At 46.7% G+C, this 260,417-nt stretch overlaps 36 protein-coding genes and 2 long non-coding RNA genes across 68 annotated transcripts; 17 read left to right on the top strand and 21 right to left on the bottom strand.

Annotated features, from left to right (window-relative positions):
• The first annotated feature begins 42,058 nt into the window (after positions 1-42,058).
• On the top strand, positions 42,059-72,653 carry trh (PAS domain-containing protein trachealess). Of its 7 annotated transcripts, none has more exons than XM_033382201.1 (12): positions 42,059-42,770; positions 52,936-52,968; positions 53,156-53,203; positions 64,632-64,867; positions 67,475-67,542; positions 67,658-67,961; positions 68,122-68,243; positions 68,574-68,669; positions 69,292-69,485; positions 69,550-69,656; positions 69,742-69,889; positions 69,965-72,653. In XM_033382201.1, exons 1-12 carry the CDS (start codon positions 42,433-42,435, stop codon positions 71,397-71,399), a joined length of 3,129 nt encoding a protein of 1,042 aa, XP_033238092.1. In that variant the 5' UTR covers positions 42,059-42,432; the 3' UTR covers positions 71,400-72,653. The 7 variants fall into 7 exon arrangements, with proteins under 7 accessions (XP_033238092.1, XP_033238091.1, XP_033238093.1 ...); XM_033382200.1 differs by having other exon boundaries at positions 67,658-67,979; XM_033382202.1 differs by lacking the exon at positions 68,574-68,669 and having other exon boundaries at positions 42,060-42,770; positions 67,658-67,979.
• Positions 72,654-72,772: 119 nt separating this feature from the next.
• LOC117184404 (protein TonB-like) lies at positions 72,773-73,307 on the top strand. The gene is made up of 2 exons (XM_033381533.1): positions 72,773-72,986; positions 73,072-73,307. The coding sequence occupies exons 1-2, from the start codon at positions 72,773-72,775 to the stop codon at positions 73,305-73,307; spliced, it is 450 nt and encodes a 149-aa protein (XP_033237424.1).
• Positions 73,308-74,344: 1,037 nt separating this feature from the next.
• On the bottom strand, positions 74,345-78,801 carry LOC4814078 (uncharacterized). Of its 2 annotated transcripts, none has more exons than XM_033382199.1 (4): positions 78,501-78,801; positions 77,880-78,421; positions 75,339-77,821; positions 74,345-75,281 (listed from the first exon to the last, which is right to left on the bottom strand). In XM_033382199.1, the coding sequence occupies exons 1-4, from the start codon at positions 78,572-78,574 to the stop codon at positions 74,922-74,924; spliced, it is 3,459 nt and encodes a 1,152-aa protein (XP_033238090.1). In that variant the 5' UTR covers positions 78,575-78,801; the 3' UTR covers positions 74,345-74,921. The 2 variants fall into 2 exon arrangements, with proteins under 2 accessions (XP_033238090.1, XP_001354252.4); XM_001354216.4 differs by having other exon boundaries at positions 77,880-78,462; positions 78,527-78,796.
• Positions 78,802-79,771: 970 nt separating this feature from the next.
• On the bottom strand, positions 79,772-86,348 carry cue (Protein cueball). Its single transcript, XM_001354217.4, has 4 exons — positions 85,989-86,348; positions 81,245-82,661; positions 80,845-81,178; positions 79,772-80,772 (listed from the first exon to the last, which is right to left on the bottom strand). Exons 1-4 carry the CDS (start codon positions 86,074-86,076, stop codon positions 80,668-80,670), a joined length of 1,944 nt encoding a protein of 647 aa, XP_001354253.2. The 5' UTR covers positions 86,077-86,348; the 3' UTR covers positions 79,772-80,667.
• Positions 86,349-88,643: 2,295 nt separating this feature from the next.
• On the top strand, positions 88,644-93,440 carry Psa (puromycin-sensitive aminopeptidase). 2 transcript variants are annotated; one of them, XM_015186961.2, is made up of 6 exons: positions 88,644-88,745; positions 89,045-89,667; positions 90,434-91,250; positions 91,312-92,636; positions 92,702-92,824; positions 92,887-93,440. In XM_015186961.2, exons 2-6 carry the CDS (start codon positions 89,518-89,520, stop codon positions 93,094-93,096), a joined length of 2,625 nt encoding a protein of 874 aa, XP_015042447.1. In that variant the 5' UTR covers positions 88,644-88,745; positions 89,045-89,517; the 3' UTR covers positions 93,097-93,440. The 2 variants fall into 2 exon arrangements, with proteins under 2 accessions (XP_015042447.1, XP_015042449.1); XM_015186963.2 differs by having other exon boundaries at positions 88,644-88,850.
• A 586-nt stretch (positions 93,441-94,026) lies between these two features.
• On the bottom strand, positions 94,027-105,906 carry Iml1 (GATOR complex protein Iml1). 10 transcript variants are annotated; one of them, XM_015186967.2, is made up of 21 exons: positions 105,684-105,895; positions 105,302-105,609; positions 104,155-105,236; positions 103,919-104,090; positions 103,432-103,855; positions 103,223-103,354; positions 100,830-100,979; positions 98,888-99,320; positions 98,649-98,823; positions 98,386-98,577; positions 97,916-97,990; positions 97,517-97,581; positions 96,597-96,704; positions 96,318-96,524; positions 95,505-95,602; positions 95,271-95,438; positions 95,048-95,208; positions 94,815-94,977; positions 94,641-94,753; positions 94,522-94,577; positions 94,027-94,458 (listed from the first exon to the last, which is right to left on the bottom strand). In XM_015186967.2, the coding sequence occupies exons 1-21, from the start codon at positions 105,733-105,735 to the stop codon at positions 94,104-94,106; spliced, it is 4,689 nt and encodes a 1,562-aa protein (XP_015042453.2). In that variant the 5' UTR covers positions 105,736-105,895; the 3' UTR covers positions 94,027-94,103. The 10 variants fall into 10 exon arrangements, with proteins under 10 accessions (XP_015042453.2, XP_015042456.2, XP_033238083.1 ...); XM_015186970.2 differs by lacking the exon at positions 97,517-97,581 and adding an exon at positions 96,983-97,044; XM_033382192.1 differs by lacking the exon at positions 97,517-97,581 and adding an exon at positions 96,983-97,041.
• On the bottom strand, positions 100,986-103,216 carry Ir62a (Ionotropic receptor 62a). Its single transcript, XM_015186972.2, has one exon. It carries the CDS (start codon positions 103,108-103,110, stop codon positions 101,296-101,298), a length of 1,815 nt encoding a protein of 604 aa, XP_015042458.2. The 5' UTR covers positions 103,111-103,216; the 3' UTR covers positions 100,986-101,295.
• A 986-nt stretch (positions 105,907-106,892) lies between the features above and the next one.
• LOC4814159 (protein phosphatase PTC7 homolog) lies at positions 106,893-108,906 on the bottom strand. The gene has a single exon (XM_001354220.4). The coding sequence runs from the start codon at positions 108,608-108,610 to the stop codon at positions 107,669-107,671; it is 942 nt and encodes a 313-aa protein (XP_001354256.1). The 5' UTR covers positions 108,611-108,906; the 3' UTR covers positions 106,893-107,668.
• A 917-nt stretch (positions 108,907-109,823) lies between these two features.
• pns (DENN domain containing pinstripe) lies at positions 109,824-117,321 on the top strand. 5 transcript variants are annotated; one of them, XM_015186975.2, is made up of 15 exons: positions 109,824-109,927; positions 110,235-110,727; positions 110,789-110,898; positions 111,250-111,662; positions 111,733-112,022; positions 112,090-113,161; positions 113,231-113,437; positions 114,095-114,275; positions 114,357-114,696; positions 114,763-114,892; positions 114,966-115,216; positions 115,291-115,436; positions 115,515-115,633; positions 115,702-116,078; positions 116,138-116,556. In XM_015186975.2, the coding sequence occupies exons 2-15, from the start codon at positions 110,463-110,465 to the stop codon at positions 116,554-116,556; spliced, it is 4,320 nt and encodes a 1,439-aa protein (XP_015042461.2). In that variant the 5' UTR covers positions 109,824-109,927; positions 110,235-110,462. The 5 variants fall into 5 exon arrangements, with proteins under 5 accessions (XP_015042461.2, XP_001354257.2, XP_015042460.2 ...); XM_001354221.4 differs by having other exon boundaries at positions 109,831-110,176; positions 116,138-117,321; XM_015186974.2 differs by having other exon boundaries at positions 109,831-109,985.
• Positions 117,322-125,539: 8,218 nt separating this feature from the next.
• On the top strand, positions 125,540-128,252 carry Nulp1 (Nuclear localized protein 1). Its single transcript, XM_001354222.3, has 6 exons — positions 125,540-125,695; positions 125,782-126,158; positions 126,221-127,090; positions 127,175-127,501; positions 127,556-127,770; positions 127,833-128,252. Exons 1-6 carry the CDS (start codon positions 125,540-125,542, stop codon positions 127,991-127,993), a joined length of 2,106 nt encoding a protein of 701 aa, XP_001354258.1. The 3' UTR covers positions 127,994-128,252.
• A 196-nt stretch (positions 128,253-128,448) lies between these two features.
• On the bottom strand, positions 128,449-130,730 carry Arp3 (Actin-related protein 3). Its single transcript, XM_001354223.4, has 6 exons — positions 130,530-130,730; positions 130,263-130,443; positions 129,888-130,202; positions 129,190-129,726; positions 129,045-129,128; positions 128,449-128,974 (listed from the first exon to the last, which is right to left on the bottom strand). Exons 1-6 carry the CDS (start codon positions 130,571-130,573, stop codon positions 128,879-128,881), a joined length of 1,257 nt encoding a protein of 418 aa, XP_001354259.1. The 5' UTR covers positions 130,574-130,730; the 3' UTR covers positions 128,449-128,878.
• A 1,073-nt stretch (positions 130,731-131,803) lies between these two features.
• On the top strand, positions 131,804-137,432 carry msk (importin-7 msk). Its single transcript, XM_001354224.4, has 10 exons — positions 131,804-132,180; positions 133,227-133,462; positions 133,541-134,038; positions 134,106-134,282; positions 134,338-134,483; positions 134,542-135,339; positions 135,410-135,633; positions 135,733-136,043; positions 136,111-136,583; positions 136,671-137,432. Exons 1-10 carry the CDS (start codon positions 132,091-132,093, stop codon positions 136,865-136,867), a joined length of 3,150 nt encoding a protein of 1,049 aa, XP_001354260.1. The 5' UTR covers positions 131,804-132,090; the 3' UTR covers positions 136,868-137,432.
• LOC117185165 (uncharacterized) lies at positions 132,470-133,157 on the bottom strand. Its single transcript, XR_004470717.1, has 2 exons — positions 132,683-133,157; positions 132,470-132,623 (listed from the first exon to the last, which is right to left on the bottom strand). It is a non-coding gene; the product is annotated as an uncharacterized lncRNA (long non-coding RNA).
• Positions 137,433-137,516: 84 nt separating the features above from the next.
• On the top strand, positions 137,517-139,409 carry ldbr (lariat debranching enzyme). The gene is made up of 2 exons (XM_001354225.4): positions 137,517-137,812; positions 137,875-139,409. The coding sequence occupies exons 1-2, from the start codon at positions 137,616-137,618 to the stop codon at positions 139,337-139,339; spliced, it is 1,662 nt and encodes a 553-aa protein (XP_001354261.3). The 5' UTR covers positions 137,517-137,615; the 3' UTR covers positions 139,340-139,409.
• Positions 139,387-140,370, bottom strand: LOC4814168 (2-aminoethanethiol dioxygenase). The gene has a single exon (XM_001354226.4). It carries the CDS (start codon positions 140,271-140,273, stop codon positions 139,527-139,529), a length of 747 nt encoding a protein of 248 aa, XP_001354262.1. The 5' UTR covers positions 140,274-140,370; the 3' UTR covers positions 139,387-139,526.
• Positions 140,371-140,474: 104 nt separating this feature from the next.
• mRpL36 (mitochondrial ribosomal protein L36) lies at positions 140,475-141,116 on the bottom strand. Its single transcript, XM_001354227.4, has 2 exons — positions 140,991-141,116; positions 140,475-140,937 (listed from the first exon to the last, which is right to left on the bottom strand). Exon 2 carries the CDS (start codon positions 140,935-140,937, stop codon positions 140,551-140,553), a length of 387 nt encoding a protein of 128 aa, XP_001354263.1. The 5' UTR covers positions 140,991-141,116; the 3' UTR covers positions 140,475-140,550.
• Positions 141,117-141,193: 77 nt separating this feature from the next.
• On the bottom strand, positions 141,194-143,678 carry Uba2 (Ubiquitin-like activating enzyme 2). The gene is made up of 4 exons (XM_001354228.4): positions 143,429-143,678; positions 143,221-143,375; positions 142,865-143,152; positions 141,194-142,801 (listed from the first exon to the last, which is right to left on the bottom strand). The coding sequence occupies exons 1-4, from the start codon at positions 143,570-143,572 to the stop codon at positions 141,295-141,297; spliced, it is 2,094 nt and encodes a 697-aa protein (XP_001354264.2). The 5' UTR covers positions 143,573-143,678; the 3' UTR covers positions 141,194-141,294.
• A 3,382-nt stretch (positions 143,679-147,060) lies between these two features.
• On the top strand, positions 147,061-150,770 carry Cds (CDP-diacylglycerol synthase). The gene is made up of 7 exons (XM_001354229.4): positions 147,061-147,159; positions 148,108-148,232; positions 148,364-148,460; positions 148,528-148,704; positions 148,767-149,255; positions 149,322-149,453; positions 149,518-150,770. The coding sequence occupies exons 1-7, from the start codon at positions 147,061-147,063 to the stop codon at positions 149,728-149,730; spliced, it is 1,332 nt and encodes a 443-aa protein (XP_001354265.1). The 3' UTR covers positions 149,731-150,770.
• Setx (probable helicase senataxin) lies at positions 150,755-157,824 on the bottom strand. The gene is made up of 7 exons (XM_001354230.4): positions 157,368-157,824; positions 156,199-157,306; positions 153,966-156,141; positions 153,745-153,881; positions 153,589-153,690; positions 151,125-152,755; positions 150,755-151,058 (listed from the first exon to the last, which is right to left on the bottom strand). Exons 1-7 carry the CDS (start codon positions 157,539-157,541, stop codon positions 150,906-150,908), a joined length of 5,481 nt encoding a protein of 1,826 aa, XP_001354266.4. The 5' UTR covers positions 157,542-157,824; the 3' UTR covers positions 150,755-150,905.
• A 780-nt stretch (positions 157,825-158,604) lies between these two features.
• mus301 (mutagen-sensitive 301) lies at positions 158,605-169,402 on the top strand. Of its 2 annotated transcripts, XM_015186977.2 has the most exons (8): positions 158,605-159,476; positions 159,542-159,994; positions 160,057-160,262; positions 160,316-160,918; positions 161,005-161,886; positions 161,961-162,095; positions 162,154-162,243; positions 169,264-169,402. In XM_015186977.2, the coding sequence occupies exons 1-7, from the start codon at positions 158,675-158,677 to the stop codon at positions 162,229-162,231; spliced, it is 3,159 nt and encodes a 1,052-aa protein (XP_015042463.2). In that variant the 5' UTR covers positions 158,605-158,674; the 3' UTR covers positions 162,232-162,243; positions 169,264-169,402. The 2 variants fall into 2 exon arrangements, with proteins under 2 accessions (XP_015042463.2, XP_001354267.3); XM_001354231.4 differs by lacking the exon at positions 169,264-169,402 and having other exon boundaries at positions 162,154-162,351.
• LOC4814077 (arginine-glutamic acid dipeptide repeats protein) lies at positions 162,245-172,801 on the bottom strand. Of its 4 annotated transcripts, XR_004469804.1 has the most exons (10): positions 172,695-172,789; positions 172,080-172,205; positions 166,307-166,396; positions 165,988-166,178; positions 165,811-165,911; positions 165,641-165,755; positions 165,170-165,303; positions 163,766-165,095; positions 162,826-163,050; positions 162,245-162,759 (listed from the first exon to the last, which is right to left on the bottom strand). XR_004469804.1 is itself a non-coding variant. In XM_033381962.1 (9 exons), the coding sequence occupies exons 3-8, from the start codon at positions 166,344-166,346 to the stop codon at positions 162,872-162,874; spliced, it is 2,805 nt and encodes a 934-aa protein (XP_033237853.1). In that variant the 5' UTR covers positions 166,347-166,396; positions 172,080-172,205; positions 172,695-172,789; the 3' UTR covers positions 162,245-162,759; positions 162,826-162,871. The 4 variants fall into 4 exon arrangements, 3 of the variants coding, with proteins under 3 accessions (XP_033237853.1, XP_015042464.2, XP_001354268.3); XM_033381962.1 differs by having other exon boundaries at positions 162,826-165,095; XM_015186978.2 differs by having other exon boundaries at positions 162,826-165,095; positions 172,080-172,175; positions 172,695-172,777.
• Gdap1 (ganglioside induced differentiation associated protein 1) lies at positions 169,312-240,277 on the top strand. 4 transcript variants are annotated; one of them, XM_015186980.2, is made up of 5 exons: positions 238,138-238,519; positions 239,005-239,197; positions 239,257-239,436; positions 239,497-239,955; positions 240,032-240,277. In XM_015186980.2, exons 1-5 carry the CDS (start codon positions 238,394-238,396, stop codon positions 240,043-240,045), a joined length of 972 nt encoding a protein of 323 aa, XP_015042466.2. In that variant the 5' UTR covers positions 238,138-238,393; the 3' UTR covers positions 240,046-240,277. The 4 variants fall into 4 exon arrangements, with proteins under 4 accessions (XP_033237855.1, XP_033237854.1, XP_001354279.3 ...); XM_033381964.1 differs by lacking the exon at positions 238,138-238,519 and adding an exon at positions 169,312-169,413 and having other exon boundaries at positions 239,497-240,271; XM_033381963.1 differs by lacking the exon at positions 238,138-238,519 and adding an exon at positions 237,631-237,669 and having other exon boundaries at positions 239,497-240,271.
• On the bottom strand, positions 176,232-180,771 carry LOC6900987 (uncharacterized). Its single transcript, XM_002134647.3, has 2 exons — positions 180,602-180,771; positions 176,232-177,221 (listed from the first exon to the last, which is right to left on the bottom strand). Exon 2 carries the CDS (start codon positions 176,766-176,768, stop codon positions 176,505-176,507), a length of 264 nt encoding a protein of 87 aa, XP_002134683.1. The 5' UTR covers positions 176,769-177,221; positions 180,602-180,771; the 3' UTR covers positions 176,232-176,504.
• LOC4814090 (uncharacterized protein DDB_G0271670) lies at positions 181,357-185,487 on the bottom strand (the record flags this gene model as incomplete). The annotated part of the gene is given in 3 exon segments (XM_033384016.1): positions 181,357-182,494; positions 182,562-182,684; positions 185,347-185,487. Coding segments are annotated over 3 exon segments (1,203 nt in total), but the record flags the coding sequence as incomplete, so codon positions are not given.
• Positions 185,501-186,970, bottom strand: LOC117184446 (uncharacterized). The gene is made up of 2 exons (XR_004469807.1): positions 186,823-186,970; positions 185,501-185,675 (listed from the first exon to the last, which is right to left on the bottom strand). It is a non-coding gene; the product is annotated as an uncharacterized lncRNA (long non-coding RNA).
• LOC4814052 (titin) lies at positions 224,706-226,904 on the top strand. Its single transcript, XM_033384004.1, has 2 exons — positions 224,706-224,765; positions 224,821-226,904. The coding sequence occupies exons 1-2, from the start codon at positions 224,706-224,708 to the stop codon at positions 225,652-225,654; spliced, it is 894 nt and encodes a 297-aa protein (XP_033239895.1). The 3' UTR covers positions 225,655-226,904.
• LOC4814053 (uncharacterized) lies at positions 226,932-227,536 on the top strand. The gene is made up of 2 exons (XM_001354235.4): positions 226,932-227,058; positions 227,168-227,536. Exons 1-2 carry the CDS (start codon positions 227,041-227,043, stop codon positions 227,339-227,341), a joined length of 192 nt encoding a protein of 63 aa, XP_001354271.2. The 5' UTR covers positions 226,932-227,040; the 3' UTR covers positions 227,342-227,536.
• Positions 228,241-228,723, bottom strand: LOC4814149 (uncharacterized). Its single transcript, XM_001354236.4, has 2 exons — positions 228,616-228,723; positions 228,241-228,518 (listed from the first exon to the last, which is right to left on the bottom strand). Exons 1-2 carry the CDS (start codon positions 228,631-228,633, stop codon positions 228,348-228,350), a joined length of 189 nt encoding a protein of 62 aa, XP_001354272.2. The 5' UTR covers positions 228,634-228,723; the 3' UTR covers positions 228,241-228,347.
• Yod1 (Yod1 deubiquitinase) lies at positions 229,395-230,877 on the top strand. Its single transcript, XM_001354237.4, has one exon. The coding sequence runs from the start codon at positions 229,570-229,572 to the stop codon at positions 230,644-230,646; it is 1,077 nt and encodes a 358-aa protein (XP_001354273.2). The 5' UTR covers positions 229,395-229,569; the 3' UTR covers positions 230,647-230,877.
• On the bottom strand, positions 230,815-231,310 carry LOC4814166 (protein Asterix). Its single transcript, XM_001354238.4, has 2 exons — positions 231,155-231,310; positions 230,815-231,085 (listed from the first exon to the last, which is right to left on the bottom strand). The coding sequence occupies exons 1-2, from the start codon at positions 231,308-231,310 to the stop codon at positions 230,915-230,917; spliced, it is 327 nt and encodes a 108-aa protein (XP_001354274.1). The 3' UTR covers positions 230,815-230,914.
• On the top strand, positions 232,137-234,478 carry LOC4814073 (pentatricopeptide repeat-containing protein 1, mitochondrial). The gene is made up of 2 exons (XM_001354239.4): positions 232,137-234,076; positions 234,144-234,478. The coding sequence occupies exons 1-2, from the start codon at positions 232,244-232,246 to the stop codon at positions 234,432-234,434; spliced, it is 2,124 nt and encodes a 707-aa protein (XP_001354275.2). The 5' UTR covers positions 232,137-232,243; the 3' UTR covers positions 234,435-234,478.
• On the bottom strand, positions 234,432-235,174 carry Tcs5 (TP53 regulating kinase). Its single transcript, XM_001354240.4, has one exon. It carries the CDS (start codon positions 235,142-235,144, stop codon positions 234,470-234,472), a length of 675 nt encoding a protein of 224 aa, XP_001354276.1. The 5' UTR covers positions 235,145-235,174; the 3' UTR covers positions 234,432-234,469.
• Positions 235,330-236,102, top strand: CHMP2B (Charged multivesicular body protein 2b). The gene has a single exon (XM_001354241.4). The coding sequence runs from the start codon at positions 235,364-235,366 to the stop codon at positions 236,000-236,002; it is 639 nt and encodes a 212-aa protein (XP_001354277.1). The 5' UTR covers positions 235,330-235,363; the 3' UTR covers positions 236,003-236,102.
• Positions 236,025-237,342, bottom strand: Dhrs4 (Dehydrogenase/reductase 4). The gene is made up of 3 exons (XM_001354242.4): positions 236,962-237,342; positions 236,465-236,867; positions 236,025-236,403 (listed from the first exon to the last, which is right to left on the bottom strand). The coding sequence occupies exons 1-3, from the start codon at positions 237,210-237,212 to the stop codon at positions 236,098-236,100; spliced, it is 960 nt and encodes a 319-aa protein (XP_001354278.2). The 5' UTR covers positions 237,213-237,342; the 3' UTR covers positions 236,025-236,097.
• Fitm (acyl-coenzyme A diphosphatase Fitm) lies at positions 240,003-242,070 on the bottom strand. 3 transcript variants are annotated; one of them, XR_004469805.1, is made up of 4 exons: positions 241,871-242,070; positions 241,169-241,784; positions 240,286-241,098; positions 240,003-240,208 (listed from the first exon to the last, which is right to left on the bottom strand). XR_004469805.1 is itself a non-coding variant. In XM_002134650.3 (3 exons), the coding sequence occupies exons 2-3, from the start codon at positions 241,680-241,682 to the stop codon at positions 240,359-240,361; spliced, it is 1,254 nt and encodes a 417-aa protein (XP_002134686.1). In that variant the 5' UTR covers positions 241,683-241,784; positions 241,871-242,070; the 3' UTR covers positions 240,180-240,358. The 3 variants fall into 3 exon arrangements, 1 of the variants encoding a protein (XP_002134686.1); XR_004469806.1 differs by having other exon boundaries at positions 240,003-240,205; XM_002134650.3 differs by having other exon boundaries at positions 240,180-241,098.
• Position 242,071: 1 nt separating this feature from the next.
• AlaRS-m (alanine--tRNA ligase, mitochondrial) lies at positions 242,072-245,866 on the top strand. Its single transcript, XM_001354244.4, has 9 exons — positions 242,072-242,377; positions 242,467-242,640; positions 242,700-242,845; positions 242,904-243,107; positions 243,176-243,460; positions 243,516-244,664; positions 244,724-245,009; positions 245,071-245,291; positions 245,353-245,866. Exons 1-9 carry the CDS (start codon positions 242,210-242,212, stop codon positions 245,759-245,761), a joined length of 3,042 nt encoding a protein of 1,013 aa, XP_001354280.2. The 5' UTR covers positions 242,072-242,209; the 3' UTR covers positions 245,762-245,866.
• Positions 245,807-248,606, bottom strand: Gen (XPG-like endonuclease). Its single transcript, XM_001354245.4, has 5 exons — positions 248,230-248,606; positions 247,856-248,159; positions 247,502-247,791; positions 247,280-247,447; positions 245,807-247,219 (listed from the first exon to the last, which is right to left on the bottom strand). Exons 1-5 carry the CDS (start codon positions 248,385-248,387, stop codon positions 245,875-245,877), a joined length of 2,265 nt encoding a protein of 754 aa, XP_001354281.2. The 5' UTR covers positions 248,388-248,606; the 3' UTR covers positions 245,807-245,874.
• Positions 248,607-248,992: 386 nt separating this feature from the next.
• On the top strand, positions 248,993-251,095 carry Srp54k (signal recognition particle 54k). Its single transcript, XM_001354246.4, has 2 exons — positions 248,993-250,058; positions 250,117-251,095. Exons 1-2 carry the CDS (start codon positions 249,141-249,143, stop codon positions 250,723-250,725), a joined length of 1,527 nt encoding a protein of 508 aa, XP_001354282.1. The 5' UTR covers positions 248,993-249,140; the 3' UTR covers positions 250,726-251,095.
• The last annotated feature ends 9,322 nt before the right edge of the window (positions 251,096-260,417 follow it).

Below are 260,417 nucleotides of genomic sequence, written 5' to 3'. Positions count from 1 at the left end.
TTGCCTCCTCTTCCCCGTATTTTCCCTACTAATTAGCATTTGAGCTGCGGGCAAACTTTCAACTTTTGTCAACTCGGCGAAGTTTCCACCGCAGCGCACCGCAGCGGAACGCCCCGCAGCATAGCAGGTCGAAAGCCCAGAGGCCAAGTCATGGATACAGCCTCTGGGCTCTGGTCGCTCCTCCCCGCCCTCCTCCTCCTCCTCACCCTCTGCCCCTACCCTTTGAGCCAAGTTAAATAAGTTGTCATGATAATTTGGCACGGGGCCAGAGACAGGCGCAGGCAGAGGCACAGGAACAGGGACAGGGACAGGCACAGGAAGAGAGGTGGAGCTGCAGGAGGCAGAAATTATAAATATTTGATGCCCGTAACATGAGATTCAATATTTCCCAAGTCTCGGATCGCAGATCGGGATCCCCTATCCCCCGGGTCTGCCCCCCCCCCTACGACCCACACATTCATTTGCATTCGTGACTCAAAACAATGACAGAGGATTCGATAGCTCTGGGGGCCAAGAGATACAAAAACAAAAAAACCAAACCAGAAAGGAAGGCAGGTCGTGGGTGCCGAGGTATCGATACCCTAGCCAATGGATCGTCCCTAAGGAATCAAAAGGAAAAGCACTAGGACTAGGACTAGGACTATAACTAGTGTTTCTCTGCAAATACTGGGTGTTTAGACGACATTTCCCTAGGAAACTATGCGATCTTGGGTGTTCTTCCTGGTGTACTATATCTATGGCCAAAGCTGTGGAAACTGTTTGATTACAGAGTGCTTTGTGCTTGTCAGCATCTGCTCAAAATCGTTATACCCTCTGTGGAGGGTGCACTACTCGCAAAATGCAGCAAGACACGCGAGTCACGCGAATTAAACAAACCCAAACCCCAAAAACAAACCCAACGAAGAGGTTAAGCTGAAACTTAAGTTAAGGCCGGGACGGCATGGCGATGGGGATGGGGGTGGGGATGGGGATGGGGATGGGGACTGGGAGATCCCCAACGGGTGCCTCAACAGCTCATAACTCTGTCATGTCTCTGTCTCCGCCATGGATGGGTTTTATGGGGGATCCTACATTAGATGACATCTTATGAAAGGGGGGAATCCACTCTCAAAAGAGTGCCTCAAAGAGGGGCACTCTCCCTCCCTCTCTCTCTCTCTGAAGTGCCACCAAGTAGTCTCTCCCTCTCTCTGGAAAGAGCTGTCGGAGTGGAGCAGAGCTCCACTGTCGTAACATTCTCTGGTCTAATGGAAGACAAACATTTTATGGCCTTCTAGATGACCTTCTTCGTTCTCTTCGTGGTACGCTTACGCTTACGCTTACGTATTCGGTATTCATTCAATTACATTTTTGCGCACACTCAGCACTAAAGGGACCGCTCATAAAGCGTCAAAATTTTCGTCCAAATGAGCAGAAGGCCTCCTTCGTCCTGCCTCCTGCTGCACTGCACTGCCCGCTTCTGTTGTCCTTCATTAGAAACTGCTCCCCGGGGCATTCGATTCGTATATGGCCACACACATGCGACCTCCCTGTCCGGCGCCAGGTCGAAGTCCAATATTGAGGGACATTCAACGTCAACGCCATCAAAGTGTTCGGCCTCTATTAAAACTGACAGCTGAATGACCTCCAACCCCCGTACAAAGGCACTGGTCACCCCCTCTCATCAGCCTCATCATCACCCAGGAGCAGGACAAGGACCAGCTCTTCGAGGAGTACCATCATCAGAGAACCGCAGCGTAAACATTGCGGCTGCCTCAATGGCCGCCTTGCAACGCTTTCCGTGTCGTGTCTTGTGTCTTGTGTCCTGTGTCCTGTGGCCCCTTGCTGACCAATGGATTTCCCCTGAGGACATGCCAAACACTTTGCCACACTCAGCACTCTCCCTGCTAGCTGCTCCCTGCTCCCCCTCAGACTCTTCTCTGGAGAAGGAGTCCCATTGAACGTTCCACTTGATTCTGTGACACTCATCTGCGGGAGAAACAAACGCAGTTTCAGTCCGAAAATCGAGCGAAATATTTATAGGAAACTGAAGGTAGAGCACGAGCTCACCTTCGGGTCAAAGTTGAAGCCAAAAATATCATCACGTTTCTGCGATTCGGAGCAGCGATTAACTAATTCCTTTTGGCAGCTTTTAAGCCTTTGAAACGAAGAATCTTCTTTGGGGAAACTTTCCTAATCTGTCTCTGGCCCCAAAGTCTTTCTCCCAAAGTTTCCACATCCTTCTCCCACTTCCAAAGCGACGAAAAAGAGTCCTTCTCCCTGCTGGAAAGAGGTAAGACGCAACTCCCACTCACGCCCCTCGTCACGCCTCCAAATTGCACTTTCCAAAGACACCAACAAAAAAACACAACACCAGAAATTTTTATGATTTTCCTATGCAAATTTTGTCCAACTTTTCCAAGGGGTTCGAGCATTTTCAAAGGTTTTTTCACTCTTTTTTCCCATCATTTTTTTGGGGGGGAGCGGAGGTCTTCTTCCCTCACAGGTGACTGATTTTACGATTGTATTTTATGGACTGAGAAATGGTTTCGCCCTCCTTTTTGTGTCCAAATTGCAGCGCCATAAATTAGAGGGAAAACTCAATTAGAATTCGCCACACAAATGCGGTCCTGTGCGGCCAGATGGAGAGCCAGAAACCCGAAGATATAGTACTCTGATTCTTGTCTTTGTGGGGGAAAAGTATGGCCCATTGCAGGTGGATAATCTTCGATGTCATTCGGGAAGTTTCTGCACAGCAAATCTTCCACAAATTCATAAACCTCAACCTTATCCCCTTCTATTTCTCATATTAATTTCTTATGTATTTCTGTATTTCTTTTCGGATAGAAGGGTCTAGCCATTTGTGGCCTCCACTTCTCTGCCCGCCTCTACTCCCCATTCCTTCTTTTTCTGCTAATTTCTCTCTGTTTTCCTGGCCCTTTTTCACATCTCCGAGCCATGCTAATTCTGAGAGTCTCAAAGAGATAATCGCTCTGCGAGTCATAAAATATGTCATATATTCTGGGCCAAATTACAATAAACCCATTAAGGGCGTGGCACTCACTCCCATGTGGGGCTTTCGGGCGGCAGATACCTTCGAGAAGGTGCCTTCGGGCTCGAGAAGGAAGCGAGTCACAGTTACACCCCAAGGAAGGGGGTGGAAATCGTGTAATTAACCCGTTAGGCAGGGGCTTTATCCGAGAAATCTGAATCTGGCGTGAAAACATTTGCCGCACTTGCAAGCACATGTGTAATTATCCTTCCAGGGAAGGACGTAGAGCCCCCCTCTCTTTTCTTTTCCGTTGAGTAAACAATAAAAAACGGAGAGCCAATCCCCCGACCCAGCCCCCTATAATGCCTTGCAAATTGACACTTGTCCGCCTCCTCCTCCTCCTCCTCCAGCCACTCGTTTCTCTGGAGAGAAGTCCTGCTGCTCCTCCTTCGTGCGAAATGCGAAAGAAGGACAGGCAGGACTCAAGTCCATCAGGAAAGTGATGAATGTGCAAGTTCCTGTGTGTCCAGTGTTCAGTGTCCTGTTCCATCCATCCGGCAGTAAATTGGATTGCATATCATTACTTTGCACTTGTCTGCCCAACGAATTTTCACACTTTTCCTCTGTGCGGGAAAGCGGCGAAAAGCACCGAAAGCACCAAAAGAACCAAAAGGAAAAGGATAATTTATGCGTCTTGCAGGAAGTCTCTTTGATGGACATTCCTTTCAACTCCTGGGGGTTTGGGTATCCTTCGAATTGGGTATACAGTCTCTCCCGCCCCCTGACCATTACGATTGCCAGGCAAATCCAATAAACCAACTCGCATCGCACTCCTCATGTGTGGTGCGATAATATTTGCCTGACTTCCAGCGCTATATCCCCGATGTCCTTGCGACTCGGACGGTGGATGGTGCGAGGGTCTGCAGAGCAATACAAATCAGCATAGGAAAGCAATTTGTTGGCTAACAATGATTAATGTTTTCTATAGGTAAAGGAAAACGCTGCGAACGGCTACTTTTCTGAGAAGCCCGGCAGAGTGTTTCCAGGGAATGAAAGATCAAGTCGGAAACATAGTTGGAATCAGTCCCATTCCAGACGATCTTCGACTATACGTCTCCAACCCAAAGAAAAGGTTAATAATGTGTGCTTTTAGCAGGGATTTTCCTTCTCTAAAGAACCTGTGAACTCAGGGACTTTATACCCTGAGATACCTAGCGAGTTCTGTTGAAATTTCACTTCTAATAAAAGCTTTAAGTCGTGTTCGTTTTATTCAAAGACTTTCTTTCCCTTCCTTTCTTTCTTTGCTTAGTTTTCTTGGGAGTTCCTGCAGTTTTCTTTACAAAATAGTCCCCCAAGTTCTGTGTTCTTTGCAGTTTTTAAACTTTCCTTCCCTTTGTTTTGTTCAATGTCATTTATTTGTACTACTTCTGATAAAACTCCTTCCTTAAGTTCCTTAAAAAAGTCTTTCCTTAGTTATAGGATACCTACTGTTAGTTCTATGCCCTCCATTATTTCTCCTCAAAGTTCTTCCAGTTGAACTCTTCAAAACTCTTCAAAACGGATGTCCCTTTATTGGTCTTGTCAACTGGTTGTCACAGGCCTCTTGACTTACGATTATGAATGCCCAAATGACAGTCGAACATGGTCTGGCTGTCATAAGGGGAATTCCCACCCCCCACGGGCAGGATTCTACATCCCCCTCCCCCTGCAGGAGGGGGATTCTCTTCTGCTCCTGACATTCAAAAAAATGTCAAAAATTCAAATTGTGCTCCGCAAAGAATGTGTGTAAATCATGCTCTAGGGTTTTTTGGCTTTTTGGGTTTTGTTATTGGGATCCTTGAGCTCTGGTCTGTCGGATTATAAGTTCTCCAAACAAGTGTGTTCCCCGCTCTCTCGCTCTGCGGGACTCCTCTCTGTACTCCCCTTACTCTGCACACTCTCCCACCCCCTCCCGCCATGTATTCGCCGCCTTCCTGCCCCTCCCTTTCCGCCGTGCCACACTGCTGGCTTAATTCGAAATTAAATTTATCATCAATGCAATTAGTGGCCATAAATTAAGGATTCCCGTTCACGTCCTTCATCCTACTCCCTGGCTCCCACCGCCCACCGCCCATTGCTCTCTGCTCACTCCTCTTACAAATTCCCTCTCTCTCTTGTGCTGTCTCTCTCTCTCTCTGTCGTTTTGTGGTCACAAGTGTGAATTATGGCCAATGCCGCATAACCTTTTCTGCATATCTGTGGGGATATCCCTCATGTGTGTTGTGTTCTGTGTGCTGTGTGTCCTTTTTCGTGGCTGCGGTCAAATTAAATTAAATTGTCCTTTTTCATTTCGATACACTTTCGAATCCTCCAGAGAGAGAGAGAGAGAGGGAGGTGGCTGGGGGCTGGGGGCCACTGTGCCGCATCCTCGTCAGCTCCATTAAGCCAATAAAGCATTCGTTTCATTGGATTACGTATGCTGATGTCAGAGCAGGCGGCAGGAGGCAGGAGCAGGAGGAGGATGTGTGGATCCGGTTACACACATGTGGATGGACAGTGGGGAGCGCAGCTCTCTCTCTGGCTCAATTTGGGCGCTGATGAATTGGCCAAACAGGCCCAAAGGAATCCCAGCAGTCACAGAGATGGCGACAAGCCCTGAGCACACAGAGAGAAACCGGGCAAGGGACAGGAGAGGGGAACAGAGAACAATATTTCCACTAATTTAGAAACGTGAAAGAATCCCCAAGGAATCGGCGAGAAGTGACACCATTCTGGAGCACAGGAAATGTGGAATGGAGAGCGGAGAAAGATGGAGAAAGAGAGCTCTAATTCTGGAAGTGAAAGCTGAAAAGGAGAGGGAAAGGAACCCTTTCTCAAAGCGAGAAAACTAGAGAAAGCCATAGAGGAAATGGAGGGGAAAGTTGAAGGAAAAGCGAGCTCTAATTCGGAAATTCTTCGGGGATTCTTGGCTGAAGAAACCAAGACGGATATCATTTTGGAAGACCCCCGTCGATGGTAGTACCACAACACCCCACCCCACCCCGTGGGTAACTGGTCAGGGTAATTGCTCGGACGCCCCTCCACCTCCACCTCCACCCCCACACTCCCGTCTCCCGTCTCCCCTCCTGCCGGTCAAGTTTCACCATTGATTAAATGCCTCTGATAATCATTTAATCCTCGAGAGCGAATCGCGCAGGGCAGGCGTTGAAATGAAGTTGTTTCATGTATTATTCATCATTTGGCTTTCATTACTTTCTCCGCTTTAATTTCTTTGCCCCCAGCCACCCCGCTCACCCGCTCCTTTACTGGACTTTCCCCTCTTGTTGCTGCTGGAAATCTAGATTTAATAAGAGAAATGCAGCGAACCTAATGAACATCCTGTTTGCCCTCTGCTTGTGTATTGTGTGGTGTTTCCTTTCCGCCTTCCTTCATTTCTGGCCTCTATCCAAGCAGAAGAGATTTCTCTAGTTCTCTGATTCTCTCTGGCCCCTGCCCCTTGCCGTTGCCCCTGACTGGTGCTCCTGCTGTTCCTGCTGATGATTGTGATGGATAAACTATTGAGGAAAGAAAATTGCCTCGAAAGATGAAAAAATCTCTCGTTCGATTGAATGGGTTTCAATTGAAATTCACTTTTTGGATGCTTTTGGCATTGATGTTTCCGACTCGATTGCACTGCGCCACGCCCCACAAGACGCCCCGCCCCCTCTAACCAGAGACAGTTGCCAAAATCAGGAACTTCAATCGAGTGCCACACGAGAGAATTGCAGCTCTGAAAAGTGACAGGAATACACGTGTTTCTGTCATTCAGGAACAGCGGAATGGAACAGAGAACCGAAGATCCGTCCATCATTCAACTTGAACTTCTGAACACCACTTGAAATATACCAATTTATCCCACTTTTCAATACCTACCAAGGGGAACACTCTCATTGCTATCATTGTTTCATTCTGTGGTTCATTTTCCAAAACTTTTACCTGGATGAAACGAAGAGTTTCTTCATACCAATAGAGTACCAATAGACGATTCCCAACATTCAAAAGGGACACGAAACCTCTTGTTTTTGTTTGTCATTGCCGAATATTGTAAACAATGAAAAATTAAATGCCTATTAAAGGCAGTGCCTTTTCCAACACTAGACCTCCCTAAAGCCACAAGAACCTAAGACAGTCGGGAATCATTGCAGTAGTCCTTGGTATATTCAAAAAGTGCTCCTAACACTATTAAATGATACCAGAATTCCACACTTTTCCCTCTTCAATGACGGGAACACTTGTTTGGCTGTCATTGGAATCCTTAGAGCTTTGGAGCCTTGGTCTTGGCTTGGACAAGATTTATGAGGCATAATTTATTGATTTGCAGACATTATGTCAGCGAAAGGGGATTCCAAAGGGTCTCCTGCCATAAATCTTTCACAAAAAGAAATCTGAAATTTGTCATGTGCCCAAGAAAAAGTTATGACCCCCGAATCGAAGGAGGTTCGGGGATATACTCGAACATCTCCACTACGAATGTTGCCAGATTTTACACCCCCATCCCTCTCCGACCCGTTCTCACAACCCCTTCCTATGCCCCTGCCTCCGCCTCCGCCAATACGCGTATAAGTTCGTTAGCAAAAGGCCACACAATCAGCCCACAAATTTGCAGCATTAGTGCGAAATTAAATTATTGTTTACATGCACGTAATTATGTTTTGAGAACAGTGTCTCCCCCCTCCCCACCCCTATGCGGCCATCGAAAAACCCCTATGGCAGGACGTCGACTGGTGGTGCCAACCCTCGAAACTTGCCGCAGAATTGTTGCATGACAATAAAAAGCCAAAACGAACCGAGGCACAAGGACTCCCCGACCCGGTTCCACCCCTTTTTTTGTGTGTGTGTGCGGCTGAAAATTCGATTTTAAAATGCTGTAGCAACAACACAGGGAACAAGGAAACACAGACAACACGAACGGACCACGGGACAGGGAAAAGGACAATTGGTTTGCCGGCTACGGGTGTAGCCTGGGCCATGACTTTCACAGCTCGATTAAATGAACGGAGAAGGGTGGCGTAGGCTGGGGATCTGCTGTTGCTTCTGGGATTATTGGGCATTTGCATACGGTCCGAGCCAGAGGTCAATTTCGTATTTAATCGTATTCAATTTCGAGTGGATTTCTTTTTAATCCTCCAGGAGAGCGAGTCCTTTTTGAGAGATAAAAAGTCAAGAGCGAGAAGGGAACACAGATGACAATGGCTTAAAGCATGGCAAGAGTCAGGGAGTGGCTTTAACCTCAGCTTAAAGTCAAGCTTCAAGGAAGGGAAACCCTCCCCGAAAGAAGAAAGAGAAAATGCCTCTGGGATCGATTATTACCAATCAAAATGGAATGAAACGTGCCTGTGGCCCCAGGGTTGCCCTCCATTTCAAAGAAAAATCTGTCAAAGCCCGCGTTCCACTTCCATTTGGTCCCACTCCCAGCTGTCTACCATGCTTCTGGTTAATATTTGGGGGAATTATTGCATTTAAAGGTCAGGTCAGGAATTTCTGCACTTGAACTTCCAACAATGAATGGGATTTTCCCTTTGTGTCAGCAGGTGACTGCTCGTCTTTTTTCATTCACCAAGGAACTCAAGAAAAAGTCTTCTTGGAGGCAAATGACAGCGCTCTTTGAGGCTTCGAGAAGATGAGGTCAGAGTGCGAGGAATGCCGGCGCCCATCTCTGGAAAGAGTGGAGACAGTTTGGCGCTTTCATTACAAAATATTTGGCGTACTAAAAGTTCTGTTTGCTCTAATGAAGTCATTTATATGAGGAATCATGCTTTAATATCAAGAGAAGGACATTAATGAAAGGGTGGACTGAAGGACTGAAGTACTGATGTACTGATGGAAGACCCATCACATAGAGCTGTCGCCAGTTGTCTGACCCACAAAACGGAGACCACTTTCCATGCAAGAGGAGTCCAAAGATAGTGCATATATCTTGGCTTATATTGCACAATCTACAGACCAGATCTTGCGTTCAGTAATTAACATATACGCCAAAGTTTCCTCTGGTTTTCAGGAGGGGGTTTCCCATCGCCCATCTCCTGTTTCCCATTTTCCGCTTTCCGTTTCAGCTTCGATGAGCAAACATTGTTCAGACACTTAAATTTGCATAATCAAAATCAAAAACATCATTTCCATTCCGATTTCCAGCCACCCCTGGCCCCGCATCCTTCCTTTTACTTGTATTCCTGTGCGTCCTGTGCGTCCTGTCAATATGCCACTTGGAAGCCGCAGAAGCAGCATTTGAAGCTTTTAAAATTATGCAAATTCAATTTTGGAGACACTTTTGCCACTGCCACTGCCACTTCGACTCCAGGTCCTGCTTCTGGCTGCTAGCTGCTGGCTGCTGCTCCTGTTTCTGTTTCTGTGTTCCGCATTTTCTGCCCGCCTCTGCCCCTGCCTCTGCCCCTGCCCTGCCCCTTTGCTCCACTCAAAAGTTGAGACATAAATTCGAGTAACTGTATTAATATAATTGGCCAGGGGCGGTTCTTACGGTTGAGGGGTCGAGGGTTCTTAAAATTAGATTTAGATTTGTCCTCCTGCCACCAGTGTCATTGCCATTGCCATTGCCATTGGCAGTGACTGTGGCAAACACCTCCTTCCTCCTGCCTCCTGCCTCGTGACTCTGTTGCAACTCCTCCTCCTGGCAAAGAGCTTCCTTCTCTGATTATCCTCTTTGTTGTTGTCTTAGGGAAAGTGGCGTAAGATCTCAAGAGCCATTCATTCTGGGAGGCAGGCAGGTACCAGGCAGTCAGTGGCCCCGTAAGTTGTGGCTCCATTTAACTTTCTTTTGGCCATAATTTAAACTCCGTGGCCCTCTCTCGCTCTCTGTCTCTGTATCTGCTTGGCCATATTTCGTGGCTGCAATCCTTCCGCATGAATCATGTTTAGTTTCGGGACGCAGTGCAAATCGTTTTATTATTCAAACCCAATTGCTCTGCGACTATAAATAATTAATTTAGATGGTTTCTCGGGGAGGCTCTCGGCTGTGTTGTCCCTTATTTATGTACTGTATCCGTATCTGCAGCTGTATCTGTATCTGTATCCCCAAGTCCGAGTCCGAGCTTAACTGTTGCTTGCTTTTGCCAGAGATTTGTGGTCTGGCCATGAGTTAGGGCCATTTAGATATGAGATTACCTTTTATGGGACCTTGTGTGTCCCCCAAAAAAGCCAAGAAGTCAACTGGTGGAATGTTCCACGGAGCGGGCTGCTGTTCCTCTTTCTCTCTCTCTCTCGAACAGTGGAAGGGAAGCCTGAAGTAGGAAGTAGTTCTCTTTGAAATACGTTTCACCTTCAAAAACTTATAATTTGCGTTTTCCTATTACTTTTCAAGTTTGGTCTTGCGAAAGGATTATCCCTCAATCCATAACAACACATATTCTTATGTTTGATTATTCGGAATCCATTTCATATTCAATTTATCAAATTTTAATGTTCCATTCTACTCATTTTCTACTTCCTTCATTATTTCGTGCATTCAGTGTTGTAAAAGGCATCGTCTTAGGCTTCATTAGTGAGTAAATCCACACTGTAGTACATTTAGTATTGAATCATCAGATAGGGATACCATTTACCATTCAAATCATCAGATTGAATCCACTTGTTCTAACATTGACTTTGTCCATGGATCTCATTCTAGCAGTCAGTGTTGTAAAAGACATCGTCTTAGGCTTTATTAGTGAATAGCCACACTGTAATCCATTTAGCATTCATTAATCCGATAGACAAACCAATTACCATTCAAATCATCAGATAGAGACAGAAGCAGATCACATTCCACTCATTCCCCTATTCAAGTAAGTGTTGTAAAAGGCTTTCCAAACTCTTAGACATTACCATTGCTAAGCTTTTCAAGTGCATTTCCCATTAGGAGCATCAGATTGGTAGATTGGTCAATCGTTAGATTGGTAAGGATTGGTATCCTGCACTCATTCTCCCAGTAAATCTCTCCTTGCTCTGTTCTCTTCTCATTCTTTGCCCCCATTTAGTGTTGAGAAATATTTGCTCCATCATGCATGACTGTACTCCGTAACAGCCTCTTAAGCAGCCATCGATAGCAGTCATCGAATTCCATATCTTCACACCTTCCTGGGGAGGGAGGACATTTTTGGGATTCCAGTGATGTCCTTTGGCATCGTACGGATCGTAGGGATATGCCGTAATGCGTTTATGGCAGCTGCAGCCGTTAACTGTCCATAAAAGTGCACATTATTGTAATGTTGCATTGTCCTGTGGCATGGCACTAACGGCAGGATACCGACAGCGCGTCGTTCGCTGCTAATCCAGCCGGAGCTCCGGCTCCAGGCTTGGCACTTTGCCCGGCAGGACATCTTCCGTTTCCTGTGAGTGCTGCTCCTTGGCACTCTCCTCTGTGTGTGTGTGTGTGTGTGTGTGTGGGTGTGTGTGGAGAAGTGTAAATGTTTTAGTGGATTATCGTTTGGCACGATTTTTATCATCGAATGGCATTCGATTGGAATGTCTTTTGGCAGTCGAGACTGCTGCCATTCCATTGCTGCAATGAGAATTGCTTGGCCGCCAAGTGAATTGTCCTCCCGTGAACGCTGACCCCAATCCATATCCTGAACCGAAAGGTGACCGGGGGCTGTGGCCGGACATTAGTTGGAAGACCATCATCCATTAGAGCAAAGCCCCGCAAACCGTTTCAAATCTCGTTATGCAGCAGTCGATGGTGGCTCTTGCTTTCGCTCCCACCCCACTTTAAGGACATTCCTCTCTCTCCCTCACTCTGCGACTCGCGCCTCTGCGGCAGAGGGTGGTCCTGGAGTTCATATAAAGGCCCCCGACCCCCACAAATGTCAGCAATAAAAAGATAATCATGATTTACAGCCAACTTCAATATGTGGTCTGTGGAATGCTGCTCCTTCGGCTGCTCACATTCCACGGAAAGTTTATTCCCGCAGCAGGGGGGCGGAGGAGGACTCTGTCTCTGTCTCTGGAGCTGTCAAAAGTCCTTGTTCAACTGTCATTCAGGCATTTTATTAGCATATTAATTATAGGCTCACAGGCACAGGACTCGCACTCTGCCACGCCGTCTCCCAGCAATTAAATGGCAGCCAGGAACCATTTAAACTTTGACACCTGCCTGTCGGAATGCCTCCCTGGGATCTGGGCTGTGGGCTCTGGGATTTGGGCTTCGGTTTTCGGTGTTTCGGGACTTCGAGGGGGCACACAACTTTTATTGGCCTTTCAGGCTCAGGGAAATCTCATTAATCTTTTGTTTCGAGGTCTTTCATGGTCTTCCGAGGTGTGTAAACCGTAAACAAATCTCTTTTTTATGGTAATTGGACGACTTTTTATTGTTTTTCGTTTGTGCTTTTTTTTTTGTTTTTTTTCGAGTTTTTCGACTTTTGATTTACTTTTCGTTTGCGTTTCCATTTGTATTGTTCTGTTCGATCGATTTCATTTAATTAGTAAGTCAAATCCAATTCAATTCCCATTCCAAGTGCTGCCTCCCCTCCCACTCTGCCCTTGGGGACTGGACTTTCAGTGGAATTCCCCGACGGGCGGTAAACTAATTTGTATAAACTAATTGAGAGATTTGCGCACTCTGGTCAGCACAGCACAGCAGAGCAGAGCACAGCAGAGCGACTGGCCCTGGCACTAGAACTTTATGACGTGTTCTCTCATTAGCAATAAAAACCAAATGGAAATGGCCTGATTAGCCTCTGGATTGCATTGCAATTGTGTCCAGGGCGGACAGGAGGAGAGGAAGAGAGGACGAGAGGAGGACACACATTATCCCGTGGGACTAGCAGGATTACTCGGTACATGCCAGGGAGGAGGAGGGGAGGGCGATTGGGAGTGTGCAACTAATTGCAGAACTGTATTTGAGCTGTATTCAAAGTATTCCGGCGTGTCATGCGGCAGCGCTTCTCGGTCGCTTGGGCTGGGTTTGGGCCGGAATTTCTATTTATTTCTATTCCTCCCGAAATGAAGTACTTACTTTGAATCTTTGGGCAACTAATCCACTACCAAGCACTCATTTATGTATTTTTCATAGTTTTTCAAGCATTCCCCAAAGCTAAAACCTCTCTCTATTTATAGTTGTTCCTTTGTAGGTCCAGTGCCAGCGCCTAGTAATCCGTTTCCTGTTTTCTAGAGCACAACTTTAATCCTTTTTCACTTACAAAATTCATTCAGAGTGCGTACCCTCCACATCTCCATGCGGGACTCCATCCAGAATCCTTTGGGTTACCTTTGCTATCTCCCATTTATGGACTAATAGATAATGACGGCAACTTTTGCAATTGTTTCCACGCAGGCAGCCCAGGACATTGCTCCTTGCCGTTGCCATTGTCGTTGCCGTTGCCTTTTCGGTGGAGCAAGGACTCATTACGGGCGTCGTTATCTGTCCCATATGAGAATATCAGAGCCCAGCGAAAGGGGCATGCCGCTTGCCGCATGCCGCATGCCGAATGGGTTTATTGTAATTGTGTTGCAACATTTTGTTAAAATATGACATATTTTATGGCTCACAGTGGGAGCAGTGGGAGGAGTGGGTGCTCTGAGAGCTTTTATCTGCCAGTCGCATGTGTAATTTGCATTCGGAGATCCTTGGGCGGGGGCCGGGACTCCACTCCGCATGTGCGCCAAATGAATTCGAATTGGTCCCATTTGTACTTTATTAGGGTTAAGTTTTGTTATTATCGCAGATAATGAGACCAGAGACCAGAGATGGCAAATGGTAGATGCGAGATGGGTGACTCCATTCGGAGAAGAGCGGAGCAGGAGAACATTCCTTCGTTTGGTGGCCAGAGAAGCGAGAGGAGTCCTCCTCTGCTTTGGAGCTGCTCAGGTACAAAGAGAACTCTCCTCTGCTCTGCTCTGACCTGCTCTCTGCTCAGCTCTCTGCTCTGCTCTCTTGAGTAGCAGACGATGATGAAGCAGGGAACGGGAACAGGGTCTCCCTGTTTTTGTGTCTCATTTCTCAAATTGCAAAATATGCGTGGAATTTCTTGTACTCGTGGATGACCGAAAAACTCACAGAAAAACTGAAATATATTTAGCCCTGTCTTTCGTTGGGGTTTTTGTCTGAAGGTTTCGTCTGGCTCTGGCTCTGGCCCTTTGCTCCTGGCTCCTTTGTTTCTTTGGCGTTCGAGGTCTCTCCAATGCAATCCTTTGATTGAGAGCAGTCCCTCAATGTTTGAGCCTAAATGGTTCATATATCGGAGGAGCAGTCGCGCATCCATGGCGGGGATATCCACAGGGAGGCCAGTAGCGAAGGGAGTATCGACAGAGTGGCCTCTGCGGAAGGGTGTATCGCTAGAGGCTCTTCTCAGCGACAGATATTTCGATAAATTAAATCAAATTGTTCGAATTGTTTGAATTTTTCTCATTTTTGTGCATGTTTAACGCGTGCACGGAGTGAGGACAGCAAATATAATTGGGCCCACGGTAAAAAAAATGTCAGAGTGCCAAAGAAATGGACATCTAAAGACGAAATTAGAACAGGGTTCTCCCTCTCTCTCCCCAGACGGGGACGGGGACGGGGTCTGGGACTGGGGCTGGGAAATTCAATAAAAATGCCACAAAATGTCATAAGTAAATTATTCAGAATAGAAATCCAATTGATTGACACCCACACGCGTCGTGCAGTTCCGGGGGCAAATTTGGCAGAGAAATCCACCCAAAAATTATATACAGCAGGGAAATTGGTTGCCGTGAGGCGACGGCTGTGGCTGTGGCAGTGGCAGTGGCAGACACGTGTCAAATCCGTGGCAGGAGGCAGGGGGCAGGCGGCAGGGGGCTGGGAGTTCCATTCCATTAGTTTTTGCAGACGGAATGAATATATATTTTAATAACTCGACTAAAAGTCCTCGACATTAAGTTGACAAATGTCTTAATATGCAACATTGAGGCAGAGGCACGACAGCCTCCCACCACCTCCCCCTCCCCCTGTGCCCTTTTCTGATCCCCAGAGGAGTCTCTCAAGACATGCAAATCGAGTGGGAGATGAAGAGACGTGGGGGTTCTCCTTCAAGTTCTCTCATCGCGATGGCGCTGAAGATGACGATGACGATGATGCGGCCAAGTGTAAGACTATGAATAATAAAAAGGGTTAAATTAGCATTTTCACATTTATTTTGAGCGATGACATGGCCCGATACCACAACCAGAGCGACAAGACAGCCAGAGCGAGAGAGAGAGAGAGAGAGAGCGGGGGGGAGAGGGAGACGAAGGACCCCCGGCCTTGGCTGGGCCTGTCTTGGGCCTCGACGGGCTACGCTTTTTATCGCCCTGGCTTGGGGGAAGCTTATAGGGTTAAAGCGGTCTGTGGGCGGTTGGGGGGTTGGGGGCGGGGGTTTATTAGCGGGCGCGTGCACTGGCAATCATGAGGCGTGTTAGCGATGGGCGCAATTTCCGATGACATACATGAAAAAGAGTCCTTGTCGTTGTCCTGGGCCTGGTCCCGGTCCTGTCCCTTCGGGATAATCACTAATGATATGGCGGCTATCCCGTCCCGGAAGTCCAAAGACATTTCTGACATTGAAAGAAGGCGTTTAGGCGTAGTGCGAAGAGATTAGTTTTTCTCCTCGAGGGGGGGGGGGGGGGCAAAGGATTGCGACGATGGTCGGGGGATAGGCAGATTCCAATCTCTTTGATAGATACGCAGCTGATTAGCCAGATTGGGAGGATGGAGGACAAAATACTGTGAAGAGATGTTTAGAACTGGCCAGAAGAAGCAAAAGAAGTGGGGATCGATGTAAAGTCCTCAAAAACTGTCCCACTTTGAAGGTATGCGGAATAGAATCATCTTTCAGGGGAACTGCACTTTAGAGAAATGCTTGAAATCAATCTCTGCCATCCATCAAACACACCTCCTGCTGCAGCAAATCGTCGCCTCTAATGCCCCCCTGCCCACTACCCCCTGCCCCCTGCCGTTTAATTGCTGTGTAAATCAAATCCATCCACCGTCAAAACACGGATCCATTTCATTTTTGTGTGCCACAGAGTGCCATAGAGAGAGAGAGCCTACTACAAGGATTACCCATTAAAAATGTTAATTAGTTGCACAAACAGTGAGCATCGGTGATTGCAACAGAGCGGAGAGAACGAGAGCACCAACAGAGGCAGAGGCAGTGCCACAGGAGGACTCTCTGTGCCGCCGTGCCTCTGCGCCGTGGTGCCCCCAAACAGACATCGCGTGTATGCAAATTGAATCCACGGCCTGCCTGTCGTTGGTGTCTCCTCAATTGAATGGCAATTAAGATAAATGTTCGCAGCATGTCCGCACTTAAGCGCGCAACATGCCACAGAAAGAGGCCCAGACAGAGGCCCAGAGGGGGGGCAAGCGGCAGACAGACGGACCCGAGACCTGCGACTTGAGGCGGTGTCTGTGAGGCGGCTCTTAAAGCGCCCAATAATTATAAACTAATTTCTTTGACACTTTGAACCTTAAACGGAGGCAAATGCGAAAGCGAAAATACAGGAAGGGAGTCTTTGCTCTTTAAAGGACCTTTTGCTGCAGGTTTTCTTCGTTTCAATTACGGATTCGCGTCACGTCTCGAGGCGTCTGGCAAAAATCGATACGCCCGCAAGACTATGCAGGCGAGAGCCGGACAAAGGCCAATAGCCAAAGGCACTGCAATGGCAACAAATCAGCCGAAAGACCAGATAAACTGCTGAATGAGAGGGTATAAGCCACACTCCCAGAAGAACGGGGCTCTCTCTCTGAAGAATATGACACTATAGACGCCTCTCTGTAGAGAACAGACCCCTCCTCCCTCCCTGCCTCGCTGCCTCTCCATCTCCCTGAAGAACAAGTGCAATGAACCGCTTGATGGAATTCCCTTCTTTCGAGCAGAGTTTGCCTTTCGAATCCATATCCATTAATCCGAAGCCAGGGAAAATGAGAAAAATATTTTTATAATTTCGAGTTCGTTTTTTGATAAATCACAGACGAAGTGGCATCATTTGTCAAGGAACATCCCCGGGCAGAGCCCCTGCTCCTTCCACATATGTCACTCGGGTCAAATATGCGACACTTTCGTCATGCAACAAAGCGGGGCACGAGTGCAGGAGGCACGAGTACGGGAGGCAGAAGGCAGGGCAGACGCTTGGGTGGTGGACACATAACAAATGACCTTCTTCTGCCCAAAGGGGGCCAGTCCAAGGATGAGTTATGGTCCACTATTCCGATTCCCATTTCGATTCCGATCTAATAATATGCCACGACATGGACTCTAAAACCCTTTCGACTTGCTCCAGATTCCATCATCGCTTGATGGAGTTGCGCCGTCTTTAAGCTTCAGTTCTTTGGGGAGAATCTTTGGGGAATCCTTAAAGAAACAATTGCCAAACAACCTCGCAGATCCTTGGATCCGGCCTCCTGCTAATTGTGCCGACAGGACATCTGAAATATTGGAAAATTATGCGGAATTAATGGAGGCATCTGCTTCCAGTGCGAAGCTCTCGGTTGGGGATGGGATGGCTTTTATCAAAAAATTAGAGCGTGAAATAAAAGTCCCAGTCCCCAGCCCCCTCTCCCAGTCCCAGTCCCAGTCCAGGGAATGTGTGTGCTCTCTCTCTCTGTCTCGATTTATTGAAGGCCATAAATCATGGGAACATTACTCTGATACGGAGACCAAGAGTGGGCCGGGGTGGGGCAGGAGTTAGAGGAAAACTTAGAGCAGGAAAGCATCTAAAGTCGAAGCTCCATTGATAGTTAAAACTCCAGGAATCGGTGGCCCCATTTCATTTCATTCGGGGTTTCATTCATAAAAAACCAAGGAACTTAAAATTTCAATCACGTTCGAATCTTTTCAGAATGAAACAGAATTTAGGATAGAAATAGAATTATTGTGGAAGAACCCACAAGATAAACAGCAGGAGATATAGCGCCCCCAAAAAAAAGGCAACAGTGCCATACTGAATGAAAGATGCACAGATACATAGATACATAGATACACAGATACTTAGATACTAGATACCGGAGGGGTTCTCGTATGCACAGCGCGTGCTGGGGATCCACAGAGAGAGCGAGAGATTGCTCTCCACACCAATGATGTCTTCATTCATGAGAAATTTCGACAGGTAAAAACATTGAGTCGCCTCCCCCGCCGCCGTGGCAGTGGCAGCGGAAATGGAACATTGAGGAAACGTCTATCTCCAGGGCAGATCTCGGGATCATCATGTGCCCCTCGGGAGGAGATCACAGATCACAGATCACAAATCACAGATCACAGATCTCTGTGGCTGTGGCTTTTTCTGTTTATGTTTCTGTTTCTGTACTGCCATAATGAAATTTAACCAAATTTGGGTCTGAAATTGCGAGACGTCTGCAAGACGTTTCCATAAATCAAGCTTCCATCAACAAATTCCGCGTACGATCGCATTGGCATCCTTATGGAGCGACGCCAGAGCGTGGCGACTCCATCTAGGGATCGGGAGCGGGATCGGGCTGCGGGTTGTGGGTTGCGGGTCGCGGGTGGGGGCTGGGGGACTTCTAAATCTGGCAGTGGATCGGTGGATGGACACGTGCCTCCTCTAGTGCCACATAGGGGTCTGGCTCGGTCTCTGTTCATTTGTTCAATTTACATTTTGATTTCCTTTTTAATTGCCATTCAATTAGCGGATGGATCGATGGATCGATCGGTGATCGGTGATCGGTGGATGGTTGGCTTTTCCTGGGACTCTGCTGCGATGTCAATCATTGGACGAAAAGGAAGAGATCTCGTCTCTCGTTTGCTTAAGCTTTTCATCGGTTTCATCGGTTTCTGCTCTCTCGTTGGGGCGCTCTCAATTATCTGCTCTCCAGGAAACCTGCAAACCTGGAGCCTCTCTCTCTGGCTGCCTTTTGCCATTTCCATTTATGGCCAAAAGAGCATGTTTCCCCCCTCTCTCTCTTTTCGTCCCGTGTAATGTGACTAATTGGAAGGCTTTTTCGTTCGTTCTGCGGGTTAATTGCTTCCCAATCAGAGCCCCATCCTTGAAGCCAGCTCCCTGCCATTCCTCGAGGAATCCTCCTTGCACTCCTTATCGATCCTCCGTCCTGCTCTACAGGTAGATCCTCTGGGTGCAGGTGTCTGTATGAGTGTTCCGCTGACAGTTTATGAAATTTATGACATTATTTTCTCTCAGACCTTTCTCTGGAAAGTGGCCAGCACTGACTGTTCTCCCCTCGCCCTCTCTTGTCTGTTGAGGATCAGCAGGGGGCAGCAGATAGTCCTGGGCTCGGGCTCTGGCTCTAACTCTGGCTGTGGCTCTGGCTCTGGCGCTGTTCCCATCATAAATGTCAAAATATCAACCCGCACACAAGAGGCTATGTGACTATTATTACAAGTACTAGGTACTTGCAATGCTCGTATCATTCGTTAGATCAGTATCATGGAGGAGTGCCAAAGCAGATCTCAATTCCCATTGGAAACCCTTGCCCCAACCTTTATCCTTTTTCCTTTATCCTTGGCCATATGCTGCCCAAAATTTGTTTGCAAATTAACCATTTGAATAATTTTCCCCAAAGCAAAAAAAGGAAAGGAAAGGAAAAACTCTCTGAATTTATGAGGAGGCTGCCTGGCGGCCCGGCTGCCACACATTCCCTAGAAGTTCGGCCTCAGCTGTGTGCCGCAGAGTTACGAGCAAATTGCGTGCCACATGGAGTCGCAGCAATTGCCGAAAATGAACTTGGAGGATTGGATGGCAATCGGGGGACACTGCCACTCGCAAGTCCTTTGTCAACATTTTAAATGCATTTTTATTGAGATTCATATCGCGAGTTCGCACAAAGAACTTGAATGCTGCCTTCGATTGACTTCAAATTCCTTAAATTATTGCCTTAACCTCCCGCGCCCACACCCACACCGCCCGATTGGGTATCGAATCGAATCGAATCCAAAAACAAGGCCCAAATGCCATCTACCACCCCATATGGGAGTCGTTCGTATTCGTATTCGTATTCCAATTCCCCTTCTCGGGTGCCCATCACCATCCTCATCCCCATCCCCATCCCGAAAAGATTGTCAAACTCTCGTTTCTCGTTTCTCGCATTTTAAAATCGTTCTCCTGGCATCTTGCACGTTTTATGCGAATTTGAACGGTAATAATCGATCCCTGCGGCATTTTAAAAAATAAATCCGTTTCGCAAATGGAAATGGAAATGGGAATGAAAAGCGCCCAAGGGGGTGGGCAACCTGCCTCTCTCTCTCTCTGGAAAGAGTTTCTCTCCGCCTTTGAATTATGGCAGTTGCTAAGCTCTGGCACATATGGAACGGAACAATGAATGGCTGGAGCAGAGGAAGGAGCAGGAGACTGGGGAGAGGGGGCGACTCTAAGGATCCCTGTGCCGAGGGATTTTTATGCGTTTCTTATCTGATTTTGATTTGGCATCCGAATTGCAGTAAATTAAAAAGTGCAAACAAAACACTTTGGCAGCCCCGAACGCTTCGAGTTTATGGCCAAAAGGACGACGCGTTGCCAAGGCTTCTTGGGGTGGCTGGGGGTTAATTATGGTAAATGGGGGAGAAGGTGCTTCGAAGAATACTTCAATTCGAATGGTGGAAGCTCCAGAGTTACTTTCTTCATTCAATAATTACGGAGGTGGAGGTCTGGAGGTCTTCCCGTTTCCAATAAGTATTGGTGGAAGGGAAGGGGAGGGGAAACAGTTTCCCTCACTCAATGATTTTTCAATCACAATCCACAAACAAAGTCAAAGCTAATGAATGTTTTCCCTGTCTCTACCCCCTCTCAGAGTCTGTGGCATGCAAATTCCCTTTGTTCACATATTGACACCAACAGAACCCAAAGCCAATCCCCTTCAAACAACCCTTTTTTACTGGTACGAATTAAGAGCATTAGGGTTGCCTTTCAATGAAAAGTGTTGCCAAATATTTACAAAAAGGAGAGGGGGGGGACGTGGAGAAGCCCTCTCCCTGCACGACGTGGATTTTTGCATAATTACTCGCCCAGCGAGTGCATAAACAATAATTAAATCTACGAAAAGCTAGTCTTCTACAAATTAGAGGTTTCATGGGGAGCCGTTCCATCCCCCATGCCATCCCCCAATCGTTTCTTAATGTTAATTCAATCAAAGGGGCATTCCACGCCTTCGGTTCTGTCCATAAATTAAGTCCATAAGTCGTTCTGTCATTAATGTCCTTCGGCTCTCGGCAATTATGGGCGAATTATGAATATTTCCTTTTGCGAAAAACTAAAGAATTGATCACGTTCAGGCTCTCCGTTCGGGGCACAAAGAATTCCAGATGATTATGGGAGATTGTAAATCATGATTATCATTTTATTGCCGACACATGTTTTCATTAACATTTCGAAGGATATTCTCCTTCTCCTTCTCCTTCTGCTGCTGCTGCTGCTGCCATGCACCGAGCCACCACCGAAGCAACTGCTCGTCTGTATGGTTCCATAGTTTCCAGGACATTACCGCCCGAATATCCGAGTATACGAATACCCGAATATCCGAATATACGAATATATGATGACAAATGACGTCCTGCGATTGCCATTTTCCATAATTCTGCAATTCTGCACACTTGCTGTCCTGTCCGGCGTGTCCTCTGCGTTCTGCCCAGACCCGAGAGCCGAGAGGTCAACGGGGATTTACATAATTGAAGGGAGTTCACTCCTCCGTTCCTCCACTCGCTTCAATCTGCCACTCGCTCCATCAATCAAACATCACAATTGGCTGCTGGAGATGTGGATGGATATGGATATGGGTGCATGGGTGTATGGGTTCATGGATTATAGATATAGCACGGTAAAATAAACTCAGTTGCCATCTCTGGAGGGTTGCGAGTGGAAGCGGAACGACGGATGGCGACTATTCCATGCAATGCACTGTTTCATTCCACTATTCATAACCTTATTCTTTTGGGACAAGCAAAACACATGACTTCACTGATCGAAAGGGTTAGAGCAACCTTTCAACCTCACTTTGTATATAATTAGCATTCCATTCCTCTATTCCCAACCTCATTCATTGAGAAAATGTCTGTTATTTCATTGTAATATACGGAAAGGAGATAGATTTCGAAACGATTTATGATTTATGGTAACCTCCGGTGGCATCTCTCGTTCCTTTCTATAGAAAAATAGAGGCCATTCCCCAATAACTGAATGCAAAATCGAATTAAGACAGAGAAAGATGTTTCATTCCACTAGTCCTAACCTCATTCTAGACTCTGTCTGGATCATCAATTATTTCTTTCGAGAGACAGAGAACATAAGTGTATCTGTAGGATCTTCGCCTCAAATCTATATGGCCACTCAATCATCTGAAATACACCTGAGATTGCCCGCAAGGACTCATTTCCCACTTGAGCGGTTATCAACCATTTAGCCTCATTCCTCGCTCCTTTTTCGGCCACTTTCCGGATGATTCCTATTGGCACTTGGTCACACTTTGTGCATTTTGATAAGCTGCACTTTGGGGATGTGTGCCTGTGTGTGCCTCTGTGTGTGTGTCCTTCCAGAAGGAGCTGCTCCTCCTTCCCGATGCGATTTCTATCGAGAGAAGGAAAAACAATTTTCGCAACAAAGAAAATAAAAGAAAAGAAAAGCCAGCCAAGTGTCGAATGATGTCGCAAATGGAAACACGTGCAGGAAGGACACACATACAGAAAGTATCCTTAGCTGTACCTCCCTCCCCTTCCTCCCCCCTGCCTTTCCTTTCGTTTCGTTTCCTTTTTCCCTCTTCCCTTCCGTCCGATGTCCTTTCAGGGTTCAGCATTTCGAGGCACAGAAGAGAAATTTGTTGGGTGCCAAACATTAATTTTATGTTTGTTAATTTCTTTTACTTTTTCCAACATTTTTTCTACCAATTTCCCGACAATTTCATGGACATTTGCATATTTTGTACACCGTGCACCGTACACCTCTCTCCCCCCCTGAAATCCTTCGAAATTCCAAGGCGTTTCGGAGGACAAAAAATGAGTCTAACAATTGTTTGAGAAATTAAAACGCGGGGAAAAAGAATTGCGTTAAATTTATCGTCTGTAAACTGCTCCGAAAAAAAAGGACTCGAAATTAGTTCAACTAGAGGTTATATTAAAAGGAAATGCAGAGCGGGAGGACATAGAGGCAGGCCATGGGGGGAGGAGTGACCAGAATAGAGCAACCCTTTTTTGAGGAGAGCTGGGAGAGGCCCAGGACCCGCACATATGTTGCATTCAAGCCACTTGAGAGAGCGAGAAAGAGAAAAGGGAGAGGGAAAGGGCACGGGAACGGGCACGGGCACGGGAAAGGGGTATACATGATAGGGGTTTCACAGGAATCCAGGCAAGGCTTGAGGACTGAGGCTGGAGGATTGAGGGTTACGATTCGCACTTGTGGCTGGCCAATAAATCTTCCATTTCGATTTAAAGTGTAGCAGAGGGAGCAGAGACAGAGACAGAGGCAGGACACAAGATTTATGACCCCATTGTCGATCTGTTCGATTACAAGACCATATAATCGAAAACCCAACCCCACAATCGAATCCTGCATCGCATCCATGGCACCCAGGGCATCCTTCGCATCTCATAGCCCTCGCAGATGATGTGGCCCATAAATCCTGGCCAATGCCATCAATATTATGACTTGTCAAATTATGTTGTACTTGTGTCTCATCTTAAAGCCTTTTGTTTTCCCATTTTCCTGGCTGCCACACTTTCTCTGCTTTCTCTTGTGCTTTCGTTGTTGTGTGGCTTTTCGTTTGTTGGCCTTATTTAAGAGGTCCTGGAAGAGCTCCCTGGAGGACCATTCAGCGTTTCGGTTTCAGGTCTTTTCGGTGGGGTCGAGTGGCGGCCAATGGCCAATTAATGCTAATTTCAACAAGGCCCTCCGCCTAACCCTTTCGCCAGTCACAAACCATTTAACATTTGACACGGCTGATACCCCTTACTCCTCCTTCCGCGACTCCTTTCACTCCTTTTACTCCCTTTGGCCATTTCCCCCGTTTAATTAGCGAATCTCAACGCTTTTTTATGGGGACATCTTGCAGTGGGAGGCGGAGGCGAAGGCGAAGGCAGCTGCTGTTTGAGATATTTGCATTCAAATTGCTTTTCCAAGATGCAAAAGGACCATTCGGAATAATGGTAATGGAACAGAGCTTATGCAGGGCATAATGGAACAAAGAAATGGGAACTTGGAAGAAGATATCGCAATGAAAACAGGTCTAAATATGACTGGAGAGTGTTTCAAACGATTGACTTCCTCCACCATCCAAAAGGATATACACACATGCTCCGAGGATTGGCCTGCCCCATGGAAAATTCTCTATAAATAAGCCCCATAATCATCTGCTGGTCAGAAGCTCGTTTCGAATGCATTTAATTGCCGTCTCAGGGACAGAAAGACAGAAAGACTGAAAGTGGAATTACTCGTCAAATCAGACTCTGATTCCCCTCTAATTCTTTCTCTGTTTCTCTCAAAACCAAACAGGAAGTTCGTTAGCAAGAGAAAACCCCGAAAGACAAGACAAAAGCCAAGGAAATTTCTCTTTATTAAATTTTCACTTGCTGCTGTGGCAATTTTTCGGATAGAAGGAAAACACACAGCATAGAAACAGCAGAAACAACAGCAGGAAAAATGAGGAAAAATGCGTGAGAGGCCGTGCAATGAATAATGCATGAGAGCAACGTCTCTCCCTCTCTCTCTCTCTCTGCTTTAAATGATGCACGGGGGGAGTGGCAGGAGGCAGTGATTATCTGCGCGTGTGTGGGTGGGTGTTGTGTGTGTATGTCATTAAGTTCCTCATACGAGGGACTTTCCCCCCACGAAATACTCGTATGTTTGTCCTTTGAATGGCAACAATTACCCAAACCACAAAACCCGTCGTCCGTCGACTGTCGACAGTCGTCGTCAGCAAATTGCTGCCAAATATGGGAGGACTTTCGGTAGATTGTTTGCTCGGTCAGAAATGCGGTGCAAAAGGCTAGTGCAAATAAATGTGGAATATAGAATTAATAGGTGCACATGTATCTGGGGGTCAGCTGAGGTCATCGGCAAATTATCGGACCCAAAAAGCCAATAATGGAATGATGGAAAGTCTTCGAAATTTCAGATTTTGTAATGATGAACACGACATCTTATCATGTGGGAAATGAGTGAAATTAAGGGGGTTCCCCATGAAACTCCAGCTCTTGTTGATCTTCATACTGCCCCTGTTCCATTTACCACTCTGTTCCGCTTACCTATGCCGTTTATTACGCGGTTTTGGATACTGCTATTCCTTTGTTCCTTCTATCTTCAGCACCTGTTCCTTCATATCACTGTTCCATTTACGCTTGTTCCTTCTACCACTCTGTTCCTATTACTTCTGCTGTTCCTACTCCTTCTGCTGTTCCTTCTACACCTGATCCTTCGATTAGTGCTGTTCTTTTTAGTGCCGTTTCCTCTACTCCAAAGGGTCTCCTGCCCGTCTACTATTCCTCGTCCTGTATCTCCCCCTTCTTTTCCTCTTCCTGTTGCTCTCTTCCTCAATTAGTCGCTGGTGCAGGTTTCCGCTCATCAACATCATCCAAAGGCCATTGCTGTTTGCACAAATTGATTGACACTGATGTTTCCTTCTGCCTGGGAGAAGGGGGCTCCCCATCCCCCACCCTCTCTCTCTATTTCTCTTCACTCCTTGCTCATCAGAGACCATCCTCCTTCTCTTGCGGCTGTGTCGACTGACAGCCAACATGACACCAGTCGAACTTCACGGACACACACGCATGTGGCACGGCCCACCCACCCACATGTCTTTGCAGCTCCCTCTCTCGTTACATAACACACACACCGACACACATATGCGACGTCCTTCTGGCACTCATCCCTGCCCTGCCCTGCCCTGCCCCTTCTACATGTCCATCCATATGCTTTATTAGTTCATTCGTTCCACCGGGGGGTGGCTGTGCCTCTTGTGGTCCACACGCTAATATTAATTTATTGTCACTGCCACCCACACCCACTCCCAATCCACCTCCCCCTCCTTCTGCCTGGCACACACTGATATGCATCAAAATGAAAAAGGACAATTTAATTTCATTTACCGCAGGAGCAGCGGCAGTGGCAGAGGCAGGAAGATTATGCCGGGAGTCCTCTCGTGTTCTCGGGCTCTCGTCCTCTCCTCGAAATGCCATTATTAACACTTGCTACCACAGAAATGCGGTCAAAAAGCGGCAACTTTTTCCCCTCATATGATGGGGCTCCACATGAGAGCGGGGGTGGGGGCGGGGACGGAGGCAGGACCTCGTCCAGAGAACAGATTGGACTCTAATTAGAAAATGATGGATCTTCTTGTGGGCGCCACGAGGAGGTGCCTTCGGGGGATGAGAAGCGACTCCCTTCCGTCCAAGAGAGCGCGAGAGAAGGAGAGAAAGAGAGAGAGGGCTTTTTGGGGGGTTTAATAATTCATTTTTGAATATTTTCCGCTTATCGCAAAAGATGAGGCACAAAGATTTATGTTGCAGGCGATGTAACCCGATACTCCATGCCCCCCTGTGCGGCTCAGAATGGTCTCCAGGCTCCTGCCCGCCTTATCCGCTCTTCTGCCCAAAATGATTTAATGCTCACTTACAGGTTACGCGACGCAGAGACGCAGCTCCTGGACCTCCAGTGAATGGCTTTGTGTCCTTCTTGCCTCCCAGTGGCGCCATTAAATCTCATTAAAAAGTTCAACTTCTCTCCACAGAGTGGGGGGTGGGGGGTGGGCGGTGGTGTGAGGCAGATGCAAATTACAAATGTTTTCGCATTTCTCTTACTCTCTCTCGAGTGCGGAAAATGCAACAACAAAGCGGCAAAGTCCAATGAAAAGTCACCTGAAAACTTATCAGAGTTAAATTTCATTTCATTCCATTTCGGGAATACATTTTCACTGAAGGACTCTTCAGGGTATCCCCCTTTCCGGCGTATGCAAAGTGATTCTTCATTGGGAATGCATGAAAGGTGGAACGATAGAGAAAAGAGGGGGTAGTCAGTGTCAGGGGAGTGAGTACCTACCCCTTTCCGTGACTTTTCCCTTGGCCTCAGTTCGATGGCAATCTTCGCTTTCCAGTGACAAATGCGAAGGCTCTCCATCTTTGCCGTCTTTGGGACAATTGATTCGGAAAATGCAAATTTCGAAAGCTACAAAACAGCAAAAAGGTCACTCATTTATAAAGTATTCCAAAATTGATTCGAAAGGTAGGATTAATGGCAGTATTTTTGGACTGTTGATGGTTTTTGGGGGTATACTAGGAGACACTTTATAGATTTTATACTGATTTACTATACCGATTCTGTTTTAAGTATCTCTATCTCTCTATTATATCAAAAAGTTTTGGGTTGTCGTCGTCGTCCGATATTTTACCCGTAAAGGCGAGCAAAGCGAGCGAGCAGGGGCTTGACCCCGAGTACCTTATACTGGATAAGATATGAAATATATTCAAAGAAAAGATATCAGATCGTACCAAACTCTAGTTGGCTGGAAATTACTCTTAGCAGGATCTATAGATGCACATCTGTAAAAACGAGGGCTTAGTAGTCACAGAAATCGAGTCATGGATATATCTCATGGAATATTAATCCTGCCCCTCAATCTTTCATATTAAACTATTAAATCCCTATCCAGACTATCGGGCAATACTGATGTCAAATAAAGCTCTGCATGAATCGACAGAATATATGCGATTCTTAGCCAAAAAGATGTTGTATGCCATAGCCCTTTTTGGTTTCTCGGATGGGGGAGTGCGTCACTCTCTGACGCTACGATATCCATCCGCAGGCACTTCCCCTTCCCATATTCCCATATACGTATGATACATGTCCATTCCATTCCTCCATTCCAATATTCTGATTCACAGAATGACGTTGATTCTACAGATACGAGTATATTCTTTATTCTTTGTTTATTAATCATTAATAAATATTTCGTTGTTTATTATTAAAAGCGACAACAAATAAAATCAGCATAATAAATCCACATATGCCTCCTCGCCGCTGCTGCCTGCTGCACCTACTCCTCCTACCTCACTCCCTGCTTCTACCACACCCACTTGTTCGCCCCCCGCCCCCTTTTGCAGTACTACGAAAAGAGATAGCCATAGCCATAGCGATAGGGAAGGAGAAAAGCAGAGAGAGAGAAAAGCAAACAAAAATTTTGGCATTAAAATTTCAGTCACATTTCAAATCGAGAAAAAAAACCAACGATTCACAGTCACACAAGCAGAAAGAGAGAGAGAGACAGAGAGAGAGAGAGATGGAAGACAGACAAAAGTAAATAAGTAAACAGAGCTAGAGCGAGAGGCAGATTGAGTGTGCAAAAGAGACAGAGAGAGAGGGAGAGAGCGAGTAAGAGGAGTTTTGTGGGAGCTCTTCGTTTTACATAAGCAAATAGAATACAAATGCTTTCTGGCTGGCAGAAAGGGACAGAGCTACAGCCTCCCCCTCCTGCTCCTATGTGCACGTACTCCTTATATACAGACACTACCATTATATATAGCATATGTACTCCCGCCCGGACACCAGTCACGTCCCGCCCATTCACTTGGAAAGTCGATGCTTGGATGTGACTGATTACTGCCTTCGATGCCCGATGCTCGATGCTCGATGCCCGATGCTCGATGTCAATGTTTGGGGCGAATGTTGGGGCTTTTACTGTTGTTGTTGTTCGTGTGGCGGAGGTCCGCTGTTTGTGGGGAGAGGGAGCTGTTAATGACAAACAACGTCTGCCATTTTGTACAAAAGCTATATACAAAATGCGCATCCCAAAAAAGACAGAAACACATACTCGTCGCACTTTGATCTTTAATTGGGAGTCCAAATTGTAAATAAAATGCGCCGAAAAGGCCTCCAAGCGTAGAGGAAAGGTCAGTGGCAGGTTTTGCAGCCCCAAAGAGTGTTACCCTTTAACAGTGCAATATACTGGAATCAGAGCTCTGACGAATGATATACAATTCAAATATTCGTCTTTTTCCCGAAATATCTGCATATAAATCCTTTAGATATGTACATCCTAGGTTTGCTTCAGATCTCTGCATCCAAAAACCAAATGAGATCTTTTTCTAGGCCTAAGATCTTTATTTACCCCATATGATATCATTCTAATGGATTCCAAATTCCGACTTTTCTTATTCTTTTGTCAATAATTCTGAAAGTTTTCTTTGATTTATTTGAAGACATTCCACATGATTTTAAATATTTTTTAAATATTTTTGTTTTTACAAATTGCAGCAGATTTATTTCTTGTGTTTGAAGAATTCCCATTTTTCCAGAATTGCCTATGACTTTTTCTTTTATTTGTAACTTCCAAAAACTTATTTCATTTCTACAGAATTTCCAATCATTTGTGGTGTACTTTTTAATATGTAGACAGCGTAGCGAGCGGAGAGGTGGAGCTAGAGGTAGAGGTCTTGTTCTTTATGCAGTGAGGTCTTCATTTGAATATTTTACTTTTTAACTCCATATTGAGGTTGCTTTTCCCTCCTTGTTTTTTTTCTGCTTTTTCCATTTTTTCCTCTCTGTAATGTTTTTTTTTTCCGTGGCGGTAATTTGTCTGCGGATCAAACAGTTTTGCCGAAAAAAGGTTTATGTAAATTCCGTCCATGATTGAAGAAGGAAACGAAACGAAACGAAACCTCAGACTTCTGAACAGAGACCTGAGACCTGAGACCGGAGACCTGAGTTTCCTTAAAGTTCTGCTGGCTCTGGCTGCGGCTCTGCTTCTGGTGATAATTCCTTGTGTTATTTATTCATCACTCACTCGACACTAATCAAGTAAAGTAACTCCTCAAAACAGGACGCAGAGCAGAGCCTGGCACATCCTGTGGCCACAAGGAATTATGCACTTCGGGCGAGTCCGGGACTCCTTGTGGCACATAAAACATTCCGTTGCATAATTGAAGAAGCTGCTGCTTCGAATTTATGGCAGCCCTCGCCTCATATGTCTTTGGAGACTTATTTGTTTGTTGCACAGAGAGAAAGAGATAGAGAGAGAGAGAGAGGCACACGGCACACGGTGCTGGTATCCATCCGTATCCATAGAACAATTGTCATTTGCCTCTCTGGATTTGTGGAACGGTGGAACGGTGGGGCTCCATTCCATGACAATTCCTTTTGCATTAAATATTTTTATGGCCTCTATGGCTGCCTTCAACGTTTTATTGTTTTATGGCCCTCCGCACCCGCACCGTCCCGCATCGTCCCGCTCTCCTCCTTGGGGGATTCATGAATATTTCAGGCCAAGAAGCAGCAACTACTGCGATGATGGCTCCCCTCCTTTGTAGAGCCTAGAAAAAGTTAATCTCTTTAAGTAAAATCTTGCTGCTGAAATTAAAGTCCGGGGAGGAGTATCTCTCGCTCCACTCATATGTGTGCTCGCGTGTGTGTATCCACAAGATACGACTACTGCCGCTACTGCCACTGCAGTCGAGAAGTCAACGACAGCAGTGGCAGTGGCAGCGGCAGTGGCAGCGGCAGCGGCAGCTCCTTTGTGGCAGAGACTAACGCTCCACGCACGTGACGCGCATTTCCAATTAGATTTATGATTTTAATACTTCGTATTTTTTCATAAAGTAAAGTCTTCTCTTCTTCTGAAGTGGCAGAACGGAATGGAGACGGATAGAGACGGGCGACGGGAGTTTTCGCTTGAAAATTATGGCATTGCAATCGGCGGCGGACTCTAAAGTTCTCCAAAGAGAAAACCTCTCCCCCAAAAGGGGGAGCAGAGAGAAAGCTAGGGGATAGAGCCAGAGATATAATCAACTTTGAATTGATTTGCCCGGAGATGTGCGCTATATGCAAGTCGGCGGCACTAAACCGCGGGGCATAAAGCCATCAAACCGGGGGATAGCATTAATCTTTCTTTGTTGTAAAGGTAATTCCACGCCGACATTGTATGCCAGACATCCCAGGCATTGTGGACATTGTCTTTGGCGGCAGATGAGCGCTACTGCAGGTCGCGACAGAGCCAAAGGAGTGGTTCAGTGGTAGTTCTTATATGTAGATCTTGTGGAAATATGTAGTATCCCCAAAGGATACAATAGGATAGGAGGGATACAATCCCAGGGAATCCTCAATCTCCACATCGGGGGGGAAATTTGCTTACAGCTATCGGTTGCACAAGTTATCGATAGAAAATCGATTATTACCTGGTACTGCCATAGATCTCCCTTCTCTCTCGCCCTCACCACGTTTTCCCCCATGGATTTCCCCACAAAATGTGAGAAATTTGTAAGTGCCCCACAAAAAAAAATGCGTGTAATTATTTTGTTTGTTTTCCGTCCGTTTGACGGTGGAAATTACGTGAAATGTTGTTAAAAATATTTGTACAACAAAAGTTGGGACATATAAAAAATGTGTCGGCGGAACGACGAAATCTCTGATTTGTCTGCCACAAAAAAGAGGCAATAAAAGAGAGGGACAGCAGTAAAGACAGGGAGGGGGCGATAGAGTCGTAATGATTTCCCATTTGAGATAAGGTGGGGCTTCAGGTACACTCCCCCTCCCCCTCCGCCCACCCCCCTTTAAGCCGTTTGCTTCTGTAAGCCATTAAAAAACTTAAAGCCAAAACTGGATCCCGATACGATCCGAAACCGAAACCGAATCCGATCGAGACTTTACAAAAACATTGCTCTCGTTTCGTTTTGTATTATTTTTCTTTTTTTTAGATTTGCCCTGATTTTGTTTTTTGTGTTTTTTTGGCTGTGAAGAATTAACAAATTTTATGGCCCATTCGATGTGACGGGGGCCAACAGCAAGCAGCAAATGGGAATGGGAATGGGAATGGATTTGGGAATAGATCGGAGATATAGCTGCTCGGAATGTGCAAATATCGCACGAATTGGAGGGGTTAATGGAGCCATCCAAAGGCTAAGTAGATGCTATCTCTGGGCCCGAAAAAGAACCCGCTCTACGGGTAAAGAAGTGGGGTCTCTCTCTCTGACGAGCCGAATCCTCTCATTGAACTAATCTACTTAGTGGGATAAATGTCTAATAATCATCTAACATCAAATTAACATGGCCCGAGGGGATGGCCGGGGTGGACGGGGATGGACGGGGCAGGATGCAGACAAATTGCAGTTTTATTTAAATGAATTTGCGAAAAAGAAAATTCGAAACTCGAATAATTTACCGTGAAATTGTTGCCAAAAGGTGGGGCTTCGTCTGCCTTCCTCCGCAGTTCAATTCGCGATTTGATAAATCTCCGACAATTTCGCACACTCGTGTGGATTTTTGTTGGCACTCTCTAGGACTCTCTCTCGCTCTCTCTCACTCCCTCTCTCTGCCAGGGAACAGAGTGCGAGAGGAGGACTCTTGCTCTGCAGAAAGAGCGGGAAATATAGCCAGAAAATTGGTGACAGTTGTTGTTTATTGACATTCGCCTGGAAGCCACCGTGAAAACATTTTAAAATTTTTGTAAAACATAAAAACAAATCACAGGCTGCTGCCCCTGCAGGGGGTGACTGCGGGGGTAGTGGGTGGCGGGTAGCGGGGCATCAGCAAAATTCGCATAATATTTCACACCAACTTTTCATTTCGTTGTATTTTTGTTGTTTTTGTGTGTGTTTGAAGAGCTCTTGTTTTTGGTGGTTTGTTCCCAGTGTTTCTGCGGGCAACGGCTGTTCGATTTGTTCCATAAAAAGCAGAAGCAAAAAAGAGATGCAGATAGAGTGGGAGATAATTCCGCAGATAAATAGATAGATGTTGATAGATAGTTTGTGTGGCATATGCCACTGATGGGAGTGCCTCCGGTGCCTGGAATGTGTGGAAGTTTGATTTATTTCTGGTATTCGATTAGAGGCTGATTTGGGAGCGCCAGAGGGCTACAATGTTTGATATATATTTCTGGGTTTCATATTAGAGGCTGATTTGATGGGTTTATCGATGGATGGGCCAGGAAAGCACGCTTCAAAGTGGAGAATTAAGAGGGATACTCGTACATTCCACACCTCCAAAGAGGGATACCAAAAGAACCACCTATGAGTCCACCCTCCTTTTTCCATTAGGAAATTTCCATAACACTTTTATTTCCACCTTAGTTTCAGGCTAATGGTGGAGACAACTTGGCTGGCACTCATCTCGGGATATTCCTAATGGGGGAATAACCTTTCATGGCCACCGAACCCTTCCTTACCTTCCTCGGCAGCCATTAAAAACTTTCGAGCTAATGGAGGTCGAAACTATTACTTTCTTTTGGCTAAGAAAGTGCACAAAGGACACTCCCAGACATCCCAGACATCTCAGGCATCATGTGTGTGAGGTCTTTCAATTAGAAATTTCCACTCGCTCCAGCACTAAGGGGACACGGGGAGGACATCATAAAGCGTGCTTCCGACCATCTCTCAGCAACTCAGCAGCTGCGTGACGCATGCGGCAGGCAGGAGGTGCACCCAAGGGACATGCCACAAAAACTAAAACCGACTCAAACACAAACAAAAACACACAAAAGAAGCCACTGGACCTCCTTCGCCCTGCCCCCAGATGACCCTCAAATGATTCGCACATTAGCATACATAATACATAAGATTTCCCCGCAGATATATAGGCATATATACCCCCTCCACGCCTTTCCCCAAAAGATCGGCGGCATCTTCTGCTGAATAATTAATTTCAATTGCCAGAATCTTTGCGTCGACTTTATTTATGTTCAAAAAGCAAACCCGAATCGAAAATCTCTGGCTGAAATCTGCCTCAATCTCTCACTCGGAGATGTGTTGGCCACTCTGCGGTTTCTCGTGAGAGGAGTTCTCTCTCCATCGCCTGGTCAAAAACAGTAGCCACAGCCGTTCGCTCGCTCGCTCATCCATGACATGGAGATTGGCCATTTAGATGGCAGATTAATTTGATTGCCTCCCTCCGAGAGCCGTTCTCTAGTCGGTTGCAAATTGTTTGCATAATATGGAAATCGTGACCAGCGAAAGGGAATCCCAGCAGAAGACATTCCCCGTGAATAGATCGGTTTCCTCTTTCATCTCAAGGCCCGTCCAATACTCCGGAATCGGAGAGCCTTATCCCCAGGGAACGCACGGGGATTTTCCATTTTTATTATTCAAGATTATCCACGATTATTGGTAGAAAATCTTGAGTTAAAGCTCGGTTTTTTTTCTCCGTGTTAAATCCCTCTTCCAATTTGATTTCCATTTCATTTGGCGCTGGTCTTGACCCTTGACCCTATGCTGTGCGAAAGCCCGGGGCAAGGCAAGGCAGAGCCCTGGCGTGCAGACAAGCGGCGGTAATTCGCCTGCTTCCTTCCTGCCAATGGATGGATGTCCTGGGGCAATATCAAAGCTAATGAAGCATTGGCCAGGCCTTCAATTGTGGCAGTGGCAGTGGCAGTGGCAGGGACCTGCTATTGGCATAAATCTGAAGGAAAACAGAGGGAAACAATCAGCGAAAAGGCAGGGGCAGGGTAGAGCTTTTCCTCAGAGAAAGAGTTGCCTTCTTCCAAATTAATCAATACCCCCCACAAAAGAGTGACTTAAACAGCTACTGTTCCTGTTCCCGCGACTGTGCCCGTGACTGCGACTGCGACTGCGACTGTGCTACCCCTTTGAATAAATCTGTTGACAAATTGAGTTATGGCCGAGAGCTGTAGCTTCATTCAGAGCTTCAGAGATACACAGATTATTTCATTAGTATTCGTAACGCTGATTGCATTTTAATTAACAAGGCGCCACTCCCCCAGATCTCGTGCCTCATGCCCCCTCTTCGAGAGCGAGAGGGAGAGAGAAACCCGTCTTGAATCATTTTAATAACTCAATTAGGTTTTTATTTCACAGAACAGCGTGTTTCCTTTAAGCACTGCCGATTGAAAATCCACTTGAATCGATCCATCACTCAATTTCTAGAGATATTCTCGGGATTCCTAGAGCCATAATACCCATAATTATGGAGTGTAGTTTATTCAACATTCCCCGAATAAACGGGTATGTGTCGTATTCCTCAAATGCTTACATATGTTTCACGAAAGGGATGAAAATCCTCCACGTTTCCACGAGTTTCCGGCGGTTTCCACATCCACACATTTGATGACCGTACAGATGATTCAGCGGATGATTCAAATGATGACGAACCGAACCCAGCCGTGTCCAATCGATGGTCAAGCCGAAGGCAAATGTTCGATTGGGGAATTTCAGATCGATCGTAAAAGCTGAAATTGGGAACTGCCGAGGCGGTGCGGGGCAGTGCGGGGCGTTGCTCCGCTTATTCTGCGGCTGGACATAAAAATCTTCATGAATTATTAACAGGTAACGCGAAGGTACTCGTTGAAACATTTGTTACAATCCAGAGTCCAGTCGCGACGGCTGCAACGGGGTGTGGCAGCGAGTGGTTCAATGAACCCTTCGAAAGCACAATCGATAGTTATCGATTGAATAGCATAGCGAATCTATAGCCAGTCTTGGTCCTGTTTAAATTATCAACAACCTGATAACATCTGGAATAATACTTCGCTGGACCTTTGCTCTCCTTGGAGTTTTCCTTTCACTGTTTGTTCTTCCACAACTGATATTTATCGATCATTGAACTCGAACAATAACTTTTCGATAGGCATAGCACTTGATCTATTACCGAACCTGATGGAACCCGACTTTTACTTTCCTTAAGGATTGGTTTTCCTTTCACTTTTCACAGGCTTGCCACAGTTTTGATTATTTTGATAAAAAGACAACGGGAAAACGCCCCTATACCATCCTGTAGCATCCTATGCCATCCCATACCTTCCCATACCTGTGCTGCCTTGAAAGGAAAGAGCGAGGTTCGGGTCGCTCTCCGGAGAGCATGTCCTTGAACTGCGTTTCAGGTGTTCCTTTTGACACTTTATGAAATTTATGACATTATTGGGTGCTCTTCTCTCTCTCTCCCTCATTTCGTTCCCTGGAAAGTGAGTGTCTAACTGTAAAGGACACCACGAAGGTCCCTTGTTTGAGGACCTTTCGGCAATAAGTCAAGGAGCTGTCCAAATATTCCCCTCCGCAGCGCATGATATATTTCTCTATTACAACGATCGTTGGCCCTGATCTCTGCCCTGATCCTGGGTAGCCAGATCCCAAGCTGCAGATTAAACGGAGAACCAAAATCTAATCTCCAGATTAAACAAGCTTTCTGCGGGGGCCATATGACAGTCCGAAATCAAAAGCGCCGTCGGCACACTCGCTCTGCTCATGCCTCGCCTCGCCTCGCCTTGCCCCAAAAGGCGGCATAAATTATCTCCATCTGCGGATCTGCGAATTAAACAAAAACATTTGACATTGCCCGTAGCTCTGCGGCTCTGTGGCTCTGCGACTCTGACTCTGACTCTGGCAAATCCTTTAAAGACAAACAACCGAATGTCGCTCTCCTCTCCCCGGCACTCCCTCATCTGCGAGTCCCCTTCCTGTGCAGGTTGTGTCTTACAAGGATTCGCCATTAAAAATGTTAATTAGTTGCACAAACATTGCGATTGAGCTTCAAACTTCCACTGTGGCACTCTCTCCCTCTCTATGCGAGTGGGGCACAGCGACTGTGGAAGGAATATGTCATTTTGAGGGGTGAAAAAGAGCAAAAAATGGCAACAATACAGGATAGTTCAGAGCCAACCCTAGAGCCGATTTGGAGATAGCTGGGGATAAATACAAATAGACAAGAATGGAGGACCAGAGAATTCCCTTTCAAAGAAGGTATAGCGTTCCAGAATCAAAGAAAGAGGAATACAGAGACTTCTTAAGTCCCTGTTGAGACCCAACAGTACCCCAATCATAGATCGCATGGCACAAAGATATCTCGGATATTCTGTAGAGGTATTTTGTAGGGATATACCCAGATCTGGCCCACTGTATCCCCACAATAACTTCGGGGACTGCTGTGAGTGGAGACTGTGCTGCGACTGTGGCTGTGGCAAAGTGGAATGTGAGAACGTGGCTACCGCGTTTCGCGGCATCGCGGCACCGCGGCGGCATTGCCTTCGATTCTGCCGCGGGGGCACCACCACCGAGAGGCATCGCGTGTGCATGCAAATCGAAGGCTGCCGCTGCCCCAAAGATTGAACGCCAATTAGGATGAATGTTTGGGGCACGCTGCTGCCTGTGCCTCTTCCTCTGCCGCTGCCTCCAGCTTCCAGCTCCAGCTGTAGATCCATTTCCAAGCCAGACTGCATGACGCCGCGTGCCGCATGCTGCATGGGGGCATCAAGGAAAGAGCGAGAGAGAGGGAGAGCTTCGCCCTGCTCCCCCTGCTCCTCCACTCTTTTGGGAGCCATCATCAGTTGTCAGTTAATTGCTAAAAACTGTTCACACGTTCCCAGGTGCGAGACTTTTGCATATAGCCGGACCCCTCCTTCCTGCCTTCCTGCCTTCCCCCCCGCGCTCCTTCGCCAGGCCTCCTCCCCTCCCTCTTCTCAAAGGAGAGACGGACAAGGACTGACCATTCCATTCACTCGCGGAATCCAGTCACGTTCTGGCATCGGGCGACGGCGGAAAAATCAATATCTAAGAAACTCAATCTTGAGAAACGCTTCCTTCTCTCGCACTTCTCTCGCTCTCTTCTCCGACTTCCGCCACATCCCTTAAAGTCGCGTTTCTCTCTCTTCCTCTCCACGTCTCCACCACCGTTTCGTTTCTTTCTCCTAAATCGGGGGCGTCGAAAGTTATTTTTTTGGTGGAAATTATACATGTAAGAGCCGTAGCCGTCGTGGCTGTCGCAGCCGTAGACCCAGTTATGCAAATCCACAAGCAGAAACCTTAGTAAAAACTCATAAATATCGATGGATTCTACGAATTGGAAGACTCCCAAGTCCCAAGACCCAAGTCCCAGGGTCTCTGTCTCTGGCTCTGACTGTGACTCTGGCTCTGGCTCAGTGCCTGTGACTGTGGCAGGTGTCCGCTTTAAATGCACGACAGCAGCTGCCAAAAAAATACAAAACTCAGATACGAAAACCCAACCGAAACCCCGAAACGGACTGTAGGCCCATGGCACTCTCTGTGGGCCATAAGCCCGGCTTCAGAGCAGAGCAGCGGCAGCGGCCCAGCCCGAGGGTCGAAATCACGCCGTGCTTTTTTACGTATGACAGTCACGTACACCCCCAACGAAACGAAACGAAACCTCAGATCGGGGGCTTGGAACGGATCACCGATCGCCGATCACCGATCAACGATCACCGATCGCCGCCTCCGTTTCATTTGTTTTAATTTCCATGCGAATCAATCAACAAATCCATCAATCCAGGAAGGGAAGGTCTCTCTCTCTCTCTTTCTGTCTCTGTGCCACATTCTGATCCGCAGATAAGACCGACTGTCAACCGATGGAATGGAACGCCACACGCAAGGGCATAAATCAATCGTCGCATAGTTTTCGTCGACTTTAAAGTTTCACAAATTAGAACCACAGGGAAATTTCATTTCAACTTCTGGGGAAAAGCAGTGGCAAAGCAGGGGAAACTCCTAAGAAAATAATCAATAGTCATTGCTGTAGGTATTTGTACGATGCTGGGGATGGGGATGGGGATCCTTTTTCCCGACGCAACGCTTCTGCCGCACTCGCTTTCGGATGCTCGTCACGTGCCGCAGGACGAAGCGCTGGCATCATCCCCATCCCCATCTCCATCTCCACTCCCATTCCCCATCCTCCTGGCCAAAGTTTTGTGTACATTTTAGCACATATTTGCAGCTCGTAGCTTCAGTCGATATCCTCCGACAACCGACAGGTATATAGCCACATACACACACAGATACACACATGTCCTCGCATGATGATGTCTTTTGTAAGGCTCCAGAGAAATAGAAATAGTTGGGCGCTGGCATAGTCGGATGTTGCATATTTGATGGATTTTCTTTCTGATGGAAACTTTCGGCTGGAATTGCAATGAACTTTCTGTACGGCGACAAGTTTTTCCAAACTAAAAACAAGCGGAAGCCGGATCGGGGTCACGAGCTGTGACAAATGCCACTTTAATGAAAATCGGGGTCACCTCTGGCGATACATTTGTATTGCTTACAAATCAAAAAGAATTATTTATCTAAGCTGTTTCTTTCTCTTGAAAATTTCCGAAATTTCGATGGATTGTCATGCACATCCAGTTCCCTGGAATCGGGGTCACCACTTGATCCATTGAGTATACTTCTGATTTGCTTGTATCTTTCATTGCTTCATTCCATCTAGGAAGATCTATAATTGAGGGATAATCGAGGTCACCATTTGTGATATAAGTTTACACAACTGTCATTCATATCTGAAAAACATTTCTTTTCGCATTAAGGCCACCATTTGCGATGGAATTTCCAATTCAAACTACTCTCATTGCCAATTCAGAGCTAATCGGGGTCACCATCTAATATTGATATATTTTGACTGAAGGCACACTAAAGTTCAATCTGTTGCTCTGCTAAGGTGCACTCCCACATCATGCCACCCCCACAATCATTACCATCACACTCGTTGTAGACCCTCAAGTATCCCCCACTAGCAACCCGTTACCTACCCCACAAAGCGGCAGCACCAACTGAAATAATACGCCTGTGGGGGATATCATTCTCATTCTCATTACAGCCAAAGGTCAGCCTCATTCTGTGCCACAAGCAGCCGCAGCAGCGGCAGCAGCAGCCGTAGCACGCTCCAAGCTCCATTTGCCATGTTTAGAATTAAGACTTCAGGCTCCGCTCGCGACTGCAGCCTCGCAGCTACAGCTACAGCAACAGCTCCAAGATGCTCTGAAAAGCCCCGAAAACAGCAACAGAAACAGACGAAAACAGAACCAATTCCAAAGGCAGACAGGCGGACGGACAGATGGGGCAGCCGCAGCCGCAGGCCTCAAGCCTCAGTTCCAAGACTCTTTGGCTCTCCTCTCTGTCGTCTGTCGTCGAGAGCCAACTCTCATGTTACTCACGTTCCAAACGAGCTTTTGTCAACTTGTCTAAATGATTTTTGCACACTGTAAACAAGCCCGAGACAGAGAGACACTGCCACAGACAGAGACAGGGGGATAGAGAGGCGGGGGGCGGAGGGCGCAGGGCGGGGAAGCCATGAACGGGGGACTGGGGTACCGGTGGACGGATGGAACGGCGACAACATTCAGTATTGACGTTGACCCTGCACGATTACGATTCAGAAGTTGCGGCTGGACTGAGTCTCGTGAGTGTGTGCGAGTGTGTGTGAAGCTGCAAGAGTCGTGTGTGCCACAGAGTGTGGCACGGCATGGGCAGGGAGGGCTGCTGTACGGGAGGAGGCTGCTTCCCCCGTGGGAGTCTTTTGTTATTGTTGTTGCCCGGTGCCCGGTGCCTGATCTTTTGGATTTCTTCGCTTCGTTTCGTTCCGTTTCGTTTTTGGATATTTTGTCGTGTAATCACGAATTTATTTTATTCGAAAATCACTTGACAGGTGGCGCCTTATTTTAACTAAGTTGTCAGCCGTTCGTTCCACTCCCACTCCCCCAGAGCCCTCCCCGCACTCTCCTTTTGGGGCATGGTGGCATGGTAATGCTGTGTATGAGAATGGGAAATGCTAAGACTTGTGGAAGGAATGAATGTTGTGTGGGAACAGGTCAGGGTGGGGTTTGTGGTGGAAAATATGAGGAAATTTCCTTAGGAATTGAATGGAAGGGGGCTCCATAGAAGTAAGAGGAGGTTAATGATCCTAGAGGATGATGAAAACGTCTGTGGAATCTGCAGATCTCTGAGAGCCCAAGGAAGAATACTTCGCGGCAGCGAAATCTCCGTGGAATGTCCATGGGAATCTTGAAGAAAGGAGGAGTTCAGACAAGCGGAATGGGATCGGGGTCACCATTTTTGAAAAATCTTCTCTATGGATAATACTTTGTGTCCCGCAAATAGATCCAGAACTCCCCGACTTGACAAGGAAACACTATTTGAGACACCTTTTCTGCCATAAAAGATATTCAGTCAGATCGGGGTCACCTTTTGTGGTTTATGTATAGATTCCCTCCCGCACAACCTGGAACCCTCGAAGCCCCTCTTTCCTTTAGAAATATTCTCAGATACGTTGTAGATTTCTTCTTAGAGATATAGAATACATGATTTCCAGATTTCTCAGAGGTCTCTTCCTTTGGAAGAACATCACTTCCCATTAGGTACTCCTCCTTCACGGATTCTGCAATCAATCTATCTCCATAATGGGAACAAATGACTCCCCCAGTGGAGCAGGAAGCCTCCTTATCGCGCCCTCAACAACGTCACACACAACAGACCAAAAAGTCATCTCCATCTTCAGCTCCTTTGCTGATGCTGGTGCTGGTGCTGATGCTGTTTCTGCTGTTGAGAGTTGCTGTTGCTCCCTCAGCGAGAATTCTCCCGAGAATGAACCACAAAAAGAGACAGAGAGAGAGAGCGCGAGCGACTCGGAGTGGGACTCGGAGGAGCACTCTGTATGGAGCCATGAGCATGTGGCAAGTGTTGTTGTTATGCCTCCGTTGGGGAGCAACAGAGAGAGAGAGAGAGAGATGGAGAGAGGGAGAGAGAGAGAGAGAGAGAGCCACATAACATATGATGTGTGTGTGTGGATGGATGCTGCGGCTGCCTCTGCTGTGCGGCTCTGCGGCTCTCTCTCTCTTTCCAAAGGCGCAAAACCTGCTCCACCACCATTTGCAGCAGTGCAAAATGCGCTCTGCTCCCCAGATGCAGGGGCAGCAGCAGCGCAGCAGCACAGCATCAGAGCAACACAGATGATGTTGATGGTAGCAGCAGCGGCAGAGGCAACAGAGGCAACAGCAGCAGCAGAGAGGAGCCGCAGCAGCCAACCAACCAGCCTCTGGTGTCTGGCGTCTGGTGTCTGGGCCATCCATGGCTCTAACTGCGAGACTCTCGGACGCACCATCAAACCGACCCAAACGACCGACCGACCAACCGACCCGACACCGATGCTATGTGGATGCGATGCGATGCCATGCCATGTTTCCTGATGCGAGGCGATAGTTTATCGCCAATTTTCGTGCCGTGCAGAGGTGAACGCGGACCAAAAGCGTGCGAAAAGGAGCAACCGAAGGCCCGCAAAGCAAACGAATCCGATTCCGATTCCGAGCCCGATTTGCGACAGAATCCGTGTGCCCCAAAGGGGAGTCTGGTCTGTCTCCCGTTCGCTTGCCTGCTCGAGGGTCGGCTGTGGTTTCCATCCTCCTTCTGCTCCGGCTCCGGCTCCGACTCCGACTCCGGCTCCTGCTCCTCCTCCCTGACGATTTTCCTGCGCGGTTTTTTTTTGTTTTGGTGGATTTTCTTCGAGTTTCGTTCCGAGTGCGACTCGTCGCTTCGTTCGTTCGTTCGCCCGTCGGTGGTGCCTGGTGCCTGTGCCTGGTGCCTGCAGAGGGGGGCGACTCCTCCTAACGGTGCCTTTTGTGGCCATGCGCGTTAACGGTAAATAATGGCCGCCATCTTGTGTTGTGACTTTGTTTTCGGTGTATCCGTGTATCCCCTGTATCTCCTGTATCCGCATCTGTATCTGTTTGTGTGTCTCGGTGCAACATAAAAATCAAAAGATAAAGGATATATACCGATATATATTGAATGATATAGTGCTCCCGTCTCCCGATCACAATATACACACAGTGGAAAGTGCCGCATAAGTCCCCGACAATGGATCATCATGGCAGCGGATTCGTGGCCTCGCCCTGGGCCGCCGTTTTGGGTCACCACTCGATGGCCTCCGCGGACGCGGGCTTTGCCGCCGCCGCTGCAGCGGCGCATGTCCAGAACCACTCGATGCATCCGCACTCGATTCACTCGCATCACCACCATCCGCACTCGCATCCGCATCCACATCCCCACCCACACCCACACTCGCACCCCGCACATCCGCACTCGCATCCACATCCGCATTCGCATCATCATTTGGCGGCCGCCGCGGCCGCCGGCGCCGCTGCCGGTGGCATGCCCATGGATCTGCATGTGCCCCAGGGATTCCCCTACTACAGGTAAATGTGCAACGCACATCTCTCCCTTGCTCTCTCTCTCTCCCTCTCTCTCTCTGTAGCTCTCGCTCGCTCTCCCGCGTCGGAGGTTGCATGCAAATTTATTTGGGGGCGTTGCCGAAACTCAGTTGGAAAAGTGTCATCCCATCATCCAATAAGAGGCGCCTCCAGACGCCTCCTGCCCCTAAACCGAATGCGAATTAATCTTCTTAAATGGGGCTCCACTCGGAGGTGGGAAGCAGGCAATGGATTGGTTTATCCGGACCAACAAACGACCGAATTATCCCCCGAAAGTGGAGAGCACTCTGGCAAGGGTTTGTGCTCCACGTAATGGAAATCTCTAAACGAGCATTAGCCCCAATTCGGAAAGCGTTTTGTGCGGCACAGAGAAGGATGGAAGGACATAAAGACAGCCTACAAATTAGTGCATTCCAAAAAGACGAACAGAGCCTGGCATTTGTAGAAAAAAGCCCCAAAATTATTCCGAAAATTTTGAGATATTTGGGTTTATTTGGGTATATTATTTGGGGATAGTTCTTATGACGATTAAAGCATAAATCCGAATTAAAAATAAAGAGCACTGGGAAATAGTGGATCAGAGATTTGATCAGAGTTCCACATAGGTTTTATTCGTTCAAATCCGGGGTTATTTTCATCAGTAATAGAACAGAGAACAGTGAAAAAAAATATCTGAAGCTATTCTCGAATAGTTAGAGGACGAACTGGACAAATGTTCAGGAATATATCTGAGAGGAGTTAATTGGGAGGAGTATCTTGAGTTTTCCCACAAGTTTTGTGACAGTTAAGGCAAATAAATCGTGTAATTATCAAATGATTCTTTAAAGAGAATCCCCTTTATCTCTAGAAATCTTTAAAAATAGAAAAAGTATCACTGGTTGTGCAATAAATACTAGACATGCAGATGTACTAGAAAGAATTAATGGAATAAAACCAATCCAATCAGAAATCATTCCTTCAAAGACGTGAAGACTCAAAGGTCCCAACATGGAATGGAAGATTGATCACAGTACGGTATTCTTTAGGCCTTATTGTGGATAGAAGACGAATCCAAAGCCCACTCCCAAAGGTATTCCTTTTGCACTTTTCCCCTTAACGAAATCACCGATAAAATGGCCAAAAAACTACATTTTCTCTGTGGTAAAAAGTGGAGTGTAAAGAAAGAAAGGCGGATGGTGGGAAGGGGGGAGGGGGGTAGAAGGTAGAACCAGAGGTGCCAACATCGATGAAACTCATAATTAAACTAATTGAATTTACGTGACAATAACACTTTCGACACTCAGGCACTCCGGCACTCGCCTGAGACCAAAGCCCCACCGAGCAATATACAGAGAAAACCCCAAAGCATCCAACGATGAAACGCCTCACGAATTTCAGGCGATTGTCACGAGATAAAGTCCCTCTCTCTCTCTTTCTCGCTCTCTCGCTCTCTGTTTGTCCCACACTCCCATTCTCCAATTCCCATTCTCTGATGAGAGTTCAGAGATGAGAGGGTTCGGGTTCGGGTTCGAGTTGGAGCTGGAGTTGGGGCTGAGGCTGGGGCTGGGCCGGGGCTGGGGTTCCTCTACTCTCAACCTCTTCATAAACCATAATCCATGGTTATTTTCAATATCGAAAAATGAAATCGGCATCAAAGAACATTTCGCCGCAATAGCCCATGAAGTTGGAGTTGCAGCAGTCGCCGCAGTTGCCGCAGTTGCAACTGCACTGGAAGTGGTGGAAGTGCTGGAAGTGGCAGTTGTGGCAACCACTTTTGGGGCATTCCCACAACAATATGGCCATAGCGATGGCGATGGCGATGCCGATGTAATTCATGAACTGTGATTGGTGCCGTGCCTGTGCCTGGCCCCCAAAGACGGACTGAAGCGAAGGACCGAAAGGAGCTCCAGCAGCACATTACGAGTGCTCCGCCAATGGATTGGTTTGGGGATTGCGGATTGGGGTTTTCGGCTGCTAGAGATGACACTAGGGAGCTCCTGGGACTAACGGGTGCGACGGGTGACTCCTTCCTTGTGGCATTAACAGGCAGGAATGGGCCGGAATGACTTCAAAGATGCCCAAATGTGATGAACGGATCATCACATTTGTGCATCTATCGTTTGCTTAGGCCCGATCATTAGACCTCTACCAGCCCCAAAACCTTAGGAGATCCTTCCCAGTTCATTATTCTTCCCATTACTGCGGTGCTTCTGTCAGGGGTTCCCTAAGGTTCATTTACCGCCTCACGACTCACGAGAGAGAGAGAGACTCACGTGTGAAGCACATCTCCAGCCTCCAACGAGGGAGCTGCTGTTCCTCTTTTGGCTCTTGGTCTCTGACACTGCGAGACTCAATCTCCGACTGCAGCTCCAACTCCTGCCTCCTGCCTCCTGTCTCCATCTCTGACTCTGAGTTGGTCTTTAGCTTCATCTTGGACTCCGACTCCGTACGACTCCGTCTGACTTCTTGGCTCTCACACAATCAGCGTCTATCAGCATTTTTCAATTATATCGGAATAGCGTTATCCGTGGCTGGATCGCGTCAGAACGCATAATTACTATAATCACCTGAGTTATTACCTTGGCGAATATTGGCGAAGAGACCTAAAGAGAGAGAGATGGAGATGGAGAGAGGGAGACAGAAAGACAGACAGAGGGTAAAGTAATATTAAAAGAGGGGACAACAGGCAGACGGGGAACGGGGAACGGCGGAACGGCGGACAATACAGAAATCTAAACTGTGATTGTTGCCCCCCTCCCTCCATCCCCATCCCCATCCCCCCACTGCCCCCTTCTGAGGCTGAGGCTGCTGCTGCTGCTCCTGCTGATGGGTTCTCTTCGGATGATGACGTTCGTTGCCTCAATTTCATTTTCGTCTTTTTCCCATTATTTTCATTTTATTTTGTATTTTTTTCTTTGCTTTTTTCTGTATTTTTTATGATGTTTTTTACTCTGCTGCACAATTCGTTAAAGTAACATTACACTGAGAGAAACGATTGAGCGGGGGGTGGCGCGGCGGGGGGGTGAGGGGGTGAGTACGGAACCAAAAGAGTTTTGACCTAACTGGAAAATTGCTGGGACGTTTGTTTTTCATTACAAGATGGAAGAGGAGGGCGGGAAAAGAGGGGGTGGGGGGCAAGGGGTATAGGGTTTTGGCGCGCCAGAAGCACGAACCGCATTTTCATTCTACAAAGCGATCTCCACACACAATTTTCCATGGTCTCAGCGACTCAGCGACTCAGAGGCTCAACGGCTCAACGACTACGGAGCTCCCGAGAGCTCCTTTGCGGTTTTTCGAGGCCACTCATCGGCGGCTCTGGGGGTCGTCTATCCCCTCTTACCCATCCCCTTCCCCACCCTCTCTCTATCTCGCTCTCTCTCTCTCGCTCCTTCTCGCTCCAGACACAACGGTAACACTGCAAAATGTGCAGTGAAAAAACCATCATTTCAACAATTTATATTTCGAACGTGATTGGTGGACTGCCTCTCGACTCTCAGGCTGGAGACTCCCAGAAGAGAGACGGGGAGAGGGGGCCGACGGGGCCGATGGGGGTTAAGGGGTTAAGGGGTAGAGGGGTTAGTAGCACTGCACTGCACTGCAGCACCGACAGCCATTAAGAAATTGCTGTAAAGCATAAAGAGCAAAATGAAACCGAACCGAAGACGAAACAAAACGAAAAAAAAAACAAACAACACAAAGCTAAGGAAAAAAGAAAGAAAAAAAATCAACGCGAGAAAATGAAATAAAATGCAAGAGATTATGATTGCGATTATGTTCGAGGCGGATGGGCGAGTAGGGGAGGGGATAGAGGGTATGGAGGGGGGCACAGGCACAGGTACAATGTATAGAGGGGTAGAGGGGCAGAGGGGTACAGGGGTAGAGAGTGGCTGGCGACGATGATGGGAATGAACATCATACGAGCATATGGGAATGGGAATGGGAATGGAATAATGGAATGGAATGGAATGGATAATACACATGCCAAGCGGGACAGAGAAAAAGAAGAAGAGAGAAAGAGAGAGGGTCCAGCAAATGGATATTCATACGAATGAGAAGCGAGGTTAGGCAGTGATCAGGGATCCATTTTGGAAGAGCTCTACAGAGAGAGATATCTTCAGATATTCAATATTGTGCATCAAAAGGCCTTGGAGTGCCAAAAAGAAACCCCAAAGAGCCCGAAGAGGTCAGTGGAGGAACCCTGTTAGTTCCATTGGAGAAAACTCCTCCAACGTAGCCTCGAGATGGTAAAGAATGTCCCGACTGTCACAAGATGCTTCGAACACTTCGAAATCAGGAGCTCAGATCAGCAGAGAAACCTATAGCTGAAAGGGGAGCCCATTGGGAGAGTGGGGAAACATCTAAAAGCGGACTGGGACGCTCCGCCAGGGGCCTCTATCGTCGAATCAATGCTCACCCTCTCGGCGTTCAATCAAAACTCTTTATCGGAACATCTGCCAATAAAGGAAAGCTTGAAGCATTCCGTTCAATCAGCGATTTCCATCAGACTCCGAGGCAACTCCTCGAGGGAGAAAAGTCACCTCTGGAGGAGAGCAGCGTCCGCAAAGGTGTTGCCGGGGCTCCACCCAGAAAGCATTACGAGCTACACTTGTTCTCGTTGCACGACTCCCTGCAACTGGAGCTGGAGCTGGAGCTGGAGATGGAGGTGCAACCTCCCAGATCCCAGGCGGAGTCCAGGACCAGGGCAGACCACGTCACATTCAATTAAATTATGCAAATGAGGCGCAACACTTGAGAGAAGGACGAGGGCGAGGACGAGGACGAGAAATTGGCTTCTCTCTCAACACCAACTCGGTGGAGGGGCTGCCGCTGCCGCTGCTGCTGCTGGCCAAGGTGTGGCATCTGAAGATGCAACAGCAGTGCCGCATCAGGTTGCAGCAGGTTGCAAGAACTAAATTACAGCGTTGCTGGCATCGTCTGTCGATGAAGGTTTTTCCGATCTGCAGAGTTTGATGATGAGGCTCTTGATGTTCACACAGCCTGCGGCAGGCATAAAGCTATTACACACAGATACACAGATGCACACACACACACATACTCACAGATACAGATACTCAGCAGGCAGAAGGAGGAGGAGGCGGCGGCGGTGGCGGCGGCTGGGATGTCCTTGCTGCCGGCGAAACTCCAAAGTGAGGCAACAATTTCATCAACGCCACAGCGTCAGGAGGCAGGAGGCAGGGGGCAGCTCCTACTCCTTCCACGATGGGTACTCCTCCATTTCGTTGGTTCTTCTGTTGGTAGCGCGTAAAATTAATTGAAATTCATGCCGTGTTGCAATAACAATCATTAAACGGCACACACACACACTGCCACACTGCCACACACACACACACACCATGCCACACCCAAGGGCTGGCCACCGGCCACCGGCCACCGGCCGCCTGCCACATGCACTTTTCCGCCTCTCCCAAAGTGCAAAAGTACAAATCCCTGAGCGGAATACCAAATGCTCCTCGAGCTGTGGATTACCTTCTGCTGCGATGATTAGCCTTTGGATTCCATCCGTCAATCGATAGATACTTTTGCCACCACATACCAGATACTACCTATACTTGCAGATACTATATCTACAGATATCGGTAGATACTTTAGCATGGCATGCCTCTCGCTCCATTCTTTCGGGGGGAACTTTCCTCCTGGCCCCGTCTGGTCGATCAAATAATTGAGATAAAAGTCAAGAACAGGGGACCCAACCCGAAAGTTCCTTCAAAACGAATCAGGAATCAGGAATCGGGAATCTAAAAGGGAAACAGGGCACCGAAGGACCGAATACTCTTTGGAGAACAGCAAACAGTCAAGGATCACCTCTGATCTGCTCCAGAGGAGTCCAATCTGGGGCGACTATAGGGAGCAATTAAGCATAGAAGGACTCCAATCCAAAGGAGGGGAAAGAAGGGTGTATCCATCGCAAGCCCACGAAATCCCCTCCATCCTAGCACTTCTATCCGAAAACCTTTCTTTGTCCCATGACAAACCCATGAAATGGGGGTCTTCTCTCCATCTTTTGGCTGGGTGGAAAACCCAACAACTTCTATCTTTGCCAAACTGCAGCTGAGAGCCCGGCAACCCTTCAATCCCGTTGCCATTCGGTTAGGGTATTTATCGACAAAGTTGTGGGCTGTAGAGCTTTACGCTTTTTTCGCACAACTTTTGACCACAAAACTTATAAATATGTATGAGAAGTTTTTCGAAAATTGTTGGAATCCCTGCCTCTGCCTGCCTGCCTGCTGACAACAGCAACAACAACAGCCACAGAGGAGATCGAAGAGATCGAAGAGCAGGCAAGGTCGGTAAGAAGACAAGCTTCTCCAACCTCCGATCACCGCTGTCTTCGATGATGATCATCAGCGAGGAGGCCCACAGAGGTCGGTCCCAAAGAGTCGTCCCAGTCGATCATCAGTCGAACAGCAGTTCGTCAGCGAGAGAGCCTTCAGAAAGGGAGTGGGAAGAGGGAAGAGGGAGCTGCCACGGAAAGGGTTCGTCAAAAGGCAATCATTGATCAGTGGAATTTAGAGCGAAAATTTGATATTAAGGCCAAGCGTTGAGGCAGAAAAAAACAAAAAACGAAAAACGAAAACCGAAACAAAAATTACGTTAAAAGGGGAAGCAACCCAAAAAGGAAGAAAATAAAATTAACCAGAAATAAACGCCCCAAAATATGAGAAAGAGAGAGAGGGAGAGGGAGCGGGAGAGAGGGGCTCCAAAATATACAAGTGGCAAAGAGATACAAAATAGGGAGTGGGGAGTGGGGGGAAATATCTATTTACCCCCCCTCCCCCTGAAACGATGTGGAGTCATCCCCCCCCCTTACATAGATCCGTTCGAACATTTTGCTTTTAATATAAATAATTGTCGATGGCTACCGCAAAGTGGAGCTGAAGCTGGAGCTGCAGCTCGAGTTGCTGGAGCACCGTCGATCGGAGACCATGCTCCATCGTCCATGGATCGCATTACAGCGTCTCGTCTCTTTTGGGCACAATCAATAATGATAGATAGGCCCCCGGCTCGAGGAAGGGGGGGTGCGTACGTACATCGGGTGGTGCCCCACAGGGGGGCGCGTGTGCGATCAGTGTCCAACCACAAATCGCTTTGGGGCCTTTGACAGCATCATTCAAAAAGTAAATACGATCTGTCGCGGGATCGGATAGGATCGGAGCACGACAGAGGGGCTTGGAGAGGAGAGGAGGGGAGGGGAGGATTCGCTACTGTGGCAACAATCGGGTTTCGTTGATCGGATAATGATCGTGATGAAATTTCATAAGCCGAACCGAGTCGCACCGAACCGAGCCGAAGACAGGAAACAATCAAATGAAATGCCATATCTCGTGGGTTGTGTGGGAAAATACGATCGTTATGGTGGCTTGATTTGATTTAAGTGAGAGATCACTGATCGGAGAATTAAAACGATTAGATAATGATTAGATTGGAGGTGGGAAAACGCTAGCCTTTTATTCCGAGATACAGGTGGGCCTTGGGATCATTTCTGGACAGAGATCTGGAACGTGGAGTCTACAATCTACTTCTAAGAACCTTCCTAGAGTCCCCGATCCCTCGATGACAACTTTACGAATAGCTTTTTAAGTATGTTCAAACATCGCATCGCTCTGTCCTGTCCTGTTCTGTCCCCTAATCAGAGGACAGAGGACTGTAATTGGAGGGCTTTCGATGTCTAGTTAAATGTGCAGATTACACACCTTATTATTATGAAATATGTTCCATAATTATGGCCGGCCACTGCTTGAGGGAGGACAACCTCTTAATAGTCATAGCCCTTATGTAATTTCCACTGCCACAAAAAGAGGCAGGCAGGCAGGCAGGCAGGCAGGCACAGAGGCAGGCAGCATAAGCGAACCCTAAGACCTCCTTATACGAGTCCGAGTTGGAGTCGAGTATTGACAGTGCGACGGCGGTGGCGGTGGCGACTCCACTCGGGCTCCTGGCGACAACGATGTCTCGACAGAGAGACTGCATCACAGCAGAAGGAAGAGCAGGAGAACAGGGGTTGGGGAACGGGGGGATGGAGGTCTGGGGCTCTGGCTCTGGCTCCTGTCTTCCTCATGCCAATTTATTTATGGTGCGGTACAAGTTTTTACGCACTCAAGTGCTCTGAGACTAATTGGGCACGAAACGCAATCAAAGTGACGACGACAACGATGTATTGGGGCTCTGGCAGTGCCTCTCCTGTGCCTCCTGAGCCCCATGCCACTTGCCTCTCATCTGCTGAAGAACCGGGTGACACTCCGCTTGGCATCGATGGATCGATGGATGGTTTGCTGGATGCACCAGCAGCAAACCCCCAGCAAAAACCCAGAGAGAGAGTGCTGGCTGCTGGCTGCTGGCTGCTGGCCGCTGCCTGGCCATCGATTCTTCGATCAGTTGAACTTTATATCGCGAGGCTCGCTGATGAGGCTTTGATTTGTGGCAGTGGCTGTAGCTGTGGCTGTGGCAGTGGCAGGAGTCCGCGGAAATAGTTGGCCTATGTTCTACACAATTATCTGTTATTATCGAGGCTTTACTTTTGCTCTTTTCATTGCGTTGCAATGTTGACATCTCATTGCTGCCGCTGCCGCTGCCGCCACTGCTGCTGGAGCCTTTTATGCCAACACTTAAAAATAGCTGCCACAGGAGATGTTCTCGCTGCCCCCCGCGGCACCTCTGCTTCGTCGGTTGGAGCCTTGGCATTCATTCCCCCTTCGATCGATCGTTGAGGGAGAACACGTGTCTCTCATGAGGTATGGGGCATCCGAGGGCTTAGCAGGGGGCAAGGACAAAGCAGTAGATGACATTGTTTGACAAGAGGTTGGGTTGCGTTGAAAGAGAGTAGAGGAAAAGAGAGAGAGCGTAATGAAAGTCCAGTGAAACCAAGGGACAACTGGTGACCCCGATATCTGTGTTGTAAGTGGGGGGAATGGTGACCCTGCTCTTCACCCTTAAGGTGCTTAAACTACTCTTAGAAACCCTTAAGCCCACTGGTCATCAACTCTTTATTTATTTGATTTAAAGAATCTTTAAGGGAATTACAAAACATTCCTTAATTCCTTAATAAATCTGCAATCTGAAGAAAAAGTGTTTTTTTTAAAGAGAACCAAAAGTAAATGGAGGGATTTTCAAAGCTCTGTAGCTACTCTGTAGAAGAATTGAGCTCTTTTTATATAGAAATACGTTTGGATATTGGAATTTATATAGATACGAGTATTACTCGAAACTGAAATTATAGCTGAAAAAAGTGCTTTCACCTGTAAAAAGTGCAATGCTTTCTTTAACAGAGATGCGATACTCTTATCCGATAATTTGCACTTCCTTGAGAGATTGGGGCTCCGCCCAGTGCTGACCTACGACCTTCGATGAACTCAATCAAAACGAAATTAAAGCACAACAAAAATCCACGAACGAAATTACAATTTTGATAATTGCCCCAAGAGACTGAGACTGAGACGGTGATCGGTGATGGGGTATGGGGCATGGGGCATGGGGCATGGGGGGATGGAGACCAGAAATCACTTCCTTCCCCGTTCAGTCGGCGCTGAAGCTGAACGGTTTCAATCGATCGATCCAGCAGCGAAACCAGCGATTCGACGATCCACTGATCAAAGGGTCAGCAAATTTGCTGCGGACCCTGGCAAAATAGGGTTCTGGGGCATACATTTTTTGGGGGCAATGATTTACGGCGGTGCTCCTCGTTCGGCGGGGAGTTGTCCCGCGAGAAACAGAAACCGCGAGGACACAGAGACAAAGACAGGAGGAAAGGTGGCTGGAAAGTGAGGAAGAAATCAATAAATTTTAGAGAATTCGGTGCCTTGCACTTGATTATAAAGTCGGAACCACATAATGTTCAGTTGTTGTATAATTTGTGGAGATTGCTGCCCTCCTGCCCGATCTGTTGTTTATTCGACGATTCAATGATTCGAATGACGACTTCCTGTTGACCTTGTAGGGAGCAGAGAGAGAGAGGGATCTACCTCTCCAATAGAAATTAGATTACCACTCCATTGAGGGACTCAAAGAGAGAGATCTGACAGTGCTTTCCAATGGAAAATGCCGTGTATAAATACTATATATTGATGCTGTTCCAGAGAGAGAGAGAGAGAAAGAGATCTAGCTGGAAGATTCCACATATATTAATGCCATTCCCATTGTTTCATTTCCATTGCAGATACCGCGAGGATGCCTTATGCTGGGGCGACAGGTGAGTCCGGAGCCGAGACATTTATCGGCTAATTTAATTTATTTGGAAAATGCCAACTTTTTCCGCCGTAACAGCTTCACGCTAATCGAATTCAACAGCCGCAGGCTTAAATGTGATTCATTTTTTCCTCTTTTCTTCTCTTCTCTCTTTCTTTTCTCTCGTTCTGTCCATTCTGTATATTTCGCAGAAAGTCCATGGAGGAGATCGGCGCGGCCCAGTCCTCGGTGAATGCGCGGTAAGTGTTAATGTTACCGTAAATGATTCTGCCTCTGTCTCTGCATCTGCCTCTGCCTCTACCTCTGCCCCTGCCCCTGCCCCATCCCGTGTCACTCTTTCAGCGCCACTTGACGGCGGCGGCGACTCTGCGCATCGCATTTGTTAGCATAAAATTATTGAATGCCAGAGAAGTCGTCGTCTACGTCGTCGTTTCTGTCGCTGTCGCTGTCGCTGAGCGGTCGGCGACAGACGTCAAAGGCGCTCGAGTCGCATCTATGAGATACTTTGGTATCCGCAGCAGCTTAGAAGAAAGAAGAAACCGTTGTCCTCCGAAAGGGTATCTAAATGTTGGGTGGGTATCTCTGCTTCTGCATTGGATTTGACCTCGGAACAAGGCACATCTGTGGGGAAACTCATTCTGTGGCCCGATACTAGTCCAACAATCTCGGAAGTTTTTACCCATGGATTCCCATCGATTCTATCTGTGAGCTCCTCCTAGGGTACAGCCACTTCGCCTTGGCTCTGGGGCCCCTCTTTGGGGCCGGCACTTGATGTGAGCTGTCTGCCGTTTGTTGACTTGTTGTCTTGTTCTCGTTTTGTTATGACATTTTACATTTTTAATGGGAATTCTCACATAAAAAGTACAAATATCAGACTAATTGGATTTATCTCGAGGCTGTCGCGCGTTGTCACACTCTTTTTGCCGTCGCTGCAGGCCTGAGAGAAGCTCCCGGGCCTGCCGGAAGATCAAGCGAGTACCAGAAAGGAGGGGGAGGGGGAAAGAATGAATCCATAGACAAGTTTTCTAGTTCTCAGAGTCCGAGAGATCTTGTAGCAATTAGCCGTAACCCAGCAGTCAGTCGATCAGTCGATCAGTCGATGGGTTGAAGGCCCATCCCCGAGTCCCAATTCCTTCCCGAATCTCCGTTTCCAATGAATCGATCAACTGGAAAGACCAACTGGAACAGCAGCAGCAGCAGCAGCAGCAGTAGCATGCAACAAAAGCAACAATGCCGCAATGAGGCAAAGAGTGGCATTGCTTAAATTGATTTCTGCAATTAATTGAACAACGCAAATGACAAACTGACAAAAACAGAGAAACGCGAGAGACAACAGACACAGAAACAGAAACTAAAAGTATAAACAAAAGGAAAAAAACACAGATAACCTGGAGCAAATTCCTCATGTTTCTTGTGCCTCCTGCCTCCTGCCACATGCCGCATGCCCCACATCCCTTCGGACAGCAGCAACAACTTTAACCAACCTCAAGCCATTCGAGGAATGCACTTTGGCTCCTGGAACACGCTTCCAGCTCGCGAGCAGCGCGACAGCAAAAGGGAGCCTCAGCCTCCCTTCAAGAGAGAGGGTATGGGACGGGGTATATTCGGCAGATTGAATAGAGCAATATTTACGAATGGGTGGGTATGTCTCGGGTATTTTAAGGTAAACACTCACACTGTAAAATGCATATTCCCACTGTAATAACTCATTGAAGGGCTAAAAATATTATAATTTAACTCCATTTTATACGTATATTCTTGCTCTTAGCAGCTACCCATGCTCTCTTGATCTTCGACAGTGCAAGCTCCCACGCTCTTTACTCGCAAACAGGAAGTAATCAAATAAAAGAACTTGTCACTTACTTGTTCTCTTAAACGCCTACTATTTGATTATTGCATCATGTGGATCTCTTAATCTCTTCTTCTTAACAGTGCCGCTCTCCAAGCTGTTAAGTGACGAGTGGCTGCGGGAAAGCAAAATCCACAAGTGCTCCATTTCCTTGATATTTTGAATGTTTTTCATGAATTTCCATTACTTTGTCACTTCACTAACACTAAATTAATGTTTTTGAATAATTTAAAGCAATTTCCACGTAGACTTAGTAGTTTTTATGCAAATTAGTTGATCTCCGCGTCAGCTCTCACTGCATACTGTTAACATTTCCGCTCTTTACGCTGTTAGCTGCTACTCTCTTCGCAGAAGGGCGCCCTTTACATTAGTTTTAGTGGAATGAGAAAAGAGAAAGAAGTTCACTGTAACAGGTGCGCTTTGGGACTGGGTGGCGGTGGCTCTCCTGCTAAACACTGCTGCTCTTCTGTTAACACTAATGTTGAGGGTGTCTTGAGACTAAATGTAAATGTACATATGTACATGTGATGGTAGTTGGTCCGCCCTCTCTCTGAGATTCTCTATGCCTTGTATGTATGGATCTTAGTATCGAGACAGAGTTTTAGCAGAGTTGCGCGGGAGTAAGAGATTTCTGCGGTTGACAGCTAGGGCGCCTCTCTTCTTTTCATTTCTTACAGAAGCTCTTGTGGTCGATCACATGATTTCTGTTTACTTTTTTTTTGCTACTCCTTGTACTACTGCATCTGCCTCGCCGCACTGCACCTACTCCTCGTGGGCACCTCTGCCGTCTTCTCATTCGTTTTTTCTCCTGTGTCACGGTCATGGCTGCGGACCTGCCTGCCATATTGGACATGGACGTGGACATGGACCTGGGGACTGTCCTCGTTCGCGGTCGCGGTCGCGGTCGGTCCCCTACTCATCCATCGCTCATCGTACTCCCATCGATTGTGCACTAGTTTATGGCCTGATTCCCGACACAGTTTCGGAAGGTGCAAGAATATTAATTAATAATTCCGATCACAACTGAACACTTTCGTGTTTGCCGCTGACTTACGAGTAAATGCGATCTTCGTTCGACGGGGTCTGCGGTACGGTTTGGCATGCGAATTATTTAGCTAAATACCAGAAAAGTGAGCGAACAGCAGCAAAGGCAGCAACGAGCAAGGATAGAGAGAGGCGACCGCGTGATACCCTCAAAGCGGGAGGATACCATGACTTACAGACGACGTTTGCAGCGCAGCGAAGAGTCTCCCACAGAAGCTCCCCCAAGAGTATCTAACGCCGCGGTTCTCCGAGCGAATCTCTTGAATTTTCTACTCTTTCCACCACTTTTGTCGTTTATTTATTGCCTCTAGAAGCAAATGTCAACGATCGCTTTCGAACGGATCAATCAGTGGAAAAGTTGTGAAAACTTAGTACAAATAAATTATAGCAACGTCAGAATGCCACTTTCCCAATCCTTTTTCCCATTAAAAATAGTGAGAAAGAAAGTTATTCTTACGGCAGTTCATCATTTTGTTAAGAAAAAGTTATTACCCTTCTGGAAAGTGGTAAGAGTGGGGCTGAGAGCAGAGTATACTTCATCAGAAGCACGCACAATTACGATAAGGATCACGCTCCCGAACTGCACTTCTCCGATTTCATTTCATTTGGTCTTTTTCCTCTGATTCTGATTCTGATTCCGATTCTGCGTCTGCTTCTGCCTCTCTCTACCTTTGTCACTCCTCCTCACTCTGCCACTCTCTTACTTGTATTTTATTGCTTAATTGTTGGCCCTCTCTTTGTGGTTTTTGAATTATGAACTGTTTCAGGCTGTTGTTTGTGGTTCGTTTTGTTTCTTGTTTTTGTTTTTGTGTGTGTTTGCCGTGTGGTGTAACACAATCGAGAAACAGTTAGCCAGCGGCCATAAAAACCCAAGCAGTAAGAGAGTGAGAGAGATCTTACAAGCTGATAAACGGTTATGTGAATGCATTTCTTGTGCTACTCTTTTCGGTACCCCGTAGTCGGACAGTGAGGTGGAGCATATTGTTGCTGCTGCAGTGCTTGTTCTACAAGTGAGAAGCGATTTCCAATCTTACCCTGGCATTAACCTACCCTCAAATATTTCACTATAAAATCAGTCTTTCGTACTGAATTTTAGTTGGATTTTCTTGCCTCCCAATAGGTACAACTCAATTGGTGGGTATCCAGTAGTCGACCTCTGGTGCTTCGTAGAGGGAGAGAGAGAATGGTAAGGGATTTACAGTGGAATCATTGTGTTCTGCTATTTTATCACCTCGCGTCAGTTTTATGGAGGCTGCGCCTCGCCTCCGAAGAGAAATGCTGCAGGAGGAGGAGCAGGAGAGAGATTGTGACAGTTTTTTGATCGCAGTTAGTTTATTGCTTCCTCTCTCCTGGCTCTTGGCTGCCTCCTCGGTGGATCCTTTCTGGTTTTACCTATCTTATCGCTGGATCGCTTGTTTATCGATCATTTTCCAGGCGCCTTCAAAACGTTTCCCTTGTTTGCTTTGTTTTTGCATTGGTTCTTTATATTTTGTGGCTATCACGTTCCTTCAGAGCTGCTTGGAATGGACGCCTCGTGTGTCCGAGTAAACGTGATGGCTGGAAATGAACCTGCTAAAACTTTGCTCTCTCCCGCTCCCACTCTTCCACTTGCTCTTGCTCTTGAGCTCTTCGGTCTCCGCTCTCTGGCCCGGCCCGGCCTGCCCTGCCTCTCTCTCGACTTCATTGTTGCGGTTCTTTCGATTTTGATGTATTGCACATGGCAATATGTACGTGCACGTGATATGCGAAAGAGAGGCGGTGCCGAAGAGAGCGCCAGACGTGCGTCAGACACTTGAAGCTTAGAAGCGTGCTTCCTCTGCCACCAGCTAGCCCACTCTGAAGCCCACTGTGAACCCCTCTCCTTTTCATTCATAAAAGTCTGCTCCTGACTGGAATACCATTTTCTGTGGCGATATTTTCGAAAAAGGCAAAAACAAAACGCAACTGAAAATGAAACCAAATCCAAAACCGAAAACCGACATGAACATTCATGTCCCGCAGCACGCACTCGCAACGGCACGCACCTTTCGGACGAGCACCACCCACCCCCTTCCCCTCGGACGGAATCAGCCCACACGCATCGCTGCACGTCCATGTCCACGTCCATGTCCACATCCCATTGTCCTCAGGGCACAGAGTCCACAAAATCAGAGTCCACATGGAGTCCACACACGCATTACCAATTTCCGACCTACAACAGGAGTCCCGTCCCCACCCGAACGACGATGATGTCCAATGACGACGATGATGATGGTCATGTCTGCTCGATGTCTGGACGCGGACGTGGACACAGCTCTCGGGGCTGCTGCTGCTACTGTCTCTGGAACCGGAAGCGCGAACGAACGCATCCCACGTCCCTTGCCCCACGTTCGATTTTTATGGCGCGGGGCATGAATTTCAGTTCCTCATTCATTGTCCACCTTCCACCCGGCTTCAGCTCTTCTTCTTTCTCCTCTGGGCAGAATCCCCCTCCCTGCGGCCCCTGCAGGGGTCTGGTCGGTGGCACTTGGCACGTTTCCTTTTTAAAATTCACAATTGCCGCCGCCGTAATTGTGGGAGAATTCGCTACACCAACTTGTCTCACTCTCTCTCTCTCTCTCTCTCTGTCTCTCTTTTGGCTCTTTTGTCCCTCTCCCACTCAGGCTCAAGAAATCGATCACGTTTCGGTTTCTACACATGTTCCAGTTACGTTACGTTTACGTAATGGATTGAGGGGGGCTGGCTGGATTGCAAGTCGTTTTGGCCAAGAAATACACTTTGCTTTGCTCTAGTTTAACCCAAAAAGGAAATGGGATTTTGGATTTGGGAAAACATGAATGAATGAAAGCAGCGATATCGATTGTAAGTTAAGGATAATGGATTGACATGTCGATGATACACACAGGTGGATACAATACAATCTAAAAGAGGCTATCTTTTAGATAGTCTCCCTCTGTTCCTTTATGAGGCAACTATCAATTCGAACTCCAATTAATCCTATAGATACCCTGCCTATCGTTCCAAGACAGAAATCTCTCTGATCCTCAAGGCGTGATGTATGGATACTTTTCACTATTGGGTTTTTACTTTTTCAGTCCTTCAGTCCGCTTTAGAGAACGTTCCTTGTGGTGTTCGTATATCAATCATTGTCTGTTCGGCGACCCCTCCTCCAAGGAAGCACTTTTCATGTTTTCCAGCCAATCTTTTGATTGTGGCAAGCGCCATGGCTGCAAATTAAAAGGGTGTTGACTCTCCTTCTCACATTTGCTTCATTTGTGTGGTCCTCCTTTATTCCTGCGGTGGGGTGCTGTGGAGGTGCTGCTATACCAACAGCCACATAAAAGAGACAGCTTCAGTCTGTGCGAGATTGGAATAACAAAACGCCCCCATCCTGCACATCCTGCTCCTCCTCCTCCAAGGAAATCCTAGAAGACAGAGCTTCTACCTGTCCAGGAGGTCCAGGGGCCTGCCTGCTTACAGGATGCCAGGGGAGCGGAGAGCGGAGAGAGTGGGGCCAGCTATAGGCTGTTTTGTCGCGTTGTCATTGGCATTTCGGTCACATACACAAACACACATAAAAACCAGAAGAAGCATGCATGAGAAGGAGAAGGAGAGAGCGAGGCAAACGGCAACACCCACGCACCAGAAGAGCGCCGAGCCAGCGCGAGAACGAGAGAGCGATAGAGAGGCAGCCAAAGAAATTCCCAAATGTGTAAAGAAGTAAACTAATTGCTGCGCGTGACGGCAGCCCCAAAACAAAAGCTCCACCACTCCGCCACTACCCGCCGTCGTCCACCGCTATGCTTAGCCCCCCCGCCACCACATCTCACATTAGTATATAAACGCAAGCGAGACGCAATGATGGGCCTGCCTTCGCCCACCCTATGCCAGAGCGAGACGCTGCCAACCAGTTTACAATGCGGCGTCTGCAGCATGTACGTGCCAGCCAGCTATCTCGCTCTGTCACGCACACCCATGCAGCGTGGATGTGGACAGAGGCAGTGGGATGCTCTGTCTCGCTTCGGCGGCCTCATTTCGTATGCGCGCAATGTCGATTCCGATTCGACGGCACGTCACGTCCCGCCCATTTGCACGCACACACACACACACATACACACACACACACAGTCATGGTTTATGCTGTGCCTGTGCGACAGAGTTCGAGTGCGAATGCGAGAGAGAGAGAGAGAGCGAGAGAGCGATCTGGAGCGTGAGGCTGCTTAAAATGCTACTGGTGCCGCCGCGCACTGTACATGACCGAACGCTGTGTCAGGTGCTCACCCACACCCACACACACACACACACACAGAACACACGAATGTTCGGCTGGGCTCTTCGTGTCCCAGGGCCTCGGCTTCGTGTCGAGTCAAAGATGTCACCCCCAAAATATTGTAAGCGCTCTTTCTCTGTCACTCTGCTGGTGAATGGTGGGGCCTGGGCTTCGTGGGCAGCGACGCTGACGGCTGCTGCTGGGATGTACTGTTGTTTTTTTCCCTCTTCGGATGAGAAACGTGACTCTGGATTATTCTTCGCTCCGCCAGCAACAGCAACGGACGTAGACGTGTCCGTGCCGCATCGTAACTGTAACCGTAGCCGTAATTTTTTTCCGTGCCTCGTCATTCAAGTGCAGTTTCACGTACGCCACCGCCACGGCCCCCACGCCCTCTCTCTCTCTCTCTCTCTGTCTCTCTCTCCGTTTCGGTGCGTGTCCAAGTTCTGGGTTGCGCCTCATTCCGTTGCCAATATTCCACATCGGACGGAGACGGACCAGCGACGTGCCAAGTGCCGATTCCGGGCGATAAATTAGCCGGACGCGTCGATTGCCGCGCTCCTCATTTGAATTCCAATCGAAGAGTCGACTCCTCCGTGTCTCGTGCGTGAGTCCCCGTACCGGTCCCCGGCCCCGGCCCCCACGGTTATCTCAAAGGATAATTGAAGACACGTACGCGCGTGTGTAGGACAACAAAAGGATGCGGCACACGTCGATGACAAGGCACCACCGCTGTTGACCTTCAAAAGTACCCACAAAATCCCCCACTCAACCCAAGCCTCAACCAAGTGCAATATATAGTGAAAAATGTGTTAAACCCAGTGCCAGAACATCCATCGATATACTCTGTCTCTAAGAAGAAGAACTACCTCTACAGATCCTAAGCACCCATAAGATCGTTATGTTGCCATATCAGGCAGCCGTGGCCATGGACTATGCCGGCTATCAGCGGCAGCCGACGCCCGGTCATCCCGGCTCCCACATGGCCGCCACCATGGGGTCCTTGGGGATGCCCACGGTGCCGTTCACCCACAGTTGGATGGTGCCCGCTCAGGACCTCTGCGGCATGGCCCCATACAACAAAATGCCCAATCAGCATCAGCCGGGGGGACCCGGAATGCATGCCCAACAGCAGCCCATCGAACCGGGGTTAGTACGAATCCAGAGAAGGAACCTTAGAGGAAATTGGTAGCCATTCGAATGGGGAAAACTCTTTGAGTAATGGGAAACCTTCTTTTGCGGATCTATTTTCTATTTCCTTATAAATAGTGTATTAGCCTATTATTATTTCAATTAGCAAAAGCTTTAATCTAAAATCATTGGGAAACATAGAAAGTCTTACTTAGTTCTTCCCATTTATATTTAAGTACAATCTGGAGAGGATTATTCCTTTAGTTTCATAGATTTATTATCATGAGATGAAGAAATGTCAAAAATCATTAAGGATAACATAAGGTCACTTTTATTATAGAAATTCAGTTGAAACTAGTATCACCCAAAATTTTTTCAGAAAATTATATTTTCTGCTAAAAAGACACGATTTTTGTGAATAAAAGTCATACCAAATTATAGAAACTCTATCATAGTTCTCGAAACTACTATTGAGGTGACACTCTTCATATGATTGTTAGCCTATACATTTAAGATATTTCATAAAATTTCGATTTGATATGAAAACCCGTCAACGACGGGAATATTTTCAGTCAGTTCTGCAAAGGAAATTTTCTAGAAATCATCAGGAAACGTCTTGTCCATCATCTACTTCCAATTGGAGGCGATTGTCAATACGATTCCTGTTGTAATTTCCACGAATTTCGATAGCAAAAGGATATTTCTACCGTCCCGCTGAGTTTTAACAGTATCTCAAACACAAAAACAAAGTAGAACTGATAAAGCGGTAACGGTACTCTCTGCTCCTTCAGGCCATAAACCTTGACAAAGGACCTCACCCTCTCATATTCCTTTATGTGTCGCCTGTATTTCTGTTGTGTGAACCGAAGGATAAACAAAGAGAGAGACGAAGGACTTGGGTGACTTTCTTTCTCCCTTCTCTGACCGCAGTAAGCCGCTTAGGCTACCTTAATTCCCGGCTTAAGCCGCTAATCGAATCGAATCTGAGTCTCTATAAAAATATTTGCTCACCTAAAGCAATCAAGTGGAAAAGAATTACATTACTACCCAAAAAGGGACCCTTCGAAGATGCACAGATATTCTGTGCGAAACTTTCACACAGATAGGGGACACACCACGCACACATTCCCCTGAAGAGAGGAAATTTCTTTGGAAGCAATAGAGAGCTTTCAAAGCTCACCAATACTGAGGCGATAATGCCGATCAGCTGTTCGATTTTCAGGCAATTAAGGCTAATGACAGGCAATTTGTACGCAACGTTAGAGAGTGGCGAATTCTGTGCGAAATTAAAACGGGGCCGTGGCATCATTTGTCAAGGGAATGCAACCACCTCCCTTCTTGCAACATCTTTGTGCCTCATTTGAATGGCATTTCGATATTGATGATGTGAAGATTAATGTTTTTCCTTTTAATTTGCGAAAAAGAGGGATACAATCCCACTGCTTCACAGCGAGGTTTTTGAACCATATCGTTTTTATTTGGAAATCGTTTACGGCATGTACCTCTCAGGTACGAGAGTACTGTGTGGCATCTCTTTTAGTGTAATTTCCACACAACTAATTAAAATTGTTGCTCTTTAAACAAAAAGCAAGTGGCAGCAGGCAAAGGGAAAACTGGCTTGGCCCGTGGCAAAAAACCCCGCGCAGACGACGGCGTTTCTTTTTAATTATCAAAAATATTTTTATGGCCCCACAACGACGGAGACGACGACGGGCCGCAGTGGAGATACAAATCTCAGACAAGACGGAGACGTAGACGGAGACCGAGACCGAGACTCTCGGCCAAAGTTGAAGCCCCAAATCCGAAGATGAAATTTCAGAGCCAGAAGCCGACGCGGCTCAAATAAAGCCACACAAAACGAAGCTTCAAGCCCGGTGATGAGCGCATTAAAATAAATTTAAAAGACCACAAAATGTACAAAAATGAAGACAGCTGTCGTTTAGTTGTGGGCCCACACCGACTTCAGGAATGCCCTACCCAAGGGTCGGTGTTGAAATGGAAGTACAAATCGAAGGACGAAAGAAAGGAAGTTTTAGGGGTAGACAATTGATAGGAAAGATTCAAGAAATGGATTTATTAGGGATGAATGCAAAGAAATAAGAAGGACGTGGGGGAAATGATATGAATTATGAGAAGAGAAATGGATGTCCTGGGGTTTGATATGAGATTTATTGCAGGGTATTTTTGCGGTATTTATACTTATCTTATGGGTATATTTCAGGTTCATATCGAACAATCGTACTTCAATTCAAGCAGTAAATGTTTTGTAAATCTGTTGTGTAGTCTCAAAAGGAAAAATATGAGCTTTGAGGCATTCTTAAGAATGCCAAGAGAACTCCTCCTGAAATCAAGAGATGTTCATTAAGATTTCGATAAATTCTGGGTCCAAAATTGGAATCTTTCATTAAGCCTTCTAGCCTTCTATACTCACAATTGGCTCCTCAACTGTACCTCAACGTCAAACCGTAATACCCTGGACTTTTGTCTATAGCGCAGCAGAGATTTCACTGCAACGCAACAGTCAAAACAGCAACAATACGAGCCAACATACAACAAAGAAGTTGTCAACAAACGTAAATTATGAAGGCTTGAAGCCTGAAAGTCTCAAGTTTTCTGACGAAGATGCCTCTCTGAGAGATGGCCGCTCTCAGATAGCGAAAGCCGCCAGAAGGTTGCAGAGATCCATATCCATAACCATATCCCAGAGATCCATAACCCAAGCAGAAGCGGCTCAGCACTTTGTAGCACATTCAGAGAAGAGGAGGAGGAGGAGGAGGAGGTGGAGGCCGACTGTAGGACTGTTTGCAAGTTTAGTGAATGAAAAGTTTCCATGTATGCATTTAAGGAAAGAGATGGGACAGAGACAAAGATGCGGATCAGGGCGGTAGATTTCAGAGAGTTTCCAGCAGACCATAATGAAAATATCAGTTGGAAAAACTCTCACATGAAGCGAAGGGAAATCTCTTGGATAAATGGGATGCAATTTGTATAGCAGAGACAAACTGTCTGTGGAGAACAATTGCAGTCCTAAGACCTAGGAGAACCCCACACCACACCACACCACACCACACCATACCATACCTCTCCTCTCTCTCCCTAAAAGAGCGCTGAAAGACTGACAAATGCGTGGCAATTAGTCAAGAGCTCTCTGACACCATTCGATCACAAAGGCGTGGGTTGGCCAAACAAATGGCCGAAACCTCTGCGCTGACAGGTGTCCAAAGAGCTCTTCGTCGATCGTCGGATCTTCGAACCTATCCTCAGCTCTAGCATTTAGCCATCTCAGTGTCAGTGCCATTCGTCAGTGTCTACTTATGTATCTTTCATATTCTTTTGAGTAAATATTGTATCTTGCGAGTATGCCTGACAGTTGTCTTCTCTCTCCCTTGCACAGCATCCTGGAGTTGCGCAAGGAAAAGTCGCGGGATGCGGCACGTTCGAGACGGGGCAAGGAGAACTACGAGTTCTATGAGTTGGCCAAAATGCTGCCCCTGCCGGCGGCCATCACCAGCCAACTGGACAAGGCCTCCATCATAAGACTGACCATCAGCTATCTGAAGCTAAGGGACTTCTCCGGACACGGGGATCCGCCATGGACGCGGGAGGCCTCCAGCAGCAGCAAGCTCAAAAGTAAGTACAAGATCGAAAAAGAGAGATCTTCCATTAGCCGTTAAGCATTAACCATCAAACATCAACCATTGACCATTTACCATTAGCCGTTAACCTTCTGTGAAAGTCAGTGAAATTTTCCACTCTGCTCATTTGCATTTGTCGGCGACTGTACCCCGAAGGGTCGCCATATTGGCAGCCATATTGGATCGCGGCTTAGAGAGGAAATCGAGTAGAGAGGGGGGCCAAGAGGCCAACAAGAAGGGGAAAGGCGGGGGCAGAATGAGTGGCAATAAAAACCGAAAGCAGGAAACACATTTGCCTACATTTCGTGTAGCAGAAGAGGCAAGAGCGCGGTGCGGGTCTTAGCCTTAAGTGAAATCAAAATTTCAGTTTATTTTTTAATTTTTTTTTTTGTTTTCTATGACAAAAATTATGCTTGCGCACCTTAAATATTTTTGGTTTTGCAAGCAAAAAGTTTATTGTTTTTTTTTTTGTATGTTTTGTTTTGGGCTTTTGCCGGAATTTGCATAAAAAATCACTATTAAGCCGCAATTTATTTTTATTTGCTGCGCATGCGCGGCCATTTTGGTCAGAAATAGTGGCTTTGGAGGGGTCTCATCGTCTCAGAGGGGTATGGGGTAGAGGGGGTCTTCGAGCCGTGGGCGAGTGTGTCATTGTGACAGTTTGTGGAATTTCAGAAGGCCCCATTAAAGTGATTGATTTGGCTTTAACGATTTTGCTATGGAAATGTCGATGGAATGGGGTTTACTGTTCTTGAAAAGTGTACAGGTACAAGTCTCGAGAATTATGCCAAGTGGATTCGGGAATTTTCTATGGAATAGTGGACTTTTTTGTACCTCTTATGCCTGTTATCAGTTTCAAGCTTAAATAAAGTACCTCTGCTTATTTTGCTGCGTTTCCCCTGGCAATCTTTCTATATTCCAATGCCCCCTGACTCACTTATCAGTGCACAGAGCCATAGCCGTAGAGTTTGTCGACATTTCAACCTCCAGTTTAAAGCCTAACATTGAAAGCAAATTCATGGCGTGAATTTCCCAACACAGCAACACGGCAGCACGGCAACACGGCAACAGCAACAGACTTATTGTCAACCGATTCCGATTCCGAATCCATTTTCATGCCATGCCACTCCGCACTGGGAGCGCTCCACGTCATGCTCCAACGACGACAATGCATTGTCACGTCAAAAGGCATTCCACGACGACAGCCCACGACTGTTGGATGGGTCTCTGTCTCTCCCTCTCCCTCTCCCTCTCTCTCTGCATCTCAGACGCCATTCAAAGGCTGCCTCAGCGCTTTAGAGAGTGGGAGCTGCTGGCAGTGGCAAAGTGGCAGAGCCAAAAACGAGACAGGGGCCATCAAAAGGCCAGAAAGGTAGTCAAGGCACTAAAAAAATAATCCAAAATCAATGGGGCGTTATGTATGGACACAAAGAGCAGAGCAGAGCAGAGCAGGGGAGGGCGGAGTGGGAGCAACGCAACGCAACGCCTTCTTCTTCCATTCAATTGGATTATTATGCGAAACTAAACCCAGAAAACCCAGTGTTCGAGGGGGTGAGGTGCAACAAGCTGCGGGGCAATAAAAAGCACTTCAATTTGACCCACACAATCCACAAAAAAGGCAGAGAAAATATTTGGTAGGGCCACAGACTTGAAGGTCATTAAGGCCCCCCCACCCCCCTCTCATCCACTAGAAAACCCAAAAGCCCCGGGAGCGCCACATATGGCCAAAGCCAAAGCCAAAGAAAAAAGGCGCAAGCGGAAGCGGAAACTGTTTGCCAACTTATCGCGTTGTGGCATTGGAAATCGCTGGGGATTTAGTCGGTATAGGGCACGGGGTATGTGGTATGGGGTATGGTGGGGGGGGTGGGGTGTACCACACAGACAGCTAGGGCAGGGCCACGGCCACGGCCAGGGGATGGGATGGGATGGGATCGGGATGAATGTGCTTCATACGAAGCGATTTGCACTTGTGCGAATTATTACTTGGTCAAGCCCCCTCTCGTTCCCCCTCCCCCTCCCGTTCCCCTTCTCCCTACTCAAGCCATAATCGTAAAATTCTATAATTGAATTAAATAAATATGCTCCGGAATTGGGCATCGCATATCGGGCATCAGCTGAGAAAATATTGAGGGACGCCGCAATCGTACGAGTACTCTTTAGGATATTTATGATGCCATCCATGGCTTGTGGTCGCTCTATGGGTTATGGTCCTTGGTCGTTGGTCCTTGGTCCAGGTTGGAAGTGGAAGTTGTTGTCTTTGTCTGTCTGTGTGTGTGTGTGTGTGGAATGAGAGTGGAGTGGATGGGAGTTGCTCTGAAGTGTTGTGCTATGGTGTTACAGGGGAATGAATCATTTATGAGTTGGGTCAAGCTTTCAATGGGACGAGGGTGGGGGGAGGGGGAGTCCCGGAGTCCCTCACACATGTGACCTTTGCCGAGAAGAGCGTGATATTCCACTAAAATAGTTGGACGTTCGTAGCTCCTGCTCTCCCTCTTTCACTCCTATCGAATATCCCAAGTATTTACATGTTTTTCTCTTCTATTATCTCCCTTTCGGTTTTGTTCACATATTCACGCCACTCTTCCCACTCTTCGCATTGCAGGTGCCGCCATTCGACGCAGTCCCGCTGTTGATTTGTTCGAGCAACATCAGGGCACCCACATACTGCAGGTAAGTGCGTGCGCCAGAGCGGGATGGCAGCAGTGCTGGCGGAGAGCACCTACCCGCAGCCATTTTGTGCATATCATTACGCTCACGATTCCCCTCTCCCTCTCGCACCACACAGTCCCTCGATGGCTTCGCTCTGGCCGTGGCGGCAGACGGGCGCTTCCTCTACATTTCGGAGACGGTGTCCATCTACCTGGGCCTCTCGCAGGTGGAGATGACGGGCAGCAGCATATTCGACTACATCCACCAGGCGGATCACTCGGAGATTGCCGACCAGCTGGGCCTGAGCCTCACCAGCGGTGGGGGCGGAGGCGGCGGCGGCGGCGGAGGAGGCAGCTCCGGCAGCGGAGGTGGCGGCAGCGGTGCCGCCGGCCTGGCCTCCCCCACATCGGGCGCCTCCGACGATGGCAGTGGCACACACGGTACGAACAATCCCGATGGTGAGTCTAGTCCGAGTCATGGATCCCATCCCTCAACAAAATGGGATGAAGGGCGGGTGCACCGATTCCTGGGGGAGAGAGAGAAATCTGCTGAAGTTTCGACCATTCTATAATCATTCTGTTGTTTGCGATCTCCTTTCAGTGGCCGCCTCCATGACGCAGGCCTCCACGAGCGGCTACAAGGGCTACGACCGGAGCTTCTGTGTTCGGATGAAGTCCACACTGACAAAGCGCGGATGTCACTTCAAGTCCTCCGGCTACCGGGTGAGTTTCCCAATCCTTGCTCTCAATCCTAGCTCCACCTCGAGCTGAGATTTCTCTCTGTCGCTCTCTCTCTCTCCCAGTGAGCCTCTCTGGTTCTTTCTTTCAGTTTCTTCATTTACCATTATGTAGCAGTAGAGCTAACTGTACTTCTTTTCGGTTGTATTTTGTGTATTTCCTTGGGGCTAAGCGGTCTTTTATGGGCTGTTGTACGGGGAGTGTGAGCGACTGTGAAAGACTAACCCATAGAGAAAGCTGTTTTTGTTGTGTGTGTAGCATTCTTGTGCATTACCTGTTTTACGTATTACCATCCCATCCACTGCTTATCTACAGGCCAGCGATGCAACCAGCAATTGCAACAACGCTAACGCTAATAATAACGCTAACAATAACGCTAAAAACGTTAAGAATCCGGGCTCAAACTATTCGGTACGTATCAATTGAAATCAGTACAAAAACAAACAAAAAAAAACCAAAAAAAAACAAAATTTAAATTTAAATTAAAAAACATAAATGAAATGCAAGGCAAAATCAAAACTATTTTGAGGACTGCGTTCGTTTTTAAGTTTTATTCTATTTCGGCCATATATTTTTTGTGTTTGCAAAAGAACAAACGAACCACTGACTGATTTTAGATTGATCAGTATCGAATAACTATAGTGCGGAAGCAGCATTCAACCTTCAACCATCCATCAATCAACCATCATTCAAGCAATCACACAGCTATCATTGCGATCGTACTGCCACCTTCAACATTCTGCACTTCCCACTCATCATATATCTAGGATCAACGCGGTATGGGATGGCAGAGCTTCTCGAACTCTCCTCTCCCAATGTGCACCGAAATATTCCCCGAAAAAATCAAAATGAAACAAATCGGAACCAGGTCTTGCAATCCTCTGTAAAGCTTCTTCCCACTCTGGCAATCCTTCTATAGCGATAAGCCTTGCATCCGCCTCCATCATGACAGATCCCGAACTCCATTGATCTCTGAGCACCGTCCGATCCAATATCTAACCCAAGGACCGCCTCCTCTTTCGTGCCTTTACAGGTCGTCCTGCTCCTCTGCAAGCTCCGGCCCCAGTACACATTCTCGCACAGCCGCAAGTCGCAGCCTCCGCTCCTGGGCATGGTGGCCCTGGCCATTGCCCTGCCACCGCCCTCTGTGCACGAGATCCGCCTGGAGTGTGATATGTTCGTGACACGCGTGAACTTTGACCTAAAAGTAGCTCACTGCGAGCCAAGGTAAGCCTTCACTTGGACGCTATGCTCTGGCAACCTCCTCTAACTGTCTCTGTTCTCTGTTTAGGGTGTCCGATCTACTGGACTATACGCCCGAGGATCTGGTGAACAAGAGCCTGTATTCCCTGTGCCATGCGGAGGACGCCAACCGACTGCGCAAGAGCCATTCGGATTGTAAGTACCAGCTTTCCTGTACTTGGAGATGGATTCCAGCACTAACCTAACCCCCTACCAATTTGCCTCCTTTTCCCTGGATCAGTGATCGAAAAGGGCCAAGTGCTGACGGGCTATTACCGACTGATGAACAAGAGTGGAGGCTACACCTGGCTCCAGACATGCGCCACCGTCGTCTGCAGCACCAAGAACGCCGATGAGCAGAACATCATTTGCGTCAACTATGTGATCAGGTAAGTGGCACATACAGGAACATACCCAAGCCTGACAGCCGACTAAGACCTGCTGTTTCTCTCTTTCTGTCATAGCAATCGGGAGAACGAGAACCTCATCCTGGACTGCTGCCAGCTGGAGCCGAGCATGGACAGCATCAAGAACGAGGAGGGACTGGGCAATGACAAGAGCAGCGGCTCCCCGGGAGGCGATGCCGCGGGCGATGGCAATGGCCATTTGAGTGCCGGGGAAATGAAGCTGACGGACTCGAAGTCCGACCCGGAGGGACACTCGCACCGCGGACGAGGACGCAGTGCCACAGCCTCGCATGGCAGCAGCATGAGCAGCCTGTCCCTGATCAAGGACAGCCCAACGCCGCTGGGAGTGGAGATTGAGGCGGGTGTGGGCGTCCTGCCAGCCACTGTGGCCACGCCAGTTCCCGCCCCAACGCCCGTTGGCAGCACGACGAGTGGTGGGACCACAACCAAGCGAAAGAGGAAGACCAAGGCGGCACAGCAGGCGGAGGAGGAGCAGGTGAATGTCGAGCAGCCGATGGCCAAGCTACCGGCCATGGAGGAGTCTCAGCCAAGGAGTCGCCTGCCCTCCATTGTGGACGAGCCTGCAGCCGATTCGGCAGTCAAGGATCTGGAGCACGCGATGTCCAAGCACCTGCCATCACCAGTGTCTGTGTCCGTGGCCGTGTCGCAGCCGAGCACCGACTTCAGTGCGGATTCTCTCATCAAGCAGCAGCACCAGGCGCACCAGCAGCAACAGCAGCAGCAGCAGCAGCAACAGCAGATCGATCCCAACGAGAAGAGCAGCACGATCCAGTGGATCGGAACGCCCTACCAACAGCCACCCGCCCCCATGCCGGCCACGGCCCTGCTCCGGCAGCTGTACGCCAATCGGGAGAGCGTGATCCGGGCGACGGCCCGACAGACGCCCACTGGAGTCGGTCCCGGGGTGTTCTACGGCGAGCAGCAGACGGGTCCGCTGCCCACGCCGCCTGGCAGCGAGTCCTCATACGAGAACCAATACCTGCAGCTCCACTCAGCCGCCTCCGCCGCCGGGGTGCATCCCCAGAAGAGCTCGTCCGATGCCTTCACCAATCTGGTGTCCACCTACGGCGGCTATCACAGCTCCATTGACTACCACAACGCCATGACGCCGCCCAGCTCTGTCTCCCCGCGAGACTCCAACAACTCCGGCAAGGTGCCGCCCTCCTCCGCCCCCATCCTGGGCAGCAACGGCGGTGGCTACGAGTACGCCGATCCCCTGCGAGGACAGTACGTGGCTCCATCCGTTGACGGCGCCCCCGCCACGCTGCCCCTGAAGCCGCAGGCATACACTGCCACGATGCACCCGCATCCGCATCCGCACGGTCATGCCACCAGCACGAGCACCACAACCACCGAGGGTGGCGTCACCTACAGCAACCTGGAGCAGGCGCAGTACTTTGCCCCGCACTCCAGCTTCCATCTGTACCACAAGGGCAGCCCGGCCACCGGCTGGTACTCCACGCCCTCCTAGGTAATGGACGACGGCTTGGGCCAGTGCCAGATGCAGATGCAGCAGCACCAGTCCCAGCACCAGTCCCAGTCCCAGCACTCTGCCTACCAGGAGCAGCATCATCCTCATCATCATCATCCTGCCGCTGTGGGTGGCGCTGGCAGTGGCGATCGCTGGGACTTTGTGGGGGCGTTGGGCAAGGTGGCGCGCATGTTCTTCAGCGCTCGCAAAGGGAATCCGGGATAGAAGAGTCCATAGAAGACAGCTCCAGCTGGACAAGGTATTGGTGCCTCTGTCCAGAGCAGGCAGATGGATCCTTCCTCTGGCACTCCTTAGAACACGTCTAATTAGGAACTTAGGAACACTAGCAGTCCCCTGAGGACTAAGAATTAGTCTAGAATCTAGAGCCTACACAAAAACATTCAATGTTGTTATATAGTTCTTAAGAATTGTAAATTACGAAAAACACACTCCTCTCTCTTCAGAGACAGACAGACAGACACTGAGACCCAATGAAATTAGCTGCAAAACGAAAATACTCGGCAAGAATGCAATCGATTAAAGAACCTAAACTTAACGAATCGAATACTTAGGATATGCACGAATGTAATACTAATACTAATACTAATATTAGCTAAAAACTAAGCTACATATACGACTATGTAGAGTGCCAGATTAATGGAAATCGAAAAACAGATCCCCCTATACCCCGTACCCTATACGCCGTACTGGTAAATCTAAAGTAATTGAAAAGCGACTCAAAAAATTGCTTGCAAACACTCCACACTGCACTCCATATTGTTATTAATTATTTAAATCAATTTTTTTTTTAATATACAAATAATATATTTTTTTTTATATATAAAACCTTTTTTTTTTTAATATATACAATTTTTTTAATATATAATAAACAAATAGATGATAAAATGCATGATATATTAATATACTTATATATACATATATATATATATATATATATAGTATATATATTTAAACATTTTTACAACATATCAAATGCTTCCTCCTTTAGAATTACGATCTACCATATAGTACCCCAGACTCGCTTTAGGATTCCATCTTTCGATTCAATGAAATACCTCTAAGAGTTCTGCTAATGTTCCACTCCTGTTTCTCCTCCTCCTACTCCTCTATTGTATATTTAACGAAAACAACCATCTATCGGGAAAAAAAAACAATGCAAAAACAATAAAAGTGTAATTAAATTTTTGTATAAAACACAAAGAAAGTTTCTCCCCATTAAAGGCTTAAAAAATATTGAATATGAATATAAAAAGGTGGTTTAAATGTGTGATGCTGCGCTTTCGGGTTTATCGTATCTTCAAGATTGTGGATGGTACAGTTTTTCGTCCTTTGTGGGGTCGAAGGGAGTTATAATGGACGCAAGAAAAAGACAATTTTCTTTACCATCGTTAACCTTTACGCTGACCGAAAAAGTCAAGAATAACCGAAATTCAGTGGAGCAACTGAGGGCCAAGCTGGCGGAAGACAGGTCAAAGGAGAAGGAGACCAAGGACAAGGCCACGAAAGAAGCCAACATAGTCCAGGGCAAGGAAAAGGCAAAAAAAACCAGAGCCCGACGCAAAACAAGTGAGTATAAAAAATCAATGGTTCAAAATCGTATCTATTCAAATGCTTGCCCTCAATCCAAAAACGGTTGCTATTCAAATTGCAGAGCCGGAGAAAACGGAAATGGCACAAGATTTTTCGGCCGGATCAAAAACCAAGCCAGAGACCAAACAAGAGAACAAACCCAAGACCAAACCCAATACCAAGCCAGAGACCAAACCGGAGACCAAGCAAGAGACCAAACCAAAGACAAAACCAAAGAACAAACCCCAGACCAAACCCAAGACCAAGCCAGAGACCAAGCCAAAGAGCACCCTCGAGCGCAAGGAAAGGCCGGCTTAAATTTTCAATTTACTTTTTTTTGTTTGTTTTATAAATTATACTAAATGTTTGATTAAATTACATTATTCCTCCAACGAAGCCCAAGATAACCTAAGATAAGTATGGAAGTTAACCTCCGGTCACGAAAGCTTGCATACCCTTGCAGGTGGACGACCCATAAATCTATTTTCACACATGACAACTATATCATACATATATAGATGTGTTTATGAACAAGTGGTTTCATTTCTAACAATCGTTCATATGCCTGCTATAGTATGTGCCCGCCTTGAAACTGAATTCATTGCTTTTCAAAATGTTTTCCACTTCTCCACGAACCAATCTACAAAAACTTTTTCTTCTCCTCTGAAAGGAGTGTTTAGGGTGCTCAAAATTCAAATAAATTCCACAAGAAAAATTCCGCTTGAAGAGTCAGGCCCTTCATGCAATGTTGACTGTATCTTGGTCACTCAAATTCCCAAAGATGCTTCTATCTATGTCTATATGAAGATATTGCAATGGCCAATTCCGCACAGTACCCATTTTTACCGTTTATCCCGTCTGTGGTGTCCATGGTGCATCATCACCAACCGTTGAACTAGGTCGATCGAAGCATGCCCTTTTCCAACCAACCCAATGATACATTTTTCGACTTCTTCTTGGGCCCAGCCATAGAGTTGATGTTCCACTGCCAGGTGGTCCATGACCAAAGAATTTGTGAAACGCATCGATGTTGTTTCCAGATTTTTTGTCCGGTCTGTTTTGTGACGGCGGATTGATTCATGTATCGCCGTCGCCGTCGTCCAAGGACAATGATTACTGTATTTTCGGTGAAAAAATAAAGTTGCATAAATTTCCCATTTGTCGCATTTGTTGCGCTCAACCCAAAGGCCTGTTCTTTTTTATTGGTCATTTGGGGGGTAGATGTCAAATTTCGGTGATGGCTTTTTAAGCAGATCCCACCCCCATATACCACGTCCCACATCCCATATCCCATATGCCTGACCCTCAACCCACAGACTGGCCAACGATTAATCATCATTGCACTGCAGTGAAAGTAGAGTTTATCTCAATTTATTGCTGGCGAACCAAAAACGAATCATTTGCTGTCCTTTTTGGCGGACATTTGTGGGGGCTTCTTCTTTACACAAAAGATCCTGCTCGTTCAGATCCTTGGGCTTCTTCTTCTTGCCACCCTCGCCATTAGACATTGTAAGCAGAATATCGTTAGACTTTCAATATATTTTGTTGTATTTTCGTCAAGTACTTCAATCGCACTGATCTGAAGGATAAGCAAAGGATTGCTCATTTGTTTTCTTTGTTTACAGTTCACATTGCCCAGAACTTCCCAATTAACCACCTTTATATACAGTATATACAATAACAGATCCTTAACGATACATCTATATCCCACACAGGGTGGATATGTACACATCTATCTATCTTCGAAGCATTCCGAAGCCAAAGAGAGACCTCCCCGCCAAAGGGTACGATACTAGGAAACTCCGTTCTTTGGAGAGGAGAGGCATCTCTGATTCATTCTTAGCCATAACTAACATTGGTATAATTTGGTATAAAATTGTTGTATAAGCTACACGGCACTTTGTGTGATATACAGATGGGGGATAAGGAAGATTATGAGGATTGTAGGACATCTACCAAAGGACCAACCGCCTGCGTTTTGGCGACATTTGTACTGGAATGAGCTAGCAGCAGACTGGTCTCCACCTTGATTTGTGATGGCGTTGAGACCGTCCCTGGAACTGGAACTGCCTCGGGAGCAGCCACAGCAAGAGCAACTGCCTCAGGTGGTGCCACATGTAGGGAGACAGGAAATACCCCTGTAGGCGGCTGTTGGTTGGGCGATGATGATGCCTCGTGCTTGGCCTGATGAACCTGCAGCAGGCCCTGATTGATGCTGGAGAAGCTGCACAGATCGCACTTGTAAATAATAGACGAGAGCTCCTGCTCAGGATGGCGCTTCTGCAGGTGTATCTATCGGGGGAAAAAAATCAATTATATGTGAAACAAAATAAGGATCCGATAACCAACCCGAAAGGCAGTGCTCTGTATCGCCCGAAAGTCGCAATGAGGACACGCATATCGCTTGCGGTCCCGATGCGTAGCCAGATGGCGTCGAAAGGCGTTGTGGTCACTCGCCTCGTACTCGCAGGTGTCGCACTGGAAGCGCTTGTTCGCCTGGTGGCTGCGCAGGTGTAGCTTGAGGCTGCTCTTGGAGCTGAAGACCCGCTGGCAGAGGGAACACTGCGGCTGTTCGTTCCGCTCCTTGCAGAGGTGTTCGCGCAGGGTCTTACGCTGCTTGAAAGCCGCCCCACAGTCACCGCAGCGATGCAGGATGGCAGTAGGAGGAGGAGGAGCATCAGCATCGGCTGTCGCCTGATCTTGAAGCGAAACTTTACCCATTCCAAGTCCCTGGGTACGGTGCAGCCGTCTGTGGTTCTTCAGCTGCTTGGTGTTCTTGAATCCCTTGCCGCACTGCTCGCACTTGTAGTTGCGCTCCTCGGAGTGGATCTTGGCGTGGGTGTTGACCAGACGCGAGTAGATGGGCGTCTTGAAGCTGCACAGTTGGCAGCAGTAGAGCTCCATGTCAATCTGGTGTGTGCGCCACAGGTGTGTGTGCAGGCAGTTCCAGTTGCTGAACTCCGACGAACGGCACTCCGGACAGACCATCGGCTGGGATGATCCCAGTACGTCGTTGTGGCAGCGTCCGTGATACTCCAGCGTCGCCGGCGACTTGAAGCGAAACATGCAGCCTTCTACCTGGCACTTGCCTCCCTCGGACACCTGGCTGATACCCGGCGCTGCTTTTCGTTTTCCTCCGCCGCTTCCTGCAGCCAGCTTGGTTCCATAGGGACGCCCACGCACAGAAGTGCCACCCGGCAGCGGATCCACGGCGGCGGGTAGCAGATTGTTGGCCACATAGATGCGTCCCGGCTTCTCGCCCGCCTCCGCCGCCAGAGGAACCAGGGGAGGAAGGGGCAGACTGCTCGGGCCGGAGCCTGCGGCAGCGCCTGCAGTGCCATCTGAGGTGCTGACGGGCACCAGGGGAGGCACTGCTTCTCCTCCGCTCTGTACTGCTTCTGGCGGTGAGGGATACAACTGGGGGAAATCGTCCGAGGACTGGGGAAGGGCCTCCACTTGTGTTTCGGCTGCAGCGGCAGTCTCATTTGGATCAGCCAGGGGTATGACCTCTTGAACTGCCTCCTCGATCCAGGGCCAGCACTCCAGATCCCCGGCCAGGTCGTAGCTGTCCTCGCTCGGCCAGCTGCCGCTCAGAGGAGCCTGAAACTCGCTAAGCGTCTGAGAGTTCTGCGACTCCAGCTGCAGAGGGTCCAGCGGCTGCGGCTGCGACTGCGGCTGCGTGTGCTGCTGCTGCTGGTCCATTAGGGGCTCCATTTTTGGCATGGGTTCCAGGTTGGGTACTATCAGGCGCTCCACCTCATTGCGGGTCATAAAATTGAGCTCGTCGACGGTGCGCAGGTGGAGGGTTCCCCGCTGGGGAGCCTTCAGGATGTCCACGTTCTTAATGAAAATCTTCTGCTTCGTGGTGCTCGGAGCCGGCGGCAGGTAGTGCTGCAGTTCAACGGGCTGCTCCAGTTCCGAAAGTCCGGACTGCACTGGCGGCGGCGGCGGTGGCGGAGGGGTGGCCTCTGTGAGCAGTGGCGCTATGCCATGGTCAAAATCTACGCCAAAGTCCAAGTCCAAGGCACTGAAGCGCGTGTTTTCCAGAGCGGAGGCACCACCACCTCCGCTCACACTCAGCACGGAATCAAAGGGGAATGGTTCGGAGCACATGTTGGCCAGTGGCGCCAGGCTGGGCTCGAATCCTGGCAGCGGACCCGTTGGCGTGAGTAACGTATCCGCCTGGAAGACATCGCTGGCAGCTCCTCCTGCTCCACCATTATTCTGCATCGCTAATGTTGTGGCCACGCCTCCATTGAAGCCCATGGCGGGCAGGGAGGAGGGCAGCAACATCGGCTCCTTGAGGATGTCCACGTTTCTGATATAGATCTTGGGCTGACGCGGCTTCTCCGGTTCCACCTCGCCCCCCACCACTGGCACACTCACGAGATTGCTGTCCGCCAGCAGAGGCATCTCCTGGCCGCCATTGGGCAGCTGAAAATCAAAGGTCAGCAGTGCAGGCTCCCTCAATACGTCCACGCTCTTAATGGATATCTTCTGGCTGGGCTTCTGGCAGGGCGGCGCCACTTGTTCAGTGCTGGACGCCAGTTCCGGTGTCTCTCCCACTTCATCGAGTAGATCGAGAATGTTGCCAGTGACTGGAGTATCGGTATTCTGCTGCAGAAGGGGCAGGAAATCCTGGAGGGGCTCCCTCAGGCAGTCCACGCTCTTGATGAAGATTCGGCTCTTGGGCAGAGGCTGCTTATCGCCGGTTGCTTCAGGGGGTGTGCCTGTGCCACCTAGCAGGGTCACAATCTCATCGTCATCCATTTGGTGGTCCAGGCTGAGATGCACATTGAGGGCATCGCTGCTATAGAAGATGTTCGGGCATCCTGAAAACCGATTGGATTAGGCATGAGCCTGGATTCCATTATTTTATTAAATCCTCACCTGGACACTGTCTCTGCTGCTCGGCGCTGGTTCCAAAACAATTGTTCACGTGCTGGCTGGACTTCACCTGGCAGAGGCTGAGAAACGGGCAGTTGGGACACCTGAAGAGAATCGGCGCCTCCTGCACCATGGCCTTTCCCTCGACACTGGCGCAGCTGGAGTTGCGTGTGGGTGGCGTGGGCGTGGCATTCAGGCGCTCCTTGGCCGCGGCCTCGGCCAGCTCGGATTTGATCAACTCCTCGGACTTGATCTCCGCCGTCCTGCGGCGAAAGGCATTGCGATAGCTCTTCTCCGGCTGCGCCTGCTGCTGCAGGTCCGTGGTGTGGATCTGGACAAAGGGAACCTCTGCGGCTGCCTTGTTCGCTCCATTGATGCCTCCATTGGGAACATTGCCGTTACCCAGCTGTATGGGCAGCCAGATAGCGGAAGAGGATGTGGAGCCGCAGGTCACGATGTCATCGTCAAAGAAGCTGGTGAAGTTGGTGTCCGGCTCCAGGGCGTGCACGGGCGTAGACAGGGACAGCTCCTGGTGCTGGTGCTGACTCTGTTGCTGCTGCTGCTGCTGATGGAGGGGCGGGTGCAGCTGGAAAACACACGGCATCGTTTTCTGGCGAGATGTACTCTCTCTGCCTGCGCATGGGGCTCACCTGGTTGCCAATGCCGCTGTAGAAGCCCGAGAAAGCCGCATCGTTCATATTGCTCGCATGGGGGCCTGGTCTAGAGGAGCATTCTGCAATTCCGCATTACAATTTACATTACGCAGACAAAAACTTTGTGGCAATAAAAAAAACTGATATCAATGAACAGCTGATCGCCCTTAACACCAGTTGGCAGCCCAGCCCGCGGAAAAACCACTAAAAAATACTACATATTTTCCATCTTTAAGTAGCCGCGACTTTTGAGTTTAAAAAAGGAGGATATAAAATTCATTTTTTTAATTAGGGTGTTCGATAAAATTACCCTCGCGTAAAATATATTACAGATGAAAAAAAAACTTTTGACAGTTTCCCATACCGGGAATTGAAACCGAGCCGGATGAGAGCCGGGTGTTCTAACCACTTGACAATATGGGATTTTAACTCATATTGGGCAAAGTTCCAACTTTACTCAACTTTCATGAGGATTGTTGTCATGTTTTGAGATTTTGTGTAATTCCAGTAAAACAGCTATGAAAATTGACAACATAAGTAAAATTGATTACTATGATTACGTATGTTGCTTAAGAGTGAATGAGCAACAAGGATTTAAATGCAATCCATTGGAATAAATGATTATACATCATATACCGTAAATATAACGTCGGCTCAATTTGTACCTTTAAAAATACCGAAAATAATTTAAAACACCGTAAACGGTCACGAACAGTACGGCTTTATCCTATACATACAGTATATACTGTTATCGAATTTTCTTTTCAGTTTTAATACGTTTTTACGTCGACTGGCGCACACGAAGTTTCGTTCTAAGTTTATGGTCTCATCAATTTTAAAAATACCAAAAATGGCCTTTAGAATATGTAAAAAGTCCCGAAATTGTTGCTGTTAATCGGTATAGTATATAGTATATATATATATATATGTATAGTAAAAAATGATTCACGAATAATCCTGGTGAAAATGTGTACAAATTAGAATAATATAATATTGAAGGGCAGTTATTAAGCGCGTCAAATAACAAAGGAAATAATGATGAATAGTGCAACGATTACCGGCAACTTATGAAAATCAGCATAGCCTGCGCAATTGGATAGCTACATAGGTCATAGATGATCTTGTGATTCTTACACAAATACATAAATAAATATATACTATATCGTAAAGTAAAGTGAAATCATTCTGTGGAAAGTAAAGTCCCAAGTAAGTACAACAAATATCATATACAACTGCATGTAGTTAATTTTTTGTTATTTATTCAACCCTTTTGCTTAAGGACTAAAACTAAAAATAAACTATTCTTTAATATTTACAACTCTCTTCGTCGCCCTGGGTTAGAGCTTCATTTCCGGTTTTTGCTGGAGAGGTTGGGAAGAGGAGAGGATCAGTGTTAGCAGGGGAAATGGGCAAGTTATGGCATATGTGGGCGGGGTGGGGGCGGGCATTGCAGTTGTCATGAGACGGCGGTAATTTTTTTTTTACAATAGAGCAGGAACTTCTTCAATGAATAATCGTATCTACTACACCATTATTTACAGCAGTTTTCAACGTTTTCATAAATCACAATGGGCCTTATCTCTGCCGCGAGAGTTGTGCGGTTCTTTGTTTTTTTTTTCCGTGTGTATATTCCATGTTAAAGCTAATGTCAGTCACTCCCGACTTTCATCATTTCCATAGCGAATTTCATTAAAAGAAAAAAACAAAAATAGTGAGAATATAATAAAAAGAATCGAATTTAAAGGGATTTCTCTCTCGGCTGTAAGCTAAAAAACAAAAAAAAAAAAAATAATAAAATTGTAATAAAACCCTACAATGAAAAATGATTCACTAAAATAAATTAACGAGAGACCAAAGCAGTCCTACGATCGGAAGATCTGCTAAGTACAAATGTTGCTTTCGGTTTAAGTAAATGGTTTTGGCGAGTGTTAAGTGTTCCACCACCAGCTACTGCATCTTCTACATCTTCTCTGGGTGGCTTTTCTGGTGTTTTCTGAATGGGTGCACCTTGACGGCAAACGGGGCCGAGAGCCGGGCGGGCAGCAGCTTTTCAAGCTCGAATACCAAACACCGCACTCGACAACGACTATCACAAGGTCCAGTTTTGATAGAGCGGCTCCTTTTTTGGGCCCCTCCCTTTAGTACAGATCATCGTCCATGTTGTGGATTAGTATCTTCTTGTCCTCCTTGCAATTGGAAGACTTAGCTAGCGTCTGCTCCACCAGCTTGGGATCGAAACAGGGCTATTGAAATGGATAGGCAATCGAATTGGTCAAAGAGTGTCTTGAATTTATCCTGAGTATATCCCCGCTTACCGTCTCGCAGATATTCATGTTGCAGCAGTTCTCTATCGTAATCTCGCACTGCTCTGTGGCCAGTGGGCGATTGGTCAGTGGCGTGTCACCGGAGGAGTTCGTGCGCGCCTGCTTTCGTACCACAAATGTCTTCCTGATGCGTGGCCTCTTCGGTTTGTACAGACGACGGAAGCCATGTACTATGACGGCCACCAGGAAGAAGCACGAGACTATGCCCAAAACGAGGACAATGATCACATTGCTTGTCCATGGACTAGGCGTCATGCACACCTCCAGATGGTGATACTGCGGTATGGCGATCTTATCGCTTGCATCCTTGGCCAGTTCCTCGCAACTAAAAGGGAGAATACCAGAAAGAATTAGTTGAGGATTGCATTGAGGACTCCATGCCTCTACTCACATATCATGACAACCAAAGGGCACATATATATCCGCCTCATGCTTCAGCAGGCGACAAAATAACGCACAGATCTCCGTGGAGTTTTGCTCGCATCGCTCTCCCGCAAAATTATGGGGGCACTCGCAGCTGGGCTTCTCAGAGATGTCCTCCAGCTTGCAGTGACCGCCATTAAGGCACAGTCCCGAGCATTTGCTAATCTCGCAACGTTCGCCCGAGAATCCCGGCTGGCAGTAGCACTTGGGATACGCTCGATCGCTGATCTCGCAGGTGCCGTGCACACAAAAGTTGTGGCACTCGCGAATCTCGCAGCGCGAGCCCTTGAAGCCTGTCGGGCAGATGCACAGCACCCGATCTGCTATGTAGGTGCCGCCATTCAGGCAATGATCGCGCTCCAGTTGGGCCGTCTTCTCGTCGACGAGGCTGCGCATTTGCTTTTTCTTGGTCATCAGATCCAGTCGCTCCTTGACCTTTCGAACAATATTGGCGCAATGTTCATCCTTCTGCAGTCGCTGATAGAACCCAGTGCGTGCCACAATGCCGCGTGCCTCCTCGCTGAGATTGGCCACGCGAAGTAGGGCGGAGACCTCTGCCACGGGCTCTGGTTCGATGTCTGGGATGGTCTCCGTGGCGTCTTCCTCCTCTGCTTTGAGCGGACTCGTTGTAGTGGTGGCCTTGACAATGGGCACCTTTGGATGACTCCACACCGCCTTGGTGGTCTTGTCCGTCCAGTAGATGGCATCATTGGTCACCGCAAGATTCAGTGGTTCGTGGTGCTTGTCGTGCAGCACCAACTGGCGATCGGAGCCATCCAATCGCGCACTTTTCAATGCGAAGAACACGCCCTTCAGATCGTCGATCCAGAAAATGCGATCCGACAATTGGTCCACCACAATGCCACGCGGCATATCGATGTCCGTGTCGATAATCACCTGGCGGTTAGTGCCAGCCAAATCGATGCTCTCGACTGTGGGATGCGTGATGTTGGAGTTCGTCCAATAGAGCTTTCTGCGACAGACATCCACGGCCACGCCGTCGGGGCGTGCACCCTCCTGGCTTAGATCCACCAACACTTTGGGCGTCTCCGTTACTTTACTATCGATCGAGGCAAAGAAGATCTTTTTCTGGAGCGTGTCCGACCAGAAGAGGTTCCGATTGAGCGGATCGTAGGCCAATCCTCCCACAGATTCATTCCCCGTTCGCTGTATCGCCTGCTCGGCTATGTGGGAGGCCATCAGGGCATCTCTTCGCAGCGAGAATATGCTGCCATTCCGGTGCTGCTGATCGTTGAAGTAGATGAGCTCCTCCGTTTCGTCAAAGGTCAGGGCGGACAGTTCATCGAACTCGTGGGCCGCCGAGGCCAAAGTGCGCCAGAATTCATCGACAAACAGTATTTTCGACTTCAAGGTGATGGCGAATTCTGAAATGTGAATTTGATATTCGGTTAGAAATGCCTCAATATGTTATCCAAATCCTTGCAATTTAGATTTAGACATTGCAATCCATAAAATACCATCGTGATCAAAAGGCATACGTGATCTCAGAGATCTGCCCCCCCTGTGTTTGGGTTTGCGGAAATTAAGCTCAATCAATGCTAAGGGTACTCCCTTGCCATCCGGTCGATCCATTAACATTGCCAAAAGTGTCTCTAAATACCAATCAAATCATTCCGACATTTGTGGAACTCAATTCAGAATTTTGCAACAGAAATATTCTGCTTGAATTGCGCTTCAATTATTAATAGCAAATTGAATTGAATTGATGATTACTTAATGTGGCGCCAATCGATTTGATGTGATGTGATGTGTCGCCCCAAGATGGCGCAGACATTTTTTAGAGATCATTTACATACGATCATGTGCGTCTGGGAGCGTAGATCATTCGCGTCTAGAGGTCTAGCCACTGATAAGCAAATGTAAAGCACTTCACTGGCGACAAGGATCATCTCCACTATCTGCATTTTGAGGGTTTTCCCCAGCCTACTCTCAGTGAATTGTCAACACAGACTTGTGTGACCTGAAGGGTGCCATATACTCAGGAATTTCGCCGTATACTGCCACTTCCCTGCCCCTATTGGCTCTATCTTTCACACCTCTAATCGAAGTGATGTCAATGTCGATGTCGATGGGTGACCTTGTATCAGGCCAGGCACAAAACATGGCTGGATGTACGGTGTGCAAAAATGTTATATGAAGAGATTTGATAAGCAATGCCTTGATTCGATTCGATTCGAAAGCGGATTAGCCGCCCCTCTGGCAAGCGAAATTGTAAACAAGAGAGAAAATAACTCCAGCTTTGTGGAGGCATGCCCGAAACTCTAAATACCCTTACAGATGACGATTCCTTTTTTTTAAACACCACACGGTAGTGGCGGTATAAGAAACAGCTCCATGTGCATTGCAAACATCAATATACCCTAACCCCATGCTACAGATACAGATACAGATACAGGTACTGCATCTTATCCTAATAAGATCGAAAGCCAAAAAACCTGTTGTCACTTATTTAATTGGCTGTTAAGTGAATGCGAATGAATGATTAAGGCTGCGCTTGCAGCAGCAGCCACCTGTTGCCTGTGCAAACGGGTAAAGATAAAGGCACTTTTCTGAATTGGATCTCGCACGGAAGTGGAAAACCTGCAGCTGGCGGAACAGCAGTTCCGGAACGGAAAAGAACACGAGCCCGCCGAAGGCTAAAGGAGAGATTGAGAGAGAGAGAGATAGCGAGGTAGGCTTGCTTCTACTTTCACACGACTGCCGTTTCCATTGGAATCCATCGATCATCTTGTCTGAAATCAATCCATGTCGACTTGGTCATTGGCCCTAGAGCTAGAAGGGGGGCCTCGCACTTTTGTAGGTCACTCGCTGTTGCGTTGCTATAGTTTTTGCCCGAAAAACCTAAACATACTATAAATAATGGTTATTCATGGTTCATCCATATGTATGAGTGCGTGTGCTGGCCAATTATCATCGCGATGGTTTTAAAAACAATAATACAAATACAACAACAACAACAGTAGAAACACGAATGACCGCACTGTGCTGCTGCAGAACTCCAAGGCTTTTGCGTTTGAGGTCAACGTTTTTATCGATGCAGAAAAGTTTTTGAATTGCCATTTATTAGCCATTATTTCTTATTGCTAAGTGCTTTTACAGATTAGAGGTAGCAGTTTTCTAGACTTTTCTGAGAGTTGTACCAAAATAACAGCATCGACAGCACAAATGATAGATTCGTGATCGATATACAGGATACGATATTTCATTCAGGGAAATAATGTTAGCAAGCAGTAGAGTGTTCCTCGTAGGATCTCTTTCCCCTCACTTCAATAGGGAAATTGTGCATGCCCGCACTTCCATAATAAAAATCTAGATTTCATTTTATAATTTTATAATTAACAAATTTCTACCGTTACTTCCTCCATGGAATTTACTGGACTATCTTTATCACGCCCACTCTAATTTTATGATTCACTGGAGCTTTTTCCTATCGCATCAGATACGATTTTCAATGCCAGTGATACATAGTGTATCGGAATGGGGAATGCTCGTAGTGGATTTGCCCGATGCACGTGGTGTGCCCCATCGATCTCATTTACTATACGATTACAAAAATTCAGTTTTCAGCTGTATGGGTTTTTATTATGCACGATAGTTGTTTCGAATTGGACAGGAATCTAATTAAAGCTTTGATCTGATACTGATTGGGTTGAATGGTTTTGGATTCCGACTTGGAAATTCCTTCGGGTTCGGGAATCATTCTAATGTAGTGGCAAGCCGTGGAACCGAATCCCATACCCTGCTTGCCTGCATAATTTCCCTGACACACATAACACAAACGAACCAACAACAGCTGGAACGGAAATTAATCTTATTGTAAATTTTTAAACAGTGCCTAGAAGCATATCTAACGAAGCTACGTATTCGGATGAGGTTTCGAATTGCGACTTGAAAATTCTTTGGACTTCGGGGAACACAACACTCCACTCCACATCCACACTCCAGCTGCAAACAGCAGGCGGCACCAGGCTGCAAAGTGGAGTAATACAATCCCATAAACTGCTTGCATGCATAATTTCCCTTCGCGGAGTGGTGAAAGAGAATGGAAAAACAGTAGAGCTAGAAGCATATCTAAAAAGAAGCCGAGCCGAGGCGAGGCGAGGCGACACATGATGTATGTGGCATACGTGACAAAATATCCCAAGTCCATGGCGGCAGCAGTGGTGGATAGGTGGCAAATGTCAAATTTTTTTTTTGCCGGCCACGTTTATTTCGGACCGAAACAACCAAAGAGAGTAGACTTGAAAGAGAGAGCGTAGCCGATACCCTATCGAATGGGAAGAGAAAGTTAGTCTGTTTTGTTAAACACCGACTAATAATGAATTGAATGTTTTGAATTATTTGACTCGCATGTATTTTGTTTTTAGTTATCGGGGGGACGTGTGCATTGATAAGAAAAGCCCGCGCTTCGACGCATGGGACGACGAGTGATAGAAGAGATAATAAAACCCTTTCTGCTGATAGCTAGGTCTTTCGCACGAGTACGAGCATTGCATGCTCGATAATACATAATTCTAGTGTCAAGCGATTACATAAGAGCCCAAGTGGCTGGCTGGCTATCTTTCGCCTGCAACAAGGCGAACGGAACGACATTGTTGATTTTGAATTGATTTTTAGTCGAAATAAAATGAAGGTTAGGAGGTGGCATTGCCAGAGGGTCAATGAAGCCCTTTGTCCTGCTCTGTTCTTACCCCATTCGAGAGGTGTTCCAATTGCCAGGACAGGCAGACAGGCGGCAACAGCTATAAGTGGCACTAGAACTGACGGACACCATAACATTTTTGTTTCCTATTTTGAATTTCAGACTTCACTCGATTGCACAACCGTTTCCTATTTAAGGGTTAATTTAAGGGTAATATAAGTCTTGCAGTTTATATTGTCGCGGACAAGAATTATTGGGTGGAACTGAGTCGGATTCTGCGAAACACCGCGATGTTTTCACGTTCACCGGACTCGGATTTAAAAGAGTTAAACAGCGCGAATCAGACCCGACAAACTTCGATACTTCACTTCGACAACATTCCACTAAATAACTATAATTTATTTTAATTATTTACTTAGGGGTCGCCACTGTCGCCAGAGTTGTAATATATCAATCGAAATAACAGCTGTTTCTGAATACATATGCCACCCTGGCACCCATTTACGATATACTTTTTTGTATATACTGAAACCGTAATAGGGCTGACGGTTTATTTACGCTGTATCAGAATTCACCTCAGAAAAATAACGCTGAATATATATAATTAATATTAAACATTTACTTAGTTGGCTACAACTTCACAGGGCTGCAGGGTTGTAGTACTGCAATCGAAATAACCGCTGTCTTTGAATATATATGCGTCCGATAGTTATCCACCAAATATAACATTAAATTGTGGTTGCCACAGATTTTCGTAGCAGTGAGCTCTCTACAGTGGGAAACAAGAAATACACTTATAACAGTTAGTTCTGCAGTGCAAAATTACAAATCGTTTTGTAACAGTGAGAACTCTACAGTCAGTTCTAATAGTCTCTGAGATCTAAGGATGCCACAGATTTTCGTCCTTTGCGGGGGCGGAATGGGGTGGGGCGAAGTTTTGAAATACACTTGCGCAGGTTCGATATCATAGTTTGGTTTGGTTTGGTTGCGCCAGCTCCTATAGTCGCTGAGATCTAGGAGCTAGTGTTCTGCGATAAGCAAAGCCGGCTATGATACATGTGTGTTAGAGAGAGACAGAGCGGTAATAAATTGAATTGTTTTCTTCATTCTGGCTATAAAATTGATACGATCCAATTCAGATTCTCGGCTATTGATACTGATCAAGAATATATATACTTTATGGGATCGGAAACGATTCGTTCTGGACGTTACACACATACATTTTCACCCCAAATTTACCCCCTAATTTACCCCAATACTCATTTTGAGTATCGACTATAAAAACACAACAATTTCAAGTAGTTGAGAGAAAGCTACTGGTAATATATAGCGTGGAACACCAAAAGTGTCTCAAGAAACTTATCACTATTTTTCTGCTACAAAGCAAGTTTTTCATGTATTTGCATATCTGCAACTTGATAGTAAATAAACCTATCTTCCACGAACAAAATTATGTGGATTGGTTTAATATATTGACTTTTATTAGCAAAACTAAGCACAGCATGCAGCAGGTCGAATTTCAAGCGGGAACTAAGCATGTATTGTTGGAGATAAAAAGTACCGTTAAAAGTTCTAAAAGTTTTAAAAACTTCTTCACTTAATTGGTGTGGTTGTTATTAACAGACAACAAATATTTAAATGCTGTAAAAGCTCTTAGTTTTTTTTGCTAATGTGAATAATATAATAAGTGTCTCAAGACACTCTTACGTGTTAGATGGTTAATGAAATCAAATTTGTAACATAACCTACTGCACGAAAATTAGATTTCAAAAATATATCGATAAGTTTTCAAGTGATAAGTGAACAAGGATGCTTTTCTCTGCTATTGTGTCAAATTCAGTGTCAAACTGGTTAGCGTTCTCAAATCAACAAAAAAATTGAGTCATTTATAACATTCGGAACGTTTTCGCTACGAGCAAAATTCTTTGTTTTGTTTTATTTGAAAATATCGTGGAAGGAAACCTATTACGACAGTGCTGGTAAGTGTCGTCGTATACACCAAAATATCTGATTCTGCAGTTTCTCGTTGCTTTATTAATTCGCGTAACTTAAAACTCAAAGTGCAATGTACAAGAATGCACTTAGGGGAGGTATTCGTACGGCCAAACAAGCCTGGAGGCTAAAAAATGGTGATTACACAAGTTTGCATATAACATTTAGCCGGCCAAACAGCTGGTGGCTGCTTTCCCATTCCCAAAACGTTCCACTTAAAAGTGGGACACTTTAAGCGTGTGTGTGCGTGGTGTTGTTCGATAATAAATTTATTCATCAATAAAACTATGTTGGCAGGGCTGAGAGTTCTATCTAGCTAGCAATATTGGACGGAATATCAAAAACGAGGAATATTTATGATGGAACTTGAATAATTCGTCAGTATATTTACGGTATATTTTGAAAATGAGACGGTATATTTCTGAGGGGGCTCAAAATGCGACGAAAAAATGAGTGTTAATTCTGAAAGGGGTATGGATAACAGGCAAAAACCGCCAAGGCAATTTTAAATGTTCGTACGAACCTCACCTCGCGAGTGAGCACAACATACCTTGACAAAATCGGCTTTTCGTCTTCAAGGTATATTGGGAAAAGGGGGTGGATTTCACCTTGCATGCGTTGCATTTTCTGGCGGTGCTGCTTGTTCTCCATACCCTCTTTTTCCTCCCATTGTGTAGCAAATGTGTAGTAATTGTGTAGAGTTATTATTAATTTTTGCTCAGAATTGGACTACAAAGAGTAAAAACGAAAACGACCGCGGAAAACGAAACAACAAAAGGCGGTTTTTCCTCCATTCAACTTTATCAAATCAAATGTACGAAAAGTGCAATAAGTGCAACACTAATCTTTCCAGAAATTGGCAAACTCAACTTGGAATTAGCCAAGGCGAACACTGATTTCGAGCAACACTTGTGCGAAGGTGAGAGAGCGAGCTGAGAGAGTAGATCCCGCTCTTCCTTACCTGCCCTCCGGCCACCTTCCAGAGCTAATCAAATAACAAGACGTGAAGAAACGCTTATCAATAATTTGTGTGTGGTGTTTGCCGTGCCGCCCCCGTTTGCCGCTGATAATACTAACCAGAACCAATTGCCCTGCCTTTTTCTGCTATTCCAGCTACCAGACCCATCCAAAGCTGTTACCCCGCAACCGAAACCCAGCCACAGTTACTAAACACCAGCGAGAATAACAGCAGAAAGTCCACCCGCAGCCAGAACACTTCCCCTTCCATATTCAACAACCAGAAAAACTGCAACGTTGCTAACCATTATCGGCTGTTTGCTAACGTCTCTCCCTCAACACTCGATAAGCATTCTAACGCCCATCTCCGCCGAATAGAGACTGCCCATCTGAACGAGCTACTTTCGTCGAAGCAGTTCGTCAAAGTTCAGAAGCAATTCTATCGCGACTACTCATCCGTCTCCCTGGGAGCTCCCCTGAAAAGCTCAGACGCACCGCTGCTCGGTGACTTGTGCAATCAGTATCGGGCCATCTTAGCGTACACATCGGCGGACGTGGTGCCAGGACAGAAACAAGGCCAACCACAGCATCAGCAGATTCGAGGGGCGCACAAGCAACAGGAGACTCGAATGCAGCAACAGGAGGAGGTCGGCGGCATGGCGCAAAAGCTGGAGTTCAAACGGCTGCCCACGAATGTGGTGCCAAAGCATTACGAGTTGCTGCTGCAGCCCGATCTGGAGGCTTTCACCTTTAAGGGCAAGACAATAGTGCAAGTCCAAGTGAGTAAAGAGTCTCGTTATCTCTCTTGTCTTCCTCCTCTCTCTCTCTCTGTCTCTCTCGTGTCTTTCTTCGCTTTCACTTTCACATTCTCCTTGTTTTGTTGTTTGGCATTTCTCTTTATGCTGCAATTTGCATACACCACGAGGAAACGGTTTCTTTGTTGCTGGGAATGCGCAGAATGACGGGGCATAACTGTAAATCAACGCCAAATATGGACATATGTATGTGTCCGTGGCCTAGTCGCACTTTTGATACTCTCTTTATTGTGAGAGAGAGAGAGAGGGAAAGAAAGATAAATCAATGATGGCAGGATTCATGGCAATTATTCATAAAATACCAATCACTAATGGGGATATTGTATTGATTGGAATAATTATAGTACCGTACCTTCATATTTCATTGGAATTCTCTAATGCGAACAACAAAATTACCCTTCCTTATTCCTCATCAGAAAGTAGCTCCACAGGTAGTGCCGTTTTGGTCGTTTTGTTCTATTTTTTTTTGGTGTGTTTTGTTTTGGGAGTGTATAAATTTGGCAAAAACGAGTTTCGGGGATTGAACGAGAGGAGGCTGGGGGGAGGAGGTTGTTGATTGCGACGGCTTAAGCCGGAAACTCGAAAATAAAGGCAACAGAGGCAATTTCTATGACCTTGGAATAACTGTTTATGGCCGTTGTTCTACCATCTCCCGGCTAACTGTTTCTGTTCTAACGGGTTATTGACTCATTTCTTTTGCCGTTTTACCGTTTGCCCGTACCGGTTTCAGGTTAAGAAGCCGACCAAACAGATCGTCCTCAATGCCCTGGACATAATCATCGAAGAGGCGCAGCTGGAGTTCGAGTGCACCAAGATGAAAGCAGACCGCATCGTCTACTCCACGGACGCAGAGACGGCGACGCTGGAGTTCGAGAAGGTTATTCCCGCGGAAACGGCCGGCGTACTGCAAATGTCCTTTACGGGGGAGTTGAACGACAAAATGAAGGGCTTCTATCGCAGCAAATACTTTAGCGCCAGCGGGGAGGAGCGCTATGCGGGCGTCACCCAGTTCGAAGCCACAGATGCGCGTCGCTGCTTCCCCTGCTGGGACGAGCCCGCCATCAAGGCCACCTTCGACATCACCCTGGTGGTGCCCAAGAATCGGGTGGCCCTGTCCAATATGCCCGTCAAGAAGGAGGACGACCTGGAAGGCGGCCTGCGCCGCGTGCGCTTCGATCGTACACCCATCATGTCCACCTACCTGGTGGCCTGCGTCGTCGGCGAATATGACTTTGTGGAGGGAAAATCGGAGGACGGCATCATCGTGCGCGTCTTCACTCCCGTGGGCAAACGGGAGCAGGGCCAATTCGCCCTGGATGTGGCCACCAAGGTGCTGCCTTTTTACAAGGACTACTTCAACATTGCCTATCCACTGCCCAAAATGGATCTCATTGCAATTTCGGACTTCTCGGCCGGTGCCATGGAGAACTGGGGATTGGTAACCTACCGCGAGACCTTTGTTCTCGTTGATCCCAAGAACACATCGCTTATGCGCAAGCAGTCCATTGCCCTCACCGTTGGCCATGAGATTGCACATCAGTGGTTCGGTAAGGGCCTCATTTGTCCCCATATTCTCGTACTTTAGTAATCTTTTGTATTCTCTTTCAGGCAACCTGGTTACCATGGAATGGTGGACACATCTGTGGCTCAACGAGGGCTATGCCTCCTTCGTGGAGTTCCTTTGCGTGCACCATCTGTTCCCCGAGTACGACATTTGGACGCAGTTCGTCACGGACATGTACACGCGTGCCCTGGAGCTGGATTCGCTGAAGAACTCTCATCCCATCGAAGTGCCTGTCGGCCATCCGTCGGAAATTGATGAGATATTCGATGAGATTAGCTACAACAAGGGCGCCTCGGTGATTCGCATGCTCCACGACTACATTGGCGAAGATGACTTCCGCAAGGGTATGAATATCTACCTGACGCGCCATCAGTACGGCAATACCAGCACCGAGGATCTGTGGACGGCACTGCAGGAGGCTAGCTCCAAGAATGTGGCCGAGGTCATGTCCTCGTGGACACAGTACAAGGGATTTCCTGTGGTGAGCGTTGAGTCCGAGCAGAAAGGGAAGACACAGCGCATTTTGCGCCTTAGCCAAAGGAAATTCACGGCCGATGGCTCCCAGGCCGATGGGGATTGCCTGTGGGTGGTACCCATTTCGGTGTCCACCTCTCGCGATCCCACTGCGATAGCCAAGACTTTCCTGCTGGACAAACCATCCATGGAGGTGGTCCTCGATGGCGTTACCGACAGCGACTGGATCAAAATCAATCCCGGCACCGTGGGCTACTACCGCACGCGCTACTCAAAGGAAATGCTGGAGCAGCTGATGCCAGCGGTGAAAAATATGGAGCTTCCTCCTTTGGATCGGTTGGGCCTGATCGATGATATGTTCGCCATGGTGCAGGCGGGTCATGCCAGCACTGCCGACGTCCTGGCCCTCGTGGATGGCTACAGAAATGAGACAAACTACACTGTGTGGACAGCCATCACCAATTCGCTGACCAATCTGCACGTTCTGATATCCCACACGGATCTCATGGAGGACTTTCATCGCTTTGGACGAAACCTCTATGAGCCAGTGGCCCAGCGTCTTGGCTGGGAGCCACGCGAAGGCGAGAACCATTTGGATACGCTGCTGCGCAGCCTCGTCCTCACACGTCTTGTGTCCTTCCGCAGCAACGATGTCATCGAGGTGGCCCGACAGCGCTTCCGTAGTCATATAAACGGCACCCAACCGCTGCCCGCCGATCTGCGCACCACCTGCTACAAGGCGGCGCTGCAGGACGGCAATGAGCAGATTTTCGAAGAGATGCTCGCCCTGTACCGCACCACCGATCTGCATGAGGAGCAGGACCGCATCTCACGGGCCCTCGGCTGTAGTACCGATGCGAAGCTGCTGCGTCGCGTCATTGATTTCGCCATGTCGGTAAGTGTGCAAGTGTCACAAAATAATCGTGGTTCCCTGAGTATCATCCTTCATCTCCTCCTTAGGGTGAAGTGCGCGCCCAGGACTCTGTCTTTGTGATAGTTGCCGTTGCCATCAATCCCAAGGGCCGTGACATGGCCTGGGAGTTCTTCAAGAGCAGCAACAAGCAGCTCCTCGAACGCTATCAGGTAAATCTTACAGTCCGTCTTTGTTTCCAAATGGGATCTTCATTCCCTTATTCCCTTTTAAGGGCGGCTTCCTGCTCACGCGACTGATAAAGTACCTCATCGAGAACTATGCCTCCGAGGAGAAGGCCAAAGAAGTGGAGGAATTCTTCAGGGTAACGCAGATACCCGGCTGCGAGCGCACTGTGTCTCAGGCCGTAGAGACAATACGCCTGAATGCAGCCTGGCTGGAGCGCGATCGCGAGAAGCTATCCACTTACCTGAAGAGCGTCTAGACATGGTCTCGCCCTCGAGCATACCAAAGCATTTAACAAACGAATCACAAAAGAGTAACCCCCCAACAGCAAACACACAATTTGGCAGCAGCAATAGCAGCAGCAGAATAACCCAGAGCAAACCACAGCACCAAGTTCAGCAGCAACCGCAACACCACCGTCGCATCGCTATCTGGCCACAACCGTCACAAACTACACACATCTCCCATTTACACATGAGAACCACATAGTCTTTATGCAAGAATACAACCACAGACTCCACTCCACTCCCCAACTCAAACCCACAACAAAAATGGAGCATTAAAGGCTTAAGCTTATGGAGTGTATCTCGTCGTATCACGTAACCTTCCCCTGGAAGTTTTATCATCTTCCAATTGAAACGAATATGTCGTCGGGCTTGTCAAGTTGATCGAGACATGCGTAGTCATCATTTCAACAGATCATCACAAACATTTTCTGCCCCAGACAAGAAAGCCGCTGTTACACTGTTAGCCATGTCTCTTTTCAGAGAATTTTTGTGAGAATCTCCGTTGGTATGGTAAGTCGATATCTCGCGGCCAACATGACGAGATCGACGATACATTCGTACCAGTTGGAGGATGCCAAAACTTGTGTTGAGTTTATTACTATAAATAAATGCAATTTCTAGGAAACGTTAAAGAAAACGTTAAACAAAAATCCAAAAAGGGAATATTTTGCTGGCAAAATTCGGTTCTAGTTGAGAATTTGTAGTATTCTGAGCTGTAATGTCGACCTATCCTTCTAATCATCGAGAGAGAGCGGTGAGATCAAAATGTTGCTGTACAAATTACAATATTTATACATTCTTTTGGAGAAAACCATCCACAAAATCCCCAAATTACGAATTCCGACAGACCTATTCGTTCTCTGGGTAGGGTCCCATAGAAACCTTCTCCGTAGACAAAACAATTTTGTATCAAAATTCAACATTCTTTTATAAATAAGGATAAACTTTTTGTACATGCAGGATACCGCGAGGGAGGATTCTATTTAATCTTCATCTCATCGTTGTTATTGTTGTTGTTGTTGTTGTTGAATTCCAATGTCTGATTCTTGCGCTTCAGTTCCTGGCAGTGCGACCAAAAGGTGACCAACCGCTGGTCACTGTTCGAGCAGAACTCGCGGAAGTCCTTAAGCATTTTCAGCTGAAAGAGCTCCCCATCGGCCGAGTTGCTGATCGTTTGGGCCTTCCACTTTTTGTTGGGTATCATATGGTTCCAGGACCACAAGAAGCCCACCTTTTTTGGCACATTCGTGTTGTTCGTGTGGCCATAGACGCAACGCGTGACATTTGCCTCCTGAAGGGTGGGCGACTCCACCTGGTAGTTGTTGGTGGCACAACTGCAAAAGAGATATAAATAAAAGATTAAGGGGTATTCATAGGAGATCGAATTAATTTCCTACCGAATCAAGGCAAACATGTTGCCTGTACAGTGAACATACTGGTATTCCTTGGGCAGCTGAAAAGAAATTGTTTAAATTACACATCGCTTTCACAGGTTTTGATGATTTGATTCACTTACGTCCTTGCCAATGCTATACTTCTTCTCCAGCACACAGGGCAGAAATCCAAACTTGGCCAAGATGGCTTCTTGAAGGAACAGCATGCGATCGGATCTGCTTTCCTCGGGGAATTCTGCGGAAAAACATTTCATGACGATATCATGATTTCAATAAATCTATATCCTCCTGCATACCATCGAAAAGAACCGCTCCGTTGGGCAGGAATGTCACACAGAGTGGAATGAATATGGGTCCCCTCAATGGGTCCGACTTCTTAGTGAATGGTTCGGCCATAGGATCCGCGGGCACCGAAACCAAAAAGTTGAACTGATTTGCCTTACGCATCCACCCACCAATCTGTGAAAATCGGTAAAGATAGGGTTACTGATCGAACGATGGATGCCATTTAAAGTATCAGCGTACTCACCAAATCGGATACAATCGGACCCGACGAGGTCACCCACTCGACTACAATCTCGAAGGCAAAGCCCGGCTGCAGCACAGTGTGATGCTTCACGTGTCCCCATTCCATGCGATCGCTCTTCTGGTTCACATCGATCTCTAAATGCGACTGGCGATAGACGCGCTCTATAAAATATCATTAAAGCTAGGACTAAAGCAGTAAGAGATTATATATGTATGAAACCTACTATTACTGCAATAATCCGTCCAGGACTGCGGTGCTGGCGAGTCCCTTAGGAAATTGGGGACTGGTGTGATCACTGGCTCGTCGTGCCACAGGAAGCTGCAGCCCTGGAATTCGATCTCCAGCCATTCATTTACAAAGGCACAGTAATCGTTCAATGGCGGGGCATAATCTGTTCGTGGTAGGAATATTATTATTAAAACAGATTTCCTAGCCGGAACTCAAATATCCGACCTACCTTTGGCATTCTTATCCTGCTGCACCACATAGTAAAACACGAATCCTGCCACCACAGGCTTGGTCCAGTCCCCAGAAGCATGACAGATCATGCGTTCCCTTCAAGAAAGCATTTTATGAATTGAAAATTGAAAACGAGCGGCTACGTTGTTAGCCGCGGCTCGACTTTTATACCCGGTACTCAGTGAGTATATTGCTCGAACTTTACATTCAAGAGGATAAAAAAACATAAAGGAACCACGACCACTTCTGTTCTTGCACTTGGCTTATCCATCCAATGATCTATTTGTATTCGAATTTTAAAATATTCATTTATCTGTTGCCATTTTCCACTATATCTGTCTCTGTCTCTTTCATTTCTCACACCAACACCAGCCGTTAGGCTCCCCCTCCCCCTCCCCTCCATAGAGGGAGCGAAAGAGACAGAGCCTGAGTAATGCAAATGGATTTCTTCATTCTGGTTATAGTAATAATCCGATCTGATCCAGATTCGGGGGTCTAGTAGATACGTGATCATTCTTTACGATTCTCTACAATTTTGTATACCACAGATTTTCTCCAGGAGTCTGGATACAAAATTTGGTAGCCTTTAGCACTTATAGTCTCTGAGATCTAGGCGCTCATCAAGACGGACAGACAGACATGGCTATATCAAATCGCCTATTGATTGGCTGATCAAGAATATATATGCTTAATGGTGTCGGAAACGCTTCCTTCTGGGTGTACACACATTCACTTGCACCACAAAACTAATATATCCTTTAACTCTTCGAGGAGCGTGTATAAAAACGTGTTATCTATAATGAAAACCCACTTGCGCATGGCTTCCAAGAGTTCCAAAGGGTGTCTTCCATTATTGAGGCGTGTCTTCAGCCACATCAAGGCATCGTAGGACAGAAAAGTGCAGGAGGGCAGCGATTGAGTTTGAGAGAAGTAGCCAACACCATTCACAGGATGCTTCATGGCATCAAAGATCTCCAAGAGTGTGGCATTCGGACTGAACTTGATGTCCACGGGGAAGCTATCAAAGCACCACAGATCAGAGAGATTAGCAATGGAAGGGATCAGTCGAAAGTCAGACTGTGGCACTCACCCATCATCCTGATCATCTCTGGCGGCCAGTCCAGCGGCAGCGGCTGCATCCGTGGCAGGAAAGATACGCGATATCCGGCCATTGTCGAGCTTTGGACGTGCATTTATGCTATCAAATAAGAGAACAAAGATGGATTCAGAAGATCTGTGCGGGTTCGAGCCACTGTCCGAGGGATCTCTCTCCTCCTCCATGTTGGGGGGTCACATGTGTTTTTGTGTAGTGGTGTGTGTGGCTGGTGTTTGGTGGATTTGAGGACTCAGCATGCCAATTGCATTGTTGGTTATGGATTTCCGGGTGGTATGCGGAGGGGTAGGGGGCGTGGAGTGTTATGTTGCAACTACGAGTAATTCAAATGATGATTGGGGAGGGGTGGGTGTGGCACAAACCTTTGCTGCGGTGAATTTAATAGATTATGATGCTTTTCTGTGATTCTAGGAGTGTCATGCTGCTGGAAAGCCAAATACCAAATAATATTATATCAAAAATATACAGAATACAACAACGAAAAGTAAAAGTAAATTAAACAACAAAGAATATTCAAACAAACAGAAAACCTATGCACAGGTGGTACGGGGGGATGCACAAAACAACAGGACTACAATATAGATATATAGCTGGCCAACAAAATATACAATATACAAAAGGAGAACACCAATCTACATGTAGTACCAACGATTATAGACAGTGTTCTTTTGTGTCCTAGAACCTTTGGTAGTACTCGTACGCCTAGTGGTAGAAATAATAGCCACCGAATAGCCGAATCCCTCACAGCGTATCGTGCAATTTATGCAGAGTAATACAGAGTGCGTGTGTGTTTGAGTGTGTGCTTGTGTGTGTGTTTGTGTTTGTGTGTGTGTGTGCGTGTGTGTGAGGCAGAGAAAGGGAGTCCTTAGATATAATATTGGAATCGATATAAAAACCTGGGTCGCTTCTCCGGCAATCGATTGCTACCGACTCGCTCCCGGAACGGAGAGTTCATGAGTCCCTGCCATGACAGGCATGGATCGATTTGGGGATCGGGTCAAAGACACAAGAGAGACATTCATTGGAAAGAGATACAAAAACATTAGGTAAAGAGCAGTACAGTAGAGCTTATAGATAATTTGAATTTGAATTGGAATTTGAAATCAAAACGTGCGCATTGATTGAAAAAATTAGAAACGAATCTGAAATTGAAACAGAAAAGTACGCATTGCATAGCAACAGAACAGAACAGAACAATTAAGATATTTCGAAACTAAATACAAAATAACAAAAGCTTAAACATTAGATATTTTTTTGTTTGAGAATAATTTGAGTAGATTGATAAGATAGATAACCTGATTAGGCTGTGGCCTGGATATAATGCTCGTACTGTGGCGTCGCTTGGTTAGACTGTGGGCGGTGGGGCTGTCCTGTAAGAGTAAGTGATGCGAAATATGCTCGAATAACATCAAGGATAAGCATAGAATGGAACTGAGAGCGGGTATTCCTTCTTTCAAATTGTTTTTTCTCTGCTCCATTTGTTCCCTCAGTTCACGCTCAATCTCTAATCATCATGCTTATTGGCTGCAGGCGGGATGAACCGAACTGAACTGAAGGATCAATGGACCCATCTCTAGAAATGCTTATCGATTGACCGACATCACTAGCAGGTCGATTAGTCAATTAGAAGACACACTTGGCAGTTGGGCATTTGGGCAATTGGGCAGTTGGGGAAAAAAAACTAAGTAAAGTAACAGAACGGGTAACGCAACAGAGATTCACAGAGATGCAGAAAGCCCCAAAAGCGGAAACATTTTAATCTTACTCTAGCCTTGCGGACAAACTGTCGCTTCAGCTTGCTGACCGCCTCGATTAGCCGCACAAAGTCGTCAACCTGCTCGCTGGTATTGTCCACGGTGACATCGGGAAAGATATCACAGCGCTGGCAGCTGGCAATCTTGCTGACAATGTTCTCACGGGGCAGCAGGTACATGCGATAACGCCAGTATTTCAGACTCTGTGGGATATATGCATACAGCCAGAAGATGAATCTACCACATTAAAAATATTCAGTCATCTTGAGCACACCTCCATTAGTGGATAGTCCACATCGCCACGCGTGCAAATATAGAGATCCATGTGGTTCCAGTTGAAGTTCTCCAGTTTCTCCGTGGTAAAGTTCACTCCAGAGATCTCGTACGTCTCGTGCTGTGGTGCGTGGAATCGATACCGATAGTCCACATTGATGGGAGGATAGGGGTGCCTGAAAGTATAGAATTTCTATGGGATTACTATGGCCAAAATATCCTGCAGCATCTTCCACTCACCTGGGTCTGTAGCCCGTCACTGTAATGACAGAGCCACTTAGCGAGATCTTGTGGAAGATCCTGCCGATTGACAGCAGGTACTCCTTGTTGCTCTCACTGGGCTTTACCGGCAGCACTGCAGAGGTGGCCGAAGCGGCAGTTGGCCCACCGACGGAGCATGCCCCGCCAGAGCCACACACCGATGGCCTCTCCTCCCCGACAATCAACTGGAAGCCTTGGGCCAGCCGCTGGGACACAATCTCCTTGCACACCTCTTCGGTGGACAGCGGCTTGCGGTAGATGGCCCTGCTCTGGGCGTAATCGTGGTTCACATCATCAGGCAGCAGCGTGTAGTCGGAGATCACATAGTCGTTGTGCAGCGACCGCTTGTCGGGGAAGTAGTCCGTGGTTATGGGCAGGCAGGCGGGGATCGTGAGCGATTTCCAGTCAACGCCTGCAAGCGGAGCCGCCGAAAGATTAGCGATTGTCCACAACGAGCGTTGCGGGTGTGAGAGGTGTCAAGGAGTACGCAAATAGAGAAAGCCAACGCCGCGATACAAAAGTAAACCAAAAATAATACATCGCTTAAGCTAGAAAGTAGAGAGCGAGAGCGAGAGCAGGAGCGAGAGAGAGAGAGAGACCAAGGTGCTCCCGCAGCTACGGTAATCAAAATCAAAGGAGGGTGGGGTGGAGTGGTTTGGGTTGGGTTGGGTTGGGTGGGGGATCCCATGGAACAGGATGTGGAGCTGTGGGCTGATCCGCCACCAACGGATGGGTTAGGCGTGTGTGGTACGTGCATGTGCATAAGAGATACAAGGTACAAGTGGGCAAGAGCGAGGGCGAGGGCGAGAGCGTGCGGGGCATGCTACACTATTTTAAACTACAGAAACAGCGACAACGGGCTGTTCCGCTGTTCGCTATTCGCTATTCGAAAACAAAAACCACCTCCCTTTGGGTGCGTGCATGTGGTGTGTGACTTGTGGTTTTGTTTTTGTGGTTGTTTGTGGATAAGTGCGGTGGGTCTACGATTTAGGCTACAATTAATTTGTGGATGAGTACTACATGCATACGGCGTAGGAGTAGGTGCTGGCGCGCGCTGGGTTAAGCGGGGGGTGAGGTGCAAAGCAAAGGTAGTCGTAGTCGCAGTCTACAGGCGGCATATCCTTCATATCCTTCCCCCGGGCAGGCATGTTTGCTCATCATTTGGTTCTAGATTAACATCTCTCCATCAGACAGTATAACAAATAGCTAAACAATTATAAAGATTTCAAAACTTCAGGACCCTCCCAGAGTTTTCCTATAATTTCAACACAATTTCTTGCTGTGTGAAAAGTATCTTTATCGAAAATTTAAGAGGTTAGCCGGCAATAAGCGAATTAGCTATCATTTAACTACAAGCTCATTCGCGAACAACTATTCTGCTTAATGATTTTCCCCATTTAAAAGTAAACTGCTGTACCTAATTTATCGCTAAAGCTAGGCTCTGTAAAACCTATAAAACTGTTCTAAAACTGCTTGAAAATATTATATATAACTTACTAACAGGACTCATATGTATTTGGCAAGCAAAAGGCTCTGATAAAACGGACAGTCCTTATGACATTACAAGGATTGTCATGGATTTTGGAACCACACAGAGAACACATATCGGGGTGCGGTTTCACCGAAAGAGCTCCCCCATTCTCTTCGTTAGACTACAGTCAGTCTTTGATGGGATGGGACACTACTGAATAAAATAGTTCTACAAAATTTATATTCTACAGATACAAAATATACAAATACAATGCAGTTTCAAGGCGGATCTAAGGTCTACTGTGCTTCCAAAAGCTATATCTAAAATGTGTGGTGTGTGCGTTTGTGTGTGTGTGTGTGTGTGTGTGTGTGTGTGTGTGTGGATGCTTTGCTAAATGCTTTTTGTACACAAAAAAAGTACGATTACTTGTGAAATATTTGTATTCCAAACCTATGATGATTTTTCCTTTGCCAACAACCTCGGCCTCGGTTGCTGACGCCGCCGCCACCGCCGGCTCGAGCGGGGAGTCGCCTCCAAAGTGATGCTCGGTCTCGACAATGGGCCGCAAATGTTTGCCCGCCGCCGCAGGATTCGCAATAACTAAACGAACGATCGATGTGGGTGGGTGGGGGTTTTTTTAATTGCAATTTTCATTTTGTTAGATCCAATTGGAGTTCGTTGATCGATTGATTGGTCGATCGCGGTGGATGGCGGTGGGAATATGGCGAATTATACATAAAGTTAATTAAAAATTCAGTTTCCGATCGATTTTGCTCGCGCAGTTAGGAATGGGCTACGTAAAATGCATTAGTTCGTTTCCGATTTGAATAAAATACATATATAAAATCCATATATATATATGGAGTGGTTATGGCTTCAAGGGTTCAAGGGTTCAGTGGTTCAAGGGTTGGTGCGGTTAGTGGGAGCTACTGTTTCTACTACTCCTTCGAGCACAGGAAGGCGGTCGAATCTCAACCAGAAAGACCACAAGGCTGACCAAAAGGCCGCACATAAACAAACTAAAGGCTGGGGCCAGCAGATTGAAGGCCAACGGACGAATATCGTCCAGGAACTCCTCGGCGCTGGTGAATTCCTGAATGTAGCCGCCGAGGCGTGCACTCTGATAGCTCTCTTTCATCCACACAAGCAGCAGGCCCGCCTCCTGCACATGCAGTGCAAAACGATGCAGTGGATCCTTGAAATGGGAGTCGATGCGCAGCTGGAACTGAGCCGCAAAGGTCCCATGGCACAGCGACGAAAAATAGAAGCGCTTGGTCTTCAGGTAGCGCTGCTGGACGCTGTAGAAAAACCAGCGAAAGCTGCTAATCGGATAGATGTAGCCCGTATCCATGTTAATGCGACGCGTCGCGAAGGTCTGGGCATCCGTTACGCTGAACATCCGCCGGAACTCCTCCGCATGGCCAAAGGTGCCCACAATGAGTTCCACATCCAAGGGTAGTGCGAGAATGGGGAATGGCAGCCGGAGAATCTCGTCCAAGCTGCTGGGCAACTTATGGCTGAGCGTCACCGTCAGGAAAGATGTCAGCTTCGTGGAATACAACTGGTAGATCAAACAGACCCCAAAGAGCACCAGGTAGCAGGTCACAGTGTTGAGTACACTATGGTGGTGCGATCTACTGAGGCGCCAGCCGGGGACTCCGATTAACGCCCACAACTGGGAGTCCGGCACGAGCCAACGGACGCCGAAAAAGTGCAGCACGAGCAGGATCAGCAGGACACTCAGCCACACGGACCATTGAAAGGGCAGCAAGACGTACAGAGTCCGAGAGATCTGGTTGTCCAGGGGTATCATAAAACAACGACTCGCCAGCCGTACTGGATAGGAGTAATCTACCTCTGTGGATGCCTGCAGCGTGTCGCACAAATGGGGACTCAGCTCCATGCGATTGCTGGCTATCAAGTCGATAATGGCAGGCATATTTAGCCACCGCGACCCATTCACCAACAAGGGATGCACCTTCAGGGTGACATTCAGTTTGGCCATCAGCTCATTAATAATTTTTCCACCCGCTCCGTCCAACCGCAGCTGTTGGTTGCGCGGATCTCGCGACCAGAAGCTGTTCGGAATATCCAGCTGCACGGCCAGATGTAGCTCGTAGCCGTTGAAGTTCTTGCGATTGGGTTTGGGAAAGATCTCCTCCAGATCGTACGAGGAGACTTCTTTCATGCGTTTTATTTTCATCTTGGGATAGGGATCCATCTGGTAAGCCCATCGCTGTGCCGTAACCACCAGAGCGGAGCGAAATTGCAACTGCCAGAGCAGCTTGAAGAACTCCCCCAAAACGGGAAGCGATTCGTGCTCCTTCAGCAGAAACAACGTCTTGCTGTAGCGGCGACCTCGAGCTCGTTTCGCCTGCAATTGGATCACTGGGTCCCTCGAGTGCCTGGCAAACACCACATACAGCGTATCCTCATCCTGGAGGGCACTGAAACACACATGGACGTCCACATCTGTGGCCGTCATTTGGGGCAGCAGTTGGAAGTGCATGCTAGCATTGGCTCTAAGCTGCTGATGAAGGCCATCCAGATAGTCGGGGCTGATGGAGTCTCTGCTATTGACAATGCTGATGGCTTGCAGGCGGTGCACGTCTCCAATCCGGTCCAAGAACAATGCAAGCTGCTCGGGCAGCGTAAAGTTTATCTCCTGCTCTCTGCTCTGATGCGGCAGAAACAGCAGAATCGCAATAAACTGGAGCCACATTACTCCCATTCGAGGCAAGAGTCAATCCCCAACTGAACTTAGACTGGGATACGCTCACCAGACAGTGGCTGTCTGTCCTTAAAGATATGATCTTTGAGCAATCAGTTCTGTGATTACTTACCCGTGGTAATTGCTGGCGTCCACTCCTGCTCGCCGGTGGCTCCCCAGAGATACGATTTGGCCTGCGTTGCCGTCAGATTTGGGACATTTGCAGGCAATGCATTCAGCAGAGAGTTCTGTCGCCTCTTGAAAACTGCAATTGGCGGAAAGATAGGGAATTGATTTTAGACGGAAATGGGAAAGGGGAATGAAATCTCTGAGCTCACTCACAGTCGATCTTTTCATCGCCCATCACAAAGCTGTGAGAGGACACCGATTTGCTTAGCATGGAGTGCGTGGATAGCTGGTCGTACTGCTCTTCCGGATCGCAGGAATACTCCGTCTCCGTCTCGTTGTTATTGGTGGTGCTGCTCTGGCTATTGTTGGGTATCTGCTGCAGCGGACGCTGTCCCGCTGGTATGGTTTTTGCAGGCACTGCTTGGTAATGATGCTGCTGGATGAGCACACCCGTCGGTCCCTTGGGGAAAATGTGCGTCCAGCGGCGGCGATTCGATGTCAATTTGATCGTCACTTGAGAGGGATCAAAGGGATTGATCAGGGCACGTCCGGGACGCACAATTGGCGCAATGCTGACAATCGTTCGACGGGAGTTCTTCTCCGAAGCCAGGGATTCCGAGAGATTTGTGGTATCAGGCTGAGGGAGAGTTGAGTACAAGTTGGAGGACTTTATTGGGAGGAAATCTTTTGAGCGACATACCAGTGCCGCCAGCATGGCAGAGGTGCCATGATGTATATCCGGATCAGACATTTTGCGTCGCATGGCCGGAATCTGTGTGGGCGTGAGATTCTCCCAGTCGTTGTTACGATATGCATAGGTTTCCAGACTAGGTACCGATGTTTTCTTGGCCCTTACCACGCGCTGAAGGGAGCTGAAAGGAGAAGAGTATTTATCAGCGAGAGTGGGAGAGAGATTCAACTCAGTTGGAGGCTTACCAGGTGCTCTGTGCCGGCAATGGCTGAAAGATCTGCTCATCATACGCATCATAGTCGAAAAGAGAGTTGTGCTTGTACTCCGACTGCTTGCAGCTGAGGAAATTCCTCTCATTCTCCTCTCCTTCGTCCGCGTTGAGCGCTTGATCGGACACAAAAAGCGGCAGCTTGATGCGGGGTATGAAACTGGAGTACGCGATCTTCTTGTTTGTGGAATAGAAGCTCAGATTGATCCAATGCGGCAAGGAGTAATCATCGGCGGATGTCAGGGTGGTGTCTTTGTTGTGGAACTTTAACAGCGGCACTGCATGCAGCGGCTGCTCGCCAACGCAAACCAGATCGCTGCCCACGCCGTTGTCGATGATGCGCTGCTTGGTGATGTTTGTCAGCTCCCTGTCCACCGAGAAGACACCCACGCCGGGTGTAATCACCACCGAGAGCTGTCCGGTGCGATCGAATGTGCGATCCAGGTAATGCTTCTCGAATGTATTCAACGAAATGTTGAGAACCTCAAGGAAATTGCCCTGCGTGGCAGTGGAGTTTGTGGCCGGGGGGATCTTCATGTGCTGGCGCTCATGATAGCGCAGCACTGTCTCCTGGTAGGAGGTGAAAAGCTTCCGCAGCTGCCCCAACACCGTGCACCAGTCGTCGTTGCGCTCGTTTTGAATCGCCACGCGATAGAAATCCTCGTAGAAGCGACCCTTGTAGTCCAGCTGCAGGCAGTCGCGCATGTGCTCTGGGAACTCATCCAAACTCTTGGCTGCATAGAAGGTGCGCGAGAACAGGACGATGGTTACCTCATGGTTACAGCTCAGCTTTTTCCACTTTTGGAAGAGTTCGGTGAGAAACCCATTAACTGCCTTCTCAAAATACAAGTCGCCATGGATGTCAAAGTCCCACATTTCCGAGGACATCTGCAGGAAGAGGTACACCATGGAAGTGCTGCTGCGGAAGACGATCTTTGTGTCGTCGGTGATGACGCCGCTGGCCACGCGTTCGCCCTGGGACCACATTTCGTACACCTGGCAGCGTATCTGCATGTCGTTGTAGTCAATCTTCTTGTTCACATACACACAAGTGTCCGTCTGCAAGGGGAAAGGGAATCCTCAAGAATAGCATCCTCAAAGGATGTAGGCCTTGGCTTGCTTACCAAATACGTTTTCAGGCGCCACATCTCAGAGCGGCCCATATACTGATCCTTGAAGGTAATCTCTATGGAGTCGAGGGCTACATCGGCTGGATTCACTATCCGCATCACCACATTGGAGTACGGCCTCAACTTAAAGGCAACGGCAATGCCCGACTCGATGCTTATCACATCACGGCCACAGCTACCGCTGAACTCTGTGATCTGCAGTAGCAGATGCGTGCCGTTCTCGTCATCTGGGACATAAATCTCCACAACATCGCCTACATTTGCGTTGGGGTGGTCCTTCAAGTTCATCACGAGGTCCGCATCTGCACAAAAATATTCAACAGCAGTGAAATTTGCGCAATTTATGTGCTCACACTTTTCAAATGTGTTTGCTTACCGTACGACTTGTTGCAGCCACGAGTGTGTGTATTCAGCTTGTAGAGCTTCATATTTTTGATGCGCTGGCCGACGCAAACGCGATTAAAATGTTTAATTTACCGGCCAATTATGTTATTCGCATTCTGAAATCTTCTTTTTTCGTGTTTGTTTTGATGGTGCGCTCCTTCTCTGTTCTTTGGTGTTTTAGTGCTGTGCAACGTCGCAACAATCGCCGCCAAAAACTATTGAATTGAAATTTTAAATTAATTTAAACAATGCGGTATTTTGTTAAAAATACAAATTTTCGAACGTCCTTCAATACTATTGAACTTTTTCTTTCGGAAAGATTTGCGAAATCTCGCGCTCCATAATTTTGATGTCTTGGATGTTAGGTGCAGCTGCTTTTCGTTATGATAGGTGCTGAAATAAGCTCCGCCGCTGAATCCGGTCCAGCTCCTCCTTCTGACCCGTGCACCTGAGCAGGGACTGACTTTTTCTACCGCCCGCTTGTTGATATCTAGTACTGTCGCAATATCCTTCCGCGTCTCTCTTTGTTTAGCACGCAGTGGCGTGGGTTTGGCTGGGCGTGTCAGCCCACCCACAACTCCGACGATCTAAGTGAATAATGTTATGGCATCTAGATGGCCCTGTTTATTAATATCATCCACCATACCCTCTTGGGTGTTGTTATTGGCGAATTTTGGGGTAAATTCGTCAGGAAGATATGGGATAGAAAATCTTGTTTTTACTATTTCTTTAATTGAACGAATTTCTCTTTCGATGGCCGCTGTGACGTTCGCAGCCGGAGAAAATATTTTGGGGAATTGTGCATCCTTTTTGAATCAATTTAAATGCCACGGTATATATATGGGGCTATGGCTGACGCCATTTTACACGGTATTTTATGGGGTTAAGCGGCTGTTGTTTATACGAGACGGGAATTCATGAACATTCAAACAAAACCAGTTGCCAAATTAGCACGAATAAACTGTTTAGTTAGGTCGAGGAAATAGCATTTTTGTCGCATTCATTCCCAGTAATCGTTTTCATTGGCTCTATTGTTTTAATTTTGTATTAGACTAGTGTTAGGAAACGTGAATTGCCATGGTTCCATGGTTTATGCGAAGCATAAATACAAGAAAAGACCTCTTTCCATATGCTTGTGCACACGTTTGACCATGAATTTATCAAAGCAATTAGAGACTCGAAATTAACACAGTTTGATTGGTTGTTGTTTTCAATGAATAATTTTATTGGGTCGCAAATATCAGTGAGTACATTTCGACAGTAAATTTTGTTAAAGACAGTCGCCATTTTTGCCTGGATATAATAAATCCTCAGTTCAAATAATTCGCATAGCATACCATTATGCACTTCGACTCCTCAACGCAATCCATCATCTACTCCTCCTCCTCCTCCACCTCCGCCAGGGTTCGGGTTCGTTTCGCAATTTATTTGTTGATTAGAACGCTACTCTACTCCTCTGTCGGGAAGCCGTCGCTGACGACAAAGATCATTTCGGCCTGATAATTTTGCATTTATTATAATTTTTTGTTTGTTGTTTTTACTACTTATAGCGAGGGTTATGTATACATTTGAAGGCGTTGCATTCGCTTTGATTGGGGGCGTCAGGGGGTCATTTTTAACGTTTAGGTCGCTCTCCAGGATGCGCGTTATTTAGTTTTTTTGTGTTATTTTAGTATGAATGAATTTGGGGGTATGGGGCAAGGGGCAAGGGGCATGGGTCATGCAATTCTGTAACAATTAAAAGTGGGGAAGGGAGGTGTTCGTGTCGTTGTTGTTATCGTTATGGCCATCGTTCGTTCTCGTCTCATTCAAAATATCTCAACACTAAGCTTAAACATTAGACAGAACCACGGAAACAGACTCCTAAAAGCTAACTAAATACGTATGAGCTACGATTAAACATTAATCACTAAGTTTTGGAGACATTGACGGGGGGACATTGACGTTAAGGGAACATCTCTCGACTATGAGTTTTTTTTACATTGCAACAGTGGCCAGGACGACTGTAATGTCATCTGGCTTGCCACCGCGTGCCTGTATATTGTTGCGACGAGCGCTGAGGGCAAAGGGCGAGAGGAACTCGCTGTTGAGGGACAGCGTGCGGGCCATCAGGGCCAGGCTGTTGGCGGTCATCTGTAGCTTGACGGGATCGCGTTCGCCCTCCACATCGCGCAGCACATCCAGCATGAGGTCCTCGGGCACATTGTCGAAGACGCCATCGGTGGCGATGAGTATAACATCGCCATCCTCCACGGGGAAACTCATGGTGTCCGCCGACTCGGGGCTATCGCTCAGCACGTTCGGGCCATGGCCGGGCGGGGGCAGGGATAGCTGGAAGGGCGTGTTGAAGTAGTGCTGTTGCTCCTCAGACTTGTGCACCACCTCGCCCTGCCTCACCACCATGAAGCCACTGTCTCCGATATTGGCAGTGTGCACCGTTTTCGTCTCCCGATTGAGGATTAGCACGCAGGCAGTGCTGCTGCCCAGAATGGGCTTCTTCTGTTCCATCAGCTCGCAGTAGCTGTACGCCAGCAGATTGACGGGTCGCTGCGGGTTAAAGTGACTGCACTGCACCAGGCGCTCGCATGTGCGCATCAGGAAGGAGGAAAACTCGCCCGGATCGATGCCGTAGCTGCGCCAGCCTCCGACACCGTCGGCCACGCCCATAACATCGGCCTGCTCTGTGGATGCCTTGAACCAGGAGTCCTCGCCATACTTTCCAGGCTTGTACTTGTGGCGCAGGTTGTCCTTGGCGAATCCACAGACCACAGACACGAAATGTGGCCGCGGTGAGGCAGACTTGAGAGCACCTTCGCCACCCTTGCTGGCCGCAGCCCCAGTGGCAGACTCCAAGAGTGTGGAAAAGCTGCTACGCAGGGCCCGCGATATCATACGCGATGTCCAGTGAAGCGAATGCATCGCTCAGAAAACTAGTGTGGTCTCGTGGTTTGGTCGGTCGCGTCAATTTGGATTTTCACTTTCGTACATATAGATATCGATTTTACAACTTGTCGTGCATGAAAAACGCGTCGTTTGGCATCAGTCGCATGCCCCGCTTTCGTATCAATAGCTTTTTCGGTGATTGAACTCACAATTTTTCGAATTTTCTAATTTACGTTCCAATTAAATGCGAAATGTTATGTGATACACTTTTTATCCACACCTCCGTCAAATGTCACTTTCGTAGTGTTCAGCAGCTCATAATGATTAAACGAACTTAACCCTCTAAGTCGCACACTTTTTAAACAGGTGAACAACATGAGCTAAAACACGGGAAATATTACTGTCCGTAAAATCTTCTTGGAGATCCATCCTAATGACCCCTAACTACCTCGATATTTTGCATCTTAACTTTGCTACAATTCTTCAAGTTTCATCACTTTCATGGAGTGTATTTTAACACCCTTTGGTCGACAATGGGTTAATCGTTCTCTGTCCATGATCGGAATTCATGTTCCTCGATTTTGATATTCGGTTTAATATTACTAGCTAGCTAGAGCTTTCAGCCCTGATCACATATTTGTATCCTATTGATAAATCAATTTTTCACTAGATATGCTAATCTTAAACTCTGTTTTTTATAGAATGTTTATGAATAAAGATTTAAACAAAAAAGGTCAAATCACAAAACGTAAGTGTGCACGGAATGTTATGTCATTGTTGCTGGTCAGCTGTAAGTATGTACATTTGTATTACCTATTTTTGTAAATAATTTTTTAAGTTGTGTTTGTTCCCAGCCGCTGAAACGTAATTAGTAATGAGCTTCTCTCAGCTTGAATTGTTTATTGCCTATTGACGCCTTTGATTAGTTTCCTGTATATGTATCTCAATTCCGATGCAAATTCTTGGTCTCCGTAAGGAATTTCATTGAGATAGCTTAAATTTGTGACTGAAAAATATCTGCATTCAATAGAGCATATCTAACAAACACTTCCTCAATTCTATTATATCCTTATATCCAAGGTATGCAGAATGTTGCTATTTTTCCGCACATGCTGCTGGCCCATACATTCTAAACGGTAAAACCCGATTCAAGGAGGCAATAACCGATTCGAAGAGGGAAAAATTCATACCGAAATGTACCGTCTCGTTTTCAAAATATTTCTGAGGGTAGATGGTGTATTTCACCAATACGTGCGCGGTCACACTGTGCGAAGTGGTTGGTGTTGTTTGTGTGTGTGTTGGTAAACAACGAAGTTTCGTGTCTGTGTGTGCCAATGGCACTAGCCCCCAACTGTAATTATTGCTCTTTGTTGTTGGTAGTGGTTCTTCCCGAACACAAGAATTGTTGCTAGTAGGTTTCGACCCAGTTTTAAACGCGAAGGCTTGAAAAGAAAGCCACCTGAACAGTCACAACAAACGCGAGGTGGTTGTCGAGTGTGGTGTTGTCTGTGGTGGTGTTGGTGTGTCTTGTCTGTGTGTGCCATTGGCATAGAAAATTTTGCATATACACATACAACACAAGCACACGCACACATGTAGAAAGTAAAAATAAAATAAACCTAAAAATAATAGACATATATATAACATACATATATTGCAGATACAAATAAAATTTATCGACTCACGGTGGCGTAGAAATTTGGAAAGTGCACAAAAGTTGCAGAGTACATAACGGTATTACATACACATCGCTGCATGCATGTGTGCGTGTGGAGGAGGAGTCTCAATGGTTGTTTGATGTTCAGTTTTTGGAGCACAAACAACAATATTAGAAGCGAACGACGACGACGCCGCTGGCTCGAGCCGTAGGAGTTTTGGAGCTGAAGCTATGACGACGCGTGACAATGTCGTTTCCAGTCGCTTGTCCAAATTGATGCTCAACAATGCCACCAGCAGCAGCACCACAAGCACCGCCACCACCCACAACGGCCAGACGCCTGCCTCCATGGTGCAATCACCCACATCGCCTGGAGAGCAATCCGAGTTGAATCAATTAAAGCGCGATGCTGATCCGCAGTTTTCGCGCTTTGCCGACTATTTTGTGATATGTGGCCTGGATCTAGACACGGGCCTTGAGCCAGATCGCTTTGCAGGTGCGACTCCATCCCAGTGATTGTTTGGGGAGAAGTACTAAAGACTTTATTTTTTTTTTAGGGGACAATCTGCACTGTTCGCCCCTGGATCGGGCGTACAAAAGCAAACCCCTGGCCCACTATCCCGAACATGTGGCCTGGAACCCCTTTGATGCCCATGGGATATGCATGGTAGGTCCCCACTCTCCCCATCCTCTATTCTAATATTCCATATTCATATGCTCCATAATTGAGCTCAATTGGTTGCCCTTTTCGATGAAAATTCATGCTTCGCTGGCGTCGTGGTCGTGCTCATTGATACGATTGTGGAGTGGGGTAGGAAGACGAGACTGAAGTAGCATTTTTAATTGATGCCACATTGCCATCAGCAAGCAGCCACGACGATGACTACGTTGTGTAGTCGACTTTTTCCCTCATTCCATAATCATCTTATCATCAAATGGATCTCTAGCCATCAATGGATTTTATTTATAACTTTTGAGAAATTGTCTTATCTAACGATTCGTATTTCTGTGTCTGTAGCTCTCGTTGCCCCAGGGCCTGCGCTTTCGTACCCAAAAACACAACATTGAGCCGAGATTCCATTCGTTCGCCACCACTCGGGAAGATGGCAAGCGATGCTATGGCTTCAGTCTGGTCTTCTACGAGGAGATACGTAATCGAAATATTTGCGGGGCCATCCACACGCTGCAGTCCATGTTCATTACGGAGCTATCGAATGGCCAGCAGACGCATTCGCTGAGTCGCGTCAAACAGGATGGTCCTGTGAGCCGTTCCCTGCCGCGACACTTTAAGGTGGCGGGACAGGCACCGCAGTCCGCACAAAGCTACTACGACATCAATAAGGATAAGTTGTATGTGGCCAAGAGCATTTCGCTCATTTGTCAGGCTCCCTATGCCTTTGCAGCGCAGATATTTCTCAAGAATCTGTACAGGTACAGTGTAGGCAGGAGCAGGAGGCTTTTCTCTGGAAACAGTATTAATCTGTTAACCCGTTCTTTGTAGATGTCTTCCACGTCAGCCTGGTGCTGGCATCAGTCTCGAGTCCTATGTCTACAACATTCTCTATGAAGTGATGCTACCTCAGCCGGGCAAGTCCATTCGCGTTTATTTGCCCCCCACAGAGCCGCATATGGCGGCCATCGCATTGATCCTGCAGCGTCCGTTGCTGGCCACGGAATTACCGCTTCTCGATTTCCCTCTGCGTCTGCTCTTCAAGTATCTGGGCGTGGAGTGCGTCATACAGCTACTGACATGTGTGCTGCTGGAGAACCAGGTGCTGCTTCGATCTACAGGTAAAAAAAGGATGCCACATCGCTTTATTCCTCATTCTTGATTTCGGTTTCCTTTTCTCTTTTAAAGACTACCAAAGACTCATGATTGTGGGCGAATGCATAACGTCTCTGCTCTTTCCATTTGTTTGGCCTCATGTCTATGCCCCCATTCTGCCCGCTGCATTGCATCATTTCCTGGATGCTCCGGTTCCGTTTGTGATGGGATTACATGCCGGATGCGAGGCGGCGCATAAGATTGGCAGCGAGGCGGCCCTGTGCTTCGTGGACATTGACAAGAAGCTCATCCAACTACCGGAGGAGATGCCTGTGTTTCCCCACAAGCAGGATTTTATGGCGGAGATCAGTTCGGTGCTGGACAAATTCGAGATTGAGCGAGATCGCGACCAGGAGCCCAGTCTGAAGAATGGCTATGCAGGGCGTGGCGGCAGTGTAGGAGGTGGCGGCGGCGTCGATGCCATGATCTCGAGCTGCACCTTGCCAACGGGCCTGCAGGCGGCACGACGCAGCAAGGAGCGCTTCCAGCAGCTGCAGGAGACGGTGTATACGCTGTCCGGACCCGGGCAATCACCGGGTGGGGGACCCGTGGACTACCAACCGCTGACCGCGCATCCCTCAAAGATCGATCATGTGCCGCGGATTGCTGATTTTCTACGCCGCAAGGGAGGCATTAGAGGCACTCAGGGTGGGTCGCCCGTGGGCAGTCCCACTGTTTCACTATCGTCCTCCCCCGTGGGTGTTTATCACGATGTGGATGCAGTGGATGCCACCATGCCCGTACCTAGGCGCACGGAGAAACCGAAACTCTCGGTCGTGGAGCAGTACTACCAGGATCTGCGCATCAATAACTCTGTGAGGGAGGTCTTTCTCAATCGCTTTGTGCACATGTTCCATGCGTATGAGTATTTCGTAATCTATCCGAATCAGGCCAAGGACGAGTGGCTGTCGAATCGCGAAACGTTGCAGAACTTTGATAAATCGTCGTTCCTCTCGGATCAGCCGGAGCACCATCGGGCGTTTTTGTCGCGCTTCCTTGAATCTCAGATGTTTGCCACGCTGATTGATAATAAAATACTATCCATGTGGGAATCGCTGCCGGATGAGCAGCTCCAGCTGTTTGATCATCGCGTGAAGCTCTTAAGGTAGGTGTTTTCCCTTACCCCCTTAACCCTGAGATTAATGTTTTGTTCTCCATCTCTATTACGAAACAGGCGCCGCCATGGTGAGAACATGATCTGCGCCACCAGCTATGAGCCTTGCGTTCTCAGCCAGGACTCGCAGCAGGGCTTCGAGAAGCGTCTCAATTGCATTGACATCGAGGTGACGCCTCCCAGCGAGATTCTATCCAATCGAGCGGCATATTTTCGCAGCTTTCCGCTGCTGGAGAAGGGCGTGCTGAACCAGGAGTGCGCCTCGAGGTAGTCCCCTTCTCTATGATATGCATTTGTTTTTATTCCACAGCAGCACGCCTACCCGCCCCTGACCCCGCCCCAACCCCGAGCTAACTCTTGCACTCATTCCAATAATAAACCTACCCCTCCCCAGCCCCCCACACCCCCCCCCCCACCAAAAAAAAAAGGAAAGAAAAATGTACCTAAGCTCCCGCAAAGGCTAGCAAATTTATGATATTATCTAATGTTAGTTATACGACACCATATATACCATAGAAACTAGTAATATAGACCATAGAATGTATGTACAGTTTGTTCGCGGGGGAACTTCACTCCATTTCCTTTTAGTAATTTATTTGATTTTTCTATCACTTAACAATAAACTCTGCATTTCTCAAAGCCTTAATCGAGACTTTGTTTTGTTTGTTTCGTCTTTTGTATCTCTCATTTGTAATCATTTCTGTTCTGTTCTGTTTTGTTCTATCGTTTTTGCATGCTTTGCACATAATAGATCACATCCCTAAACCTGATTTCTTTCGAACGTTTTCCCCACTAATCCACCTATATATATGTTTCTGTTCTCGAATATCAAAATTCCAACTAATTCATTCGCGGCTAACCTTCATAATTCAATCAAAACAAACCAATATCCTCCTCCAACCCGCAAACCACCGGAAAACACAGAGGCAACAGTTTGCGGCGGGTTAAGAATGGGAATAAATGGAGGGCCAGGGAGATATCGCTGGACCAGAAGGCCCCAAGCACCAATTCCATCAATCGATTGTCTGCCAATCTGACCACAGCGGATGTGAGTCCGGCCTTGATAGCCCAAGCTAATTGGACATTTGTAGAGCGTCTTCTAAAGGTAAATACAGGAATGACAGGATCCCCTATCCTCAAAGCCCTAATATCCTAAAACCATTCTGTTTTTTTTCCCCTTTTTTAGGACATAAAATCAAAGAGCAAACGCATGCTGCTGGAGAAGATGGGCAATGAGGCAGTGGCTTTGGGCCTCAAGGGTGATGGCATCGAGGAGAACACTCTGATAGCCAGCATGTGTGATCTGCTAGAGAAGATCTGGTCGCATGGACTGCAGAATAAGCAGGGGAAGTCCGCACTTTGGGCGCATTTGCAGGCCTACATTGAAATGCAGGAGGCACGCATTGGCGGCGAAAGTTCCGGTGTGGAGCAGACGGCTCCAGTATCCAGCAGTCCAAGCAATAAGATGGCCATAGCCACAGCATCGCCAGCACTGGCATGGAATGCAATGCGCAAGCGAATGGATTGTGAGTTCACAGGACATCCAATAGGTTTCTCTTCATTTACATATGTATATCCCTTTGTCCTTTCAGATCTTTCTACATTCCAAACGGACTTTGATAGTCCGCCCAGCCCCAACCGCAGTCGTTCGCGTGATCGCAATAAATTTGTGGGCCTGGAGCAGCTGTGTCCGCTGCCAGAGTCCCTAGAGTTCGATGTAAAGTAAGTACATTGTATAAATTCCCCTTGCACCATTTTATTGACTGACTGAAATTCTGCTATGAAAAACGCACAGAAACGTATTGGCCATGGCTGATATTAAGACGCACATTGGCTATACACGCGCCTGGGTGCGTCTCTCGCTGGAGAAAAAACTGCTGTCGCGACACTTTCGTACTCTGCTCTCGGATGAGAGCCTTCTGAGGTCACTGTATAAGCGCTCGGCCTTTCTGCGCTGCGAGGAGGAGAAGGAGCAGTTCTTGTATCATCTGCTGACCCTCAATACCGTGGACTACTTCAGCTTCACCAACATCTATCCCACAACGAGTAGGTCCAAGCTAGCCTTAGCCGCTGTCTGCTATTGCCTTACCCTTCTCTCTCACCTTCTCTGTTGCCCCCAGAGCTGCCCTATCGCGTTGTCATCTTCCCCTCCCGAAAGTACGGCTCCTATCACACCTCCAGTAATGTTTGGATCATGGTCTCGGGCACCATGAATGAGACACAGCGGGTGCCAGTGCCCAAGGGTTCCCTGGAGTTTATTTTTCATGTAAGCATTGACTCAGAATATTCGAGTATAAATATATATATATATATATATATAAAACCCTTTCCTTTCATTTGGCAGTACAAAAACCTTGGCCTCTTGACAACCATGCGCATTGGTCACGACAATTCGGGGCCCAGCCACAAGTGGCTCGTGGAGCAGGTGGTGATGCGCAATGAGGTCACCGGACACACCTACAAGTGAGCCAGAAACAACTCCATCCAAATAGGTGACCCATTCTCAATTGAAATGTTTCGCACTTTCGCAGATTCCCCTGTGGCCGATGGCTGGGCCGTGGCGTGGACGATGACTCCACAGAGCGTTTGCTGGTGGGCCAACGCATCTCGACGAGTGTGAAGAATGCCGAGCTAGTGCCGGACACCCGCACGCCGCCACGCACACGCAGTCCCAGTGTGCAGCGCCAGGAATCGCTGGCGCCATCGGAGATCCAGCACCAGTTGGGCAATTGCGTGAATGTGATTGTCAAGTGGCACTACAAACCGAGCAGGGACCGGGATGTGGGTACTCTAACGAACCTCCTCTGCGGCGATGATGGCCTGGTCAAATGCCTGGAGCAGGTGTTCCTCTGTGGCTTTCGTTCAGCACGTTTCTTTGGCAGAAATCTCTACATCTGGGATTATTTCAGTAAGCGAAAGGGCCAATCCATCTGTAGATTCGTATTTGAACCCTTATTTCCATTTAAGCCAAGGTTAAAGAGCTTTTTGAGCAGAATCTGCAGCTGGAGCTGGAGGACTCTGCCTCCAGCATGGACTCCTCCTTCAGCAATAGCAGCGGCAGTGGCAATAGCCTACAGCGTCGTGAGATCACCAGCATCTGGCGTCTGTATGTGCAGCTAATGGACGAAATCAACGGCACGGCCCTGGGCAAAGATGGAAAGTTCCAGCTGCTAATGTGCCTGAGCCTCCGAGAGCATCTGCTAACGCGCCTCATCAAGCCGATGGCCCTCACCAAAGTTACCCAGGAGATGTACGACGAGGAGAGCTTTCTGCGGCGCCGCAATCTTCTCACCTTTTTCATTCAGATTCTGGAGCCGCTCGACGACTGTCACATTGTGCTGGAAAACTCCATTACCCAGGGCATACGCATTCCATCTCAGTGCTGAGATGAGTCCGATCCGACCGATCCCATCCAAATCTCCTACGACACAGAACTCACTTCAACCCACGGAAATTGTTTTGCAACCAGTGACCTAGAGAATACTCATATACATATGCTCTTAAGGAATCTCGGAAATACTCGAATTCGTTGTTAGATTTATCTAAGAAATCCTGCCCCTTATATACTCATCCTTAACCTTATCCTTATCCTTGCCATTCAATCCATTATATGCTTGCCAAGAACCAAGTCAGACATACTATATAGAGAGCAAACCAAAACGAGAAACGGGAAACCGAAACCATGAGAAAATTGAAGCCAAAGTCGAAAGAAATTCCTTATCGAATTTTAAGAACATTTACCGTGCAATTAAGACGTTTACTATAACAAATTCTAAAATGTTGTTCAAAAATCTACATATACATATGCATACATATGTACATACTATTGTGTGCGTATGTGTGTGTATGTGTGTGTATAGCTAGCAATTAAGATATTCCAATATTCTTGGTCAATTCCAAAGTACACTAATTTCAACGGTAGCTTTTGACTTAGTATCTATTTTTTTCTGTTTACCAAAGAACTATTGAGCTATTGTTTTATATTTTATATTTTATTATTTTTTTAAAACAAATGCAAGAAAGATATACCAAAAAGTGTTTTTGTTTGTATTCCAACTGTACGTTTACACTTTTGAGCCAAATAATGTTTGAATTTATTACCCTAAGACACTGAAAGTCAATAAATATGCAAAAGACAGCAATTATATTAATCAGCGAAGATTGAACTAAGAGCAAGCGCAAGCCTAGCGTCGCCGGATATGCGGTTCCCTTCCCGAACTCCACAAGCTTCATAGTGATGCTCGTACACAGATACGACGGCGAGAGCGAGAGCGGCACTTGATTGATGGCAATCTTGTTTAGCTGCGAAGATCTATGTACGTAACATTTTGTATAGCATGGATTGCTTGGAGTCAAGCAATTTGTTCATATTCGCATATGAGGGGAACCTTTACCTCTAGAATATTTTCAGCAAAACTTTTTGTCATATTTTCAAACAAACAACGACGTGAAAAACAAAATGTAGAAGGAAATTAGTTTCACTGATTGAAATTTAATGTAAAACGTGGTTTAAACTATTGGAAAAATATAAATAAACTTTGCAAAAATAAGGACATATACCCCTGAATTGAAAGTGCAATGATCTGAATCGCATGAATCACCCACTCCCGTTCATTTGCATTCCGTAGAACTCTCTACTAAAAGTTTAAATTTAAATGATGTTGAAATTAGACACACTTTTAAAGAATGCCCTGCAATATCAGACGAACTTTTATTTTGTATATGATTTATTTGGTAACTTTTTTCTTAATATAGTCCATAATATATATATATTTATATATATATATATATATATATATATATATTTCATACATGACTTCACATTGGACCGTAAATTAACACGGGATCCTCCGCCTTAAAATTAAAATTAATGTCTATTTGGGCTAAGTATATTTACGCTTACTATATTTTTATTTCATTATATACTAACAGACAGATATTGCACGAAGAAGTCCATCACTAGGCATTGCTGTCATCACTAGATTTACATAGGCCCAGGCAGAGCATACACATGCACAATATACAAAGTAACGGTAAGCAGAACCAATGAAAAGCGGGCAGAGAGCCTGCTGCGTCTGCGCATGAGTCTGCAGCAGCGCTGCGCTGCTTCAATTTCGCGTGTCCGCAGCCTATAAAATGGGGGCAACGTGCGGTCTGCGACTCATTTGTTCAAAATTCCTCCGACCTTATCCACCTAATTTAATTTGCCCCATACCTCTTTCTGGCTCTGAACCACCGCTACCGCTTTCCGGCTCTCAGCCGCCAGCCGCTCCCGCTTCAACAAAAAGCTAAAATTCTTACTGCTGCGATTCGCTCTGGAGAATGCTCCCAGTCTGCCGCTCCAAAATTCCTCCGACCTTATGTCTTGAAAAAAACCAATTAGGCGGAGGCCCAAGATTGAAATTGTTTTCGTCTTAGAAAGCCAAAGATTGCTTACAACTCGTATGAGAGCTCAATAGAATTGGGTACGTTAACTGCCGCCATTCTTAAATGTTTCGTCCCGATACATTTTGAAGTTCTGATAGAACTCTAATTTCTTCTGATATTATTTGAAATTCTTCGCCCTGTCATCGGTTTCTTGGTTCTCGGTATCCGTTGATATGCTCATAAGAATTTCCATCTTCCCCAAGAAATCCTCTTTTTCAAATGGATGGTTCTTTTTCTCTGACTCCTGCCTCTTATTCTCTTTGTTCGATTGTATATTTTTGCTCATTTTCGTGCTCTGCCTCGATCCCATGGCTTTCATTTGCACGAATGTGATTCTCCTCTTTATCGCTGCTATTAATTGTGTACGTTTCTTCATTGATAGCTTGATAAAGCTATACGAAAACGTTGATCATTTTCAGGTCGTTGGTCAAATTTTAGCTTATAACGATATGCACTCTGGACCCCATTAATGCAGGAGGGGCAAATAAGCTGCGGCATAGAGTCCCCGCGCTCCACAGAATTCTTAGGTGAGAACTGGCTTATGATGTAGCCGGGGCTATTTTCCGGCAGCTCCCAGAGATTGCAGATTTCAGCGAATATGTCGACAAGTGGAACGGAATCATCCAGGCACACCTTCGCCATTCTTTGCGCTGGTGTAATATGAGTGATCTTAGATAATTTCATTTGGAGCGTCTGCTCCGCAGTGTTACTTTATTCAGACAGTTCAATAGGCAGTTCATGCTTATAAATGTCCTCTATTTCATTTTTATTTAAAATTTTTGTATTGAAAATGTTTACCTTAAAGAGGGTTATGGTATCAACTAAATTTAATAGACCAAAAATTATTAATTTTAAACGATGCTTTCTCAGAATTGTTTCTCCATTGAAGATGACATTTTTTAATGAATTTGAGAGAAATTCAATTTCATTGACAACTTTGTAATTTATTATAAATTGTTTATTATTATTTTCAATTGATTAATTTACTTTATTCTGTATTTTCAAAAAGTCGTCGTGATCAGGGCTGCCTGCTATCCATTTCCAAATGGTACCTAATTCATTAATTTGCCTTTTATTCCGTTTTGCTAAAATTCATGAATTAAATTATAAGTATTCTTTAATGGTACTTCTTTGTGCTTAAACATATTGCCCCTATAGGTATATATTTAGATTTATACCATATGCATATATATATACAATTTTCATTGGAGTTGTGGAGGCAGCTATTGTAGGACACGAAGCGGTCGAAATTCACTCTTAAGCGTTAGATTAATACCGTTCAGCTTCGAGTTCATCTTCAAAAGAAGGTTGCCAATCACCTGTCCGTTGAACCTCCGTTCGCCGGTGGTCTGTATGATGCATTGGGTCAGAATGCCATGTTCCAACTCTGCCTTTTGTTTCACAACACATATTATTAATTATTTAAACAGTGCACTTACCTGATAATAAAATTATTCACAGCAATAAATTTCACTTCGTTTGCGCACAATTAGTCGATTGCAAATAGCAAATGCAAAGTAGTGTTGGGTAAACATTGCTCATTTTGGTGAACATGTTCACTTGTTCTTTTTTAGTAAGTCACTTGCTCAGTTGCTGACTTGCTCACTCAGTTGTTCACTATTCATGTTCATGTTCCAAATTTCACTATACTTTCGAATTAGCGACATTTTGAATTTTTGAAAGAGCAAACAGCTTTGCCGGTAATACAAAAAGTGTGAAGTAAACGCAAATATGAGCAACAGCTGCCAGATCGCAAAATGCCCTTTGAGGAGCAAAATTTCGCAAAAAGTGAGTAGAGAACAAGTGAACAAAAATGAACAAGTGAACAACAAAGAACAAGTGAGCAAAAATGAACAAGTGAACAACAAAGAACAAGTGAGCAAGAAAGAACAGCTTGGAAGGAACATGTTCAGTTGCTCACTTAAGTGAACAACTCTTTTTTATTCACTCACTCATGAGCAGCACAACACTAATGCAAAGCGAAGAAAGAAAAAGAGTTCTGCCGACGCAGGCGCAAAAGAGACGAACAGAAAAAACGAAGTTCTCTTCTACTGCGCTCGGTCGGCAGAACCGAATTTCGTTCGGCACGCGCGGACAAGAAAGAAACAAAAGATTCGATTTGGCTGGCGTCAACGCCTACATGACATTGTAGGTGACATTCGTCATCGCTCACTGCTGGTAATGCAGTAATGTTTCTTTTTAGTTTTAAGCGCAAATGTGTTGTTTGGTTTGCGTTTTCTCTTCGAGCGTATTTTAATGTATGGATGCACACGTATTCTTACATGCTGCATGTATAGGGTTTAGAATTTCTGGCATGAGTTTTTTAATATAGACTACACGAATGTAATGAGCAGCACTTTTGTTATCGATTCGCTTCTTCCACGTGTTCAGATCGTCGAATGGTGAACAGCGCAGGAACTTCAAAAGCGCATATACATACATATATCTAGTTCCTTGTTTTGTCTGGGTGTGCCAGTCAGAGCCCAGCGAAACTTGCCGCGCAGATCGCTTACTGCGATTGAATATCTATTTGGGCTAAGTATCTATACACTTATTTTTTCCCGAAAAAGTCCATCACTAGGCACTGCTGTCATCGCCAGATTTACCCAGGCCCAGGCCCAGACACATACACATGCATACATGTACAAAGGCATGGTGAGCAGAACCAATAAAAAGCGGGCAGAGAGCCTGCTGCGTCTGCGCATGAGTCTGCAGCAGCGCTGCGCTGCTTCAATTTCGCGTGTCCGCAGCCTATAAAATGGGGGCAACGTGCGGTCTGCGACTCATTTGTTCAAAATTCCTCCGACCTTATCCACCTAATTTAATTTGCCCCATACCTCTTTCTGGCTCTGAACCACCGCTACCGCTTTCCGGCTCTCAGCCGCCAGCCGCTCCCGCTTCAACAAAAAGCTAAAATTCTTACTGCTGGGATTCTCTCTGGAGAATGCTCTCAGTCTGCCGCTCCAAAATTCCTCCGACCTTATGTCTTGAAAAAAACCAATTAGGCGGAGGCCCAAGATTGAAATTGTTTTCGTCTTAGAAAGCCAAAGATTGCTTACAACTCTTATGAGAGCTCAATAGAATTGGGTACGTTAACTGCCCCCATTCTTAAATGTTTCGTCCCGATACATTTTGAAGTTCTGATAGAAGTCTAATTTCTTCTGGTTCTCGGTATCCGTTGATATGCTCATAAGAATTTCCATCGTCCCCAAGAAATCCTCTATTTCAAATGGATGGTTCTTTTTCTCTGACTCCTGCCTCTTATTCTCTTTGTTCGATTGTATATTTTTGCTCATTTTCGTGCTCTTCCTCGATCCCATGGCTTTCATTTGCACGAATGTGATTCTCCTCTTTATCGCTGCTATTAATTGTGTACGTTTCTTCATTGATAGCTTGATAAAGCTATACGAAAACGTTGATCAGTTTCAGGTCGTTGGTCAAATTTTAGCTTATAACGATATGCACTCTGGACCCCATTAATGCAGGAGGGGCAAATAAGCTGCGGCATAGAGTCCCCGCGCTCCACAGAATTCTTAGGGGAGAAATCTTTCAGGCAGCTCCCAGAGATTGCAGATTTCAGCGAATATGTCCACCAGTGGAACGGAATCATCCAGGCACACCTTCGCCATTCTTTGCGCTGGTGTAATATGAGTGAACTTAGATAATTTCATTTGGAGCGTCTGCTCCGCAGTGCTACTTGTTGTGAATTAGTAGGTTGGATGTATTGTTACATAAGAACGTATCGGCGACCATCTATGGTTAACAAGGTTAAAGACCTCGTTCTGCACTAGGTACAATCGTATCTTCCTGTCCCAATTTGTCTTCGCTTGTGTGAGCAAGTATGTGTTTGTGGTAGCTATTGTTTCTATATCTAAATGTCTTTGAGCAATGGGTACACTTGTAAGGATGCTCCCCTGTGTGAGATCGCATGTGTACCTGGAGATTCGACTTTCCTTTGAATGACTTCAAGCAATGAGAGCAGGGGTAGGGTCGTTCACCTGTGTGACTACGGGTGTGTATAAGATATTTAGATTTATCGCTGAAAGATTGTATGCAGTAAGAACATTTATGCAGTCTTTCCGCCGGAGTACAGATGTGTTCCTGGAGATGAGATAAGTCCTGATATGACTGTGAGCAGTAGGTACACTTATATGGTCGCTCCTCTGTGTGACATTGGATGTGTTGTTTAAGTTCGTATTGGTATTTAAATGACATCGAGCAGTGGGAACATTTGAAGCGTCGGGCACCAGTGTGCGTACGTACATGTTCTTGAAGATGACCTTTCTGTTTAAATGACTTCGAGCAGTGATCACATTGGAATGGGCGATCACCTGTGTGCGTACGGGTGTGTGCTTGAAGATTGCATTTTTGTGTAAAAGACATTGGACAGTATGAACAGTGGTAAGGGCGATCAACTGTATGCGTATGGGTGTGTGCTTTGAGATCGGATTGTAGCTTAAATGACTTCGAGCAGTGTGACTTCTTGTGTGTTCGAAGATAGCATTTTAGTCGAAAGGGTTTTGAGCAGTCGGAGCATTTGTAGGTTCGTTCTTCAGTGTGTAATTGTTTGTGTCTATTTAGATTCGATTTGTGCGTATAGCTCTTTGGGCAAAGACTACATTTGAACTGATGATCGACATCCTTATCACCGTGAACCTTTGCATTTTCAAATTGGTTCGTTAGCTCATTTCCGCTATCTGAATGTTCCCAATCCTCATCGTCTTCCAGATTATGACAGATGTCTTCTCCTCCAGCCTCCTCCAACACTGGAATATAGAGCCTATGGCTCTGCTCGCAGGTCTTCTTAAAGCTGAATGCACTCACTGCATCCTCAAGGCAGGGCGGACATATGTTTTCCGGCAGTAAGTCCCCTCGACAAACCACGTACCCGGTGCACTCCGCTATCATGTCAGCAATGCAAGTGTCCCAGTTCTGTGGCTCATCAAAAATGTTTTTGAATGGTCCGGAGACTGGCGGTGCCATGCAGACTCTGCATACTTGCGCCATTTTTCTGCAAGTAAATGAATGTTAAATGATTGGAAGGGCTACTTTATTCAGAATGATTCTTATATATATATTCATGTTGGATTTAGCTAATCCGAAACATGCAATGCTTATATCTACGTCTTATATTTATGTGCCAGTATATTGGCAAAGACTATACAATACCAAGATGTTGCATGAGGAACAAATTCTTTGTCAATTTTCGTTTGACGCTTCACGGGACGCGGAGCTATTACTTCAATTCTCTTTTACCTTCGCCTCCGAAATGCTACTCGGCTTCGTCAATGCCTCGGTCAGCGTCGAGTCGGTGTGTCTCGAGAGAAAGAATAAAAAAACAAAATATGAATCGTCTGCGTGCCGAAACCGTAGGGCAGCGTGGTCGCTGATGTCTTTGGCGCGGAACAGTGGAGACTCAGCCGAAATAGTAAAAAAATTGTATGAGGGCTTTAGATAAATTTAATGTACGCATCTAATAGAGAATTTTCCAATCAAATTTTCAAGATAGTTTTAGTTTAGGAGATATAAGCACTCAAAGTTTATATATATGTAAGTACTCAATGCAAATATTTATTGAACTCATATTCACTAACTAATTTAGCAAGCTGAGACGGCCAAAGGTCCCACTGTGCCGCTCCAAAGACATCGGCGATCCGCGACCACCGCTTCGACGGTGCTGAGGCTCGAGAGTCCAGAATTGCCGAACAGACGAAACCGATGGGCAGCGGGGTCGCGGTAGAGACGAAGTACAGGCGAAAAGGGAATTGAAACCCCGCGCGCTCCCTCGTGCCTTTTGGGTTCTAATGTTAGGACCCGCCATAGAACAGCTTTTTGGTCGCTCATGCAACATCTTGTCTTTGATATTGGTATATATGTATATCTATGATGCGACCTTTATCATTTATGTGGGTTATATTATTTATTTTAATTGTGTTGTTGAACATAAGGAGATACGATCCTATCAAAGTAGTATTGTCTACGTTATTGTTGCCTTAAACTAATATGGCACCATTCTGTCTACAAACATTTTCACTTATAACTAACATTCCATCATCTTGTGAGATGGCTCTTGCATGGTAAAGCTTGCAAGATCGTTAATATGAGGACATTTTATATAAATGATTATTAAATCTGAATTTCGAATTAGTTTAACCGTTGCAATATTCAGTAGATCAGACAGTTCAACAGGCTGTTTTTCATGCTTAAAATTGTCCTCTATTTCATTTTTATTTACAATTTTTGTATTGAAAATGTTTACCTTAAAGAGGGTTATGGTATCAATTAAATTTAGTAGACCAAAAGTTATTAATTTTAAACGATGCTTTCTCAGTATCGTTTCTTCATTGAAGATGACATTTTTTAATGAATTTGAGAGAAATTCAATTTCATTGACAACTTTGTAATTTATTATAAATTGTTTATTATTATTTGGCCTGCATTGATCAGAATGCCATGTTCCAACTCTGCCTTTTGTTTTAGATGGTTCGACATGCAATGTGCCGTAGAATGTGGCCTCGGCTGCCTCGTTTTGATCCTAATTTTTTTATTTCTTGCTTTTTGGCATTTTATTTTGCTTCAAATGGAAATTACGATTTTAAAGTAAGATTTTTTAGTTACTGTTACTACTGTGCAGCATCAGACAATGCAAGACCACGGAGTACAATGTGTGCGCCCTCTGGCGGAGAGGAAGAGACAACCGACAGATACTAGCTCGATAGTATCACGATAGTATAGTTAGTAGCAAAACCATCGATAGTAGCGGTTAGCACCAGAACACCTGCCTTGACTGGCAAGCGAACGTACACGAAATTACACGGTACATATATTTGATCGATAACAGCAACGATAACCACAATACACACGCATTTTGTACGAAAATTAATAAAATCTGAATAAATTTGTAAATTAAATATAATATAATCGCGGAGCTCGTCTACAACCATGTCTGCGCGTATGCTGAAGAAGCTGCAGGGCGACGCTGACAAGCTGCCGCCGCCGCCCGACGACGAAGAGGGCGAGGAATTGAGTGACAATGACGAGCTGGAGGACTACAATACTGTCAGAGATCGCAAATCGCATTTAAATCCATTTGATCTGGTACGTAGTCTCTGTCTGAATCATCCAATTCTCGACTGCCAGCTCAACGTCAACTGCCCATTCTCCAACGTCGCGTCCAATTCCAGTTGAATCAGCCCGGCCTGAGTCTCTCGGAGAGCGAGTTCAAGGAGGATGACAACGAAACGGAGCATCCGTCGGCTGCTTTGCCGAACGCCAGTGCCGCTGCCAAAAAGAAGAAAAAGAAGCGCAAGAAGAAAGTCAAGTCCAGCGGTAATCACATCAGCAGCGAGGACAACGAGCGGCAGGACAAGTACTTCGAGAAGGATCCATTGTTGGGCAAAGTCTACGATGCAGTGCCCAGGCAATCGGTAAAGCAGCAGGCAGCAGCTGCTGGAGCTCCTGGCGGTTCGGCAACCAAGAAGCTGCTTAGCGTGGAGCTGCGACACCTTAATTCGCACAACGAGATGCGTCGGACCTTCGGCAAGCGGGTGGTCAAAGTAGAGTAAGTGATCCCCACCGAACTATTGTGACTTTACGCTCTAATTGGGTACATTTTTTGTGCAGAACCAAGCGTGGCCGCCAGAAGCCCACTCTGAAGTCTACTTATATGGTGACAGCCAGGGAGTCCTGGCCACAGCTCACCAAGAACACCATCACGATGCAACTGCTCCCGACAATCGAATTACCCGGTTCCTCAATGTCCACGAAGAGCAGCAGCAGCAACGATGCAGTGCAGTGGTTTGCGTTCGAGCATAGCCAGTACTACCAGGGAGTGCAGCACATGTTCCTTTCTGCCCTGGAGCGCATCGATTCGGAGTTTCTGATCACGCTTATTAAGCGCTGCCCCTACCACGTGGACTCGCTAGTCCAGCTGAGCGAGGTCTGCAAGATGACCGAGGACTTTGCCCTGGCCGCGGAGCTGCTGGAGCGCGCTCTCCTTCTGCTGGAGTCGTCGCTGCACATTAACTTCAGCCTGACATCGGGCAACTGCCGTCTGGACTACCGTCGCCAGGAGAACCGCTCATTCTACATTGTGCTCTTCAAGCATGCCCAATATCTGGAAGAGCGTGCATGCAGCCGCACAGCGTTTGAGATCTCAAAGCTGCTGCTGAGCCTCCAGCCAGAAACGGATCCGCTGGCCATGATTCTGGTCATCGACTACTACGCCCTGAGGAGCAAACAGTTTGGCTGGCTGGTGGAGTTCTATGAGGAGTACAATGTCGCCCGGAACCTGTCGCAGCTCCCCAACATGGCCTACTCCTACGCCCTGGCCCTGTACACACTGCACGGCGCTTGTGATCGCTCCAACGATGCTCTGCAGTATGCACTCCTTATGTTTCCGGCTGTGTTGAGGCCACTCCTGGACGAGATGTCGGTGCAAACGGACAAGCGCGTGCTGGCCTCGTCATATTTCTTCTCGGATGTGTCGGGAAAGTGAGTGTTCTGGCACCTGGAAGAGGGTTTCGATTATCGCTATCTTATACGTTATCGCTCTCTCTCCATTTCCCTTTCCCCCAGTCAATCGCCCGCCTTGCACCAGCTTGTGTGCTTGTATGTGTGCCGTGCTCGAGTCGTTTGGCGTTCGACCGAGGTGCTGCCGTGGCTGGAGTCCAATGTCAACATCGTACTCGATCGCATCGAAAACAAAGACCCTGTTGTTAGTGAATACAAAGAGAAACGGTCCGTACGCTATGGCGGCACACCGCCACGACCCATTTTGCGGCATGTGATACTCTCCGACTACAAGGAGAAGGTTCCCCTGGCCGTCTTTGTGGCCAAGGAGAAGCAGGCGATTATGACCTACGATCCACTGCCACCACCAGACAGTGTCAATTGCTATCAACAGTACGACAATAGCTGGGAGACCTTAGCTTAAATGTACATGTATATTCTTTGCAGAAAGTCTTCATCCAGCAGCAGTCCCACAAACAACCCCAGCAACTCCGTATCTATGTTTTTCCAATCCCTCTTGCCATCGTTCAACATTGCGGCAGTTCAACAACAGGCCCAGGTTGCAGGAGTTGGAGCAGCAGCAGCCCTACCGCCAGCTGAGGCTGCGGCCGCAGCAGCAGTTGCAGAACAGCTGGCCAGGCCAGCCAACGGCGAAGCCGAAGGTTTGTTCATCCCCGGCTCATTTCATCATTTCTAATGTTTATAAATTCTGAAACGATTGTAGAAGTTGGCCTGCAGCAATCGCTCACTATGATAATGGATGCCATGCGGGACTTTCTGCAGAACTTTCGTGTTGCGGAGCATCTCCGATCCCCGGAAACGGCTGCCGCTCAGTCGAACAGCAGCAACGACGAGGAGGAGGGCTCCAGCGACTATGTGGACTAGTCAATTATTCAAAAGTCATAGTTTGAAAACGTTTTTTGGAAACTCCGAACCTTTTTAGTATATTCCCATCAGCTAAATCGACACCGTCACAAAATTTATATATGATATGAAAGGATATATATATATATATATATATTAGATCAATTTAAACGAACACACACAAAAGACACACATATACAGAGCATGTGAACAATGCATTGAATAAAACTTTTCCAGTACAAGCTTCCAGGTCAAAAAGGAGCCACGTTTTGAGCTTAAAGTATGTTTTATTGATTTATTTAATGCCATTTCAAATAATGCCCTATCAATATAACAAACAGGTTCCTCCACAATAATTCTTATCTTTTCTTTTTTATGGTATTTCATTTCATTCCGTTTTGTTTTCTGTAAACCTTTATCGCTTCGCAGTTATTGCAATTATAAATATTACTATGACAAGTACAGCGTTCTTTCCGTATATATATATATATGTAAGAATGGTGAGGGCAGGGTATCCTTTTCAAGATCTTGGGTATGTTTGTTTTTTTTTTTGGGTTTTGTGTGCGATATAAAATCTAGAAGTAATGCACCTTACAGATTAGCAAACATTTAACTGGCAGACATCGGAATTGTTGTTTTTTTTAAGAGTTTTTAAGCTTAAATTAGAGCGAAACCGCTGGCCGTAAAGAGAGAGGGAGAGAATTACCACACTTTTTATACGCTTTTAAAAGCTAAACATACAAAGGGGAAAGGGGAAAATCGGTACTAATACTTTAGCGCATGGAATACAACATATTCAAAGCAAATAGAATCAAATTTAAAATTGAAAATATTAATAATAACTGCACCGCTGCTGCATTGGACAGGCTGGCCCCGACTGAATCGAATCAAATCGGAACACATCAATTATGTCATGGTGCCAAAGACGGGATTGTGACGGCAAATGCTCGGGCCATACTCCTCGTAGGCAGCCTTTGTGTGACACACCTGATAGAACTCGGGCTGTAAAAAGAAACAATAACCATTATCAATGAGCATCAGTTGTAAGGGCTCCTTGGCGATGGTAACACACCGTTGAGGCCAACATGCTGCCGCCAAACCACACTGCATACCGCTGCATGTGATGAGTAATCACTTGAACGTCAATTGGTTTTGGCTGTGGAATATATAAAAACCCGATTAAGATGCATGACTCATAGGAGAGTGAGTGAGCTAACCTTAATGCGTCCCTCGGATAAGTTCTCGCTGATGCGTAAGCGCGTGTCCACCGATCGCTTGATGTCGCGCTGCAGACGCCTGCCAAAGTCCTTGAACATGGTGGAGCCACCGCTGAGGACAATGTTGTTGTACAGCGGACGCCTCACGTCGATAGGGCAGTTCTGGATGACGTTGTCGACAATCTCCGAGAGGGGTATGGTAAAGTCGGGGTTCGAGAACTCGGGATGGAAGAAGATCTCCGGTCCCAGGAAGCGTTCGTAGCCGACGTCGACGTTGAACGGCGACTTGGTGACCGTGTTGACGCCCGAAAAGTTGCGTATCCATTTATTTGGCTCTGAGTCGTACTTGGCAAACTCTTTGGCAATGTCGGGGCAGATATAGCAGTGCTTCTCTTTGATCGCTTTGGCAGTTTCGAGGCTTTGTTCGGGCGGTATGCCCACCTCCCGTTCACGCAGCAAACTCTGGATAAACGATGTGATGTTGCGGCCAGCAATGGGAATGTGCTTGATGCAAGAGCCAATCACGTAGCCCTCGGCCTAAGGAAAAACAGGCTTAATTAATTATTTTTTAGAGGGAAATAATTGATTAAACTACAATGGATTGCAAATAGTTTAGTGGCTATTCCAAGCCCATTCCTACTTTACATTTTGTCAATAAAGTATTTGCTGATAAGATATGGGGAGGGCGCTCTATTTACCACGGGTATAACGTGCGTCACTCCATCGCCACTGTCCACCACAATTCCGGTGAGTGTGCGCTCTTCGGCGGATCTGGAAGCCCAACTGGCAGCCAGGGCCAGCACGGCCTGCACTGCGATATACAGGCCAGGAACATTGAATGTTTCGAACATAATTTCCGCCGTATATTCCCGGTTCTCGGGCGTGTTTAGTGGCGGCTCAGTCAGCAGGAAGTAGTGATCCTCGGGCTCCGCGCGCAAGTACTTGAAAATGCACTGCTCCAGGAAGCGCTCCATTAAGTCCCAGTCCTCCACCAGACCATGACGCACCGGGTACTGCAGAGGTGATGATAAAAATTAAGGAATGTCGATAAGCTTATCAGTGTGGCGACATACTTTAATGGAGTAGCCAGTGGCATCGAAGGCTTCATCGCCAATGAAAAAGTCTAGGTCCTCTATGCCTTTCGTGATGCGCCGCGTATTGGTATCGCCAACGCGAGCCGACTCCTTGATGGCTATGGCCGAGGGGATGATGAACTGTGGCTCCTTGTTGCCAGCAAATCCCATCTTCGAGTAGCTGTAAATGTAAACATCGCTATCAGACAGACGACCTATTTTTTCCAATTGGAGACCCCCGCAGGCGGTGGCTGCGACTAAACTTACCCGGTGCCCACATCGATTACGCATGCCGGTAGCCTGCCTGTCATTGTCCTTGATGATTGTGCTTCTGTTTCTAGCAAACTGGCTGAAGTCAACTATTAGCTTCACGCTTTACACCGAGTTAAATTTAAGTTTTATATATTTTCAACCACACCTCCGTCAAACGATGTGTCACTTTAGCCTTTGAGCAGTGCTCAGCAGTTCATGATGATTTACCCATGAGTGAACTTAACCCAGTAGGCCCCACTCTTTTAACATGCAAAGAACTTGACTTAAGCTGCAGAAAATAGTACTGTATGCAAACTCTTCCTGTAGATATATTATAGATATACATATTCCTCATAATGACCGCTAATTATCCTATTTTGCATTTGAACTTTGCTACAATTCTACAAGTTTCTTAACTGTCGTGGAGTGTATTTTAATACCTTTTGGTCGACAATGGGTTAATAGTTCTCTGTCCATGATCGGAACTTACATTCCTTGATTTAGATACTCGGTATAATATCACTATCTAGCTAGGACCCTCAAACCTGAACACATAACTTTATCCGATTGATGAATCAATTTCCCAAATGAATGGCTAGCTTTAAATCCTCTTTTTTATTTGATTGTGTCTAAAATATGGTTTAAACAAAAATGTCAACAAAAATTTTCCATTTTTACATGGTAACAACACGGTAACTACACAACCAAAAATGTATGGAGTATGTATATTGTATACCCTATACCAGGACCGTTATGTTGCTGTTATGAGTTTTAAAATACAAATCGCTGTGTAAAAATTATTACGCAATTTTAATTGAAAAAATCTGATATAACACTCATTTAAATTTTTTTTTAATAAAAATTGGGATGTATAAGCTGTTTTCTGATACCGCTAATTACGATTTATATATAAAAGTATTCAATTTGAAACAAATTTCTTTATTATTTTCGTTTTAAAAACAGTTTGGAAAAGAGGTTCTTCATAATAAATTAACGAACTAGGGTATACAAAGGCCTGTACACCAATCATGTCTTCAAATACCAGCAACATTGCGACTGTTTTTTTTTTTGGTTGAACTATTTTGTTTAAGCCTTGTTTTAGTCAAAATACAAAAAAAGAAAGCACTAAATACTAGACAATCTTGAAGAAAATTTATTCATCAACGGCCTAAAATTATGTGGGCAGGGATAAATGTTCTATCTTGCTAAAAATATTTCACGAAATATCAAAATCGGAGCTTGAATTCGTCAGTATATTTACGGCATATTTTTAAAATGAGACGGTATATTAAGGTATATTTCTGAGGGTCGGACCGCGGTCACACTGGCGGTGTGTGTGTGCCGTCCCATAGCCTTTTCCACGTTTTTCCTTATAGCTATATAGGGTGCATATATCTGCAATTAGGCCCTTGCAGTGGCGTTGTGTAGCAATTTGTGAAACAAATAGAACAACTCGCAGGTGCTTTGTGGGCGCTTTGGTTCTGTGCAAAGTGCAAAGGAGCAGCAGCGACCGGCAAAACGTGCATTCAATAGGAAATAAGCGAGAGAGAGAGAGGCGACCAACGACTAGGCGAAAATGGAGGCACAAAAACTCACGGAACTGTTGCGCGCAACTATTGATCCAAATCCCGAGCAGCGCAAGGCCGCCGAGGATCAACTGGCCCAGGTATGTCCTTAATCGTTAATCCCCTCCCATTCCTGCGACAAACAAATGTAAAAGACCTTTGAGGTGGCGCCATCGCCAAAAACCATGTGCTTTTTTAATTGTTCGCTTTTAACCTCCCTTCCCTCTCTCTTACTCTACAATTGCATTTCCCAGTGATTTTTGTGTGGGTGTCCGTGTCCGTGTCGGTGTGGGTGTCAGTGTGGGTGTCGGTGTGGGTGTCGGTGTGGGTGTAGGAGGGGGTGTAGCGGGTGTAATGGGGCCTCTGCCCAACAGTAAACCGATATCGGCCGAGGAAGAGGAGGCAGAAGCTTTATTGGTTTTACCAATCATCTATCAATAACCTTGTGGCAGGGAGTTGTGTTCCTCCGCGCCCATTGCCTGGCACCGCAACAAGTACTTTTGTCCCCGATTTGATGTATGGGAATGGTGATTCCTGCCTGGCACTGTGCGTGCGAAATATGTTTCTGCCATTACATTTTTTAAGTTTATTTTCTATTCTTACGCAATCCACTTTCCAGATTAAACGAGTTTCCAGTTTCCAGTGTCTCTCAGAAACAGAATCTTAATTAGAGACGTTTTCATTTGTTCATCAATTACCCAATTGCTTTCACTCCACTGTACCATGGGCATGCTCATTACGACTGAGTCAGCATCTAACGATTTGCATGCCCGTCTCCCTTCCAGGCCCCCCTCCTAATTCTATTGGTTAATTAACTTTATCAGCATTTATGGCAAATTGTCGTCGGCCACCGGCATCTGCTCACGGTTCGGTGCCATGGCTCCGTTGCCTACCGTATTCATTGGGGGATTGTGAACAGAATTTAAAGTGGTGCCGTGCCTCCTCCTCCTCTGGGTCGGGTCGGCGGGTGCCATCGATACGGCATTGTAATGCTTTGGGCAAATAATTCTCTTAACCCATTGCACACCGCCTTAGTCATCCCATCCCGACAGCAGCAGCAGCTGTGTAAACAAATCGGTGGAAAATGGGGAAAATAATCTAGATCTACATTTCATTTTCATTTGACTTTGTTCTCTTTCTCCCGCAGATACACAAAATCATTGGATTTGTGCCCACCATTCTGCAAATTGTTATGCAAACGACGCTGGAGCAGCCGGTGCGGCAGGCGGGTGCCGTCTACTTGAAGAATCTGATCAACAGCAGCTGGTCGGACCACGAGGCAAAGCCGGGCGAGCCCATACCCTTCTCTATACACGAACAGGATCGGGCCATGATCCGTGGCACCATTGTGGATGCCATTGTCCATGCCCCCGAATTGATCAGGTAAGCAATTGTTGGGTTGTAGGGTTTTTCACCTCTCATTTCGACTAATTATGGGATGTGCTGTGCTGTTCTTTGCAGGGTTCAGCTCTCCGTCTGCGTTAATCACATCATCAAGAGCGACTTTCCTGGTCGCTGGCCCCAGGTGGTGGACAACATCAGCATATATCTGCAGAACCAGGATCTGAATGGATGGAACGGAGCGCTGCTCACCATGTATCAGCTGGTGAAGACGTACGAGTACAAGCGATCCGAGGAGCGGACACCGCTCAACGAGGCCATGAATCTGCTTCTGCCTATGATCTATCAGCTGATAATTAGGCTTCTCAACGAGCAGTCGGAGCAGTCAGTTCTCCTGCAGAAACAAATACTCAAGATCTACTACGCCCTCACGCAGTACAGCCTGCCGCTTGATCTCATCACCAAGGAGATCTTTTCGCAGTGGATGGAGATCTGTCGCCAGATTGCAGATCGTGAGGTGCCCGATTGCTCGCACTTGGATGAAGATGAACGCACCGAATTCCCCTACTGGAAGACCAAGAAGTGGGCCCTCCATATCATGGTCCGCATGTTCGAGCGGTTCGTTAACAGAAAAACGGCAATTAAAGGCACTCTAAATAATAGTTGGTCTTTCTTTGATTTGTAGCTATGGAAGTCCTAGCAATGTGGTTAGTGAAAAGTACCAAAAATTCGCTGAGTGGTATTTGCCGACCTTCAGCCAGGGTGTTTTGGAGGTGCTCCTTAAGATCCTCGACCAGTACCGGAATAGAGTCTATGTCTCGCCGCGTGTCCTCACCGATGTGCTAAACTATCTCAAGAATGCGTATGTATCTTGTGATGCATTTTTCCTTACATTTCCTTACACTTTCTATTTGCAGCGTAAGCCATGCGTACACCTGGAAGCTGATCAAGCCCCATATGGTGGCTGTCATACAGGACGTTATCTTTCCGATCATGTCCTTCACGGACTCCGATCAGGAGCTGTGGGAAAGCGATCCCTATGAGTACATTCGCTTAAAGTTTGGTAAGAGAAACGTTCTCTGTTCGTGATCTGCTGTTGCTAACGATCATTTCCTTTGCAGACATATTTGAGGACTATGCAACACCTGTGCCAGCTGCCCAATCGTTACTGCACTCCATCTGCAAGAAGCGCAAGGGCGTCCTGCCCAAGGCCATGGCCACAATAATGCAGATCATAACATCCCAGCAGGCAGACAACAAGCAGAAGGACGGAGCCCTGCACATGATCGGCACCCTAGCCGATGTTCTGCTAAAGAAGGCCCTGTACAGGGACCAGGTGGAGTCCATGCTGACGACATATGTGTTCCCCGAGTTCCAGAATCCCGCTGGGCATATGAGGGCACGAGCCTGCTGGGTGCTGCACTATTTCTGCGATGTACAGATCAAGAATCCCCAAGTTCTGGCAGAGATCATGCGGCTGACCACCAATGCCCTGCTGACAGACAAGGAGTTGCCCGTGAAAGTGGAGGCCGCCATTGGGCTGCAGATGTTCCTATCGTCCCAGGACGAGGCGCCGCCATATGTGGAGGCGCAGATCAAGGAGATCACCAAGGAGCTGTTAACCATCATTCGGGAGACGGAGAACGAGGATCTGACGAATGTCATGCAGAAGATTGTGTGCACCTTCACCACACAGCTGCTGCCGGTGGCCACCGAGATCTGCCAGCACTTGGCCACGACTTTCAGCCAGGTGCTCGAGTCGGAGGAGGGATCCGATGAGAAGGCCATCACCGCCATGAGTCTGCTCAACACAATCGAAACCCTTTTGAGTGTGATGGAGGAGCACCCCGAAGTGCTGCTCAATCTGCATCCCATTGTCATCAATGTGGTGGGTCACATATTCCAGCACAACATTACGGGTAAGATTTGAGAGCTTTGATCCTTCTTTTGATCATCTTTCTAATCTTTCATTTCATTTGCTCGAGACAGACTTCTACGAAGAAACGTTCTCTCTGGTGTACGATCTGACGTGCAAGGCCATTTCCCCGGAGATGTGGCAAATGCTAGAGCTGATCTATCAGGTATTCAAGAAGGATGGCATCGATTACTTCATTGACATTATGCCAGCGCTGCATAACTATGTGACGGTCGATACACCAGCCTTCCTCTCCAATCCCAACCGACTCCTGGCCATACTCGACATGTGCAAAACGGTAAAGACTCCAGACCGCAGACCAGATCAAACGTCTCCCTAATCGAACAAGCTATCCAGTTATTAATCATTATCGTATGCTCTCTGATCTTATCGACAGATGCTCACTGGCAATCCTGGCGAGGATCCAGAGTGCCATGCGGCCAAACTGATGGAGGTCATTATTCTGCAGTGCAAGGGCCAAATCGATTCAGTGATACACATGTTCGTGGAGCTGGCTCTGTCGCGCCTAACACGCGAGGTCCAGTCCTCGGAGCTGCGCACCATGTGCCTCCAGGTGGTGATTGCGGCCCTCTACTACAATCCCCAGTTGCTGCTCTCCATTCTGGACAAGATGTCGCAGCCGAATAACGAACCAATAAGCTCGCATTTCATCAAGCAATGGCTTCACGACACCGACTGTTTTCTGGGGTAAGACTGGGGCGATTACCCTTTCACTTTGGTTTTGTTTTAACCCTATACCCCATCTCGTTTTCAGCATTCACGACCGCAAACTGTGTGTCCTTGGCCTGTGTACACTCATCTCGTTGGGCGATGCCAAGCCGCAGGTGCTGAGTGAGGTGGCTGGCAAGATTGTGCCCTCGCTGATCCTGCTCTTCGATGGCTTGAAGAGAGCTTACGAGTCCAGGGCCCAGGAGGACGAAGAGGAGGAGGAGGAGGAGGATGGCGATGACTGTGAGGAGGCTCTGTCCAGCGACGAGGACGACATGGACGAAATGGCACCCAACTATTTGGACAAACTGGCCGAGTTCACCAAAGCGAAAGCGGGCGAGGCTGGCTTTGAGGTCAAGGCCGAGGTCAAGGATGACGATGACGAGTCGAATGACGACGCTGAAGAGTCTGTGGAGGACCTCAACGAGACGGGTCTTGAAACATTCACCACGCCAATCGACGACGAGGAGAACGATAGCGCCATCGATGAATACTGGACATTTAAGGAAGTTATTACAGGTTCGTTTTGGCGATGATTCCTCCCATAGATTCCTCTTTTCTGACTCTGACTCTCACTCTGTTTCTTTCCCCTCATGCTACCCTTAGCACTTTCTGCCCAAGATCAGGCCTGGTATGCGCTGCTGACGTCAAACCTTACCCCTGAACAGGCAAGGGCGCTTCAGGATGTGGTCGTGACCGCCGATCAACGGAAGGCGGCCAAAGAATCGAAGCTAATTGAGAAGCAAGGTGGTTTCGCCTTTCCCCAGACAACAGTTCCCTCATCCTTCAAGTTCGGCTCCTAATTAACTGAAACTGACACCACACCAGAGACTTAGTTCGATTTATGACTTGATCGTTTCTCATATTCTTTCCAAAACGAAAAAAAAAAACTAAAACACTGAATAGGCATGCTGATTATAGCTTTAAGGCATTCTCTTGGTTTCTACGTACATTCTATGTACTAAAGGCATGGCATGCGCTGCCGCTGCGACAGTCCCGGGATAGTCGCATATATTTATTGTAGATGTATATTTTACTGTCTATTTCTTGGCAACTCCATGCCAACTAAATTATGATAAAACTTAAGTCGAAATGAGTCCACACTGTAAATCTTTGTATGTAAACGAAACGGAACAAAAAAAAAACAACACACTGACAAGACGAGGAAGTCTCATCAAATGAGATTGTACGAGCCCCCGCACGACCCCCAGAACTCCGAGAAAAACAAAAAACTATATGGATAAATGGTCATAGAATGAGAATTCAAAGCAGAGCATTTCACATACATTTTCTTTACACTCACATTACGCGTATATTATGTAAATGGATCGATATTTTTGAAAAATAAAATCATTTTTAACGTTTGAATTTAATGGAAATTTGATAAAATAAAATACATTTGAATTTAGCTGATTTTGCCGCTATAAATATGGGATGCACGTTCAACAACACTGGTATGAGTGCTGTAAGTCGCCAAATGCTTAGCATTTTTTTAATGCCGGGCATTATTATTGTTTACAAACCAAACCAACAATTAAAAAAGAGAGAAGCATGAAAATAGCAATAGAAGGATGCGCGCACGGTGAACTGGAGCGCATATACGACACCATAGCATGCATCGAGAAGGAGAGCAATACAAAGATCGATCTCCTGCTATGCTGCGGTGACTTTCAATCCACGCGCAATCTGGAGGATCTGCAAACGATGGCTGTGCCGAAGAAGTACCTGGATATATGTACCTTTTACAAGTGAGTGGAGTGGCAAAGAGATCAGTGTATTTTATATTTAATATGGCTTTATTGTTCCACAGATATTACAGCGGGGAATGCGTGGCCCCTGTGCTGACTATTTTCATTGGCGGCAACCACGAGGCCTCGAACTACCTGCAAGAGCTTCCATACGGCGGATGGGTGGCCCCAAATATATATTATCTGGGCTATGCTGGAGTAGTAAATGTGAACGGCGTTCGTATTGCAGGCATCAGTGGTATCTACAAGGGACACGACTTCCTGCGTGGCCATCACGAATTCCCGCCCTACACGGAATCCACATGTCGCAGTGTCTATCACGTGCGGCAGTTGGAGGTGTTCCGCCTGAAGCAGCTATCTGGTAAGATAGACATATTCTTGTCGCACGATTGGCCCACCGGCATCTATGAATACGGCAACAAGGCCCAGCTGCTCAGGAAGAAACCCTATTTTGCGGCTGACATGGAGAGCGGACAACTAGGCAGTCGACCACTGGAGGAGCTGCTGAAGGCAGTACAGCCCTCTTACTGGTTTGCCGCACATTTGCATTGTAAATTTGCCGCCCTCGTGCCACACCAAAACGCAACCAAAGCCCCAACCAAAATGGGAGACGGCTCTTCAAGCAGCAGCAGCAGCAGCAGTAGTGAGAGCGACGATGAGGAGAGCACATCTAGGCTGCCACCCAAACCAGTGGCTGTTACAAAGTTTCTCGCTCTGGACAAATGCCTGCCTCGACGAGCATTTCTCCAAGTGCTGGACATACCCAGTGAAGCGATTGAAGGTAATCCCACGTTTGAATACGATGCCGAATGGCTTGTTATTCTGCAAAGCACCAATCATCTTATCTCGGTGAAGGAGAACTACTACTACCTGCCGGGCAAGAAGGCTGGCGCCATCGCAGAGCGCTTCAATTTCACACCCACCGAGGAGGAACTGGATTCGTTGACCACCAAATTCCAGAGCCTCAAGATCCCGGAGAACTTTCAGCGAACGGTGCCTGCCTTTGATCCGCAGGAGCAGTCCAACTATAAGCATATGGTCGTGGGTCAACCCACGGCCCATCTAAATCCCCAGAGCAATACATTCTGTTCTGTCTTGGGTGTAGATGATCCACTCTGTCTGGCGTTGCTGGCCAATGGCAAGGATCTGCCAGCAGTTGCGGTTGAAAGCATAGACCCGAAGGCAGAGGAAACCATTGTTCACGTTCAGGATCAATGTCAGGATCAAGAACCCATCGAAGGGAGCTCCCCTCCTCCTGAACCACTTGTGACCCCTTCGAAAAGAAAACTTAATTTGTTCTTGCCGGCGCCTACAGTTACAGCTGATGCTACCGCAGCAGAAAAAGATGACAGCGTGATAGATCTGCCTGAGGAAGATGAGGATCCAAAGACAGCAGAGACAGCCGAGTCGGAGGCAGTGGACAATCCAAAAGTCAAGGCAGTCCCGCCACCTCCCAGTAGTCCACCCAGCGTCAAGAAACTAAAGCGTAGGAACCAGAACATTTATCAAGCCGAAGACGATGACTAAATACTAACCATTCTGCTTGACTGAGAATAAAATAACATATTCCATGATTCCGGAATGAATTTAAAAAAAAGGAGGCAAATTTATTTAAATAACACAGAAAATGCTTGCTCGCTTGTGGGCTTGACTGGAGTCCACAAATGATGGAGTCGGCTGGGGGATGCTGCTGCTGTAAGCCCAACGCGGGGCTTCACTGCGTCTCTGGGACGTTCTCGGCATAGTCTTCGTCGGCGCATTTGAAGGCACATTGCAAAACGGTCTTGGGCGTGTCCACCACATCGCAATAGTATGTGGCTGGCGAGGGGATGCAGTGTAGCTGCGTTTGGCCCCCATCCGACTTGGGGCGATAGAAGCGACAGCTGCGTGGGCCATACATGGGCATGTCGGCGTCGTAGGGTGGACTGAGTATATCGAAGAAGGCGGCCACGCCGTTGCCCGCCTCGGTTATATGGTGATAGTTTCGCTTGCGTGGTGTGACCATGGCGCTGGGAGTGTCTGGTGATACCAGGCAGGGCTCCTCGACGTTCACCTTCACCACAATGGGATCCGTGTCGTAGTGCAGGGGCTCGTCGGGCCCCAGCTGCTGTGTGTAGCTCTGGACCAGCAGCTTCCCCCAGATACAGCGAAGCAGGCCAAACATCATGGGATGGTCGTGCAGGGGAATGGAACTGGAGCCACGCACAATGAACAGGCTCATCGAGAAGCGCTCGTCTTCAAAGATGTGCATGTAGCTGCAGGGCGCACGGCCCTGGGCGTGGGACGGGGACGGTGCCCCAGCGTGGGGGCGAAAGAGCTCCTCCTTGATGTGAAGATCACGGTAGGTGAGTTCATCTGTTAGCTGCTTGAGGTGCTGCAAATTGGTATTGAAGCTGGCGTGGTTAGCACGATCGAATGTCTTGAAGGCCTGCCGCAGAACATTCATGAAATGAGCCGTCATTTTGCCCGAATTTTCGGGTTTTATCAGCAATGCACCCGTATTAGTACACTGACGTCAGACGTATTTGCTTTTTGCTTGCACGCCGGTCAAGAAAAATTTAGAAAAGCGACGGGATCGGCACCAAGCGACTAATTTTTGTGTCCAGAAATGGAGATAAACAAAAAAATTCCAGCTGAGCCACCAGTGTTGGGCAACGCCTAGTTTTCCACTATAGATAAAATGTTATGTTTTTATTTAAATTTGAAAGAAAAATGCTAGTTGTAGGGGCTACAGAAAACTAGAAGCCTCGTTCCTTGGACTGGGTGGCGTGTGTCAATATCCAAGACTTGTAGTCACGTTTCTTCATCGACATTTGCTTGTGGCGCGGATGCGTGGGGCAGATGACATAACCGCGTTCCTGGCGCACCACAATGTAGCAATCCTTGCAGCGCCTCTTTAGGCGTCCCTTGACTTTAAAGCCGGCGACCTGCTGCAGCAGAGTAGAGACAGGGGTCAGCAGTCCTGCGGAAACATTTGTGTTGGCCACCAGTTGTGTTTGATTGCTGTTGTTGGTCACTCCGGCTGCGATGGCCGTGGGGCGCATTAGGACGTGAAATCCACGCTTGGAACTGAGGCCATTCCACAGGCGGGCGCTGTGTTGAAGTATTTTGCCAGCAAAGGACATCTAAAAGTCGGATTTTCATTGAAATTCTTTCCAAACGTTGGCAAATCACTCACCTTGGCTAGATTAACATTAACCCACTGCCGATAACAAAAAATCAGCACTGGTTGCTATCGATGACACTTTCAAAACTCCGATTTTTGCAAATTGTGGATATTATTATTATTCATTATCGTATGTGTTGCTCTTCATATACAAAATTTCATGAGACACAGTATTGAGGATACATAGGAATTCACTTAAAAAAAAAACCGTCAAATCACTTTAAATTATTCGCATCGTTATTCTTAAAATCTTAAAAATTCAGAAAATTCCATGGAACTGGTTAGAGAATGTTTAAACGGAAAGATTGTACTCTGTTCAATCAATGTTTATGACTTCCATTTGATTGATCTTCAGATCGGGCAGTTCTATCTTGGAACGTTTGCATTTGGTTGGTCCGGCTTCCTCCTCGTCGGACGAATCCAATATCTCGGTGATATCCTCGATCGCTACGCTGGGCTTTCGCTTGGCGGCCGATTTGGCGGGACTCTCTACGGAAAGGTTATCTGTGGCCACGACCATTACATCCTCATCGTTTTCCTCTTCGATCACAAGACAGTCATCGTCGTCATCGTCTTCAATTTCGGTTGGACGACTACGCTTCGATGTGGAGGGGCCATCATCTGCAGCAACATCTGCACCATTGGCAGAACGTTTTCGTGCTTCCTTTCCTTTGTCGGTTTCATCGTCCGGCTTCTTTTGCTCCTCCTCTTTGGGTTGCAACTGCTTTGAGTCGGCAGACACCTCGAAGAGAGAATCGTCTCGCTCTGCATCGAAATGCGATATTATTACGCTTAGACTGTAGTTCTGATGAAAATCATCACAGTTCAGGATTGCGCCGTCTACAACGTTCATTTCGGACAGCAGCTTGTCGTCATTATCTGTCGTTTCACCCTCCTCCGAAGAGATCAAAATAGAGTTAGAGCCCACCAGTACCACATCTGGATGGAGCATGTTGAGTGTTTTAATCAGTACATCGTCGCGTAGCTCCTTAATGTGAACACGCTTGGTATCGATGCGGAGGGTAATGGCCGGATCTAGGGAGCAGACATAGCAACTGGGATTGGGTTCTGCCAAGGAGGCATCTGGGACAAGGAACTGGCCGCGTCCATTGGGGCGAAGACGGGCATAGACGGCCTTGCACTGTTCCCATTTGGCCTCAAGGACATTGAAGGCTCGCATCACAGAGATGCCAGCAGTAATCGCATTGGTGGTGGCAATTGCGGGTATAATATTCCCTGCCATCGACTTGATTTCAAATCTTGACTTTCGCTCAATGTCAAAGATGTAGGAGCGCACATTGGCGCAGGCGGCCACAAAGTCCATTGCCGGCTGATCATCCTTGTCCCAGACAAGTGTTTCATCAGCCTTTAGTTTGAGGAATGATGCGCTCAGCTCCTTAAGCGTATTGGCAAAGACATGGGCACACTCCTCCACGGTCCAGACCTTGTGATGCTGCCGTGCGAACTCTGGCTGGATATCAGTCGTCCCTTCGGGCACAAGTGTGTCCCAAGAAACGGGCACTGGGGCCTTTCGCGAGGTCCACAGATTAGACATTTTCAGCAAGTAGTTGATGTCCTCATCGAAGAACTTGTTGAAGAGCTTCGCAGCATCGTAGTCGCAATCCTTGGCCCACTGGCGGGTGTTGATGCGCACAACATTGCCATTGTTCGTACCCTCCTCCGTTGGAGTTTTCTCTTTGCTGATCTTCGCCTCACCGTCTCCACCTGCGCCTGCATCGAATTCTTGGGGGACACTCTGGGCATCCGGATCGGCAGCGTCTGGAGAAATGTCCTCATCATCGAGAGATTCTCCAAACAGTTGACTACAATGGAAGGGGGTTAGACTTGGAATCGGTTCAATTGGATTGGCTCAGAATTCAACTCACTTGAAGAGATGCTTGGCCCACACAATACAGTGGATGGGCTCCGAGGGCGTGTTGCGTATGGTGCAGCCGGGAAAACTGCGTTGCTTCTCCTTGGGTGTGCACTCGTAGCATTGGGTGAGGCCCCGCTTGATCAGCTCCACCTGACCATTGTAGCCCGAGGTGCCACTCTCGATCAAAGGAACATCGGCATTAAGACACATGCGATTCACATGATTGCGGGCAGCACGATTGTCCAGAGCGCTGAGGATTACATCGAACTTCTGGAAGAAGCTGACACCGTAGTCGGAGCTGGAAACGGACAGTAGATAGAACTAGAATATGGACGAGAATATGCGAGATCTTGGAACTGAACTTACGATGTGACGCTATCATGGTATGCAGTTATCTTTGCATCCGGATTGAAGCTCAAAGCAGTTTCCCGTGCCACACGGGCCTTTGATTTTCCCACGTGTTCGCGATGAAAAAGAAATTGCCGATTGAGATTACTCAGGTCAATGGTGTCCAAGTCGATCTAAATGGGATGGGTATTTAAGCCAAGCGACGCGTGGAATTCACAAAACTCACAATTTGAATGTCGTTGAAGCCGCTGAGCACAAGGTTCTTGAGGACCTCGCAGCCGATCCCGCCAGCGCCAACAACCAGCACCTTGGACTTTTTTACCAGCTCCTGCAATGTGCCTGGGAGAACACCATCGATAGCTGCAGCCATTTTCTATTTAATTAAGCTTTTTCGTTTGATAAATATCTTATTTCAATGTGAAAATTGGCGAGCCGAAAATTGCAGTGACGCCGGTGGCAAGTGTTGGAAAGTTTCTTAAGACGATTAAGGCCTGTCTAAATGGGGCAGCAGTAGGGTGCCCCTGACGACGAACTGGGTAGAAAGGTTTCGATTTCCCGATCCATTTTAGGGTCGAATTGTGGATATGTATTTGTAATGAAATGAAAATGCTACAAATTAAGAGAGTCGTCGAGACTTTCTGAGCTCACGTCCGAAACGTCGAGGGTGTCGTCCACCTTTTTTGTGCGATACTTCCGGGCATGTTGCAGCTTCATCTTGTACAACTTCTCAAGACTCTTGAAGCACTCCATGCAGACCGGCGTCGCACTTCGCATTTCGGGATTGACGTAGCGAGCAACTCCGAGCAATCCCGAATTATCCTTAATTGTGGTTTTGGGGAGCATCAGCAAGTGCGTTCCCAGGCCACAGAGCTGCGAGATGGCCGTTTCTGAAGCAATATTCAGGTGCGCTGCGCTAGTTTTGTGTGTATCCCCGCTAAAGCTCTTGTTTGGATCCAAAGAGGTGGAAGTTTTATTCCCCTGATTCTTCTTGCTGTAGACCTTGACAAGGCTCCTGAAACACTCCATGCAGATCGGCGTCTCGTGCCGCAGATCCGGATTCATTTTGCGTGCAAATTTTAGCATTTTCGAATCATTAATTGTTACGTTGGGAGTCTTAAGCGTATGGTTGCTCATGCCGCAGATCCGCCCCTGAGCCTCGGGCGGCTGTTCGCCTGATTTATCTGCCATCAGCTATGGAATATACTAAATTATTTAATTCTTTCAATAATTTAGTTTTTTCTTCTCGTTTTCCGCCGATATGTATCGGAAGCAGTGTTGAAGATGGCCGTTTTTAACACCACAAGTAATAATGGCCATATGAATCGGCCGGGAGCAGAAGCAATTTACTGGTCAAGATTGGCTTAAAGCAGCCAATACGCGCTACGCCTGCGTGCCGGAGAGCACCGAAAACCTTATAGTTGACTTCTTTGTGGGGGACAAGCTGAAACAGTAGGTGCTGCTGCACCTGGTGCATCCACTCCCACTACAGGCAGTGATAATGGAAAAATAGCTCAATTTTTAAAGAAAGTTTAATCTCTTCTACCCGTCGGTATTGTCTCCAAGACGCAGGCTGTTTTCCAGTTCAATATTATCGGTGCTGAGCAGGGAACCTGGTACGTGGGCTGGAAGCAGATGATTTTTCAGTAAGCTGATCTGCTCCCTGAGACCATTAGAATGTGTATCGTATAGTATTATGAATTTGTATGTATTTGCTATATAAAGAGAGTAAACGTATCGAGACATTATTGAATTCAATGGTTTTTTTTAAATATCTTAATGAGTACAAACTAGAAATCACGTTCACTCTCGCTGTGTGTCTTTGGAAATAGATCACCCGCGTGCGTACGGGTGTGTCTTTTAAGTGAATATCTTGTCACAAATCCATTCGAGCAGGTGGAGCATTTTTAGGGATTTCGCCCGTGTGCGTACGGGTGTGTTTGGTAAGTTCATATTTTTTTATAAATGCACTCGAGCAGGTGGTCGGTCGCAAGATATGTCTTCTTCTTTATTCTGCTCCATTCGTGAGAAATGGAGTTTTTCGTTCTGCTTACAGGTTCTCACAAGCTTAAAAGCATTCTCTGCATCGTAAAGACAGGGCGGGGGCGTAAAGACAGGGCATACGACTTCTGGTAGCGAGTCCCCCCGTCGAACCATGTACCCGGTAACCTCTTCAATCATTTCAGCAATGGTAATGGCATGTTCTTGGCGCTCCAAAAAAATGTTTGTGAACGGTCCGAATGCATGGGAACCCATGCAAACTCTGCATATTTCCTCCATGGAAACGTATCTAAAGTAAACGCAGAACCGTACAGGGACGTAAATAGAAGTGTGAGAATTAAATACAAAACAAATAACTCACCACCACTGAAAGCGCCATTTTAATTTTGTTGCTGCATGACATGATGGATTTCTGTAATTTTGTGGAATTTTCTATGACATATACTCAAAATCGAATGAAAATGGATTTTTAGCTTGCTTATACTTATAAGCAATGCATGTAATACTTTGCCAAAATTAACAAAAAATATTACCGCCACAACGGTGAGAATTGGTGCCAAAAACATGAGCAATTTAGCAAAATCTTTGTCTTAGCACAATATTCTGCAAAGGGTAAAAAAGTTAAAGACTTTTAGGCATTCAGGTACAATGCTTCAATGCATTTTTTTTTTTTTTGTTAAGTAGAGAGAAGAAAGCATAAGAAGAATCTGCATATATAATTATTTTTCGCGGTTTCACTCGAGATGTTCGCATAAATAGAAGGGGGTTAAGTGGGTTAATTTCGGTCTTACATCGGTATATTTTTAAAATGAGCCGGTATCTTTTGGTATGTTTCTAAGGGCCAGACCGTATATTTTACGTCACCATGTCTACGTCAGACACCTTGTAAGTGTTATACTTTTCATAGTATTTTCTAGTATATTTCAAGTCGCGTTATGGACTCACCCTCTTATCCATTGTCCATTGTCCAACCAATGTAGAAGCCGTGTAGAAATGCTATTTCTACAAATTTTTGCTAAAACCTTTGTTTAGACTAAATCCAACTAAAGCAAGTGTTCACAATAAGCCAGTCAATTAGAAAATAGGTTTATTAATTCGATAAAATGATGTGGGCAATTTTTTTTATATAGCTAATAATATTTGACGGAACATCAAAATTAAGCAATATGGTTTCCAATCCTTGATGGAGAACGATTTACAGCTTATAAGCCAAGGGGTTTTTTTAATTTTCCACCGAAAATAATTATAATTGACTAATTTTTGCGACGTTCAGTTGAACTATATCGTGCTGTTTTTTGAACTTCAGAGCAAAGATGGCATGGATCTACAAGAAGAATTTACAATCAGTAATATTTTCCGCCATTTACCTCAAGTCATTGAACTATTTAAAAGCCCCCACTGAGGGGGCTTAAGTGGGCTAACTTCGGGTTTTCATCATACGAGACGTTATATTGTTGGTGAGGAACCAAAAATTTAATAAGCCAGTCAAGTAGAAAATTGATTCATTAATTGGATGAAATTATGTGGGCAGGACTGAGGGTTCTATCTAGCTAGTAATTTTCGACGTAATATCAAAAACGAGGAATATGTAAAATATAACTTGAATTTGTCTGTAAATTTACGGTATATTTTTCAAATGAGACAGTATATTTTGGTATATTTCTGAGGGTCGGACCGTATATTTTATCAATAAATCCGTCACACTGCTTCTACATTTTTTGAACGAGAAGACTCTGACTGACAACTAAAATATTTTTTTTGTGACTACGAATAGACGCGGACTGCAAGTGCAATTGAAATTGCTTGTGCGAAGTGAAGTCGATACCGAAATCAATTGCGGCATACGGTGAAAATATAATAATGGCCGAAGTGCGACGCAGAAAGGAGGGCCTCGGTGAGGCTGCTGGTCAATCTGATTCTGTGAAACGGCACTCGTCTGCAGCTGATTCTTCAGACCATGTAAGTGTCCAATTAGCTGACTGCTACTGATGGCCAGGCAATGACTCCTATGTGGAGCAGAGCAATTCCTTGCCTCGTTCCCCATTCCATTTGCATAATTCATTGGAGCGCAAAGAAAAAAACATAAGAAACAAATGTGTGTATACCCATACCAGTAGAAATGTATGTACACACATCTGTTGGGTGCGTTGTGTGTGTGTTTTGTTATTCTCTGACGCAAAATCAGGTGGGCGCAATTAGGGTGCATCTATGTGAGGTGGGAACTTCCCGCTCTCTTGATCTATCTATTTTCTCTGGTCTTTTGTTACTTTCTCAGCATGCAAAAAAAAATACGGTTGAAATATATTATCCCTTCAGAGAGCGCCCTCTGGCAGAGTGTCTCACTTGGTATTAATACACCTTGGTCGCAGGGGTGACAGAGAGAGAGACCGATTGAGAGCGCAGGCCAGCAGGCGAAAAACCAATAACTTAGACCCCAACCCCCTACTACCACCCCCATCCACCGCGTTGAAGCAATGTAACGCCATTATTTCGTGCAAATCCAATTATAGTGGATTCCAGCCATTACGGAAGCGCCCACCCCTTAATAGAGAGGTCCCCCGTTGCGCCCCGTATGCTTTCTGCAATGGTTCCGGCTTTTTTCCGTCTCTCTGATAAGCGAACCTTCTTTCCCTTCCCCCCACATGGCTTCTTATCAATAATTTGGCACCAAACAAAACACGCCACCGAAAATCCCACAATTTTTCTGTGTTTGTGTTTGTGCGTGTGTGTGTGTCTTGGATAAATGGCGGCATATCGTTGGCTGATATTCTGATTATGGGTATATAGCAATAGTATATATTTTGGACTTTGAACGGCACCTCGTTAAAATGTATAAGCTTCACCCCCTGCCCCGAGGGGCCATTTAGCCAGACAAATTGCAATTCTAATTGGTTTCCCGGTCCGCAGGTGGACTCTGAGGAGGAGAAAATTCCCGAGGAGAAGTTCGTTGAAGAGCTGGCCAAGAATCTACCCCAGGGCACGGACAAGACACCAGAGCTATTGGATTCGGCACTCAAGGATTTACCCGATCGGTATGTGAAGAATTTCGAATCATTTCCAAAAATACATTTGCCCCACAGCTGGCTGCAGTCGGCGGAAAGTGGGTGGGGTGGCAAATATTTTGATAATTACAAATAATAATAATAGTTTTTCCATTTGGTAGTTGGAAGAACTGGGTCATTCGCGGCATATTCACATGGATTATGATTTGTGGCTTCGCATTGATCATCTACGGCGGCCCGCTGGCCTTGATGATCACGGTGGGTTCAATGGCCTTTGCCGTGGAAGAGAATCAAACTAAATTATTATTTGCTTTCCCTTGTTCAGACTTTGCTAGTGCAGGTGAAGTGCTTTCAGGAGATCATCTCGATTGGCTACCAAGTTTATCGCATACACGGACTTCCCTGGTTCCGCAGTCTCTCTTGGTACTTTCTGCTTACATCCAATTACTTCTTCTATGGCGAGAATCTGGTTGATTACTTCGGCGTGGTCATCAATCGTGTGGTAAGAAAGGCAGCCTTTTATATTTTAGAAATGGCTCATCCCAATGGTAAATCCCCTTGCAGGAATATCTCAAGTTTCTGGTGACCTACCATCGCTTCCTTTCGTTCGCCCTGTACATCATTGGCTTTGTTTGGTTTGTGCTGTCGCTTGTGAAGAAGTATTACATCAAACAGTTTAGCCTGTTTGCCTGGACACACGTGTCGCTGCTGATTGTCGTCACCCAGAGCTACCTCATAATACAGAACATATTCGAGGGTCTCATTTGGTTCATTGTGCCCGTATCGATGATTGTCTGCAATGATGTCATGGCTTATGTGTTTGGTTTCTTCTTTGGACGCACACCCCTCATCAAGCTAAGCCCCAAGAAGACCTGGGAGGGCTTCATTGGTGGTGGTTTTGCCACAGTCCTCTTCGGCATTCTGTTTTCCTATTTTCTGTGCAACTACCAGTACTTCATATGTCCCATACAATACTCTGAGGAACTGGGTCGTATGACAATGAGCTGTGTGCCCAGCTATCTGTTCACGCCGCAGGAATACAGCCTGAAGGTGGTACGTACAGCAAACTTTCTCCAGATTAATATTTTATGTTTAATGTGTTTCTCTTTTGGTTTTAAGTTTGGCATTGGCAAGTCCTTGAACGTTTATCCTTATATCTGGCACTCGATTTCTCTGAGCTTGTTCAGCTCCATTATTGGACCTTTCGGCGGGTTCTTTGCTTCCGGTTTTAAGAGAGCTTTTAAGATCAAGGTGAGGGTTTGAGCTCGCAAGACCTGTTTCAAGCAATGAACTATGGATAACTTTTTTTTTGCAGGACTTTGGTGACATGATTCCTGGACATGGCGGCATCATGGACCGCTTCGACTGCCAGTTTCTGATGGCCACCTTTGTCAACGTTTATATATCGAGCTTCATCAGAACCCCATCGCCGGCGAAGCTCCTGACACAGATATACAATCTAAAGCCAGATCAACAATACCAAATTTATCAATCGCTTAAGGACTCTCTGGGCGATATGCTAACCTAAATTAAACACAAAAACAACAACTAAAACAAAAACAAAAAGGAAAACAAGACCGGGCTCTGCGGTCATCCATTACACATTACCCATTTAGATTCAACAGACAACAGACAAGTTTGCTTTAGTCGTACGTTCTATATGTGTAAAAGAAATATTGATATACATATATGCTACAATGGTATATGAATAGTATATCTATAAGCATACGGCATGCACCTTAAGCCGCCACATAAACTAGTTTTAATTGAGAGCATAATTATTGTTATGTTTTTAGTGTTTACGTTAGATTTTGTTGCTACATTTTAGATGATTTTCCCCCCCGTTCCCCTTCCCCGCCCTTCCCATCCCATCCCCACTAAGTTATATATATTCTGATTTGGCATTAAGTTCTGTGTGCTGCTGCTCCCCTTCTATTCTATATAGTTATATATAGATTTGTTGTTAAGCGATTCCATTATTTTAAAGCTTAAGCTAAAGCTAAAGACGCAAGACGAAGCAAAACCAACCAGCAGAACTATGAATTTAATTTAACAATCGATTGTACGCGTGTGCATGTGTTGTTAGTGAATTTACTTACTATTACTACTACTATGACTTAGAGATTGACAAGGATATGGAGCTGGAGGAGCTGCAGAGGCACCCACCCAGTGTTTAGGATAATCGAAGCGCATTTTTGAACCCATACATACATACATCCACCTGTAACCGAAGACTTCTGTAATGGTATGTGCAATTCCGTTATGCCTGTCATTTATAGTGCAATATACTCGTACGTATCTTAGGGAGTGAAAACCATCTGGGTAACTGAATTCCAGTCATTTTTATTTCACATTTCTTTATGTTCCTTTATTCATTCAATTTTCACAAAAAAGCATACATATATAATATATATAGAATGTTTCATATATAAATCCTGTTATATACGAAGGAGAAGGCAGGTCGGAAAATGTTTTAAGGAAATTATGTGTACAAAGAAATCGAAACTTTAAGTCCTCTATCAATGTTATGAAAAATAATGAGAATATGAATGTAAATCCAACTGAAAATGGCGTTTATTTAATTATATTCTTTGGGGGAAGACCGTTTCTTGCGATTTTCCTCCTGTCATTGTAATGCAAAAAAAAACAAAAAACAAAAATATTCATTAGTCTCACTTTTTTCTGTTTTTTTTCTTTCGATTACTATAAATTATCTTTATCAGCCTTCTCTGTGGTCTTGACCAACAGTTTGCTCATCAAAGACTCTTTTAGATTGGCAACATCCTCACGCTTTAAGTCAAAGTAAACCCCTCTCTTACGGGCATCGCCCAGCAGGTTCTTCCACATTGGCACGCTCTGGAAGATGACAGATAAGAGGATATCTATATATTACAGAATCACAATGTTTTAGCAGACATTTACCTGAAGATCATTGAAATTGCCGCAGATGATTAGACAGCGCCTGGGCCTGGTTACGGCGACATTGAGCCTCTGGTAGTTGGACAGGAAACCGGTGCCGCGTGTCCTGGCATTCGAAATGACGATCACATCGCTCTCCATGCCCTGATAGGCATCCACAGTGTGTGGCGGCATGATCTTCATGTGACTGGGAATGACTTGGCTCAGGGTATGGCATTGGCTGCTGTACGGCGAGATCAGACCATAGAGGTAGACTTTGCTCGGCAAATGATTTTCCATCTCTGCCAGGAGCTTGGCCACAAAGCGAGCCTCCTCTTCGTTTTTAATGCTCCGAGTTTTCGGATCGCTGGTGTCGCTGGTGAAGCCCAAGTTGATAACAGAGTAGGGAATCAAGGGCGAATCAAGAAACATATCAAGGCCCTGTCCATTGACTAGCCGATCCTCGTAGAAGTAGCGATTCGGCCACTTACAGATCTCTGGATGCATGCGGTATTGCGTGGTCAGACTAAAGAGCTTGGTGTGGACGGACAAATGACCATTCGGCTGGACCCCCTGCTGCTTCTCCAGGCTCCGCTGGATGCGATCGAACATTGATTTAGACAAACCGAAGTCGACGGCCTTCTGGGAGAGCACGACGGCAGGCAACTGCTGCGTATCGCCCACCAACACCAGGTGCGGAATGCCGAAACGCATCGGCAGCAGGGTCCAGGGCTCGGTGCATTGTGTTGCCTCGTCAATTAAACAGATATCAAAGTAGTTAATAAAACTGCCCAGCTTCACGCACGAAGAGAGTGTGGTGCACACAATGTTGGCTTCCTTTATAAGAGAGTGAGCAATATCGTACTCCTCGCGATGTGTCAATCGAGGGTTGAGCTGCTCTTCCCAGTTCAGCAGTTGCTTCGTCTTCTCCTGGTACCTATCGAACAGCCAGGTGCCATCGAGATTCCTCATCTTCATCTTGTTTAGCTCCGCTTGCAACGCAAGGTACCGCTCTTTGAGAATCGCTCTGTTTTCGGGCGTCAAACATTCTCTTTTTTGAGCCCTGGCGCTCTGGTACTTATGCTCTAGCGAGTACTGGCGCGACAGAGTGTTCATCTTTTCGTACAGCCCATAACGAAGCATATGAAAACGATCCTTTTCATTGAAGTTTTCTCGCACATTGTGCAGTCGGTAGACAATTGAATCGACGGCCGTGTTGGAGTGGGCACAGATTAGTATCTTGCGGTCCCTTTTTATAACCGCCTTTCCATACAGACACTGGAAGCTGATGTTCGCAATCACCATGGATTTGCCGGTGCCTGGGGGACCCTGAATAAGCGTAATGCTTGGCTTTACATCGTCTATGACACGTTGATACGTGCTTGAGCAGACATCCTCCTGGTGAGGGTTGAGCTTGGCGAAACCTTTAAAAACAAACGGTGTTCCATAGCTGGGTATATGGGCATTCTTCAGCATTTCGGCGGGCTTGATAATCTTTCGATGGAGTGGCGAGCGTGACAACTGATCGACAGCTCGCAGGACGCCCAGCTCCACTCTCAAGCTGTCCACCACAGGGTGGGCAGTCAAGAGTTTTATCCCCTCAAATGTCTCAAGGGAAATGCCGTCTTTTAAGATTTCGAAAACCAGTTCATGGCCTGTAAAGAGTAAGGAAATGGTGAGATATGAGATATGGCAGATCGGTAAAAAACTTCAAAAAGTGACCGTTCATGTGTCCACCTGGAGGAGCGGTTCTGATCGCAGTGGGCTCAAACTTCGCGTCGAAAAATTGTGCAGTCCGGGCTCAACAAGAACTAGAATTCCTGTGTGTACGACTTATTTCTACCCCCTTTTCTGTATTCATTACTTCATGCAACTGCAGCACCTATGTGCAAAACCTACACCTGACATTTCATCGATAGGGGCACTGGCCCTTGTTTGCCTCTTACGATCGATGCGGCGGTTCTTTTGATGGTGTTATATTAGACCTCAAGTTAAGGGGCGAGGAATCAGTCCGGAAATATTTGTTACCCTTTCATCTGCTCGGCCTCAACTGGGACGCAAGTGTGAGATTGCCATCTAACCCCAATACTGGATTGCTTTTAATAAACAACCTTCTATCCTTAGTTAGGCGTCAAAGAATGCTTCGTGTGGTTTTTGTGCACAACTTGACGAGAGTGACGTAGCGTAGATAGTCCTGGTTTTTTGAGCTGCATAAACGACACGATTTCCATTAGATCCACTGTATACTCTATAGCGTTGTCCCTTTCGTTTTGTAGATCGAATTATTTCTTGCACGAACCGGATTAGAAATCCCTCTACGATATTATACTAGTCAATTGAGTTCTAAGTGCTCTCCAATATTAGTCTAACATCTATCTTTCCTGCATGCACGCGATCGGTTCGGTTGTACGATCGTGCCGCATGGGCCACTTGACGGTGCAGGCATTGCACATCAACGTAAAAAAAAATTAAAAAGGAGCGTACGTACCATTTTTTGTTCCTTGCTCCCGAAGGTTAGCAAACGTCTCCTTGAGCTTGTCGCCACTCGATAGAGTGTAGAGCATATACTTTCCTGTCGGTTTAGTGAACACTATTGAAGATAGATGATTAGAAATTAGACGATCTATAGAATTCAGGCACTTGCCTCGCGTAGTCAGGCAGTAAAATGAATTCTTTTCCTCAACAGGAAACTGCAGGCAGACCTCAAATGACTCCCTCCCCACTTTGTATTCCCTTTCGATTGTGGTCAACAACTCGAGTTTTATCAATGGCACAAAGATTCTGCAAGAGAACAAGGTGTTAGAGAGTGTTAGTGCCACACACTGGAACACACTAAAAGGAACTCGGACTCCGACTCAGACTCACTCCTTGTATTGCTTGACGGTCTCGAACTCGAGGGCTATGGGCTTCAGAACATCTGCATTGGCCACGGCATCCACACTCCGCAGCTTCAGCCATTGATTTGCCCACTTGAGGATGGTCTCGAAGTGGGACGTTAGATCGTTCACCTGAGTGCGCGCCCAGCGTTCACGTCTCTCGTCATACGTGCTGGAGAATAGCAGCTCAGTGTCCTTTTTTCCGTGCACTCCGCGGGAGCCTCGTGCCGTACGCCTACCTTCGATAAATTTGATCTGAACCTTGTCGCTGAATCGCACTCGTTTCGAAATTTTCTGGAGCCTCAACTTTTCCTCCATATCCTTCTCCATGCTGGCGAAGGTGACGCGATTGCATGTTCGCTGATTTCTTGCATACTCGGCCTCCTTACGCTCTGGCGGACGGCCGATTCTCCTGGGCAGAAAATCTGTAGCCTGAATCTGCTGTGAAAAACTTTCAACGTCAATAGTGGAACGTCGGCTCCTGTTTGGCTTGGGCAGGTCCATGCTGGGAATCTTTGAGGGCGGCGGTCCATCGATGCCCACGGTGAGGAAAGCACCACGATTATTATTGCTTACTTTTGGCACAGTGGTTGGGGCTTTTCTCTTTCCGTTGACCGATTGCTCGGAAGTGTTCTCGACTGGCTTCTTCTCCGACAGTTTTTTGAGCGCCTCACGACGCTTGTCCTTCGTTTCGTCATCTACCGTTTTCTTCGGTTTGGGCTTCTCCTTCCATTTGGCATTCATATCGGCCTGATAGTCAAGGAATCGCTGGCGGTCCAAAACCTTATCTTTGGGCACAGCCGAAACGCCGCGCAGCTTGCCGCGACACTTTGGCAACGAAGGAGCCTCAATCACTTCTGGTCCCCTAATCAGCCTCACGCCTATGCCGTTGACAATGGTGGCCACCAAATCTGGCTCGTCTTGGGGTCTTTCGTAGTAGCACGAAGTGGCACGGCTGCGAAGTCGTGCATTGGGCTCTCTTTTCGGAGGAAATTCCTGGTTTGGCTTAGGTGGTGGCTCATTTTCTTTCGACCTATTGGAAACTTCAGGCTCCACTTGTTCCTGATCTACTGAAGGAGTTTCTTTTGGTTCTTCTCCAGAAGCGGCAAGAAACTCTTCAGGCTCCACCTTAGAAGCCTCCTTTCGTTTCTCCACAGAAGATCCCTTCGCCTTCGCGTCATTTTTGTTGGAAACTGCCGACTCCACTTGATCTTCGGTTTTATCTACAGGAGTTTCTTTGGGATCCTCCCCAGAAGCGGCAAGAAACTCTTCGCGAGAGACGGCTATGGTTGATGGGGGCTCAGAAATTTTTGACTTTTTGTGTGAAACTGCAGGCTCCACTTTAGGAACTTCCTTTCGTTTGGATGGCACCTCTTTTTCCATGGAAGACCCCTTCGTCTTTGCGTGATTTTTGTTTGAAACTACAGACTCCACTTTATCTTTGGTTTTCTCTACAGAAGTGCCAGCCAAGTCTTCGCGAGAGCCTGACACGGTTTTTCGTGGATGGGAGATTCTAGACTTCTTGGTATCCTTAATGGAAGCTGCAGTCTCAACTGCAGCTTTCTCCACTTCATTTGGTTTAGATGGCACCTCTATCTCTACAGAAGAGTCTTTTTCCTTTGTGTAGTTTTTGTTGGAAGCTTCAGGTTCCGATTTATCTTTGGTTTCATACGTTTGAGCCAAGTCTTCGCGAGAGGCTCCTATGGTTGATCGTCTTTGGGAGATTCTGGACTTTTCGGTATCTTTGTTGGCAACTGCAGGCTCCGCAGCGGCTTTCTTTACTGATGGAGTTTCCTTTAGCTCCTCCCCAGAAGTGTCTGCTTTCTCCATTGATACGTTTGAGTGGGCCATCAGCCCAACCTCCATAGAAACATCTAAATCTATTTCATCTCTGCCCTGGATAATGTTGGACTTCTTGGTTAGATCTTCATTGGGGGACTCGTCATTCAAGGCTCCAAAGATCACGCTATCAAAATCCCAGTCATTTAGCTTACAATCATAATCATTTTTCTGTGGATGTGTAGATGAAGAAAAGTCTGGCCCCTGAAAGATGTCGTCCGGATCTTTTCGCTGGCGCCGCGTGAACAATTGGCAATCATCTGCGGTGGAGTTGGAGCGATTCGCGCCCCTGCGGATAGGAGATGGCTTTGACGATAGCCTGTCCGCTGCGAAAAAGAGTGAGATTAGAATAGAGAAGACAGAGAAAGATAGAGTGCACTTACCTTTACGGGTGGTGGGGGTGGAAGTATCACTCTCATCCGAGCTGGAATCAATGCGGAGTGGATTGGAGCGTTTGGGAAAGAGAGGGGCAAGCAGATCGGATTCCTCATCGCTGGAATCGACCATGCGAAGCGCCTTCGGTAGGTTTCGGAATTTCATTTGAGATTGAAAATCATCCTCCGGATCAGAATCGGCCATGGGATACGCCTGTGACAAGACGTCGTTTGCTTTCTGGCTGAGGAGCTTGTTGGACCAGTCGGTCACCTTGCTGCATAGGTCATCATCATCGCTGTCGGTGATCACAATGATGTCGTCGTCATTAATGGAAGACAAGGGTGAGCCGTGGGAGCGGCTTCCATTGTTATTTGTATCAAAAAAGTTTTCCTCGCCATCGCTCAATGCCATCTCCTCCTTCATCTCTTGCAGAACCGCCTGGGACATGGCCATGTCCTCATCGTACTCCTCAACGATTTTCTCCAAAGACGTGGCAGGCGAAAAAGGCGGAGGCATGCTGATGCTGTCCGCGTGGTCGGACTGCTTAGGACAGGGCAGACCGTCCGGGCTATCCTTCTTCTCAGCCAGCTCAATGACTTGACCATCGTGTAGCTTTGAGATTGAGACTGCTTGCTTATCTTTGGACAAATGATTGTACAAATACGGATTTATCTCCAGAACACTGTCAATAATGGTCTCATCTGCCTCTCCAAAGATGTTTGTAATATCTCTTGCCGTCTGTACCAACTCTGGTTTAACGTGTGGTAACTTCGGCAAGTGAAGCATCGGATGTGAACTGGATGCAGTTGGACTCCCCTTGTCCGTCTCTTTGCTAGCAGAATTTGGGGCAGCATTATCGCTTGCGACAGATTCCACTTTGATTTCAGCAGCAGGCTTTAGAGGCGGCAAAGGAGCTGAGTCATCTGAATCGCTTAATATTACAATTTGGTCCGAATCGTCCGCTCCTTTCTTTAACCTGAAAACGGCATATGTTCTCGATACCTTCTCCGGAATTGGACAACCCAGGCAGATTGTATCCCCCTCGCGTACAGGCACGCCAACCGCGCCATCCTGTGCAAGTTCCTCGGCATTCACATATACACCATTCGGAGCATTCTGCGGGGAGAAAGGGTATATGGAAGACAGATATTACGGTTTATGTTTCACCTAAACTTACCAAGCATCTGACTAAGACTTCATTCGGACTAACTGTAATCTCGACATGCTTCCTAGATATATATGCATATGTTACCACAATCTTGCAGGTCGAGTGGCGTCCAATTGTGTTCTTTCCATTATGAAGGATCACTCGCTCCTTAGTACTTAGGTGCTCCAAGTACCAACAGGTCATTGTGACAATTCTCTGGAATTTCGCAACCCAAGCGTATTTCCATTAAGACGCACCACAAAACAACGCCGTTTGCAGAGCTATCGATACTTGCCACACCGCACGGCCCTCAATTTAAGTTGGCTAGAATCCGAGGCACAGTTCTTATCACGATTCGTAATTGCACGGTACTCGTGCGACAGATCTATTTAAAGACGTTTCAATAATTTCAAACTTTTTAAATTATATTAGCGTTTTCCCTCCAACAACTGCAAGGTAATTTTTTTATATCGCGAGCGCTGCCATCTTTTTGAGACATCGATAGCTTTGTTCGCCCTTCTGTGGTATATATACTGTATGGTGGTACCATACCACACAAAAAATTACAAATTTTGAATTTGCAAAACAAACAAAAATATGCATTTTGAAAAAAGACACCATTTTCTATAGGAAAAAAGGATATTATAGAATGGAGACAATGTTTGGCATTTCAGGCTCCAATCTATGCAGAAACTATTCAGTCTCTGTTTTAAAGGTATCGGGATCAGGATATACAGGAAACTAATTAAATGCATGAATACGTCTAAAACATATCAATTTGAGAAAATGTATTTATTAATTACGTTTTAAAACAGTTTGGAAAACAGTATCTTTATATAAAATTAAATAAATAGGGTATACAAATGGCCATACTCCTGTTGACAAGCAACAAGTCTTCAAATGCCAGCAACAATTGACAATTGAGGGTTTTAGTTAGCCAGCATTATTCAACGGAATCTCTAAATTGAACAATATGAACGACTATTCTCTTTCGTTTTTTTGTGTGACCCATTTCGCTAAAACATTTTTTTTTGTTTGACCATTTTCGCTCAAACCTTTTTTACGCACAACGCAATAAAAGCATGTATTTAGAATAAGCCAGTCAATTAGAAAATAGATTCATTAATCGGATGAAATTATGTGGGAATGGCTTAATGTTCTATATAGATATTAATATTCGAAGGAAGATCAAAAACGAGAAATATAGAACTTGAATTCGTCAGTATATTTACGGTATATTTTCTAAATGAGATGGTGTGTTTCGGTATATTTCCAAGGGTCGGACGGTATATTTGATCGATAAGTCCACTAGTCACACGAGCGCGAAAAATTTACATATGTCTGATCAGCAAAAAAAGAATAATGATCGAATTGCAAACAAAAGGGCACTTGATATAACTGAAGAAAATCATAGGGATGCTGGCAATAGCAAACGCTTTTGCAGCGAGAGCCTCTTTTGGCCAGACAGTGACGAGGAGAGTTTCTTCTCTAATGCAAAGCTTGAGGATCTTCTTAGCGGCCGAAATGAGGAGCTCTTCGGAACACAGGCGCAGACGAGCAACAAACCAACGGAGTTGCAACGGAGTGAATCGGACGATGGCCTTTTTGCTGATGTATCATTTCCCAGCACCCAGAGACCCCAGCAAGAGCAAGGACACGAATGCAATGCTGCATCTAAAGAAAACCAGATTGATCTGGCGATAGAGGAGGATGCCGGCAGCGTGTTCAAGCAGATCAATCTGCTTGATCTAAGCATTGCTGAAATGGAGGATATATTCCACGGTGCCGAAGACTTCAGTGAACCAATTGCTCAGAATACACAACTTTTCCTCGATGCAGTCGCATTCAAAGTGCCCAACCCCAAGACACCAGTGAAACCAGAGAAATCGTTGCCTCCGGCCAGCGACGAGTCCATGTCCACCATTGAGGGTATAGTGCATGGCACGCAATACGCGACCTGTGAGGAGCTTAAGAACCAATCAATACTCGACCCAATCAATTGGGAGACTCAAGCCTTTGCCGACTTTGAAGCGAAGAGCCTTTCCGAACACGACTTTCCCAGCAAGGGCGACTTCTATGGACTGCCGGATAAGGTCAAGAAAATGATACTGGAACACAAGGGCATCAAGAGCCTGTATGGTATGGAATTTTGTATTAACAAGGTCCCAAACCGATACCATCACATATTTTGGTTTACTTTACAGAATGGCAGGACGAATGCCTAAATTTACCGGCAATACGGCAGCGAAAGAATCTAATCTACGCCCTTCCCACCAGCGGGGGAAAAACCCTAGTCGCGGAGATTCTCATGCTGCGCGAACTGCTGTGTCAGGAGCGCAATGTGTTGTTCATATTGCCATATGTTTCGATTGTCCAGGAGAAGGTCAGCGCCATGTCGCCGTTTGCCATTGACTTGGATTTTATTGTCGATGAATATACGGCTGGCAAGGGAAAATGCCCGCCAGAGCCTCGTCGCAAGAGGCGGAGCTTGTTTATTGCCTCCATCGAAAAAGGAGCCGTGCTGATGGACAGCTTGATAGATGTCCAACGTCCCCATGAAATAGGCCTGGTGGTGGTCGATGAGCTTCATTTGATTGGCGAACGCGGACGCGGTGCCACCCTTGAGGCGTTTCTCACCAAAGTAATGTTTTTGAATGGTAGGTGGCATGGGTTTATGAGCCGTAATTTATGTACAAGCTTCCACTGGGACTTTCCTTAGCAAATATTCAAATTGTGGGCATGAGTGCAACGATAGGAAACCTAAGCGAGATTTCGGCCTTTCTCAATGCCGATGTCTATACGCGCGGCTTTCGCCCCGTGGAACTGAAAGAGTACATCAAATGTGGCTCCGATTTGTTGGAGATCAACTCGGCTGGCCATACCCTCGAAGAAATATTTGTCCCTAATCGCACGCTCGACTTTAATGTGAGTAAAGTTAACCAAAAATGTAACAGCTCTAATATATTTTCTCTCTACAGTACAGCGAAGCTGTGAAGCGTGCGGATCCTGATCATTTGGCTGGCCTGATCAGCGAGTGTGCCCCAGAGCATTGCTGTCTGGTGTTCTGCCCCAGCCGCAAGAACTGCGAGAATGTGGCCCTGCTGCTGAGTCGCATTGTGCCCAAGCAGAAGTTCTTCGAGCATCGCCGCAGCGAGAAGGCTGATCTCATGGATGCCTTGGACAAGATTTGCGGCGTTCTTAGCCCTGTTCTGGCCAAAACTCTGCCCTACGGCATTGCCTATCATCACTCAGGCTTAACCACCGACGAGCGCAGGTATATAGAGACTGCCTATCGCTTTGGCGTCGTCACCGTCATCTGCTGTACCTCCACCCTGGCTGCGGGTGTGAATCTGCCAGCCAAGCGTGTCATCATCCGCGCTCCCTACGTGGGCCAGGAATTCATGACTCTGTGCAAGTACAAGCAAATGGTAGGACGAGCCGGACGTGCTGGCTTGGGCGAGGCGGGCGAGAGTATTTTGATTGCCCAGAGCAAGGACAATCTGCAGGTTGGCCAAATGCTCTTTTCACCAATGGACAAGGCGCTCAGTTCGTTGTATCAGCAGGAGGCCGTGGGACTGCAGGCAAGTATATAATAAAATGAATTCTAAGGCGTAATGGCTTCCTTCAAACATGCATATACTCATGATTATTAATGTCACCTTTCTAGTCGCTTATTTTGAGCGTGATTGGCCTTAATCTTGCCGAATGCCGTCGCGATTTGAATCGCCTGGTGAACAGCACTCTCCTTGCGGTGCAGGCTAATGCCCTGGAGGTGGCCGTGGACGAGCTGGTTCTCCGCATACTCCGCGAAATGTTCAAGAACAAAGTGCTGCAGCTGACAGAGTCGCCTGCAGCCAAGCTAAAGATGAACTGTACGGATATTATTACCACACAGGATGTGAACCAAAGCACTCGTCCCGCTGGCGATCGCCGCCTATTCATTGGCCAGTCCACGCGCTTTAAGTTGACCAATATTGGACGGGCTGCCTTCAAGGCGGGCATTGACTACAAGCGGGCCAGCGCCATTCACCGCGAACTGAAGCAGGCCCAGAAGCAGCTGATTCTCAACAGCTACTCGCATCTCCTGTATCTGGTGGTGTGCTTCAACTCGAATGAGCGAGGTGATGAGCTGTTCCCCGCCGATGCCAGCATTCTGTTCAACGTCTACTCCGCGCTGCGCACCGAATCGCAGGCGCTGTTCAAGCAGCTCGGCTTCACCGAGGCCCATGCGGCCAGGCTCTTCAAGACGCAGTCGGTGCAGGGTCCCATGGCCCAGCAACTGAATCGCCTCTACAAAGTGCTTATCCTGTCGGATATTCTGGATCTCTTGCCGCTGCCGACAGTCTCTTGCAAATACAACGTGGAGCGTGGCACTCTGCAGCACCTCATCAGCCAGTCGATTGCTGCCTCCAGTGCCCTTGTCCGGCTGTGCGACGAAATGGAAGAGTTCTGGTGTTACAAGCCATTGTTCGAACGCGTCCTTCACAAAATGGATCGCTGCGGCACGGTAGAACTAGAGCCACTCATGGAGCTGCCTGGTGTTAAAATTGTAAGACCACCAGTGCGGTGCACCTTTGAAATATCTGACATTTCATTCGGTTTAATCTCTGCTTGATCTTTCAGAATCGCGCCAAGCAGCTATATGCAGCGGGCCTTAGAACCATCGAGGATATAGCCAAGATACGACCCATGACTTTAGTGCAAACTGTAGAGCATATGCCTTTGAGAGTGGCTACGGAAATCGTCTCCGCAGCAAAGGTTGTATGGGCTTTTTACCCATGTCACATCTCTTATTGATACTGTATTTGTTTTGCAGATCATTTTGATGAAAAAACTTGATCATTTGGAGGAGGAAACGGAGAATCTAAAGGTCTGCCTGCGCTCAAATGATTAGGAATAGGTTTAAGTGAGTGTTTTCCATTTGTGTTTTTATTATTTAGTTGTTAAGCACTCGGACTTAAGTTCTCTCTGGACAAAGCTTACAAATATTACAGAATTTAAATTAGGAATTTAAGTAAATTGCTTTTCTCACTAAATGTACATTAAGGACATCATTGGCCGCGCCGCTGTTCTGCTGGTCTTTCTTCCTGCTGCTGAATGCTGCTTGTCTCTTGTTGATGGGAGGCTGTTGAAGGATGTTAGGATACTGACAACAGATATAGAGTTAGACAGACAAATGCGCAAACGTGTTTTGTCCCGGCTACTATCACGACAATTGAGTATTATACAATGTATCATATAGGTATTATAAGTAAGGAGTTAAGTTCTTCTCTTAACCTTATGGGAATTACGAGTAGACTAAAGTAGGGGACACGAATCCTTCCACTCCTCTTCAATTGGGGTTGATTGGGGTCTCTTGGGTTCTCTTGGGTGCTCTTGGGTGCTCTTGGGGTTGGGGGAAACTTATTTACAGCTGAAGAAACTGCAAGCCAAAAAGGGAGATCATATTAGATGGGAATGGAACAAGAGGGATCCCGATCCTACTCACCTTATTACACACACACACACACACAGACCTCGTTCGTATCCCGCATTCAATAGGCAAAGTCATCGTAGAAATGCTGGGCAATCCGTCCGCCCATTTGATGGTGATGACTCACTCCTGGGCCGGCGCCTGGTCCAGCTCCTCCGGCGGCTGGTCCTCTGGGAGCAGCGTATTCGTGTCGATGTGGACGCGCGGCTTGCGACGGGACAATAGCCCGCCGGCGTATATCTGTCGATGAGAAATAGGAATCACTATGGTAGCTCGCTGGCTGCGATTGCGTTTGGGATTGAGCTGATGCGGATGCTGATGCTGAAGCGGATGTTGATGATTGCTGCGGATGATTCGGATGCTGATACTGTTGCTGATAGGCGAATGGATTGTAGGCGGATGAGGCGGAGCTGCCACCAGTAGGAGCTGCATAGGCACTGGCATAGGGACGACCCTGCGGCTGTTGCTGTTGCTGTGGCTGATACGGAAGCGGATGCGAATGCTGAATCTGAATCTGATGCTGTGGCAATGGCGAGAGCGGCTTAAGCGTGGGATCGAGCGCATCGTTCAGCGTGACATCGTAGTCGTTCTCGTAGAGCTCGTCGAGATTCAGTTTCGGCGGCTGTTGCTGCTGCTGCTGCTTGGGCGTGGCCGGCAGGGCGCTGCGAGGCGGCAGCGTGGTACGTGGCGGACTCGGAGACGGAGGCGCCCCCTCATCGTCGTCCTCCTCCTCCTCCTCCACCTCGTCTTCGCTGCTGTCGGGCCGTCCTCGCAGCAGCGGTGCCCCGTGCTCCAGCAAACGCACCCCCGAGATGGTCGAACCCATGTCGATGGGCGTGCTGTCTGTCGTCACTGGCGGCACTGGCTTCAGGGCCACGCCCACCGGCTGAAGGCCGCGCGGCAGATAGGGGCTTCCGCCCCGGGAGGGCAGGAAGGGTCGCTTGACCACACGTACCGAAGAGGGGCGCTGTGGTTTGCCAGGTGCCGTCCTTCCGCTTAGGGAATTTGCTCTCGTTCTGGGCGCAATCGCGGATGCGGGCGCCTCCTCCTCGCTGATGATGGGCTCAGCCGTGTCCTCCTCCTCGACGATGGGTTGCCGGGGTCGAGGCGCTATTGGCTTTCTTGTGGTCGTTGCCTTTGAGCGACTTCTCAGGATGCCACGTGCTGGAGCTGCTGTTGCCACTGGCGCAGGCGCTAGGCTCTCCTCGTAGTCCTCGTCATCGAAGTCCACATCGGGCGCTGGGGCGCGGGATCGGGGAGCCAGTGGACGCTTCCGCTTGCGCGGTGGCTCCGGCTGCTCGGCCGGCTCATCGTAATCCTCCTCGAGCGGCTTCTTGTCCGTCACGGGCTTCCGCAGCGTGGTTCGTGTGGGCTTTTGCTCGGCCCTGGGCGCTGCAGTGCGTCGTCGGGGAATGTTCCTGGCCGGCGGTGGCGGAGGTGGTTGCTCGTAGTCATCCTCCTGCGCCTGCTCCTGGGAGTAGTCCTCCTCCTCCTGCCCATTCCCAGACGGCGGCTGGGCGGTGGCCGTGTTTTTCTGCACCGGATAGGAGTACTTCTTTTTCTCGGTTATGGGCACTGGGCGGGCGATCTTCGGCGGAGCCCTGGGACGGGCATACACAGAGGCGGCTGCCGCTTTGGGAGTGATATATTCCGTGAGAGGTTTCGGTGTGGTCTTCACCTTCTGCGGCGTCTGCTCCTCGGCAGCCTCCTCCTGGTCCGTGCCCCCGTAGGGCTTCTCGTACTCATCGAGATCGTCGATGGCGGATGACGGCGTGGTACGCCTCTCGTTGCTGCGACGCCTGGCCAGAGGCCGGTCCTCATTGAAGCTGCGTCGCTCCTCCGCTCGACCGGGCTTTCGAGGCGGCGACACCTTCCTTCCAGCTGGTCCCGGCGTAGGTTTTCCTCTTCTGATTGCCGGCCGCTCCTCGTAGTCCTCGTCCAGGGACTCTTCCTCATCCCTGTACCGATTTCGGTTGCGTCTTGCCGGCTTTTCGGCCTCGACCCGCTTCTCCTCGTACTCGTCCTCGTAGTCCACCTCCACCTGGGGCTTGCGATGACGCGGTCTGGTCTTGTGCCTGCGCGTCGGTCGCTCGTAGTACTCGTCCTCGTACTGATCCTCCTCATCGTAGTAGTAGTCATCGATGGGTCTCCGGTTGTACGGCCGCCTCAGGGGTCGCTGTGGCCTCTGCAGACGACGACGCGGTGCTGCCGGTTGCGTGGGTGGCGGTGCAATGGTTGTGGTAGTCGTGGATGTGGTGGTGGTAGCCATATAGAGTGCATCGTTCCTGAAAATACATGAACATTTAGGATCGATTTTTTCTTCAACGTTCTATAAAGATATATGCTATGCATGCTTTACCTGTTCCAGTACTTTTGGGATCCCTCACAGTCCACATCGGAGGCAAAGTGACAGATGAATGTCCGCTGATCGAACGCCGTGAAATTGGCGCACAGAAAATCGTGCCGTATCCCGTAGACGCAATGATGGTAGATCTACAACGAGATGGTGTTGTCCAAGATGTTAGTAATGCCATTATTTGGCCATAACTAATCCCAATGTTTAGCGTTTAGCGTTTATCGCTTAGCGTCTGGCAAAACAAAATTCCGATTTTGAGGTCAAGATCGAAGCGTAAACGAGTTTTGGCGTCACGTAAACGTAAACCCGTCGTTGAACGTTGAAAAAGAGAAATTACTGGACATGCACATAGGGTTTTGTTTTTTTTTTTTAGTGGCTTTTGGCAGTGGAGGAAATCCTATTGTTTGTGTTACGGACAAGGTCACGTGTCCCGTGTCCCTTGTCCCCTGTCCTCTGTCCCATCTTGGCTCTCACCTGACATTTGTACTCAATGGAAGCATAGAAACCATCGTGGAGGCCCTCGCACTTGAAGTGAATCTCATCCATGGGCGGCACCGTCGAAAGGAAGGGATAAGTCGAAAGATTGTACCTGTGGAGGGGGTACATTCTGCATTCTCTTCGCTGGCCTTGCTCTAAATGCTTACCCATTCAATTCCCTGGGAAGATTCGGATCCCAGATGTAATCGATTTGTGGAATGCCCGTCAGTTTGGAGTTCTTTGTCGACGTACGAGTGTTATTGTCCGCCTGGAAGGGTAGAGTTTACACCATAAATACCCGCGTTAGCCATGGGAATAGTCTTCCCCAACTTCCTATCGCTCACCTTGGGAACGTCGCTGCTGCCGCCCTCGCCACTGGGCACCGGGGTGTCCTCCTCCTCGACGGGTGTGTCCTCTGTGGTTGTACTGGTGCTGGTGGTGGTGGTGCTGCTCGTGAAGGCGGGTGTCTTGGCAATGGAGACCTTTTTGAAGGGCAGGGCAGCCTCTGAGCAGGCCAGTAGGCTCAGCAGCAGCACTGAAAGGCGGAATCGAAATCGAAATAAATTCCACAGCTTAAAAGTTGCATAATCCCCAGGACAGGAACCCGTTCGAATAACGAATAACACGATTATATGGGTGTTTTTTACTCGGCTATCCTCTCACCTGTTGCTGTCATGAACAGCCAGCGCTTGGCGCTTTTCATCTTGAAGGTTTCGCTGATCTCTCGGGGATATACCACCACTTGTGTCTCAACTGAAATGAAGCGATAGTACCACACAAATATTACATAAGAATTTCAAAAATAACCATTAGCCATAGCCACCACACCCTCGAGGAAAGATTTATGTTCTAGACAAGTCGTTGAACGCTTAAAAAACACAAAAGAAACAAAGAATTGTCTGCTGGAGCTCTCTCCCCCGCTCCCCCGCCCCCCATTCGGCCTTAGGGCCCTAAGTTCTGCGCATTGATTGTGATTCCAGACACGTTCTCTGGATTAACGCTACTTTCTGCGGCTGTCAATCAAGTCGGTCGACGGCGGATTTTGAAGACGGCACAGAAATGCATTCTATCCAAAATTGGTTGTAGAAAGTGTTCTTTGCTTGGTTTTGGGGTTTCGAATTTTCTTTTCGACTCTACTTGCAAAAGGTTTTTGGAGAAGAAGTGAAAATGCTTGGAGGAAGGGGTTTCTTATGCACCAAAATGCTAAAGAAAGCTAATCATTAAATATTATTTTGATCATTTACTCCTTCATTTGTTAATTTAGACATTGTAAATGGTACATGGGACTGCTCCCAATTGTCTGAGACTTTATTCCAGAGAGGCAGACGCCCAAGCCAAACAAAAAGTGAAGAAGAGAATGCCCGATAGTGCAAAAACAAAATAAATAGTGTCAGATGTCTAGAGCTTATACACATATGTATGTACTATATATGGCTTACTGAATCTTCTATACGTACAATGATCCAATAGTCTCCCTTAACCACTAGTTACTTCAATGGTATATCTCTGTGGATTCTCCACCAAAATTCAGTCAATTTTGGGTAATTTATTCAAACTCTTGTCTTTATAAAGCAAGAAACAGAACCCTACCAGTGCATTCTATAGTTCACATAAGAATTTATTTGAAATTTAAGTTGAAAAGGAGATATACCTAGATAGATGATGAAAATTCAGCGTGAAACATCCAAAGATGGTTACTGGCGCATCTCAGGCAGAAACGCAGGCCATCTCTCGACTGAGGGGCCCTGCCGCATGACGCGTGACCACCCAAGCCATTCGCAGCCTCCAGGCGATTACTCATCTCATTCTTCGCTAAGTGTTCCATTAACTAAATACAACATATTATGTGCTTGGTGTGTAAACACACGCATTCATTGTGCACAAGTACTTCCAATCAGCTTCACTTTCCGATTTCCGTCTCAGGTGTCGGCTATCGGGTGTCGGGGGAGGGGCGGGGGTAATTGCATAATTAGCTTTGGCAGCAGCCTTCAATGTCACTTTGGCGGGGAACCTTACGTAAGGAGAGCGCCCCGTGCCCGTGCCCGTACCCGTACCCGTACTCGTTTGGTTTCGGGCGAAATTGAAAGGGTAGCAGCCACAGCAAATAAATAAGTACTGGCGACCGAGCGACCACATAATACAAACACAATGCATAACTATAACAAATTGAAAAGCGAACGAACAGCCAGCAATCACTTTCATTTCCAATGCGTTTTTTCGAGCGAACTCTTGGGGGCTTCGCTCCGTTTTCGTCCACACAAAAATTGAATGCAAAACGCTTGGCCCCGCCATCAAGCCACCACGCCACCACGCCACCCCACCAGAAGATCATCATTGGAGCATTGTAATTTGGCAGTCGATAAACAGACTTGAATGCACCTTTTGGCTGCCTTTGGAAATGGATTTATTATGCATTGTTTTTATGGGGTTTCCTTGAGCACTCAAGAGGACGTTCCTCCATCTCCGCCTCCGCCTCCGAATCCGAATCCGCCGCTCCTCGACTCCTCGACTCCCCGACTCCTCAGTTTATTCATGGCACAATTTTTGCTCAAATTTTATGCCTCATCGGAGGTCCAAAGATGTTGCCGCTCACACCCTGTTTTTGTGTCTGTTGTTGTTTAAACAAAATGTGTGTCGTGCATTTTAAGTGGAGATTTGATTGGATTTGATGTCTGTCCGTCCGTCAGTCGTCGGCTTGTGGCTTTTAGCTGGTTTGCACTTTTTGACATTTCGTCTCCCTGCGTGGGCTGTGACTCTGTTTGTTCAGATATACTATATATGTATGTACATATGTATCTCCGCCCTCTGACAAAATATGATAATGGTTGTGTGGGGCTCTATGGTTATTTGCTGAGATAACAATTTCAATGGAAATAAACGTCTACACGCCTGGAAATGCCAAAGGGCTCTCTGGCGCTCCTGCGAGTGCGCAATGCCAAGAATTGTACACGTTTGTCAGTATTCGTTTGAGTTAGTACCAGAGTTAGGAACCCAGCTTAGAGCTCTTTTCGAAGCCCAGTTGTGGTATACATTCTTTGATCATCTTTGACTGCAACTCCCTTGGAAAGGGAGCATTTGTATTTGACTAGATTTACCCACTTGCAAAGTTTATGAAGATTGGAATCTCGTGTTTCATTTAACACGAATAAACGTGAATGAAGTATGAAGAGATCCTGTACGTGTTCGTGTCGCGCGTCATGCGGCAGCGTCCCTCGGTCGGTTAAGTAGCGTTTCTGCCTCAGATTTGCGCTTAGCAATCCTCAGCTTGGTGGAGTACGGAATCTAATGATTCCTTTCTGTCAAAATATACTCTTAGACCTACTTTTAAGCCCTTTTAGGCCCCCACCTCATACCTCCTCCTCCTCCTCACTGAAAAGCTGCCATCAATCATTCTGGCGTCCGTTTTTGCCTTCTATGTACACTTGAAGCCGCCTCGTCTTGGCTCTAAGTTAAGGCCGGCCTTAGCCATTAGCTGTCTTCGTATATTAGTGATAAATCGCTTTCGCGCTAAACAAAGTATTATGTTTATGGCATGGCTTTTGTTCAGATTTAGTGCAGTGAATGGGCCCATAAATGAAATATTGATGTATTAATTTCTGTTGGCATCTAATCTTTTACAGCCCACAGATTCGAGATTCAGAGACTCACAGACTCCAAAAAGAGCAGACCGGAGAGCACGACAATAAATTGTCTGAGTCTCGATGAGCAGGTCCCACCCGTATTGTCTTGGCCAAGTTCAAATTCAAGGCTAAGCACGATGACAAATGCCGGTAAGTTTTTTTGTTCATTTTTTTTTTTGTTATTTCTGATTGGTATTGTTGGTGGTTTTGTGTTCGGAATTAATTGATGGATCATCTTGCAGTACAATGAACGGAAATATACTCCAATAAAATGTAGATCTATCTGGTTTAGAAATACCCAAGACCTAATAGTGCCATTTGAATTTCATATTTGTATTGTTTTATGGCCACCTCGTTGCTTGAAATGTTTTTTCTTGAAGTTTTGCAAATTTTCCCAACAAAGATTCAAGATTCTCTTCTAGAATTAGTTGCCTCGAAGGTTGTTTTCGGTTGTTTTTTGACTCCCACACCCCACACCCCGCACCACACACAAGATATACACAATGCACAATTTAATGAGTTTCTATATTTGTATTTGTATTTGTATTTGATTCTGGCACCAGGCATGTCCATGGCCAAAGGCAGCATCGCACCGTCTAGACCGTCTAGAGCCTCTCTACAAACTCTCGTTTTCATTTGCATCTAATTCTCATCTGAAATTTCTTCGACGTCAGCAACGGGTTTTGTGTTTCATGGGGGGGATTATTATAGCTCCAGTTGCTGCCCCAATCCGGTTGCACGATAGAAACAGAAGTCGTTGACAAGTTTTTTTGTTTTCCTTCAGTCCGCAATCATCTGTCTTTCCTCTGCCCCATTCCTCTTCTCTCTCTTCTTTTAGCCAGTTTTGCCAGCTGGCCAAGACAGGTCGCCATGTCGCTGGTTGTCATAGGAAATTAGCATCTTTATAAGCTGTTATGAGAGCCCGAGCCGAGCTTCGCTTCGCTTTTGGTACTTTCAAGGTCGCCTTTTCTGTGTGCACCACAGAGATCTCATCTCCATTCCCTGGCCCCTGACGGCACCTGATGGCACCTGATGGCGCCTGATGGCGCCTGATGGAATCGATGTTTTTTGTTTTATTCATCTCGGAAATTGTGTATTTTTGCATGGTTCAGTTGGCATTATATATCCCATAAATTTTGGAAGAAGCGGTTTCCTGTTTGAAGGCTTGAGCTCTTAATTGGGCAGAAAATTTGTTGGTTCACCAGACCATAACGCGTCTTGATTAGACTTAATATTAATTTGTCTAATTTGATTGCTAAAACATTTAAATTAAAGCATTTTGCCTTGGCAAAATATCATATTTATCTCAGTTCCAAGAACTAGTGGGGAATATCCATTCAAACCTGTGCTCTTGAATAGATTTTATGGATTCCTTCTAGAAAGAAACTCTACCTTGAAGGCTTAAGACAAGTAGGAAGATCGTTTTCGAATGTTTTGAAAAGGAAATGCATTTGAATGGGAAACTTGGAATATAAAAATAGTCATTCTAGTACCAGCTCCCAACTGCTTCCATCGGGACTCGGTACGCACAAGCGAATGCTGCTCGAGAATACCAATTGAGTCCATGTGAGTCTGACATCATTCTTTCGCCACAATTTGGGCTTTTAATATAGCCCCTTGGGGAAAATCATCCAATTAGACCCCATCTATCATCTAAATATTCAGGTTAACTCAAGCATAACTCAAGTGCCTACCAGCCGATTTGCTTTATGCATTTTCCCTGCAGCTGTTTGCATCTCGAACAGCATCTTCGTGTCGCTGACACACCGACGATGCGATGCGATGCGATGCCATGCCATGTGCCATGTGCCATGTGCGATGTGCGATGGCGGCAAGTGAAAACTAAGTTTCCTTTTTGCCGCCACATCCACATCCAAATCCAAGTCCAAATCCAAGTCCGAAACCGAATCCAAAATCAATTTGTGCTTGTTTTTTTCTGTCTCAAAGTTGCTGAAGCTGTTCCACAAATAAGTTTTAATCGCCCATTCCGGTTGTCCCCGATCCGATCCGATCCGATGCTGGGATGTGGATGTGGTGGGCTCTCTGCCTGACCCGCCGAAGAGGGTTCAGTTTCCCAAGAGAAAACCAAGAAACACTGTACGAGTACGAGTACGAGTACTCGTCAGCATACTGGATGCAATTAACAAAATATTAGTGCTATATTTTCGTAATTGTGAAAAAAGTACAAAGACCAAAGAAATGGAGAGTGAAAAGCGGCCAAATAAAATGCACAAAACGTCGTTTTTCAAGACGAGACGAGGCGGGACGATACGAGACGAGACGAGAGATGGATGAAAGTAAAATTTCAAAATTTCATTTGTTGCTGCTGCTTGCTGCTGCCTGCTGCTGCTGTTTGTTGCCTGTTGGTCGCTTGATGGTCGCGATGATGAAAGTAAAATCTTGGCTCAGTTTTGTTGGCCATATTCGTGGTGTTGCTGCTGCTGGTGCTGCTGTTGCTGCCTTGGTGTTTGGTGTTCGCTGAAGATGCGCAGTAAACAGCCAACAAACTGTAGCACGGGGCTAACAAAGAGGAGGGCCAGCCCCCAAGTGAGGGGGGCGGCTAACAATATACTACCTAGGTATTGTACAAGGCGCAAAGCAATAATTAGCAACGCCTGAGATCATTTTTGAGTTTGCAAAACGCTGGTTGTATATTTTGGCCATGAGAGATATGCTCGGATATGGTCGATCGAGGAGGAGGCTTTGTGCTTTGTGGAAAAGGTGTTGGCTCTACACGGAGGTGTTTGACTTATCTACTCGTAGGTATCTATAAATATTTTTAATCGTAGGTACATGTACATATCTGAGGAACGTACCCTTTTCTGGGTCTCCAAAAATATCTGCCAAAATAATCCACAGAAATCTTCAATGGTTTTTCCAGTTTTTCTCTTATTGATTTTTATTTGTTTTTTCTATAAATTTGATGTAAAGAAATTTATTCCCTAAATTAACAATAAATATTGCCACTGACGCAAAAACACAGATACAAATCCACACACACACACACACACACACACTAGCAATTTGTTCATTGCAATTTTCTTTGTTTTACATGTGTGTGTGTGTGTGTGTCTGCGTCTCTCCATCTGTGTTTGTGTCTTGTGGAAATTTTTATAGTTGTTTTTGCTCATTTTATAACTGATTTTGCATTAATTTCTTTTTAAAAATGATTAAGTTTTCGAATATGTTTTGTCGCTTGGCAGCACTTTTCCGCAGGAATTCATTGACTTTGCAGCACTTTTTCCGGCACTTGGCAAAACATTTTTTGAAGCCCGATATGCACTTAATATTCCATTGGAACTCTGATTTATTATGATTTTTATATAATTTGTACATCTCTCACTGCAGCACACACGGGCAAAAAAAAAAAACATAAGACACACACACAAATGGAAATAGATATGCACTCGGTATTTGCCACGCCCACTTACTTTATGCGAGAGGGGCTGTGTTCGCTGCCGTTCACCTGGCTGACCGCTTGCAGTCTGAAGTCTGAAGTTGCAGATCGTATTGGCCAACTCGCGAGGTTGGCACAAAAATGGGAATTCGGTTTTGCTTTTTGCTTTTTGCCTTTTGCCTTTGCTTTTTCTACCCCCGAAAGCTCTCTTCGTCGCTAATTTTGGTTCGTCTGCGGCCACCGCGCATGCGCATGCTCCACTCGAAACAGGTTTATTGCCGCTTCGACGGCATCGGCATCGGCATCGGCAGCGGCTTTGCGCTTTGCGCATGCTCTGCACGTTGTCACCGCAGAAGCAGCAGAAGAGAGCAGCAGAGCAGCAGAGCCGCAGAGCCGCAAAGCAGTAGAGCGCAAGCATAAGTCTCGCCTCTCTCTCGCTCTCGCTCTCTCACTTAAAGTTAGAGGTTGAGCTTTTCTTCGTGTCTTTGTATGTTGTGTCTTTGCTTCTCTTTGAGTTGGCTTTTAGGACTTTGCTTTTGTGACTTTGATGGCTTATGCTTGTATGATGATATTTGCTTTTGCACAGTAGCGTTTCTTCTGGAACTTTTGCAGAAGCACAGACCTTCTATACCTTTGATCCGTACTTTTGCTTCTGTGACTTTGCGTCTTTGCTTCTTTTGCTTTTCTGTGTGGCTTGTTGTGCCTTTTCCCTGTGACTTTGCTCTGCATTTGGAGCGGGCCTCGTGTGCGCCGCTGCTCGATAATCGTGCTTAACAGGTTTACTGATTAAGATTTTTTACCCAGACTCATTTTTCTTGCAAAATATGGTAAAAATGTAACAAAAATTAATGCCTGTCTTGTCCCCCCAAAGTGAGCAATTTGTGGCATAATTGTTACTATTGTTTTAAGGGAATTTTGATGGAAGGTTTTTTATACTTTTAAAATTATGTTAAAGGCATGGACACAATGAAATGCAATGAAATATTTCATTTAAAGAGAGACAAGGAACAATTGTGATGACAATGATTCCCTTTTGGATCTTTTTGTTCGCCCTGTTTATAAATTACTTAACAAATTGCTCATGATCTATTATCGATTACCAACTAATATGCATGATGTATTTGTACAAGTCTTCGAATGCCTTTGCCTCCGCCTTTCCTCTGACGCTGACCGCAATGACATAATGGGAAACAATAGCAAAAAGCCATCCAAAATGACGGTTACAGTTCAATTAATGAACCGAGTCTTGGCCCAAAACCCCGACACTAAGCCATCTGCCAAGGCATTAGTCACACACACACACACACAAGACCGAAAATAAACCAAAAATAATTTAAACGGCTCATGAATTATTGCGCATACGCCGCATGGTCCGCGGTCCGTGGTCCGCTCGAGTGGCTCGCTTCGTTTAGCAATTAAATGTTGGACGAGCAGACGCAGCCGTAGGCCATTTGGAGTGCAGTTTGGATTTCGATACGAATGCAAAATAATGCTAAGCATTAACGAGACTCTGTTCGCTCGGGGAATCAATCAGTCGATGGGGGGGATTATGGCATATATGTACGTATGTACATATCTCCGCCTCTGTCTCTCCATTGCGTCACAAAGTACTGCAGTGCACTACACTGCCACTGCACTGCCACTGCACTGCATCTGCATCTGCATCTGCGTTTCGTTCCGTGTGTGAAAGTTGAATTTGGAAAAACTAAACTCAATTCCAAAAGCAATCTCTACTCAAGCGGATTGAACTCAAGTCGGCGACTGTTTTTTTGTTTGTTTGGTATTCAAATTGGAACAGACCCAAAACCGCTTCTCGTACGAGTATCTGTAGCATGCGGAATGGAATTGTCGAGTGCTGCCCGCTGCGGCGTGTGCCTCCGATCTAGTTACACGTTCATCCATTCCACTTACACAGATACCCCATGCTCCATACTCCCTACTCCACTCCTCTATATACTGTATCTGGTCTCTCCCCATATCTGTATGAGAATGGGAGCACTGTGTGTGTGGGTCGCCGCTCGTCGGCTGTCGCTTGTTGCTTGTTGCTGAACGGTTTGTTGAACCGGTATTCCACATTAGTGGCAGTGGCAGTTGCAGGTAGCACACACTACCACTGGGTCTGCGTCTGCGTCTGCGACGGTGACTGCGACAGCGACAGCGACGGCGACGGCGACAACGTCAGCGTCAACGTGTTGTAACTTAACTTAACTTAACTGGTCGACAAAAAAAAAAAAACCACCAAACCAAGCAACCAACCAGCATTTCAACAACCTACTACTACCTCCTCTGCACCATTACAGATCGATCGTTCCACTAATGTTTCGCTGCTTTAGATAGTCCCCTGATAAAAAAGTAATTTTTGGGGGTAATTTTTATTATAATACTTGCCTCAAATGGTAGTCGGATTAGCTCTGGTCTGTGGAGATTTTATGTGGTGGCTAATGGAACTTTTACGAAGAAAAGTGTGGAGCCTGGAGCTCTGGGAGAAGCTAAAGATTTATGCTTCCGATTTGCACAGCCTTTAATGTAAGCTCTTCTGTCGTCTCCTGATGCCGTAAAATGTGCAGACAAATAATAACACTGTGCGACAGTGTTTTTGTATTTTGGACGAGAAAAAAATTAGGTATTGTATTGGGGGCCACTCATAAACAAATTTTGCGATATAACTACCTCAACAGCCGCGATCACTCACGGAACAGTTGATGGGTTGTTAAGAGAATTTTATAGGACTCTTCATTCTTTATTCGATACAATGGGTATACTAGAAAAGACATAGCGCCGGACTCCGTAGAGTCCGGTGGAGAATGGTGGCTCGTGTCTTTGTCTCAGAGACCGCTAAAGACGAGGCTCAGAAGATACAGGCCATATTGGAGGACGTCAAACCCCGTCGAAGAATAAGCTGTTCAGACCATCGGCCCCTTTATATTCTGTGCACAGCTGAGGGCTTGGCGAAGATGGAGAAAAAGTCTTTACTCTTTAAGGCAATGGCGCTCTCTGTCCTGTTCTTTACACCTAAGTAGAGGTACTGGCACATAAGGCATGCCCAAGCCACATCTCCAAAAGATCAGATAATACCAATTGTTATTTATATCAATTTTATGGGTCTTATAAGAGTACCGTTTGCGGTAGCACTCAGTGCTCAGCCACAAGTACTCCGTGGGTCTTCTACCTTTTGAACATTTCAAATTCAACAAAGGATCTCCAGCTCTGATGAATGTTGCTCACAAAGAACCCAAAGTACCCTCAAAAAAGTAAAAAATCTCAGTTTATTTTGCATTTAAATTAAGTGCACAAATACTCTGTTTTTTATTGGAATTTCTGGCGGTTCCGTGGTGACTGTTCTTTTGTTTTCGGTTCTTTCAACAATTGGCCCAAATTCGTGCCAGCCTCACCCTAAAATCTGTTTTGAGTCATTGTTAGTCTGTAATTCTGTTGACCAAAAGAAATCCAAATGCAATGTAAATTTTGTTGTAATTATATCAAGGAACCCTCCACCCCAGTCCCAGCCTCAGCCTCAGCCCCCAACCCCAACCCCTTTGTAACTACAGTCCCCAGTAAAAAGCCGTTCAACTTGTTTTTTACAGCTCCTTATTGTTATTGTTTTATTGTTTTTGTTGTTGTTGTTGTGGTTTAATGCAACTGGTTCGATTGTATCATAAGTTTTTTACATTCTCTTAACGGGGCGGAGCCTTGAGATGTTGCCTGCTGCCTGCTGAACGCTGAATCGAATTACAATTCCGCGAAAGACAGAAAACCGATTCCACTTCGTGATTGACCTTGGTTTCAGTGGATTGTTGGCTACTGGGTTCGGTTCAGTCGATCCATCACCGTCACCATCACCTGTTTATAGGATGAAAAAGTTCACCACAAATCGAAACACCTTGCCGAGAGTGCTGTTCGAGGCGGCCCGCTCGGCGGTGTCCTCCGGCAGCTCGGCGCCCTCCACCAGATGGGCATCCAGTTGGGCCTCCAGTTCGGCGCCATAGCGTATGATGTACCACTCGGCCACCAGATAGACGATCAGCGTGAGGAATGCAAACTTTAAGTAGATCTTGAAGACGTCCAGCACATGGAGGCACACCTGATGTAGTATTACCCATAGATCCATAATGTTTGTTTGTATCCCTCTCTCTCTCTCTCTCTTTTTGACTCTCTGACTCTCTGAATCTTTGATCAACCGATTGCGATTATGGGTAAATGAGGTCGTCTATATAATGCCTCTCTATATAACGCTTCCTCCGGTGTCTGCTACCCTCAACCTCTCCTTCCTGCTGTCTTCACGGGCATACAATATTATGCAATTGTTGGCTTTAAGTTTTGCTGCTGCTGTGATGTGATGCTGCACATTTGGCTTTCGGCTCGTTGAGTGATGTCGCCTCCATGGATGGTATTTGGTATTTGGTCTCGGGCTCATTTGCATTCGATAGCGGTGTTGATTGAGGTTCGTCTTTCATTGAGCATTGAGGCACCTTAATTATGTTAATTTGTGTAGAGCATCGCGCATTGGTTTCCTTTCTTTCTCTTCTTTCTCTTTTGAAAATCGCTCTATCTTCGGGGCTCCCTGTAGAAGTAAAACAAAACAAATTTCGCCTTAATTTGATTGAAAATTAATTTGAATCGAACGAACGAACGAAGATGATCCCAAGCAGAGTAAACAAATTGGATTGCGAAAAATGGCCCGAAAACTGGAGCAAAAGGTGTGACCACAAAATGGTGAATAGTAAATAGTAAATGGCAGATTTGTCCAACGATGGAGTATACTATATGGAAATTTAGTGTGCGCGGGTTTGAGGCAGGTCAAAAGTGCTTGATTAGCATAGAAAATGGTTGTTTGATTAAATTGACTATATGCTAATCGAGAGAAATATATGTATGTTCGGGGGCGCAAGAAGATCCAATTTGTTGGATGGGGGAAACCTTGAATCAAATGGAGATTGGGTAATGACTCGAAAGAGAGGAGCGAAGAGAAGGTCTTAATACTTTAAAGAAGATCTATGGGTAGGAGATCTATGGAGAGGATGGATGATCTATAGATCGGAGCTCTGTGAAAGGGAGTTCTATGGATGGTAGAGAATCCTTCATGCCTAGAAATGATATCGGTGTGTATTTTGGAATGATTTTCTGTATACTTATTCTCTTAAATCATCAAATGTACATATATTTCCATACAATACTCAACGTATCATTGACCTCTCAAGTCCCACAATAAACTCCTTAAATAAAACCCAAATTTTAACCTCTAACTATTGAACTCTGATCCAAAATGATTCAAGTTAAACGTCAATCAATCAATCAAAGATCAATCAACCCTGATATTGAACTATCTCTTTATTCCACCTTCAACCTGAACCAGAGACTTCACGTTTTACCCCCCTTCGGACCACGCGACGCCACTGCCCCTCCTGTCAGCAACTGACGAATTGAAGAGACAAACCCCAGTCAAAACTGGCCAAAAAGAGTGTGCATCTTTTTGGATTTGAATACACTTGACAATCGCTTAACGAAAAGCGACTTAACCTTACCCCAAACGAGACAAGACAACCGGAGACCAGAGACCAGACTCTGAAGACCGCGGTTGAGATGAGATGAGACGAGAGGCAGAGACGACTCGACTCCTCTTCAGCAATCCTCTTCGATAATCGCAGCAATTATACTAAGCACACAAATCAACTTCAACTTCACCGATGGACAGGCTGCTCGAAACCCGAGGAGTAGTCTTTTAGAGGGAAAACAAACCATAACGAAATGTTTTACATTAATTTCAAAACGCATGCGAACGACACACAAAAAACCCCAAGTTGCATTGCAGACAGAAAAAAGATACAAAAACCAGTTGCAAAAATTATATACAAAGTGGATTGCCTTCGTCCGTTCACTGGTGATCAAGGAGGAGGAGGAGTACGAGTGGCAGTGGCAGTGCCAGTGCGTCTCTTCCTGGCCTGGCCATCGGTCGAATGCAAAACTTTTGTAAATGCTGAAGTTGAATTGTCGCATAAAATCGGAAAACTCAGGGACCCGCTACTCGAGACCCAAAGCGAAACGGAGTTAATGGATGGACAAGTTTCAATGTGACTGCTGGACAGGCAAAGGCAAGACTTTAAGAAGATTTCGTAGAAGCAGAAGCCTCTCCACACACTCGTACGCGGACCCGTACGTACTCGTAGAGTGATGATGATGATCACAAGATGTCCGCTCTGGTGTCCGCTGACCGCTGGGATTGTGTGTGCGTGGATCTACCGGTTTTTCGAGACCAGATACCTTGAAAGACCTTCTGACATTTTGCCGATATTGTTACTCTTCTTCTTGGCTATGGGGTACTGCTTACTTTTGGTTACTCTTCTTCGAAAATGATAGATCAAAGCCGTTACCTGCCATTACCTGGAAAATTCTCTTATCGGATGACAATTTTTAGAGATAGTATGAATGATCTATGGATCAGACATCATTTTCTGATTCCCTTTCCGTACTTTCTAGAGTATTCAAAATTCTTTATGCCACCTTAAAATGCCTATCTTGTTCATAAATTGAATTTTCGCAATTTGTTGAAGACAATTTCAACATTTTCAAGTCAAGTTAATGAAATAATTTGTATTTTGTTTCTCTCTTCTCTCTTTCCATGTCCCCCTCTAGTATATGTCTCTCTCTCTCTCTATCTCTCTTTCTGTGTGGATCATATTTCGTTAGGATATTTTGCATAAAATTCGCGTCACATTGTAAATTATTTAGTTGCATATTAATTAGTGGACACTTCCCACCAGACCAGCGGTAACAAAGAGACGAAACGAAATAAAACAAAAATATTGTTCAAGAGTAGGCTCTTACATAATGAAAATGGTGTTAACTCGACTCCAGTTACCAGTTCGTTGCAGCCATTATTATTGTCTTGTGGTTGTCTTAGCCATTAAAAAACGTGGCGTAGGGAAACAAAACCGAATGTGGGTGACCAACACCACCAATACCACCACCACCGGTGAATGGTCAAGAAAATATAACATTTGCCTGGGGCTTCAGGTAGGAGTGATGCGGGGATAGAGGAGAGAAGAGGAGAGGTGTCTTTGGGCCACAAAATGGTACACAAAATTGTGTCAAATTTTGTTCGGCTTTCGGTTAATGACTGAAATTGGAATTGACTTTTAATTAGGCTTTTTTTCTGCTTTTGTTTATTCGTTTGCTTTGATTTTGTTTCTCCGTTCATTTGCCTAAAGACCGTGCCGGGCCGGGCCGGGGCTCCGATGATATTTCCGCATCACAGTTGGAGGCTTATTTCTTATGCACGAACGAGTGGCATTGCGTAGGTGTACGATGGCGACGGGTATACAAGTATACATATGTGGTATATAATTACCGATATGTTTTGTATTTGATGCGGAAATGGCATGTCTCAGGTGTTGGCATACAAAACTTGAACTACTTCTTCAACTCTACTCCGAGTATTTCCTCCTAATTTGAATTTGAATTTTGGTTATGCAGCTGGATGTCACGGGGGTTTTAGAGAGACAGAGAGGGAGAGGAGTGTAACTGGTTTGGTTTCGGGCTAAATACTTCTGTATTTAAGTATTTGTGGGGATTGGATACAGTTCTCTTTAGGCTAGTCATTACCACAACTTTGTGGCGTTTCGCTGCAAAGTTCTTGACTGGAGAAGGCTTTCTTGGATGTGGTATCCACTTAGTATGCCACAAAACATTTTCTTAATAGTTCCTGCCTTCCTTCACAGATCTTACTATATTTCCATTAAGCCAGAGCTTAAGCCAGTGAAGGGCGACCATTCCACTCGAGAGCTCCGACAGCCATTCCCCTTCCCCCTCCATTTGGGCCAGTTTTTCGTGCACTTCGCCGCAGCCTCAATTTTCAGCTGACTTGGCAATATTTCCACTCTCGTGCGTAACTCCAAAGAAAATAAACCTTTCCGATAAGACGGTTTCACTGTTTGCCATAATTACCGCATTATTTATCCACACTTCCGTAGGCATTTCATTTTTCTATCGCCGTACAAATAAATTATAAATTATAAAACACGATCGGGCCAAGAGAGTGCAAACAAATGATTTTGACAGCTGGAAAGCTGCTCTCAGAAATCTCTCCCTCTCTCTCAAATTGTCCGTCGATGAAGCGAACTGGAACTGGATCGGAACAGCAAGAAGTTCACAGCTAGATAGGTGAATGTGTGAGGGGGATGACTATATAGCACCTCGAAAAGATTAGATGAAGCAGATGTAAAAGCTTTGTGAAATGTTTAGTAAATGGGAAATCGTCATTAAATAAGGTAACAAGTATAAACGTATCTAAGTAGCAGAAGAAACTTTAGTGTTTTCTATATAATTTTCCGTTGAATACATCTATTTTCCGTTGGCGCTTAACTGACGTTAGTCGCTCGCTGACAATAGCTAGTAGCTGAGCATGTTACATATCGCCAAGAGCTGGCTGATATGAACCTGCTGCTTACACTGCTTCGTTGCACTGCTCACCACCAAGAGCTGGCTGCTATGTATCGACTGCTTGCACTACTCACCACCAATAGCAGGCTGCTATGCATGTACTGCTTGTAACAGTTATTCGTGGCACTGCTTGTATTCATTCTTCTAAAGCCGTTATTTAGGCGTTTTAGAGGCGGTTATTAATTTTTCAAATTTTATTTCATGTGTGATTCCTTTACTGTTTCACATCACAAGCAAACGTTTTTCTTTACAAATTTAAATGAGTATGAAATGTGATTGGTATTTAACAATGATAAGGATGTATTTTTATATATGTATGTATGTACAAAAAAAAAAAAATTTGGGAAACATTTGAACAGAGTCCAAAGAAGAGGTCACAAAGTTGGCGCCAATTTTGGTTATCTTTTATCGTTTAATGTTTTTAAACAATGAGAACAACGCGTATCCGGCCAAATCAATTCATTCAATGGCCTCGATTATTTCATATTCTTCATCTAAAGAATGATCATAGTCGATGTTGTATTTGTTCTTGATTTTGCTCTTGTAGTCCTTGAGCTCTGCATCGTTTTCGAATTGATTCGTGTTGTAGCGCTGCATGCCACGTGGACTGCTGCTGCTACTGCTGCTGCCGCCGCTGTTGTTCTTCTTTTTCTGATTGTTGCTGCTGTTGTTCTTTTTTTTCTGATTCTTGCTGTTGCCGCTGCTGCTGGTGCTGCTGCTGCTGCTGGTGCCGCTGCTGTTGTTGTGATGTGTGCGATTAGTGGTGCGATTCCTAGATCTAGTTTGGTTGCTCTCTACTCTACTATGGTTACCCCTATTGTTCTGCTTATTGCTACTGCTAGGCTTTGATTTCCTTTCGCTATTACCTTTACTAGAATTATGTTGCTGATGGTGCTTCTCTTTCTGCTGCTGCTGCTTCTGCTGCTGTGATGATGAGTATGTTGATTGAGGATTGGTACTGTATCTCATGCTACCTCTAAAACTATTTTTGGTCATTTTATTGTAGTCGCTGCTATCTAGGATTCTATTATTGCTGCTGCTGCTGCTGCTGGTGTTGATAGTGTTGCTGTTGCTGTTGCTATTGCTAGTGATATTGTATTGTGCTTGCTGAAATTCCCGCTGTCTGCCGCCCCGCTCTCTGGTTCCATTTGCTGTCCCAATCTTATACTCATCATCGGCCTCATATCATACATCGTTCTGTTGCTGCTGCTGCTGCTGCTGTTGCTGCTTGCGCTCTGGAATGCGGTAGAGTTCATCGTTGTTCTGGTAGAGCTGCTCGGAGCTGGCGCAGTTGACATTCGACCACCAATCGCACACACGAACGGCCTGATTGAAGACAGTGCCATTGGGGCAGAGGAAGGAGTACTGATGGCCAGAATGGAGGCACCAGTGCCAGACCTACGAGAGAATCGTAAACACAATTTAGTTGCAAGCTTCGATGGGTTTCCTCCAGCACAATCCTCACCTGACAACGCGTCTCTGTGTCCGCATAGTAGCCAGGCTGGCGTCCCTGGCAGTTGAAGGCCAGACCCTTGGGCACTGCATCGTACGCTGGATAGTCCTCGCCAGCAATGTAGCCATCGATTTGCTGGCCAAAAACGAGGACAATATTCATAAGTACTAAACCGAATTGGTATTATGATTCTGTGGTGGGAATTATCTCATCGCTGGCGACCTTCAGTAGGAGTACGAGTGGGAGTGGGACTGGATTGGGGTTGCACATTGCCCAAGCACCAACGAAATGAACTCTAAACAATCACAAAATTACAATTTGAAACAATTGCCACACAACGAAAAATCTAAAATGCAAATGCAACAGCCCCCACCCCCCTCCCCACCAAAAAAAACCAACCAACAAAAGAATCAGTGAGTGTTGAAAATCTGTGCACTTGCAACAGTTGCAACAAGCGGTGGCCGAGGGGGGACGAGGGTTCCGGGGTGGGGGTGAGTATGTGACAACCAACTGTCAATCTCATGCGTACGAAACCATGAAAAGCACACCGAAAAACAAGAGAAACAATAAAGCGTGGCAGCCACCTCATCATCATGGATCACGACACACACGATGTGACCGACCCGACCCGAGCCGACCCGACCAGTATGTGGCACTGTGGCACCCTTCTCTGTCTTTCGATTCTTTTGTCTCATCATCCATCGGTTGCAGCCTCATTTGGTGGCATCTACATATGCAGATGTACACATGCTGCATCTTCATGGCCTATCTTGATCTTGCCTCAATTTCTAATCTAAATGCAGTCCCCCCCCCTCCCCATTGTAGTGCCCCTCCATTGCTGTTACGCTCAAGTAAATCCACCTTTCATTTCTGCCTCTTTTGCCTGGGCGATGGGGGAGATGGGGGGTTGGGGCTTCCTTGGAGAAGATCTCTTTTAAAAAGGGTTAAAGTTTGCCTGTCTTTTCTGTTTGGGTTAATGCGGTGTTTATGCTAATGTCGGAACATTGCAAACGTTGCTTGCGGATTGGTTATGGGCAAAGATTTGATGGTCTGGGAATGGGGATGGTGCTCGGAATAATACTATGGCCAGCAATGGATTTATTTGTGGGAAATCTTGCCGTGGGGCAAATCTTGCCTTATCTTTCACTTCTTTGACTCCTCTATGCTCCCTAGAGGTGCCATTAGTTTCCAATCCATCTCCCCATAAATTTCTCTCAGTGCCCCTCCGCGGAATGGGATGCACCTTCTGTCTGTCTCTGTCTCTGCCTCTCGAATTCGATTTCGATGTGCTTGTTACTGCAGTGATTTTTCCCCCTTTTTTGGGCTTCAGCTTTTCCCAATCGCTGGCCAATTTTCACGCTAATAACTTTCCTGAGGTTTTTAACATTTTCCAGCTCCAGCTCCAACTGCAGCGAAAAAGAGCCCAAAACAGCAAACTATATAGACCGCCCATTGCCTCAGTAACCCAAAAAGGCAGACAGCCCCACACTCCACATCCGCCCTGTGCTCCCCAATTACCCCCCCGCTCTGACGACTGGCAAGTCTCAACCTTTGGCCAGAGAGCGTTTTCCTTTAAATACCAACCAATTCGCTCAAAGCGGACGGAGAGGCAGATGCGCGAGATGGGGCCCGGGGCCCTCTGGCATAAGAGTTTGGACTAACAAATGGAAAATGGTTAATTTTCCCTTGCATTTTCTTTTGTCTGCTTGTGTTTGCCAAGCGCGGTAACCAAGGGGTAACCAAGGCTAATTGATAATGTAACACGAGCTAGGAGACGAGCTGGAGACGAGCTGGAGACGAGCTGGAGATCCGATGCACAACGAATGCTGTGTGCTCTTATGGAAGGGTTTTGTTTGAGGAACTTTTTCGGAATACTTTGGTAATGGCTAGACTTCGGTTAGATGGGGCTCTTGAGCATTATTTCCACTTTAAAAAGTAAAAATCTGATCAAAACTGATTCAGGATTCAAGAAGCGGAACATCTCTGTGGATTCTCTTTCTAAATCTGTATCACAGTCACTCCTTGTAGTCAGGGCAGGAGTACCCTCAATGGAAAGACCCCATGACGACACCTTCTTATAGAAAGAGAGAGAGAGAGAGAGAGAGAAAGAAGAGTGAGAGGAGTCTTGAGGGAGCTTTTGGGTTACCTCTGGACGTGAGAAGATGTCTAACACTTTGGCAGACAGGTTGTCTGGTTGTCTGCTTCGTGTGCTGTCCCCACCCCCTGCTCTGCATCCTCTTCTGCAGCCTCTTTTTGTTGCACTTGCAACACCAACAAAAAGAAGACGATGGTAGATGCGGCGCGGCGCGGCAGAGACTGAGACTGAGGCACCTTTTTGGTCTATTTTTTGTTTTGTGGCAACAATTGTTATTTTTTGTGGATGTTGTTGTTGTTGCTGTTGCTGTGGCTGCAACTTTGCGTGGGAGTTTGCTGTTGTTGCTGTTGCAGGGTGGCTGTTGCACGGGTGGTTCGTGTAGATCCATATCAAACAAGAGACAAATGGTGTGCGCAATCTTTTTACTCCGAATGAATGTAGGAAACTATCTGAGATGACACTTTTTTGCTGCTGCTGAGGCGGGGATCGTTCCCCAACCAATGAAGTTGTCAAATCAATGTGCCAGGCATTGCAGCACCAAACGAAATTATTCAATTCAATAAGCCATTTCCCAAGCTCATAAAAACCCTTTTTACAGCCATAATTGCCAGCCATAAAAGCCTCAAAAGATCCGACAGCCGACGACCGCCGACCATTGGGTCTTCTTCTGGGGGAGGAAGACGACTCTTTGCGATGACTTACCCCATTGACACAGTTCCCTGCGAGCAGCATCGAGAGTACTCCGAACACGACCATTAGGAGGCCGAGGCAGTGGTACGTGGAGATGCCGCCGAGGCTCCACTGCCCCTGCTGCCCCTGCCCCTGCTGCTGCTGCTGCTGTCTGTGTTGCTGCCGCTTCTTCTGATGTTGCAGATGCTGCTGCTGCTTCTGCTGCTGCTGCGGTGATTTGTTCGCTGCTGCTTCCATGATGTCTGTGATTTTTCGGGTTTTTATTTGGGGGATTTTGTTGTTGTTGTTTTTGTTTCTTTCGGGGTAATACGTAATTTAAATGTGATTTTTTCTGTTACTATCTAAAGATACGAAACGAAAATCGAAAGAAAACGAGTCGAGGATTTAAATTTGCTGTGTTTTTTAGAAAGGAAATCTTTTGCCGAAGCATCTTCTTCTTCTGCTGGTCTTTCTGGGATGGTTTGTGGCTGGGGCAGATACATAATTCGATTTTATAACTATATGTTTATTGTGACTCATCAGAGGCGGCATGGGAGGAAGGGGGAGGCGGCAGGGGAATCGCTAATGGAGATTCGGGTACTGCTGTTTCTTCGGATGTTTTCTGGGGAGCTTGCAGCTGCCGTTTGCATTCACTTTTGTAGCGGGCGAATGGATGGCCTGGCATGGCATGGCATGGCCACAAAATGAATCTTAATTGAGAATACTTCAAATTGTTTACTTCGCATTTGATGGCTTATTCGGCTATGGTATTTGCTGTTTGCTGTTTGCTATTATGGCAGCTGCCACTTGGGAAATGTTGTGTTTATGACAGGAGTAATCCACTGGCGTTCTTTTGGCGATCATGGCTTTGGGGAATGGAAACCCATATCGGGTCCCCAGGAAATCAGTGAAAAATGTAACCAAATAACAACTAAATAACATTTCATTTTGCCCAAAATGATGACCTGTTAAGATGGCATCTGATCATCTGATTTTCCCAAGAATCCATGTGATTTTGCATCATTTAACTGATGAATCCCCTCAGAATCGGGAATGACATTACATTGTAAATAACAATAGTTTTAGGACAAGGTTGGAGTAATACAAACTTTGAGCTTCTGTTGTTGGTGAACCACAGAAGAATTTCCCTCTCCAATCGCCCTACTATCTCGAAGGAATCGTCATTAAATGTTTGATTCAAAGTCGTTCACTTATTCCTTCAAGGAAAACCACCGCTTTGATTCGATTCCAGAGATAGGATTGCTCTTGAAAGAGGGTTCCTAAGGTACCCTTTTCCTTTTTCTGGATATTCTAATCGGTTATTGCCACGATACTTGTGTTGGTCAGTTTATGCCGCACTTGTGGGGCTCCTCATGGGAACCAATTTGCGTAATTGTTGATTTCTCAAACTTGAGCACAAAACCAAAAAAAAAACTAATCTAAATGCCACGCACAAAACACACGCTCACTGCATCGAACAGATCGTATCCGTGTCTGATTGGGACTCACTTCAGAGCGAACTTCTTAACGAACACTGAGGCTGGAGCTGGAGTTGGAGCTGGAGTTGGAGTTGGAGCTGGCGCTGGAGCGTCTGCGGTGCACGTGTGGCCGCGTTTGAAGTTGATGCAAAAGTTAGACAAAAATTCGCATCAATTTTAGTTTTATACTCGAGAGCGCGTTGCTCGGGGTTGTCCGGGGTCTCCACGGACAGATAGATGAGCGCACGAGGCTGGCTCACAAAAATGCACAGCGTCATCATCGGCGCTGGAATTGCCAAAGAGCAACCTCATCGTCGCGTCGCGTCGCTTCGCATCGTGGCCCAGGCCCAGGCCAAAGCCGAATCCGAATCCGAATCCCAATCCGAAGCTGGAAAACTAAATCATCGTGGCCATTGATGCCTCGTTGCTGCTTCGGGTGTCTCTCTCCCAGCCCCATGGCTCTCGTTCATGGCTAAGAAGAGGCCCACTCTCTGTGCGGCTGCCACCGGCTTTTGTTTGGTTTTTGCTTGGATGTTTGTTTGGCTATTTGTTTGGCAGTGTGTCGCAAAGCAAAGCAAAGCAAAGGCAAAAATTAGTGCGAATTTCAGCTTATTGATGATGGCCCGGCCACTGCCACTTGGCCAACTTAACGGCGATTCCGATTCCATTTAATTGCCGCCTGTCGATTGCCGCCTGCCGCTTGCCGCTTGCTGGTGCGAAATGTTCGCTCATTAGCGATGGATAAACGAAAGACTTAGGCAACGAACTCACTTCACTCTCGACTGGCATTCGCATTGGTTACTCGGGGGAGAAAGAGCGAAAGGGAAAAGAGGGAAAGCAGCAGACAAAAACAACAACAGAGGACCCACATAAGAGGGAAATCAAATAAAAGAAAAGTGGTTCATATCTATTAAGTTCATTGAGGAAACGTCCCATCTATTCTGTAGAAATTTTAAAGGGAACGTGATAAGAAGGCGATTGTGGAGTACCTAAGACCTTAAGGGCATCGATGGCTTAATATTTAAACTGTTTGGATCATCCTTTCGTATATTTCAAAGAAGGCTACGGAGGCAAATGATTTCTGAGATCAATGGATAAAGTTTCAGTGATACGGAAAGATTGATTCTTTTCAAGACAGCACAAGCAGTACAAAAGGGAGAAGTCGTGGAAGTAGAATCAAGCAGTGAAAGCATCAAGCAGTACAAGGAAAAGCAGTGCGAGAAGAGCAAGGGACGACACGCTGAAAAGGGCAAAGAAACCTTCCTTTTTCCTTGTCCAAATTTGAACGGAAAATTGGCATCTGTAAGTAAAACCCATGACCTGTTGACCCCCATATCCCACGGGGCCTCCCCTTGCTCATCGCTGCCCCGAAAACCCTTCGGGCAGGAGATTGTAATGTCACTCCCAGCGGATGTTACTTATGCAATTCCTGTGGCTGTGTGACAGCATTTAATTTCGATTTGAAAAAAATTATCATAAATTAAACTAATTAAAATAAAATGCTGCAATAAATTTGCAGAGCTGCTGCCTTTGGCAAGAGACATTCATTTGGTCTAGAATTGATGCAGTCTTTGGGGCCGCAGCCGCCGCTCACTTTCAAAAGATGTGCAGTGGCAGTGGCAGCAGTGGCAGCAGCAGCGGCGGTGGCGGTGGCAATCCGGTTGGGAGACGGCTCCGACGGCTCATTCAATGCGCTTCAATTGCTTGAGAGATCGACACAGACCATAGAGACCTGGGACTGAATCTGAGACACTTTGACTTGGACTCCGGACTCCGGACTGCATTCTGGTTCACCTTCGAGAAAAGCAAAGCACTAGAGCACCAGAGCACTGGCAATAGACATTGCCAAACGAAACGAAACGAAACGTCTTTCGTGGCTCATGGCTTGGGCTTGAGAGCAAGTTTCGGCGGCGGTGGAATTGTGTGAGAAATTCCCTTAATCAGCGCAAGTTTCGAGTGCAGTTTCTTGGCTCTAAATTTGCAGAGACCAGACCAGAGACCAGACCAGGCTCTGAGTATGGGCATCAGCCCGCACTGCCTTATGGATAGCACTTATTATCATTGGGTGTTGGTCGTGTGTGTACGCTCCAGTGTACTGCTGTAAGCAGGTTGGATTTCCCAATTGGCGGGGGCGGGGTGCGGTGGCTCTTCGGAGCGCTATCTAATGGCCCCCCCATCAATTTCCGAAGATTTCACACGCTGTGACCGTACCCCACACACGACCTTGACTTTTACCCATTTGAAGGTAGCGTCTGGGTAGCCTCTCCATCATGATCATCAGCGGCGGCAGCGGCAACAACAGCAACAAAAGCAACGCTTCTTCATATTTGAAAATTGGTTTAATACGTGACGAAAACAATGATCAAGTAATTGCGGGGGTCTCATAAATGTTGGCTTCCCGTTGGCTTCCACTCCACTCCATGCCTCCGTCCACCATGTGATATGACACTTGCCCCCAGCATAAACGCAATTTTTCACTCGGTTTTTCCCATTCTTTTGTCAGCTCTAATGCGACTAATGCTGTAATTTACTAAATTTGTTTAGAAATGTTTTTATAATTCGACTCTGGGAAGCGGCTGGCAGCGGATCCGAAAGAGCAGTCGAAGTTGTGCGAAGAAGATCTTACATTCAGGGTCACCGAAGGGCTGACCTCTAGAGCGTTTGGTTAAGTACGGCTAAGTGCTGTAAACAAAACCGGATGGATTAACAGTATCAGGTCGGATTTCCTGCTCCTAATTACAGCCATGGAGTGCATGAAATGCAACTCAAAGTAATCCAAGGTCCGCCCCCAAACTGCGCTCATCCTCTCGTGGGGTTCCTCCCCCTGCCCCACAAATGGCTGCAGCATCATTTGTCAATTGCAGTTCTGCAACGAAATATCCACCGCCATCCATCCACTCCCACAAAAAAAAAAAAACACACACAAAACACTCGCAAACAGACCGCAAACATTTGATGAACGCATTTCGTTCTCATTGTTCTGGTTGTGTGTTCTCCCCCCCCCAACAACAACAGAAAAAACCAAAAATTCTCTGCCATTGCACAAATACAATGCACTTTGGGGATTTTTTGGGGCCCTGTTCGCTGTTTTTTCGTGGGTTTGTACCGCGCGTTGATTATTGTGCAAATAAAAATTCTAATGATGATTTCGGCAACAACAATGCAATTATGCAAAAGCCTCGTTGGAAGGAAGGTAATTAAAGGCAGAACACAGGAAAAGACCAGAACGGAGGTCTTGGCGGAGGAATTATAATTATCGCGGCCCGGCAATCAACAATGAATATGCTAAACAGCACAGAGGGTCCGAGACGGGCCGAGCCGAGACGAGACCGATGCCAGTCGAAGAAGAACATCCTATGGAGCCACATGGCACATGCCACACATCACATGCCACATCCGTTAGTGGCCCCAAAAAAACGGGGAATGATCCATCATCATCATCATCGCCACCCCCACCCCCACCCCCACAGACCGCAGACCGCAGTCCGCAGTTCGCCGTCCCCTGTCTTTGTCTTAGTTTTGCGCAATGCCCGCGACCCGTCCGCCTCTTTTGACTTCAGACTCCCTATCATGCCACCTTCCGAAGCGGCACTCATGCCACCTTCCACCTTCCACCCTCCAACCTCCACCTCGCTCTTCTTTGGATCAGAGCAAAAAATATCATACATCATCGCCAATAAAAGGCTTCGTTTTGGCCGCTCTTCTCTCTGCTTTTTGTGGCAAATTGCCGATGGGTTTTGTAATCAAAGTGAAGTGAATCCTCTGTCTAGGAAATGTGTTAAGGGGGGGATCTACCCACTTTAATTGTCACACTATTTTGTCACATTTGCCGACTGGGACTGGGGATTACTGGAGCTCTTTTACCAATCATTAGTTCAAGTGACTTTGTTTTTTGGCAACTTTTAAGCGGCTTAAAGAGCACACGTGATGAGGAGTTTGCCCTTAAATATATGGAGTAGGTCATGTCCAGCATTCACATTTATTTTCCATAATAAATATTTGCAATTTTCAAACTACTCAACAGAACAGATAATATCATCATTTACAATCGGAAATTAGTCAAAGGTGCCACAAGCAAAAAGTATGCCAGGAAAATGCCAAAAAGATTTGATTGAATTGCCATTTGATGAATGTCTAGAGGTACATGCTTATAGAAGTGACAAACCAGACTCCGGCGAACCAAGGAACCCAAAACCAAAACCAATTACTAATTCAATGGAAAATACTTCGGAGATGATTGAAATTAATGGCAGATCCATTCAAAAACAGTGTAGAAGGCCAAAGGCAGCTCTGAACTCTGTCCAAAGTGCCCCCTGCCTCTGCCCCTGCCTCTGCCTCCATCGATCGGATTTCAAAGCAGAAACAGAAAAAAGCAAAAGGCTGGAGCTGCAGTTGGAGCTGGAGCTTCGGAGCTTCGGCTGAGCTGAGCTGAGATGATGATAGACAAACGCTTTGGGGGAAATTTCATACAGAAAATGCCATGAATAAAGCGAGAAAAGATTACATTACCCAGATACAGATACTGGTGTACTTATGAGAAGTACTCGAATCGACTCGACTCGACTCGACTCGACTCGTACCAAATGCCAAAGCGATAGGATAGCCACAGCATAACGAGGTGCGAACAGGGTCAGTGCTGGCTCTGGCCTGGCTCTTGCCATTGGACACCTTTTGGCTCGGAAGCGACGACTGCAACTTCTGGCCAACAGAATGTGGTCCGAATTGAGTTGGCAGTTGGCTGCAAAATATTGTCATGTTTTGTTTTGGTTATATACTCGTTCTCGTACTCGAACTCCTACTTACATATAAATGTGCATTACCGATCAATGGAATGCTGAAGAGTCACATAAAAAGCATATATCGTACACAGAAAATGCAGCTGAAGTTCTCCACTCGACAGATGTTCTTATAGCACACATATTTCTGTACTGGGAAAGAGTAACATTAAAGAATTCGTGAATTGGCTTTGGGGTATATGTAAGTAGTAGTGTCGAGGGTATCTTCTATGGAAGAAAGTAGCTTACAGACACATAAATTCTCTATTTCGGACTATCTAGGAGTATTGACTGCGACCTCCTACTCTCTTTTTCTGGCTTTCTTCAGGCCCTCCTATGGGATTCTCCAAGTGTCATTGGAGTATTTAAAACAAGAAGAAGTTCTGTCGTCCCATATTTTCTGCCTATATTCTCCCCAGATCATCCTTAAATGTATTCCTAATAAGCTTCAAAATGTTCTTTTCAGATGCAGTTCGGATCTCTATCTAAAGGACATAAATATATACTTAAAATAATGATCTAACAGAGAAAGACTTCTTCTACACTTGCCTAAAGGTAAATTTCTATCTTATATGCTAAAGTAAGATCCCGTCCATATTTCATATTCCGTTCCCCCTTGATTCCACGAATATTGAGCATACGTCGTGTGGTACGCTCTGGCAAGCTACCATTCAGGTTTTTCTTTTACATGATGCTTTTTTGTGCAACTTTTTCTAGTTGCTGGCTAGCATTTAAATTGATTTTGGCTTTTGTGCCTCGAAATTGGAGTACTCTTAAACGGTGGCAAGGTCAGTCGTCCGCCACGCTTGGCCATCTGCACAAATTCGATGATCATCGCGATGACTGCGATGACTGCGATGACTACGATGACTGCGATGACTCCAGTGACTGCGATGACGATGTTGATGAGGTTGGATGATGTCTTACTACTCGCTTGTTTCGACTCAGAACAAACAACTTGTAATTGGGTCGACTTTTGTGAGTCTGGTCTCTGGCAGAGTAATCGAGCAATCATAAACATTCAGCATCAGCGGCAGGGGCAGCGGCAGCGGCAGCACGAGAACGCGAAAAGACCTTAACAAATGGCCAAGTATAAGGCATAAAGAAGCTTTATCAAACGCTTCACTGATCCGACTTCAACTTCAACTTCCACTTCAATGTTGTGCACTCGAGTATCTTTGTTGTTTGTTGGCTTTGTTTTTCCCCTCTCTGTTCGTGTGAACCGAGTGTAAGTTAAGGACGACCTTTGGCTAGACTCTTGATCGGAAGATGACACCTTCAACCAGCCTTCGGGGATCCATCCATTCCGTGCGACTCCGCAGTGAGCAGCATGACTCAGCAGCAAGTTGCATTGATTTCTGTTTTCTGTGTTTTGTTTTCTGTTTTGTGTTTTCCAAACGAGTTTGGCATTTGTTTGTTTGCCTTAAATATACAGTTTTATGTGCGGGCATAAACATAAATAATATAGTTATTGTTTCATTGGCCGTGCCGTGGGATTATTTACTTTGGTGCGAGTTTACTGCCCCCAAATTGATGGATTGTCTGCGGGGAATGTGAGCCCATAAATGTTAATCGATTGCCATTTGGCCTAAATGTTAACATTTTGTGGGGTTTATTGATATTTAATTGGTTTCTGAATGATGCTGGCCCGCGTATATGCCCTGATCTCTGACCCTGGGCACCAGATGTTCCCCGTTCATGACTCGGTTCAGATTTAGCCAGATTTCTGTTTGGGGATGCTATTTAATGTCCTTTCGTTTTTCTTTTCGCTCTAGTATGTCCAACGAGCGCTTATATTATCCAGTCTGGCGGTTTCTCCAGCTTCTCCCAGGGAAAGGCCTCCGCGATATTTCTCTTTCGAATGTGTAGCTTTTAAGCAATGTCAATCGTTGGTTGTTTTTTATTCTTTTTTTACAACCCTTCTTGCTGTTCTGCTCTGCTGTGCTCTCCTGCTGCCGCTGCTGCTTATCTGCTGTTCATCTGCCGTTTGTCTCTCTCTACTGTTACTGCTGTTGCTCCGCTGTTGATCTACTGTTAATCTTCTGTTGATCTGCTGTTACTCTGCTGTTGATTTGCTGTTACTGCTGTAACATATATGTTAAAACGACTTTGCCAGCTGTCCCCACTGAAGGAGCTGCGGTTAGCGACGGCGAACAGCAGCAACAGCAAAACGAGATCTACAGCAGATGATCGGAAGATAAGCAGCAACAGCAGAAGAAGAGCACAGCAGAGAAGAAGAGGAACACCGAGAAGTCGTAAGGGGAGATTCGCAGCAGCCATGCGATCGTACAAGCAATGTCGGAAACTATAAGAGCTACAGCTTCTGGGTATCACACGGCTACAAGTGTGTTTCTAAACTTCGACCCCTTCCGCCCGCACCAAGAACGAACATCCAATATTTTGGAGACACGAAAACACCGAAATTCATAGAGCAGGATCATATCTAACAGATTGCCGAATCTGGCTTCGATCTGTATTTAATTATTCTTTCCACGCGATTGCTTATCCTCTCTCTTTCCCGCTTTCTCTCTCTCCCTCTTTCTCTTTCTTGCTATCTCACTCTTAATCGTGCAGTGTGCGCCCCCTATCGATGTGTTGATGTGAGAAGTGAAAGAGAGAGAGACAGATGTAGAGGAATAAAAAGCTTAAAATTGAGGTCTCTCTATGTTTTTCCCATCCCATCAGATCCCCCTCTCTCCATCTTTGTTAAAAAATTTGCCGCATCAGAAGAATTCGAGTTTCAAAAAATTGACACAGATATTGCAAGATTGAGCAATTGAGGAATTGAGCTACAATGCAGATCCCAGCCGGATCCGAAAATGCATCCTATGCTCGTCGCTAAATGCGTCGCTTAATATACATATGTATGTATGTACCTTTCCAGCTTGTCGATGCATGCAACCTGGTAGTCATGGACATGGATCCAGCTGACGCCATCGAAGTGCGCAGCCACACTGCCACACAAATACTCTGGCAGCTTCTGTTCATAATGGGAACAATCAATAAGCAAACAACATCTGCTCTATTTCGAGGACCATCCTTCTGTCCGTATGCATCCAAACGTGCAGAACGTAAAACGTTTGCTATCTCTCAGAGTAGAGAGAGAGAGAGAGTGGATGGTCCTCACCACAGCGGACGACGCGTCGTCACCTTATTACTCGATTCATCTTGGAGAAAATACGATACATGCGGCAGTCATCGACTCTAAAAGTAGAGCTGCGGCCCTTGCCGAAAATCGAATTTCTATTAGACAGAAGCTCGCCGGTATGAAACTTGCAGCAGTGACGACTTCCGGCAGTGCACGAACAGCAGAGGGCGCTGGCGGATCCACGCCAAGTTTGGAGCCCTTGGGGATGAAAATTCATGTCCTGCGCCAAGTTCTGTTGCACTAATAGTTCCAAAGAGAGCCGCCAGTGTGAGATGTAAAATTTGAATCTAAGAACGACGTAAAATTCCTTTAAAAATGGGTTTAGGCCCCCTAAGAGATTAGCCCATTCCAGGGCAGATCCTCTCACACTTGCGGCTTCTAAGACACCAATAATTCCTAAATTTTTTTCCACTTCTTGTGATGTAGTCGTATAAATTGGTTGCGAAAAGCAAAAACCACAACAAAATATAAATAGATTTAGATTAAGCTTGCTATTCATTGGAATTTTCTAAAGAAAGTAAATTTTTAAACAAAAGCTAAATGCAAACTGGCTTTTGGCCTTTTAGCCTTTTAGCCCGCTCTGCCTTCTGCTTTCTGGCTGTGAAAAACAATTTGTTGCTGTCTCGGAGGTCAGGAGGGGGAGCCAGGAGCCATAAATATTCTCCTGCATCTTTCCAAAGTGATTCCTGTTTCAAAATCGATCACCCAGTTTATCCGATTCTCATCCAAAGTTCGATTTACTTTGATAAACAAATAATCGTATGAATAATACACAATATCTTTTATGTATTTCGTTTTTGAGGGTGGGATATAAACCGCGGCCGCAACAAGTCGGAAATGGAACATCTGCGAAAAGTCGAGAAAAACTTTTGCAAATATAATTGTAATGAGGGAAAGAACTTTGGCCAGTGGGCCTAGGTCCCCCCAGTCCCTGGTCCTTCTCGTGCGTCTGGTGTCTTCTTTCGTTTCGTTATTCTGTCGTTAAAGTTAAATGGTCTGTGTGATTGCCCCAGAGAGTCGGGGGGACGGGGCGGAAGTCGGTTGCTAAGGAAGCCATCCCAAGGTCATAATGAAAGCAGACAAACCCAATCAGGCAGCATCGCTTACAGATTGCATTTCCCTTAGATGATTTCTTTCTTAATTTTCTCCCTCGCCTTCTTTTCTTTCTGTATGAAGAGGTATTTCCCAGGGGCAGGGAAACGGCAAAGAAAGTGAAATTATAAGTAGCTGCAATAAGTGGGAATATTGGTTGCGAATTTACATATCTGAGTGGGCTAAGGCACTTAATGGAGTTGCTGGGGATTGTGGTGATGGAAGAGGATGATAATGATAATGGCTCCCTTTATTGATTCTTCTTCTGAAGGGAGCCCCGGAAAACCCTTTTAGCACTTGAATAGCTCTTCTTTCCTCACTTCAAAGTCCCAATTATTGGGGATTACACATGCTCGTAAGTGCCAGATCAGGGATGGCTTATCTGAAACTCAATGAGTCCAATGGTCTTATCAATGAACTATTAACCTTAGCCAACCCCTGACAGCCCCTGACAGCCCCTGAGACCCCCCCTTGGTGCTCTCTAAGCCACACTATTCACCGAAAAAAAGCGCAAAACTTGTGTGTGCGTGAAATATGTGCAAGTGTCAGCTTTTCAATCCGAATCAATAAACTTTGAATGGTACGCAATGGCATGTGGCATGTGGCACTGGCAGGAGGATACATTGTTCCAGCACTGGCATTCCAGCAGTCACTCGATATGCCACCCCGCCCCGCCCCACCCGTTCCATCCTCCCCACAATATCCTTCTCGCAGTGTCACATTTTGCATGATTTTGCTGACAGAAGTTTGTTTGTTGCCTGTTGACATATGGCGGGGGTGTCGGGTCTGTTCTGCTCTCTGCGACGGGGTTTGGGCCAAGAGGTGATTGCCGTTTAAATTACGAAATCATCCATGAATAGGGGAACAGTGCGGGGCAGAGAGTGGCAGACGGGCAGGGAGCAGGGGGCAGGAAGCTTTTTGGGTTTTCGAAATTATAGTGCATTTGTGTTTTGTAATTAGACCCCAAATACCTATTGATAGCCGAGGATGAGAACCGATTGGGCTGTGTGCGTCCCAATCCGGTCCCCTTCATGTGGCATTCAATGGATGTGTCCCCCCGAACGTATCCGTGTGTGTTTGCAGTGGTTTTTCCCCCTACATATGTTTGTGTGCGCTCTGTGAAAAGTGGCTTAATGAGGCAACACTTTTGGCTCAATGCAAAGAGTGGCCCACAAATCCGAGTTCTCTTTCCCACCCGCAAAAAGACGAGAAAACAAAAACGACAGCCGCAATGTTGACACGCCAAATTTTGTGTAAAATGATCGGCCCAAGGACCTGGCACTCGAACGTCGAATGTCTGTGTGGATTCTTCATGCGAATGTCGAATGTAATCGGAGCCAGTGAATGCACTCGATTGGTCCGATTTGTCGGTTCTTTGAAGTGGGACTCGATTTGTGTGTGGGGATTGTGTTCAGGGCGAATATTGGGCCAGGCTATTCAGGGATCGACGTCTCAAGGTGTATTCTCTCTAGACAATTAGGTTAGCTCTCGCTTTCGGTTTAGCGATGACGATTATTGATCGATAGGCGCCCATCCCATAGGCAATATATTCCACTGGAAGGAGGCCTCTTGCGAAAAAAGGACACGTAGAGTAATGAGGGCTTCGATTATAAGAGCTACCAATCTGGGTTCAAGTCTCAACTCAGCATCACCATCAGAATTCGGTCCTTCGAGCCGGATTCATCATTGATCTGGAGAACTGAAGTCGCATCTACAACAGGATTTATATATATTCCATATATTCTATTCCATTCTATTGTATGTATATTGAATCTTTTGTTGGATGGAAATTACCTTTAGAATCTGCAAGTTATCGTTTGGTAAATGTATCGCGAATGATTATATGCAAAAAACGATAACTTATCGCTTTCAATATGTTATCACTGATCAGTAATCATCGCGATTATCGATCTATAGAGCGAAATCTCTTCCTGAACCTTCAATCTTTCTTTCTCTTCTGCTTGTTTTGTTTAATTTCTTTATTTTTTTGTCTGTTTTTAATCCCCTACGGTCTATAAATTCCTTCCCAATCACTCCGTAAACGTTGGGCCAAAAAAACGAATCGAATTTGTACATTTTATTACGCTTAAAGGCTATGGATACCCTGTCCTGTCCCGTCCTGTCCTGTTCTCTGGCTGAGTCCCGGCCAATGTAAATTGACATTCCAGCTGACACATTGAGTGGACTGGCCGACACAACCTCCAACCCCCTGCCCCCCCATACCCCCACACCCCCATCCCACAATCGACTTCAATTGATTTGCGAAAGAGCTGAGTCGCAGTCAAAGTCTTTCCCTCCCTCTCTCGCTCTTCTATCTAACGGTCGTGTTGTCCTTGCGGCAAACACTCGACACAAAAAGAGGGCAAAACTTAGCCAAAAAGTGGCCCAAACACACACACACACACACACACACACACACACAGAGATACATATATGTATATAGTTATATAAACTCTCTTTCAGGCAGCGATGATGATGCATCAATGCATGCAAATTTGTTAGCCACAAATAAGTTGGGGGCCCAAAGTGGTTTTCGGGTTTTCCACCAACACCAACACACAAACACTCACACACAGACACATTTCTGTTGCTGTTGTGTGGTGGTTGCAAGTGTTGCTAGTGTTGTGGCGGCGGCTGTCAATGGCAGTGATTTACATAATATGGCCATTCGCCCAACTCAATGCAACAATTTCCTGTGTGTGTGTGTGTGTGTGTGTGTGTGTGTACCGGCAGTTTGTCCTGTACGGGTCGTGTCGGATCGGGTCGGGTCGCTGTTGCACCCACCTATTGTTTGCCTATTTGTTGGTTTGTTTGGCCCTTTGCCTTTGCTGCTCCACTGCTCCACTGGGCCACTGGTCTTCTGGTCTGTGTTTTTGCCAACGTACAAAAGTTATTAGTCAGCTCGATGAAAAATCAATCAAACGGAAGCCTCTCCCTCCCTCCCCCATCCCTTCCGTCCGCCGATCAAACAAACATTTCATTATTTTTGTCGCTCCAGTCAACAACTAAACAAACAACTTGAGGCTGGGTTTGGGCTTGGGGAAATGCTAAATTTTAACCAGAAAGGTGGGTTAGATATCCCTGCACAGGCCCAACCGATCAAGAAGATGTGTACTCTACAGATTCGATTATTCTTCGCTCTCTCAATGGCTCCTTCCAGGGTATAATTCGAGGCCCCACACCAAACGCACACACGTTCTATCTATCGCTTCAATTCATTCAACAAATACCCAATAATTGGCCTAAAAGTCTCGGTAATAGGATTTTTCCCCAGTGTCTGTCTGTCTGGCTGTGTTTTGGGGGGATGCGGAAATTGATTCGGCTAAGCACACACCACACACTACTCTACAGCTCTTAATTTTTGATTGGCTTTGTGGCAAATCAAATGAAATGTCCTACGACCGAACCACTTGGCAGCTAAATTAACTTAAACAAGTCAATAAATTTAATTACAAAAAATTAGTTTCCCCAGCTGCAGTGTCAGCCCACAAGGGCGGTGGGTGGGTGCAGCCCCCCCCCTACGCTTTTCTGTAATCCCAAATTTGTTGCATACGCATAGGCGTAGCTTAGTTATTTGATGACATTTCTACATACATATGTATGTGCGGGTATGCACGAGTGTGTATGAATGTATGTTGCCCCTCCTCAGGCCTCGTGATGTCTTGTCAGGGCGAAATCCTGGTCAATTTTATGCATGTCCCTCGTCGGACAACAGCAGGCGAGAACTATGAATAGTCCGCATTGACAAGTGTTTTCGGGGTCGGGGGCAGGGGCAGGGACTACAGTGCGGGGCCCAGGATATGGGCCTGGCTTGGAATGACAGCTGATTCGGTTGTGGTCGGTTCAGGGACTTGTGATGGACGATACGATGCATGTATAGTTCTCTTGTAATTTGCCTCTCATGAATTTGTTTACATATGTAAGTGTGGGGGAAAGATAGAGACAGCGAGAGACAGAGAGAGAAAGACAGAGTCTGTAAGGGTCTGTAAGGGTCTCTTAGTGGAAGATTATACAAATTTTATAGAATTTATTGCCTAATCCAAAGCAAAACTCAGTTCATTTTTTAAGTTGGTTACAAAATCATTCATCACTGCATCTATAAGCCACTGACTGAGTCGAATCATTCATTAAATCAGTCATCAAATGGCCTCAAATGGAATCTTAATCATGGCTAATGGTTCACCCACTAGAACATACCATCCCATCCCATCCATCTCTGATTTTTAAATATGATTTGCTGCATGGACAGCTGGACTGCCTTCTACAGACCCCTGAAAAGCCAATCCAACAATTTCAGCTGCCGCATTAGCAGCGACCAGGAAGCAGCGACCAAGCAGCAACCAAGCAGCGACCAAGCAGCGTCCAAGCAGCGACCAAGCAGCGACCAAGCAGCGACCAAGCAGCGACCAAGCAGCGACCAAGCAGTGAGGAGCAGTGCAGTCATCCCCAGGCCCAATACATTCCATACACTGGAGGCTCTATTAGGTCTAATCACAGCTAATTTAGCTACCACACTGATACACACGCAGAGAGATACTTTCCCACACAGACACAGATACACACATTTAGAGAGCACAGAGCGAGCTCCACTCCACCACAGAGGGAATAGCATATGTCTGTGGAAACCGGCATTTGGCAGCGGGATCAGATGCAATCATAAAATCTGTTCGGAGCAACAACCAACTTACTCCAACGCCAACGCCCCCCCTCCGGGGAACGAGCAATCCCTGCTGATGACAAATGTTGTTGCAACAAACAGAGGCTCGTGGCTTTTTGGTCAGAAGTGAACAATGTTTGCTGAACAATATAACAGCTAAATATGTACTCTTAAGGGGCCACAGATGCAGATCTTAGTTGAAGAAAGAGGTTTCTAATGGAGGATCTAACCGAAATCAGATATCAATGGAATAATATACAACTAGGGAGTTCTTTAGCTGTCTCAAACTGGGGGAAAAGAGTAAGGAGTAAGGGAGGATCAGCTCAAAGAACTGTTCTCATGAACATTTCATTAATCATGTCGATACCCTAGTTATGTTATGTTATGTTATTAGTTCTTCAGACCTCGATCTGTTTCAAAGCTTATGAAATCATGAATAATGCCCTTCTCCATTTACCTTCTGCTTCACTTATTCTTATCGAAATGCAAAGGGGGCAGGACTAGGAGGACTCCATCCAGGGGGGGGGGGGCGGGGGCAGGACTGACACTGGCTAAACATATATTTGAAATGAAGACCCTGGCCAAGCCATACCATTATTACGCCCCAGTCATAAATGCACGGCTATGCGGGGAACGGGGGGGCGGGGAGTGTACTCCACTGCAGTGGTCGTTGCTCGTCGCTGGTCGCTGGTCGCTCTTGGACATGCGTAATTAGGTTTGTTGTTGCCACTAAATATGCGTGTCAAGTTTCCAAATGCCACTCCCCTCCACACACAGTTGGGGGCACGGGCACGAGTACGAGTATCTCAGCGTGCTCTGTCCTCTGTGCTCTGTTCACTTCTGCGGGTGTGTGTGTGTGTGTGCGAGTGTCTGTGTTGCAGGTCCATAACGGAACTGGTAGGCAGCGCCGGCAATTGTTAATGTCCTTCATATGCACGAGTACGGTATGTGCATGCAGTCTCCATGTCTCCTGCACTGACTCCTGCGGCAGCATTTGCTGCCTACGTAAATCAGAACGAAACCTCATTTCCGTTGCAGACATTTCACACCCATCACAAGCTAATTTCGGGTTTTGTTTTAATAATCATCAACTGTCATCGGAGGAGGCTAGGCATGGACAGCACAGGGGGGGACGGGGTTTGGCCTGACATGGACAGGAGATTTTCCAGGGAACGTTGTAGAGACTTCTGGGAGATCTTTCACCTTAGAATATTAAATCTTGTTTAAAAAGGTTATCAAACTGGTTAATCATCATTAATTTATGCTTTCCAGTGTTGTACACTGCTATGAATGGGGTGTTCCCCAATGTTCCCTATCCATTCTCAATTAGATGTTAAAGTGCTTAAAATTATAATATAATCTTGATTGATTGATTGATTTGATTCCAGTGTTGGACACTAGCTTTAAGAGCTTAGAACACAAAGAATAAAAGGATGAGCGGTGGAGAAACTCCAAATATTCCTCAATTTACATTAAGCGAAGTAGCAGAGCTCGTCAACGCCAACATTCCTTACCTTTGGGGCTTCGTCCATGCCTCCCTTCCAGTTGCCTTCCAGTGTTGAGCACTGCGAAACAAAAGTAAAAGCTAAATCCTATTTAATTACAGCAGACTATTAGTTGTTTGCCTTAAAAGTGAAACTTTCTTCCAGTTGGTTCCCCTAAAGTTCCTTCAGATGGTTAATCTGCGAGTACTTCCCCTAAAAAGACTTTTCTTCTCTTTAAGTTTGCTTTTAAAGTTGACAATGGATTCGGGGTTTGGTTTGACTAGGCACGCTAGCAGACATGCTGTTAACGACATGAACAAACACGCACTCACTCCCCTACCCCTGCCTCTAGCCCAGTTTTAACACTTGAGCAGCACTCGGGCGCAAATCGCTTGCCGCAACTGTACTTGTTGCGTGTGAATTAAACGCCTCCGCCTGAAAGTAGGCAGCACAAATTTAGCAAATGGCAATGAATCGACACGAGACGTCTCTGGAGCTCAGGACCGAAGCGAAGCTGAGGCTCTGGCAAATAGCAAATGCATTTTCAATTAAACGTGCTGCCACTCCACGGAGGAAGAGAGGCGGCGAACAGGCAGGGGGTGCGTCTGATGGGTAGTCTGCAGTTTGTCATTTCATTTGTTGCTTTTTTAATTGAATCAACTTTGGGGCCAAGAGCGAGACACAAAACTCTTTTAAGAAGAGCTTAGCTTCCAGTAAGAGAGGAAGCTGGCTCAGGTTCAGTGCTTCTGTGTTCCATTTCCACTGCATTCCGCCTCCCTTAGCGACTCTCTTCATCGTTCCTGGGCGCTCTTAATTCCACACTGCTTGCATTTTTTCTCTTTTGTTCAATCTGGTTCGTTCAATCGTTCTCTTTCGTTCAATCTTCCTCGGGGTCGTTCTCTCTTAATTTAAACTTTCCCTTAAGCTCAATTGGATTGCATTCCTTCGGCTTCACGCCATGCCCTGACCCCAGACAACATAAATTTCATTGAGAACGAACCAAAAGAACGAACCTTCTTTTGTTTCCCTGTTTGTTCCTGCAATTGTTCTCATCCTGGAGGAGAGGTGAGGAGAGGAGAGGAGCGGCGAGAGAATGGTCAGGAGGGTAGCAAAAACATGGCACATCGAATTAGTTAATTGCATAAAGTACTCCTCGTTGGACGACTGATAGAGCAGACACTTTGGCTGACAAAGTTGTCTGGCCGTAAACAATGCTGTCAGTGGATACGAGTAGTAGTCCAGTCCCTAACTCTAGACTAAACTAAATGGCCACTCATTTTGTTTGTTTGCTGCTCACTTTGGCAGTGCGCCCATTCCCGGATAAATGACTGCAAATTTATGTCCGCCCCGGTCCGGTCCGAGGCCCCAAAGTGTAGGAGAGGGGAAGGGTTCGGTTCTGAAAATGGTTTCCGAAACTGCTGACAAACATGATGCACCCGACTAACAAGTAAACTTGTTATTGCCAAGGCTAATCACTTGAATGTGCGCATTGTTCGTATTTCATTATTATCGTCTAGGACCTGGGGGCCGGGGGCTGGGGGCGGGGAGCTGGCCGCTGGATCTGGTGCTCTGCGTGCCAGGATATGGACAGCACACGGACAGCCATCTATAGTTTTTGCACACTTAAACAGCAAACAAAGTATATTTTTAATAGTTTTTGCTCAGATTTCTGCCAGACCAGAATCCGATACGAAAATGATTTAATTTGGACTTCAGCGGGTAGCCAAAAAGCAGGCTACATTTCTTGTACATGAACTCCAAGGATATACATATCTGCTTTAAAAAGGAAACATGTTTACCATATTAAATGCTTTTCTTAGGTGTTTTTTTTTATGTTTTCCACGACTTTTTGTGGCCCACACATAATTAACCTGCGAACACTAATTACAGTAGCTGGCTTAATTAGATAAATCTCATTTCCAATCTCCTCGGCTTAATATCTAACAAAAATATTTACACTTTCCTGCAACATTTTTTCACACGCTCCGCATCTATTTTTTATTTTATGCCATTTTATTTTTACAAATTAATATCGTAAACATTCACCGAGGAAAAACATGCAGGGAAAAGCGAAAAAAAATGGGGAAAATTGTTGTTGACGGCGAGAAATTTTCCACATTCGTAGAACGAGTCAGCGGAGCATCAAAACAATTTGAAAGCCGCGCACAAACAAGCGTGTGTGACAGGAAAAACGATGCAAATGGAAGCGGGGAAATAAAATTCAGGGCAGAAAAAAGCGTGAAATTAACTCAAAATATAAGCAAACCATAAATTATATGTGGCATGACATGTGAAATTACTTAATCAAATTAATTTTTGCACTTCACACAGAGGCACACACCCTGCGGATGGGTGGGGTGCGGATCCGGCCTGTCAGAGTTGTATTTACAAAAATCCCTTAATTTATTCAGTGCCAAAGGGCGGCCGAGAGTAAAGCCAATTAGTGGGGGAGAATGGTATTTCAAAGGGAATGTTCCTTGCTAAATGAAAGCCGAAAACTTTCAAGAGCTCCGTTCTTACACTTGGTATTTTCTAATGGAATACCGAAACTTATCAACAATACTCGTATCACACCTCTCTCTGTCTCTCTCTCTCTCTTTCTTATCACAGTTCATCAAGCCTCCCGCTCACCCACACACATTTTGTAGAGCTTGGTTAGCCAATAATTCTCTTTGCTTTCATGCCTTCCCTCCCTCCATTCAGCCACTCTCGCTCCATTCTGCCTTTCTGCCATTTATAATTTCTTTTTATTTACAATATTCCAGCCGGGAAACAACAAAAGAAAGAACAATCTTTTCATAAAATCACGCAAACGCCGCGCTGAATAAGCTGGCAACCCTAAACAACGAAACAACAATGCAATTTTTACTGTTTGTCGCCTACTCCTCACATCACTCTCCCCTCCACTCCGCCCCTCTCTTTGACTCACTCTTCACTCAGAACAGTCCCCTGCCGCCCCCTCCTGCAGAGGCACATGCATGTCACAATGCGGCAGACAAGAGCAGCAACAGCAACAGCAAAACATTTAAATCAAAATGATAAAGTTGCATACTTGAGTAGAGTTATGCGAGTGGAGGGAGAGATAGAGAGAGAGAGAGAGAGGGGACAGGCAGAGCAGAGGCCCAGAGAGCGGCAAATAAATATGAAAACATTTTTTCTCATTGCGGTCTACCGTTGTTGTTGCTGCTGCTGCTATGCAATGGCAACGAGCGTGCAAAATAATACGAGTATGCCAACAACAATGCAATGCTCTTTGAAACGCAAGCAGAGGCAGAGCCAGGGAGCAGAACAGGAAAGGTAGCTTCGTGTATCGAGGACTGTGATACCCTTGCAAAAACCCGGTGTGGTGATCGGTTTCGATGCCTATGATCCGTGAATATTTTTAGACTCCAAACCGAGGGAATATTTTCCGAGATGAGATGCAAACATTTAGTCTAAATCATCATACCCTACTGTAACCGCATAACAAGGGCAGCAGCAACAGGGAGAACAAGAACAAGAACAAAGCAGCAGAAATAATAATGGAGGAACAAGGAGAACAACAAGAACCACACAAACGTTGTCTCTGCTTCTGCTTCTGCTGCTGCTGTTGCTGCTGCTATTGTTGTGTAGGTGTGTGTGTGTGTGTTTTAGCTGTTCTGTTGTTCTATCTGTGTTAAGGCAACATTCGCATGTAAAACGCACTATGACCCCGCCACTGTCTCCTTCCATCGCTTTCCATGACAGCAAGCCACAATGAGATGGCTATCCCACTCCCTCCTCTCGCACCAAATCTAAGGCAGAGCGGCTTGCCTGCCGCTCACTCTCACGCTCTTCTACTCTCGTTAAGTTCCCTCGGTTCCCTCTCCCTCGTCTACGCTCTCCTACAGCTTCGTCTGTGGCCTGTCGCTCCTTGTGCACACTCATCTCCTCCCCAAAAAGTACTAGAAAAAAAGCCAAAAACGGAAAAATAATTAGAGTAGTTTAATTTCGTATAACTTTGTTAATGATATAAACATAAGGCTAATGGCTGATGGGGGGTGAGGCGAGGTCTGGTCCTCGTCCTCTTGCTGGTTCTGGTCCCTCTTAAAATGCTGGACACTTGATACTTATGGATACGACGCAATTGTGCAGAAAATTGTTCGAAAATTAAGAAATATTCTTGGAAAATGTCGGAAGCGAGCAGGGACCTAACATTTGATATGAATGTGGGGAAAGTTTTAAGTTTAAAATCATTAAATATGTTCTGGAAAGGGGGGATCTGAGGGGAAGACTGTACAGTAATTGAGGAAAAGCTTGCCGCATTGAGAGAATTTCCCAAAGTTGTATCAAATTTGAGCTACAAATTTATTTTCAATCAACATCCTCCAGGAATACTGTATGTTATCAAAGCAATTTCTAATCAGAGTTATTTTCCACTTCTCGTATCTCTTTTTTCCCATTTTTATTCCCATAACAGTACCCCCTCGCCCTAGTCTGTGCTCCCCCACAAAAGAGAGACAATTTCTAATGTATTCCAATCATTTTTTTTTATTTTTTATTTTTCATCCTTTTTGTTGGGAAAATATTTTTTCTCCTAGGTTTTCCGACTCTAATATTTTTTTGTTTCATTTTTGCCATTTTGGTTAACATTGTTTTGGTGACAGTTGCACCCGCATCTCATTCTCTCGCCCCTCCCACCCCATCTACATTACTCTCTGCCCCTCCATTTGACACACGGCAACATTTTGCCTTCTGTGTTGTTTCAGTAATTGTTGTTGTAGGGTTGTCATAGTTCTTTGCTTTTCTGTTGCCTCCATTGTTGTCATAACTGTTTTTGTTTACGCTGCATATTTTTCTCGTGGGGTCCTAAAACCCCCCACCCCCCCTCTATATATGTGTGTGTGAGTGTGTGTTATTGTTGTTGCAACATAAATTTAAACGTGACATTTAGACACTCGACTCGACTCGACGCGACTGTGGAAGCACGGCCCATTCAGTCACCGGGTTGGGGCCTCTCAAGTGTTTGGCACGCATTGAAATGCCTTGAAAAGGGAAGAAGGTACTACTACTGTTGGGATGGTGGTACTTCATTCTTAACCTCTTCAACTTGTGAACCGAGAGTCTGTCACGGCCCCAGCCCCATCACACAGCGCATTTGTCGTCGAATGATATATGATGGGGGTCGGTCGGTCGGTCGGTTGGTCAGGAAATGGTTGCAAGTGTTGAAGGAATTTTGTATTGTGAATGATGATGATGGATGGGGAGATCGTCTATGTCCAGAATACGGGAGTACTATCGGGAAATTTTAGGCAATTTCTAAGGTTAGTTCGATTCGTATTTCTTGTATCTCTTCAGGCCTTCAATGCTTACATAGTGTGGATAAATGGATAGATATGGTTACAACACTTCCCTCAGGCACATATCTTTCTCTCTCTAAACGAAAACATATTTCAACCGTAAGTGTCCGTCCAAGAGAGCTATCTCTCTCTGTATGTATCAACAACAGACAAACTTCTTGCCTTCATTTGTACGCAATCTTAAAGATGTTTCCTTCTTAACCTGCCCCATAACCATAAAATGCCCAAAAGTCTTATCTCTCTCCCTTTTTGGCCACACAAAAGCTAGAAATACTTTAAGCCCAAGAGAGCCAGGAAGAATCTTTAGAATGCTTTTTGACAGACTCGGGGAACTTACTTAGACGACCTTCAAGTGGAGCCGGGACGATGATGACTTGGAAACTCTTGCACTATTTCATCCCCCCCGTTTCATCGCCCACCCATCCACTGCTCAGACAACACAAACATATTCTCCGGGCTCGGGTTCGGGCACGCGGCACGGGGCACGGGCGCATGGTGCGTATGATAAAGCGTAAGCGAAACCCCAACATTGCTCATACGTCACGGTGCACAAAAGCATGCAAGGGAAGTTCTGCAAAAGGACGCGGCTGGAGGGGTTCCATGAGTGGAGGCAAGGGATGACTTCAGTTCGAGTGCAAGTTGCGTGTCCTTATCGCTTGGCCTCCAAGCTTAAAGCGCTCTCAAGTGCACTTAACTACAAAAACAGCAACCAGCAACTGCAAAACAAGTAAGAAAGGCTAACCTTTGGGCCGCAGCCTTAGATACCCTCAAAGATAGATCCATTGGAGAACGAATAAGATTCCCAGTGATCTGTATACACTGCCTTCCCACTTACTTACATACATATGTACATATATGTATGTATACCGCGTATATAAGTCTCAAAGTTTTCTGCCTATGCTTTGCGAATTTCATCACACCCTTCTGGAAGGGTATAACAACAAGTGGCAGAGCCGTAAACAAGCTTCACATGTGGCATTTTATTAAAGTTGATGCCCGCCCAAGCAACGGCAACGGCAATGGCAGCCGCAGCGGCAGCGGCAACTTAAAATGCATTTAAGCCAGGATGGATCCCGAGCTCAGGGGCGGCGCCACAGCTCCACAGCTCTACGACTCCACGGCTCAAAGAACGTGGCCAACTTTTGCAATTGTGGGACTATCAAACAAAACTTTTGCCAAAGCACAAAGCGTTAGGAAGCGGGGCAGTGGGTACAAGGGAGCTGTACAGAGGAGATGGGAAGCTGGAAGCAACAACCAAAGTGTCATCATGACCAACATCCAACAGAGGCAGCAACAGCAGCAACAGGAGCAGCACATGAGTTATTGCATTGTCGCCGGCGTCGTCATGGTGGCTCTGGCTCTTCCCCGCCTCCCTATAGTCCATTCTAACTGTACTCTGCCGCCTTACTCCTCCAACACTCAGTAGTGCCTGCCGTTTTCCTGGCTCCTCTAACATTCTGCCAATCTCTTCTAACCTCTGCTGCTGATTTTTGCTGCTGCTGCGCTTCTGCTTCTGCTTCGGCTTCGGCTCTGGCATCTCTTCGCGTCCCCTTCCAACACTTGTTTCGCTGTCCTGCTCCTGCTGCTTCTTCCCTTCGCTGCTGCTGTGGCTAGCGGTTCTTCTGGATGCTGCTGCTGCTGCTGGCGCTGCTCTGCTGTTGGGTTTTGTCGCGACAGACGGATTTAGTGAAGCTTAGCAAAGCAAAGCAAAGCAACATCAAAAAATTATTCGGGGGAACAGCAGCAACAACAACAGAATCAGACGCAGAAGGCGGCAGCAGAACAGCAGCACTGTTCACAGCAAACAGGAAGGAAGGAAGCAAATCAAAGCGGAGTCGACTAATTGATGACCTGGAATATGAATATAGAGCCTTGACCCAGTTTCTCAATCCAACATTAATCGTTCCTTCAGTAAGTGGGACACGTTTTCCTAGTTATTCCAACCTGAGGTCCTATATACCCCTTTTCCATTCAGGGGTATCAGAGCAAGAGCGACAGAAATGCAAATAGTAGAGTTCGTGTGCTCTTGGCTTAGCCTTCAAAAAGTGCGGACACACATTGACTCTCGCTTCTCGCCTAGAAGGTCTCCCCTCCTCCCGCACCCTTGCATTCCCGCAGTCTCTCGCTTTTCACACTTCCCCTTTCCTTAACACACCACTACAGCAACTACTTTTGTCTCTCGCGTTATTTGTTTGCACTTCAAAAGGATTTTAATCAAAGTTTTTCAAGTGACGTTCTCTATGGCAATCTCTTTCGCCCAGACTCGACAGTTGTCCAAAAGTTTTCCGTTTCCCAGGAGCACAGTAAGCGAAGAGGGGATGGAGGGTATGGAGGGGATGCAAGGCCCGGGAGTGCAGTCTTCTAGAGTGAGATTTATCTGCCATCATTCACAGTGATTTAATTATCATTTCTTTTCCCCCGAAGTTCTTGTTGTGGGAACAGAACACATAAAATTTATGATTGCAATTGAGAAGAGATTTCGTCTTTCTTTCGACGCAAGGATTGGAGCGCTTCTATTGTTTCCGGCACTATAAGGGGGGCTCCTCTGGCTCCTCCACCTGTCCAATTCCAATTACCGATGGGATAGCAAAACTTTTTATTTGATTTAATCAGCGGTTCGCCGAGCAGAGAGCGAAGCACCACCACAACCGTTGAAAGTTTTCCGGCCTTGTTTGGGAACACACTGCACTTGCCGCTGCACTTTACTCTGCGGTTGACACCCTATCCGGGTCGGTGTCCATGTCCGTGTCCGCGTCCGTGTCCGTGTCCTGGTCCTGGTCTAGTGCCTCCTGTGATGCCGTCTCCCATGTCCTTTGCCCCACATGTAGCCACTTAACAAATTTTGCCCTGCGCCGTTTTTGAAGTTGTCTCGTCTCGCCCCTCCTCCAGCACGGAGCGGGAGAGAGAGGGAAGCCTCCCCAGATTGACTGCCAACTCGGGACTGTCCAATGGTCAGTGGTGCTCCTCCATGGGCCACTGAGAGCTGAGAGAGCGTGTCCCTGACACGAGGTGAGTGCTTAGGCTGGAGGACATTAGTTTTGGTCGCCGGGCCCGAGTGCATCATCGCAGCTGCTCGACCGAGTGTCTGGTCTGTCATTGATGCCCGGGGAATGCCCCTGACTTGAAGCTGATGGCTGATGGTTGATGGTTGATGCTTGATGGAGTTTGCTTTTAACGCTGACAAAGCCAGCAACCAAAGCTGGAACTTGTGGCTTCTCATCTTAAGCGATGACTATGACTCTATTTAAATCGCTCTCACTCCGCAGCTTTTTATACCTCAACAGAAAAAAACCCATGTTGAATAATTGGCTTTTAGCATTGTAAGCGTTTATTCAGCCATAAAGAATCCGCCAATGAACCATCCGGAACGGAACCCACTCAACTACGTCCATTCCCACACTCCATTAAAAGGGAATTTATGTGAATGCCTGAAAGTATGCAGCGTTTTTTTCGCGCCACATAGTTACAGATTTCACGAGTATCAAAAGATGGCTAATTGCTGCTGTTGGTGTGATTGTTGTAATTTGTTGATTTTTTGATTAATATAAAGCCAGAAAAATATTGATAAATATTTGCCAAATGTTAAAAAAGTACACGGCATACCATACAGATGGAGAGAGAGAGAGAGAGATAGGGAAATGATTTTGCTTTTGTTTGCTGATTGTTGGTTGATTTGTTTGCCAAATTGGTAGCCCCACAGAGATAGGCTCTCTATCTATCTCTGTCTCTCTCTCTCTCTCGCTCTCCCTCTCGCTCTGTCTGCGTATCACTATCTCTATTGCCCTGTGAAATGAGGTTCAAGCGTAAACGTAATTAAAATAGTTCGACTATACGAATCAATAAACAAATTGATTATGCAAATTTACTGTTTATTTGCTTTCGACTTTCGCCATTGTAAATGTCTCTATGTATTTATGCACACGCATACATATATGTATATATATGTACATGTGTGTACATCCGTGTGTTATCTGTGTGCATGTGCTCGACATTAATAGGTTTTGTTTTCTGGCTTTATTTTAGACCAAAATTTATATACATTTAATGCTCAATCGAAGCGGAAATAAAAAGTTGAACAAAAAGTTGGCAGTTGGCAAAAATCAACTGGAAAAGCGGAAACGGAAAGCGCATGTTTTCCATTACAGTTGATCGGCGGGCGGCGGTTCGTGGTGGCCAATAAGTGGTTTATGGGAATGGCTTAACCGAGGGTTTTTCCTTTTTTTTTTTGGCCATCATCGACAGTTCTCGTAATTGAGTTATATTTGTTGTAATTTATATACAATACAGGCCGCAGCGACTGTTATAATTAAGTCTGTCTCTCTCTCCCTCGCTATCGCTATCTATCTACATATGTACTCCTCTCGTTCGCTCTCTCTAGCCCTCTCTCTGTCCCTCTCGATGTGTCTGTGTTCACTGAACAAATGAATTTTTAATTAAACACGAAACAGCAAACCAACAAAACGCAAATAACAATACGACAAAGTAAACAAATTAAAATCAAATTAGTGTTGAACAAAAATGTCTGCACACAGACCTCAAAAATCTCCTGATCGATGGAAATCCTGAAATCATGGAAAACATTTTTCTGTCAAATATTTCATTATATCCCCCTTGCATATATATTTTCTAATATTGGTAGCCCCCTTGAACAATTAATTATGTGAAAACCCGAACCGATTGCCATTTCCTTTGCGGGAACTGGGCTTCCTTCCTGCCACAATCTCTGGGTGCCACAACAGCCACCTCATAGCATGCATAAATACTTATCACATCAGGTTGCCTTCATTATATTTCACCACTCAGCAGACATCCACCCAACCCACCCGATCCCCACCTGCACTGCCATGTGCGGGTCCTGTCTGCACCTCGTGTGACTTTGAAATCGCTTAAATTGCCTGAGGAAAGTCACGAGGACACACGCTGCCAGGCATTGAAAAGTGGTATGGGAGGCTGGGCCGGGCTGGGACACGGAGGTGGAGCCTTGCCGGAGTCTGCTTGCACTTCCCTGGTGGCTTTTTCTTCTTCTTCTTCATCGCCTGTTGTATCTTTCTTCCCTTTGGAGGCAGCTTTCAACCTGACAGTGGCACAATGGCAAATTGTTGCATCCGCTTTTCTTTTAGCTTTTTAAATGCAATTTCCACGCACACACACACACACACACGTTGAAAGCTAGAAATGGGCTTTGGGGCATGGGCATGGGTACGGTGCCAGCATCTCGCATTTACATGTTGCGATTGCGATTGCGATTGCTGCTGTTGCTCCCGCTCCTCTGACTCATCCTGTTTCCTGATGATGCTGCTACTGCTGCTGCATTGAGGCTGTTTCCTGTAACATTGCTGCAGCTCCTACTCCACCCACAGCCACCCACAGCCGCACCCGCACCCGCTCCTCTTATATGTATGTACCTCCTTCTACTTCTCCTTTTCCTTCTACTACTCCTACTCCTACAGGCCGCTTACGTTGTTTGCTTTCACTTGCCATTTTGTTGTTGTTCACTCAGGCTTTCCCCGAGCTTTTCTCTGCTCTCTCTCTCTCCTGGCTTTCCTACACCCAAACGCATGTTTCCCCAAGTTTTCCTTCCTCTTTTGCACCGCAAATTGCCTTTAATTCATTTTCCGCAATTACTCCGGGCTCCGGGTGGAGGTGGAGGTGGAGTGGGCCTGGTAACTACTCATTATCATGCAGATCTCCACCCCAATCCAGCCCAATCCACCAGATCCACCTATAGAGCGGGTAGACTTTTGTCGTAGGCGCATTTTTCACATTCCATTTGCATGCCTTGAGGGACCACTCCCCGTGTTTCCATCTGCATAATGATGAGGTGGAGAATCCCACTGGCACTGGCACTGCCACTCCCACTCCCACTCCTCCCTGCTTCTTGTCACTCTCTCATTGTGTCTCGTTTTAAGCGCATTAAGTGACCAGCAAATGGAAGGAGGGGAGTAGCCTCCTGTCGAACCCACTCCCTGCTCACGTTAAGGTCAGCGCTGATCAATGTCAATTGCCGCACTTTGGCAGGCAGGCGAATGGATGTCGGCTCGGGGGAGGGAGGAGGAGAAGCAGGAGCAGGCGGATCCGGGAGTTCCAGTCGCATACAATTAAGCAGAACGAAGACCAGAAGCAGACCTAGACGTGAACGTGGTCCTGAACCTGTAGCCGAAACATTCGCAACAGCCATGGGACACTCAAAGTAAACAGCGCTACAAGATGGAAAAAATGTTAGAGATGCGTTTTTGGGACGATGCTAAGATAGATTTCAAAAGAAAGACTTCCAGACGAAACAAATTAGAATTCATTTGTCGACTTCCAGAGACGTTCGTTCCAGAGACGAGATAGCTTTGTAGCTCCATCTCGAAAGCAAAACCCCTTTGGAGGTTGCTCCGATCATTTCCATGGGGCATTTCCGATCGCATTTAGGCATTCGCACGCCATTTATCGATTTCCTAGCTATCGGCTTTCGAAACTCTCCCATCTCTAGCTGCTCTCTCCGCTATCGAGAGGTGGACACGCATCGCCTCGCTTAGCATCGCAGCGCAATGCATCGCATCGCATGGCATCGCATCGCATCGCATGGCATCGCATCGCTTCGCAATGAGATGCGTCATGTAGCGGGAATTGGAAAACTGTTAACCGTCTGAAGGTTGCCTTGTTGATATTCCCACTCCAAAAGAAAATGTCCAACAACGAGAGGGAGTGCCAGAGTGAGAGAGAGAGAGAGAGAGGGAGAGAGCTGCTCACGTTACCGTTAGTCTCGTAAACTTTGCTGCTTGCTGTTGCTGTACATTTGGTCGCCATTTTCAATTTACTGACGCTGTCATGGCCGGAAGACAAATGTGGGTGAACTGTAGCTGTATGTGTGTGGCAAGTGTATATGCACGAGTATATGTATGTGTCTGTGGGTGCAGTGGCATGTTGTGATTGCGGACTGTTGCTTCTCTTGAGTGGCGGCAAGTCGCCGACCCAACTTTTCACTGCCTCTCCTCCTCTGTGCAACGTGTGCAACAGGGTGCTTCTATTTTTCTTGCCTTGTATTTTTTTGTCCTTCTCTGGTAGTTGCTTGATTCTACTTCCTGCCTGCCTCTGTGCCTCTATGCCTCTCTGCCTCTCTGACTCTCTGACTGCCTGCCTGCCTGCCTGCCTGCCTCTTGTAATTGTTGCTAAAGCAGCAAAACGTCGACGCTGAAATTGCAGCAACTGTAATAACAAAATGGCCCCCGGAGTTGTTCCTGTTCCTGTTCCATCGCTTTGCGATGGAGGTGGAAGATTGTGTGGCAGGGTGCAAGAGCGGCATGCGAATGGGAAATATTTCCAGCTTGACTTATTTTGACTTTGTGTGAGACCCGGTTTGGGTCTTCAGCTCTTCCTCCGCTGCCCCCTCCACCTCGTGGCCTTCAGTCCTCCTTTAACTGCCAGCCAAAGTTTATTCAACGCAAAATGTGCAATGGGAAAACGTGCCGTGCCGTGCCGCATGTGCTGTAGGGCGGTAGGGCGGTAAGGCGGGAATCGGCAGTTAGTCAGCTATGGGCGTGGCTGCCACATTTACTGGCATTGCACACTGATTTCCTGTTGCATTTCCGGTCCAGCAGCTGATGGGAGAGACTAGCTGTGGGTGGGGGGTGGGGGTGCGGCAGGACAGCGCTTTCCACCCACAAATAAATTTAAATCAAATTTAGAACAGTGCCAACAGGAAATGCGAAATTAACTGAATAAAATGGCAGCTATTTTGCGCGGAAATTCTGCAGTTTTTCATTTAAAATGTTTCGCATCAGCCCCCACATTGTGGCAGCTTTCTTAGGCTCTTTCTTTCGGTTTTAGCCCCCTCACAAATTCTGTCCTGTTGGCCCGTAAACTGATTAGAAATTTATGTCATTTGCTGAATCTTTCAGGGCGGTTCGGTGGTGGTGGGTGGTGGGTGGTGGGGGGTTTCTTTGGGTTGGAAAGTAGGTCAAATTTGTCGACATTCTAGGGTTAATTTTTGCCTGCTTGGAGAAATCAATTAGAGGTCCATAGGTCCTGGGAATGCCTGGGCTCCCAGACGAAAGGATGGGGCACCATTTAAATGTTTTATGAAATTTCCTTGGGCCTACAGCACGGGGCTGCTCCTCTGCTTTCAGTTTTTACTCGTGCCACTCCCCCGTTTCTGTTCTGTGGTTGTCTATTGTCTGCCTTTTTTGTGAACAATGGCAGGTGTCATGCAGGTGGAAGCAGTGCGGTTCAAGGCGGTTCAAGGGAGTCGGAGTCGGAGGCGGAGGCGGGCCAAGGGGCTGTCCCTTTGTGCATTTTACGCGGAATTACACAGCATAAGCAGCTGACACCCCGCCAGGGGTAGCCATACCCCCAAATGACCCCCCGACCGCAGACATGCTGCTGCTCCTGGCCCTCCATCATGCTGCATGCCTCCCACTGCTGCACCTGCTGTTGCTGCTGCTGCTGCTGCAAATGCGGCATTTGCCGTGAACGACTTTCGTCTGCTTTGTTGTAAAAGAGTGCCAGCCCAGCCCATCCCAGCCCCACTGCCACATGCCACATGCCACACAGAGCAGCAGCAGCAGCAGCAGCCACCACCACCACCCCTTAGCCATTGTGGCCCAAAGGCAAACACAAGCCAAAGCCCAAGCAATTGCCTCTCTCCTCAGTTGCCCCACCTCAGTTGATTTAAACTACACAAAAAAGCAAACAACGCATACTGGAGGAGCAGAAAGGGTTCGGTGAAGAGGTAAAGGCACGGAGCACGGGGCACGGAGTAAGAGCAACTAAGAAAATGCCTGCACAAAAGTAACTCATAATTAAGGCAAGTCAGCCAAGCAGAGCAAAGAGAGAGGGTCGAGAGGGGCGAGAGGGGCGCGAGGGGAGAGCGAAGAAAGGAGTAGCCGGGGGTGGGGAGAGTAGAAGAGCGGAGGAAAGCAATGAAAAGCGGCGATGAGACCAAGATGCAGGAGGAATTCTATTCTCCTTTTTAGCAGTGCATTTGGCAAATGCCAGAAATGTTGCCTACTTTTGGGCAACAACTGGTTCCGCCTTCTGAGAGCAGCCTGAATGTGGTTCAAAGAACTAGTTCCCAAGGTAATGAACTGCATTTACCAAAGAGACGCAAATAAAGAGTTCAGTATATATTCGCCTACGAAAATCATAATCTGCACCGTTTATAGTCTTTCATCTCTGTTGCCCCGTTAAGCTCTGAACTAGTTCTTTGCCGTAGACATCTTCATGGCTCCTTTTGTTGGGCCAACCACACTACCACACTCCTTGGCTCCTCGTGGCTCCTCGTCGCTGCTCGTGGCCTGAGTCCCAGGCAGAGTCGCTGCAATGGCGTCTATATATATTTTTGATATGCTTCAGCAAACACCTGCAACGTCTCAACAACAATGAGAAATATTGTTAAGTAAATGGGGGCGGGGAGAGGTGGATAGAGTGGGGTCTGAGAGTAGTGGATGCAGTTTTTGGTGCATTAGCGGAGTGCGTCACCCCTTGCCATCTCTCATCTCCCATCTCCCACCTCCCATCTCTCGTCTCTCACCTCTTGGCCTGCTTTCCTCGCTTTCCTCCATCATGGCACTCTTTATTGTTTATGTTTTTGGCTGTGAGATTTTTGCAAGGATTGGGGTTTTGTCGGTGGTGCTTGTGGCCGGGATCCGGGTGGGATTTGGGTGGTCTGGGTGTGAGGATTGTTTGTTAATGCATGGCTGGGGCGTGTGCATCCTGTTGCCAGGATATGCAGTCTGCAATCTGCATCCAGCATTCAACTTTCAGCTGCATTCCTCCTCCTGAGCTGTCTGAAGCTCCAGTCGGTGGAAGAAAGTCAGAGAATTGTAGGCAACTTTTGGCAAATCATGCCAATTGCTCCTTTTTATTGCATCCCCACCCCTCGTACCACTGATATATGTGGAAATTATGTTCACTGAAATGAATATTAATAATGCACGGGGCATTATCATTCGTGCCTGTAACCCAGGGCGTATGAGCAACTTTTCCATTAAGCGCGAATCGTTTGTCAATTTGCCAGGACATATAAATCACCAGCTGCTGCAGGGGGAGAAACAGAAACAGAAACAGAAACGGAAAGAGGGGGAACTGCAACGAGGGGCGGAGGGACGGAGGCACGGAGGAGTGGGTGGGTATCATCTTGCCTCAAGCCCAATTAACCCATTAGGATAGCGGTTGCCATTTGATGCGGCAGTCAGAATGCAATTAAAAGAGAGAGAAAACCCAATGGTGGAAGCAGAAAAAGAACGAATAAGATGGAGCTGAGTGCATGAGAGATGGGGGACGGGGGATGGGCGGTGGGCGGTGAAGGCTCCATCGTGCAATTTCCTTCAGCTTCTGCTTCCCCTTCTTCTCGTTCTACTAACATTTAATTTTTATGTAAGCATCACACAGCCCAAGGACGCAGACCGCGACCAGAACCAGAGCCAGAACCAGAACCAGAGCCATCTCCAGACCCCAACAGCTGAGAGCCGGGAGCTGAGCGCCGAGGAGAGCCGCGAGATGAAGACCAAGAAAAGTAATAACTGCGCATTGCCATTATTTATGTTTATGTCCGCACTACATCATCTTCAAATGTCCGCTGCCGCTGTCCCCCCCCCCCCCCCCCGTCCCCCCTGTCCCCCGCGTAGCATCCCTCCATCCTCTGTCCTCTCGGAGCTATAAAAAACAAGTGCCTGCTGGCGGACAAGTTGCAGTCGTGGAGGAGGCTGCAGGAGAATGGGTTTGGCTGCTGCACTCTAGTCTTAGGCGACGTTTAACTGCCGCCGTTTTGAGTGCCGTTGAACTAATTTCCGTTGCCCCCAAGAGCCGGGCCAGGAGCAGGGGCAGGGGCAGGGGCAGGACGATGCGGTGGCTCCAAAGGAAGGAAGTTGCTTGGTCGCTCTGTTATTTTCTGGTCTGGCAAATATTGCATTCTTTGCGGCCTTTTCTATTACCGCTGCCGCTGCCGTTGCCGTTGCTGCTGCTGCTCTCCTCTCCGCGCATTTGTCATTGAGGCGCTCGCTAATTTGACATAAATTCTAGATGCAAGGATAGACGCCCCCAAAAGGGGGAAGAGCAGATGAAGAATGAGGAAAGTACCTTCGGTGTAATGGCTGTGGGCAAATGAAAGTGGCCTTCAAGGAAACCCAAGGATAACTTCCTTTGCCTTTGATCCATTCTCCAATCGCTCGAATGATACTCCGCCACACTCCCTTTTGGATGATTTAAAGTTTAACCAATTGATTATTTAACTGAACTTTTACTGGCATCTTTTACTGGCCCACTTTCAATTACAATAAAAGGAATAAAAGCAACTTCCACACGCACAGAAACAACACAAATATCCCCTTTCCCCTATGCCCCTCCTCGACCTGCAAGTTTGCTTTTCCAGCCAATTGATATAAATATTTCTTTTGGTCTGGTCAAATACTTATGATAAACATGTTGTAAACTGTCCAATTCGATTAGTTGCGGCACAAACTATTTCCCCCAGAAACTTCATCTCTCCGTTCGCAGGGCCAAAAAGCAAACAAACCAATAAACTCCAAGGACTGACAAAAAACTTTTGACACTCAATTCCGAAAAGGAATGGGGGGGTCGAATCGAACCGAACCGCACCGAAGGAATGGCAAGTTTGCTCTACTTTCTCTACATAAAAGTATAAATTTAAGGAATAAGTTTTGCGAAAGATGTGTGTTTACAAATGCCAATAGGAAATGCCATTTAAAATGCATCGCAATTGGGAGACAACACACAGAAATTGTCGGAGTGGACAAACGTTTTTCTCAGGGAAGCACTCAACCGATGGCTACACGGAGTGCGAGTGCCAGTACTCTTTTCTGGGACGGGGTACCTGCGATTCGAATGAGCCGTTTGCAATGCAGAATGGAAAATTATATCTAAAATTCTGGAGTAACCGATTGGATACCAACTGGACTGCAGTCCAGCTGCAGTTCTTCTGGTTTTTGCATGGCTTCTGCACATTTGACTGCCATGGGAGCCAAGGGTATCAAATGCTTCGGTTCCGACAGGTATCTCTGCTCTTCTGTTGGTCTTTGACTTTGACATTTTCTTCAAACTGGCAACAAAAAAGCTGAAAAATGAACGAAGCCAGGCCAAAGCAGAAACAGAGTCAAAAGAGATGATGCTTGGGGGCCATGCCATTAAACGAAGTCATGAATGGCTGGACACACATTAGGCAGAGGCGTGGGCGGGGGCGGGGGCGTGGCAAACGATATAACCATTAGCTCTGGCCATTCTGTAAACTTCAAAAGCCAAGCGATGGGGCCAAGCCACTCTTTTGTAAGGTGTTACACGTGCGTGCCACCACTTGGGGGGATCCCCCTCAGTCCCCCAAACCGCCAATCGACCAGTATTTTTTGTACGCACAGAAAATCAACTAAATAACCGCTAGTTAAGTTTGCTTTGCTTTTTGTCATAACTAACGGTTTGCATTTCTGTCGGTGGTTGCTGGTTTTTTTTTTTGGTTTTGGTTTTTTGTGAAATTCTGCAAGTCACGCACTGATTTGGCAATTTGCATGCAACGACCGCTAGATGGCGCCGTGCACGTGCTCCGGACAGTCCCCAAATCCATGGAAATGGGTGGTGTGTGGGGGTGGGGAGGTACGAAGCCTCTCTTTAACAATCAATATTTGAACTGAAATTGCAAATTTCATAATTTCTGGTACAGTTTTTTTAATTTAAAAGTTTTTGCTGCTGGCAGCCATATCTTTTCATTGGAATTTGATTAATTTTTTACGGTGACGGGGGGTGGGAAGGGAACTGGTAGGGTATGGGCAACACTGCGTATGCGCAATTTTAAGCGCCAAAGTGTGTAAATGGAGATAAGTTTTGGGTTGCTAGTATGTGTGTGTGTGTGTGTGTGAGCGGGTGGGTGGGTGTTGGTGTGTTGGGTTAGATGCTTAGTTCGATTGGCATTTTGCAAAATTAAATATTTTTGCGAAATGTATGTCAGTCTTATTTCCCTTCGCTCAAGCACTCTGTTTGCTCTCTGTAACGATACCCTCATTGCGAGCACGAGTACGAGTGCGAGTATTAATTTATTGGCAATCTAAATGCGAGGATGAATGCACAGGAAGCAGGAGCCGGAGCGGGAGCGGGAGCAGGAGCAGGAGCAGGAGCAGTGCATTCGAGTGGCAGCACTTTCCCTGCTTTTGGCATTTTCATTTGCATTGTAAGTCGAGAGCAGCTTTTCGGAGGAGATGCTCGACAGAGGCGTGCTGGGAAGAGGGAAAACCCAGCTAAGCTTAAGATACTATCGATTATTAATCGGAATCCTCGAAAACCTTCTCGCCTTAACCCGGAACATCGCTTAACTCCGTTTACTCGTTCTTCCTTGTGGCCCTTGATCCTTTTATGGAGCCATGTCCCTGTCAATTGCCGGCATTGATATCGATAACAGTCGGTTGAACCCGGACCAGGACACGCCCAACGCCCAACGCCTCAATGCATATATGTATGCATTCAATCGCCCCCTATTCCCTCCCTCTCTCCTCAGTCTTCTCTTACCTCTGAACGAACTTTTTCATGCTCCATTGTGTTATAAATATTCATAAAGCGCTTCGCCATTTTTCGTTGCGACCGCCGCAACTAAAGCCTTGATTTCTTGCATTTCGCACACTCACCCACACCCACACACACACACACACACGCAGGCACCGACAGAGACCTGCACAGACATGCACGGACATGTTACCAATACCTAGCCAATATGGCTGACTATAGGGGAACACACCCCCCTGCACCCTATACAACCGCCGTCTATCTTGCACCCAATACCCCGCCACAGCAACACCCCACCACCCCACCACCCACTGCCGTACTACCCATTTAACCGCAAGCCATGCTTCTAATGCCGCGTTGGCATAAATTTAAAGCAGCAGCTGCGGTTTTCCACTGCTTTTCCTCCCCTGCCCTGTTTTCTCTCTCTCTCTTTCTCTTTCAGCCATTCTCTAGATATGGCCGAGAGGGGATTTACTCTACCCTACCCTACCCTACCCTACCCTGTCCTGTCTGTCGTTCTCTGTTGCTCCGCTTTAACAGGCAAGAGCCAAGTGATAGCCCCATGGAAGAGCAACAAAGACTATTACAAAAACTAACCCAGGTACGGCTTTAAGCCCCCGCCGCCCCCCAAAAAGCATTTTATGCTGCTAATTGATTTTTCAAACACGATTTCGCTTCAGCCCCCTCTCTGTCTCTCTGTCGCTCTGTCTATCTCTCCCTGCTGCCACTGCCACTGCCACTGCGCTTTTGTTTGGCATTCAATTAACGGGAATTTGCATTTTATCTTTGGCCACACTTTTGCCACTATAGTATATCGGGGCTATAGCTCGACTTTATACATATGTATGTATGTACATACGTGCATATACATATACAAACATCGCTCGAGTGGCGGCCGGCTGGGATGTAAAAACAAAAGTCTCAAGTGCTAAATCAACAAAACAGCACAGAAATATGAATATGCGATTAAAAGGTATTTGAAATTGCTCCCCTCCCCCGACGATACCCCCTTTAATTACATCACTCAGCATTGATCTCTGTTCAAAATCAGTGGAACGTGAGGTGCGATCGCTTGTGTGTCAAAGATTCGTCATGAAAAATATTCTCATGTTGTTGCAAAGTGTTGTTTTCCAGATGGGAACATAAACCTAGATACTTAATAGTCGAGGGTTTATTTCTGTAGTCAATGAACCCAAGAATGAAGTTTGGTAGAAGTTTGAGGCGGACTTTTCTCAGAATTTGAAACGCTTATCGATAAACAATCGGCAAAATTATGTTTTTTCCGCAGCGCTGCTCCCAGCTCAACTGGACGCATATATCTCTCGCTCTCTCTGCATGCTTCTCCCGCAAGGCTGGCTCTGTTTTTCCAGCTTATCAGTTAGCAAAGTCTAGTGTCATACAGCTAATCCTAGGACTTTTTGCCCAGATAGTTCCATGGATAGTTACACTTCAAAAATGTCAGAGTTCCCGGGCCGCATTCTCTTAGAGTTCAAAACACAGAAATGCTTACGTGTGCTTACAAAAATCGCCATAACCTCCAAACATAGCGTAAAGTTACGTATTAACCAGCCTTGAATATCGCTGTATGCACTGCAAAAACCATGCAAATATTTAATGGTTTTTTTTCAACATAATCCCATAAACCTAGATTTGCTTTTGCTGAAGGTTGGTTTTACATTTAAAGATGCTCAGAATTAGCTATGGAACTATCTGTCTCGCTTCGGAATTCAAAGACACTGAACCTCGAAAGCACTCAAATTCAGTTGACCAACACTGCTGAGCGTAACATAACACTGACTCTTAGCAACTTCCTGTAAACGACCTTCATTCAAGCGAAACAACAAAGACGATCGCATGGAGAAAAATCTAGACTGTTGATGATCGCCACTTGCCTCAACCAGCACTTCCATCACCACAAAGTACATTATGTTTTGGTTTAATAACAATTATTATCGACCAGGCAAGTTCATAAAACTTGATGGGCCATGCGAGCATAAATAATACTCGTACAACATACTCGAACTTGTACAACAGCCGCAGCCGCGGCCGCAGCCACAGCCACCGCCACAGCCTCAGTGGACGACAGTTGCAGGCGCAGCTGAAGTCTCAAGGTCAGGTTGCGGGCTAAATTTAACATTGAAACTGCATTGTCTGCGGCCAAGCGTTAAAGGAGGTTGCAACCGGTTACGCTGCAAAAGATCTTACAATCTGTTGCAGCTTCTTCTTCTGGTTTATTTGGCGCTTATTTCAAAAGAGAAACAAAAGCCACGTAAGGCCCGGTCCCGGGAACGGGCCGGCGTGACATTGAATTGTAAATGCAGGCGATAAAAAAAACGTGGAGCGCATAAAGTTTACAGAAACCGAAGCGCAGGGCAAAGGAAAAGAAGTAAATAAAATGTAAGCCGACATCCGATGCATGTGAAACTTTTTTATGTTGCGCGAAAACCCCCAGCAGCGGAGCGCTGCCTCAGAGATGACCGCGTGAGGCGTGGGGCTGTGGGCTGTGGGTGATCTGTAATACATAGAGATACATGCATTTATTGGGCGGATCTTCCTGTGTTATAGCTATTGATTGATTCTATTCCCTTCCTCTTCCTCTTCCTCTATCCGATCAGACCACGACAGCAGTCGGTGCCGAGCCATCGCCAATGCTCTCTTCTCATGCACAAACAACCTTTAGCTTGCGCTCATGCAGTGCCTGCTCTGCTGCTCTGCTGCTGTTTGCGCTTTATCCAATCCACTGTTGCCTCGCTTCCCTTCCCCATTCATTCCTCCTCATTTATCCACGGGTCAGCTGGTGCCGCTCTGCTTCTGCATCCTCTGCTTCGACATTGACATTTTTTGCGCTCTTACTCTTTGTTTTTTACAGTGAGAGTATTATGATTGAGCTAGAAGGTTTGCCACTCAGAGAAGAAATAATCTCCCAGAATATTAACTTTGTACTTATGTATATTGCTGATCGGCATCAAAAGTAGAGGCCATACTTCAGGTCTATCTATGAGTAGTCAAGAGTAGATTCGCCTATACCATAGCTGCCATAGTAAGAGGCCATCCGCAAGGGTATCAAAGTCTCGGTTCACCGAAGCTAGCTTGGCTTTCGTGTGCTCTCGCCGAAGCTCTTGCTCGCTCTCTCACTCTCTGTTTCTCTGTACTTTGTTGTCGTTGTTTAATGGTTTTATACATCTTTTGTTGCTGTTGCTGCTGCCATCGCATTACGTCACTTTCACTGTACTTTGCGGCTTAAGGCAGCATTTGTTGATTGTTACGTTTGCTTCTGCTGCTGCTTCTGCTGCTGCTTCTGCTGCTTGGTCCGTTGTTTGCACTTGTTTTTGGTACAAACAAGCAAATTGCAATAAAAATGCTTGAATTTATGGTCCACTGGCATACATTCCTATATGTAAGTATGTATGTATGTATGTGTGGGTACATATATTTTTCGTTTGGGATGATTTATCTGAGACTTTTGTTCGGTTCGCTTTTCAACTTTTGGGTCACGCCGGGCAGCGGCAGCGGCGGCAACGGCACAATTTATGTCCGTTTACAGGGCAAACTTTTCTGTTATTTTTTTGGTTCAAGTTCATCATCGCCACTGGTTCCAGGCTCCGCGGAGTGGAGTCGTTAAGCTCCATGTTGCGGGCATGTCCATTGAGTTGGCCGTAATTTACATCTTGTTAAACATCAAAAAAACTATTAAAAAGCGTGATGTGATTTGATCATATTTAGTCACGCATACGCCCGATCTGCCCGATCTGTGCGCCCTGCCCTCATACGGTATGCAATCATTGTTAGGGTCATGCTCGATAAGAATCTAACCGAAAAAAACCCATTAGCGAATTCAACGTGGCCTGACTAAATAGACAAAAAACGAGGCTAATTTCTCAATCCGCAAATGTCGCCGAATTTCGGGCGGTTAGTTCCCATTGATCCGCTGAAAGCCATAAACCCATGGGCCATGGTGCCTCTGCGACGTCTGGCCTTGGGCATCATTTGCATATCAGCACAGGCCACCTGCGTGAGTCTCCTATCGAAGCATAAGCATAAGCCCTACCAGTATCAGAGATTGATCGTTTTCAATTGATTCCCAGCTGTTTCTGCAAATCGATAAGCTGCACGTGCACTCTTTTGTGCCCGACGAGATCTATGTAAGCACCAGCGTCGATCACCTGGAGGCCATCAACTTCAATCTGACCATAAAAGTGCCCTTTGCCGGCAAACTGCTGATGCATATCTTCCTGAGAAAGCTCTCTGACACGCCTGGGGGCTCGGACTTCAGCGATCTGATGCGCTTGAGGAATATGGACCTGTGCAAGGTACTCGACTCGCTGCGGAATATCTCAACGGATCATGGCCAAGGGGAGAGTCTGCTGCCATCCACCTTCTTCATATCCTGTCCGCTCGTTCCCGGATTCTACTACGTGGCGAACAGTGCCATTGATGTGAAGTTGGTTCCCTCTCGCGTGCCCGATGGCAGATATCTGGCAATGCTGGAACTGGTGCAGGTTTACGAGGAGGTCATCAAATTGGTTACCTGCAGAATCAAGTTTAGCATGACAACCCCGCCGGGGTATGTAGTGAAATCAGATCTGAATAACAGTGTGGAGGAGCCCCAGCAGGTAGAGCCTCCGAAGGAAGAGCCTCCGAAGGAAGAGCCTCGGAAGGAAGAGCCTCCGAAGGAAGAGCCTCCGAAGGAAGTGCCTCCGAAGGAAGAGCCTCGGAAGGAAGAGCCTCCGAAGGAAGAGCATCCGAAGGAAGTGCCTCCGAAGGAAGAGCTTCCGCAGGAAGAACCTCCGAAGGAAGAGCTTCCGCAGGAAGAGCCTCCGATGGAAGAGCCTCCGATGGAAGAGCCTCCGATGGAGGAGTCCGAAGATGTTTCCGATAGTAGCCTGGATGACAATGAATAAGTTTTGACCATTCATATATTATATCATTGGTTCCACGCCTTAGACCTGCCGCAACAGTTGACTACGATATCTTTCTTTCATCATCTTTTCTGTGCGAAATCAAAATTTATTGCCATCTCCGAAACAGTTTAAACACAAATTGACACATCTCCACATGGCCAGAGCCAGGCCCATGCCAACTTAATTGAAATCCCCAGGGGCATGGGAAATATACCGGTCAGCTACAGGCAGACGACAATGATCCATTGTTACACAGCTGATACTTGATATGATATGCATTTGGTATACATTTACTACAATATATGTATGTATATGCATATATCTATATCAATTTACGGAATGTGTGACAACTGGTGGCATTGCCATCTGTTCATTCTCAAAATCCATTAAATTAACATATCTAGAGCGGCTGCGGCTGCGACTGCTGGGCGAATGTTTCCGGTTTTTCTTCTTCTAGTACGGATAAGCTGCAACCTCATCGTCATGGATGACCTGGCTTCCAGCATGACTTGGCACTAATGCTGGCCTCCGCCCAGCCCAAAACTCGAATTCAAAATCGAACGTTTACTTTGCTTTGCTGTTTTATTTTGTATTGATTTAGTGATCGGATCTTCACGATTGATGGCTATTAGAAGTGTCAAATATTTATGGATCTTGATCTTCACTCTCATTCTGTCCGGCTATCATTTGTTTTAATTGGCTTGGCCATTGATCAATCAGGCATGGAAAGGTAAACAATATCCGCAATATCGTTCTTGAACTTGAAGGTGTTAAAGTGTTTAGAGGGGGCCTATAATAGTGATAACTGAATGGTGGAATCTTTTTTGTGTGATCTCAATAGTCTTCTTCTTGCCTGACCAACTTCCAGAGTGGCCTTCAGTTGAGCAGCTTTTTCATTTACTTAGTATTACTCAGTGTTTAATCAACGATCCAACTTATTCAGTGGACCTCCCCCCCACCCCCTCTGATAAACAGAAGATATGCCACCTAAGTGAACAGGGCATGGCTTTGGTTTCGGGGCTTTTAGCCGTTGGTTTAGTTTTTGCTGTTTAAAGACGAGCATAAGTCTGATTTGCACAGCGACTCGACAGACACGACACCTGCCAGACAGGGCCTTGCCCCCCTCCCCGATCTGGCCTCTGGCCTGCAGATGTTTTTGGCCATGTTTCGTTTTGTTTGGTTTTCTTGTTTTGTGTCTGTCTTTGTTTTGTTTATGTATCGCTTATTTGTCCACTTCTCCACTGCAGTCTGCAGTTTACATATCATCATCTCCCTCGAGCCACTGTTTTTGGGTGCTATAAAAGCCACAGGCCCCAGAAGCTACCAGTTGCAGTCAATTTTTGGATTAACCAGCGCAACATCTACCCAAGACAACACCCAACAATCATGAAGTACCTCGCCTTGGTAAGACTTCGGAATCAGAGTTGGAGGCGAAGGAGAATGAGAAGGAGTACTCCTCGGTATCCTCCCCCAATAATATTACTGGATTACATACAATATTTCCCCACTTTAGACCCTGTTTGTGTGCCTGCTGGCCATTGCTCTGGTGTCTGCAGTGCCCGTGGATGAGTCCTTGATCGGAGATAACATCTATCAGCCGGCTTTCGATGATGTGCAGCGTCCCCAGGATCCGCAGGCCATCTTCAAGCTGAAGAAGCTGCTCAAGCTGAAGAAATTGTTGGGTTAGAGGAACGGATGTGTGCCATATACATACCTATAGTATATCATTCAGCTCAGATCAGCTCCGAATCTAGTCCATCCAAACCACAACAACACAACAACAACAACAACAGCATCAAGCTGCTGCACTCAACAACGTTTAACCCGTTTTACTTAGATAATTCCATAATTCCATACTATCCATACCATACGACCATGCATACAAATAAAGTAAACCTAATCGTAAATAAAATAAATGTACTTTTCATACAACGAAATGCCGATTGGCTTTCTTATGTCATCGTTGTGGGGATCTTTCTCCAAAAGAGAGTTAATGAAAGGCATCAAGTCGTGCTTTTGTTCATTTCGATAGGAGAATGGAACACGTTTTTGGAACAGGATCTTCGCTGGCATAAAACGGAGTGTGTTTATAAATTCGATATTTATATAAATGCTACCATGGGATAATTATGATCTTGAAGGTGGGAGCCCTTGTTAACTTGAATGAGTTCAGCTTTTAAATGATTCATCGATCTGATTTTAATGGGGAATTCCTTTATTTTTCTTGTATATGATGGGAACCAGTTCTACTTGTGGTCTATAAAGCATTCTGAAGTTCCCTTGATGTTAGGTTGAAAAGTTTCCTTGAAATGATTTAATGATCAGCTTGATATAAAGATCCTTCTGAACAAATGCCTTTGGTCTTTTGGTTAATCTCTGGAAGGAAGAGCAGGAGTTATTCTGTAGACTCTTGCGAAATATTTGTATTCATGTCTATTTCCTAATCTTCTCCCAAAAGAGAGGCCCGTTTCTGCTTCAGTTTTGACAAACAAATGACTGAAGAAACAAACTGGGCTCTCCTCTCGCACTTCTCGCACTATCAACCATCTACGCCAGTTAGAACAATGAGATTAGTTTATCAAATGCTTGCATTTCATTTAATTTTGTATATTTTCTTAAAAAACCTAGACACAAAGTTAAGCTACCAAAAAAAAAAAACATCCATAGCCGAATGCATGGAGGAATCTCATCTCTTAGCCCAAGAACAGGAGCTTCTTGAGCAGCTTCAGCTTGAGCAGGAAGGACTGATCGTCTGAGGGGTTGAAGGTGTCACTGCCAGGACCCTCGAGACCTTCGGGTATGGACTCCTCGATGGGCACCGCACTGGTGGCCATGAAGCACACGACCAGGCAAAGGAACACGCTCTGTAATCAAAAGGTAGTCCGTGGTTAGTGGATGTTCGATAGTCGATGTTGGATGGGGGTAATGATTATCCAGTTTTGTGTGTGTTGGGAGACGCACCAGGAGCAAGAACTTCATGTTGACTGCGGATGTTTGGAGCTGGGATTGATGGGATGTCGTTGACAGACCTGCTTGCACTGAACACCAGACCCGGCTGCCCAACTATTTATAGTCAGTCGCTCGACGGCCCAGCCCGGTCGTCTTTCATAGAAATTAAAACAACGCGGTGGCGGCTCGACGATCTCGTGAATCGGAGAGGAGTGGAGTGAAGTGGAGTGGGAGGGGCGCGGGCAATCAATTTGTTTGGACTATTAAATGTGATTTAAGTGTACCACGCATCTGAGGCAATAACAAAAGCCCATACCGGACTACATATTTCATTTTGTGGCTGCTCTTGCGGTTCCATTGTTGAGTTTAAACTTTAAAGTATCAGTATTTGGACCATTTGTTGACTTGACGTCTCTCTTGGCGGTTGTTTCCCCAAAATTTGTGGTTTCTGTTTTTGCTAATCGGCATTTCCTTGGTTCTGGATGATTCTATTTGTGTAGGCCATTAGCCGCGAACGTACGAACTCTTCCATCCTCTGCTAAACTTTAATTAGCGGCCTGACATTGCGGCCTTAGCCAACGAGCATGGCCATTAGGCAGTGTATTAACACCTAAAATGGAATGCGGTACAGCATTCAAGCATGGCATTGTGTGTCTAGATATTTCTGTCAGTTAAACATCACTTTTCAATCATATCCAAACATACTGGATAACAGTTTTTGAACTTACGCGCCACCAGGTATTTTTTAGTGCATTTTCGGGCATCGCGACTAGCGCTGCCATCTCCCGCGATATTAGCCATCTGGCAACACCGAAGCGATTAAACAAAAAAAGCAATAAAAAAGAAGGAAAAAAACCAAATTAGACAATATATAACTTATAAACTCCAGTCAATCCAAAATACAAAAATTGCCCCCATCATACCAATCTGTCCTCTTTACGTCTGTGTTAAAAGCCGATCAGTAAAATGACTGGTTCATTCAGTGTGAAGCTGAAATCGAAAAAAGGTCAATTCATTGTCAAAGATTTGAACCAGAATACGACGCTTGGGGAACTGAAGACGAGAATAGCCCAGGCGACAGCCATACAGGAACTGCAGCTGCACGTGCTGGTCGGCTATCCACCCAAACCATTGGACCTCTCCGAAAATCGGGAAAATCAGAACCTCAAGACTGTGGGCATCAACAGCGGTGAGACCTTGATTGTGGAAGAAAAGGCTGGTACTGCTGGCCCCACTTCCACACCCATTGCCAGTGGCAGTGGCAGTTCAACTATGGAGGATGACGAGGCGCTGGCGCGTCGTCTGCAGGCTGAGGAGGATGCGGAACATCTGCGTCAGGTATCCAGCGGAGGCAGCATAGAGACGGGCGCTTTAAATATCGTTCAATCGTTGGAGCCAGTGATTTCACCCGAAGAGTCTGGACCCAACGGCAACTTCAATGGCATTCTACTGAAAAAGGTGGTGCCGGCGGATAACTCATGCCTCTTCACAAGCATTCGCTTCGTCCTTAACGGCAAGGTGGACAATGAAGGCAGCGAAATGATGCGGCACATCATAGCCCAAGAGGTGTCTGCCGATACCCAGCAGTACAATGACGCCGTGCTGGGCAAGTCCAACTCCGATTACTGCGCCTGGATACAGAAGGCCGACTCGTGGGGCGGTGCTATTGAGGTCTCCATACTGTCCAACTACTACGGCATCGAGATCGATGTGGTGGACATACAGAACGCCATCATCAACCGCTTTGGCGAGGACAAGAACTTTGGACTCCGCGTCTTCCTCCTCTTCGATGGCATCCACTACGATCCCCTGTACATGGAGACCCAGCAGAACTCGGTTCCGGCCACCATTTTTCCAGTGGAGGAGATGGGCGTATACCAACAGGCCGAACAGATAGCCAACGAGGCTAAGTCCTCGCGCCAGTTCACCAACGTTGACAAATTCACCTTGCGCTGCATGGACTGCGATGTGATGCTGGTGGGGCAGGGCCAGGCCCAGGAGCACGCCAAGAAAACCGGGCACGAGAACTTCGAGGAGATTTAATACGTCCTGATTTTCGGAACCATTTATATTTTAGCGTTCATTCTGTTTGCCTACTACCTACTCACTACCTAGTGATGCCTACATTTCTGGCGACGGTGCACAACCCCACCGCTTTTAGCTAAATTATACATCATGTTTTTAAATTTTAAATTATTTGATTTGCAAAAATTATAGTATATTATATTTCTTTATCCCCTCTTGGATCGCAATAAAAATTGACATTTATTTAAACTAGAACAAAATGCTGTGGCTTTGGCCTTTCTCACTGCTAAGAGGCCCACGGGGGAGTCATGGCAGCCGGATTCTGTAGGTAGGACATGACCACAGCGCTGACGCTCAGCATGAAGGAAGAAAGAACTTGCTTGGCATCGTCGCTGGCCTTGGAGCTGGCAAAGCTAATGCAGGAGCAGTACAGTGCGAACCAGGCGCACCATTTCAGCTGTAAGAGAAGCGGTTGCATGTTACTGATAAGTCCACTTGGCCATAAATCGGGAAATTCGGGGCTCACCTTCATCATCAGCCCGCACATTGAGAAAATCATTCCCAAGATATTCATGTAGTCCGGCATCATGTCCTCGTTGGCGCCGCCGCCTTGGCCCTGGTTCTTGGGCGCCTTGTAGCGATTGATTTTCTCCTTGCGACGTGGATCCACAGTATTGCTCATGTTGAAAGTTTTAAATTTTCACTAAATTAAACTAATTCGGTCAGAAAAATAGGAATGTGACGCAGTGTGACCGCGGATTATCGTTAAAACATACCGTCTGACCCTCAGAAATATACCAAAATATACCGTTGAATTTTAAAATTATACCGTAAATGGTCTGACGAATTCAAGATCTATATTACATATTCCTCGTTTTTGATATTCCGTCGAATATTCTCAGCTATATAGCACATTTAGCCATGCCCACATAAATGTATACGATTCATGAATAATTGTTCTACTTGACTGGCTTATTCTAAATACTTGCTTTAATTGGATCTTGTCTAATAAAAGGTTTTAACGAAATAGCTCAGACAAAAAAGGTTTTAGCGAAATAGGTCAAAACAAAAAAAAAAACGAAAGTCGTTCATATTGTTTAATTTGTATATTCCGTTGAATAATTCTGTCTAACTAAAACCCATAGTTCTGCCCACATAATTTTAGGCCGTTGATGAATAAATTTTCTTCAAGATTGGCTAGTTTATAGTCCTTGTATTTTGGCTTAAACAAGGCATACAAAAAATAGTTAAACAAAAAAAACAGTCGCAATGTTGTTGGTATTTGAAGACAGACATGGTGCGCGCATTGGCCTTTACATACCCTATTTCGTTAATTTCATATGAAGATAAAACGTAATTAATAAAGACCTTTTCTCAAATTGATATTTCTTTGACATGTTATATATGTATATATTGAACCTGATACCTATTCTTGGTCTCTGAAAGAATAAAATAAACTGCAAAATATTTAAAACAGAGAAAGTTATTGCCTTCCTTGGAGACTCAGGTGGCAACTCTACGCAGCAGCTGTTTTCTGTATTTATTCCTCCGCGGCACGCACGTTTGAATAGTTTGATAAATTACATAAAAATTACTAAAAGTTGCAGAAGAAATTATGGCTCTGCGAGTGCTCAGCCAATGCCTGGCGTCGCATATGCGCCGCTTGCAATTAAACACCGTAGGGAGCTCTTTATATAGCTATAGCGGACGACTCCAATCGGTTCCACCGCGCTCCTGGACGTTGCATCAAAGCCGGCTGCTGCACGTGCGTGTTACGGATCAGGAAGCCGGTTTGCAAGCTAAACGCGAGGCCAATAGGTTTAACAATCCATTCCAAGATGAATTTCCTGCGGAAGATAATGTGGGTGCTCACAAGCAGCAAAATAAGTTCAAGTTTGCGAAAAATGGGAAGGAAAAGAAACCGAAACCAGGAAAAGTTTTAGAGCATGGGGATCCGGATACCTTTGGCGATGCCAAGATTAGCGCGAGTCAATCTGAAGATCCTGGTGATATCGAGGAGGAGGAATACATAAGCAAACCTACGCGGCATTCAAAGAAACTGCAAACCAAGGAATACGCACATCTCATCAAGGAACACTTGAACGCGAACCGGCTAAACGATGCCATTGCCGTGCTGGAGCAGCGTATGCTCCGAGAGGATCGCGTCAAGCCAGAGAAGTACATATACAATCTTCTGATCAGCGGCTGCGCCAAAGCCGGATACACCCGTAAGGCGTTCTCCCTGTACACGAAGATGCGGCAGCGCGGACTAAACGTTTCGGGAGGAACGTATACCTCGCTCTTCAATGCCTGCGCCAATGCACCTTCCATCAGCGATGGACTAGCCAAGGCTCAGATCCTGCGAGAGAATATGCTGGAGAAGGGCTACGAACCAAATGCGAAAAACTACAACGCCATGATCAAGGCCTACGGCAGGTGCGGAGATGTAGACACAGCCTACATGCTGGCAGATGAAATGGTGGATCGTAAGCTGGACATGAATGCAGACACCTTCAATTTCCTGCTGCAGGCGTGCGCCAGCAATCCGGAGCACGGTTTTCGACATGCTCTCCTCACGTGGCATAAAATGTTGCGGGTAGGCATCAGCCCGGACTACTACAGCTTCAATGTTATGTTACGTTGTGCCCGGGACTGTGGTTTTGGTACTTTGGAGTCCATGCGAGAGGTTCTAGACCAGATTGCTCCAGCAGCAACCAAACAGGAGGCGGTACCCCAACTGGAGGGAGGAGAAAAGGACAATTTACTGAGTGAATCAGCGAGCACCTCTTCTCTGCCTGACCACATCGAAGTGGCGACAACTGCAAGTGAGCTGGAACTACCCAATCTTCTGCTGCCGCGCCCACACCTAGGCAGTCTGGTGGCCCTAGAGGAAGTGACCCGTCCCCATGAGCGTTTCCTCTTGCTGGGCGGCATCACGGGATTTCTGGAGCACATGAAACAGCACAAGATAACCCCCGATATACAGACCTTCACGACCATGCTAGAGGTGATCCCTCCCACCAACTCTGCTGAGAAGCAGCTCCTCACATTCGTCCGCAAGATTGGCCTGAAGGCAGACATAGACTTCTTCAATATACTGATCAAAAAGCGATCGATGCGCTTTGACTACGACAGTGCCCGCGAAGTTCTTTCCATGATACGCACTGCAGGATTACGTCCGGATATCGTTACCTATGGCGTGCTCGCCCTAGGCTGCCGAACCCAGGAGGAAGCGAGGGAACTGTTGCTGCAAATGCAGGAGGCTGAAATTAAAATGAACATGCCCATACTAGGAGCCATGTTGCGCCAGGGCTGTGCCCAGAAGTCCTTCGGCTACATCAATGAAATCATGCAACTAAGCCTGGAAGAGGGCGTCAAGCCCAACGAGCCATTCCTCCGTCATCTGCACAACTTTCACAGAGGATGCGCCCGGGCTATTGATGCCAGGGTGAGTTGAGTATTTGGAGGACATGCCCTGAGAAATCTACTGAGCCGTTCAATATTTCCACCCACAGCACCCTTCGACCAAGACGCCCACTTTTAAGAAGGGACACTCGAAGTTCTGTGATAAGTACCGCCTGTACTACGAAGAGCAGGGCCTGACTGGCCTTCAGCTGGAAGATGCCATTGCCAAGATAAAGGTACGCCCCTATGCCAAGTACAAGGAGGCAGCCGTGGACGGTCTGGAACCACTCAAGCACGAGCAGGTCAAGCGAAAAACAAAGCTGAGGAAATATATTAAGAAAATCAAGATCGATGAGCTGCAGGATGACCCTCCAAGAGAGTTCATCAAGAAGATAGAATAGGTTTACGATGTAGGTTTTATTAAAGATTATTTTTGTTAGCCAATCATCGTTCGCTTACGTCCGCGTGCCCGTACTTCCTCGAACTTGTCGAGAACAATGTCCCCCTCCCTGCCACACTGCATGCGGTAGCCAGCCAGGATTTGTTCGAAGAGATAGGGCTGCTCGCTGTGCGTGCTCAGCAGGGCCCGCTCCAGAACGTACAGATCCACGCCCTTGCGCTCGGCGCCCTTGTCGTAGTGACTCAAACCGAAATCAATGAACACGATATCGTACTTGTTCTCCTGGGGATCGATTAGGATGTTTGATGTCGTCAGGTCGCCATGTATAATGTGGTCAGTGTGCATTCTGCCAACGATCACGCCGATTCTCCAGCACAGATCCAGCAGTAGCTTCTTCGCCTCGTCCGCCTCCTTGGTGGCAACCGTTTCCTGGATGAACTCCTTGGCTGTCTTGGCATTGGCATAGTATTCTATATACAAGGTGTGTGCGGGGTAGTCCAGGTGAAGTACTTTCGGGACCAAGACGCCGGCAGCCAGACAACGTGCCGCCGTCTTCATCTCTGCCTTCATGCGACGTCGGGTGATTTGTTTGTCTAGCTCTGGGTGGCGGTACTTCTTGACAAAGCGTTCCTTAATCAAGCAGGTTTCTCCCTGGTATTCGCCAAGGTAGAGGCGCGCCTCGGCTCCTTGTTTTAAAATTTCGCTGGGCATTTTTTTGACGAAAACAACTCAAATCCAAAAAAAAGTAAAAGCAGGCACACTCACGGCGCAACGCACCCAGTTGCCATTCGCAGCGCCAACAGCTGATCTGATTTACTGTTTACTTCGATGTTTCGATATGCACTTTTGCGTGATTCATAGGACAAAAGGAAATCTACAGCATTACAAATTTTTGCGCGTCGTATTCGACCATTATTCCAAGTTCTAAAAATGTTCAACAACATATTCGGCAAGAAACCCACGGTCAAGGAGCAGCAGCGCGAAAATGACAGATCATTGAAGAAGGCCACGCGCGACATTGAACGCGAGCGTCGCAAATTGGAGGAGGAGGAGAAAAAACTGGAGGCTGACATCAGACGCAACGCAGCTGCTCGAAATAACGACGCTTGTCGCATTCTGGCCAAGCAGCTGGTGGAGATACGGAAGCAGAAGTCGCGCAGCTACGCGGCGGCTGGAAAGATCCAATCCATTGGCTTCCAGAACAAGAATATGGGCGCCAACATAGCGCTGGGTGAAGCAATGGGAACCACGGCCAAGACCATGGCAGATATGAACAAGGTGATGCGACCCGAGGCGATTGCGGGAACAGTGCGCGACTTCCAGGCGGCGAATATGAAGATGGAAATGACAGATGAGATGATCAACGACACACTGGATGACATGCTTAACGAGTCGGGTGACGAGGAAGAGTCAAATGCGGTGGTGAACAAAGTCCTCGATGAGATCGGCATTGAAGTCTCTGGAAAGATGTCCAATATTCCAGCCACTGGCAGCGCAGACTTCGAGACGAGCGGCAAGCGCACTGAGAAGGACATTGCCGACCAGCTGGCCAAGCTGCGATCCTCCTAGACCACCATTACATTACACTGCATCACTTTTTTGTATATTATTGTGAACACGGCTGTTATCCATAGCCTCTAAGGAAATATATTTATGTAAATCACTTAAAGACGAGCACTCATACCACCTCCGGCCACGATGGCCTCGCCCGTTATGTAGGCGGCATCCTCGCTCACCAGGAACGAGACCACGCCAGCCATCTCCTCGCTGGTGCCCAGACGGCCCATCGGAATTTTCATGAGAGCCGCATCATTCGCTGACTCATCTTCGTATAGGGCTTTGGAGAACTTTGTCTTGATAATGCCGGGGGCCAGGCAATTGACGCGAATGCCCTCTGGCGCCAAATCTTTAGCGGCAGCCTTGGTGAGGCCGATGAGAGCCGTCTTGCTGACGGAGTATGCACCCAGCAGCTGCAACGATAAGGAGGTTGAGATAAGCCACTAACCCATGGATAAGTCCAGTCATACTAACCTCAAAGGCATCGTAACCTGCAATGGACGAGACAAAGACAATGCTGGAGCCCTTCTCCTGCCGCAGAAATGGCAGCGCCTCCTTGGCCAGCAGATACGAGCTCTTAACATTGACATCGAAGATCTTGTCCCAGACCTTCTCATCGCAATCCAGGACTCCACCTACGGCGGGGTTTGTGGCAGCGTTGCTAACTAATATATTGAGCTTTCCGTACTTGCTGATGGTTTCATCGAAGAGCTGTTTGCGATCCTGCGGCTCGCTCACGTGACATTTCAGGCCGTGCACATTCAGATTCAATTTGCGCAGCTCCGCCAGGGCATTGTCCACGTTCTTTTGCTTGCGACTGCTGATGACCACGGCGGCTCCATCTTCTGCTAGCCGTTTGGCAATAGCAAAGCCGATACTACGAAAGGAACAGAACATATATTATTCAATTAGTGGACAAAAGTGGCAAGGCAAGGCAGATCTAGAATTTGCGGTATTTTGTTCTCTCTCACCCATCGGTGGAGGCGGTGACCACGGCAACTTTCCCTGCTAAACGCTTCATTTGGTTGACGCTTGAACTTTGACTACTGCTGGACAAGCGCTTATGGGTAAGATTATGGTTAACAAGCTTTTGATCGGGTTTGTTGTTGGTTTGATTAAGATTTCTGGTGGCACTTTGGACTCCGGCCCCACTCACAGTGGTGCTGGCACTCAAGTGGAGCTTTGGCGCTCTACCAAGAAACTGCTTGCCGAGATGAAACATTTTCAAGAAACGAGATTCCGAGTTTAGTTAAAGATATTTGTTGCTTAACAATTCATTTTTTCCTATATCAACTATCAACTGTAAACTGCGTTCGTTAGTTGGTAATCGAATCGCGAAGGCTGGATTTGCCATTCAAAGTGAAACCATAAGTTCTTGTTTTGGATGGCGCCTCTTTTAAAATGACTGAAAGCTTGCACAGGCAGGGGGCTTAAATTTCTCATGGTTTCTGGATGGAGCTTTGGCGCCCAGCTTACCCACGTAAAACATTAAAGATACGAGAGTCGAGTATAGTTCGAGATATTTTTTGTTTAACAATTGATTTTTCCTATATCTATCAACTATCAACTGTAAACTGTGTTTTGGATTTGGATGGATTTGCCATTCACGGTGAAATCAAAAGTTCTTGTTTTTGATCGGTGGCGCTTTTTTTGAAATGACTGAAAGCTTACACGGGAAGGTGCTTAAACGTCTCATGATTTCTGACTAATGTGTAGCTGAATAGTATATAAATAAGTTTAAATGCGATAGCCCATTAATACAAAGATAGAAATTTATTGATTCATTAATGTACTAAGAATATCCGACTCCCTTTCCCAGACAGTCATGTCATCTCAGTCATCGGTAGATAAGAAATTTTGAAAAGAAAATCTGAAGCAGAGGAAGATAAACGTTCCGTAACGTTTCGTAATGCCATATAAACAAAGATAAATAATTATGACAAGCAAACACGAGTAGCAACGGAATAATGAGAGCGAGTGAGAATCGGTTCACATGCTATAGTACTACTTCAACTCGGATGTGGTGTTCCGAAATCAGTCCCTATGCCATACATAGCTTATACATACATATGTACAAGCATACTCGTATAGAGTGCTTCCCAGCCGAATGTGCGAATTAATAAGCCGTCGGAGCAGCTTCAGCTTCACGATCCACTCTAGATGTAGGCCCTAGCACTAGCACTAGCACTAACAGTTGCCCAGAGTCGCTTCTCGTGTGCAAGCGGTGTTCACATAGGTCTGGTTCCGATCGTCTCCGTCTCCGGCACGCGGTAACGGCTTTCGTGTTCGCCAACGTCGGCGAAGCATGTGATAAAAGAAAAACCTTTAGTCTAGCATAATACATTTGACTAACGCGATCTACTAAGCACCTACTACTGCCAAGAACGTACATTTATTCGAAAAATGGGCGATCAGGCTAAGGAAATTGAAGCAGCAGCCACACCCATTCTGCAGGACTTCAAGGCCCCCGTGTTTACGGACAATAAGCTCGTGCTCTACTTCCATCCCTACAACTTCTATTCACAAAAAGTTAGTGGCTGATGTTAATCATGTGATATCCGACAAAATTACTTATCATCCAATGGCGCGAAATTACAAAACTAATCATCGCGTAGTTGTCGTCATCATTTGTTCTGATCTGATCATTGCCCGATGCTATTTACCCTATAATGACCGCACACACACTGTAACCCCCTCCCCCGAGGGTGCTTCAAGGTTCCACCCACTATGCACTACGATACGCCCTTCCCTTCTCTTTCAAGTGGGGCAAGGGAAGGTCTGTTCGGCTTCGAATAGAGCTGGATTGTTGTAATCGTAGCAAAGTTTTCAGAAATTGGTATTATGACACCATTGGAATTGATCTTTACTTTGTTTACCTGTACCTGTCCGCCGCCCTGCAGGTGTTAATGAAGTGAAAATATAAATAGATTAGATGGAAAATAAACAAAACTTCTTCAGCCAGTGAAATACGATATGATAAATCTTCTCTTTCCACTTTTCCGTTTCGTTTGCAGGTTCTCCTGGTGCTCTATGAGAAAAACATTGACTTCACTCCCTATGTGGTAGACTTATGCAATGGCGAGCAGTATTCCAGTTGGTTCCTAAACCTCAATCCCAAGGGAGATGTTCCCGTGCTCCAGGATGGAGCCTTCATCATACCCAACTCGACGCACATAATCAACTATGTGGAGAGCAAGTTCCGGGGAGGTAGCACGGTAACATGAGTGTATGCCACAAATGGATTCAAAATTTCCCTTTCATTTCAGCGAATCATCCAGTGCTGAAGCCCGAACAGAGTTCCTCACAGTACGACCAGGTAATGGTCTATGAGAATGCCGTGGGACGTGTGCCAGTGGGAGCTCTGAGTCTTGGCTCGTTCGTCCACGATGATCTAAAGCTGGTGCCCAAGGCGCCATTTATTGGGCCAGTTCGCCAATCCTGCCTAAGTAAGTGGCCCAGCAGTTGCATTAAACTCTAGCCATGGCCAATGATTCTGCTTCTTTTAGAGAATAACGACAAGGTCCTGGACCTGCTCCGGCGCTCTGTGGATGAGCTGGAATCGAACAAGTCGGCGCTGAAGCAAAAGCTGGACATTCAGATTCGTCGCAAGGATCTCGTGTCCTGCCGTGACGACTTTCAGCGCGTGCTCGATGCCGTACGTCATGTGCTGCTCTATGTGGAGCAAGAGCTGTCCAAAAAGGCACCCCGCAACGAGTGGCTGACCGGGGACGAGGTCACCCTGGCGGACATCAGCTTCGGACTGCTCCTGCATCGCCTCTACCAGCTGGGATTTGAGAACTATTACTGGTCCTTCGGTAAGCTGCCCCAGGTGGAGGGATATTTTCTGCGCTTCAAGCAGCGCCAGTCGTACCACAAGCTACAGCCCAGCAATTTCGAGATCCTCAAGGAGATGTGGGCGAAGACGCCAGGAAACTACAAGCTGGGCGCAGGAGCCGGCTTCCTGGGTATGGCCATGTTTGCAGCATTTGCTCATAAGTGAACGGCAGATACGTTTGTTAACAAATCCTTTTACTGTTAAAGTTGGTCACATATAAACGCACGAACATAAGAACGCTAAACGCTTAACGCTTAAAGCTACTACGTGGTAACCAGATGGCTGACGCTGATGCTGATGCTGATGCAGGGGTATGGGATGATGAAGAGAAAGTAGAGGAGAAGAGAAGAGGGATGAACCATGTGCCAGCCAGTGTCTAGCTGCTAAAATATCATAATTTACATAAGCATCATTCGAAGTTGAATATACAAAAAATTTGGTATAAATTCCAATCCGTCACCTAATTGTCAATTCCTGCTATGCTTGTTTACGCCTCCGGGGACGATGATTTGACGGGGATCGTCCTTTGGGGCTCAGCTATCTGCTCCAAACTGCTGCTGCTGTTGCTGCTCTCGCTTCTGCTGCGCTGATTGAAGCAAGCTTGCTGCGGCAGTGGCCACCTTCGGGCTGGTGAACAATGGCATGCCCATGAATGTTGGCATCTGCTGATCCTTGGGCACATTCGTCGCTCCCACTTTCCCATTGGGATTTGCTCTCATGGGGCCAGAGGCTCCACTGGCGGAGGTCGTACCAGATAAATGCGAGGGACGCTTGAAAGGAAAGACATGGGTCTCCCTCTGGTAGAAGAAGGTGCCGTTTCCGGGCTCTTCTGGCAAGAGGCCGCGCGTGGGATACCAGAAGCGATACGTGAAGTACCAGGTCAGGATGGCTATAATGCCGCTGATGACCTTCTCAATCATGCGGTGGTAGTAGAGCATGGTTCCCACCAGCATTATGTCCCAGAGCAGCTGCAGAGCGGCCATGCCGATGAACAGGGTCCGGATGATGGGCGTTAGTCGTTTGTAGAGGAACTGCAGGCTCCTCATCTGCTCGTCGTTCAGGCCTCGAAGGGGATTGGTGCCCGCATTTTCGGAAACGCTGCGATTGTGCATCTCGTTGCGGAGGTGCTCCTTGATGGTCTCCCACTTGATGATGGGACGGGCCTCCTCGATGAGCACCAGACTAGAGTGAATCAGGATGAAAGCATGGCCTGATATGTCGAAGCCTTGCCACAGATGTCCGGCCTTAAGGCAGCTCGGCTTGCTCTGGAAGCCTGGTTTCGGAACAGGAAGAAGAAGATTTCGTTAACCCTGCTAATCCTGATAACCGTTTTCAATACTAACTTTTGACCGTGCAGCGGCCGTAGGAAGTTTCCACAATGTTGAAGAGCTTCGTCCAGAAAAACCAAAAGAATGTGGCTATGACAATGCGAGGGAAGTGATGCCTGAGCATTCGCTTGTGATCGCCGCAGGTGATCGTATAGGCAGACAGAACTAGGAAGGGCACCACAAACAGCAGAGTCCAGCCCCAGCCTACCTTCACGAAGTACATGTTGAATAGATTGTCCGAGCGCGCGAAGTAGGTCTTTGGGAAGGGGACAAAGTCCCCAATGACCGATACCACGAACAGGCTGCCCAAGTAGAGTGCCACCTTGAGGTCCGTGTTGAAGAATATCGTTTTCTTACACAAATGTATTACTCCCATGACTAGAATCTCTCGGATACTAGTGGGGGCTGCTGTAGGTCTAGTGCCCCTAGCCTCGGACCGAGTTATGTCCGGACCCCCAGGTCGAAAGTTCATGTTTGATCCAGAACTTGTTCCAATGTTCGGACGCAGCGGTCGCCGTTTGGTGGCCATAATTCGATTTAGATTTCGTTGACGCTTGTTGCTGTCTTGCGGCGCTGGGGTTTGCACTTGGTCAAGGTGGGAAATGCGTTGTTGCTGCCGTTTTTGGTTATGCTAAAGCGAGAGAGAGAGAGAGAGAGTAAAAGTGAAAGCGGAAGCATGGTGCGTGTCAAAGTTCATACAGTCCTGGGCAACATTACCTTCGATGCACTGTTCGAAAGTGGATTTCATTAATTTCAGTGATATTTATATCCACTGTCACATCAGTTATGGTATCCACTGTCGTTGCTCCTAGTTGTTTTTCGCCCTGACATACGTTCCAACCAAAAATCTACGTGCGCGCAGCTGTTGCGCCCCCGTAAAAAATAGAACAGTTGCACAGGTATTGACGACGTCCCGCGAATAGCCATCTATTTGTCGACGCTTCATTGTGAATGGCTGTTGCGGATCAGCTGTTCGAGTAGAGATTTTATCTGATCGTATCTCTGTTTTAATTGCCGGTCGCATGTAATTAACTCGAATTCCAATACAATTTTGGCATGTACAACTCGGCCAAGCAGTTGCAGCGTGTGCTGACGGCGCGCGAGATTCGAAAAACATTCATAGACTTCTTCACCGTCAACCATGAGCACAAATTCGTGCGCTCCAGCCCCGTGGTGCCCTTCTGTGATCCGACGGTGGCGTTTGTCAACGCTGGCATGAATCAGGTGAGCAGAGCATAGAATAGAGCGGCGCGGCTCGGCCCGGCCCAACGACCTATTAGTCCATTGTTATCTGATTATTGCTTTTCGTTAAGTTCAAGTCTGTGTTCCTTGGCACGGCGGCGGCTCCCCACAAGCGGGTGGTGAATTCCCAGAAATGCGTACGGGTGGGAGGAAAACATAACGATCTCTCTGTGGTCGGCCAGGATGGCTATCACCACACGTTCTTTGAGATGCTGGGCAACTGGTCCTTTGGGGACTACTTCAAGGTATTTTCTGGTTTGCTTTAACTGGCAGATTTCCCTAATTCTCTTGCAAAATTCTGTAGCAAGAGGCCTGCGCTATGGCCCTTGAGCTACTCCGCGGGCCATACAACATCGATCCTGGACGTTTGTATGTCACGTACTTCGCTGGCGACAAGCTGCTGGGCATACCGGCGGATATGGAATGTTTCGAGATTTGGCGCAGCCTGGGGTACAACTTGTTACATAATCCAAGAGCATCATCTCTTTGACTGCGCATGTTCTTTTAGCTTTCCCGCCTCGCGTATTCTGCCCTTCGGCTGCAAAGACAACTTCTGGGAAATGGGCGCTACTGGACCCTGCGGCCCCTGCACTGAGATACACATAGACCATCGTCCAGAGCTGGGCAGCGTCGCGGATCGCGGTAAGCTCGTAAATGCAGGCCGCTCGGATCTCACAGAGCTGTGGAATCTCGTCTTCATACAGTACAATCGGTGAGGACAGGACAGAGACAGAGCTTAAATTATAGTCATTAATCGAAACGTATATTTGGGCAATCTAGCAATCCCGATGGCAGCATCTCCCAGTTGCCCGCTCACCATGTGGACACGGGCATGGGATTTGAGCGTTTGGCTGCCATTCTGCAAAGCAAATCCTCAAACTACGACACGGACCTGTTCAGCCCGCTCTTCGATGGCATTCAGCAGCTGTCCAAGGCCCCAGTCTATGGCGGCAGCTTCCCAGAAACCTCAAATGCAGCTCTCCTGGACACAAGCTACAGAATACTTGCCGATCATGCTCGCATGGTCACTGCCTGCCTTGCCGATGGAATGCTGCCAGATCAGAAGTAGGCTACCACACTATAACGCCTTATTCCTACACTAATCCAAACCCATTTGCAGTCAGAAACTACGACGCGTCTTGCGGAAGGCCCTCAACATCTCGGAGCATGTTTTTGCCCATGAAAAGCTGCTCTCCCAATTGGTTCCTATTGTGGTGGAGACTCTGGGCGAAGCCTACCCGGAGATGTCTGCCAAGCAAGAGGCAGTCATCGATCTGATTAATCACGAACATGACGTGTACAAGAATCTGCGTGAGAGCTCCTCGAAAGCCTTTGCCGAGGTCCTGACCGAGTTCCCCAATCTGGACGACATTGACTTGATGGAATGCCCAGGATTTGTTCCCGCCTATCGGGAGTTCCAGGTCCAGCGCTGCAAGTTCCCTAACAACACGATTCCCGGCGACTTCCTCTACAAGCTGACGGACACCTATGGCTTGACCGAAGAGAGCTTCCTCAAGCTGGCCGAGCTGGAGAACATGAATTGTGATTTGGACCGTTATCGAGCAGAGGTCTCGCTGGCTAAAATCAAGTCCAAGGAGAGCCAACGCGAGGACGGGGGCATCTGCGATGTGGCGCTAGAACAACGCATTGCTGAGGCTCAGGCGACGCTTACAAAGCGCCTGCGACCCACCGACAATAGTCACAAATATGTCTATTCCTTTGATAGCGAGAATGAATCCTACAAGATTCCCACTCTACGCAGTCGAGTGGTGGGCATGCTACTCAACGATGCGGAAGTATCACGCACCCAAGGCAGCCGGCTCCAGGACACCTCCGATACCCTTTCAATTGTCACCGCCGCCAGCAATTTCTACTACGAGTCTGGCGGACAACAGTCCGATGCTGGCCAGATTCTTGTCAGCAATGCGCACAAACCAGAGCAACCGCACCATCTCTTGAATGTGATCCGTGTGAAGCATCTCAATGATTGCGTGGTTCACGTGTGCCGCTTGGCCGCCCCCGCAGATGACCACTTTGAGGTGGCCATTGGTGATGAAGTTGAGCTGCAAGTGGATTCTGGGACAAGGCAACTGAACACATGCCATCACACAGCCACTCACCTGCTGAATGCCGCCATCCGATCGCTGTTCAACAAGGTCACCTACCAGGTCTCCAGCTCCGTCACCAGCGAGCAGTGCAAACTGGAACTAGGATTGCTGGGCAAGCGGATACAAAAAGCAGATGTCCAGCTCATCGAAGATCTGATCAAGTAAGTCCCACTGGATTCTCTCTTGGCAGTGTCTTCACCTTGTTTCACCTTTCGTACAGTCGAATTATCTGCTCTGCCACGACCGTCCAAGTTGAACTTGTGAGTGCCGCCGATGTTCTCCAGGAGAATGATATTACGATGGTGCCTGGGGAGGTTTACCCGGAGCAGGGACTGCGTCTGATCAGTGTGCAGTGCCCAGATATGCAGCTTAGTTCCAAGGAGCTGTGCTGCGGCACTCATGTGACCAACACCAGCGAGCTCTCCTGTTTCTGTATTGTCAATTTAAAGCAGACAAACAGGGCGCGCTTTGCCTTCACCGCTGTGGCTGGCCAGGCGGCGGAGAATGTAAGTGGCTTTAGATGGAACAATGTTCATCTGTAAGCATCCTTTTGCTTATCTCTTTTAGGTGCTCAAGACAGCAGCCTTGCTGCGCCATCGCGTAGATATGCTCGAACAGCAGTTCCAGACTGATAAGCTCACAAATGCCACCGAAATAGAGTTGCAGACCATCCGCCATAATATGCTGCACACGGACATCAAGCTGCCATATGCCTTCAAAATGGACACTCTGGAACGCATCCATGACATGCTGAAGAGGATCAAGGAGACATCCCGCACAACCCTCAAGTGAGAGCAAATAGAGAGAGAGCATTAGAGGAGTGCAGATTATACATCCATATTCTTGCAGGGAATTTGTAGAAGTAGAGATGCGCAACCTGCTGCAGGAGAAACCTGTGGACACCCACCCCTTTATTTTGCACTACATAACCAGCTCCGCTTTGGTGGAAGAGATCCCCCTGCAGCGCGCCACCAAGCTCTGTTCGGATCGCCCCATTCTGGTGGTCAGTATGTGTGATAGCGTTGTGAAAGCACGCTGCTGTGTACCGCAGAACAGCGTCAACCAAGAGTTCGATGCGTCCTCCTGGCTGCAATCTTTTGCCGCCACATTTGGGGGTCAAGTGGCCGCGCCCAAGGGACAGAATCCGAAGATCGTGTGTAACATGAAGGGCCGTAAGGTAAGCAATCTCTTTGAAGAGCAATTGGAGCAGGCCCTGGCGAAGGCCCATCAGTATGCTAAGCTTTATTTCAAGTTGTGATCACCCTCCCCAAAAAATAAGAAGAGATAAGCGCAAGCTCCAAGATTTGCTGTGGAATCGTTTCCTTTTTTTTTTGTAAAGAGCGAATAAATCGCACACTATAAACTGTAAGCCTAATCACTGATTACCACCAAATCATCTTCCTCCTCCTCATCCTCTTCTGCCTGCTCTTGGATTCCCAGGCTGGAGTTCATCAACTGCTCGAAGGCATCGGCATTATCACTGCTTTGATTGAAGAAGTAGCTCACGTTTGCAGCAGGCTCGACAGCAGGCTGTGGAAGATGCTCACTTATGCAATGCTGGTGCTTGAAGCGGTCCACGGGAGTCCTAATTGGCTGTATCAAGTGGGGAACCTTCTTAAGATCGCCCTTCACCAGCAGATCAAAGCTATCGTCTAGAGAGAGACGCTTGCTCTGCGGCAGGTGCTCGACCAGCGAGAGATCCCTTTTGTGTTCAGCAACTGGAGGTAGAGGCTCCTCCTGGAGCTCATCCTTTCTTAGACTCAGTTGGGCCAGACGCATGCTCAGGTCGTCGGATAAGGCCTCGTAGTGCAACTGTCGTCCTTCGTGTCTTGTCACAGTTGGTCGAGCATTCGGATTCGATATGATTCCATTGACTACATCGGACATGTCGAACTCTACCGCGTCGCAGTCGCTTTCGAGATCCGAAGGCAAGAATTTGGTGATGGGTGTGGAGCATTGCTGTGGCAATTGTGCCATTTGCGGCAGAGAATCCTTCACAGGAGTCCCCCCTATTTTCTCCCGTCTGAGGAATTGTTGCAGTGAAGGCTGAGCCTGCTCCGTTGGAGCCTTTTTCTTTTTGACCACTCGCTTCGGTTTCGCTGGGTTCGCCTTCTGCTTATCTAATGTTTCTGGGATGTTCTCGATGGCGCTCAGGGGATCGGTCTTCTTCTTTCGCGTGGCCTTCTTCGGGGGCTTCTCCTTGGATTTGAGAAAGGATGCCACGAGATCGGGATACGCAGCTTCCAGCATGTCCAGCGGCTCCACGGTATAGTAGAGCTCTTCGATGCCCTTGGGATGTTCCAGCTCGAACTCTGAAATCTGTTTGTCAGGTATGAGTCCCTGGAAACTGCCACTGGGATCCTGCCAGCGCAGCTCCAAGCTGGTCACTCCCTTCACGGTACGCTTCTTGATGATATCCACCGGCTGAACGAGCTCCACTCGTCCTATCGCATTGGTCCTGGCCGCCTGCTGCACCTGCCAACGGGTGAGGATCGGAAAGAACTTCTGAAAGCAGTAGATTTCCGGCCACTGCAGCAGATGCCCTATCTGCTTGATGAATTTCACGAGATTCGGCTGCCGCCAGCCAAGATTTAGATTTGGTATCGTTGGGGGCTCGCTGAGAAACTCGGATATTATCTCCTCGTTGGGAAACTCTGGAGCCAACAAGGCCTTTCGGCGTAGGATCAGCTCCGCCTTAATGGAAAGGCGTTGTTCTCTGCGGGGGAGCAACGAATCGTATCAACTTTTATATTTTTGTATTCTAGATAGGTCTTACTTCCACAAGGTCTCGTCACAGCCCCGTTTAGTGCGACAGACGCTACAGCCGCTCTTCGTGTGGCTCTGCGTCCGCCCAATGTGTCCGCAGTTGCTGCAGATGGATTTGTCATCCACCCGCATCTCCAGAGCATTGTACTTATCTGTCTCGGCTCGCCAGTTCCTCAACCTATAAGGAGAATGCATTAATCTGTTTGAGAGTAGCTTTGCTCTTTAGCTTTACCGATCCAGGATCTCCGATTCCTTGTACTTGTTGAACAGTTTTAGGACACCATCTTTGCCAATACCCCCAATGCCATCTGGACAGTAGTCACAGCCGCATAGAAGAGCCATCACAATAATCTTGTGCTGGCCAAAATCCATGCGGCTCGTAATCTCCCGCATGTCGTAGATATCAACAGCACCCCCAGCGGCAGCCTGCGCCCCTTGGGTGGACACTGAGAAGTTGCGATACACTCGTATAGCACCGTAGGCAAAGCAATCCGAATCCTGGCTAATGACGCCATCCACCAACTGGAAGAGTTTGTAGTTCAAATTGATAAGCCAATTAATGAAAAGCATGGAGAACAGAACATACTCCGTGCTTGTTAAGGAAGGCAGCGTAGGCCTCCGCTTCGCCTGGGCCTTGGACACACTGAATTCCCATTGAGAGCAGCAGAGTCTCGCACTGTTTCAGGACATGGTTGAAGCGGGTCCGTCCTTTGTCTACTTTTGCAGCAGTTTGCGTGCCAGTGGCTGCATCCTTGGGTCGTACTCCTCGAAACTGCAGCTCATTTCGTTTGGCAATCACTTGGCCCTTCAGTTTCGGAGCCACTCCCTCCAAAACAAACACTGGAGTGACTTGCTCCCATATAAGGTAGCAGGTGCGAAAGAAAAGGTTTCTGAAAAGAATTAGCCATTAGACATCAGATCAATACAAAGAACTTTCAGTCCAGTGAGAATTTAACCAACTTTAGATGATGCCGCGGATGCACAAAATAGTCGACCACATTCAGACTTTCGCACACCCAGCCGGCCAAATCAATGGCCACTTTCTTGCCGCGAAGCTCATTTATCGGCTTGCGCTCAGCATGAGGGGTTAATACTGTCCAAAGTTCTTTTACACCCATAAAACAATGAAAACCAATATTCTAAATTCAAATTCAAAAGAACGCTCTTCTTTTGCCTGTATAGCCAGTCACTACGCAACGCGACCGATAGGTCGCATTTTGACAGCTGTGGTCAGTCCTCCTCTTACAGAACGACCACTGGTGACGTTTAAATTGAGGTATATTAGCGGTATGTTTTGAAAATGAGAGTGTTTTTTTGTTAAACAGTTTTGTTGAAACCGTGTTTTTGTCAAAATAAAACACATGCGAGTACTTAAAAGTAGTTAATTCTGATCAAAATTAATTCATCAATCATATAAAATTATCTGGGCAAAACTGAAAGATCTATATAGCTGGGAATATTGGACGGTTAATATACGAGTAAAACTTTTTTTGACGCAAAATGCAATAAAAGCAAGTGTTTTAAATAAGCCAGTCAAGTAGAAAATTGACTTATCAATCGGATAAAATTATGTGGGCAGGGCTAAAGATTCTATTTAGCTATTAATATTCTGCGGAATTTTAAAATCGAGGAATATGTAAAATAGAACTTAAATTCGTCAGTATATTTACGGTATATTTTTTAAATGAGACGGTATGTTTAGGTATATTTCTGACGGTCGGACGGTATATTTTATCGATAAGTCCACATCGACGTGTCAAAGACCAAAAGTAAAAGTTTCCTGCAATTTCGCATGAATTTGCTTCGCAAGTAGCCCAACTAAATTTGTAAGCTGCCAATAGCACACCCCGACACACGGCCAACACGCCAAGATGGTTTTAGCAGATTTAGGAAGAAAAATAACAACGGCTCTGCATTCGCTGAGCAAAGCCACAGTTATCAATGAGGAGGCATTGAATTCCATGCTGAAAGAGATTTGCGCAGCGCTGCTGGAGGCTGATGTAAACATACGACTGGTGAAGCAGCTGCGGGAAAATGTGCGAGCTGTCATTGACTTCGATGAGATGGCCGGAGGCTTGAACAAGCGACGCATGATCCAGTCGGCCGTGTTCAAGGAGCTCATCAAACTGGTGGATCCGGGCGTGAAGCCCTATCAGCCCATTAAGGGAAAGGCGAACATCATCATGTTTGTGGGTCTGCAGGGATCCGGCAAGACCACAACCTGCACCAAGCTAGCCTATCACTACCAGAAGCGCAACTGGAAGTCGTGTCTTGTCTGCGCGGATACGTTCCGTGCTGGTGCCTATGACCAGATCAAGCAGAACGCCACCAAAGCTCGCATTCCGTTCTACGGCAGCTACACAGAAATCGATCCCGTTGTCATAGCCCAGGAGGGTGTGGACATGTTCAAGCGTGAGGGTTTTGAGATGATTATTGTGGATACTTCCGGACGACACAAGCAGGAAGAGTCGCTGTTCGAGGAGATGTTGGCGGTTGCAAATGCCGTCAATCCTGACAACATCATCTTCGTGATGGACGCCACCATTGGACAGGCTTGCGAGGCCCAGGCGAAGGCCTTCAAAGACAAGGTTGACATTGGCTCAGTGATCATCACCAAGTTGGATGGCCATGCCAAGGGAGGTGGTGCCCTGTCTGCTGTAGCAGCCACACAGTCGCCCATAATTTTCATAGGAACGGGCGAGCACATTGACGACCTGGAACCCTTCAAGACGAAACCTTTCGTTAGCAAGCTCCTCGGCATGGGCGACATCGAGGGCCTGATAGATAAGGTAAGAGTGGGATCCAAATGGTTAAACATGTTCCTAACTATATTGCAATCCTTCCCAGGTCAACGAGCTGAAACTAGACGGAAATGAAGAGCTTCTCGAGAAGATAAAGCATGGCCATTTTACAATACGCGACATGTACGAGCAGTTCCAGAACATCATGAAAATGGGTCCTTTCTCGCAGATCATGAACATGATCCCTGGCTTCTCGCAGGACTTTATGACAAAGGGCGGCGAGGCGGAATCGATGGCTCGCATCAAGCGAATGATGACCATGATGGACAGTATGTCGGACAACGAATTGGACAACCGTGATGGAGCGAAACTCTTCATCAAGCAGCCGACGCGTTGTACACGTGTAGCCCAAGGAGCAGGAGTCCTGGAACGCGAAGCCAAGGAACTGATTGCCCACTACACAAAGTTTGCAGCAGTCGTGAAGAAAATGGGCGGCGTCAAGGGTCTCTTCAAGCAGGGCGACATGACCAAGAATGTGAATCCCACACAGATGGCCAAGCTCAACCAGCAGATGGCCAAAATGATCGATCCCCGCATGCTTCAGCAGATGGGCGGCGTGGGCGGACTCCAGAACATGATGCGGCAGCTGCAGCAAGGAGCGGCGGGCGGCCTGGGTGGACTGGGGAACCTGATGGGAGGCTTTGGCGGCAAGTGAGGCCAGCCGCGAGTGTAAATTTATAGATTTTTGTATGATTTTGTTTCTACGTAGTTCGGTTTTTAGCAATATGTTTGTTAACGGTTGGCCAGTGCCAGTGCATTGGGCCAGTGCGTCAATTTCCCCTTGTTCAAGACCAAAAAATTTAGATCGGTGTGAGAGCGAGAACGTGAGCGTGAGCGAGAGCGAGAGAGAAGACAGCGCATAAACAGTTAACAATTTGGTTTTTTGTACGATTTGGCAACCACAGTGTCAGTTTTCATTGTTTCAACTGTTTTCTGTACACGAATTACTGAAAATTGCATGCCTATTGAATACCGCAAGGCAGTTGAAATAGATATAACACAAATAAATAACATGAATTAATCTTTTTAAATGATTTTTAATTTGAGAGGGCTGAAACCGAGACTGCCCATAATTTTTTGCGAAAATCGTGATATAACTAATGTCCTTTTTTCCGATGGCAGTCGATTGGCAGGACTCTCCCGATCACGGAGAGGCATGCCTCGCACAGATCGGCTTCCATATGATGATTACATCATGATTTTTTGCGAAAATCGTGAAAAAATTGATGTCCTTTTTTCGAACGGCAGTCGATTGGGAGGACTCTCCCGAGCACGGAATGACATGCCGCACCCCGATCGGCTGCCGTATTGCAGAGATATAGCGTGCAGAAGAAACCAGTATTTTCATGATATGCCAATCTTCGCAAGGCTATATCTCAGATAAATATGGTCCGTTCGGTGAAGGACCTAGTGCTTTTTTCCAATGGCAGTCGAATGGCAGGACTCTCCCGAGCACGGAAAGACATGCCGCACCCCGATGGGCAGCCGTATTGCAGAGATATAGCGTGCAGAAGAAACCAGTATTTTCAAGATATGCTAATCTTCGGAAGGCTATATCTCAGATAAATAGGGTCCCATCGGTGAAGGACCTAGTCCTTTTTTCCAATGGCAGTCGATTGGCAGGACTCTCCCGATCACGGAGAGGCATGCCTCGCACAGATCGGCTTCCATATGATGATTACATCATGATTTTTTGCGAAAATCGTGTAAAAATTGATGTCCTTTTTTCGAACGGCAGTCGATTGGGAGGACTCTCCCGAGCACGGAATGACATGCCGCACCCCGATCGGCTGCCGTATTGCAGAGATATAGCGTGCAGAAGAAACCAGTATTTTCATGATATGCCAATCTTCGCAAGGCTATATCTCAGATAAATATGGTCCGTTCGGTGAAGGACCTAGTCCTTTTTTCCAATGGCAGTCGATTGGCAGGACTCTCCCGAGCACGGAAAGACATGACGCACCCCGATGGGCAGCCGTATTGCAGAGATATAGCGTGCAGAAGAAACCAGTATTTTCAAGATATGCTAATCTTCGGAAGGCTATATCTCAGATAAATAGGGTCCCATCGGTGAAAGACCTAGTCCTTTTTTCCAATGGCAGTCGATTGGCAGGACTCTCCCGAGCACGGAAAGACATGCCACACCCCGATCGGCTGCCGTATTGCAGAGATATAGCGTGCAGAAGAAACCAGTATTTTCATGATATGCCAATCTTCGGAGGGCTATATCTCAGATAAATAGGGTCCCATCGGTGAAGGACCTAGTCCTATTTTCCAATGGCAGTCGATTGGCAGGACTCTCCCGAGCACGGAATGACATGCCGCACCCCGATCGGCTGCCGTATTGCAGAGATATAGCGTGCTGAAGAAACCAGTATTTTCATGATATGCTAATCTTCGGAAGGCTATATCTCAGATAAATAGGGTCCCATCGGTGAAAGACCTAGTCCTTTTTTCCAATGGCAGTCGATTGGCAGGACTCTCCCGAGCACGGAAAGACATGCCACACCCCGATCGGCTGCCGTATTGCAGAGATATAGCGTGCAGAAGAAACCAGTATTTTCATGATATGCCAATCTTCGCAAGGCTATATCTCAGATAAATATGGTCCGTTCGGTGAAGGACCTAGTCCTTTTTTCCAATGGCAGTCGATTGGCAGGACTCTCCCGAGCACGGAAAGACATGACGCACCCCGATGGGCAGCCGTATTGCAGAGATATAGCGTGCAGAAGAAACCAGTATTTTCAAGATATGCTAATCTTCGGAAGGCTATATCTCAGATAAATAGGGTCCCATCGGTGAAAGACCTAGTCCTTTTTTCCAATGGCAGTCGATTGGCAGGACTCTCCCGAGCACGGAAAGACATGCCACACCCCGATCGGCTGCCGTATTGCAGAGATATAGCGTGCAGAAGAAACCAGTATTTTCATGATATGCCAATCTTCGGAGGGCTATATCTCAGATAAATAGGGTCCCATCGGTGAAGGACCTAGTCCTATTTTCCAATGGCAGTCGATTGGCAGGACTCTCCCGAGCACGGAATGACATGCCGCACCCCGATCGGCTGCCGTATTGCAGAGATATAGCGTGCTGAAGAAACCAGTATTTTCATGATATGCCAATCTTCGGAAGGCTATATCTCAGATAAATAGGGCCCCATCGGTGAAGGGTCTAGTCCTTTTTTCCAATGGCAGTCGATTGGCAGGACTCTCCCGAGCACGGAAAGACATGCCACACCCCGATCGGCTGCCGTATTGCAGAGATATAGCGTGCAGAAGAAACCAGTATTTTCATGATATGTCAATCTTCGGAAGGCTATATCTCAGATAAATAAGGCCCGATCGGTGAAGGACCTAGTCCTTTTTTCCAATGGCAGTCGATTGGCAGGACTCTCCCGAGCACGGAAAGACATGCCACACCCCAATCGGCTGCCGTATTGCAGAGATATAGCGTGCAGAAGAAACCAGTATTTTCATGATATGCCAATCTTCGGAAGGCTATATCTCAGATAAATAGGGCCCCATCGGTGAAGGGTCTAGTCCATTTTTCCAATGGCAGTCGATTGGCAGGACTCTCCCGAGCACGGAAAGACATGCCACACCCCGATCGGCTGCCGTATTGCAGAGATATAGCGTGCAGAAGAAACCAGTATTTTCATGATATGCCAATCTTCGGAGGGCTATATCTCAGATAAATAGGGTCCCATCGGTGAAGGACCTAGTCCTTTTTTCCAATGGCAGTCGATTGGCAGGACTCTCCCGAGCACGGAATGACATGCCGCACCCCGATCGGCTGCCGTATTGCAGAGATATAGCGTGCAGAAGAAACCAGTATTTTCATGATATGCCAATCTTCGCAAGGCTATATCTCAGATAAATATGGTCCGTTCGGTGAAGGACCTAGTCCTTTTTTCCAATGGCAGTCGATTGGCAGGACTCTCCCGAGCACGGAAAGACATGCCGCACCCCGATGGGCAGCCGTATTGCAGAGATATAGCGTGCAGAAGAAACCAGTATTTTCAAGATATGCTAATCTTCGGAAGGCTATATCTCAGATAAATAGGGTCCCATCGGTGAAGGACCTAGTCCTTTTTTCCAATGGCAGTCGATTGGCAGGACTCTCCCGATCACGGAGAGGCATGCCTCGCACAGATCGGCTTCCATATGATGATTACATCATGATTTTTTGCGAAAATCGTGTAAAAATTGATGTCCTTTTTTCGAACGGCAGTCGATTGGGAGGACTCTCCCGAGCACGGAATGACATGCCGCACCCCGATCGGCTGCCGTATTGCAGAGATATAGCGTGCAGAAGAAACCAGTATTTTCATGATATGCCAATCTTCGCAAGGCTATATCTCAGATAAATATGGTCCGTTCGGTGAAGGACCTAGTCCTTTTTTCCAATGGCAGTCGATTGGCAGGACTCTCCCGAGCACGGAAAGACATGACGCACCCCGATGGGCAGCCGTATTGCAGAGATATAGCGTGCAGAAGAAACCAGTATTTTCAAGATATGCTAATCTTCGGAAGGCTATATCTCAGATAAATAGGGTCCCATCGGTGAAAGACCTAGTCCTTTTTTCCAATGGCAGTCGATTGGCAGGACTCTCCCGAGCACGGAAAGACATGCCACACCCCGATCGGCTGCCGTATTGCAGAGATATAGCGTGCAGAAGAAACCAGTATTTTCATGATATGCCAATCTTCGGAGGGCTATATCTCAGATAAATAGGGTCCCATCGGTGAAGGACCTAGTCCTTTTTTCCAATGGCAGTCGATTGGCAGGACTCTCCCGAGCACGGAATGACATGCCGCACCCCGATCGGCTGCCGTATTGCAGAGATATAGCGTGCTGAAGAAACCAGTATTTTCAAGATATGCCAATCTTCGGAAGGCTATATCTCAGATAAATAGGGCCCGATCGGTGGAGGACCTAGTCCTTTTTTCCAATCGCAGTCGATTGGCAGGACTCTCCCGAGCACGGAAAGACATGCCACACCCCGATCGGCTGCCGTATTGCAGAGATATAGCGTGCAGAAGAAACCAGTATTTTCATGATATGTCAATCTTCGGAAGGCTATATCTCAGATAAATAAGGCCCGATCGGTGAAGGACCTAGTCCTTTTTTCCAATGGCAGTCGATTGGCAGGACTCTCCCGAGCACGGAAAGACATGCCACACCCCAATCGGTTGCCGTATTGCAGAGATATAGCGTGCAGAAGAAACCAGTATTTTCATGATATGCCAATCTTCGGAAGGCTATATCTCAGATAAATAGGGCCCCATCGGTGAAGGGTCTAGTCCTTTTTTCCAATGGCAGTCGATTGGCAGGACTCTCCCGAGCACGGAGAGACATGCCGCACCCCGATCGGCTGCCGTATTGCAGAGATATAGCGTGCAGAAGAAACCAGTATTTTCATGATATGCCAATCTTCGCAAGGCTATATCTCAGATAAATATGGCCCGTTCGGTGAAGGACCTCGTCCTTTTTTCCAATGGCAGTCGATTGGCAGGACTCTCCCGAGCACGGAAAGACATGCCGCACCCCGATCGGCAGCCGTATTGCAGAGATATAGCGTGCAAAAGAAACCAGTATTTTCATGATATGCCAATCTTCGGAAGGCTATATCTCAGATAAATAGGGTCCCATCGGTGAAGGACCTAGTCCTTTTTTCCAATGGCAGTCGATTGGCAGGACTCTCCCGAGCACGGAATGACATGCCGCACCCCGATCGGCTGCCGTATTGCAGAGATATAGCGTGCTGAAGAAACCAGTATTTTCAAGATATGCCAATCTTCGGAAGGCTATATCTCAGATAAATAGGGCCCGATCGGTGGAGGACCTAGTCCTTTTTTCCAATCGCAGTCGATTGGCAGGACTCTCCCGAGCACGGAAAGACATGCCACACCCCGATCGGCTGCCGTATTGCAGAGATATAGCGTGCAGAAGAAACCAGTATTTTCATGATATGTCAATCTTCGGAAGGCTATATCTCAGATAAATAAGGCCCGATCGGTGAAGGACCTAGTCCTTTTTTCCAATGGCAGTCGATTGGCAGGACTCTCCCGAGCACGGAAAGACATGCCACACCCCAATCGGCTGCCGTATTGCAGAGATATAGCGTGCAGAAGAAACCAGTATTTTCATGATATGCCAATCTTCGGAAGGCTATATCTCAGATAAATAGGGCCCCATCGGTGAAGGGTCTAGTCCTTTTTTCCAATGGCAGTCGATTGGCAGGACTCTCCCGAGCACGGAGAGACATGCCGCACCCCGATCGGCTGCCGTATTGCAGAGATATAGCGTGCAGAAGAAACCAGTATTTTCATGATATGCCAATCTTCGGAAGGCTATATCTCAGATAAATAGGGCCCCATCGGTGAAGGATCTAGTCCTTTTTTCCAATGGCAGTCTATTGGCAGGACTCTCCCGAGCACGGAGAGACATGCCGCACCCCGATCGGCTGCCGTATTGCAGAGATATAGCGTGCAAAAGAAACCAGTATTTTCATGATATGCCAATCTTCGGAAGGCTATATCTCAGATAAATAAGGCCCGATCGGTGAAGGACCTAGTCCTTTTTTCCAATGGCAGTCGATTGGCAGGACTCTCCCGAGCACGGAAAGACATGCCACACCCCGATCGGCTGCCGTATTGCAGAGATATAGGGTGCAGAAGAAACCAGTATTTTCATGATATGCCAATCTTCGGAAGGCTATATCTCAGATAAATAGGGCCCCATCGGTGAAGGACCTAGTCTTTTTTTCCAATGGCAGTCTATTGGCAGGACTCTCCCGAGCACGGAGAGACATGCCGCACCCCGATCGGCTGCCGTATTGCAGAGATATAGCGTGCAGAAGAAACCAGTATTTTCATGATATGCCAATCTTCGGAAGGCTATATCTCAGATAAATACGGCCCGTTCGGTGAAGGACCTAGTCCTTTTTTCCAATGGCAGTCGATTGGCAGGACTCTCCCGAGCACGGAAAGACATGCCACACACCAATCGGCTGCCGTATTGCAGAGATATAGCGTGCAGAAGAAACCAGTATTTTCATGATATGCCAATCTTCGGAAGGCTATATCTCAGATAAATAGGGCCCCATCGGTGAAGGGTCTAGTCCTTTTTTCCAATGGCAGACGATTGGCAGGACTCTCCCGAGCACGGAGAGACATGCCGCACCCCGATCGGCTGCCGTATTGCAGAGATATAGCGTGCAGAAGAAACCAGTATTTTCATGATATGCCAATCTTCGGAAGGCTATATCTCAGATAAATAGTCCTTTTTTCCAATCGCAGTCGATTGGCAGGACTCTCCCGAGCACGGAAAGACATGCCACACCCCAATCGGCTGCCGTATTGCAGAGATATAGCGTGCAGAAGAAACCAGTATTTTCATGATATGCCAATCTTCGGAGAGCTATATCTCAGATAAATAGGGCCCGTTCGGTGAAGGACCTAGTCCTTTTGCCTAATGGCAGTCGATTGGCCGGTTTCTCCCGAGCACGGAAAGACATGCCGCACCCCGATCGGCTGCCGTATTGCAGAGAAATAGCGTGCAGAAGAAACCAGTATATTCATGATATGCAAAACTTCGGAAGGCTATATCTCAGATAAATAGGGCCCGTTCGGTGAAGGACCTAGTCCTTTTTCCTAATGGCAGTCGATTGGCCGGTTTCTCCCGAGCACGGAAAGACATGCCACACCCCGATCGGCTGCCGTATTGCAGAGATATAGCGTGCAGAAGAAACCAGTATTTTCATGATATGCCAATCTTCGGTAGGCTATATCTCAGATAAATAGTCCTTTTTTCCAATCGCAGTCGATTGGCAGGACTCTCCCGAGCACGGAAAGACATGCCACACCCCAATCGGCTGCCGTATTGCAGAGATATAGCGTGCAGAAGAAACCAGTATTTTCATGATATGCCAATCTTCGGAGAGCTATATCTCAGATAAATAGGGCCCGTTCGGTGAAGGACCTAGTCGCCCAGGGTCGTGAGGATCCAGACTGTCGGTCGGCATCAAAATCTCGACTTCGAAAATGAGGCCGATTTTTGGCAAATTTAATGATGTAACCATCATGATTTTTTGCGAAAATCGTGAAAAAATTGATGTCCTTTTTTCGAACGGCAGTCGATTGGGAGGACTCTCCCGAGCACGGAAAGACATGCCGCACCCCGATCGGCTGCCGTATTTCAGAGATATGGCGTTCAGAAGAAACCAGTATTTTCATGATATGCCAATCTTCGGAAGGCTATATCTCAGATAAATAGGGCCCCATCGGTGAAGGACCTAGTCCTTTTTTCCAATGGCAGTCGATTGGCAGGCCTCTCCCGTGCACGGAAAGACATGCCACACCCCAATCGGCTGCCGTATTGCAGAGATATAGCGTGCAGAAGAAACCAGTATTTTCATGATATGCCAATCTTCAGAGGGCTATATCTCAGATAAATAGTCCTTTTTTCCAATCGCAGTCGATTGGCAGGACTCTCCCGAGCACGGAAAGACATGCCACACCCCAATCGGCTGCCGTATTGCAGAGATATAGCGTGCAGAAGAAACCAGTATTTTCATGATATGCCAATCTTCGGAAGGCCATATCTCAGATAAATAGTCCTTTTTTCCAATCGCAGTCGATTGGCAGGACTCTCCCGAGCACGGAAAGACATGCCACACCCCAATCGGCTGCCGTATTTCAGAGATATAGCGTGCAGAAGAAACCAGTATTTTCATGATATGCCAATCTTCGGAAGGCTATATCTCAGATAAATAGGGCCCCATCGGTGAAGGACCTAGTCCTTTTTTCCAATGGCAGTCGATTGGCAGGTCTCTCCCGTGCACGGAAAGACATGCCGCACCCCGATCGGCTGCCGTATTGCAGAGAAATAGCGTGCAGAAGAAACCAGTATTTTCATGATATGCCAATCTTCGGAAGGCTATATCTCAGATAAATAGGGCCCGTTCGGTGAAGGACCTAGCTGCCCAGGATCGTGAGGATCCAGACTGTCGGTCGGCATCAAAATCTCGACTTCGAAAATAAGGCCGATTTTTGGCAAATTTAATGATGTAACCATCATGATTTTTTGCGAAAATCGTGAAAAAATTGATGTCCTTTTTTCGAACGGCAGTCGATTGGGAGGACTCTCCCGAGCACGGAATGACATGCCGCACCCCGATCGGCTGCCGTATTGCAGAGATATAGCGTGCAGAAGAAACCAGTATTTTCATGATATGCCAATCTTCGGAAGGCTATATCTCAGATAAATAGGGTCCCATCGGTGAAGGACCTAGTCCTTTTTTCCAATGGCAGTCGATTGGCAGGACTCTCCCGAGCACGGAAAGACATGCCGCACCCCGATGGGCAGCCGTATTGCAGAGATATAGCGTGCAGAAGAAACCAGTATTTTCAAGATATGCTAATCTTCGGAAGGCTATATCTCAGATAAATAGGGTCCCATCGGTGAAGGACCTAGTCCTTTTTTCCAATGGCAGTCGATTGGCAGGACTCTCCCGAGCACGGAAAGACATGCCACACCCCGATCGGCTGCCGTATTGCAGAGATATAGCGTGCAGAAGAAACCAGTATTTTCATGATATGCCAATCTTCGGAAGGCTATATCTCAGATAAATAGGGCCCGTTCGTTGAAGGACCTAGTCGCCCAGGATCGTGAGGATCCAGACTGTCGGTCGGCATCAAAATCTCGACTTCGAAAATGGGGCCGATTTTTGGCAAATTTAATGATGTAACCATCATGATTTTTTGCGAAAATCGTGAAAAATTTGATGTCCTTTTTTCCAACGGCAGTCGATTGGCAGGACTCTCCCGAGCACGGAGAGACATGGCGCACCCCGATCGGCTGCCGTATTTCAGAGATATAGCGTGCAGAAGAAACCAGTATTTTCATGATATGCCAATCTTCGGAAGGCTATATCTCAGATAAATAGGGCCCCATCGGTGAAGGACCTAGTCCTTTTTCCAATGGCAGTCTATTGGCAGGACTCTCCCGAGCACGGAGAGACATGCCGCACCCCGATCGGCTGCCGTATTTCAGAGATATAGCGTGCAGAAGAAACCAGTATTTTCATGATATGCCAATCTTCGGAAGGCTATATCTCAGATAAATAGGGCCCGATCGGTTAAGGACCTAGTCCTTTTTTCCAATGGCAGTCGATTGGCAGGACTCTCCCGAGCACGGAAAGACATGCCACACCCCAATCGGCTGCCGTATTGCAGAGATATAGCGTGCAGAAGAAACCAGTATTTTCATGATATGCCAATCTTCGCAAGGCTATATCTCAGATAAATATGGCCCGTTCGGTGAAGGACCTAGTCCTTTTTTCCA

The sequence above is a fragment of the Drosophila pseudoobscura genome, chromosome X (genome assembly GCF_009870125.1).
Source record: "Drosophila pseudoobscura strain MV-25-SWS-2005 chromosome X, UCI_Dpse_MV25, whole genome shotgun sequence".
NCBI classification, from domain to species: Eukaryota; Metazoa; Arthropoda; class Insecta; order Diptera; family Drosophilidae; genus Drosophila; species Drosophila pseudoobscura.
Note: the sequence above shows the minus strand (reverse complement) of the source record. Positions and strands in the feature narration are given on the sequence as shown.

Excerpts from the sequence above, each read along its gene's own strand:
- LOC4814159 (XM_001354220.4), bottom strand. The coding sequence starts at position 108,610 with ATGCATTCGCTTCACTGGACATCGCGTATGATATCGCGGGCCCTGCGT.
- LOC4814168 (XM_001354226.4), bottom strand. The coding sequence starts at position 140,273 with ATGACGGCTCATTTCATGAATGTTCTGCGGCAGGCCTTCAAGACATTC.
- pns (XM_001354221.4), top strand. The coding sequence starts at position 110,463 with ATGACGACGCGTGACAATGTCGTTTCCAGTCGCTTGTCCAAATTGATG. Across the intron at positions 112,023-112,089 it reads GGTGCTGCTTCGATCTACAG|ACTACCAAAGACTCATGATT; the intron begins GTAAAAAAAGGA and ends TCTCTTTTAAAG. Across the intron at positions 114,697-114,762 it reads AATGCGCAAGCGAATGGATT|ATCTTTCTACATTCCAAACG; the intron begins GTGAGTTCACAG and ends TTGTCCTTTCAG.
- mRpL36 (XM_001354227.4), bottom strand. The coding sequence starts at position 140,937 with ATGTCCTTTGCTGGCAAAATACTTCAACACAGCGCCCGCCTGTGGAAT.
- Srp54k (XM_001354246.4), top strand. The coding sequence starts at position 249,141 with ATGGTTTTAGCAGATTTAGGAAGAAAAATAACAACGGCTCTGCATTCG. Across the intron at positions 250,059-250,116 it reads TCGAGGGCCTGATAGATAAG|GTCAACGAGCTGAAACTAGA; the intron begins GTAAGAGTGGGA and ends AATCCTTCCCAG.
- Cds (XM_001354229.4), top strand. The coding sequence starts at position 147,061 with ATGGCCGAAGTGCGACGCAGAAAGGAGGGCCTCGGTGAGGCTGCTGGT. Across the intron at positions 148,233-148,363 it reads CTCAAGGATTTACCCGATCG|TTGGAAGAACTGGGTCATTC; the intron begins GTATGTGAAGAA and ends TCCATTTGGTAG. Across the intron at positions 149,454-149,517 it reads AGAGAGCTTTTAAGATCAAG|GACTTTGGTGACATGATTCC; the intron begins GTGAGGGTTTGA and ends TTTTTTTTGCAG.
- cue (XM_001354217.4), bottom strand. The coding sequence starts at position 86,076 with ATGTTATGGTGTCCGTCAGTTCTAGTGCCACTTATAGCTGTTGCCGCC. Across the intron at positions 82,662-85,988 it reads TGGAACACCTCTCGAATGGG|AATTCGCCATCACCTTGAAG; the intron begins GTAAGAACAGAG and ends TTCACATTTCAG. Across the intron at positions 81,179-81,244 it reads CCCTTTGGTTGTCATGATAT|TTGCGAGGAACTGGCCAAGG; the intron begins GTGAGTAGAGGC and ends TCTCCCTTTTAG.
- Ir62a (XM_015186972.2), bottom strand. The coding sequence starts at position 103,110 with ATGGGAGTAATGTGGCTCCAGTTTATTGCGATTCTGCTGTTTCTGCCG.
- Gen (XM_001354245.4), bottom strand. The coding sequence starts at position 248,387 with ATGGGTGTAAAAGAACTTTGGACAGTATTAACCCCTCATGCTGAGCGC. Across the intron at positions 247,792-247,855 it reads CCTTCCTTAACAAGCACGGA|TTGGTGGATGGCGTCATTAG; the intron begins GTATGTTCTGTT and ends AAACTCTTCCAG. Across the intron at positions 247,448-247,501 it reads GAATCGGAGATCCTGGATCG|GTTGAGGAACTGGCGAGCCG; the intron begins GTAAAGCTAAAG and ends TTCTCCTTATAG.
- ldbr (XM_001354225.4), top strand. The coding sequence starts at position 137,616 with ATGAAAATAGCAATAGAAGGATGCGCGCACGGTGAACTGGAGCGCATA. Across the intron at positions 137,813-137,874 it reads GATATATGTACCTTTTACAA|ATATTACAGCGGGGAATGCG; the intron begins GTGAGTGGAGTG and ends ATTGTTCCACAG.
- Iml1 (XM_015186967.2), bottom strand. The coding sequence starts at position 105,735 with ATGAAGCTCTACAAGCTGAATACACACACTCGTGGCTGCAACAAGTCG. Across the intron at positions 103,856-103,918 it reads CTGCCATGCTGGCGGCACTG|CCTGATACCACAAATCTCTC; the intron begins GTATGTCGCTCA and ends ACTCTCCCTCAG. Across the intron at positions 95,439-95,504 it reads GCAGGATAAGAATGCCAAAG|ATTATGCCCCGCCATTGAAC; the intron begins GTAGGTCGGATA and ends TACCACGAACAG.
- trh (XM_033382200.1), top strand. The coding sequence starts at position 42,433 with ATGGATCATCATGGCAGCGGATTCGTGGCCTCGCCCTGGGCCGCCGTT. Across the intron at positions 64,868-67,474 it reads CAGCAGCAGCAAGCTCAAAA|GTGCCGCCATTCGACGCAGT; the intron begins GTAAGTACAAGA and ends TTCGCATTGCAG. Across the intron at positions 68,670-69,291 it reads ATCCGGGCTCAAACTATTCG|GTCGTCCTGCTCCTCTGCAA; the intron begins GTACGTATCAAT and ends GTGCCTTTACAG.
- Dhrs4 (XM_001354242.4), bottom strand. The coding sequence starts at position 237,212 with ATGTTTCATCTCGGCAAGCAGTTTCTTGGTAGAGCGCCAAAGCTCCAC. Across the intron at positions 236,868-236,961 it reads GTCACCGCCTCCACCGATGG|TATCGGCTTTGCTATTGCCA; the intron begins GTGAGAGAGAAC and ends TTCCTTTCGTAG. Across the intron at positions 236,404-236,464 it reads CAGGTTACGATGCCTTTGAG|CTGCTGGGTGCATACTCCGT; the intron begins GTTAGTATGACT and ends TTATCGTTGCAG.
- mus301 (XM_015186977.2), top strand. The coding sequence starts at position 158,675 with ATGTCTGATCAGCAAAAAAAGAATAATGATCGAATTGCAAACAAAAGG. Across the intron at positions 159,995-160,056 it reads CAAAGTAATGTTTTTGAATG|CAAATATTCAAATTGTGGGC; the intron begins GTAGGTGGCATG and ends GACTTTCCTTAG. Across the intron at positions 160,919-161,004 it reads AGGAGGCCGTGGGACTGCAG|TCGCTTATTTTGAGCGTGAT; the intron begins GCAAGTATATAA and ends TCACCTTTCTAG.
- LOC4814052 (XM_033384004.1), top strand. The coding sequence starts at position 224,706 with ATGGTGCCTCTGCGACGTCTGGCCTTGGGCATCATTTGCATATCAGCA. Across the intron at positions 224,766-224,820 it reads TATCAGCACAGGCCACCTGC|TTTTCAATTGATTCCCAGCT; the intron begins GTGAGTCTCCTA and ends AGAGATTGATCG.
- Uba2 (XM_001354228.4), bottom strand. The coding sequence starts at position 143,572 with ATGGCTGCAGCTATCGATGGTGTTCTCCCAGGCACATTGCAGGAGCTG. Across the intron at positions 143,153-143,220 it reads TACCATGATAGCGTCACATC|CTCCGACTACGGTGTCAGCT; the intron begins GTAAGTTCAGTT and ends GTCCGTTTCCAG. Across the intron at positions 142,802-142,864 it reads TGGGCCAAGCATCTCTTCAA|TCAACTGTTTGGAGAATCTC; the intron begins GTGAGTTGAATT and ends CTTCCATTGTAG.
- Arp3 (XM_001354223.4), bottom strand. The coding sequence starts at position 130,573 with ATGACAGGCAGGCTACCGGCATGCGTAATCGATGTGGGCACCGG. Across the intron at positions 129,129-129,189 it reads TATCCGAGGGACGCATTAAG|CCAAAACCAATTGACGTTCA; the intron begins GTTAGCTCACTC and ends TATATTCCACAG. Across the intron at positions 128,975-129,044 it reads GCAGCATGTTGGCCTCAACG|CCCGAGTTCTATCAGGTGTG; the intron begins GTGTGTTACCAT and ends TTCTTTTTACAG.
- Tcs5 (XM_001354240.4), bottom strand. The coding sequence starts at position 235,144 with ATGCCCAGCGAAATTTTAAAACAAGGAGCCGAGGCGCGCCTCTACCTT.
- LOC4814078 (XM_001354216.4), bottom strand. The coding sequence starts at position 78,574 with ATGAACGATGCGGCTTTCTCGGGCTTCTACAGCGGCATTGGCAACCAG. Across the intron at positions 77,822-77,879 it reads GCAGCAGAGACAGTGTCCAG|GATGCCCGAACATCTTCTAT; the intron begins GTGAGGATTTAA and ends ATCGGTTTTCAG. Across the intron at positions 75,282-75,338 it reads TACAGAGCACTGCCTTTCGG|ATACACCTGCAGAAGCGCCA; the intron begins GTTGGTTATCGG and ends TTCCCCCGATAG.
- Fitm (XM_002134650.3), bottom strand. The coding sequence starts at position 241,682 with ATGGCCACCAAACGGCGACCGCTGCGTCCGAACATTGGAACAAGTTCT. Across the intron at positions 241,099-241,168 it reads CGGCCGCTGCACGGTCAAAA|GCTTCCAGAGCAAGCCGAGC; the intron begins GTTAGTATTGAA and ends TTCCGAAACCAG.
- Gdap1 (XM_001354243.4), top strand. The coding sequence starts at position 238,394 with ATGGGCGATCAGGCTAAGGAAATTGAAGCAGCAGCCACACCCATTCTG. Across the intron at positions 239,198-239,256 it reads GGAGAGCAAGTTCCGGGGAG|CGAATCATCCAGTGCTGAAG; the intron begins GTAGCACGGTAA and ends CTTTCATTTCAG. Across the intron at positions 239,437-239,496 it reads AGTTCGCCAATCCTGCCTAA|AGAATAACGACAAGGTCCTG; the intron begins GTAAGTGGCCCA and ends TGCTTCTTTTAG.
- Nulp1 (XM_001354222.3), top strand. The coding sequence starts at position 125,540 with ATGTCTGCGCGTATGCTGAAGAAGCTGCAGGGCGACGCTGACAAGCTG. Across the intron at positions 125,696-125,781 it reads ATTTAAATCCATTTGATCTG|TTGAATCAGCCCGGCCTGAG; the intron begins GTACGTAGTCTC and ends GTCCAATTCCAG. Across the intron at positions 127,091-127,174 it reads TTCTCGGATGTGTCGGGAAA|TCAATCGCCCGCCTTGCACC; the intron begins GTGAGTGTTCTG and ends CCTTTCCCCCAG.
- LOC4814077 (XM_001354232.4), bottom strand. The coding sequence starts at position 166,346 with ATGAAAAGCGCCAAGCGCTGGCTGTTCATGACAGCAACAG. Across the intron at positions 166,179-166,306 it reads GCTGTTCATGACAGCAACAG|TGCTGCTGCTGAGCCTACTG; the intron begins GTGAGAGGATAG and ends TCCGCCTTTCAG. Across the intron at positions 165,304-165,640 it reads CCATTGAGTACAAATGTCAG|ATCTACCATCATTGCGTCTA; the intron begins GTGAGAGCCAAG and ends ATCTCGTTGTAG.
- AlaRS-m (XM_001354244.4), top strand. The coding sequence starts at position 242,210 with ATGTACAACTCGGCCAAGCAGTTGCAGCGTGTGCTGACGGCGCGCGAG. Across the intron at positions 242,378-242,466 it reads TCAACGCTGGCATGAATCAG|TTCAAGTCTGTGTTCCTTGG; the intron begins GTGAGCAGAGCA and ends CTTTTCGTTAAG. Across the intron at positions 245,292-245,352 it reads ACATCCCGCACAACCCTCAA|GGAATTTGTAGAAGTAGAGA; the intron begins GTGAGAGCAAAT and ends ATATTCTTGCAG.
- LOC4814073 (XM_001354239.4), top strand. The coding sequence starts at position 232,244 with ATGGCTCTGCGAGTGCTCAGCCAATGCCTGGCGTCGCATATGCGCCGC. Across the intron at positions 234,077-234,143 it reads CCCGGGCTATTGATGCCAGG|CACCCTTCGACCAAGACGCC; the intron begins GTGAGTTGAGTA and ends TTCCACCCACAG.
- Psa (XM_015186961.2), top strand. The coding sequence starts at position 89,518 with ATGCAGCAACAGGAGGAGGTCGGCGGCATGGCGCAAAAGCTGGAGTTC. Across the intron at positions 89,668-90,433 it reads AGACAATAGTGCAAGTCCAA|GTTAAGAAGCCGACCAAACA; the intron begins GTGAGTAAAGAG and ends TACCGGTTTCAG. Across the intron at positions 92,825-92,886 it reads AGCTCCTCGAACGCTATCAG|GGCGGCTTCCTGCTCACGCG; the intron begins GTAAATCTTACA and ends TTCCCTTTTAAG.
- LOC4814166 (XM_001354238.4), bottom strand. The coding sequence starts at position 231,310 with ATGAGCAATACTGTGGATCCACGTCGCAAGGAGAAAATCAATCGCTAC. Across the intron at positions 231,086-231,154 it reads TGTGCGGGCTGATGATGAAG|CTGAAATGGTGCGCCTGGTT; the intron begins GTGAGCCCCGAA and ends CTTCTCTTACAG.
- Yod1 (XM_001354237.4), top strand. The coding sequence starts at position 229,570 with ATGACTGGTTCATTCAGTGTGAAGCTGAAATCGAAAAAAGGTCAATTC.
- msk (XM_001354224.4), top strand. The coding sequence starts at position 132,091 with ATGGAGGCACAAAAACTCACGGAACTGTTGCGCGCAACTATTGATCCA. Across the intron at positions 136,044-136,110 it reads GACACCGACTGTTTTCTGGG|CATTCACGACCGCAAACTGT; the intron begins GTAAGACTGGGG and ends TCTCGTTTTCAG. Across the intron at positions 136,584-136,670 it reads ATTTAAGGAAGTTATTACAG|CACTTTCTGCCCAAGATCAG; the intron begins GTTCGTTTTGGC and ends TGCTACCCTTAG.
- CHMP2B (XM_001354241.4), top strand. The coding sequence starts at position 235,364 with ATGTTCAACAACATATTCGGCAAGAAACCCACGGTCAAGGAGCAGCAG.
- LOC117184404 (XM_033381533.1), top strand. The coding sequence starts at position 72,773 with ATGGACGCAAGAAAAAGACAATTTTCTTTACCATCGTTAACCTTTACG. Across the intron at positions 72,987-73,071 it reads CAGAGCCCGACGCAAAACAA|AGCCGGAGAAAACGGAAATG; the intron begins GTGAGTATAAAA and ends TTCAAATTGCAG.
- Setx (XM_001354230.4), bottom strand. The coding sequence starts at position 157,541 with ATGACCTGTTGGTACTTGGAGCACCTAAGTACTAAGGAGCGAGTGATC. Across the intron at positions 156,142-156,198 it reads CACCCCCACCACCCGTAAAG|CGGACAGGCTATCGTCAAAG; the intron begins GTAAGTGCACTC and ends TCTTTTTCGCAG. Across the intron at positions 153,882-153,965 it reads ACCGTCAAGCAATACAAGGA|AATCTTTGTGCCATTGATAA; the intron begins GTGAGTCTGAGT and ends GTTCTCTTGCAG.
- LOC6900987 (XM_002134647.3), bottom strand. The coding sequence starts at position 176,768 with ATGGATCTATGGGTAATACTACATCAGGTGTGCCTCCATGTGCTGGAC.